General features: G+C 54.4%; 5 protein-coding genes across 11 annotated transcripts; all 5 read left to right on the top strand.

Annotated features, from left to right (window-relative positions):
• The first annotated feature begins 3,634 nt into the window (after positions 1-3,634).
• LOC132086932 (E3 ubiquitin-protein ligase TRIM7-like) lies at positions 3,635-8,367 on the top strand. Its single transcript, XM_059492942.1, has 7 exons — positions 3,635-4,042; positions 5,084-5,170; positions 5,480-5,710; positions 6,077-6,099; positions 6,386-6,495; positions 6,720-6,752; positions 7,763-8,367. The coding sequence occupies exons 1-7, from the start codon at positions 3,635-3,637 to the stop codon at positions 8,272-8,274; spliced, it is 1,404 nt and encodes a 467-aa protein (XP_059348925.1). The 3' UTR covers positions 8,275-8,367.
• A 4,686-nt stretch (positions 8,368-13,053) lies between these two features.
• LOC132087006 (E3 ubiquitin-protein ligase TRIM7-like) lies at positions 13,054-18,027 on the top strand. The gene is made up of 7 exons (XM_059493063.1): positions 13,054-13,461; positions 14,497-14,583; positions 14,893-15,123; positions 15,472-15,494; positions 15,772-15,881; positions 16,119-16,151; positions 17,162-18,027. Exons 1-7 carry the CDS (start codon positions 13,054-13,056, stop codon positions 17,671-17,673), a joined length of 1,404 nt encoding a protein of 467 aa, XP_059349046.1. The 3' UTR covers positions 17,674-18,027.
• Positions 18,028-21,731: 3,704 nt separating this feature from the next.
• Positions 21,732-38,779, top strand: LOC132079387 (uncharacterized). Its single transcript, XM_059481968.1, has 18 exons — positions 21,732-22,139; positions 23,178-23,264; positions 23,575-23,805; positions 24,185-24,207; positions 24,347-24,462; positions 24,700-24,735; positions 25,747-26,249; positions 28,243-28,622; positions 28,703-28,925; positions 30,259-30,272; positions 32,432-32,924; positions 33,974-34,060; positions 34,220-34,450; positions 34,984-35,171; positions 35,285-35,400; positions 35,638-35,670; positions 36,460-36,962; positions 38,642-38,779. The coding sequence occupies exons 1-18, from the start codon at positions 21,732-21,734 to the stop codon at positions 38,777-38,779; spliced, it is 3,810 nt and encodes a 1,269-aa protein (XP_059337951.1).
• A 53-nt stretch (positions 38,780-38,832) lies between these two features.
• On the top strand, positions 38,833-53,572 carry CDC25A (cell division cycle 25A). The gene is made up of 16 exons (XM_059492822.1): positions 38,833-39,050; positions 40,717-40,796; positions 43,278-43,332; positions 43,702-43,734; positions 43,866-43,902; positions 44,279-44,380; positions 45,103-45,201; positions 45,817-45,951; positions 46,630-46,704; positions 48,234-48,383; positions 48,645-48,737; positions 49,189-49,251; positions 49,361-49,459; positions 50,347-50,477; positions 50,774-50,885; positions 52,199-53,572. The coding sequence occupies exons 1-16, from the start codon at positions 38,899-38,901 to the stop codon at positions 52,337-52,339; spliced, it is 1,557 nt and encodes a 518-aa protein (XP_059348805.1). The 5' UTR covers positions 38,833-38,898; the 3' UTR covers positions 52,340-53,572.
• Positions 53,573-74,913: 21,341 nt separating this feature from the next.
• MAP4 (microtubule associated protein 4) lies at positions 74,914-227,624 on the top strand. 7 transcript variants are annotated; one of them, XM_059489470.1, is made up of 25 exons: positions 74,914-75,040; positions 105,476-105,527; positions 126,840-127,089; positions 135,891-135,956; positions 163,367-163,480; positions 168,681-168,791; positions 169,680-169,808; positions 170,463-170,537; positions 171,404-171,547; positions 173,322-174,185; positions 175,120-175,263; positions 175,916-176,062; positions 177,094-180,464; positions 180,537-181,653; positions 204,208-204,308; positions 205,157-205,369; positions 207,043-207,220; positions 210,622-210,681; positions 211,659-211,981; positions 213,699-213,821; positions 215,543-215,635; positions 219,933-220,014; positions 222,874-222,986; positions 225,552-225,726; positions 225,883-227,624. In XM_059489470.1, exons 3-25 carry the CDS (start codon positions 126,849-126,851, stop codon positions 225,888-225,890), a joined length of 7,992 nt encoding a protein of 2,663 aa, XP_059345453.1. In that variant the 5' UTR covers positions 74,914-75,040; positions 105,476-105,527; positions 126,840-126,848; the 3' UTR covers positions 225,891-227,624. The 7 variants fall into 7 exon arrangements, with proteins under 7 accessions (XP_059345453.1, XP_059345390.1, XP_059345328.1 ...); XM_059489407.1 differs by having other exon boundaries at positions 177,094-181,653; positions 225,985-227,624; XM_059489345.1 differs by having other exon boundaries at positions 177,094-181,653.
• Positions 227,625-230,420: the final 2,796 nt, after the last annotated feature.

Here is a 230,420-nt window from a genome sequence, read left to right as displayed (position 1 = left end):
TTTAAATCTACTGTTTGGTTTTTTTTTAATAAATGTGGAGGAACTTTTTATTTGATAAGCAACCTAAGGATGGGCAAGATTTTATTTTCGGGTTTGTTTTCTGTTTGTTTGGTTTGGTTTGTTTTTGTTTTTTTTTTTTTTTGTTAACTGCTCTGTAGGCTGATTCTGGCACAGTCACTTTTTGTCCAGGAGCTCTGTGGAGGCGCTGCTCCGGTCCGGACTGGATGCGACAGGAGGAGCTCCAGCCGGGGGGAGGTTAGTAATTAACAGATGCAGCTGATGAGGAAGTTCTGCGTGTGTGTAGATTGGAAGCGCTGATAGGTGCCTGCCCGGCTCGCGGGGCTGTGATGCACTCCTGAATTATACAATAGAATAAAATTCTAGTTGCAGTAAAAGACCCTTTTTCTGGTAGGACCCCTCCACAAGGCTCCCCCAAACACTCATTCCCGGCGCTCAATCCTCCGACCGGGGCTGGCCCTGCTGCCCCCGAGGGCATGGGGTGCTGTGAGTCTGGCCATTGCCTGCTGTGGGGCCAGCAGGGACTGAGAGCAAGGCCTTGTTGTGTTTAACTGCTCTGCTGTCCTTGAGCCGCTGCCGGGGGCATGGACCGTGCCCTCCTCAATGGCAGGAGCGGTGGGATTCCTGCCCGGGGGAGGAGCAGCTCCAGGCTGGCTCCAAGGAAAGACCTCCCTGCTCCTGGGCACCTGCTGCCGGGGTGGGTGGGACACGATCCACCCCCCTGCTGTTGGTCTGAGCTCCAGTTTGTACCAGCTCAGTTCCTGGGGATCCCAGCTCGTCCTGGCTGCAGCTCCTGAGCTCGGGCAGTGGCTGGGGAAGAGCCATCCGAAGGGCTGGGTCTGGGCTGGTGACACCAACTGAAGCTGGGCTAGTGACGCCAGCTGCCCGGAGCGCGCCGGGCTCCTTCCTGGTGCTGTCAGATCTCATGTGGGACAGTGGCATCAATAAACACAGAGATGATGGGAGAAGTTGTCAGGACCTGTTAATGCCTTTGCAGAACCAAAGTCCTCATCGAGGACCTGGTGTATGAACCCTCCTAAGTTGGGATTTACGACCTCTATGGTGCTAGAATGTGCCAGAGGGCAGCGCAGCCACATGGAGCTGCTGGGAGCCACCAGCTGCTCATTGCTGTGGGTGGCAGCATTTTGGGGCTGCCTGGGCAGGCTGCTGCCCGGGTTCCTGCATTCCCACTGCTGGGGTGGTGCTGCAGCTCCCTGGAAGAAGTTTGGGGTTTCAGGTCAGGGCGTGCTGTCTGACAGGAGCTGACACTTCCATCTCTGGAAGTTGGCCAGGCTGGATGAGGCTTTGAGCAGCCTGGGACAGTGGAAGGTGCTCCTGCCCTTGCAGGGAGGTGGAACAAGATGAGCTTGGAGGTTCCTTGACAGGCAAACCATTCTGGGATTCCATGAAAAGTGCTGTGCTGGGGCTGATGTCCTGGCAGGGAGGTGTGGGGGCAGGACAGGAGGGCCTGGCTGCAGCCCTGGGTCCCTCAGCAGCCTCCCTGCATCCCCCTCACCAGGACTGGATGCAAGTATGGGCAAGGAGGCAATGAAAAGCAGAACTGATTCTGGTTCTCTGTGGCTCGTGTCTGTCACTCTGGCAGTGACAGGGACCTGGCAGAATCCTTTTTTCTTCCTAAGGATGGATGAATTCAGCTTTTTATTGGCAATGAAGCAGCTGAGGTGCCTGTTGTAGCCTGGCCGTGCCCCGCTGTGGCAGGGCCTTGGTGTGGCCAGGCTGGCAGTGCCCGTGCCCTGCTCTGTGTCACTGGCCCCACACAGCAGCTCCTGCCCCTCGTGCTGCTCCTCGCTCGCCACACACGGCTCTAACAGCCTCGGCCACTGGACCCTGCTGGGATTGAGCAACATCCCGGTGACCTGAGCAGCCCAAATGTCACCAATGCCTCTGCAGAGACAGCTCCCGTGCCAGTGGGACAGCACGGCCAGCGTGGCCCTGAGCGCAGGTGGCAGTGACTCTGAAATCTGTCACGGTGGTGACAATTGACAGCGCTGTCCCCTGCTGGGACACGGACTGGACGGCTCCTGTCCCTGCAGCTTGGGCCATGGGTGACAGTCCCCCAGCCTTGCCTGGCCTGGGCTGCTGGCAGAACTGGACACAGATGCAGCCAGAAAGCAGCTCCGGGAACAGGGGACGAGCAGGAGCCACCGCTGTCCCCAGCTGGGGCTGAGATGGGCAGTGTAGGCCCGGGCAGCAGGCCAGGGGCTCCAGATGAGCGGGGACATCAGGCTGTCACCCCGGGCTGCTGCAGGGACGCTGGGCAGGGGCTGGCAGCGCCGCCATGGCCTGTCACAGCCGCTGGCCCAGGGCCTGGGAGCCACCGGGGCAGGGAAGCTGGCGGTGGGGTGGCAGGGACACTCAGCAGGGCACGGCCATGGCAGGGCAGTAAGCGCCTGCAGAGGGATTTGTTCCACTGCCTTATCGTGTCAGGGGCTGGATGGTGCCCCCCAAACTCTCCTTGGGCCCCGGCTGGCAGCACAGCAGAGTGCAGGAGGAGCAGAAGCGACGGCTGAATCCGGGGCCTTGGTTTTGGGCACCCAGCAGCCGCTGGCACTGAGCCCAGGGCAGCAGCACAGAAGGGCCAATGTGGGCCCAGCAGGCCGAGAAGCACCAGGCAGCTCGAGGGGCTCTGCTTCCCTCAGCGCTGCTGCTGCTGCTGCTGCTGTGCGGGTGCTTTGGAGCAGGCTGAGGGTGCTGGAGGCACCGGGAGAGGCGCCGGAGCCGAGCGCTGCGGGGATGGAGGCCGGAGCCCTCGTGGCAGCAGCAGCCGGGCCTTGGGGGCATTTCGGGCGAGCGGGCCGGGCCGGCAGCGCAGGGAGGCAGCGCAGGGTCAGCCTGGGCTCCCTCAGGGCGCAGCTGCCGCCCCGACACAATCCCTTCAGAGCGCCCTGAGGCAGCCCGGCTGGCCGGGAGCGGCTCCGCCCAGAGCCGGGCCTCGGAAGGATCGCGGGGCACGACCTGGGGAAGGGGCTCCGCTCCCAGCTCCGACCGCCATCGGGGCCGGGCCGGGGCAAAGCTCCCAGCCCCGTGACAGGTTATTACGATTCAACTGATTTAAGCATCCCCAGCATCCGCGGGTGCTGGCAGCATCGTGCCGGCTGCGCCCAGGGGGAAGGCCGGGATGAAGGCTCACACTCGCACACACACTTACCCTCAAACTAAACCTTGCACTGACACTCACACTCTCACTCATGCTCACACTCACGCACACCCCAGCCCTCCCTTTCCGCGGCCGCTGCTGCGGCCCCGCTCCCGTGGCCTGCAGACACGGGCACACGCAGCGCACACAGCGGCCCCGTGCTCGTGTTCCCCCGGGGTTTTCCTGCTCCTTCTTCCCCTGCTTGCACACACGCACATGGACATGGACACGCGTGTGAGTAATATCAGATGCAAGCACAGGAATCTGCCCAGGGAGAGAAGGGGACATTCCCAGGCACAGAGCCACAGACACACACACACACACACATTCATAAACACACACCCACATCCCATCGCCCCTTGCCGCCCTCCAGCCCAGCCCGTTCCCGTCGTGCCCAGGCCCGCCCCCGCCGCGGTCGCGGGTCCGGCCCCTTCTGTCCGTTTCCCGCCGTTTGCGGCCATGGCTGAGGAGGCGCTGGCTGTGCGCAAACGCTTCTTGTTCCAGGCCACCTGCCCGGTGTGCCTGGATGTGTTCGAGCAGCCCGTACTCACAGCGTGCGGGCACAGCTTCTGCGGGCAGTGCCTGGCGGCCGTGCTGGGGGACCCCCCGCGCCCCGCCGCCTGCCCTCAGTGCCGCGCCCCGCTGGAGCCGGGCTCGCAGCGCCCCAACCGCTCCCTGGGCGACCTGGCGGAGGTGGTCCGGTCCCTGGAGGAGGTGGCGGCGCGGCCGCGGTGCCCCCAGCACGGCGAGGCCCTGGCGCTGTTCTGCGATCCCTGCGCCGCCCTGCTCTGCGCGCCCTGCCGGGACGGGCCCGAGCACCGCGGGCACCGTGTCCGCCCCGCCGAAGAGGCCGCCCGGGAGCTGCAGGTACGGGGCGGCGCCGCGAGAGGGGCCGGGGGCTTGGGCAGGGGCTGGGGGCCTCGGCTGCCCGGGCTGGGGCGGCCGAGGGGCACAGCTCAGGCTCCCCTCCGGCCACAGGCGGGGATCCCCTGCAGCAGGGGCTGGGCTCCCTCGGGGACAGCCTGGGCTCCCCTGTGGGCACAGCTCCGTGTCCTGTCCGGGCACACGTCGGGGCTCCCTTCAGGGACAGCCTGGGCTCTGCTCTGGCCACGAGCTCCTCTGCCTGTGGCTCTGGGTGCCCTCCGTGCGCGGCTGGGGCTGCTCCGAGCAGGGTCTGGGCTTCCCTCAGGGCGCGGCGCTGCTTCCCCTCCACACACAGCTTCGGCCGTGTCCCCGGCCAGCCACGGAGCTGCGGCCTCAGCCGGCGGCTGCCCGGCCTCCGTGTCTGGCTGCCAGCTTGGGCTGCTGTAGCCACCCTGCTGGGGCTGCTGCTTCTGCCATGGCCTGGCCCCAGCCCACGCAGGAGCCCAGGTCCCTCTCCCTGCTCACCCCTCGGGCTCCCCACATGGTCCCTTGTGCCCCACATGTCCCCAGCCAGGCTTTCTCCCCACAGTGTGGGCTGGGGTCTGGGATCACAGCAACACAGGAGATGCCTCAGAGCAGGTGGAGTTAATACTCCAGCAAATTTATGGGGTGTGCCTGAGTCACTGCTATTGGCACTGCAAACCTCTTCCCAGAAATATCACTTTCAATGTCAAAAGTTGTTTTTTCGAATTAAGAAACAATTTAAACAAACAGAGACTAAAGTGTTTCTACATGAACTTATTCCAGAAATGTTTCTGGCCATAAGAGCTAGTGATTAGGATCTCCCCAGCCTAACTAAAGGGACTTTGGTGAGGTGATTTCTGCCTCTGAGCTTAAAATTCACTCACAGACCCACAAGGGTCACCCACAGTGACTCCCCAGATTGGGATGGTCCCCCCAGGGGTGGTATGGTGACATCATCTCCTTCCTGTGAATGCCACTCCAAAGTTAACAGAAATGCCATTTGTTTAATCCCTGCCCCAGGAGACACTCCAGAGAAACCTTCTTACTTTACAAGAACAGAAGGAAAACTTGAATCACAGAGGAGACCAGAAAAATAAAGACCTGCAGGTGTGTGTTCCTCTCCATGTCCCCCACTGCTCACCCATGTGGCTCCCCAGGAATGTCCCACCTTTCCCTCTCCCCATATATCCTTATCTCCTAATCCATGCCAGCGTTCTTTTCTCTGCCCATCTCATGTGGCCTCCTTGGGCCCATCAACATCCAGACTTGCCCCCCTGTCTCTGTTTGTCCTGCTGCTCCTGTTGCAAACCTCTGGTCCCGTTGTGTGTGATCCTTGTCCCCTCTCTGCAGCAGCCGTGTCCCTGCGGGGCAGCTGGAGCCTGGCTGGGCTCAGGGCCTCCGTGCGGTGCCTTGCAGGTGACAGCGAGGTCGGAGCTGCAGCGAGTGGCTGAGAGCTTTGAGGAGCTGCAGCGGTGCCTGGAGGAGCAGAAGGAGACCCTGCTGGCCCAGCACAACAAGATGTTGAAGGAGCTGGACAAAAAGAGCAAGAAATACACGCGCAGGGTTTTGGAGAGGCAGTCGCTGCTGGACACGGTGATTGCGCAGATCCAGGAGAAGGAGGAGCAGCCGGCGGTCGAGTTCCTCAAGGTGAGGCAGCATCAGCCCTTGGGCACTGAGAGCCCTGCTGGGGCTAGAGACACCCAGCTGGCACCCTCTGCATGCTGGTGCAGGCTGGGGCCATGGTGGGACACTGTGCTGTGACACTGCAGTGTGACACTGTGCTGTGACACCGTGCTGTGACACTGTGCTGTGACACTGTGCTGTGACACTGTGACACTGTGCTGTGACACCGTGCTGTGCCCGCTGTGGGTCAGGGCCCTGAGGGAAGGCAGGGTTGGGATGAGGGGTGGGCTCAGCCCCAGCCCCCTTAAGCTGCTTCACACAGCTGGGCAGCCACTGCAGCTGCCTGGCCCTCGGCAGTGCCACAGCTCTCCTGTGTTTTCTCTCTTGCAGAATGTTGGCACAATCCTGAGCAGGTATGAAACAGGCTCGCTGTCCCTCTCCTCCTGCTCAGCTCCTTTGGGCACAGCTTTAGCAGTGCTGCAGGAGCTTCCAAGGAGGTGGTTTGCCCTGCTGGGGATTTGGCATTCCATGGGATGTTACCCGGGACCAGAGGCCACTGCAGCCCTCCTAAAGATGGGGCTCCTGTGCTGATAGCAGGGACACAGCTGCCCTGGGCTCTGGGGCTGCAGGGATTTCCCTGTTTCCCTGCTGGCCCTGGCTGGTGGCTGGGCTCTGAGCTCCTCTCCCTGTTCCCCTCAGCTGTGAGGCAGCCATGGCCCCGATCCCAGTCTCCCCAGAGCTGCAGAAGAGCATTCAGAGCCTCACTGACGAGAGCCAGCAGGTCATGGCCATGGTGGATAAATTCAGAGGTAAAGCCCTGCTGGCTCTGTGCTGTGCTTCCCCTGGGCTTGGCTGGCAGTGGGAAATCCTCACTGCCTGGGGCTCAGGAGCAAAACGGCTGCTCCAGATGGGAACCCTGCCCAGGATGGGCTGTGCTGGAGCCTGGGGCTCCACACCTGGCTTGCTGCCCTGCTGGGGAGCAGGACAGGTGCCACAGGAGAGACACTCATGCATCTTCCTTTCCTTCTTCCAGTGAACATGTGTCACGAGATAGACTGGCAAAGGGGTAAGTTTGTGGAGCTGCTGAGCACAACTGAGGGGGAAAAGCTTTCCAGGATGAGTGTCCTCATGTCCTTGGGGCAGTGATAGGCTCACAGCACATGTAAACACAGCACCTATCTAGAGCTGAGTGCTGTTGTTTTGACTAGGATTGCTATAAATCTCCAGGTCTGTCCCTGTGCCAGGCAGCACCAGGGATGCTGTCCTGTGACACCAGGCCAGGGCCAGGACAGCAGGAGGCCGTGTCAGGCTGTGCCCAGTTAAGCAGAGGGGCTGTACATGATTTTAGCTGGCATTTAGGTGTGATCAGAAGCGCTTCTGCAGGTGCTCAGGGCCCCCGTGATGCAGCATTGCTGGGCTGAGCTGTGGCTGGCACCATTTGTGCTGAGGCCGCTCTCCACACTCTCCGTTGTTGGGATGATGCACTTGAGCACAGCAGAGTCGTGCCTCAGTTTCCCCCCTGCAGTCCCCGCAGGAGTGGGTTGGGCAGAGGGTCTGGGCTGGTGACACCGCACAGTGACAGCTGTGTGGCCTTGTGGCACGGCCACGGGATGGCAGCAGAACATCCCTGGTGGATGGGCAGCTGGGGCTCTGCAGCTTTGGGGCTGCCTGCTGGCTCGGCAGAGCAGGCTCCGAGCTGGGGGAGCCCTTGGCACAGGAGCAGGGACTGGCCTGGCCCCTCGTGCCTTGCAGCGCTGCCTGCTCACAGCCACGGCATGCCCTGCTCCCCACGGGCTGCACTCTCCAGCAGCTCTGGGAGCAGCTTGAGCAAAGCCCATCGTGTCTGTCCCCTGCCTGTGGGGACACTGCCTGCCTCAGTCCCGCCTCAGGGAGCATCTTTTCACCCTCGGGTGCCAGCGTGGGCACAGGGAGGCTCCCGTGTCCCATGCCAGCCGAGGGGGCTGCAGGAGTGCCCCTGGTGCTCCCAGGACAGGAGCCAGCCCCGTGGTGCAGGTGGAGGAGAGGTGCTGGTTCTGTTCTCAGCAGGCACAGACTGATGTTTCTGTCCCCCTTTAGAGCAGGTGACACTGGACCCAGACACGGCGCATCCTCACCTGCTGCTCTTGGACGACAACAAAGAGGTCTGGTTCAGAAATGAAGAACAAAACCTCCCTGACAACCCCGAGAGGTTCACAGGCAGCTACAGCGTCCTGGGCTCCCAGGGGTTCACATCTGGGAGGCATTACTGGGAGGTGGAGGTTGGAGAAGAGGGCAGCTGGGCCGTGGGGGTGGCCCTGGAGTCTGTGCCCAGGAAGGAGCCAATCTACCATGGCAGCTCTGAAAAGGCCTGGGTGCTGCGACTGGACTGTGGCCACTACGGGGCACAATCTGTGTCCTCTGAGTGTCTGGCACTCAAGGAAAAGCTCCGGAGAATCAGGGTCTGCCTGCACTATGAAATGGGCCTAGTGACCTTCTACAATGCAAGGGATATGACACAGATCATGCAGGTGGAGGCCAACTTCACCGAGAAAGTCTTCCAGTATTTTTCGGTCTCCTCAGAAGGAACCCACATCCGGGTGTGTCACTGACAGGGTGGGATGGCTGCTGGGCCCCTCTTGCATTGCCCTAAGCAGTTGATTGTTCTTTCACACTGGGTGACTGGAGATTTGCACTGAATAGTCTCTATATTGCACTAAATAGTTTATGTTATATCACATGGTTTGTTCTTCCCCTCTCATACCTCATGATTTCCTTCACCCACCCCTCTCCCCAGTACCCTCCCCTGGTCTCTGCCCTGGTTTACCCCTCCTCACTGGTGTCCCACGGGCTGTGCTCCTCGTCCTCTGCACCCCATTCCCCAGGTTAAAAGGCTCCCACCATGAGGCAACAGTCTCTTTCCCACCTTGGAAATAAATGTGCCACGTTGGTCTCTGCATGGAGAAGAGCGCTTCTGGTCTTTTGCTTTCCTCCGTGTGAGATTGAGTGGGCTGGGGTCCATGGCTCGCTGGAATGCACCCGAACAGCTCGTCCAGACACGGATTCTTCCAGGGCCTGCCCGTGCCCTTGTCTGGCTGAGCAGGGAGGAGCTGTGGCAATGACACGGCATCACTCTGCAGCCTCCCTGCAGCTCTGCCTGCCCTGGACCCTCTCTGCAATTTTCTGCATCTCCTCCTGCCCAGTCCTTTGGAGCATTCAAGAAGTGCTGTCCTGCCTGGGGCGTTCTGCGTGCTGCTGTCCTGCCTGGGGGCCATGGGGATGGTGTCCTGCCTCTCCCTGTGGGCACTGAGGCCGCAGAATAACTGGGAGGGAGGAGGGAAGAGGCTCTGCTTGTCCATGCCAGCCTTTGGCAGCACTGCAGGGCTGGGCTGGAGGATGCAGCCACCCCACAGTCAGGAAACCAGGCTGGAGCACCAAGCTGATAATAATGTCTTGAGTTTTATCTTTTATACTTTTTTGATTCTGTGCTGCTTTGTTGTGTAACTTTAAATTTCATGTTAAGTCTTAGCAGGTTCTCTTCTCAGAATAGGTGGACAAAACAATCTTTTTCTGACTTGAGACCAAGGATTCCATGTCCAGGCCCAAAAATTGTAAACAGTGAGATGAGGAGAGAAAAACAAGGAACATGCAACTTCATAACCTAAAGCTGTAATTTGACAAAAAACTGCAATATTCAAATGGAGCAGAACTTATAAAAGCATGAGACCACACTTGTAAAACTGTGAGTGCTCGTCCATTTTGTGACTACTTTGGGTCCCTCTTAGGTGTAGCCCTGGCCGGGCTCTTGTGCATCCCAAGGTGAATCCATGGAGGCCTTGTAATAAATCCCTGCTTTATTCTTTGGAAGGCACCAGCTGCTCATTGCTGTGGGTGGCAGCATTTTGGGGCTGCCTGGGCAGGCTCCTGTCCCCGTTGGTCAGGGATGACACAGACTCCAGGTCAGGAGGCTGAGAGGCCAAAAGCCCTGTGTTTATTAAACCCCATCTATTATAAACTGGTCTGCTACAGGTGGACCTGATTGCTCATTTAATCAACTCATTTTACATGACTGGCTAATTAAGAAGACGCCCTTCAGTAAATATCTTTATGAGAAAAACAACTAGTTAGAAACAGCACCTGCAGATAGTTTACCATTGGATTATCATTCTTTCTCTCTGCCTCCCTAATATTGCCAGACCAATTCATGGGAAAGCTTATCTAGCTTTCTCTCTGACCAGGCTGTCACATCCACTGGCTCCTGCCCGGGTTCCTGCCTTCCCACTGCTGGGGTGGTGCTGCAGCTCCCTGGAAGAAGTTTGGGGTTTCAGGTCAGGGCGTGCTGTCTGACAGGAGCTGACACTTCCATCTCTGGAAGTTGGCCAGGCTGGATGAGGCTTTGAGCAGCCTGGGACAGTGGAAGGTGCTCCTGCCCTTGCAGGGAGGTGGAACACGATGAGCTTGGAGGTTCCTTGCCAGGCAAACCATTCTGGGATTCCATGAAAAGTGCTGTGCTGGGGCTGATGTCCTGGCAGGGAGGTGTGGGGGCAGGACAGGAGGGCCTGGCTGCAGCCCTGGGTCCCTCAGCAGCCTCCCTGCATCCCCCTCACCAGGACTGGATGCAGGTATGGGCAAGGAGGCAATGAAAAGCAGAACTGATTCTGGTTCTCTGTGGCTCGTGTCTGTCACTCTGGCAGTGACAGGGACCTGGCAGAATCCTTTTTTCTTCCTAAGGATGGATGAATTCAGCTTTTTATTGGCAATGAAGCAGCTGAGGTGCCTGTTGTAGCCTGGCCGTGCCCCGCTGTGGCAGGGCCTTGGTGTGGCCAGGCTGGCAGTGCCCGTGCCCTGCTCTGTGTCACTGGCCCCACACAGCAGCTCCTGCCCCTCGTGCTGCTCCTCGCCCGCCACACACGGCTCTAACAGCCTCGGCCACTGGACCCTGCTGGGATTGAGCAACATCCCGGTGACCTGAGCAGCCCAAATGTCACCAATGCCTCTGCAGAGACAGCTCCCGTGCCAGTGGGACAGCACGGCCAGCGTGGCCCTGAGCGCAGGTGGCAGTGACTCTGAAATCTGTCACGGTGGTGACAATTGACAGCGCTGTCCCCTGCTGGGACACGGACTGGACGGCTCCTGTCCCTGCAGCTTGGGCCATGGGTGACAGTCCCCCAGCCTTGCCTGGCCTGGGCTGCTGGCAGAACTGGACACAGATGCAGCCAGAAAGCAGCTCCGGGAACAGGGGACGAGCAGGAGCCACCGCTGTCCCCAGCTGGGGCTGAGATGGGCAGTGTAGGCCCGGGCAGCAGCGCAGGGGCTCCAGATGAGTGGGGACATCAGGCTGTCACCCCGGGCTGCTGCAGGGACGCTGGGCAGGTGCTGGCAGCGCCGCCATGGCCTGTCACAGCCGCTGGCCCAGGGCCTGGGAGCCACCGGGGCAGGGAAGCTGGCGGTGGGGTGGCAGGGACACTCAGCAGGGCACGGCCATGGCAGGGCAGTAAGCGCCTGCAGAGGGATTTATTCCACTGCCTTATCGTGTCAGCACGTGCTGACATCGTGCCCCCCAAACTCTCCTTGGGCCCCGGCTGGCAGCACAGCAGGGTGCAGGAGGAGCAGAAGCGACGGCTGAATCCGGGGCCTTGGTTTTGGGCACCCAGCAGCCGCTGGCACTGAGCCCAGGGCAGCAGCACAGAAGGGCCAATGTGGGCCCAGCAGGCCGAGAAGCACCAGGCAGCTCGAGGGGCTCTGCTTCCCTCAGCGCTGCTGCTGCTGCTGCTGCTGTGCGGGTGCTTTGGAGCAGGCTGAGGGTGCTGGAGGCACCGGGAGAGGCGCCGGAGCCGAGCGCTGCGGGGATGGAGGCCGGACCCCTCGTGGCAGGAGCAGGCGGGCCTTGGGGACATTTCGGGCGAGCGGGCCGGGCCGGCAGCGCAGGGAGGCAGCGCAGGGTCAGCCTGGGCTCCCTCAGGGCGCAGCTGCCGCCCCGACACAATCCCTTCAGAGCGCCCTGAGGCAGCCCGGCTGGCCGGGAGCGGCTCCGCCCAGAGCCGGGCCTCGGGAAGGATCGCGGGGCACGACCTGGGGAAGGGGCTCCGCTCCTAGCTCCGACCGCCATCGGGGCCGGGCCGGAGCGAAGCTCCCAGCCCCGTGACAGGTTATTACGATTCAACTGATTTAAGCATCCCCAGCATCCGCGGGTGCTGGCAGCACCTTGCCGGCTGCGCCCCGGGGGAAGGCCGGGATGAAGGCTCACACTCGCACACACACTTACCCTCAAACTAAACCTTGCACTGACACTCACTGTTATGAACAAAAATTTGGTTAATATTTTTTTCTGTGAGAAAAAGTTACCCCTACTGCTGGGCTGCTGCCTTTGTTATTGTAATCATGGGTCGTTGTCGTTAATGGTTGTTTTTGTATTAGTAAAAGCCCTGGCTGGGGCGAGGTAATGGCCCTTCTCCTGGGTGGGGACCTTGCCCGAGGCTAAGTTTTACCTTTCTCAGAATAGTGAAGACACCTGAGAAGGTGGGGGGGGTTATGCAAAGTGACTCCAAGACCACAATGCAGCATGGTCCCCCACTGTACTGAGAAGACCCCAAAAAACAACGAGCCAAATGAGAGTTGAGAGACTGGAGTGATGTCTGAATGTGAGGAGCAGGGCGCTGGGCCTGCAGAGATGCGGGAAACCTTCGTCGTTCCTCACCCTGTCCTCGAGATCCCCCGGGCCAGGACTGGGGGGGTCTGGAGACCCGGACCAAGGCACCATGTGACGGGGACATCACGCCCTAAAGGCTCCCACGAGGCCCGAATACCCCTAGCTCTGCCCCTGGTGGACAGAGCTGTGCATATCCTTCTCCTCTGAGTCGCCCCGGGAGACGACGGGACGCTGCAGACCCGCCGAGCCGCCCAATCCTGAGCTGATCACTTTTAATAAAGGCATTAGAAAGGAGAAGAAGTCTCCTGGCACTTGTCTATTTCACTCACACTCTCACTCATGCTCACACTCACACACACCCCAGCCCTCCCTTTCCGCGGCCGCTGCTGCGGCCCCGCTCCCGTGGCCTGCAGACACGGGCACACGCAGCGCACACAGCGGCCCCGTGCCCGTGTCCCCCCGGGGTTTTCCTGCTCTTTCCTCCCCTGCTTGCACACACGCACATGGACACGGACACGCGTGTGAGTAATATCAGATGCAAGCACAGGAATCTGCCCAGGGAGAGAAGGGGACATTCCCAGGCACAGAGCCACAGACACACACACACACATTCATAAACACACACCCACATCCCATCGCCCCTTGCCGCCCTCCAGCCCAGCCCGTTCCCGTCGTGCCCAGGCCCGCCCCCGCCGCGGTCGGGGGTCCGGCCCCTTCTGTCCGTTTCCCGCCGTTTGCGGCCATGGCTGAGCCGGCGCGGGCTGCGAACGAGCGCCTCTTGTCCCGGACCACCTGCCCGGTGTGCCTGGATGTGTTCGAGCAGCCCGTGGTCACGACGTGCGGGCACAGCTTCTGCGGGCAGTGCCTGGCGGCCGTGCTGGGGGACCCCCCGCGCCCCGCCGCCTGCCCGCAGTGCCGCGCCCCGCTGGAGCCGGGCTCGCAGAACCCCAGCCGCACCCTGGGCGACCTGGCGGAGGATGCCCGGTCCCTGGAGGAGGTGGCGGCGCGGCCGCAGTGCCCACAGCACGGCGAGGCCCTGGCGCTGTTCTGCGATCCCTGCGCCGCCCTGCTCTGCGCGCCCTGCCGGGACGGGCCCGAGCACCGCGGGCACCGTGTCCGCCCCGCCGAAGAGGCCGCCCGGGAGCTGCAGGTACGGGGCGGCGCCGCGAGAGGGGCCGGGGGCTTGGGCAGGGGCTGGGGGCCTCGGCTGCCCGGGCTGGGGCGGCCGAGGGGCACAGCTCAGGCTCCCCTCCGGCCACAGGCGGGGATCCCCTGCAGCAGGGGCTGGGCTCCCTCGGGGACAGCCTGGGCTCCCCTGTGGGCACAGCTCCGTGTCCTGTCCGGGCACACGTCGGGGCTCCCTTCAGGGACAGCCTGGGCTCTGCTCTGGCCACGAGCTCCTCTGCCTGTGGCTCTGGGTGCCCTCCGTGCGCGGCTGGGGCTGCTCCGAGCAGGGTCTGGGCTTCCCTCAGGGCGCGGCGCTGCTTCCCCTCCACACACAGCTTCGGCCGTGTCCCCGGCCAGCCACGGAGCTGCGGCCTCAGCCGGCGGCTGCCCGGCCTCCGTGTCTGGCTGCCAGCTTGGGCTGCTGTAGCCACCGTGCTGGGGCTGCTGCTTCTGCCATGGCCTGGCCCCAGCCCACGCAGGAGCCCAGGTCCCTCTCCCTGCTCAACCCTCGGGGTCTCCACCTGGTCCCTTGTGCCCCACATGTCCCCAGCCAGGCTTTCTCCCCACAGTGTGGGCTGGGGTCTGGGCTCACAGCAACGCAGGAGATGCCTCAGAGCAGGAGGAGTTTGTTAATACTCCAGCAAATTTACGGGGTGTGCCTGAGTCCCTGCTACTGGCACGGCAAACCTCTTCTCGGAAATCACACTTCCAATGTTGGGAGTTGTTTTTTCCAATTAAAAGCCAATTAAAAATCACAAACTCCACGGTTTCCACATGATGGTATTCCAGAAATGTTTCTGGCCATAAGAGGTGTGGATGGGGATCTCCCCAGCCTGAGTTTGTAGAGTTGCGTGGTGTTTCTGAGCTTCAAAACTCACTCCCAGGCACTCAGGGGTTACCCGCAGTGGCTTCCCAGACTAGGATAGTCCCCATAGGTGTTGTTTGGCAACATCCTCTACCCTAATCTGAATGTCATTCCAAAATTATCAAAAATGCATTTTTTTAATCCCTGCCCCAGAAAACACTCAAGGACCATAAGCATAATCTAAAAAAGCAGAGGAACGAATTGAGACGCACAGGAGACCAGAAAATTGAAGACCTGCAGGTGTGTGTTCCTCTCCATGTCCCCCACTGCTCACCCATGTGGCTCCCCAGGAATGTCCCACCTTTCCCTCTCCCCATATATCCTTATCTCCTAATCCATGCCAACGTTCTTTTCTCTGCCCATCTCATGCGGCCTCCTTGGGCCCATCAACATCCAGACTTGCCCGCCTGTCTCCGTTCTTCCTGCTGTTCCTGTTGCAAACCTCTGGTCCCGTTGTGTGTGATCCTTGTCCCCTCTCTGCAGCAGCCGTGTCCCTGCGGGGCAGCCGGAGCCTGGCTGGGCTCAGGGCCTCCGTGCGGTGCCTTGCAGGTGACAGTGAGGTCGGAGCTGCAGCGAGTGGCTGAGAGCTTTGAGGAGCTGCGGCAGTGCCTGGAGGAGCAGAAGGAGACCCTGCTGGCCCAGCTGGAGCAGATGTCCCATGAGCTGGTCAGTAAGAGCGAGGAATACACGCACAGGGTTTTGGAGAGGCAGTCGCTGCTGGACACGGTGATTGCGCAGATCCAGGAGAAGGAGGAGCAGCCGGCGGTCGAGTTCCTCAAGGTGAGGCAGCATCAGCCCTTGGGCACTGTGAGCCCTGCTGGGGCTGGGGACACCCAGCTGGCACCCTCTGCATGCTGGTGCAGGCTGGGGCCATGGTGGGACAATGTGCTGTGACACGGTGACACTGTGCTGTGACACTGTGACACCATGCTGTGACACCGTGCTGTGACACTGTGCTGTGCCACCGCGCTGTGCCCGCTGTGGGTCAGGGCCCTGAGGGAAGGCAGGGTTGGGATGAGGGGTGGGCTCAGCCCCAGCCCCCTTAAGCTGCTTCACACAGCTGGGCAGCCACTGCAGCTGCCTGGCCCTCGGCAGTGCCACAGCTCTCCTGTGTTTTCTCTCTTGCAGGATGTTGGCACAATCCTGAGCAGGTATGAAACAGGCTCGCTGTCCCTCTCCTCCTGCTCAGCTCCTTTGGGCACAGCTTTGGCAGCGCTGCAGGAGCCGCCAAGGAGGTGGTTTGCCCGCTGGGGATTTGGCATTCCATGGGATGTTACCCGGGACCAGAGGCCACTGCAGCCCTCCTAAAGATGGGGTTCCTGTGCTGATAGCAGGGACACAGCTGCCCTGGGCTCTGGGGCTGCAGGGATTTCCCTGCTGGCCCTGGCTGGTGGCTGGGCTCTGAGCTCCTCTCCCTGTTCCCCTCAGCTGTGAGGCAGCCATGGCCCCGATCCCAGTCTCCCCAGAGCTGCAGAAGAGCATTCAGAGCCTCACTGACGAGAGCCAGCAGGTCATGGCCATGGTGGATAAATTCAGAGGTAAAGCCCAGCTGGCTCTGTGCTGTGCTTCCCCTGGGCTTGGCTGGCAGTGGGAAATCCTCACTGCCTGTTGCCTCTGCCTGGGGCTCAGGAGCAAAACAGCTGCTCCAGATGGGAACCCTGCCCAGGATGGGCTGTGCTGGAGCCTGGGGCTCCACACCTGGCTTGCTGCCCTGCTGGGGAGCAGGACAGGTGCCACAGGAGAGACACTCATGCATCTTCCTTTCTTTCTTCCAGTGAACATGTGTCACGAGATAGACTGGCAAAGGGGTAAGTTTGTGGAGCTGCTGAGCACAACTGAGTGGGAAAAGCTTTCCAGGATGAGTGTCCTCATGTCCTTGGGGCAGTGATAGGCTCACACCACATGTAAACACAGCACCTATCTAGAGCTGAGTGCTGTTGTTTTGACTAGGATTGCTATAAATCTCCAGGTCTGTCCCTGTGCCAGGCAGCACCAGGGATGCTGTCCTGTGACACCAGGCTAGGGCCAGGACAGCAGGAGGCCGTGTCAGGCTGTGCCCAGTTAAGCAGAGGGGCTGTACATGATTTTAGCTGGCATTTAGGTGTGATCACAAGTGCTTCTGCAGGTGCTCAGGGCCCCCGTGATGCAGCATTGCTGGGCTGAGGTGTGGCTGGCACCATTTGTGCTGAGGCCGCTCTCCACACTCTCCGTTGTTGGAATGATGCACTTGAGCACAGCAGAGTCGTGCCTCAGTTTCCCCCCTGCAGTCCCCGCAGGAGTGGGTTGGGCAGAGGGTCTGGGCTGGTGACACCACACAGTGACAGCTGTGTGGCCTTGTGGCACGGCCACGGGATGGCAGCAGAACATCCCTGGTGGATGGGCAGCTGGGGCTCTGCAGCTTTGGGGCTGCCTGCTGGCTCGGCAGAGCAGGCTCCGAGCTGGGGCAGCCCTTGGCACAGGAGCAGGGACTGGCCTGGCCCCTCGTGCCTTGCAGCGCTGCCTGCTCACAGCCACGGCATGCCCTGCTCCCCACGGGCTGCACTCTCCAGCAGCTCTGGGAGCAGCTTGAGCAAAGCCCATCGTGTCTGTCCCCTGCCTGTGGGGACACTGCCTGCCTCAGTCCCGCCTCAGGGAGCATCTTTTCACCCTCGGGTGCCAGCGTGGGCACAGGGAGGCTCCCGTGTCCCATGCCAGCCGAGGGGGCTGCAGGAGTGCCCCTGGTGCTCCCAGGACAGGAGCCAGCCCCGTGGTGCAGGTGGAGGAGAGGTGCTGGTTCTGTTCTCAGCAGGCACAGACTGATGTTTCTGTCCCCCTTTAGAGCAGGTGACACTGGACCCAGACACGGCGCATCCTCGCCTGCTGCTCTCGGACGACAACAAAGAGGTCTGGTTCAGAAATGAAGAACAAAACCTCCCTGACAACCCCGAGAGGTTCACAGGCAGCTACAGCGTCCTGGGCTCCCAGGGGTTCACATCTGGGAGGCATTACTGGGAGGTGGAGGTTGGAGAAGAGGGGAGCTGGGCCGTGGGGGTGGCCCTGGAGTCTGTGCCCAGGAAGGAGCCAATCTGCCATGGCAGCTCTGAAAAGGCCTGGGTGCTGCAACTGGACTGTGGCCACTACGGGGCACAATCTGTGTCCTCTGAGTGTCTGGCACTCAAGGAAAAGCTCCGGAGAATCAGGGTCTGCCTGCACTATGAAATGGGCCTAGTGACCTTCTACAATGCAAGGGATATGACACAGATCATGCAGGTGGAGGCCAACTTCACCGAGAAAGTCTTCCCATATTTTTCGGTCTCCTCTGAAGGAACCCACATCCGGGTGTGTCACTGACAGGGTGGGATGGCTGCTGGGCCCCTCTTGCATTGCCCTAAGCAGTTGATTGTTCTTTCACACTGGGTGACTGGAGATTTGCACTGAATAGTCTCTATATTGCACTAAATAGTTTATGTTATATCACATGGTTTGTTCTTCCCCTCTCATACCTCATGATTTCCTTCACCCACCCCTCTCCCCAGTACCCTCCCCTGGTCCCTGCCCTGGTTTACCCCTCCTCACTGGTGTCCCATGGGCTGTGCTCCTCATCCTCTGCCCCACATTCCCCGGGTTAAAAGTCTCCCACCATGAGGCAACAGTCTCTTTCCCACCTTGGAAATAAACGTGCCACGTTGGTCTCTGCATGGAGAAGAGCGCTTCTGGTCTCTTGTTTTCTTCCTTGTGACATCGAGTGGGCTGGGGTCCATGGCTCGCTGGAATGCACCCAAACAGCCCGTCCAGACACGGATTCTTCCAGGGCCTGCCCGTGCCCTTGGCTGGCTGAGCAGGGAGGAGCTGTGGCAATGACACGGCATCACTCTGCAGCCTCCCTGCAGCTCTGCCTGCCCTGGACCCTCTCTGCAATTTTCTGCATCTCCTCCTGCCCAGTCCTTTGGAGCATTCAAGAAGTGCTGTCCTGCCTGGGGCTGTCTGCGTGCTGCTGTCCTGCCTGGGGGCCATGGGGATGGTGTCCTGCCTCTCCCTGTGGGCACTGAGGCCGCAGAATAATCGGGAGGGAGGAGGGAAGAGGCTCTGATTGTCCATGCCAGCCTTTGGCAGCACTGCAGGGCTGGAGGATGCAGCCACCCTGCACTCTGAAAGCCAGGCTGGAGCCCCAAGCTGATAATGACTCTTTGATTTTTCGGTTCCACAATCTTTGTATTCTCTGCTGCTTTGGTGCATAGCTTTAAACTTCTTGTTAATTGTTAGCAAGTTCTCTTCACAGGGTAGGTAGACAAAACAATCCTTTTGTAGCTTCAGATCAAGGATATAAGGTCTAGGACAAAAAGGATAAATACTGGATTGAAGAGGGAAAAACAAGCAGCATACATAACAAGCAACTTCATAACCTGAACCTGTAATTGCTTCTTAATTAAAACCAATATTCAAAAGGAGCACTGTTATCATATTTCAAGAGTCCCATACCTTCTCAGGGTTTTCCTGAGGGCATCTCTTCACAGCACAGACTCCTTCTCCTGCACATTGTTCCATCTCCTTCCTCAGGGCTCCACCAAGGCTCTCCCTGACTGCCCAGCCCAGCCCCTTTTTATCCCAGTTATCTTCATTGGTCACAGCTGCAGCCCACTGAAGGACAGCACAGCTGCAGCCCATCAAGAACAATTTGGGGTGACCTGGGCAAGGCCACCCATACAATACATATATTTTACTGTGACTCAAGGGTCACCTATAGAGTACAACTTGTAAAGCATGAGACCACACTTATAAAAGTGTGAGCACTCGTCCATTTTGTGACTACTTTGGGTCCCTCTTAGGTGCAGCCCTGGCCGGGCTCTTGTGCATCCCTAGCTGAATCCATGGAGGCCTTGTAATAAATCCCTGCTTTATTCTTTGAGAGTCACCAGCTGCTCATTGCTGTGGGTGGCAGCATTTTGGGGCTGCCTGGGCAGGCTGCTGCCCGGGTTCCTGCATTCCCACTGCTGGGGTGGTGCTGCAGCTCCCTGGAAGAAGTTTGGGGTTTCAGGTCAGGGCGTGCTGTCTGACAGGAGCTGACACTTCCATCTCTGGAAATTGGCCAGGCTGGATGAGGCTTTGAGCAGCCTGGGACAGTGGAAGGTGCTCCTGCCCTTGCAGGGAGGTGGAACAAGATGAGCTTGGAGGTTCCTTGCCAGGCAAACCATTCTGGGATTCCATGAAAAGTGCTGTGCTGGGGCTGATGTCCTGGCAGGGAGGTGTGGGGGCAGGACAGGAGGGCCTGGCTGCAGCCCTGGGTCCCTCAGCAGCCTCCCTGCATCCCCCTCACCAGGACTGGATGCAGGTATGGGCAAGGAGGCAATGAAAAGCAGAACTGATTCTGGTTCTCTGTGGCTCGTGTCTGTCACTCTGGCAGTGACAGGGACCTGGCAGAATCCTTTTTTCTTCCTAAGGATGGATGAATTCAGCTTTTTATTGGCAATGAAGCAGCTGAGGTGCCTGTTGTAGCCTGGCCGTGCCCCGCTGTGGCAGGGCCTTGGTGTGGCCAGGCTGGCAGTGCCCGTGCCCTGCTCTGTGTCACTGGCCCCACACAGCAGCTCCTGCCCCTCGTGCTGCTCCTCGCCCGCCACACACGGCTCTAACAGCCTCGGCCACTGGACCCTGCTGGGATTGAGCAACATCCCGGTGACCTGAGCAGCCCAAATGTCACCAATGCCTCTGCAGAGACAGCTCCCGTGCCAGTGGGACAGCACGGCCAGCGTGGCCCTGAGCGCAGGTGGCAGTGACTCTGAAATCTGTCACGGTGGTGACAATTGACAGCGCTGTCCCCTGCTGGGACACGGACTGGACGGCTCCTGTCCCTGCAGCTTGGGCCATGGGTGACAGTCTCCCAGCCTTGCCTGGCCTGGGCTGCTGGCAGAACTGGACACAGATGCAGCCAGAAAGCAGCTCCGGGAACAGGGGACGAGCAGGAGCCACCGCTGTCCCCAGCTGGGGCTGAGATGGGCAGTGTAGGCCCGGGCAGCAGGCCAGGGGCTCCAGATGAGCGGGGACATCAGGCTGTCACCCCGGGCTGCTGCAGGGACGCTGGGCAGGGGCTGGCAGCGCCGCCATGGCCTGTCACAGCCGCTGGCCCAGGGCCTGGGAGCCACCGGGGCAGGGAAGCTGGCGGTGGGGTGGCAGGGACACTCAGCAGGGCACGGCCATGGCAGGGCAGTAAGCGCCTGCAGAGGGATTTGTTCCACTGCCTTATCGTGTCAGGGGCTGGATGGTGCCCCCCAAACTCTCCTTGGGCCCCGGCTGGCAGCACAGCAGAGTGCAGGAGGAGCAGAAGCGACGGCTGAATCCGGGGCCTTGGTTTTGGGCACCCAGCAGCCGCTGGCACTGAGCCCAGGGCAGCAGCACAGAAGGGCCAATGTGGGCCCAGCAGGCCGAGAAGCACCAGGCAGCTCGAGGGGCTCTGCTTCCCTCAGCGCTGCTGCTGCTGCTGCTGCTGTGCGGGTGCTTTGGAGCCGGGCTGAGAGTGCTGGAGGCCCCGGGTTTAGGACCATTTTGGGAGAAAAACCTTTCAAGGGTTTTCCTCTGGAATGCAAATTCAAGCAGCCCCTCCCTCAACTGGTTCAGAAAAACATTTCCCTGGAGAAAAGTTGAAAAAAAAGTTTTTTTGTGGGGCAAAGAATTCATCAGCAGGAAAATTAAGCCATATGTAACATAAAAACCTCGTGCTGCTCCAAAAGAGATGACAACTCAGGAATCCCCTTTGTGAGCTGTAGCTTGGCTCACTTAATCTCTTATCAGTCCCTCAGGCCCAGGCCTGGTCTGATGGGCCACAGGTGGGAGCTGCCGGTGCTCTTCTGGCTGTTCAGTGCAGAACAGGTTTAAACAGCTCCAATGAAAAGGAAAAGAAAACCCCACAGTCCAAAGATCTTCTCTGCCTCAGCTACTAAAAGTTACTAAGAGCAAAGGAGCGCTTTGTCCCACCGCCTGTCCCTGCTGCAGACAACGCCGAACCGCAGCAGGAACGTGGAGAAGGAGAGAATGCAGTTTTCTAAAAACAAACTCCATGCTTCTTCTTCTGACCCCCTCTTCCCTGTCAGAACCAATCCTAAAGCTGCAAAATTTATTTCTGAGCGACACAGATGACGAGGGATACGAGCATCATAAAGTCACCTCAGGACACTGTACAAGGCCTGGAGATGGGATTTCTGCAGGGCGGCTCCAAGCCGCCGCCACGGCTGAGCCAGGCTGGACGCGTTCCAGCATATTGATATTTATAGGAATTTAAACATTAATCCGGGCGCTGGCTGCGCTCCGCCCGGAGCAAGCCGCGCCTGCCGTACCGTGCGGACTGTGCCCCGGGGCAAGGCCATTCCCGGTCCTGCCCCGCCTCGGCACCTTTCCGTCTATTCCACTCCATCGCGGCCATGGCTGAGGAGGTTCTGGCTGTGCGAGAGAAGCTGTTGGCTGGGGTCACCTGCCCGGTGTGCCTGGATGTGTTCGAGCAGCCCGTGCTCACGGCGTGCGGGCACAGCTTCTGCGGGCAGTGCCTGGCGGCCGTGCTGGGGGACCCCCCGCGCCCCGCCGCCTGCCCGCAGTGCCGCGCCCCGCTGGAGCCGGGCTCGCAGCGCCCCAACCGCTCCCTGGGCGACCTGGCGGAGGTGGTCCGGTCCCTGGAGGAGGTGGCGGCGCGGCCGCAGTGCCCACAGCACGGCGAGGCCCTGGCGCTGTTCTGCGATCCCTGCGCCGCCCTGCTCTGCGCGCCCTGCCGGGACGGGCCCGAGCACCGCGGGCACCGTGTCCGCCCCGCCGAAGAGGCCGCCCGGGAGCTGCAGGTACGGGGCGGCGCCGCGAGAGGGGCCGGGGGCTTGGGCAGGGGCTGGGGGCCTCGGCTGCCCGGGCTGGGGCGGCCGAGGGGCACAGCTCAGGCTCCCCTCCGGCCACAGGCGGGGATCCCCTGCAGCAGGGGCTGGGCTCCCTCGGGGACAGCCTGGGCTCCCCTGTGGGCACAGCTCCGTGTCCTGTCCGGGCACACGTCGGGGCTCCCTTCAGGGACAGCCTGGGCTCTGCTCTGGCCACGAGCTCCTCTGCCTGTGGCTCTGGGTGCCCTCCGTGCGCGGCTGGGGCTGCTCCGAGCAGGGTCTGGGCTTCCCTCAGGGCGCGGCGCTGCTTCCCCTCCACACACAGCTTCGGCCGTGTCCCCGGCCAGCCACGGAGCTGCGGCCTCAGCCGGCGGCTGCCCGGCCTCCGTGTCTGGCTGCCAGCTTGGGCTGCTGTAGCCACCCTGCTGGGGCTGCTGCTTCTGCCATGGCCTGGCCCCAGCCCACGCAGGAGCCCAGGTCCCTCTCCCTGCTCACCCCTCGGGCTCCCCACATGGTCCCTTGTGCCCCACATGTCCCCAGCCAGGCTTTCTCCCCACAGTGTGGGCTGGGGTCTGGGCTCACAGCAACGCAGGAGATGCCTCAGAGCAGGAGGAGTTTGTTAATACTCCAGTAAATTTATGGGGCATGTCTGAGTCCCTGCTACTGGCACTGCAAACCTTTTCCCGGAAATCACACTTCCAATGTTGAGAGTTGGTCTTTTTTTAATTCAAAAACAATTTAAAACCCCACAAACTGCAGGGTTTCCCCATTAAATTATTCCGCAAATGTTTCTGTCCATAAGAGCTGTAGATGGGGATCTCCGCTGCCTGAGTTTGAAGAGTTGGGTGATGTCACTTATCTCAAAAACTCAATCCCAGATACTTAGGGTTTACCCCCAGTAATTGTCTGGATTGGGATTGTCCTCAGAGGCATTGTTTGGTGACATTATCTCCCTCCTGTGAATGCCACTCCAAAATTAACAGAAATGCCATTTTTTAATCCCTTCTCCAGAAGAAACTCCGGAGAAACCTGCTTTATTTACAAGAACAGAAGAAAAAATTGAATCACAGGGTAGACGAGAAAAGTGAAGACCTGCAGGTGTGTGTTCCTCTCCATGTCCCCCACTGCTCACCCATGTGGCTCCCCAGGAATGTCCCACCTTTCCCTCTCCCCATATATCCTTATCTCCTAATCCATGCCAACGTTCTTTTCTCTGCCCATCTCATGTGGCCTCCTTGGGCCCATCAACATCCAGACTTGCCCCCCTGTCTCTGTTTGTCCTGCTGCTCCTGTTGCAAACCTCTGGTCCCGTTGTGTGTGATCCTTGTCCCCTCTCTGCAGCAGCCGTGTCCCTGCGGGGGCAGCCGGAGCCTGGCTGGGCTCAGGGCCTCCGTGCGGTGCCTTGCAGGTGACAGTGAGTTCGGAGCTGCAGCGAGTGGCTGAGAGCTTTGAGGAGCTGCAGCAGTGCCTGGAGGAGCAGAAGGAGACCCTGCTGGCCCAGCTGGTGCAGATGTCCCATGAGCTGGTCAGTAAGAGCGAGGAATACACGCGCAGGGTTTTGGAGAGGCAGTCGCTGCTGGACACGGTGATTGCGCAGATCCAGGAGAAGCGGGAGCAGCCGGCGGTCGAGTTCCTCAAGGTGAGGCAGCATCAGCCCTTGGGCACTGTGAGCCCTGCTGGGGCTGGGGACACCCAGCTGGCAGCCTGTGCATGCTGGTGCAGGCTGGGGCCATGGTGGGACACTGTGCTGTGACACTGTGCTGTGACACTGTGCTGTGACACTGTGACACTGTGCTGTGACACTGTGCTGTGACACTGTGCTGTGACACCGTGCTGTGACACTGTGCTGTGACACCGTGCTGTGCCCGCTGTGGGTCAGGGCCCTGAGGGAAGGCAGGGTTGGGAGGAGGGGTGGGCTCAGCCCCAGCCCCCTTAAGCTGCTTCACACAGCTGGGCAGCCACTGCAGCTGCCTGGCCCTCGGCAGTGCCACAGCTCTCCTGTGTTTTCTCTCTTGCAGGATGTTGGCACAATCCTGAGCAGGTATGAAACAGGCTCCTAAAGATGGGGTTCCTGTGCTGATAGCAGGGACACAGCTGCCCTGGGCTCTGGGGCTGCAGGGATTTCCCTGCTGGCCCTGGCTGGTGGCTGGGCTCTGAGCTCCTCTCCCTGTTCCCCTCAGCTGTGAGGCAATCAAGGCCCCGATCCCAGAGCCAGTTTCCCCAGAGCTGCAGAAGAGCATTCAGAGACTCACTGACGAGAGCCAGCAGGTCATGGACATGGTGGATAAATTCAGAGGTAAAGCCCTGCTGGCTCTGTGCTGTGCTTCCCCTGGGCTTGGCTGGCAGTGGGAAATCCTCACTGCCTGCTGCCTCTGCCTGGGGCTCAGGAGCAAAACGGCTGCTCCAGACGGGAACCCTGCCCAGGATGGGCTTTGCTGGAGCCTGGGGCTCCACACCTGGCTTGCTGCCCTGCTGGAGAGGAGGACAGGTGCCACAGGACAGACACTCATGCATCTTCCTTTCCTTCTTCCAGTGAACCTGCGGAGTGAGATAGACTGGGGCAGAAGGGGTAAGTTTGTGGAGCTGCTGAGCACAACTGAGTGGGAAAAGCTTTCCAGGATGAGTGTCCTCATGTCCTTGGTGCAGAGATGGGCTCACAGCACATCTAAACCCAGCATCTGTCCAGAGCTGAGTCCCATTGTTTTGACTGGGCCTGCTGTACAAATCCAGGTCTGTCCCTGTGCCAGGCAGCACCAGGGATGCTGTCCTGTGACACCAGGCCAGGGCCAGGACAGCAGGAGGCCGTGTCAGGCTGTGCCCAGTTAAGCAGAGGGGCTGTACATGATTTTAGCTGGCATTTAGGTGTGATCAGAAGCGCTTCTGCAGGTGCTCAGGGCCCCCGTGATGCAGCATTGCTGGGCTGAGCTGTGGCTGGCACCATTTGTGCTGAGGCCGCTCTCCACACTCTCCGTTGTTGGGATGATGCACTTGAGCACAGCAGAGTCGTGCCTCAGTTTCCCCCCTGCAGTGCCCGCAGGAGTGGGTTGGGCAGAGGGTCTGGGCTGGTGACACCGCACAGTGACAGCTGTGTGGCCTTGTGGCACGGCCACGGGATGGCAGCAGAACATCCCTGGTGGATGGGCAGCTGGGGCTCTGCAGCTTTGGGGCTGCCTGCTGGCTCGGCAGAGCAGGCTCCGAGCTGGGGCAGCCCTTGGCACAGGAGCAGGGACTGGCCTGGCCCCTCGTGCCTTGCAGCGCTGCCTGCTCACAGCCACGGCATGCCCTGCTCCCCACGGGCTGCACTCTCCAGCAGCTCTGGGAGCAGCTTGAGCAAAGCCCATCGTGTCTGTCCCCTGCCTGTGGGGACACTGCCTGCCTCAGTCCTGCCTCAGGGAGCATCTTTTCACCCTCGGGTGCCAGCGTGGGCACAGGGAGGCTCCCGTGTCCCATGCCAGCCGAGGGGGCTGCAGGAGTGCCCCTGGTGCTCCCAGGACAGGAGCCAGCCCCGTGGTGCAGGCTGGAGGAGAGGTGCTGGTTCTGTTCTCAGCAGGCACAGACTGATGTTTCTGTCCCCCTTTAGAGCAGGTGACGCTGGACCCACAGACATCGAATCCTCACCTGATCCTCTCAAAGAACTGCAAAACCGTCAAGTTAGGAGCTGAAGAACAAAATGTCCCTGACACCCCCAAGAGATTCACGCAATGGTGCAGTGTCTTGGGCACCCAGGGGTTCACATCTGGGAGGCATTACTGGGACGTGGAGGTTGGAGAAGAGGGCTGGTGGGCCGTGGGGGTTGCCCTGGAGTCCGTGCCCAGGAAAGAGCTTCTCGCTCTGCACGGATCTGAGAAGGTCTGGGCCCTTCAGGAGGACTGGAGGGGCCAGTACAGTACAATCTCCAAGACTCCACACCCGCTGGCACTCAGGGAAAATCTCCAGAGAATCAGGGTCTGCCTCGACTATGAAATGGGCCGAGTGACCTTCTACAATGCAAAGGACCTGAGGCAGATCTTGCAGTTGGAGGCCACCTTCACTGAGAAAGTCTTTCCATATTTTTTGCTCTATTTAGAAGAAACCCAGATCCAGGTGTGTGACTGACAGGGTGGGATGGCTGTCGGGCCCCTGCCCCTGCCCTTGGCTGGCTGAGCAGGGAGGAGCTGTGGCAATGACACGGCATCACTCTGGATACAATCATACAAGGACCAGGCCCAAAAGTATAGACAACAGTGAATGGAAGAGAGAAAAACAAGGAGGATGGGACTTCATAACCTAAAGCTGTAATTGGTCAATTAACTCCAGTATTCAAATAGAGCAGAACTTATGAAAGCATGAGACCACACTTACAAAAGTGTGAGCGCTCGTCCATTTTGAGATCACTTTGGGTCCATCTTGGGTGTAGCCCTGGCCAGGCTCTTGTGCTGCCCAAGGTGAATCCATGGAGGCCTTGTAATAAATCCCTGCTTTATTCTTTGAGAGTCACCAGCTGCTCATTGCTGTGGGTGGGAGCATTCTGGGGCTACCTGCTGCTGCTGTGCGGGTGCTTTGGAGCAGGCTGAGGGTGCTGGAGGCACCGGGAGAGGCGCCGGAGCCGAGCGCTGCGGGGATGGAGGCCGGACCCCTCGTGGCAGGAGCAGGCGGGCCTTGGGGACATTTCGGGCGAGCGGGCCGGGCCGGCAGCGCAGGGAGGCAGCGCAGGGTCAGCCTGGGCTCCCTCAGGGCGCAGCTGCCGCCCCGACACAATCCCTTCAGAGCGCCCTGAGGCAGCCCGGCTGGCCGGGAGCGGCTCCGCCCAGAGCCGGGCCTCGGAAGGATCGCGGGGCACGACCTGGGGAAGGGGCTCCGCTCCCAGCTCCGACCGCCATCGGGGCCGGGCCGGGGCAAAGCTCCCAGCCCCGTGACAGGTTATTAAATGTTATAGATGGATAATGAGATGATTTGCCCTCGCAAGTAAAAGATAACTATTGTGTGAATATTAAGAAAAGCTTTAGTGATGTATAGTTATCTTATTGCAGTTTAGATGTCCCCTGTTCTCCCCATGGTTCCTTTCCCCCCCTGTATTGTTGCCATCAGACACCCGAGGCTGTCTAGGACAGGTACAAGGAAGGCTTGTGTTTGTCCCTTACCTGGGGCAGGTGGGAATGGAAAAGCTTGGTGCTTAGGGGGTGCGGCATGGCAACACCTGACCTCCAACCCAGTTACAAGAAAGTAATTTCCACCTATAAATGGCAAAGAAGATCTGGCTGACAGACTTTGGGAAGGGCCAGGGCTGGCTGATAAAACCCCAGGGGTATAAAACACTGAGCATCCATCTTGGAGAAGAACTGGCTCATGGTATGTACACGGGCAGTTTTCCGCTCTGCGAATTTTTCCTTAGGTAGTCCTTTGTTGTATTTTTGTTAAGGTTTAATAAATCTTTTTAAATTGTCAAAGTGAGCAGTTGTGTCTGACAATGGGGGCTTGTACAACCAGGATATAAAGCCTCTTCCCCTGTGGCCCAGGAGATTTCGGAGGAATGGTGCCGCTGCTGATTTTACCAGATCCAACGACTTCTCTTGGGACCATCGGTGATTGCAGGTAAACCTGGGACTACAAGGGACTATATAAAGAAAAGAAGAAGGATCTAGAGGATTGTGAGTATGTGTATGCCTGAACTGTGAGTGAAGTAGTTTTGGGAGTGTGCTTACAGTAAAAGATCCTCATAATTATTCTGGCCAGAATACGGTTCTGTAATCCCAGGATATGAACGTGAGCTTCACATTAGTTATACACAGATTACATTAATAATAGGATTCACATTAGTAATACACAGATCCGTCCTGGTCTGTTGAAGCTTCAGGATAGTGGATGGTTGGAAACAGGGCGGGAGGCGGGTGAGAAGAAGGGAGGAACTCTGGAACGGGCGGGACGCGTGTGCAAGAAGGGCTGAAATGCCGCGGGCGGGATGCGTGAAAGACAAAAGCAGGGGCCTCCGGCAGGCGGGACGCGTAACATTAAGGGAGTTTTTAAAAGCTCGAGAGCAGCTGGAATTGGCCAAGTAGAGATCCACGGTGTTAAAGTGATAGCGAAAATCACCACTCAGCAGAAAATGGCTCTCGTGGCGGCACGGGCAGTCGAAGCAGCTTTCCCGTGCCGCGGGCGGCTGGGGGCAGGAGGAAATCACCATTTAGCGGAAAATGACGCTCGGAGGCGGCGGGGGCCGTGGGTAGCGGAGGGGCGGCCAGCGGCGGCTTTCGCCGAATGCGCGGAGCTCCCGGCCGGGGACCGCGCGTACCGCACGGGCGGCAGCGAGCCGGGAGCCCCTGGCGCGGTGCCTGTCGGCAGCTCCGAGCCAACGGAGCGGGGCTGCGGCCCTCGGACGCACCGGAGCCCAGGGCTGCCGCTAGCAAAGGCTGCCCGCATGGACCAGGGCGCTTCGGAGGCGCGGGAGCACCGGCGCCGAGAGCCTTTGAGCTTTGGGCGGTGGAGCCCAGAGCCGCGGCTCTGTCAGGGCGGGCTGCCGGCCACGGGACAGCCGCTTTCGTAAACCGAGGCATTCGCAGGTGCGGAGCCGCCGGCGGAGCGGGCAGGCTCGGCTGTGCCGTCTTGCCAATGCCAGCGGTGCCCAGCCTGGCGGCGGTGCCGCGGGACGTGTCCAGCGCAGAGCCACAGCCCAGCACGGCGGGGCTGAGCAAAGGCGGGGCGGGAGCGGAGCGGGGCAAGGACCGGCGGCCAGCCCGGGCCGAGCGCGTCTGCCCCGCGGCCGTGCGCTGCGGCTGGCTCCAGGTCGGCTAAGAAACGAACACAAAACCAAAACCAAACCAAAACCCTCCGGCGGGCAGGTCCGGGGCCCGTGCGAGCGGCGGCAAGTGTTAGAGCCGCGGGCAGCCGGTCTGGCTGGATGGCGGAGCCGAGGGAGAGGCGGGACGTGCGCAACCCCCTCTGCCCAGCAGCGCTCCTGGCAGCCTCAGACCATCGGAATGGAGCCGCCACGGCCCGTGGAGACTCGGCACTGCCGGGGAGGGGCAGCTGTGCCCGGCAGGGCTGGCCGGGACACGGAGCTGCAGAACCCGCCGCGATAACATCGGCACGGAGCCGCGAAAACGCGAGAGCACCAGGGCAGCGGCTCAGCAGCTGCTTCCGCTGCTCTTCCGAGAATATGAGGTGCTTTCGCTTTCCAAGAAGAAGGCAAAGCTTCACTTTCTTTTTCTCCCTTTTCTTTCTTTCTTTCTCTCTCTTTTTAAGTAATCAAGGAGACAAGTTCTGTCGGGGAAACCAGCAGTCGTCTCAAAGCATCCCTTTTTTAGTTAAAAGATAAGAGGTATCCCTTCACAAAACACAACCGTGTAGGTCTGAAAGGGGTAGAGAACACCAAGATCCATTTATTTACTCTTTGAGCAGTGCATTTGTAGAGATTTCTTGTTCACTGTCACATATTTAGATGTTGTACATCGCTGGCCAGTTTTGTGTGCAGATCCAGTTGTGATGGATGTTGTGAGATGGGTTGGGAAGCATCTGCTGACATTGCACTTTCATTTGTGCGTTTGGGATCCCCTCATTTGCAAACTTGCAGGGCTTTCCAAGGAAAGCACTTTGCGAGTGCCTTGCAGAGACTTTGCACAGGGATGCTGATGGCAGCGGGACATCTCAGCAGTATCAGAGCCGAGCTGTTCTCCCTGTGTGGGGGGGTTGATGCACTGCCTGACTGTTCTGAATTGCTTGGGCAGTTCAAAGACTGGTTTGATGGGAATTTTTGTGTGCTGCCAAGGTGAGAGATGGGGGATGGCAGTCCAATGCAGTCTTTCTTTAACCTTTGCTTGGAAACAACACTGTCTGATCCCACCCCAAAGGCACGGAAGGTAAAATCCTCCTTCGAAGTGGCAGGGTGGTAACAAACAGTAGATATCCTAGTACTCTCTCCCCAAAAGAGCTCTGGGGAGTGCTTTACACGCATGTGCCAGTGTGTATCTGTGGCTACACGTGTACCAAGGTGTGTGAGTCTGCACAAGCAATACCTGTGTGTGCCTGTGTGCACAGCTCTGAGTGCACACACAGGTACCACGGTGTAGGTGCGTTGTGTGTGTTATTACGTGCGCGTGTGTTCAATTTTCCTCTCAAGTATGACTATGTTGGGTACAGCCCTGTGCTTGTGAGTGTGCACAGGCTCTGTAAGTGTGAGCACAGCCCTATGTAAGATATGTGTGTTGGTAACACAGCCCATATTAGCGTGCACACATTTATATGCTTGTGTTAGTGCACACAGCTCTCTGTCCAAGGAAATCTGGTGTGTGTGAGCACGTGTGCATGAGCAGAGACTGTACATCCATCAGTGAGTGTCTCCGTGGCACACGAGCGGCAGCGTGTGCGAGCAGAGCCTGCACAGCTCCGTGGCTGTGTGCAGGTGTGTGCTGCTGACAGGTACCTCTGCATGCCAAGGCTCCACACCAGTAAACAAATCCCTGTGTGTGTGCACCAGTCCTGCACACAGCCCTGCATGCGGGCACGGGCTGAGCACACCCAGAAACACGGCTCTGGATGCACAGCCCTGTGCCTCCGGCTGTGTGTGACCTGAGAAAACAGAGCTGTGTGTTTGTGTGTGTCGCTGTGTGTGTGTCACTACTGAGCTCTACTGACCAGAGGAGCCCCAGCTCCCTGTCCGCAATATGTACAGCTCAGCTTAGTTTGTAACAGAGATACAAACCAAGCCATTCCAACTGTTGTTATTTACATTCTCACCTTGTGCCTTAATTTTGCTGTAGACTTGGTAAAACCTATAAATGTGTACTGTACTTTGTGAAAGACAAGTGAAAGCTTCGCAACTATTCTAAGTGCTTTAAATAACTGTTTAAGTAATATTTTTGAACAAAAATTTAAATTTTAATTTAATATAATTGTGCTTTGAAAATTACAGGTATCTGTTAAGGGGAGGGACAATGAGAAACATTAAAGTGATTCACTTAAAACTGAAGTAGAGTGAGAACCAGAGGGCAAGACCAGGTTGGCTCCTGTACTCACCACGGAGAAGATCAGAGTAACCCTGCTTCAGGCAGCAACCCTGAGGGCACGGGAGGTGGGGGTAGAAGCCATACTGGACCTCTGTTCACAAACTCTACCAATCATTTCACTTAGAACCCTCTTCCACTGTCCTCGCTCACATCTGATACTATTCATCTCACAGCTGATACTATTAAAAATAAGTTAATTGCTTGAACCAAATAACTGATAAAATATAAAAGGGGAGATTGCTATTGTTGGATAATGAGATGATTTGCCCTGGCAAGTAAAAGATAACTATTGTGTGAATATTAAGAAAAGCTTTAGTGATGTACTTTTATGTTATTGTAGTTTAGATGTCCCCTGTTCTCCCCATGGTTCCCTTTCCCCCCCTGTATTGTTGCCATCAGACACCCGAGGCTGTCTAGGACAGGTACAAGGAAGGCTTGTGTTTGTCCCTTACCTGGGGCAGGTGGGAATGGAAAAGCTTGGTGCTTAGGGGGTGCGGCATGGCAACACCTGACCTCCAACCCAGTTACAAGAAAGTAATTTCCACCTATAAATGGCAAAGAAGATCTGGCTGACAGACTTTGGGAAGGGCCAGGGCTGGCTGATGAAACTCCAGGGGTATAAAAAGCTGAGCATCCATCTGGAACCGGCCCCGTGGTATGCACTGGGGCAGTTCCACGGGCTGCAACTTTTTCCTTATGTAGTCCTTTGTTTTAATTTTGGTAAGTTTAAACAAAGCTTTTTGAATTGTCAAAGTGAACAGTGGTTTCTCATACTAACAATTAAACTGATTTAAGCATCCCCAGCATCTACGGGTGCTGGCAGTACTGTGCTGGCTGCACCCTGGGGGAAGGCTGGGATGAAGGCTAACACTCACACTGACACGCTCACACTTACACTCACCCGACTCCCGTGGGCTGCAGACACGGGCACACGCAGCACACACAGCGGCCCCGTGCCCGTGTCCACACGGGGTTTTCCTGCTCCTTCCTCCCCTGCTTGCACACACGCACACGGACACGGACACGCGTGTGAGCAATGTCAGATCCAAGCACAGGAATCTGCCCAGGGAGAGACGGGGACACTCCCAGGCACAGAGCCACAGACACACACACACACACACACAAACACACACACACACACACACACACACTGTCACACTCATGCACAATCAGAGACACTCACAGTCACACTCTTGCACACACACACTGATACACACACTGATATACTTACACTCTCATACACACAATCTCATAGTTACACGCCCAAGGCCATTCCCGGTCCTGCAGCCCGGCCCTGCCTCGCCCCGGAGCGATCCCGACCGCGGGCCGCTTCCTCCCCGGCAGCTTCCGTCTATTGCGCCCCATGGCGTCCATGGCTGAGGAGCTGCTGGCTCTGCGAGAGAAGCTGTTGGCTGGGGTCACCTGCCCGGTGTGCCTGGATGTGTTCGAGCAGCCCGTGCTCACGGCGTGCGGGCACAGCTTCTGCGGGCAGTGCCTGGCGGCCGTGCTGGGGGACCCCCCGCGCCCCGCCGCCTGCCCGCAGTGCCGCGCCCCGCTGGAGCCGGGCTCGCAGCGCCCCAACCGCTCCCTGGGCAACGTGGCCGGGCTGGCCCGGTCCCTGGAGGAGGAGGCGGCGCGGCCGCGGTGCCCCCAGCACGGCAATGCCCTGGCGCTGTTCTGCGATCCCTGCGCCGCCCTGCTCTGCGCGCCCTGCCGGGACGGGCCCGAGCACCGCGGGCACCGTGTCCGCCCCGCCGAAGAGGCCGCCCGGGAGCTGCAGGTACGGGGCGGCGCCGCGAGAGGGGCCGGGGGCTTGGGCAGGGGCTGGGGGCCTCGGCTGCCCGGGCTGGGGCGGCCGAGGGGCACAGCTCAGGCTCCCCTCCGGCCACAGGCGGGGATCCCCTGCAGCAGGGGCTGGGCTCCCTCGGGGACAGCCTGGGCTCCCCTGTGGGCACAGCTCCGTGTCCTGTCCGGGCACACGTCGGGGCTCCCTTCAGGGACAGCCTGGGCTCTGCTCTGGCCACGAGCTCCTCTGCCTGTGGCTCTGGGTGCCCTCCGTGCGCGGCTGGGGCTGCTCCGAGCAGGGTCTGGGCTTCCCTCAGGGCGCGGCGCTGCTTCCCCTCCACACACAGCTTCGGCCGTGTCCCCGGCCAGCCACGGAGCTGCGGCCTCAGCCGGCGGCTGCCCGGCCTCCGTGTCTGGCTGCCAGCTTGGGCTGCTGTAGCCACCGTGCTGGGGCTGCTGCTTCTGCCATGGCCTGGCCCCAGCCCACGCAGGAGCCCAGGTCCCTCTCCCTGCTCACCCCTCGGGCTCCCCATATGGTCCCTTGTGCCCCACATGTCCCCAGCCAGGCTTTCTCCCCACAGTGTGGGCTGGGGTCTGGGATCACAGCAACGCAGGAGATGCCTCAGAGCAGAAGGAGTTTGTTGATACTCCAGCAAATTTATGGGGCATGTCTGAGTCCCTGCTACTGGCACTGCAAACCTCTTCCCAGAAGTCAGACTTCCAATGTTGAGTTGGTTTTTCTAATTAAAAAAAAACCAAAAAAAATAAAACCCCACAAACTGCAGAGTTTCCACATTAACTTATTCCAGAAATGTTTCTGGCCATAAGACCTGTGGATGGGGTCTCCCCAGCCTGACTAAAGTAACTGTGGAGAGGTGGGTGCTGCCTCTGAGCTGAAAACTCACTCCCAGACCCTCAGAGGTTACGCCCAGGGACTCCCCAGATTGGGATTGTCCCCACAGGTGTTGTTTGGTGACATCATCTCCCTCCTGTGAATGCCACTCCAAAATGAACACAAATGCCTTTTTTTAATCCCTGCCCCAGGAGACACTCCAGAAAAACCTGCTTTCTTTGCAAGAACAGAAGGAAAACTTGAATCACAGAGGAGACCAGAAAAGTAAAGACCTGCAGGTGTGTGACTTGCCCCCCTGTCTCCGTTCTTCCTGCTGCTCCTGTTGCAAACCTCTGGTCCCGTTGTGTGTGATCCTTGTCCCCTCTCTGCAGCAGCCGTGTCCCTGCGGGGCAGCCGGAGCCTGGCTGGGCTCAGGGCCTCCGTGCGGTGCCTTGCAGGTGACAGTGAGGTCGGAGCTGCAGCGAGTGGCTGAGAGCTTTGAGGAGCTGCGGCAGTGCCTGGAGGAGCAGAAGGAGACCCTGCTGGCCCAGCTGGAGCAGATGTCCCATGAGCTGGTCAGTAAGAGCGAGGAATACACGCACAGGGTTTTGGAGAGGCAGTCGCTGCTGGACACGGTGATTGCACAGATCCAGGAGAAGCGGGAGCAGCCGGCGGTCGAGTTCCTCAAGGTGAGGCAGCATCAGCCCCTGGGCACTGTGAGCCCTGCTGGGGCTGGGGACACCCAGCTGGCAGCCTGTGCATGCTGGTGCAGGCTGGAGCCATGGTGGGACACCGTGCTGTGACACTGTGCTGTGACACTGTGCTGTGACACGGTGACACTGTGCTGTGACACTGTGCTGTGACACCGTGCTGTGACACCGTGCTGTGACACTGTGGCGCTGTGCTGTGACACTGTGCTGTGACACTGTGACACCGTGCTGTGCTACCATGCTGTGACACCGTGCTGTGACACTGTGCTGTGACACTGTGCTGTGACACTGTGACACCGTGCTGTGACACTGTGCTGTGACACTGTGCTGTGACACTGTGCTGTGACACCGCGCTGTGCCCTCTGTGGGTCAGGGCCCTGAGGGAAGGCAGGGTTGGGATGAGGGGTGGGCTCAGCCCCAGCCCCCTTAAGCTGCTTCACACAGCTGGGCAGCCACTGCAGCTGCCTGGCCCTCGGCAGTGCCACAGCTCTCCTGTGTTTTCTCTCTTGCAGGATGTTGGCACAATCCTGAGCAGGTATGAAACAGGCTCGCTGTCCCTCTCCTCCTGCTCAGCTCCTTTGGGCACAGCTTTGGCAGCGCTGCAGGAGCCGCCAAGGAGGTGGTTTGCCCTGCTGGGGATTTGGCATTCCATGGGATGTTACCAGGGACCAGAGGCCACTGCAGCCCTCCTAAAGATGGGGTTCCTGTGCTGATAGCAGGGACACAGCTGCCCTGGGCTCTGGGGCTGCAGGGATTTCCCTGCTGGCCCTGGCTGGTGGCTGGGCTCTGAGCTCCTCTCCCTGTTCCCCTCAGCTGTGAGGCAGCCATGGCCCCGATCCCAGAGCCAGTTTCCCCAGAGCTGCAGAAGAGCATTCAGAGACTCACTGACGAGAGCCAGCAGGTCATGGACATGGTGGATAAATTCAGAGGTAAAGCCCTGCTGGCTCTGTGCTGTGCTTCCCCTGGGCTTGGCTGGCAGTGGGAAATCCTCACTGCCTGCTGCCTCTGCCTGGGGCTCAGGAGCAAAACGGCTGCTCCAGACGGGAACCCTGCCCAGGATGGGCTTTGCTGGAGCCTGGGGCTCCACACCTGGCTTGCTGCCCTGCTGGGGAGCAGGACAGGTGCCACAGGACAGACACTCATGCATCTTCCTTTCCTTCTTCCAGTGAACATGTGTCACAAGATAGACTGGCAAAGGGGTAAGTTTGTGGAGCTGCTGAGCACAACTGAGTGGGAAAAGCTTTTCAGGATGAGTGTCCTCATGTCCTTGGTGCAGAGATGGGCTCACAGCCCATCTAAACCCAGCATCTGTCTAGAGCTGAGTCCCATTGTTTTGACTGGGCCTGCTGTACAAATCCAGGTCTGTCCCTGTGCCAGGCAGCACCAGGGATGCTGTCCTGTGACACCAGGCCAGGGCCAGGACAGCAGGAGGCCGTGTCAGGCTGTGCCCAGTTAAGCAGAGGGGCTGTACATGATTTTAGCTGGCATTTAGGTGTGATCACAAGTGCTTCTGCAGGTGCTCAGGGCCCCCGTGATGCAGCATTGCTGGGCTGAGCTGTGGCTGGCACCATTTGTGCTGAGGCTGCTCTCCACACTCTCCGTTGTTGGGATGATGCACTTGAGCACAGCAGAGTCGTGCCTCAGTTCCCCCCCTGCAGTCCCTGCAGGAGTGGGTTGGGCAGAGGGTGTGGGCTGGTGACACCGCACAGTGACAGCTGTGTGGCCTTGTGGCACGGCCACGGGATGGCAGCAGAACATCCCTGGTGGATGGGCAGCTGGGGCTCTGCAGCTTTGGGGCTGCCTGCTGGCTCGGCAGAGCAGGCTCCGAGCTGGGGGAGCCCTTGGCACAGGAGCAGGGACTGGCCTGGCCCCTCGTGCCTTGCAGCGCTGCCTGCTCACAGCCACGGCATGCCCTGCTCCCCACGGGCTGCACTCTCCAGCAGCTCTGGGAGCAGCAGTCACAGACTGATGTTTCTGTCACCCTTTAGAGCAGGTGAGGCTGGACCCACAGACGGCGCATCCTTGCCTGATGCTCTTGGACAACAACAAATTGGTCCAGTTCAGCAGTCATGAACAAAGCCTCCCCAATACCCCCAAGAAGTTCACACGCACTCTCAGTGTCTTGGGCTCCCAGGGGTTCACATCTGGGAGGCATTACTGGGAGGTGGAGGTCGGGGAAAAGGGCAGCTGGGCTGTGGGGGTGGCCCTGGGGTCCGTGCTGCGGAAGGACCTAGTCAGTCTGCTCAGCTCTGAGAAGGTCTGGGCCCTACGACTGCACTGGGCTGGGGAGTACAGTACAATCTGCATAACCCCTGAGGTTCTGGCACTCAGGGAAAAACTCCAGAGAGTCAGGGTCTGCCTGGACTATGAAATGGGCCGAGTGAGCTTCTATAATGCAAAGGACATGAGCCTGATCCTGCAGTTGGAGGCCACCTTCACTGAGAAAGTCTTCCCGTATTTTTGGATCTGCTCAGAAGATACCCAGATCCGGGTGTGTGACTGACAGGCTGGGATGGCTGCCTGGCCCCTGCCCGTGCCCTTGTCTGGCTGAGCAGGGAGGAGCTGTGGCAATGACACGGCATCACTCTGCAGCCTCCCTGCAGCTCTGCCTGCCCTGGACCCTCTCTGCAATTTTCTGCATCTCCTCCTGCCCAGTCCTTTGGAGCATTCAAGAAGTGCTGTCCTGCCTGGAGCTGTCTGCGTGCTGCTGTCCTGCCTGGGGGCCATGGGGATGGTGTCCTGCCTCTCCCTGTGGGCACTGAGGCCACAGAATAATCGGGAGGGAGGAGGGAAGAGGCTCTGCTTGTCCATGCCAGCCTTTGGCAGCACTGCTGGGCTGGGCTGGGCGTGAGGATGCAGTCACCCTGCACTCAGAAGGCCAGGCTGGAGCCCCAAACTGGTAATGATGTCTTCAATTTTATGTTTCATAGTTTTTGGATTCTGTGCTGCTTTGGTGCAGCAAAGACCAAGGATACAAGGTCCCGGCGCAAAAAATAAAAACAACAGAGAATTGAAGAGAGAGAAAGAAGGAGGATGGTACTTCATAACCTAAAACTGTATTTGATAAATTAACTCCAATATTCGAATGAAGCAGAACCTATAAAAGCGTGAGACCACTTGCTTTGGGTCCATCTTGGATGTAGCCCCGGCCAGGCTACTGCCCAAAATAGCCATTGAGGCCTTTTACCAAATCCCAACCTAATTCTTTAACTCTATCTAGCCTGTGTTCTAGGTCAATCTGCATAAGGCCTCAGTTCTGGCACCCCAATGGGACAGAACCCACAGTCCCTGGCTCAGGAAGCCAATGCCTTATCCATTAGTGGTGGTAACTGCTCAAAAATTTGTAAAAAGGAAAATGTTCAGGGATCGATAGCAGGAGTTAGGGAAGAGCAGCAGGAATTGGGGTGTGATGGTGGTCTCTGAGATTTGGTATGCTTGGGCAAAGAGCAAGCACCCCACATATTTATCCAGGAACTGGCATTGTGTGCCTGGCAGGGCTCAGGCAGAGCAACACGGCTTGTGGGTCGTGTCCTGGAGATCTCCTGGATCCAAAGCGATTAGCTGGACACAGCAGGTTCTGGAATCACCAGAGAGACATGGCAGAGGATTTGCCAGGGGCTGGACAGCAAGATCTGCCAACCCTGTGCTGAGGAGAAGCTGCGTGTCCTAAAGAGTTTATGTGGAGTACAAGTGGGGGACTGTCAGTCTCTGCTCCTCTCTCCGGGAACCCCATCCTGGTGTCGCAGGCCAGTGCCCTGCCTTATTTCCCCAGCCGCTCACCAAACCCCCATAAAGTGGCTTTTCCAAAGTGGCTTTTGTTCTCATGGAGAGCTTATTTGAAGAGAAATTATATGGGAAGGGCCCTTTGAGGAGAAATGATATGAGAAGGGCTCTTTGTGTCGGCGAGGCGGTGTTATCTGCTGAATTTGTGCCTTTTTTCGTTCATGTTCCCCATTTTCCCCTCACGCCCAGGCTAAAGGGAGACGGCCGGAAACATGGCGGAAAATACGCGGCTCTGTGAGGCGGGAACTACATTCCCCAGCATGCAACGCAGAGAGCGATAACGCGGCGCGCCTGCTAGGGACACTGGGAAATGTAGTCCTCCCCCCGCACCGGCGCGCATTCCCCCCCTCACCCCCCCCCCGCTTCCTCTTGTCCCTATTGGTCCAGAGAGACGCCAAGCAACCGCCGTGGGCGGGGCCTGGCCGCGGCGCCGCCGTTCCTACTGGCCGGGGCGCGCGCGGTGGGAGGGGAGGTTTGAAAAAAAACAACCCGCCCCCCGCGGGGCTCCGCGCGCTGATTGGCTGAGCCGCGGTTTGGCGCCAGCTTCGGAGCGGGCGACGGGTACTGGTTGGGGTCAAAACGCTGCGGCGGCCGCGCTGTCGGCAGGGACGGGACGGCTGTGCTGGATTCCCGGTCCCCCTCCGATGGATCCCACCCCGAGCGCTTCCCACCGCCGCCGCCTCCTGCTTCTCTCGCCGGCGTCCCCCGCCTCGCCCGCCGTGGTCAAGGCGCTCTTTCAGGATGAGCTCTCGCCTGTCTCGGACCTCCGCCTCACCATGGAGCAGCTGGGGCGCGGGTGAGTCGGGGCCCGGGCATTCTCCTTTTTCTCGCCGCTGTCCTGATCCCCCCAAAAAGTGAGATTTGGAGGCTTTACCGCCCGCTTCTTCGTCCTGCGCCAAGAGAGCTTCTTTCTCCTTTCCGCCATCCCCCCGAGCCCTCCCGGGCACTTTGTCCCCTGTCCAGAGCGTTTTGTTCCCCCTCCCGGACCCGAAGCGAGGCCTAGGGAGGCTCCCCCATATGTGAAACCCCCCAGGGCCGCCTGGAGTCGTTTTCCTTCCGTCCCATCCACCCCCGTACTTCCCTCCCGCGCAGCGAAGCCTTTTGGAATTCCCGCCCGCCCCTCAAAAAAAAAAAAAAAAAAAAACCAACCCCAAACTCCCCTGGGATGTCTCCATGCCCCTGTGAAGCCCCAAAGCCCCAGTTTACCACCCCCTTCCCCAGGCCCTCCGGAATGTCTCTGCTCCCTCCTCGGCCCTGCCTGCCCTCAGGAGAGCTCTCATTTCCTCTCCTGTCCCCCCCATTCCCCAAGGAAGGCCTCGGGGTGCTCCTCTGCCCTCACCCCCCAAAAACCCCAGCGAGGCCTCGTGGGTCCCTCCTTCTCCTTTCCCCCAGCCCCCGGGGAGGCCTCGGGGCTCTCTCGGTGCCCTTCTCCCCCCGGCAGTGAGGCACTGGGGGCTCACGCTGCTGCTCTCCCTCCAGCCCAGGCCTGCAGCACCCCTTCTCCCAGCCCTTCCCCCAAAAACGGCGCCTCCCGGAGCTGTTTCTTCTCCCCACGGCCACCCACGAGGCCTCAGTTGTAGCCCTCCCTCCATGTGTCCCTTGGTGTCCCCCACCCGTTTGCCTTTGCTTCCCTCTGTCCTCTCCTCATGCCGCATGGATCCCCGCTCTGGGACACCTTTCCCCTGCCTCCTGAGCCCTTCCCTCTGTCCCCCGAACCCCTTTGTGTCCCCCCCGTGTCCCCCTGGCTGCCCTGTCCGTCCCAGCCCCGTCGCTGCTCTCTGCTCTGTGGCCCAGGTGCCGCAGCCTGTGCTGGCAGCTGCTCCCGTTCCCCAAACTGCAGCCACAGCTGCTCCATTTTGCTGCTCTCTGAACTCCTCTAATCCCATTATTCCCACAGCTCCTCCCTTGTGGGGCTCCTGTTTTGTCCTGGCCCACTCAGATCTCAATGACCCTCCTGGGTTTTATTTGTTGATTTTCTGTCATTCTCATTTCTGCCACCACCTGCTTTATGGTCCTTCCTTCCTTCAGATTCCTGGGATTCCTGCAGACCATGGGCAGTGCCCCCCTTGGAAGTTATTCAGCCCTTTGAATTTGGAGCCCTGGCTACTTTTTTTTTTCTTTTTTTTTTTTTTTTTTTTTTTTTTTAATTAACCACTTGCTGGAGCCTCACTCAAGTAGCTTTTCCCTTATATATGTGGGGCTCCATGTGATTTTCTTCTCTCTCAGCACTGAGGTTTAGCAGAAAAAACAAAATTTGGGAGGTAACTATCTAGCAAAATGGGTTTGAATTAGAAATTTGGCAATTTTCTCTTGAATTGAAGGGGTGGCTGCCAAAGAGGATTGCAGTTCCAGGAAGGATAACTGGGCTCTGGGAGGAGTCCAGGTGATGCCCACCTGTGCTGTACCTAGCTGCAGTGTTGTGTTTCTTGCTTTTAAAGCAAATCCCAAACTTTCCTTTCCAGGCAGCGTGAAAACCTGGACCAAGACATGGGAACCAAAAATGGATTGCACAGATCAGCCTCTTCAGAGTCCACAGACTCAGGTGGGGCTGCCTCAATTAACAGACATTGATTAGGAATTGGGAAGCAATGCACTTCTGTGTGGCACCTGGGGTTTGGAGAGAGAACTGGCCCTTGGAAGGAGGGAGGCAGGTGGAAAATCCCCAGGAAACCTCTGCAGCTCAGGGCTTGGGTTGTGGATATACATATATATAATTTATTTAAATTTTTTTTTTTTGCTATAATTGTCCTGGAGACTGCGAGCAGTAGGGAGGGAAAACAAGTCCTCCTTTTTTTTCTCTCTTGAAACCCAAACTGTGCCAGTGAGTGGCTCTGTGCTGTGTTCTCCTGTCACCCAGAGCTGGCTGATGATCTGAAACCCCTCAGTTCTGCTACTTCCTGGGAGGATTTCCTGTTTTTCACACGAGTTGTTCTATCTGTGAAAATGAAATAAGCTCTCACCCCATAACTTGTAGATTCCCTCTGGTGCTTCATTGCTGCAGCTGAGGGAAATCACTGTTTCCACCTGGATTTATGCCCCATTTTGAGGGCACTTTCAGCCTAAAAAAGAACTCAGTGAAGTGCTAAAGCACAAATACAGCTCACAGACCATGGAGCAGGACAGAGCAACCAGCCTTGCTAAATCCTCACTTTCTGTGGCTCCTCAGGAGTCCGTGCTGGAGTGACTCTGGATGTGTCTGAAATGCTCTGGGGCTGTAAAGCTGGGCTTGCTTTGTGCTTCTGAAGTGCTTCCTGTTAATCCCAGGACATTCACATCTTTTGACTTCTTATTTTTTGGGAATGAGCCCCAAATTTCTTTGCAGGTATAACTAAAAACATGGCTTAAAAAAAAAAACCTAAAGGACTGAATTGTTTATTAAGGTGTGTGTGAGAGAATAAACAGAGTGCTGAGTGCCAGCACTGTGTTCCATGTGACAGCCCAGGCAGGGCTTGGGGGCATTTTTAAATTCTCAAGCACTGGCACTTGATGATCCACGGCCAAACCCATGGTGAGGAGTGCCTGTAACTCTTTTTTTATTCTGCACTGAGGTCAGTGCAGGTGGGACTTTGCACATGAATTTCCTGGGTCTTTCTGTGGAAATGTGTAGCAGTGTGTGATAGTCCCTGGGTATGGATCAGTGGGAAATCTGTGATATCCCTGGCTATGGATCAGTGGGAAATCTGTGATATCACTGGGTATAAATCAGTGGGAAATGTGTGACATCCCTGGGTATGAATCAAGGGGAAATCTGTGCTATCCCTGGGTATAAATGAGTGGGAAATCTGTGATATCCCTGGCTATGGATTAGTGGGAAATCTGTGACATCCCTGGCTATAAATGAGTGAGAAATCTGTGATATCCCTGGGTATAAATGAGTGAGAAATCTGTGATATCCCTGGCTATAAATCAGTGGGAAATCTGTGATATCCCTGGGTATGGATCAGTGGGAAATGTGTGATATCCCTGGCTATAAATGAGTGGGAAATCTGTGACATCCCTGGCTATAAATGAGTGGGAAATCTGTGACATCCCTGGCTATAAATGAGTGGGAAATCTGTGATATCCCTGGCTATAAATGAGTGAGAAATCTGTGACATCCCTGGCTATAAATGAGTGAGAAATCTGTGACATCCCTGGCTATAAATCAGTGGGAAATCTGTGATATCCCTGGCTATAAATGAGTAGGAAATCTGTGACATCCCTGGGTCTGGATCAGTGGGAAATCTGTGATATCCCTGGGTATAAATGAGTGGGAAATCTGTGACATCCCTGGCTATAAATGAGTGGGAAATCTGTGATATCCCTGGCTATAAATGAGTGGGAAATCCCTGATATCCCTGGCTATAAATGAGTGGGAAATCTGTGACATCCCTGGCTATAAATGAGTGGGAAATCTGTGATATCCCTGGCTATAAATGAGTGGGAAATCTGTGACATCCCTGGCTATAAATGAGTGGGAAATCTGTGATATCCCTGGCTATAAATGAGTGGGAAATCCCTGATATCCCTGGCTATAAATGAGTGGGAAATCTGTGACATCCCTGGCTATAAATGAGTGGGAAATCTGTGATATCCCTGGCTATAAATGAGTGGGAAATCTGTGACATCCCTGGCTATAAATGAGTGGGAAATCTGTGATATCCCTGGCTATAAATGAGTGGGAAATCTGTGACATCCCTGGCTATAAATGAGTGGGAAATCTGTGACATCCCTGGCTATAAATGAGTGGGAAATCTGTGACATCCCTGGCTATAAATGAGTGGGAAATCTGTGACATCCCTGGCTATAAATGAGTGGGAAATCCCTGATATCCCTGGCTATAAATGAGTGGGAAATCTGTGATATCCCTGGGTATAAATGAGTGGGAAATCTGTGACATCCCTGGGTATAAATGAGTGGGAAATCTGTGACATCCCTGGCTATAAATCAGTGGGAAATCTGTGATATCCCTGGCTATGGATCAGTGGGAAATCTGTGATATCCCTGGCTATAAATGAGTGGGAAATGTGTGTCTCCTGTGCAGGTTTGGCTCTGGATTCTCCTGGCCCTGCGAGCTCCCACGATGCCATGGAGGACACGTGAGTGCCCCTGTGTGAAACCTGGTGTGGTTAACCCACCACCCTGGGCTGGTGAGGCCTGGGCAGGGCTTTCCTCTGCTGGCACAGCGCCCTGGGGCTCCCCTGCTGCCCCTCTCCCTGTGCTCCCGAGCTGGAATGCTGGGCTCGGCCCTGCCCCTGCCCAGGGCACTGCAGTGCTGCCTCTCAGCTGGCTGTTGTGCCAGCCACATGGCACTGGCACCCACCTGCAGCCTGGGGCTGCACCAAGGGCTGGCTGAATTGCACCTTTTAACATTTGGTTTAAGTCTGTGCCTTTAGAACCACAGCAACATTTAATTTGGGAAAGACCTCGAAGATCTTCAAGTCCAACCTGTGATATTTTGCTTTTAGGTTTGAGAAAGCGATCAAAGCCAGCAGGCTGAAGTAAGTATAATTCTATTTTAAATTCTTCCTCGGTGTCTCTTTTAGATTATGGAACTGGGGGGTGATTTCTATGCATGTCCCTGCCTTTTAAAGCAAAATGTTGAAATAACTTTGGTTCTTTTTTGTTGTAGCCTTCGAATACCTTTCAGAAGAATCCATTCCCTGCCAGTAAGTGAGAGTGGGATTGATGTTTTATACATGTTAAAGGCTTTAGCATGGTTTTGGTTGAATGCATTTAGTTGAATACTTGTTAATTTTCTGGCTTCAACACCAGCTGCTGGGGTGCTTAATGTCAGAACTGCAGTTTGTAAATTCCCATTTCCAATCTCACTTAATTTAGTGTGAAATTTCTGTGGTGTGGCTCCATCTCTGCTGCACTGAAGCATTTTGGTCCCTGTACCAAGATGTCAGCAGAGGATTCCTGCACAGGGTGGGCAAAATCTGTAGTCAGAGGCTTTCCAGCCTTTGTTAACCCCTTTAGTGCTTGAAATGTGCTTGTGCAAGGACTGCTGCACAGTCCTGAGCTGTCCCTTCTGTGTTGTAGCAAAGCCTGCTGGGCTCCAGCCCTGCTCTGAAGAGAAACCACTCTGACTCTCTGGACACTGATGCTTTCCAGCCTTTGGATCAGGATGAAAATAAGGAAAATGTGAGTGCTGTTTCCTGATGCCTGTGGGAGGGGAGGGACAGCTGGATTAGCACATCCCTGCCCAGGGAATGTGATGGGAGAGGATTCAGGTCCCTGCCAGGCTGTTCTTCAGGCACAGCCACCTTTAACTCGGCTTTTCTGAAGGGAACTTGCAGCTCTGATCAGAACTGTTGGCAGGTTAATGAAAATGGGGAGGGCTTTGCCCAGTTCTGCCTTGGTGCCGCTGACCCTGGCTCCTTTCTGGCTGTGGCAGAGGAAAATCTGTTCCCCTGCTTGCTCTGGGCAGGAGCTGCCTCCAGGAGGGGTTTGGGGAGGTCACCCCTGGCTGTCCCCACTGCTGCCATGGGGAGCCCCGGTTCCTCTGGGGTTCAGTGTCCTGGGCCTGCCCTGGCTGCTGGGAATCCTGTGGGCAGTGAGGTGTCAGTGCTTGGTGCCTCCAAGAATGATTTATTTATTCTGCAGAGAACTGGCTGACAGGAATAGAGAAGCCCTGAAGCCTGTAGGTGATGCCAAGAGCATAAACGCTGGATTGTGTTAGGTGAAGCACTGCTGTAACAACTTTAATTTGAAAACATTCACCTTCAGACTATTCTGTTGGCAGCAGGGAGCTTGAGTCCAAAATGTCAGGCAGTTTAACAAAATGGAAAAGATAAAAGGATCCAAGCAGCTGAACACAGTTTGTAATTTTGGTAAAATGATCATTTTGCTGTTTTTTATTTCAGGAATCATTTGAGTTCAAGAAGCCAACCAAACCAGCTTCTCGTGGCTTCCGTGATGGGAGGGGTGTTCCTGCAGCAAGGCAGAATTCATCTCCAGCCCAGGTACTTGGTTCTTCTCAACTAATTCTCACCTAATTCTCTGCCATCAAAATAACCAAATCACGGTTCTGAAGGGGTGATGTCAGATAAATAAGTTTTTTTGCCTGCCAGATAAGAGAATTCTTCTCACCTTTGGCTCATGAGAAATTTGAAACATTGTTCTGGGAAAGATGAGTCAGGACAGAGCTGGGGTTCTGCTCAGTAAGTGAAGGGAGCCTGGACATTGGTTTGGAATGAAATGATCAGTAAAGCTGATACTGAATGTTCAGGCAGATGCATTTGGAACAACAAACCAAACTCTGTAAATGCAGCTGGGTTTTGTGTCCAGATGTGACATCCAGGGAGAAAATTTACCTTATTCATACCCTGTTGTTTAAAAAAAGCAACTGAAAAACCACTGTACAGAGCCAGAGCTGGGGGGCCAAGCCTTGTCTCAGCTGCCTGGATCCAGCAGCCCTTCCAGAATCCTGCTGATCCCTGCCTGTGCTGCAGCTCAGGGCTGGGGATGATGACCACGGTGTTCCTGGAGTGCAGGGAGCCCTGGTGGCCCCTCCTTGGCTGCAGCATCCTGCAGGGAGCAGAGGGAATGCTGTTAAAACTCCTTCTGTCTCCCCTCAGCTGCCCGTGGGGGAAACAGCCTCTGGGGAACAGGAGAGCTCCAGGGCAGCCTTCCTGCAGCAGCATTCCCTGCCCTCCTCGGAGAGTGAGGATGATGATGGCTTCATGGAGCTGCTGGATGACCAGGACTTGAAGGTGTGTGCAGAGGGGATGGGGTGGAGATCCCCAAATCAGCTCTGCCTGATGTGTCTGGTGTGCTGTGGCTGCAGTCAGGGTGCCCAGACTGGGTTTTTGGCAATCACAGAGGCCCAGACTGCTCTGGGTTGGAAGGGACCTTAAAGCTTATCCAGCTCCAATCCCCTTCACACGGGCAGGGACGTGTCCCACAAGGAGATTAATTAGTTCTCATCATCTTTTCTAACTCACACTGGGGTGCCTTTATCTTATAACTGCTCTTTCCCAGTGCAGCCAGTGGGATTTGCTTGGGCTCTGAACAAGTGAATTATTTTTAGTTTGAGGACTGAGAGAATTATTTGAGCAGTTGGCATTTTTCTTTAGAAACTTGCTGAAAAAGTCAGAGGTGGTGATTGCTTTGAGCCACTTAGATACAAAACTGTAAACCCAAGGGACTTTGAAATGCTGAAAGCCCTGGAGGCTCATCTTTGTTAATCAGTCAGTGAATTGATAAACTCACCTTGTCCAACACGTTTCTGCCCAGTTCCATTATTTCCTGAAGAATTGCACTGGGGATGGAGTTAAATCCCTGCAGCTGCTCTGGAGCTGGCTCCAGCTGGGCTGTGCAGCTGGGGCAGGCAGGAGCTGTACCTGCAGTGTGTGTGTGGTGGGGATGAGCAGGATTTCCCTCTCTTGCAGAACGATGAGGAGATGCCCTCGGATGTGTCCAGCCTCTGGACGGCGCCGCTGGTCATGAGGAGAGCAGACAGCAGGGTGAGTGTGCCACAAGGGACAGGGACTGTCACCCCTGCACCCCTGAGAGCAGCCAGCAGGGTGAGTGTCCCACAGGGGACAGGGACTGTCACCCCTGCACCCCTGAGAGCAGACAGCAGGGTGAGTGTCCCACAGGGGACAGGGACTGTCACCCCTGCACCCCTGAGAGCAGACAGCAGGGTGAGTGTCCCACAAGGGACAGGGACTGTCACCCCCTGCATCCCTGAGAGCAGACAGCAGGGTGAGTGTCCCACAAGGGACAGGGACTGTCACCCCCTGCATCCCTGAGAGCAGACAGCAGGGTGAGTGTCCCACAGGGGACAGGGACTGTCACCCCTGCACCCCTGAGAGCAGACAGCAGGGTGAGTGTCCCACAAGGGACAGGGACTGTCACCCCCTGCATCCCTGAGAGCAGACAGCAGGGTGAGTGTCCCACAGGGGACAGGGACTGTCACCCCTGCACCCCTGAGAGCAGACAGCAGGGTGAGTGTCCCACAGGGGACAGGGACTGTCACCCCTGCACCCCTGAGAGCAGACAGCAGGGTGAGTGTCCCACAGGGGACAGGGACTGTCACCCCTGCACCCCTGAGAGCAGACAGCAGGGTGAGTCCCCACAAGGGACAGGGACTGTCACCCCTGCACCCCTGAGAGCAGACAGGGTGAGTGTCCCACAAGGGACAGGGACTGTCACCCCCTGTCCCCTGCACCCCTGAGAGCAGACAGCAGGGTGAGTGTCCCACAAGGGACAGGGACTGTCACCCCCTGTCCCCTGCATCCCTGAGAGCAGGGTGAGTCCCCACAAGGAACAGGGACTGTCACCCCCTGTCCCCTGCATCCCTGAGAGCAGGGTGAGTGTCCCACAAGGAACAGGGACTGTCACCCCCTGCACCCCTGAGAGCAGACAGCAGGGTGAGTGTCCCACAAGGAACAGGGACTGTCACCCCCTGTCCCCTGCATCCCTGAGAGCAGGGTGAGTGTGCCACAAGGGACAGGGACTGTCACCCCTGCATCCCTGAGAGCACAAGCCCTGGCATAACCCCCTGAACGATTCCCTTGGGGCTGTTCACCTGGCAGACTCTGGCAGTGTGGAACAATTGGTGTTTATAGGAATAGAATTTCTTCTTGCACTTCATAAATGTGAGAAGGTCTTGACTTCCCTTATCAGAATCTTGGCGTATGTGGAATTCACTCTGCAGGGACTCACCTGGAATGCTGTAACCTGATGCTTTGATAACAGACTGGGAAAGGAGCTCCAGCAGAAAGCTCTTTAATCTGCTGATAAATTGGCTGCTAATTGATGTAGAGCATTTTGCTGGCTCTTTATCTTGCTTATGCTGCCCCAAGCTCCCCCAGTAACAAGTGTTACTGGAAATGCAAAGCCTGGATAATTCAGATTAACAGCCCCCTGTTGCTCTGCAGTGGTGGTGCCTTAAATGAGGCCAAGATTGGAATAATCTGAAAGCCTGAGTTGTGTTTATTTTCTTTTATAAACCTTTGCTGGACAACTCAACTCCTCTCCTCCCTCGCAGGCCAAGCGGTGCCGGCTGTTTGGCTCTTCATCCATGTCAAGCATTGCAGGAAGAGCCACCCAGAAGAGGATGGAGAGGTCCCAGGAGGAGAATTCCCCAGGGAAAAGCAAGAAGAGGAAAAGCCTGCCAGGAACTTCTGAGGACTCCACGGTTGGTGGCTCAGCATCCAGTTTGTGACACAGAATTGAGGAGGGGACATGCAGAGCTGGGGTCTGGTTTGTGAAGGTTGGTGGGAGCTTTTCCAGGTGGATTTTGGGGCAGCAATTCCACAGTGCTGAGCCTGAGCTCTGCCCTGAGCAGGGAAGCTGAGGGGGCAGTTCAGGGCTTGGCAGTGCACTCCAAGCTGTCAGCTGTGGGAAGCAGGGAACGGGATGTGTGTGTCCTCAAGGATCTCTGACCTGTGTCCTGCAGAGCCTGAAGCTGGTGAGGACCCAGCCCTCCACAGCAGAGATTGAGAGCATTTTGGACAGTGACCAGAGGGACCTTATCGGGGACTTCTCCAAGGTAATTCCAGAGATTCCATGGCCAAGTGTTTGAATGGAGTGTTTTAAGGGCCTCTCTTGGTGGGGATGTCTCAAACCAGCCCAGAAAAACACTTCCCTTTAGAGAGGCTCTTCTGTTCCCTCATAAACCTGCCTTGCTTCTTTGGACTTGGTCTTGGAGGTATTTTCCAACCTTAACAATTCCTTGGTATTCAGACAGCCAGGAGAGGCTGCTGGTGAGAAAGGGGGTGGCCCAGGCTGGACACAAACTGATCCATTTGTGGTTAAAGCCCTATGAAATCCTAGTGTAGGAGCCAAAACCGAAATTCTGTGCCTGGTTTTAGCATTCTTAGGAGCTTTAACTCCTGCAGAGGCTCTGGCCAGCAGGGTGTCTGTCAGAGAGTGAACTGCTGGATGCTGTGCTGTCACCACATGACTCACAGCTGGAATTTTTTCAATCCTGTCTCTTCCAGAGTTATTTATTTGACACTGTCGATGGGAAACATCAAGATTTAAAATACATCGACTCCGAAATGGTGAGTGCTCCAAGGGAGCCAGAAAAATTCTTTAGTGGGGGCTGGGGAACAACACAAAAATGACTTGAAACAACTGAACTCTGTTTTTTTTTGTGCTCTTTTTTCTCAGATTGTGTCTGTGCTGACTGGGAAGTTTGAGAGCTTCATCAAGCAGTGTGTGATAATTGACTGTAGATACCCCTATGAGTATGAAGGGGGGCACATCAAGGTATGTTGGCCCCATAAGAGCAGGGCAGGTGAAGCTGCAGCCTGGGGTCCCTGGGATCCCCGTGGGGCTGATTTTTATCCAAGGCCCTGTGGAGATGTTATTCCTGAGGGGCCCTCTGGGATCCTGTCATGCTCCCCCACTGCCTGGGTTTGGACCCTGAGCCCACACGTGGGTCACAAAGGAGCTGTTCCCTCAGAAGAGGGGACATTCTGCTCTCTGTAAGCAGAGGAGCAGTGGCCCTCAGGGTGACAGAGGTTCCTGAGGAGGATGTGGCACTCAGTGTCCAGCATCCTCATATCTCAGGAGGCTAAAATTGGAGTGCTAAACTTAATTTCAGTGACAGACTCAAAGGAAAAATGGCTGTGTAAAACATAACCAGGAACAGGTCACCCAGACACCTTGTGGTGTTTGAGCTCCTCTCAGGGCCTGGAGGGGCTCCAGCAGAGCTGCAGAGGGACTGGGGACAAGGCATGGAGGGACAGGACACAGAGAATGGCTCCCACTGCCTAAGGGCAGGGATGGATGGGAGATTGGGAAGGAATTCCTGGCTGAGGAATCACACAGAGCCAGTTCCAGACTGTCCATGGTGTCCTGGTGGGGTTTGGAGCTGTGTTAGGGGAGCGCTCCGGACTGTCCATGGTGCCCTGGTGGGGTTTGGAGCTGTGCTGGGAGAAGGTTCCAGACTGTCCATGGTGCCCTGATGACGATTAGAGCTGTGTTGGGAGAGGGTTCCAGACTGTCCATGGTGCCCTGGTGGGGTTTGGAGCTGTGCTGGGAGAAGGTTGCAGAGCTCCTCCAGCAAGCCCCGATGAGGCATTGGTTCCCAAGGGAGTGGGGTGAGTTTGTGGCCGTTCCCCTGCACTCAGTGCTTGCACTGTGCCCTGCAGGGTGCCATAAACCTGCACATGGAGGAGGAGGTGCAGAATTTCCTGCTGAAGAAGCCCATCCAGCCGTCGGAGGACAAGCGCGTCATCGTGGTGTTCCACTGCGAGTTCTCCTCGGAGCGGGGCCCGCGCATGTGAGCTCCTCTCCCTGGGCAGGGCTCCCGCTGCACTGGGAGGGGCTGGGCTGGCTCCCCTTGCTGGGCACGGCGTGGTTGGCACCTCTGGCAGGGGCTGGCACAGCCTGGGGGGTGAGGAGCCGTGCTGGCTCTGGGCTGGAGCACTGCAGCGTTCAGAGGGGAAAGGAAAAGCTGCTGAGCTGTGGGGCTGCTCAGGCTCTCCCTGATGGGCAGCTCCTCCTGGAGGGTTTGGGGTGCAGCTTTGGGAGTTCCTGGGTCAATGTGGGATTTAACACGGGGTTTTCCCCCTGCAGGTGCCGGTTTGTGAGGGAGCAGGACAGGCTGAGCAATGAGTACCCCAACCTGCACTACCCAGAGCTCTATGTGCTCAAGGGGGGCTACAAGGATTTCTTCTCGAGGTGCCAGGTGGGTAACGTGGATTTCTCATCCCTGGCAGTGTCCAAGGCCAGGTGGGAAGGGGCTTGGAGCAGCCTGGGACAGTGGAAGGTGTCCCTGCCCATGGCACAGTGTGGAACAAAATCTTTTAAGTCCTCCAACCCAAGCCTTTCTATGGTCTCTATCACACACAGATAAATAATATTAATTTCTTCCTACTCAAACTTCTCCTTGGGGCAGAGTGGTTTGGCTGGGGGGCTTTTCCTCCTCTCTCTCTTTCATTGGGCTGGTCCCAGAGCAGCTCAGCCTGTTCCATGTCTTGGAGCTGTCTTCCTGCCATAGCTGAAGGGCTTTTCCACTTGTCTCAAGTAAAATAGAAGTGGTTTCTGCCCCTTTAGAACAAACTGTCACTCAGAGAAAGGATTTCAGCCTGCTCAGAGCAGGGGGGAAGACAAGGCTTGACAGTAATTGCTGGATAATAAATGGAAACCTGAGATCTTGTACAATCCTAAACCTGAACAACATTGAAAACCTGAGTTTGGAGTTTGCAGCTTCTAATTGAGACAAGGAAACTAAAACCCACCCCCCAGCTCTTCCCAGCACTTTGGGGCTGGCATTTCTCCCGTCCTTGGCTCCTGCAGCATTTCCGTGGTCCCAGCGCTCCTGGGCTCTGTCCTGGTGCTGTGACACAAACAGGCCTCAGCTCCTCATCCCTGAGAGGTGGGAGATGCTTGGCCTGTCCATGGGGCTGTCGGCTCCTTCCCTGAGGGATGCTGGCTCTCCCAGCCCTGCAGCTGATGGCAGCCAGTGCTGCCCGGGATTTGTCTCCCCCTGAGATCTGCTGGGCTGAGGGAGCCCCGGGGTTTGGGGTGTCCCCGTGGGCTTGGGGCTGTCCTGAGGAGAGGCACCGAGGCCTCAAGGTGGCAGCACGGGACAGCCAAGGGCAGCTCGGTGGGAGCCGGGAGCTGGCCCGAGGCACACGGATCGTGGGATGTTCAGGGCTAGAGGGGACCCGCAGTGATCATTGTTCCCTAAATGCACGACCTGACCTTGCCGTGATCAGCCACCCTGCTCTGACCATCTGAGCAGGAACATCCTCCCAGTCTGTGCCTTGCAAGGTGAACTGTCAACCAGCTCAGCCCGTGTGTTCTGTGCCAGGAAATTTGGGATGAGAGCCCTGTACACAAAGCCCTTGTTTTGGTGGCTGTAACCTGAATCTCCCTGGGCTCTGTGTGTCTGCCATGCAGCTCCTGCCTGGAAGGGGGGGTCTGTCCCTGTTTGCTCCTGGTGCTGGGATCAGCACCCTGGTGCCACTGAGGTGACCCCAGCTCCTGTTTCCCCAGAGCTTCTGCGAGCCCCAGAGCTACCGCCCGATGCACCACAAGGACTTCAAGGAGGACCTGAAGAGGTTCCGCACCAAGAGCCGGACCTGGGCCGGGGAGAAGAGCAAGAGGGAGATGTACAGTCGGCTCAAGAAGCTCTGAGGGCTGCAGGGACCTGCAAGGACTGCCCAGCCTGGGGGCTGCAGTGGGACAGCCACGTGTTCCCGTGCTCCCACCCCCTGGGCTGTCTCCTCCCTGGGATCACCTGGACCTCGGCCCCGCGAGCCGGATTCCGGCTGGGAGCTGCCTTGGGATTCTTTTGGTTACGTTGCTTGGTGAAAATGTTGTGGCTTCTTGTGTTGTGTGACACCCCCAGATCGCCCAGGAAGGGTGGGGACAGCCTCGTGGGGCTGGGCTCAGTGTCAGCACTGCCAGGGAATTGTAGTGCCTGTTAATTTTTTAAATGCTTAATTTTATTTAAATACAGTCAAATGAAGCCAATACCGCTGCGGTTGGATCATCTGGATTGTACTTAAACCTTGTTTCTGCTCCAGGGCGACCTGCTGGGGGGGAGTGGGGGGTTATTGTTTTTCTCAATGCAGTTTTGGTTCTGTGTAGCATTGTGGGAAGGAAAATGGGAAATATCCCACGATGGCTCAGGATTCCCACCTGGGCCAGCACTGCAGGAAGCCCTGGGAGCCCTTCTGAGGGAAACTGCTTATTGTTCATAAACATCACGTTCACCTCGTTCGCTCCAGGCTGTTTCATTTCATGGGCTGTCTGTGGTGCTTCTGGAGGAGTTGGTGTTTTGGTGGAGGGAGAGGTTTTGGGAGCTGAGGGGGTCCAGCAGTTGGGCGATCCCAGGATTCTCAGTGGTGTCGCTGCTGCCTCTGAGCCTGTGAGTTGTTGTTTTTATCCTGAAACGCTGCCAGAGCAGATCCTGGCTGTGAGGGGTCCCAGAAGCTGCTCTGACTCTGACACCTCTTCCGTGGGGGTGGCTGTGGGCACCTCTCCATCTGCCAGGAAAGGCAGGAGGTGGGATTTATCCATGGGGGAAGCAGAATTTCCTCAGCCGTGTTGGACCCCCCCAGCTGAGGAAGTTCTGCAGTCCCAAACTGCTTTGCTGCTGGTTTTGGGGTCACTTCAGCCCCAACTCCTAAATCCATCTTCCTCACACCAACTTCCAGGTGAAAACTGCTGTTCCTGGGAAGCTCCACATGCCTGGGAACTTCCTGGTTCACTCTGTTGTATCCATGTCAAAAAATACTGAAATGGGGGTGCCTTATGTGGAATTTTAACTTGCTATTTTTTGAAACCTATTTCTTAAAACCTGCTGTTAATCCTTTTGCTCCCAAGAGGATTAAACTTGGAATTCCTTCTTGTTTAAAAAAAAAATTGGAATTTGCTGTTTTCCCTCAGAGCTGACTCTCTTGAATGGGGAGATGATGAAATGTTAAATGAGAGGTGATGGTTACAATTTTCTCCCATTGCCTTGGGAAGGGCTGAACTCTGGGAAGGGGATGTGGGGTGCTGGAGAGTCAGGAAAGGTCTGAGTGCCCCAGACTGCCCTGTGGCCCAGCCCAGCGGTGAAGCCCCAGCTCAGCACCACAAGGGCTGGGCAGGATCTCTCAGTCCCACTCTGCCATCCAGCTGTTGCCCCATGGGAATGTTGAACTCCTCCTGGCCAGAAAGAGCAGATGGACACTGGCCTGGCTCATGCTGCTCCTTTCCAAGGTCACTCAGCTGCAGCACAACCATGGCAGCACTCCTGGTTCACAGCTGCACTTCCCTCGCTCTGCTCCCTTCCCACCCTCCTGGTGCTCAGGCTCTGGGGTGGGTGGCGTGGCTGAGTCCCAGCAGTGCAGGGACTGGGAATGGCTGAAACCCCAGAGGGGCGCAGGGGAGCCCCCCCTGTCCCTGCCCACCTTGTTCTGTGTGAGAGGGATCTAAACAGGATCCAAACTCAAAACTGTAGGCACAGGGAATGAAGTCCTAAACCCCCAAGTTACTGCCTGCACCTCTCCTTGCACAGGACAGGGATGAGCTGCTTGCCCGTGGTGGCAGAACCCCAGGCTGGTGCTGGGTGCTTTTTGTGTCTTTGCTTGTTGCTTCCAGGATCAACTCCCAGAGCAGCTGAGGCTGCCCCTGGATCCCTGGCAGTGCCCAAGGCCAGGTGGGAGCACCTGGGACAGTGGGAGGTGTCCCTGCCATGCAGGTGGGCACTGGGTGGGCTTTGAGGTGCCTTGAACCCAAACCATCTGGGGTTCCACCATCGGGGCTGCAGCCCCGAGTGCCAGAGCCGTGTGCTCCCCTCACTCCATCCCTGCTGGGGCAGTCACAGCTGAGCAGGAGGCCAACAATGGGGTCAGAGGGAAAAGCTTCCCTGGAAATCCAGCACGGTGCCTCCAAAGCCTCGGGAGGCTCGGGCAGAGAACGGGGTGGGCTTTCCTTCCCCCTTCCCTCCATCTGTCACCCTGAAAACTGAGGCTGAAAGCAGCTTAAACCTTCATCAGCCTCAGCCCCCAGCTCCTGAACACTGCAGAGCTCGGTGCTTCCTCCCATACCCCGTTACCTTTGTGGCCTAAAGGACTCTCATGCTCTGTCTTTGGGGCTAATAAAGGCCAGCTGTAAAGGGCCAGCAGCTCCTGGAGCCCCTGCATTCCCTTGGGAATTGGCAGTGGGTGTTGGACATCCCCCCAGTGCTGCCTCAGGGGCGTTCAGGCTCCCTTAAGAACAGCCAAAATGTGATTTTAGCCATAACCAGGCAATTTTCTGTTTTAAATCCTCGTGCATCTTCTCAAACAAACCTTCTGTCTTTGCCTTTTTGCCTCCTGTTTTCTTTGTGCAGCAGCTCTTCCCAGGCCTCTGGGAGCCTGTTCCCACATCCCTGCTCCTTTCCCACATCCCTATTCCTGCCCTGCACATGCCCAGCCCCTGTGAATCCCAAACTTGGAATTTTCTGCAGTTTTTTGTCCAGTGAAGCTGCCCCAGCTGAGGCTCTGCTGGGCCAGGAGGGATTGTCCCAGCTGGAGGCAGGAGCACGGGGTGAGACCCAGGAAAGGGCAAAGCAGGATCTCTGCAGGGCCTGAGGGCTGCTGCTTTGGGCTGAGGTTCCAATCAGGTAAAATTCACTAAAACTCCCCAGCAGGCCAAGCTCCTGCAGGTTTGCAAGTGGCACTGCCAGATGTGTCAGGCAGTGGCTGGGAGAGCCCCCTCTCCCCAGAGCTGAGGGGTTTGGCAATGAGAAGACACAGCAGGAATTGCCTGGGCTGAAATCTTGGCTGTACCTCGGTGAGTGGATTGTTTCCTGAGGGGGATTCACGTGGCTTTGCTGGGCAGAACCTGCTTTAAGAAAATCCTTGGCTTCTTGTCCTGGCAGTGGCCTTTAGTGCCAAGCTGGCACCTGCAGAGCTGCTGTGTGGGCAGCAGTGCCCCCAACTCCTGGAAATGTTGGTGCCAGGCTGGGGCTGGGCTGCCAGCTGGGTTTCTGTGGGACTGGGGCTGGGTGCTCCCACAGGGACATTCCCAGGCCCCATCACACCCCAGTGCCCACAGCCCCTCCTGCACGGGTGCTCCTGCTGTGCCACGGCCTGGTCCTCACCTGGGCTCCCTCTGGGCACAGCTGCACAGGGACAGGCCCGGGGGACAGTGCCAGCTCCCCACAGGGCCAGGGGACAGTGCCAGGGATCCTGGGCAGCAGCAAGGAGTGGGGTTTGCCAGGCAGGGTGCAATGTTCCTGTTGGAGGTCACCAATGTAGGCAGAGCTGAAGGGGAGCTGATCTCCTGCTGGCCAGCCAAGCTCCAGAGAGGTGCCAGCTCTGGGGCTGGCAGTGGCCCTGGGTGGCCCTGTGCCTGTGCCTGTCCCTGTGCTGGGCCCTGGCTCCTGCCATGCTCCCAGGGCAGCCTTGGGGGCTGCTCAAAGGCAGTGGCACAGGGGGATCTGGGGTGGCACAGAGCACGAAGCAATGACAGCTTCCCCCCAGTTCTCCTTCCTGAGGGGAGCAGGCTCTGCTGGATGCACTGGTACCATCAGATCTGTCACTGCCACCAACCCCAGGCAGCAGAGGCAGCGGGCAGGGGTGGCACTGACAGGGTTTTCTGACCCCAAATCCCTCCCCTGGAGGGGCAGAGTGCAGGTGGCAGTGGGGGCAGGCAGCCCTTCAGGTCCCCCTGTGTCCCATCCAGCCTCGTCCCCTCAGTGTCACCTCCGGCACACGGGGCCACTCTCTGGGGTGTCTGAAGGCCCTCGGGCACCTCTGGAGAAGGGATGGATGTCACTGAGATGGCACCAGAGGGGTCTGTCTGGGCTCTGGCTGCTCTGGGGGGCACAGCCCCGTCGGGAGCCCTGCCCAGGGCTGTGTGTGCTGCTCTTCCTCCCCGGCTGCTGCTGCTGGCTGAACTCCCCACGCTCCCCGGGGCTCGTGCAAGGAGCTGTAAAAAGGGACAACAACATCAAAAGCAGAAAGTGGAAGGAAGCCAAGAGGATCATGGCCAAGAGCCCTTTCCTTCCTTCTCTTTTGCTCTGTGAGGGAAATCCCCCAGCCTGTGGGACATCTCTGTGCCAGACATGGCCACAGCTGTGCCACCACAGAGACATGGCCACCACAGGGACATGGCCACCATGGGGACATCCGTGTGCCAGACATGGCCACCTCAGGGACATCCCTGTGCCAGACATGGCCATGGCTGTGCCACCACAGAGACATGGCCACCACAGGGACATGGCCACCACGGGGACATCCCTGTGCCAGACATGGCCACAGCTCTGCGCCACGGGGACATGGCCATGGTTGTGCCACCACAGGAATGACACTGACAGCAGCTCGGGGCCAGGGAGGGAAGGGAATTGGGGAGGGGGCCCCACAGCAGCTGGAGGCAGGGTGGAACTCTGCTGGAGCTCCCTCTCCACTCAGGACTGTCCCCTTGGGGTGGCTCCTGCCACCACCTTTGGTGGCACGGGAAGGTGGGACCCTGCTGGGGGCTCTGTGGCTGGGTCCTGGCAGTGTCCCCTGAAGGAATTGAGCAGGGTGGGGAAGGAGATTGGTGGCTGCTCTGTGTGGGGAGATCAGTGGGTGCAAACACCCCACGGGTAACCCCTGCCACCCCCTGCCAGGTGCCACGGGCAGGCACAACCCCAGCTCTGCGCTGCTGGTCTCTGTCACCTCCTCACTGGCATTCCTGCCCCAGGCTGCTCAGGAAACCCCACAAGGGAATCCCGAGCTGGCACCCAGGGTCACCTGGCAGCTGCCTCAGGGTGTGACCCGTGTGACATCAGGGCTCTGTGACACCCAGCACGGATCAGTGGGGGCTCCCCAAGGAGCTTTCTGGGCACAGGCTGCCCGTGCCAGGAGGTGGCTGTGCCCTGGGAGAGGGCACAGGAGGTGCCAGGCTTTGGGCTGTGCCCTGGGAGCAGCCACAGTCCTGCCTGTGGTGGCACTGCCAATGCCATAATTAGCAGGTGCCAGCGCTGATGGGGTTTGTCCCTGCTTCAGCCCTGCTTCCTCCTCCCACCATCCTCCTCCTCCCGGGGCTGGACGGTCCCAGAGGCACAGCTGGGCCCGGGCAGAGCCGTGCTTTGAGGGCAGAGCTGTGTTTTGGGGGGCTGAGCTGTGCTTTGTGGGGGCAGAGCCCTGCTTTGGGGGGCAGAGCTCTGTTTTGGGAAGCAGGTTCAGGATAAGAGCCCTGCTTTGGGAAGCAGCACGACAAAGGATCCAAACCCACTGAACCAGTTTGGCGAGTGCTGAGATCCATGGGGGAATGTTGTGCTGATGGGAACTCTGCCAGTATCACCAGGGTCCCAGGAAATGTGGGGTCTGCCCTGGCAGAGCGAGCACAAGGGAAATTGGGGCTGTGTTTGGGGCTCTCCCGTGTGCAGAGCTGGTGTTTTGTGCGTGGAGGGGATGAGTTTGGTCCCAGACGTTTTCCTGTTGCAGCAGGAGTGGTGCCACAACTCTGCACTGGTCACATCCCCAGCAGCCCCAGCAATCCTCTCCCCTCCATCCAGCTTGGCTGGAATTGGGTGAGAGTTCTGAGCATCCATCTCTTGGAGCCAGTCCAGATGGGGCCACCAAGGTGATCAGAGGGATGGAGCAGCTCTGCTGCAAGGAAAGAGAATTGGGATCGTTCAGCCTGGAAAAGAGAAGCTTTGGGGTGATTTCACTGAGGCCTTCCAGTGGCCTGAAGGAGCCACAAGAACGATGGGGAGGGACTCTGGGCAAGGCCCTGGAGTGACAGGGTAAGGGGGAACTGCCTTCTCTTCTCCAGGCCCGACAGCCTGGCCCTCCACAGGAGAGCTGCTCTCCCCTCATCTCATCTCATCTCCTCCAGCATGTCCCACTGGGGAGCAGTAGGACCTGCTCCTCCCTGGGCCTGGCAGCAGAGCCATCCCTCAGGGTCAGGGCACTGCCAGAGTGATCTGTGGGCAGCAGAGCCATCCCTCATGGCACTCCTGGCACTGTTCCTGGGCAGCAGGGCACCCCTCAGGGCAGAGCCATCCCTCAGGGCACTGCCAGAGTGATCCCTGGGCAGCAGAGCCATCCCTCAGGGCAGGGGCATCCCTCAGGGTCAGGGCACGGCCTGCACTGTCCCGGGCAGTAGAGCTCCCCTCAGGGCCGGGCCATCCCTCAGGGTCAGGGCATTGCCTGGCACTGTCCCGGGCAGCAGGGCTCACCCTCAGGGCAGGGGCATCCCTCAGGGTCAGGGCACGGCCTGCACTGTCCTGGGCAGTAGAGCTCCCCTCAGAGCAGGGGCATTCCTCAGGGCCGGGCCATCCCTCAGGGTCAGGGCATTGCCTGGCACTGTCCTGGGCAGCAGGGCTCACCCTCAGGGCAGAGCTCACCCTCAGGGTCAGGGCATTGCCTGGCACTGTCCCGGCCAGCAGGGCTCACCCTCAGGGCAGAGCTCACCCTCAGGGTCAGGGCATTGCCTGGCACTGTCCCGGGCAGCAGGGCTCACCCTCAGGGCAGGGCTCACTCTCAGGGCAGAGCTCACCCTCAGGGCCCTGCCTGGCACTGTCCCGGGCAGCAGGGCTCACTCTCAGGGCAGAGCTCACCCTCAGGGCCCTGCCTGGCACTGTCCCGGGCAGCAGGGCTCACCCTCAGGGCAGGGCTCACTCTCAGGGCAGAGCTCACCCTCAGGGCCCTGCCAGGCACTGTCCCGGGCAGCAGAGGAGCTCCCCGTGCCCCGGTACGTGCACACCCCAGCCCCACACTGCAGCTGTGCACAGAGGCCTTTGCATGCCCTGAGGGTGTTTGTTTGTTCCCGTTCCCAGCTGCTCCCAGCTGCCCGGGGCTGCCTGCGGTGCTGCTGGGACCATGGAGCTGCTCCCAGTGTGGATTTTGTCGGGAGCTGTGACCAGGAGCTCTCTGCAGCAGCGGCTTTGAGTGCCAGGGCTGCCTGTGTTCCCCGTGCCCAGCACAGCCCTCACTGTGTCCCGGGGCGTTTCACCCCAAATTCACCTCAGGCAGGATGGGAGCCACCATTCGTGTCCCCAGCGGGGCTGGGGCCGAGCAGGGCCCGCTCTGAGCTGCGGCAGCCGCTGGGCAGGAGAAGAAGCAAGGAGAGGGATATTCCCTGGAGCAGCAGCAGCTGCTGTCCGTGTGTCCGGGCCCGGGAGCCGTGTCCTGCCCGCAGAGCTGGCAGCGGCCATGGAGCCGCGGACAAAGGCGCCATTGTTGCTGCCGGGGCTCGGGAGGAGCGAGGCTGCCCCGGGGTCTCTGGGCGCTGCCAGGCAGCAGCTGGAGCTCCTGGAAAACAATTCCCCGATGCCCCTGAGGGCACTGGGAACCGCCCGGCAGCTGGGTACGGAGCAGCGGGCAGGCACCGGGACAGCAGCGCTGCAGCTCCGGGCTGGGCCGGGGACCAGGCGCTGTTTGGCTCGGGGGACTGGAGGGAGCGTCCAGCCCAGCAGCGCCTCCGGACAGGAGAGCTCCGGGAATGTCCGCCTGGCTTCTGCTGGATGCCGGCAGAGCCCCTGAGATGGGGAGCAGCCACCCTGGGAGCAGCCACATGTCACCGAGGGCTGTCCCCCTGTGCCCGTCCTATCTGTGCCAGCCGGGCCAGCCCAAAGCATCCCGTGCTCCCGGCATCCCGGGTGGGCGCTGCGGGATGCTCAGGGATCCTTTGTGTCACCCCTGCGGCCCTGGGAGGGGCTGAGGGACAGGGTGGGCATTCCCAGTCCCTTTCCCCGCAGAACTGCTCCGGTTCCGGCGGGCTGAGACCGCCTGAAGCTCCGGATCCCTCTGGGTCACAGGCGCCGGTTCCTCCGTGCGGCAGCGGGGGAGCACCGCGGGGTTCAGGTGAGCACGGAGCCGTGTCACCTGTCCTGAGTGTCGCCACCCCTGCACCCTCACACTCACCGCTCCTGCCCCCAGAGCATCTCCCGGCAGCGCTGCCCCCAGCCTGGCTGAGCACAGCAGGGAATTTGCGGCATCCTGGGCATTTCCTACCCATGGAACAGGAGCAGGAGCCGGGCGCTGTCCCAGGGCTGCTCCTCTGCACGGAGCGGGCGGGAAGCGCTGGCTGCTGCCCGCACTCACACCCTGCTGCTGCCACAGGAGAGCCCCAGGGAAACGCGGAGTGTTTTGTTCCCAGCCCTCGGAGCAGCTTCCTCTCTCAGCCCTCTTTTGGCTGGAAGCAAGGAGGAGCTTCCCTGCCTTGCTGAACGCTGATGGCCAAACTGGGGCTCGGATGCTTTATCTTCCTCCTGGAAGTGATGAGGAGCTCCCTGCCAGGCCCTTTCTCCTCCCTCACCACAGGACAGCCAGAAGAGTCTTTTCTTTCTGTGGGACGATGTTGCTATTGACAGAAGCATGTAGCCACCCACCCACTCATAAATAACTCGGTTATTGCCTAACAGAGCTGGCCTTTGCCATGGTCCCCGTGGATCTGTGCTGTGGTGAGCGCTGCTCCTCTCCCCAGCAGAGCAGCCCAGCCAGAGCTGCCTCTGCAGCTGATCCGGGGCAGCCTGGCTCTCCTGGGGCTGCCTTTCAGTGCAAGACATTTTAATCAGCCCAGGAGGAGAAGCTGTTCTAGCAGAAAAGAACAGAACAGTTCAGCACTTCATGGCCTGGCTGCATGTGCAGGGAGTTTCTGTCTGTAACACTTCAAGGAGCCCAGGAGACACGAAGGCTTCCCATCTTCTCCCCCCAGCATAATGAGTGCCCTGCTCCTTCCATGCTCCATCACACTTCCTGTGAGAAGAAATTCAATATTCAAATAGCAGCAGCCAAGATTTGTGCCAGTGGGATTATTTGAGTGCTGGAACGTGATCCTTTGTGGGGTTTGTATGTCAGCGTGGACAAACTGGGCAGAAGGTGCTTTTTGGCACCCCCTGAGTGTTTTTCCCACATGTAAATCATGGAACATCCTGAGTTGGAAGGGCCCACAAGGACCATGGAGCCCAGCTCCTGAATGAGGGGTGCTCGAGGTGGGGACAGGAGGTGCAGGGATGGAAGGCCTGGTCTTTTTAGAAGTGTGGGGTTTGGCAACATCCTGAATCCCTTCCCTTCACCCCCAGTGTCCCTCCAGCCCCACAGCTCCCATGGCACACAGCCAGGAGCAGGACCTGCCACAGCCACCCCCAGGTGACAGAGAGCAGCATCACACACTCATTTCCACACCCATGGCAGGAGATGAGTTTGGAGATCCCTTCCAAGCCACACCACTCTGGGATCCCGTGCTTCCATGACTCCCTGAAGAAACAATAGCAGCAATCCTTCCTGCACATGGTTCCAGAGATGTAGATGCCCAAAATGTCTATTTGACGCTGTCTCTTTGTTTGGCAGCTTTAACTGCTGCAGGATTAATGGCCTGGAAAGATTAGAACCAGACAGAGCTGCTGTGGGGCTCAGCTGAAGCTGCTCCCCCCGGGGCTGTGGTGAGGCTCTGCACAATATCACGGTGCCATCTCGGGGCTTGGGTTCCACTTCCTCTGCTGGCCTGGCAGAAAAGGAAATATTTTATTCTAATGAACATCAGTGCTCCAAAATATGCTGATTGTTTTCTGGTGCTGGTGCATTTCAGTGATAAATGAACAGCAGCAAACAGCCAAGCCCCCCGCCCATGCCTTTTTTGGGATTGAGCAGTCGGTTGTGGGTGCTCCAACCCTCCCTAAGAACAGCCTTGCTTTTCCTGAGCTGTTCCTGCAGTTTGGGCCTGGTTTTCTCTCTGAATAGAGCCTGTCTGCTGCAGAGGACAGATGATCTCCCCTCTCTCCATGCTGGAGTGTCCTGCCTGGGAAGCCCTGAGGGATTACCAGGGATAATTTGGTAATAAATAGCCATATTTGTAATATTTGGTTACAAATCACATCCTAATGCGCTTTAATAACGGGGCGTGTTTACCATGCAGACAAAAAATGTTCTCTTTCATCACAAACCCTCTAGGATTTCTTCTCTTTTAATGTAATCCTAGAGAAACCTTGCACACAATCCTTACTCCAAAGGTATTTCAGCACCCTGCCCAATTCTGTTGTTGGTTCTGTTCTCCCAGACCAAAGCCTGACTTGGTGGCAGCTCACGGAGAGTTTGGTGCAGGACCTTGTCAGCAGAACCATCAGCAAAGGAAGAAATGGTTTCTTTTGCCTGCAAAGCACCATCCCTGCAGTGAAAGAAGATTGGGAAGCTTCAGGGGCTCCTGTGGTCCCAGTTCCTGGGATTTCCCCAGCACCAGCCCTTCCTGTCACCTCTGGTGAGGACCAAGGAGGACCTGGGGGTGTTATGCTGGAATTTCAGTGTCTGAACAAGTAAGGAAAGTTTCTTTCAGTGTTTCTTGGTTTTATCAGTCTCCATTTCATGGTGAAGGTTTAAAGCTGGTGAGGAAGAGCAAGGCCTTGCTCCTCTGGCCCAGCCAGAATATTAAAAAGGAGTCACCTCTGCTAAAACACCTGAGTGCATTTGTGGAGGCAGCGAGTCTGGGCTGTAATTAACACAGGGCATAATTACACTCATGGCTTTGTGCAGTGAAGAGGGCAGTCAGGGGCACTGCTGCCCTTCTGTCACATTTCCCTTGAGCCCATGGCCTTGGTCACATCCCAGAGCTCCTGGAAGTGCCTGCCCAGCAGTTCTGCAGTCAGGCCCCTTTCCCCCTGCCTCTGTTCCTTTTTATTTCCTCTCCTGTCTCTGTGCAGCTCCTGGGGAGGAGTCAGGGCTGGGCTGTGGCTGCTGGAGCAGGGCAGGAGCCCGGGGTCACTGCAGGGATTGGCTGGGGGGACATGGGGACACAGGGACACAGAGAGGGACACAGAGAGGGACACAGAAAGGGAATGGCCACAGCTCTGCCCTGGGGGACACAGAGGGACACAGAGAGGGAATGGCCACAGCTCTGCCCTGGGGGACACAGAGAGGGAATGGCCACAGCTCTGCCCTGGGGGACACAGGGAGCAGCAGGGAGGGGATCCTGGTGCTCCTGGGTGATCCTGAGGGAGGGGATTCTGCCCCTCTGCCCCTCAGGTGAGACCCCACTGCAGAGCTGCCCCAGCCCTGATCCAACAGCACAGGGAGCTGGAGCTGCTGCAGGGCTGGAGCCAGGCTGGAGAGCTGGGAATGTTCATCTGGAGAGGAGAAGCTGCAGGGAGAGCTCAGAGCCCCTGGCAGGGCCTGAAGGGGCTCCAGGAGAGCTGGAGAGGGACTGGGGACAAGGAATGGAGGAACAGGACACAGGGAATGGCTTTAGCTGAAGGGGGATACATTTAGATTGTTTATTAAGAGGAAATTCCTTGCTGGGAGGGTGGGCAGGCCCTGGCAGAGGGTGCCCCTGGATCCCTGGCAGTGCCCAAGGCCAGGCTGGACAGGGCTTGGAGAACCCTGGGATCATGGAAGGTGTCCCTGCCATGGCAGGGGTGGCACTGGGTGATCCTTTAGGTCCCATCCAGCCCAGCCATTGTGGGGAGGGGAGGCTGGGAGCAGCAGTGCTGTGAGGCTGCAGAGCTCAGCTGCTGGAGCCCTGGTGGGACACAGCAAGGCTCATTGCAGCTGCTTTCCCATCCTGCTTTTGCCAGAGCCCCGTCCCCATGTGAGAACCCGAGCAGTTCCCCCATGGAACGAGCTCTGCTGCAAACCTGCACTCATTCATTAATGCTCAGGCTGCTCTCAGTCCATCCCCTCTTTAATGACTCCCTCTCACCAGTGCTTATTTGGGATGACTGTGGGAAGGTTTTGAAACTAGATACAGGCTTGGCAAAACACTCATTATGGCTCTGGCTCATCTTCTCAACCCAGAAATTGCATCTTCCCCCAGTGCCCCAAATCTGCTTCCATTTGCTGAAGCAGCAATTTGACGTTGAAGTCATTGGTTCTTTTCAGTGGTTTCACATTTGACTTCTCAGGTTTCCTGAGGAATTTTTGCAGACTTAATGTTTAATTGTGCTCTGGTAGGGTGACAGCTCAAGTTTAGCAAAAATCCTGCTAATGTTCAGATGTGGAATAATTTAATTCCCAAGCAGATGCTTTCCCAGAGGAATGGATTTATTTAGACACTAATTTTAGGGAAATGCTTGGGCTGGTTACAACCAGCACCACTCTGTCAGCATGTAAAGCTCTGTGCAGCGCGTTCCTGACACTTGTGACAAACTGATTATCCCTAATTCTCCCTTCCAAAGACTCCATGGCCAAGGAGAGGAGACAGCAGCCATGGGAGCCTGTTCTCAGAGGGAGGAGAATTAATTCAGTGCCTTTGAAAACTGCTCTGAGGCCAGCTCTGACAGAAGCCATCCATTAACGAGGAAAGGGAGCGATGTCCACATGGGACACGACTTCAAGCAGATTCCCTTTCCAAAACTGCCTCTGCAGTGAGAGATTAAAAGGCTCTCTGCTCCATGAAACCAAGCCCTGTGAAGGTTTCCAAGTGCTCTCCTAGCAGGATCTGGATGCTGTCCTGACCTCATCTGGGTTCAGATGGGGTTTATGGAAGCCACAAGCACAGCCTGCAGGGTTTTCAGCTGAAACTCTGTTTTCTGCAGGATTTTACTTAAAATCTTTTATCAGTGATTTAGTAGCAGGCCTGGAAAGTACTACACACAGCAAAGGCTGAACTCCAGCAGCTCTTCCATGGACTGTGGGTGCTCCTCTTGGAAGGAATGGCAGCCTGGAGGTCACCCTCAGGGACATGCTGGGACACCTTAAATGCCCTGTCCCATCTGTCTGGGCACTAAATGACCCCACAGCATTCCAAACTCCCTGTTGCCTCTACAGCTTCTCCTGTTAGCTCAGTTCAGGTACAGTCCACCCCATGTGGGAATGTTCCCCTGGAGAGGAGAAGCTCCAGGGAGAGCTCAGAGCCCCTCCAGGGCCTGAAGGGGCTCCAGGAGAGCTGGGGAGGAACTGGGGACAAGGATGGAGGGACAGGACACAGGGAATGGCTTTAAACTGAGGGAGGGTACATTTAGATTGATTATTAAGAGGAAATTCCTGGCTGGGAGGGGGCTGAGGCTCTCCCACGTGCCCTCAGTGAGTCTGTGGCTCACAGACAGGGCAAGCCCAGAGCCTGGGCCAGCTGAGCACCTGAGCATTTGCTCCTGAGCAGAGACTGCACTGGGTGCCTCATTACGATGTGTAATGACCTTTGGGGACTGGCTTTAATTAGGGAAAGGATCCTTGAGTCATTCAGGCTCCCCAGCCACCGTGTCCCCCTTTCCCGTGGCATCCTGATGTCCTGAGGGCTCCTTTGTCTGTCACCTTCATCTCTCCCTGACACGAGTTAATTACCACAGAGCTCTCTGATCTTCACGACTCTCCTGTCATCTTCCCCTTCCTTCTCCAGGAGCCTTTCCCAAGCTTGCTCTGCCTGTACCATGCCCTGTTCAATGCCTGATGCTGGCACTGAACACCTCTATTTATAGATGTCTTCAGCACTTATTTCTTTGTCACCTACTTGGTGTGGCATTTCATGCCCTTCACTTTCCCAGCTGCCACAAACCTTCTTCACATTGGAGAATTTGGGAGTAGCTTGGACAAGGGGGGCTTTGATTCCTTCAGAGTTTGTTTTCTTCCCCTTAAAAGCAGTTTTTAATGCAGACACCACTCCACAGCTGAGTGCTGCTATTAGGGATTCATTCAGTTTACCAAAAACTTGAAAATAGCTGAATTGGGCTGTTTGGTTGCCTGGATCCTTGGCTGGTGGATGCTTCCAATTATAATCAATTCACAGAGGTGGGGGCCTAAATTTTTCTTAATTCCTGCCTGTCTGCTGCCCTGCTGTTTTCTGTGATAAGTCCTCTTGGCTGCAAAAATTAAAATGCCAAGATAATACTTAAGATCAGTTGCCAAGAGCCTCCTTTGCTGGGCCCTCAGACCTGCCTGCTCTCCCCAAAGGCTGTTTTATCTCTCAAAACACTGGAAAGGGGCTGTCTCTCAGTCTTTTTGCTTCTGCCATTGCTCAGACTTTCTAGTTTTCTGCCTTTTTTGAATTTCATAGCCTGCCAAGATTTTTTTCCCCTTGGATTATCGTTATTTTCCATGCTTTGTATAACAAGTTGTATTCCTATTCCAAGCAAATGCAGCACATTCACCCCCTCCCCCTTAAAGTCGCTCATTTTTGGGAGATGAATAAGAATTTAAATGGGATTTCTCCCCCACAGTACTGAGAGCTGCTGTCATTTCCCCCAGCTCTCATGTCTTAAAAGCAAGAGCAGAAAGAGATGTAGAGAAATCATGGCAGTTTGTGGCCTTTGAGCACAAGCTTTGGATATTATTGGCCTTTTTTTCCTCCCTGCAATGATGGAATTTCACAATCAGGTCTCCAGGTCTGCTGTGGAGTCTCAAGGGAAGAAATCTCCTTCTAGAGCCTGTGTTTATGTTGTCTCTTCCAGAAAGCTGGGCTTTACCAGCGTGGTGATTAAATTAGATGACAGATTGAGTTTCATCCTTCGGCATTTCCAGGCAACTTTTAATTCCCCCGTCAGCCACCCTCTGGCTCAGCTGTAACTGGAGCAGCTCTGCTGCAGCCTGTGCTGCACTTCCACCGTGCTCCTTGGGACCCTTTCTGCAGTCACACCCTCACCCCAGCTGTCCCTCCCTTGTCCTCACCCCAGCTTTGGACTCCTCAGAGTTCTCCTCTCTGCCCCAGCCTCAGGGCTGAGCTGATTCACTCTGCTCTGCTCTGCTCTGCTCTGGCAGCAGGGGCAGGAAACTTTTCCGAGCCTGGAAAACTTTCCTGGTGAGGGGATTGGTGTGGAGGGTCCACGTTCCAGGGCTGTGGAGCTGTGTGGGATTCCTTACCTGGCACTGGAGCTGCCAGCCCAGCCCAGCACGAGCAGCTGGGCCCGAGGGGCTGCCAGGGACAGGAACCAGCTCTGGCTCCTGCAGGGGTCCAGAGGAGCTGCCCCGAGGGCTGGGCCCCCCTGCCCGTGGCAGGGCTGGACTGGGATCATCCTCAAGGTCCCTTCCCAGCCAAACCAGGAATTCTCCACTCAGGCAGAGCTCTGCCCTTGCTGCTGAGGTGACACTGCCTTTAATCCACACAGGCTTCTAGCCTGAAAAGGTGTTTTTCATGCAATTTCCCTGTGCAGCTCATATTTAAAGCTGCAGCATCTGCATGAAAGCCACACGCCCTTTATTTGCATGCCTGGAGTGCTGAGTGTGCAGGACAGGGCCAGCAGTGGCTGCACAGCTCAGAGGAGCATCACTCGTGTCCTTCCCATCACACACATCCTTCACAGGCTGCATGCAAATGGCCTGGCTGCCCAAACCGAAAATAAACAACAGAAAATGCCCTGGGAATTCTTCAGGCAGCCCAAGTGCCCCCAGCCATCCCCAAGGCCAGGGGAGCTCCATGGGGGTCAGGTTTCTGAAGGGGCATTTCCAAATTCAGGCCTGGGCACTACTGTACAGAGTGTCCTGACCTCTGCCAGGCTGGAGCAGGAGGAACACGGTGCCAGAGACTGAAGGGAAGGGAGATGAAGGGAGATGGAAATGTTGGAACACGGATGAGTGATGAGGAAATGCATGGAGACAGCCCAGCCTTTCCAAAGGCAATTCCCACAGCACACTGCAGGATTCAGCAGAGCTCACCAAGAGCAGGAGGGACACCTGTGGAACAGAGGAGAGCATGTGGTGACACACTGAGGGATCAGCCACCTCAGGAGAGGTGAGAAATTATGAGATGGAGCCAGAGCAAGTTCTGAATGGCCAAGGGAGGATGCAGCAGAAAGCCTCCATTGTTTTTTCTGTTGTGACATGGAAACAGAGGAACTGGAAGGCAGGACTCTGTAAGTTATAGCCATGAGGAGGTGCTGTCCTTGGGTTAGGAAGGTTCAGAAAGAAGTGGACTCCCAGCATTGCCCAGAGTCATCCTGAGGAGTGGTGTGAAAAGTGTGGGCTCTGAAAAGTCCTGTCCCAGAGCTCCCAGCAGCCCAGGAGGAGACTCAGCACGAGGAGCTCACTCCTGTTTGGCCTGGCCTTGCCTGTGCCTGGCACAGCACCCCTGGCACAGCACCCCTGGCACAGCTGTCCCCACACACAGCCCCACACCAGATGTGGCCTTTGGTTACCTTTCACAATTCCCTCTTTTTGTCCCTGCAGTGCCAGCAGGTCTCACAGCAGAGGCCTGGAAATCCCCTGGACACCTCACCTGATGTGAGCACCCTCAGGCCTCTCCTCCCAGCCTGCAGGTGAGTGGTCAGAAGTTTCCCCTCTGCTGCTCTCTGCACCTGATCTTGTACCTGCTCACCCAGGGAAGGAACAGTCAATAAAACCAGCCAGGCCCTGGTCTCTGACACCCTGTCCTTGTCAGTGGAGGGAATGACTTGCACAAAACTCCTTGCAGACCCTCAGGCCTGGTGGAGAGGGCTCTTTGCAGATGGCTTTCCCCCAGAACAGTCGTCTTCTGTCTCATCAGGCAGCTTTTGTCAGTCCTGGTTACATGCTCTGTCTAGTTTGGGCTGGGAGCTCCTCAGGGCCCAAAGACCTCTCACCCTCTCCTTCCCCCAAGTGTCCTGTGCACCAGAAGCAGGACAGAAATAGCAAACCCCCATCCAAGTGATCAGGAGTAATTTGGGAGCTGCATCTTCACACAGCAGGGAAGAAAACATCCATGGCTGCACCAGGGAGAGCTGCACCAAGTGGGGAATGTCACAATCCCCTCTGTCCCCCACCTGGGAGTTTGAGGAGAATAATTTGATTGAAAGGCAAATCCTTTAATCTGCAGATATAAATCAGCAGAGTGGCAGAATTGCTTAGGATGGAACATATCATATAGGGCATGTCCTGTATGTCTTTTCCCTTTAAACAACCACGGGCCCTCCAGCTGTTAACCTATTTATAAAAGGTAACTTAAGGCTACGCGCAAACTCCTGAGGACATTTCATTCTGTCATTACAGCACAGATTTTTCTGCCTCAGAATAACTGGGCTCGGTTTATGAAGGCCCAGGCTAGAGAAGAGATCAGCTCTGGTACTAACAGGCCTCTCCAGAGGAGCAGGATGAAGCCCTGCAGAAGGCCAGGCTGCCCTGTGCTCCCCAGGACTCTGCTTGGAGAAAGAACGATGCAAATATCAGCTCCTGCATCCTGACAGGCCTCTGCAGGCTCTGCTCTTCCCACATGTGAAATCCCAAGCTCCTGTGCCTGAGCTGTGGGTGGGAAGTGTCCCAGGTCACCCACATCAGGACCTGTGGTGCAGGACAGCAGCAGGAGCTGTGTTTTCTGGGACCACAGAGCTCTTGGCAGTGGAAGTCTCTGCCCCAGCCTCAGTGCAGCCCCCAGCCACCTTCCTCCTCCTCTTCCTCCTCCTCTGTGGCCCCACACCGGGTTACAGCTGACGGTGAGATCCCAGATCAGGAGATCACGGGGTGTGCCAGCTGCAAGGCAAATCCCATGACCAGTCAGAGAGCCTTGACAGGTCTCTGGGATGGCAGGGATCCCTGGCCAAAATTCCATGCCTTCCATTGAGCTGGAGTCAGCTTTGATGAGCAGAACAGCCCTGTCTGGCTGGCAAATGTTTGCCAGTGACCCACAATGCTTTTGTTGTCTCCAGAGCAGCGTCCTGCCTCCTTGAGTAGTTACCTTCTCCTTGCATCCCTGATCCACGATAGGGCAGTGATGAAACATTTGTTTTGTAAGAGTATTCAAATTCTCCAAGCTGCTTACAGACATTCAAAAGTGAATGAGATGAAATTTCCTGAAGAGGAGAGTCTGTGGGTGCTGCTCCAAGTGTGGTGGCAATTCCACTCAAACCCTTTCCAGATCTGATTCATGAGTTTTTCTCCTTGATAGAGTTCAGGTTCATTACTTACTGACTGCACTGCTGGGCACTCCTTTTTGGATGTGACCCCTGCACGGGCTCTGCTGCCTGTCCGGGATGAGTGAGGGATGTGAGGAGTGACAGCTCGGCCCTGGCAGCGCCGCTTCCCCAGAGCACGGATGGACACCAGGGCATGGACAGATCTTAGGACAGAGCCCAGACAGACCCTGGAGCTCAGACAGACCCCAGAGATCAGACAGAGCCCGGAGCTCGGGCAGACCCTGGAGCTCAGACAGACCCCAGAGATCAGACAGAGCCTGGAGCCTGGACAGATCCAAGAGCCTGGACAGACCCAAGAGCCTGGACAGACCCCAGAGACCGGACAGACCCCAGAGCTGGGACAGACCCCAGAGTGTGGACAGAGCCCAGAGCTCAGACAGACTCCAGAGCCTGGAGAGAGCCCAGAGCTGGGACAGACCCCAGAGCCTGGAGAGAGCCCAGAGCCTGGACAGACCCCAGAGCTGGGACAGACCCCAGAGCTCAGACAGACCCCAGAGCTCAGACAGACCCCGGAGCTCAGACAGACCCCAGAGACCAGACAGACCCCAGAGTGTGGACAGAGCCCAGAGCTCAGACAGAGCCCAGAGCCCGGGCAGATCCCAGAGCTCAGACAGACCCCAGAGCCTGGGCAGACCCCGGAGCCTGGGCAGATCCCGGAGCCTGGACAGACCCCAGAGCTTGGACAGACCCCAGAGCTCAGACAGACCCCAGAGCTCAGACAGACCCCAGAGCTCAGACAGAGCCCAGAGCCCGGGCAGATCCCAGAGCTTGGACAGACCCCAGAGCCCGGGCAGATCCCAGAACTCAGACAGACCCCAGAGCCTGGACAGACCCCAGAGCCTGGACAGACCCTGCAGCGCTGCCCCTGTAGGCACCCACATCCATGCTCTGATCAGGGAATGATGAACTCTTGCCACACAGGCAGGAAAGCTGCCCTGTTCATTATTGCTTGTCTCCAACACTTGTGCTGCAGTGCCCTGGGATCGCCTGTGTCACCCAGCGTCCTTCATTTGCACTGGCTCCCATCAAAGCAGTGACAAACGAGCATTCCCCAGACTGAGCTTTCCCTTTCCAGCTCTCCCAGTGCCCAAGGGGACTCACCCAGCACGGGCCAGGCCCATGCTGAGAGCAGCCCTGGTGCTGGCTGCCCTACCTGCCCTGCTGGGCTAATGGGGCTGGCCAGGAGTGACTCCTTAGGGAGATGAGCTGGGCCCTTTCCCTTTTCCACAGCCACTTTCCCTGTCTGGCCTGATGAAAGGGCAGAGCCATTGCCTAAACACCTTCTGTCCTGCCACCAACCCCACCAAACCAAATCCCCCCCTCTGCTGGGACAAGGACAGACACACCTGTGGCGTCTCAGATCTTGTCTGCCTTACAAGATCTGTCCTCCTGCTGAGGACATTGGCTCCTGCTGCCCTCCCTTCCAGGCCACATGGAGATGGGGAGGACTCGGAGTCTGGAAAAGCAAGTGGAAAGAAAACAGGTTATTTTCTTCAGAGGGACAAACAAAGATAAAGGAGATGCTTTGAATTTTTGCACAGGTGAAGTATGTGGGGAGGCAACAAACAGAGTGTGGCCTGAGGTTGCTCCCAGGAAGCAGAGAATAGACATCAGATTTTAAACTAAACCAAGGAAGTGTCATATGAAACAGTGCCCTGGGAAGCTGTGCTAGGAATCCTTCCCTTCCCTTCCCTTCCCTTCCCTTCCCTTCCCTTCCCTTCCCTTCCCTTCCCTTCCCTTCCCTTCCCTTCCCTTCCCTTCCCTTCCCTTCCCTTCCCTTCCCTTCCCTTCCCTCCCTCCCTGCCTCCCTCCCTCCTTTTCTATGATTTCCTGGGTTTCCTGGAAGGAAATCCCAAGGACCCAGGTCACACAGCCAGGTTTGGGGAGGTCAGAAGCCCCTGTGCAATTCCATAGGGATGCCTGGATTACAGTGGACAGTTGCCTGCTGCAATCTGTACTTCACAATGGACACACCTGCGGCTTTACAGGGCTCTACCTGCTCTGATTTCAGGTGTGCCTGGCAGGGATTTGGGTGAGGAGTCAGAGCTGTGGTGTGACAGGGAGAAGCCTGGGCACACTGTGTCCTTAATCCCCCAAAGGTTTGCTCCTGTGTGATCACTGTGCAGTGAAGGCCTGGCTTTGGGTTCTCAGGTTTTTCTTTTGGGGAATAAATTCCAGGCTCAGAATTTAGAAGGAATGACCCAGAAGCTCTTTTTGAAGCCCAAAGCAGTCAGCCCAGTGGTCGGACACGCACTGATGTAACTCAGTAATTTTTGTTGTATTATTGTGTTGTAACCCCTGCTTTTTGTTGTGTTACTGAGTCTGTTCCACAGACACAGGGAGCACTGTCCTGCTCTAGGGTGCACTCTGTCTCGGAGGCAGGCAGCAGGAAGGCTCCAGAGAGGAAGGGACATGGATTTCCCAAGGGGAGAGAGAGGGGGATCTTTAAGTGTCTGATGATCACGGTAGGCTGGGACAGCCCTGAAATTCAAACTGCTGCCCGACGCTCCCAAAGAGAGCCATCAGGATGCTATTTTATCTCGGAGCTTAAAAATAGCACATGGTACAAGCAGTTGTTCTGGATCTGCCTTTCATCAGGACACGGGATTTCCCCTTACCGGCTCCGGCCCTGGAAAGGTACCCAGGCTCGGGAGGGTGGGAGAGGGGTGGGCAGAGGCTGCAGCTGAACCCTGCCTGCATGGGGTGTGCCCCCTCCCACACCTCATGCCAAGGGTGTTTCCTCCCTCCAGTGACCAGACATGAGCCACACCTATTTTTGTTTTAATTTAGTCACCGTGCTTTGATTTGCTTATCTGGCAGGCCAGCGTGTCCCATATTTTCATGATTTAGTAGCTCTGCAGCTCCCTCTGGGCAGATGGGTGACACAGAGCCCTCGGGGACAAGCAGGAGCCTGGCTGTCAACAGGCAGGGGACAGTGTCCCTCCCTTCTCCCTGGGTTCACTCCCAAAGCACGCTGTAATGGTTTCTCCCTGAAGAGCGAGGCTGGATGTTCCTCCCACGTTCTTGCTGTCCCTGCACCAACCCAGTGTCACCTCACACTCGTCTCAGGGAGTTACAGCCAAATGGTTCCACTGAGGGCAAACAATGGAGCTGACAGTGGTGGTGGATGAGGGAACAGTGATGGATGAGTTTACTGTGATGGTGGGTGAGGGAACAGTGACCTGTGTCACCCACCTGGACTCGCACAAAGTGTTTGACTCTGTCCCACACCATGTCCTTGTCCCCAAACTGAGGGACAGGGATTGCCTGGATGGAGCACTCGGGGGATGAGGAAGGGGCTGGGTGGTCACACTCAGCTGTGGTCACTGGCTCGGTGTACGAGTGCAGAGCAGTGACAGGAGGGACACTCAGGAGTTGAGAGCTCCAGGGCCTGAAGTGGCTCCAGGAGAGCTGCAGAGGGACTGGGGGCAAGGCATGGAGGGACAGGACACAGGGAGTGCCTTTAAACTGAAGGAGGGTAGATGTGAGGGTGGGCAGGCCCTGGCACAGGTGCCCAGAGCAGCTGTGGCTGCCCCTGCATCCCTGGCAGTGTCCCAGGCCAGGCTGGACAGGGCTTGGAGCAGCCTGGGACAGTGGAAGTGTCCATGCCAGGGGTGGCACTGGATGATCCTTAAGGTCGGTTCCAACCCAAGCCAGTCTGTGATTCTGTGACTCTGCAGCTGTGCCTGCTGTAAAAACACATCCCTTCATCCCTCACTGTCCTGCTATCTACACTTTATCCTGTTTTCCTGCCCTCCTGCATGTGCAGCGGGCTGCCTTTCTGGGCCAGAAGGGCCACGGAGGATTAGGAGCAGCAGCACGAGTGGTCCCTGCTGTTCGGCCACCTGGAGGGGCGGCTGGGCGCTCCATCTGTCCCTGGGCCCGGCTGTGTCAGCAGCCTCTTTCAGCTCCCTCACGGCCACGCGTGCTGTGCCACACGGGCGTGCACACGCTCCCAGGGCTTCCTCTCCCGCTTTAAATATCGCCCTTTCCTGCCCACATCACCCTTCCCAAAGCTGGGATCTCCTTCATGTCCTCAGCCCCGCTCAGCTGTGTCCCCTCAGCCGTGTCCCCTTAGCTGCTGTCTCCCCTCACCCTCACTCAGCCATGCCCCCTCAGCTCCTGTCTCCCCTCAGCCCCATTCCCTCAGCTCCTCCGTCCCCTCAGTTCCTCTCTTCCCTCAGTTCCTCTCTTCCCTCAGCCCCGTCCCCTCAGCTCCCTTCTCCCCTCAGCTCCCTTGTCCCCTCAGCTCCTCTGTCCCCGTCCCGTCATCCCCGTCCTCCCGCGCCGCCCTTTGGCCCCACCCTCGCCCCGCCCCCCACCACTGGCCCCGCCCCCATCCCCGCCCCGCGCCGCACCCAACCGCTCTTGCCCGTTCACCGCAACGCCGCCTCCGCCCCGCGCGGCCGCGCGCCGCCCGCGCTGGCGCTGATTGGTCGGCGCCGGGCGCGGCGCGGCGCTGATTGGCCGGGCGGCGCGAGCCCCGCCCCCCCAGCCAGCAGGGTAGTGCGCTCGGCGCGCGGCCAGCGCGGCTCCGCTCCCCGCTCCTCCTCCCGCCGGGCCCGCAGGGGACAGCGACACTCGCCAGGCGCCTCCGTCCCGGCGCTGCCCCGCGCCCCCGCCGCTCGGTAAGGCCGCGGGGAGGGGGCTGCGGCCGGGGACGGGGAGCGGGGACACCACGCTGCGGGCGCGGCGCCCTCCGATGCGGCGGACGGGCGGCCCGGGCCGAGCGGGGGCTCCGGCCTCGCCGCTGTCCGGGGGGCCGGGGCCGAGCGGGCCGGGCCGGGCCGGGAGGCGGCCGGGGCTGCGGGGCTTGGGAGCCGCGCGGGGAGCGGCCGCAGCATCCCCGAGCATCTCCCGGGGGAGCCGGCGGAGGGAGCGGGCGCTGCCGGGGCGCGGCTTTGTTGCTCGGGGGCAGCGGGGCGCTGGCCGCGGGGGTCGGGGGGGCCCGGGCGTTGCCCGGCCTTGCTCCCGCAGGGTCCCTTCGGGCCCGGCTGCCCCGGGCGCACGGAGCCGCGCGTTTCGCTCAAGGGCGGCGCAGCGGTTCCGCACTTCTCCTCGGGACGGCTGGAAAGTTTCCGTGCCGCCTTCGCGCCCCGTGCCGCCCCGGCGGCCGCCGCGGGTCCCTCGGTGCCGGCTTTATAAGGAGGGCGGCGGGCTCGCAGCGGCCGCGGGCTGGGGACGGCGATGAGCATGGGCAGAGCGCGGCTCGGAGCGCTGGGTGTGGCGGCCGGGATGCGCCAGGCTCCAGCCAGGCCTCTGCTCAGTCATCGCCCCGCAGCCCGGCCGCGGAGCGAGCGGGGCCGCTTTCGGGATGAGCAAACTTCTCCTGCCGGGCTCGGCGAACGGGAATTGAACAAATGCTCGCCACGGCGCCATGCGGGGCTGCTGTTAATAAGTTTAAGCTCACGGCGGTGAAGTTTTGGGTTCTGCAGATGCTGTTCTGCTGCCAAAAGCTGCTTCTAAGTGGATCCTGGTAGTATGAGTGTTGTAGGCTCTGCCTCTCTTCGAGGGGTGTGTTAAAAGCCTGCTCTGTGAACATACCGAACCTGAATTTAGAGGTTTAGTTCTCTTTTCTTTAGGTGGTTCTTGATCTCTCCGTCTTGGTGGTTTCCTTGCTTATTTCCTTCCCCTGATTCCTGTATGGATTTAGCAGATTAACCCATTAATTTTAGAGCTTTTAAAAAAGTTTTTATTTATTTTTCAAGCTGGAATCATCTGTTGAGTGAACCGTGTTCTTCCCAGTTTATAATTCCAGCTGGAAGGCTTCTTGAATAATACAATAGGCACCCAAGTCCTGCTCAGAGTTTCAGTGTGGAGTAACAAGCCTTGCTGGGGCCTCCTCCTGCTCTGTGTGATGCTGCTGTGGCTTCATTTGTAAACTGCAGGAACAGGACTGCTCTGGAGTTTTACAACTCTGAGGCTTCTTCTTGCCAGGGCCTGATGTCCCATCTGGTGTGTTTTGCTGCTATTGTATCTATAAGGTGCTGTTGCAGCTTGATGAACTCCTGCTTTATTTGAGAAAGAGAGATTGTAACTCAGAATTATTCAGGTTGACAATACAGTTATGACAAAGGTGACATTGGCTGGGCAGACCTGTCTGTCAAATTCACTTTAGGGGCTTTTGTTTGTTTTTCTTTGTGAGAAGCAATGACATTTCTGATTATCCTTCCAGATGCATTTTGCAGGATTCATGGGCTCTTTTGAAGTTTTAAAATTTTTTATTCTTTTGTGCCTTCTTGCATCAGAAGAGATGGGCTTTTTCAGTTTGAAAAAGAGCTTAAGTTACTTGCTGTTGCAACAGCAGCAATATCCTGTGTCTTTTGTTTTGTTTGGTAATAATTACATGTTAGTGACAAATAATAAGCTTGAAGCAGAATAGCTGATCTGTTTGTGACTGTGATTGTTGACTGTGAAGCTGAAGGCCGTGGATATTATTAAATCTGTTTTTATGTGTCTCTGCAGAAATGACATCAGGGAAAGATCAGCTAATACAAAGAAGTGTCAGTGGTTTGAAGATGCCAGCCTGGGGAGTTCAGCTAGAGCCCAGTGTTGCCATGGGTACAGTTTGTGGGTCACCCCGGTTCCCCCAGCTGATATTAGGAGAGGATTATGTCACTCCTGCCCTTAAAGAACAAACGGGGTGAACAATCCCACCAGAGGCTCCCAGCCACTGCTGGAACCAGCCTGTGTGATGTGTTATTCTGGTGAGTGTCACTTAGAGGTGGCAGTACTAATTGTGGACTCTTTGGGTTCAGTGCACTCCTCTGTTCCCTCCCAGGGACACCAGGCAGTTGAAGGCAAGGTTTGAAGCAGCAGAGCATTGCCCAGCCTGCTCTGTGATGGTATCAGACACCCCCACGCCCCCAGCAGCCTGAGCAGCAGTGACAACAGAAGCAAATTGGGTTTTGGAGGGGCAGAAGGTGAGGCTGAGCGGAGGCTGGGGCAGGGCTGGATTTCCAGCCTTAAGCTCGTTATGTGCAGTCTGAGGAGTGCTCACTTGGACCAGATGAATTACGTATTCCTGCTGGTGAAAGGGCTGACACAGCTGCAATTTCAGCCAATGGAGCTGTAATTATATTTGAGGTTCCAGCCCTCGTAGTATTTCAGTGGTTGTCTGTTTTCCCTAGAAATAAATGAATCTGAGCCACTCAGCTCTGAGCTGTGGCAGAGTTCAGGTCTGGTTCACACCCATTGCAGGTTCTTGCCCTTGTGTTCCTCAGGCTTAAACTCTCCTGCTGTTTGCTGAGCCAGTGGTGTCTCCATTGCTCAGTTCTTGGGCTGCATTTGTCTCTCTGCACCGTGTCTTGATGTGCAAGCTTCCAAATTCTGACCTACACCAAAGTTATGACTCAGGGAAACCACTGGTCAGACAGGGTTCAGGTCTGTCAGGGTGAATTCAAGCTGCTTGCAATTCAAATGAAAGTGATGGTTACTTGAAAGCAAAATAATGTGTGACTATACCTCGGTTTGGTCCAGAAAAAACCCAAATAATTTATTTTGCTAGGCCAGACATAGATTGGAAGATAAAATTCCAGCCTCCTCCGCTGAGAATGAAGAGTTCAAGGCGTGTTACTCATCGTGTTGTTGCGAGTCAGATTGCAGACAACAAAATTATAATTTGTGTGGGTACCTGTGGAGTTTCAAAGGCAAATTGAAGAAGCTGATAGTGCTCTAAAAAGGCAGAGTTATTTCCTGGAACTCTTGAGTTTGTGCTTCCTGTCTCAAATGAAACAGATGAAACTCTTGCCTAGTCAAATGTCTGTGTCCACAGCTTCCTCGTGCTTTAGCAGCAAGTGAACTGATTATTTCTGTGCTTGCTTTCTTTCCTCCTTGAAGGCAAATGGAATTATAGGCAGCTGTAGGTGAGAGCAGCCAGGGGTCTGTGATTACAGCCCGTGGGAGGGGGCAGAGAGCTCCAGCCTTGAGCCGGGGCCACCAGAGCGGCATCATCCCCACAGGGTTCATCTGCAGGAGAAGGGTGCGTGTCCTCTGGAGCAGCTTCCTGGGAGATGCTGGAGAAGCTGGGCTAGCAGAGCAGGTAGGACCCCTGCCTCCCGTGGGCATTTGTCCTCCCACAGCTCAGAGAGCGATTCCATGGCTCAGTGTTGCGCACAGGGGGAAGGAATTCTCGTGGGAAGAAAAGGTCAGTGAAATCAGTTGCTGTAGATGTTATGCAGATTTTAACTTGGTAGTGAGAAGAATGAAATACTTGTGGCTCACGCTGGTGCCCTGTGTTGCTCTGGGTTCTTAATATTACGTTAGAAATTATTAAATACGAAATTTATTTTAAATTATTGGGAAATCTGAGCCTGAAGGATTATGAGCAGACATTGGTGTGATGCTCTAGCACTCTTAAAAGTGACATCGGGATAGTGCTGAGGATTTGCCCCAAACAAGATCAGCCTTGGACTCCTCTGAGTAAATTACTCATTTTTGTATGTTGCCATAAGAGCCTGTATTTTGGAATGCTGGAGAGTAAAACTTTTTGCAGTTGCTGCTGTAGAAAACCTGTGAGACACCGAGTTAATGGGAAGTGTAGGTTACTCCCAGGATAAAAATGGCTGTGCATGTAAATGATGGTGTATTCCACCTCCAGAATGCACATTGTTCCCTGGAACTGTCTGCTGGGTTATTTATTCTGTGCTCCCCTGGAGACAGGGAGGCAAGGGGCTGATTTCTTCCCTCTCTCTCAGAAAAGGCTGCTCCTTGCTGCCTTGTTTTATTTTACTCCCTGCCTCTTAGAACTTTCCTCGGGTCGAGTGGCAACTGCTGAATGGGTGGTTCCTCCGGGGAGTAGCGAGATAGCAGCGCTGAGATAAAGCTCACAGTGTCCCTGTGATTTGAACAAAACTGGCAGACAAAAACAAGAGTTGTAGTTGCGTTATCGAGGGAGGTTTGTGTAACACAACAGGCCCTGGATTAGCTTTCCTCCGCCAAGGTTGGATTTCCAGCCTCCTGGAGCTGGAGCTGCCCTGGTGAAGGGAGTTTACCACAGACAAGCACCGTGCTGGAGTCTGTCCCCTGCCCAGAAGGAGCACGTTGGCAGCTGGAATGGTGGCTGTGTGGGTGGGAGGAGAGGGTTCAGCCCCAGGTGTAGCTGAGCAGGTGACAGGTGACGTGCCAGCCCAGGTGTAGCTGTGGATTAAGGTGGGATGAGCAGCCCTGGCTGCGTGCTGGCTATCAGGCCACTCTGAGGAGCTTCTGGGGCAAGTATGCAGTTAATCACATCCATTAGCATGATTGAAATCCTGATTAGCCCGTGTCACTCACTCCCATTTTCCTCCTACATTTTGCCCCTTTTTATCTGGGGTGTTTGCAGCTGTGAGCAGCAGCAGGCTGGGAGGTGTGAAAGGATGCCAGGGTTCTGGGCTTGTGTTGGAACAAAGTTCCTCAGGAAGCTGCCCAGCTGCTGAAGAGAACATGTGAAAAATCAGCTCTTCCCAGCTGGAGGAGCCCCAGCAGGGCTGTGGGGAATGCAGCTGAGCATGGAGTAGGCTCCTTGTGCTCACATTCCATGTCTGGTGTGTCCTGACACTTGGATTTTGGCATCTCCATCCCTGTGTGCTGAGGAGCTGCTGGTGCTGGCTGGCACCTTGGGGCAGGGCTCCTCTGGAATGGGCTGGAGAGCAAGTCCAGGGATGGGATGATAGGGAAAAACAAGGCTGAAATTGAGGGTAGGGAAACTGCTCATCAGCCGGTTGGATTTTGACTAGAAGTGGAAAAAAAGACAAAAAAATGAGGTAATTGTGTGAATTCCTGTGTGCAAAATCTCTCTTTTTTAAAAACTTCACTGGTTGGGCAGATACTGTACATTCTCAAACTGGACCTTTTTGGAAAAGCCAACGTCTCTGAGCATTAGGTCATACACTTCCACCACATTCCCGCCTGGGAGTGAGTCATTGTCTTTTGTAAAATTGTATTGGAGCTACATCATCCCCAAAAGCTGTTTTTCAGCTGAATTTAGGGTGTTGACACTCGCTCTAAACAAAGTAAAGCTATGGGAGCATTTATCAGAGTAATTTCCAAGTGTGTTTACATCCTCTGGAGTTGTGACTCCCCAAGTGCAGGGCCTCAATTCATCCTTGGGAGTGGAAACCCTCAGCTCTCACTCTGAGGGCTGGGGCAAATATCTCCATGGAGCTTGAATGATGTTTGTGAAGTGCTTAAAATCCTCTGGACGGGGCAGAGAAACTTCCAGGTGCTTTTACCTGCTCTTACTTCTCCCTCCTCCCACGAGTTTCTTGCAGGGGCTGTGGTGTGTTGGCTCTTGGCTGGAGACACTCTGGCAGTTTGTCCTTCCAGGAGCTGATACTGAGGGTTTGTTTCCATATTATGACTTGGTTTTCTCTAACAGAGCTCGTCTGAGGTTCCAGCCCTCCTCCACTTCGTGCTTTCTGTCAGGTTGTTGTGGCAGAAGTTCAGTGCAGTGAAGTGGGGCAGTGAGAAGTGGGTCGGTGCTCAGGTGGGATTTCTGCGACTCATTTTAGAAGCTGCATCAATTCTGTTCAAGGGGAAGCAGAAACAGCTGCTTGGAGGAGGGGATGCCAAGCACTCAGCACTCTGGCTATGGTGGGGAGAGGCTGTCAGTGGGATGAGTAAGAGCTCGGGGTGAAGAATCCTTGGACAGGTTTCATTGGGAAGGCTGAGGCTGCCAGGCACACCTGGATGCCAGGATGGCTGGAGCTGGAAGGGGATCACCCAGGGCAGCCCCTGCCAGGGCAAGGTCCCTGGGCTGTGCCCAGGGGGGTTTGGGATGCTCCAGAGAGGAGACTCCAGCCCCCCGGGGCAGCTGTCCCAGGCTCTGCCCCTCCATGGACAGAGGCTGTTCCTGCTGCTGGGGTTTGGTTTGTGCCACTGCTCCTGGTGCTGTCACTGAGCAGGGCCTGGCACCATCCTCATCTCCAGGGAAAGGTGGGTGTCCTTGGTGGGAAAGCTGGGCTGAGCAGGGCAGGCAGGACCCCTGCAGCCTCTCCTCATCTGGGAAGGGATCCAGATCCCAAATTCAGCGTTGCTGTGTTTGCTGTTAACTCCATTCCAGCTCATCAGAAAGGGAGCTGAGTGCAGACCTCAGGGAGGCCAGGGCAGGAATGGAGCACTTGGGGCTGCTCTGAGCAGGATGCAAATGCAGCTCTGAAAGTTGTGCTTCACTGACACTTTGTGCAATCCCCTCTGGAAAGCACTGGGTGTTTTTAAGCACCTGGCTCTCGGGAGCCCAGATGTGCCTGGGTTCCAGGCTCGCTCAGAGCAGGAGGAGGGCTGTGGTGAGAGGAGCTCCCTGGCTCAGGCTGGGGTCCCTGGGAGGTGCCCCTGGCAGTGCCATCTGCTGATGGAGCGGCATCTGCTCGGCAGCTCACCTGCTCCCTTCCCTGTGGGCAAGCACAGCTTGGTGCACACTTAAAGGGAAAATCAGCAATGATGTGAAGGCAGCAACGATGTTGGTGTGAAATGCTGTTGGAAATACTGAGGAAAACCCAATTGTAAACAGCAGCTTAAAGAAAGTGTTTTTAAATGTCATTGTTGGTGCTGTTTATAGCAGTTCCAAGTGTTTAACTCCTGCCTGTACCCTCACTGCTCTCTGCTCCAGGTTCCCTTTGTGGTGCACTGAAATGCTGTTAACACCAAGCACTGCCCTGAATTTGGAATGTTAGTTTTCCCTATTATCCCAGAATGGTGTGGGTTGAAAGATCATGTCATTCTACCCCTGCCATGGGCAGGGCACCTTCACTATCCCAGGCTGCTCCAAGCCCTGTCCATCCTTGCCTTGGACACTTCCAGGGCTGGGGGTTTTGGTGGTGTTGCTGAGGTGTGTTCCTCTTTGTGGGTTTTTTCTGTTTAACCTCTCAGTTTCAGCCATTTCTCTGCTGCAGCTTTATTAAGTGCAGTGCCCTGTTCAAAATGCTCCTTTGCTTATCAGCTCTGGTTTTAAGGACTCTCAGAAGTTTTTCTGCTGCCCATGGATACTTCCACTGCTGGTAATTAGGGGAAACTTCCAAACTGGGAGAGCAAAGACAAAGAAACTCCCCAAGCAGCTCCAGCAGAGGCTCTGAATGAGGCTCTGCAGACAGGGGAGGCAGAGAATGAGACAAAGAACTGAGTCACCCTCTCTTCCTTCCTTTGGACTCTTGTGGTGGGAGGGAATCGTTTCTGTTTTAAGTCATAAATCTGAGCAATTAGCAGCAGGGTTCTGGATGTTAATGGGTGCATCATTCAAACTCCTTACTTAGCAGGAGCTGTGGGTTTAAGTGGCATAAATAAGCAGCAGGAAATGGAATAGAGTGTGTGATGGGCTGGTGCTGGATTCCCACTGGGCTGTTGTGGCTGCAGTGAGGATTTCATACTCTGGGTGCAGCCCCCAGCACAGGCAGGAGCTGAGGAGGAGGCACCAGGGGGACCCCAGGGATGGAGCAGCTCTGCTGGGAGAGCTGGGAATGTTCCCCTGGAGAGGAGAAGCTTTGGGGGGACCTCAGTGTGACCTTCCAGGGCCTGGAGGGGCTCCAGGAGAGCTGGAGAGGGACTGGGGACAAGGATGGAGGGACAGGACACAGGGAATGGCTCCCAGTGCCAGAGGGCAGGGATGGGTGGGAGATTGGGAATTGGCAATTCCTGGCTGGGATGGAATTCCCAGAGCAGCTGTGGCTGCCCCTGGATCCCTGGACAGGGCTTGGATCACCCTGGGACAGTGGAAGTGTCCCTGCCCATGGCAAGGGTGGCACTGGGTGGGCTCTGAGGTGTCCCTGCCATGGCAGGGGTGGCACTGGGTGGGCTCTGAGGTGTCCCTGCCATGGCAGGGGTGGCACTGGGTGGTCTTTGGGGTCCCTTCCAGCCCAATCCATCCCAGGGCTCTGATTCTGGGTGCTGTGAGTGTCTGCAGGATGTGACCCCAGAGCGGAGGGTGGTTCCAGGATGGTTCAGGATGATGGGCACACCCTCAGGGTGTCCCTGGGGCTGAGTCCTGCATTCAGTCCCTGTGGGGTGCCATGCTGTGTGGCTGGCACACAGTGCCCATCCATGCCAGGGGGTCTCTTTGGGGTGCCATGCTGTGGGGCTGGCACAGTGTCCATGTCAGGGGGTCCCTTTGCGATGCCATGCTGTGGGGTTGGCACACAGTGTCCATGTCAGAGGTCCCTTTGGGATGCCATGCTGTGGGGTTGGCACAGTGTCCATCCATGTCAGGGGGTCCCTGTGGGGTGCCATGCTGTGGGGTTGGCACACAGTGTCCATCCATGCCAGGGGTCCCTTTGGGGTGCCATGCTGTGGGGTTGGCACACAGTGTCCATGTCAGGGGTCCCTGTGGGATGCCATGCTGTGGGGTTGGCACACAGTGCCCATCCATGCCAGGGGGTCCCTTTGGGGTGCCATGCTGTGGGGCTGGCACAGTGTCCATGTCAGGGGTCCCTTTGGGATGCCGTGCTGTGGGGCTGGCACACAGTGCCCATCCATGTCAGGAGGTCCCTTTGGGATGCCATGCTGTGGGGCTGGCACACAGTGTCCATGTCAGGGGGTCCCTTTGGGGTGCCATGCTGTGGGGCTGGCACAGTGCCCATATCAGGGGGTCCCTGTGGGATGCCATGCTGTGGGGCTGGCACAGTGTCCATGCCAGGGGGTCCCTTTGGGGTGCCATGTTGTGGGGCTGGCACACAGTGCCCATCCATGCCAGGGGGTCCCTTTGGGGTGCCATGCTGTGGGGCTGGCACACAGTGCCCATCCATGTCAGGTGCCCCTGTGACACCACCCCAATGGGGACTGCAGGGTGCTCTGGGTGGCTGGAGCTGGATTGGATATCACAAATTTGCATTTATATGTGAAACTGCAGTGTCTGTAATCTGCAGGGTTAATTTTTCCAGGATATCTTCATGCTTAAAGCACACATATTAATTTTCCTTGGGCTGTATTTTAACCTATTTAAGCATTTACGACATGAGAATTAAAGGATATTTCCATCTCGTGTTCTGAGGGCTGGATTTTCTTTAACTGAGGGCTTTTTTTAGATAAAATGTATTTTTTTTTTTTGCATTGGGATTTGGACAGAGCATGTAGGGCAATAGGATCAAGTGTCACATTGGGATTACATATTTGTCCTGGAGTGACCCTCTTAGGAGCTTGCATGGGTGTAATTGGTGAATGACTGGATTTATAGGGATGTATATCTGCATTAGCCCTGGTTTGATGGGACTCGAGCTGATTTGCTTTTGCTCCAAACTATTTTCAGCTTGGGGAATTCACTTTTAAGGAGGGATGCTATAATTTGCCTGTATTTTCCCTTAAAAGCAGTGGTGGTTTTGCCAGGATTTAATAGCTCTAAATATGAATGTGGAGCAGTGTTGCACAGCATTGTCTTGTGGCTGAAACCTAAATTTATCCCAAAAGCTGCACATTTGAGACCTCTGGGTGTTAATGGTGTGGAAAAACCCTTTATGATTACCAACTTCCCAAGATTCTCTCATTGCACCAGGCACTGTCTTGCTCTTGCTCCCCAATCTCTCTCTCTTTTCCCTCCCCAATCTCTCTCTCTTTTCCCTCCCCAATCTCTCTCTCTTTTTCCCTCCCCATCTCTCTCTTTCTTTTCCCTCCCCAATCTCTCTCTTTCTTTTCCCTCCCCAATCTCTCTCTTTCTTTTCCCTCCCCAATCTCTCTCTTTCTTTTCCCTCCCCAATCTCTCTCTCTTTTCCCTCCCCAATCTCTCTCTCTTTTCCCTCCCCAGTGTCTCTCTCTTTTCCCTCCCCAGTGTCTCTCTTTCTTTTCCTCCCCATCTCTCTTTCTTTTCCTCCCCATCTCTCTTTCTTTTCCTCCCCATCTCTCTTTCTTTTCCTCCCCATCTCTCTCTCTTTTCCTCCCCATCTCTCTCTCTTTTCCTCCCCATCTCTCTCTCTTTTCCTCCCCATCTCTCTCTCTTTTCCTCCCCATCTCTCTCTCTTTTCCTCCCCATCTCTCTCTCTTTTCCCTCCCCATCATCTCTTTCTCTTTTCTCCCCAGATCCTGTTTTAGGCCATCTGAATGTATTCAGTGTAGGGTTGGTTTCTTTTTTTTTTTTTTTTTTTTTTTTTTTTTTTTTTTTTTTTTTTTTTTTTTTGCTACAAGGACCTTTTAAAAAGAAAAGGTGATTGGAGCACAGAGTTTAGCAAGTGCTCCCAGAGATCCTGACTCTGGCTGGCATCAGCTGATGGTGTCTTGTTTAAACATACCACAGACTCGATGTTTTTTCCCCTTGGGGTTTGACTTCCTGTGATAAAAGGAGATTCCCTTTTAAAGCAGAGCTCTGTGGTTATATAATGAGAGAAGGAAATACTCCAAAAGTGACACTGGGAGAATAGAAAAGTTATTTTGGTGGCTGACTGTTGGGCAGGGGAGTAGGAAATTTGCTCAGGAGGGCACGGGTAACTCGAGTGCTCTTGGGAAAGTGAGAGGAGCACATTTAAGGAATGAAATGAGGGAGTGACCAGGGCACAGCAGTGCAAGGAAGGTTGTGCTGAGGACAGAGCTGCTCAGTGCTCATCTAGGGTTCCTCTTGGAGGGTTTAACCCTTTCCAAACTGCTTTTCCTCTCCTCTGTAAACTGCTGCCAAGCAGAGGTCTCCAAGTGTGACCCTCCAAGAGCTGTGCTGCCTTTGGCTGGAGCCACGAGTAGAAGTTAATTTTGAATTTGTGCATGTGGCTTTGTCTCCAGGGAACTGACTAATTCCTCTGCTTGCCCCTCTGCTTCCCCGCCAGGAGTGCCAAGCCCTGCAGGAACCAGGATGAAAATTGCCTTTTTCTGCTGTTGCTGGGGTAAAAATGGGAGTTCCAGAGCAGTTTGCTGTCCCTCAGCAGGGTTTTTGGGATGGGGTAAAAATGGGAGTTTGCTGTTCCTCAGCAGGGTTTTTGGGGTAAAGATGGGAGCTTTCAGAGCAGTTTGCTGTCCCTCAGCAGGGTTTTTGGGATGGGGTAAAAATGGGAGTTTGCTGTTCCTCAGCAGGGTTTTTGGGGTAAAGATGGGTGTTCCCAGAGCAGGTTGGGGTCTCTCAGCAGGGTTTTTGGGATAAAAATGGGAATTCCCAGAGCAGTTTGCTGTCCCTCAGCAGAGTTTTTGGGATAGGGTAAAAGATGGCAGTTACCAGAGCAGGTTGTTGTCTCTCAGCAGGGTTTTTGGGATAAAAATGGGAATTCCCAGAGCAGTTTGCTGTCCCTCAGCAGGGTTTTTGGGATGGGGTAAAAATGGGAGTTTGCTGCCTCTCAGCAGGGTTTTTGGGGTAAATATGGGGGTTCTCAGAGCAGTTTGCTATCCTTCAGCAGGGTTTTTGGGATGGGGTAAAGATGGCAGTTCCCAGAGCAGTTCGCCATCCCTGAGCAGGGTTTTTGGGATGGGGTAAAGATAAGATGGCAGTTCCGAGAGCAGGCTGCTGTCCCTCAGCAGGGTTTTTGGGATGGGGTGAAGATGAGGGTTCCCAGAGCAGTTTGCTGTCCCTCAGCAGGGTTTTTGGGGTAAAGATGTCAGTTCCCAGAGCAGTTTGCTGTCCCTCAGCAGGGTTTTTGGGGTAGAAATGGGAGCTCTCAGAGCAGTCTACCATCCCTTAGCAGGGTTTTTGGGGTAAAGATGAGGGTTCCCAGAGCAGTTTACCATCCCTCAGCAGGGTTTTTGGGATGGGTAAAGATGGCAGTTCCCAGAGCAGTTTACCATCCCTGAGCAGGGTTTTTGGGAGGCAGGGGTACACCCTGGGGAAGCCAGCTGGGTTGTGGCAGGCGGTCCCTGAGCTCCCTGAGCTTTCCTTGCTCCTGCCCCAGGAGTTCAGACTCCCCCTGCCCACACTGCTCCTGCGGCTCTGAGCTCCCTGGGCATTTAAAATGGAATATTGGTTTCCCTGGGGTATGCCCATTGCCTGGGCTATGCCCACAGAAACATGGAAAATGCCCACCATTCATCAAAATTAAGCTGGTTTTCTTGCTAGTCTGGGGTATGTTTGTTTTTTCTAGTATGTAATTTATCTGTAGAATAATTTTTCAGCAGCCAGATATGCTGACTGTGCCTGTTAGGTTTCCCCAGTGAAATTCCCTGGCCAGCTTCACTTCTTCCAGGATCATTTGGAGGTGCTGATGTAATCAAACCCTCGAATTTGACCTCAACAAGAAATTATGTAGTGCAAAGTTTGCTCTTAAAATCCGTGTGGAATTGTTATTTTTGTGTCTTTTTCGTGTAGCTGTTTGTGCTATTTAGTAACTTTGCTTTTGCTCATTTTTTAATTAAGAGATGACAGTTTATGCCTGAGGAGGGGGGAAGCAGGTTACAGATCCTTAACACCTCATCAAAATTTCAGTGGGAGTTATTTTTTCAGCTCTATTTGAATAATTAAACATTGTGCTGAAGTAATTTTGCAAATGTGTGGGGGGGAGCACAAGGAGTAATGAAAATAGTTAATCTAAATGGAAATGCATCAGAGCATCCTGGTTGTACAAGTGTAACAACACCCTGCTTTATTCTAAATAGTTGTATGACTTAAAAGGAACTTCCCAACTTGTAAGCTGAGGTGTGCAGCATAAACAGAGGTTGGGAAATGATCCTCTGAAAGGCAGCAGTGAAGCAGGGGGGCTCTGCTGATGGAGATCTTGTTTAACACAGATCACCTTGAGCACTGTAATTTTCCATACTGAATTTTTAACCCTTGCTTCAAAGCAAGGTTTCCAAATTGCCTTGGGAGGACCTGCTTTTTGTCCTTAAATTAGTTTAGTTTTCAAATGATAGATTGCAGAATCTCATTATTTATCAAACAGAGGCTTTGGATTAAGCTCAGATGTTCCTTTATTTGAGAATTGCAGCTACAAAGGGAGGCTGGGTATCCACCAGCTGCACTCTCTGACTGATAACAGGCTTTTCAAAGTAGTTTTCTTTCAGCAATCCTGTTAATGCTTTAAATTCAAGCCTAAACTTTTTTTGTGGGATTAAGGGTAGGAAGAAAAAAAAGCTGGATCAGAGGAATAAATGCAAATAATTCAGCATGAAGAGCAGAGCAGGAGAGGAGGTGAGTCAATTACTGTGCTGTGTGTTTGTCAGTCAGCAGGACAGCACTGCACTCCCCACTTTATGGCATATTAAATCAGAGTGTAAAAACTGTGACAGCAGACCAGGGAAAAGGTGCCTGTGTGTGCAGAGCAGGTTTGGTGTCTGTTTTTCCTTTGTTCATCTCCTTGGCTCTCACTCTGGCTGCTGGGCACCGGGGCCTGTGTCCCCATGGCTTTGCGTGTGCTGCAGCCCCTGAGGGTCCTGGGGGCTCTGTGGGGTTCAGGTCACACAATCCAAACCCTGAGGATCATCCAGGTCCCCCCTGAGCTCTGCCTGGAGCTGCTCCTGTCCCGGGCAGCATTCCCAGCTCTCCAGCCTGGCTCCAGCTCCCTGTGCTGGGCTGGGGCAGCTCTGCTCTGGGCTCTCACCTGAGGGGCAGAGGGGCACAATCCCCATTTCCTGCAGCCCCGGCACAGGGGTCCCTGGCCAGGCAATGCTCAGCTGCTCATCCCTCCCTCAGTCCTTCTCTCTGTTCATTCCCAGCCTGGATTTGTGGGTTTGTGCTTGGGGTTGTCCCAGCCCAGGTGCAGGACCATGGCCTTGGCCTCGCTGAGCCTCCTGAGGTTGGCACAGCCCCACCTGTCCCCTCCCTGCAGCTGGGCCAGCAGCCAGAGCTCGGTGTCACCAGCACAGTGCCCAGAGTGCCCCAGCCCAGGTGTCTGATTTGGCTTTCTCAGGGTCTCTCCATCTTCTCTGCAGCAGAAAATGCCTCTCCCTCCTCCAAGCCAAGTGCACAGGTTGGCCCTGGTGGTGCCAAGGGAATAACCCAGCTCTAAAGTCTCAATCCTGGCAAATGAAAAATTATCTGTGGCTGCCACTGTCACCTTTGTCCTCTCAGCTCAGGGTTTCACACCTGCAGCTCGCACTGAGCCCTCCTCTCCCTGCTTATCTCCTGTGGGAGTTTTCTGGTAATCTCTCAGAGGACAGGAGCTGGGATTTCCAGATGGAATATTGTGCTTTTGTACTTTATATTGTACTTTTCAGAAGCATAATACCAAAAAAGGGGGTTGTGTACTGGGAGGAGAATTTTCAGCTGCTAAACAGGGATGTAGGCTGTGTTTTATGGAATTGACTGAAATCACAGGTTTTTAGTGTGGAAGTTGCATGTGGATTGTTCTCTCTCAGCAAGTTGTTGCTGAATTCTGTTATTCTACTGATTTATTTTTAAAAAAAGAAAAATGGACTGTTTTCAGATGCTCACTGGGCTGACCAGATTCAGGGCAGGCTTTTGCTCTCCGATGTCCTTTGTGTAAATTCTGGGTTAATTAAGTGACTCATTCATTGAGTCTGGCTGAGGCTGCACATGATGGGGTGAAGGAAAAAACAAACCCAGCACAGAGTGAAACTCTGAGGCATCTGAGCTTCCTTCTGGACAGTGAATGGGGAATAGGCAGCCCGTGCCTCAGTGCAGATCTCAGGGCATTTCACAGAACATTATCAGAGGTTCTCTGATTCCTGAACGCTGCAGGGCTTCTGGTTTGTGTCCTCCTCATTCCTGGCTGTTCATAGATGTCCCAGTGCTGTGATTTCAGTTCTGGGCTGATCAATCTGAATTCTGCAGCTGGCACAGGGCAGGGTTAGGTGGGAGATTGGGAATTGGGAATTCCTGGCTGGGATGGAATTCCCAGAGCAGCTGGGGCTGCCCTGGATCCCTGGCAGTGCCCAAGGCCAGGCTGGAGCACCCTGGGACAGTGGGAGATGTCCCTGCCCATGGAATGGGGTGGATTGGGATGATCCCTATGGTCCCTTCCAACCCAAAACAGTCTGGAATTATTTTTGGTTTATTCCAGAAAGTTTCTTTCATGAAACACAGAAGCAGTTGCTGAAACAGAAGTCAAAACTTGGAATGCCTGGTTAGGAAGGGGGTGGACAGACCTGAAAGTGTTTCTTCCTTCAAACACCAAAGAGAAAAAAACAACCCAAAAAGCTCCTCCAGAACTCATCCCCTCATGATTCTAACAATTTGGCTAAAAAATTGAAAAATGCCTTATAAATATTCTAAATCTAAAGAGGTAGAAGTGTAAGAGAAGGAGAAGGGGGGGAAAGTACTGAACATTTTCTGAATAATAAAGTGGATCTTTCTGTAAAACATCTTTACTAATTAATCCAAAACCCGAGCAAAACTGAAGGGCAGCAGCTTGTAACAAAAAGCTTTTTGATGGGGTTTGCTGCTGGGAATGAGCTCATCCCGGTGCCCAGCTGGGCACTGGGCAGGGCTGGGGAAGAAGAGTGAAGAAATGTGGGCCCAATCTTCACAGAGAAACATGAATTAGGTCTTGAGGTGGAGCCAGGCAAGATTGAAATTAAAAATTATCTATCAGTGGCTCTTGGCTTCATAATTTTAAGTGACTCCTTTTGAAACATAGTATGGTGATTCAGTGTGCCTTCCGTGCTTTCTACCTGCTTCTGTTTTTAAAATTACAAAATTGTTGCTTTGAAATGAGCAGTTGGTTGTTAAAACTACTTGTAGTAAGGGCAAACCCTGAATATTCAGCTTGTGCAATGCTTGTGGGGGCTGACACCGGGATCCTGCTGAGTGGGAATTGAGTGATGTGCCAGAAACACAGAGTTAGCTTCATTCTGAGTCTGCTTTAAACACCAGGAGTTGTATTATCCTTTGTTCTTTCAGTTTCTCACCCTGATAAGCTGCTCGCTGTCCTTGGGGGCGCTGGGAGCCCGGTGCCGGTTCCAGGTTCAATTGCAAATCTGTGTGTGGGGGAGGCCGGACGCTTCGGAGGCTGCTGCAGCTCCAGGACAAATGTTTTACTCCTGCCAACTAAAGAAATGCTGAGAGCAGTGAAAATAAGGGAATTGCATGTGAGACAATGTGCTAGACTTGTCTCCCTTGTCACTGGGATTCCTCTTTGAAGCAGTGGGAGAAGGAGTTGGAGCTGCAGCAGCTCCTGCCCGTGAGCACAGCAGGAACGGGGGATCCATTGGTGGGGCTGACTCAAATCCCAGCCCCTGCAGGAGCAGGGCTCTGGCACAGCTCTGCTCTGCTCAGCAGCTGCCAGATGTGGTGCACAGCCAGTGTCACTGCATTCCCAGCCCCTGGGTGTGTTCCTGGAGCCTGGCGTGCAGGGAAGGAGCTGTGCTGGATCCTGGGATCCCGGGCTGGTTTGGGCTGGAAGGGAGATTGGGGATCACCCAGTGCCATGGCAGGGACACCCCCACTGTCCCAGGGTGTCCCAATGTCCAGCCTGGCCTTGGGCACTGCCAGGGATGCAGGGGCAGCCACAGCTGCTCTGGGAATTCCATCCCAGCCAGGAATTCCCAATTCCCAATCTCCCACCCATCCCTGCCCTCTGGCACTGGGAGCCATTCCCTGTGTCCTGTCCCTCCATCCCTGTCCCCAGTCCCTCTCCAGCTCTCCTGGAGCCCCTCCAGGCCCTGCCAGGGGCTCTGAGCTCTCCCTGCAGCTTCTCCTCCCCAGATGAACATTCCCAGCTCTCCAGCCGGGCTCCAGCTCCCTGTGCTGCTGGCTCTGGAGCAGCTCTGCAGTGGGGTCTCACAGCCCTGCACACCCCATTTCCTCAGCACTCCTGTGCCTCTGGGTGAGTGACCAGCAGCAGGAATGGGTTTGTGTCCCAGCCAGGAACCAGTGAAAGTGTGGGTATGTGTGCCTATAAACAGCTGGGTTTTTCTTTTTTTTTTTTTTCTTTCTTTTTTTTTTTTCTTATTTTTTTGTGAATGAGTCTGAGCTGAACAGTTTTAAGTCCAGATTAAAAACTGCATGGTATAATTATTTTTTAATTGGTCTTTGCAGTAAGAACCTGTGCATAAAACCACAGAACTTTCTGAATTCCAGTTGCTGTGAGTAGTAGAAATGTGGTGGATTAAATATAGTGCTGGAAATTCATTTTACAGGTACCTCTGGAGCATTTTCATTCAGTCAAAATTCAGCATTTATTAATGCAGCTTTTGATTTCTGAAGGGGTTATTTGAGGATTTGGAGCAGTGAGTGCACTGATTTATTTGGTTGGGTGTGAAGTAACACACTTTGTACTGGTTCCAATCTTGATGAGGAAACTGCCGCTGGTCCTGCTGCATTTCCAGAGCAGGAGTTGCTTTCCTTGATAAGCCCAGAGCAGGGATCAGAGCAAACACTTGCAGCAGCTCCCTGGGCTCAGGCTGGCATTGCTCTGATAGCACAGCCAGGCTGGGAGCTGCTCCTCTGCTCTCCCAGGATGAGAGGGGCTGTGGGGATGGAGCTCTGAGGGTGCAGAATCTCTCCCTTGGTTTTATTTTCCCTGAAGTTCTTCCCCAGCTCGTTGTTTACTGTGACTGAACTCCAAAAATGCAGCGAAGTGAAAGTGCTCAGCTCTCAGGGGGGAACTTCTCTCTCTGCAGCTGCTCGGGAGGAGTTTGTGGTGAGCAGGGGACAGGAGGAGAGGGAATGGGCTCAGGGTGGGCACAGCAGGAATTCCCATATGGAAAGGATGCTCAGGGATTGGGAGGCTGTGGGTGCCCATCCCTGGAGGTGCCCCAGGGATTCCTGGATGTGGCACTCAGAGCTCTGGGCTGGGGACAGGGTGGGGATTGTCACAGGGCTCACTCAGTGACCTTGGAGCTCCTATTCAATCAATTCTGGGTGTTCCTGCCCTCCCCACCTCGGGCTGGCCCTGCTCAGGGTGGGCACAGCAGGAATTTCCCTATGGAAAAGATGCTCAGGGATTGGGAGGTTTGGAGTGCCCATCCCTGGTGGTGCCCCAGGGATTCCTGGATGTGGCACTCAGAGCTCTGGGCTGGGGACAGGGTGGGCATTGGGCACAGGGCTCACTCAGTGACATTGACCTTGGAGCTCCTTCCCAGTGGTAATTCTGGGGTGTTCCCGCCCTTTCCACCATGGGCTGGCCCTGCCCAGGGTGGGCACAGCAGGAATTTCCCTATGGAAAGGGTGCTCAGGGACTGGGAGGCTGTGGGTGCCCATCCCTGGTGGTGCCCCAGGGATTCCTGGATGTGGCACTCGGAGCTCTGGGCTGGGCACAGGGTGGGGATTGTCACAGGGCTCACTCAGTGACCTTGGAGCTCCTTCCCAGTGGTAATTCTGGGCTGTTCCTGCTCTTTCCACCATGGGCTGGCCCCACCATCACTGTAACCAGAGATCATTCACAAACCCATCACTGGGAGCTGTTGAGCAGCACCCTGCAGGTTCAGGGCAGGCTGCAGGGACAGAGGGTGGCAGTGCCAGCCCTGGAGCCCTCCAGGGAGTGTTTGGGGTCTGGGTGTGCCCAGCACCCCGTTCCCATTCCCCTGTCTCAGGTCCTGCAGCCATTTGCTCCTGGGATCTGGTTTCCCACAGCTGTCTGCACCTTGTTGGAACCTGTCAGCAGCTGCTGGTGGGTGCTCAGATCCAGCCCAGTTTTTCACGCTGAATTGAACAAATCTGTTTTTTCAGACAGTTGCATAACGGGAAGTGGCTGCTCATCTTCTGTTCCAGTTTTTTTTTTTTTTTGTTTTTTTTTTTTTTTTTTTTTTTTTGGCTTTAGAAACTTTTTTCTTTAGAAACCCTAATTACTCTACTACAGTTGTAAATAAACATCTGAAGGATTTATCAGGTAATTTCAGGGCCAGCCACTGTTGCCTTGAATTTACTAAGAGGTGCCACTGCTTAAAAATCCCTAAAATCCATAGCTTTGATGCAGAATAAATGATTGTGTTCCAGCTCAGTCCAAGAATTTATCCACAGGATGGCTTTGACTCTTATTCTGAGTGGTTGCTTTTCCAATGCACCTTTAACAAAGGGAAACTTACCCCTTATAAATGGCCTTTTTTTTTGCTGGTGGGTTTGTTTTTCAATCTGAGTCTGAAAAGCTTGGGTAAGGTGTCTTTGTGCCTTGGAAATGTGATCTGTGAGGTGAGAGGCAAAGAACTAAACGTTAATGCCCTTAACCCTATCTGGGTGCCCTGCCCTGACCTTTATCTCCCAGCTCCCCTTTCCCCAGGTACAGGTATCACTTTCTGCTTGCACCTCCCAGAACGAATCTGCTCTGATTTTAGCTGGAAATCTGAAATAACAGCAGAGTGTTGGTTTTCTCTGGTTCTCCTGTATTCTGATAGTGCCCAAATTCTTGTTTCTGGGGTGGAGAGATGTTGGTTGTTCTGGAGATCACTCAGGGCTGACCTAACAAAGCTCTGCCTAAGCTGAGGTGTAGGTTCTGTCAGGTGTTGGGCACTGTCCTCACTGATGTTTTGAGGCTTCTCCTGAATTTGCCAGGAGAATTTGGGATGTTCCATTAGTGGCTTCTGCCCAGCTGGATCCCAGTGGGGTCTTGACAAAGCCACTGTGTAATCAGGAATTCAATATTTTAGTAGCTTTGGTATCTCAGCACACAGATAGTGCTTAATTCTTGCTAATCTGGGCTTTTCCATGGAGAATTTTCAGGTAGCTGCAAACTTCTGGAATCTGGTCATATTGTGAGTGGGTTTGGTTTGAATTGATTCTGACACTTCATGCTGTCTCTGCAAAGATTTTGAGCGTCATTAAGTTCTGTAGCAGAGGATGCCCTCTAGTCTAGAAGCCAAAAAAACATGGATAGGGACTTCAGCTGAGATAGGACAAGGGGGAGTGGTTCAAACTGACAGAGAGTAGGTTTAGATGGGATATTGGAGAGGAATTCCTGGCTAGAGGGTGGGCAGGCCCTGGCACAGGTGCCCAGAGCAGCTGTGGCTGCCCCTGGATCCCTGGCAGTGCCCAAGGCCAGGCTGGACAGGGCTGGGAGCACCTGGGACAGGGGGAGGTGTCCCTGGAATTGTAATTCTGTGGCTTACCTTGAATTTGAATCTGTCCCTGCAATTCTGTGGTTTATGTGGAATCTGAATCTGTCCCTGCATTTCTGATCCTGTGGTTTACCTGGAATCTGAATCTGTCCCTGCAATTCTGTGGTGTACCTGGAATCTGAATCTGTCCCTGCAATTCTGATCCTGTGGTTTACCTGGAATCTGAATCTGTCCCTGCAATTCTGATCCTGTGATTTGCCTATGTTGACACTAGACAAAGTGCATCCTCTCTGTGCTGCTGAGCAGCCATACCTCCTGGAAAAGCTTTTTACCTGGAAGGAGAGGAAGGAAAGCCCAACCTGGCAGGACCCCGTGCCAGGGCTGCGTTGCAGTGCCCATTCCTTGCCCTGCAGTGCAGCCCAGCTTGTCCCCTGCTGCAGAGGCACAGCAAGGAGCTGTAGCTCTTAGGTGGGCAGCCCAGGCTCTGCAGTAGGCAGCTTTGGGATATTCAGGTGGGTCCCTGGAGCCCTGGGCAGTTTGTCTGTCCTGCCCTGGCCCCAGCACTCGCTGCTCCAGGGGCAGGAGCTCGGGGAGGTGCCTGTGTGTCAGGAAACAAGGGAGATTTGGTGCTTTGCTGTAATCAGAGCTGTGGTCACTGATGTTTCAGATGAGCAAGGAGCAGCTGGTTCAGTAGCAGGAGATGCCAGAAAATAAGCAGGGAACTCAGAGATTTCTAGCCCTGGAGCAGCAGCAGTCCTGTGTCTGCACAGGATGTAAATGCCTTTTTTACCTTCTCTTTCTGATCCACATTCATGGTTTTCTCTTGAGAATTCACAGAGAAATCAACTGATGATTGAGGCTTTGAACCTGCTTTATTGTGCAGTGTTGGGTTTTTAATGTATTCCTCCAACACTGCTTGTGTTGCTGTCTGGCATCATTTAAAAACGAAAAGTTGGAATCCTTTTGCCTAAAAAGAGTGATGAAGCATCTGCTGTATCATCATTGTCTCAAAATTGATATAATAGCAAAATCCTAGAATTTAGAATGACTTGTGTTGGAAAGGACCTTGTGTCTGATCCCATCCACCCCTGCCATGGCAGGGACACCTCCCAGGCTGCTCCCAGCCCTGCCCAGCCTGGCCTTGGGCACTGCCAGGGATGCAGGGGCAGCCACAGCTGCTCTGGGATGTGCCAGGGCCTGCCCACCCTCCCAGGCAGCAATTCCTTCCCAAGATCCCATCCAGTCCTGTTCTCTCAGCTCATAAAAAGCCATCAGCAATCAGAGGAGAGGCTCAGATTGCTGTGGGGAGGATTCATCTTACAGTGCCCATCGCCTTGGGTGGGACTGGTTGCTGGGGACATGAGGAATGCCTGGCTCAGTCCCTGTGTGTTCCTGCACATCTGAAATATTCCCCTCAAATACTCAGCTTATTCTTATTAAATCTGTCACATTGATCTGCTTATTAACCTGTCACACTGCTCTGCTGAGATGCTGCTCTTTATTTAGGACACATCTGGGCATGAGACTTGGATTTATAGGAATGTATATAGATGACCTTCCTGGAAATATTTATATATTTATTAACCAAATAATGTGGAGACTTGGGTTTACAGAGATGTATATAGATGACCTTCATGGAAATATTTATATATTTATTAACCAAATAATGTGGAGACTTGGGTTTACAGAGATGTATATAGATGACCTTCCTGGAAATATTTATATATTTATTAACCAAATAATGTGGAGACTTGGGTTTACAGAGATGTATATAGATGACCTTCCTGGAAATATTTATATATTTATTAACCAAATAATGTGGAGACTTGGGTTTACAGAGATGTATATAGATGACCTTCCTGGAAATATTTATATATTTATTAACCAAATAATGTGGAGACTTGGGTTTACAGAGATGTATATAGATGACCTTCCTGGAAATATTTATATATTTATTAACCAAATAATGTGGAGACTTGGATTTATAGAAATATATATAGATGACCTTCCTGGAAATATTTATGTATTTATTAACTAAGTAATGTGGAGACTTGGATTTATAGAAATATATATATAGATGACCTTCCTGGAAATATTTATATATTTATTAACCAAATAACTTGTATTTTCAGAGCTTTTATCCCAGTGTCCTGGTCATGCTGCCAGCCTGTATTCTGTTAAACTTTGAGTATTTTTCTCTTTTTTTTTTCCTCTGAAGCATCCATGCAAAAGCTATGGCCGTAATAAGTTTCCAACCTGACAAGTCAGGAGTTGAATAAATCCAAAATCCCTGTTGGACTCTCAGGGCAGGACTGGGGCAGTTGTGAAGCAGCACAGGTCAGTGGTTCCACCGTGCTGGAGTTCCTGTAAAATGCTCCGTTCACAAGCACCAAGCAAAGCTGAGCTCCAGGAGCACCCACTGGTCTCTGCATGGATCCTTTCCCATAAAATCCCATAAACCAGGTGGGTTTTGAGGTCTCACCGAGTTGCATCAGCTGAGCTGAGAGCTGCAGCTCCGTGCCACCCACACTCCCCATGGATAATCCCTCACGCCCAGGGCAGGGACACGGAGGAGGCTGTGACCTGCTGGAGGTGAGAGATATTAATGGGCAGCTGGGCACTGCAGTTATGAAACCTGGCAGGCATCAGCCTTGAAAGCATCAGGAGATCTCAGGCTCATGAATTTTCATGCTTTCTTACGCTGATAAGTGTCAGGGACAGTTGGGAATTCTCCAGGAGCTGTTTGGCTTTGAAGCTGTGGCTGTGGCAGGGCCCAGGGGGGTGGGAAATCCAACCTTGGCTCCTGTTTGCCCGCAGCAGGGCCTGAGCTGACACTGCAGACAGCATCCCTTCATCTGGTGCAGCTTGGGGAAATCATGGTTGGTGCCTGCAGTTTCCTTCTTGGTTTTCCTTTCCCAAAGCTGAGCAAAGCCAGTGTTTTGTAGTTCCACTGGGATTAGGGGGTTCTCCATTCTGAGGTGCATGGCTTTGATACAGAATCATGGAGTGGTTTGGGTTGGAAAGGAAGGGACCTGAAGGGTCATCCCATCCCACCTGTGCCATGGCAGGGGCACCTCCCACTGTCCCAGGCTGCTCCAAGCCTGGATTTGGGCACTGCCAGGGATCCAGGGGCTGCTCTGGGCACCTGTGCCAGGGCCTGCCCACCCTCCAGCCGGGAATTCCTTCCCAATATCTGATATCAATCTCCCCTCTCAGTTTAAACCCATCTCCCCTTGTTCTGTCACCGTTTTCTCTCTGTGCCTTTTGTCTAAGCCCGTTTAGGGGTGCAGGCAGGACACAGCTGTGTGTTCTGTTTTTTGGCTGTCCATAACACCATTCCACTGGCACTTGGGTCTGCACAGCAAGGGTTTGTCATGGGTGAGAGTGGAATAAACCTCAGGGGCTGTTGTGGAATCATCCCCAGCCTTGCCAGGAGGAGCAGCCCTGTCCTGCTGCCTCTGCTCTGGCTGTGGTGTGTGCAGTAACAGGGGATCCTTGTGCTGGACCTGCTGAACTGCCTCTTACACCTTGGCTGAGAGACTTTGTGAGAGACTCTGTAAAAACCAGTGAAAATGTTAATTTTTAAAGAGTCACTGAGAGGGAATCCCTTGTAAATGCCCTGTTTGTTGCAGGTGTGGGCTGGGGAGGCTTTTGTGCTGCTTTGCTCTTGTGTAGTGCCAGGTGAGCTGTGCTGCCGGAGCTCCCAGGAAGCTGGGGAGATGTGAGAATAAAAAAGGCTCAGTGAGAGCTGCTCACAGCCTGGTGTCTCTGGCTACCCTTGTGCTGCTGGGTTGTGGGATGTTTGGTGATTTCTGGCAGTGCTGGGGTGTTTTATTTCAATAGATTTGCCCTTGCAGCCTTTGTCCCTGGGCAGAAATCCTGTCCCACACGCTGCTGGGTGCTGTTCCAGAGCTGCCATGGACCAGGAGCATTCTCAGATCTGTTTGCATGTAGCAGCCCTGGTGTGGATGGAGAGCGGGATTTGATCTGTGAGGATGTTCCTGGTCACTCCAACTCAGCTGTGGCATTGAGGAGCTCCTTCCCATTCCTTCTGCTGTAGGAAGGCTTAGAGCCTCTCATTAGTGGGCAAATGACATTTGGATAATGGAAGCTGCTTCTTCTCCTTGTTGCCATCAAAGAGCTCATTAATGGTGCCCAGCCAGGGCAGGGTGGGCACTGGAGGAGCTCCAGCCTTGAAGGATGATTTCATAGTTCAGGAGTTGACTCTGTTCTTGCTGCTCCTTGTATAATGCATAATGTGTGTGCAGCTGAGTCTTTATGAATCTCAGATCACTAGAAATGCTGTTTCTGGCCTGGAGGATCCCAGAAGATGCAGGTTGGATATTGCTGGCAGAGGGTGGGAGTGGGGATGTGCTTTGACAAATAAAGCAGATGACAGGAGTCACAGTGGATCTGTATTGATCAGACACAACAGTAGGGAGAATTCCTGAATTGTTAAACCCTCTATTTTTAGATGTAGTCCGTCTGGGCTGAAGGCTTTCTGTTCCCTGAATTGTTCCAAAAATAAATATTTCAGAAGAGGATTAAACTTGAATGTGCGAGTCAGTGTTTTTTATGCATCAATGTTCATGGAAGGAGCTGGTCAGAAATCACTATTCTCCTTAAATTTGCATGCTCTCAATCCAAATTAAAGCTGCTTTCACCAAAACTACTCATCCACACGGGAGGCTGGAGGTGCTGGTGAGAATGCAACTGTGAGAGCTAATTTTAGCTAATTCAGTCCTGTGAGCAGCAGAGTCCTTCAGCTGTGAAAAGAGACACTTCGCTCTTGCTTAAATAAATCACTTTCTTTTTTTATTGAGCCTCTGCTGAGCACAGACAGGCCTTGCTGATTCTCACAAGGGCAATTTCTGCCTTGGCTTTTGGTGCTGGCTTTCTTTTTGGTGTGAATCTGGATGTTAAGGGGTTTTGTTTTGACACTTCAGAAAGATCTTTGAATCTTTCTGCGCATCGCTTGTGTCAGAGTCCTTCATCTCGGCCGTGTCTGGGTGTTTGCAGCCTCCTGTCACGCAGAGTTTATGTGTAACACAGTCTCTCCCACGTTCCTGTCTCAGGCACTCACACACCAGAGGGCTCTGGCTTCTGGAATGTTCTTTCCCAGGTGAGTGCAGCCCTTGGTGCCCTGCCCAGCCCTGCAGAGCCCTTTGGGAAGGTCCTTGGCTGGTCCTTGACACTGGCACTGTGGCAGCCCATGAGTCACTCCTCAGCTTCCCAGAGTCACTGCTCGTTGTTTCTTCTTTCCCAATTGCTCCTGACATCCCCAACTCCGCGGTGCTGTAAAAACAGCCCAGCTTGTGCAGCTGCTTATTTCCTGTCTGACTGCATGAGCCTCACTGGGCTCTAACTTTGTCAGCCCCAGTCGCTGCCCCAGACTCTCACTGGAAAGTCTGTCCCCTCTAATAAGGATGAAATGTGGATTTTGCCACAGAGTGTGTGCTTGCTTGGCAGGGGAAGGGTTCCATCCTGCCCTGGTGTACCTGGGACTGGGAGGATCATCCCTTTCTCCAGGCTGCAGGACTTGCGTGACTGCCGCGGAGCTCGGGCTTGCTGCTCATGAATATTTCCCTGGAAAATGCTCCACTCTTCAAGTGCACTGCAAATACATCCTGTGTTCCGAAGACTCTTTAAATTATTAGTCTAACTCGGCTTCTCTTGGGAGGAGCTCCACTCAAAAGCCTGCAGTTAAATGTAAAAGCAATTCTCTTTCAAATCTCTTTCAAATCCCAGAATCATTTGGGTTGGAAAAGATCTCCAAGGCCGTGGAGTCCAGGCTGTGCCCAATGCCCTCCTTGTCCCCAGCCCAGAGCACTGAGTGCCACATCCAGGGATGAGCACTCCAAACCTCCCTGGGCAGTCTCTCCCAATCCCTGACCCCCTTTCCATGGGGAAATTCCTGCTGTGCCCACCCTGAGCTGCCCTGGCCCAGCCTGAGGCCGTTCCCTCTGCTCCTGTCCCTGTTCCCTGGGATGAGATCCCAAATCCCCCCGGCTGTGCTCTCCTGGCAGGAGCTGTGCAGAGCCACAAGGGCCCCTGAGCCTCCTTTGCTCCAGGTTGAGCCCCTGCCCGGCTCCCTTATCCATTTCTCCTAGGATTTACTGTCACCTTTATGCAGATGTCTCATGCCATTGTGGGAACAGGAGTTTGATGCTGAACAAAAATTCGTTGAGCATCTGGAAGTGGTGCCCATGAAGGAAAAAAATCCATTGTATATTTGTGGATAAACTCTTGGTTTAGGATCTTGGTGAGTTCAGGAACAGGCAAGGAGACAGCATAGGGGGTTGTGGCCGTAAAGGCAATTTTCCTTCTCAGGGAAGGTGATCTTTAAGGAAGGTAATCTTAAATGAGGTCTTTAGGGTTCCTTCCACCCCAAACCATGCTGTGGTTCTGTGACTCCTTGTCAGGTTGTTGTGGTTATTGCTGGGAAGAGCCAGGGATGGAAATCTGAGCTGCCCAACCTGGATTTCATGGGCAGGGTGTATATATTTAGCTCGGGGCTCAGCAGCCTTTGCCTTTGGAGCCGGCACCCGACACCCTGGGACTGCTCTGCATGAGGAATGTTGGAGCTGGGATGGGCAGTGCCCCTCTTGGCCCCTCTGTGAGTGATCTCCGTGGGCTGTGTGTGTGCTGGAGACAGGAGCTATTTAAAGGGAGCTGTTTATCCAGAGCTTGGGGCAGCAGGCCTGAAGGGTGAGAGAACAGGAAGCTCCAAGGCTGAGGGGCTTTCTCCTGCAAGGCACAGCAACACTCCTGAGTTTGGGCTGGGAAAACACAAAGTGATTTAAGGGAGCTGTTAAGGGCTGCTGGGGTGGGGAATGGCACATTCTGTATTTGTTATATCCTCAGTGGCTCTGGAGTGCATTCCACCTGGCTGGGTCAGTGATGATCCAGAGCACTGCCCTGCTCCTGTCTGTGCCATCCTGAGCAGGGACAGGGACAGTCCTGGGCTCTGGAACTGGACCCTGTCCAGTGGTGATCCTGTTGGGAGCTGCTGCCCCTCATCCTTGTTGGGTGGCTGACCAGGATGGGCTCAGGGCTTTTCCCCAGGAGCAGCCAGAGCTGGGAGTTATCCTGCAAAGGGCTGGTAGACTGCTAGGGATGAGTAGGTGCTACTAAAAGCAGTAAGAACCATCAAAATCACAAAACCCTGAAGGGAATTGTTAATGTTTGCCCAGAAATGTGGATATGATTTTGGAACTCGCTGGAATAAGCAGTGTGTTAGGGATGGGGTGTGCTTGGTGAGCTCCTGGGTGGGAACCTGGGGTGCTCAGTGTGTTAATGGGGTGCAGGGGTGCAGTTTTTCTGGGAGGGGAATCTCTGAAGTTGGAATGCTCTGTACCAACAGGATGGGGAGCAGAGGAGCTGAGGAACAAGAACTACTGGTGCAGGATGTGGAACTGGATCTCGGAGGGAGCAGTCTGCAGGCCAGGCAGTGCCTGTTCCTGATAGCGCAGGCAGGCACTGGGCAGTGCCATTCCTGGGATCCCTGCTCTGCCTTGGGGCTGCTTTTCCATGGCAGCTCTGGGGAAACTGTGCTGGGAGGGAGGAAGGAAGTTGGGAGCTCGGGGTCACAATGCAGGGACAGCTGTCTGCTCCATAAAACAGTTCTCAGAGGTGTTTCTGCAAACTGCAGAACAGTCCTGTTAACCATGGCCACAGGAGCTGGGATGTGCTGGATATATGGGTTTTCTCCAAACTGCAGAACAGTCCTGTTAACCATGGCCACAGGAGCTGGGATGTGCTGGATATATGGGTTTTCTCCAAACTGCAGAGAGTCCTGGTTAGCCATGGCCACAGGAGCTGGGATTTGCTGGATATATGGGTTTTCTCCAAACTGGAGAGCAGTCCTGTTAACCATGGGCACAGGAACTGGGATTTGCTGGATATATGGGTTTTTCAAACAGGAGAGCAGTCCTGGTTAACCATGGCCACAGGAGCTGGGATGTGCTGGATATATGGGTTTTCTCCAAACTGGAGAGCAGTCCTGTCAACCATGGGCACAGGAGCTGGGATTTGCTGGATATATGGGTTTTCTCCAAACTGGAGAGCAGTCCTGTTAACCATGGCCACAGGAGCTGGGATTTGCTGGATATATGGGTTTTCTCCTGTTCAGCAAGGCTTCTGGAGCAGCCAGAGTCTTCCTCAGTTTATCATGTGAGGGGATGGGGTAGTCTCTCAGATTATTTTAAGACCAAAAACATAAGAAATCTTTGCAGCCACACCTTCAATTCCAGCAAATCTGTTGGGTTTTAGATATTTAACACTTCTGCTTGTCAGTGAGAGCACCCCCTAACTTAAGGAGCATCAATTTTACAATGGGAGCAGTTAAAACCCCCACAGTACAGGAATTCTGCCCTTCAGGGGTTATTTAGATAGCAGCCAGAAGTGCAGCTTTACCAAAGGAAAGGTTGGTTTGCCCAGCCAAGAAGCTGTGGTGGATTTTATCTCACAGTTCCAGGCTGACCCAGCACTGCCCCATCTGAACCAAAAAAGGAGCTCCTGCTTCTCATTTTCCTCAATTCTGCCTGAAAAGAGAGGTCTCTGGGTTGTTTTTCTTAACAAATAAGGTAAAGTTTTGGTGGTTTCAGCGCAAAGAGATTGGAATCTCGTGTGTGAGAGTGGAGCTCAGCTGTGGGCTGGAGGCCAGGGGAGCAGCCAGGGGGGCTCTGATGCCTTGGAGGGGCTGGGGGTGCTCTCCAGGGGAAGGAGCTGGACAGAAGGACGTCCTGATGTCCCAGTGTGTCACAGGGTGGCTCACCTGCCAGTGAGGATGTGGAGGAAGGAGTGTGGTGTGGTTTGTGTGTGTGAGCTGAGCACCTGGTGCAGCTCAATCCTGCATTAGGGACTTCTCCTTTCCTTAATTAATGTGGCAACTCCCATTCCCAGCCCTTCTGGAGGGAGCAGGACTCTCTGGAAGGCTTTTCTCACTCCTGAGTGCTTCACTGAAGCTAAAATGACACTTTTCACTGGGCTGTTTCCTCATTTAGCTAAAAGCTCTGGCATTTCACTTCCCTGGAGCACGAAATGCCCATCTGTGGGGAGAGGAACATGGGTTGGTGTTTCTGTCTGACTGCTGAAATGATATTTTCCTGGGAGATTGGCTTGATGACTTGCAGTGCTGGAGAACAAGTTGGACATTTATTTCTCCATGGGGATTGAAATGCTTGAACTCTGTGGCTCAGTTGATGTTCTCTTCTGCAAGGGGGCTAGAAGGAGTAATTACTGGGATAGAAAATTTTTTAACAGCTGTGTTTGCTTCACAATTAAGAAACATTATCAACAGAATGTAAAATATTGGGTAGAAAAATTTGGAAGAGGACAGGCAGGTGAGGAGATGGTTGCTGGTAAATCTGGTGGGATTTGCACTGGAATCACAGCAAAGGGAGGAAAGGAGCTGGAGCAGAGCAGGGCGGGCTCGTGGCTGGGCAGGTGTGCCAGGGACTGCCAGGGGCCCTGGGAGCTCTTAAGCCATTCACTGAGCACCTGAAATGCTGCTTAGGGCAGGGATGTCCTGATCAGCCTGCATTAATTCAGCTTTAATGCTGTGTTTGGAGAAACCTATTAAGGTGTGCAACGAGGGAAGAGCGGCTCACAGTTTTCATGGAATATCCTGAGCAGCTGAGCAGGTGTGGATGGGAAATGGCAATCACAGGGTGGTTGGAGTGTGGGGGCACCTCTGGATGTCACCCAGGGCAGGGTCAGGGAATTTGGGATGCTCCAGAGAGGAGACTCCAGCCCCCCTGGGCAGCTGTCCCAGGCTCTGCCCCTCCATGGACAGAGGCTGTTCCTGCTGCTGGGGTTTGGTTTGTGCCACTGCTCCTGGTGCTGTCACTGAGCAGGGTCTGGCACCTTCTCCTGGCACAGTTTGGGAGATTTGTGTGCATTGATGGGATCCCCTGTGAGTCTGCCCTTGTGCAGGCTGAGCAGGCCCAGCTCCTGCAGCCCGTGCTCATCAGAGATGCCCCAGAGCCCTGAACATCCCTGTGGCCCTGCTGGACCCTCTCCTGCAGCTCCTTGGGCTGAGGAGCCCAGAGCTGGACAGGACCCCCCAGCTGTGCCTCACCAGGCCTGAGAGGAGGGGCAGCATCCCCTCCCTCACTCCTGACCAGCAGCAGGAGATCTGACTCCTGCTGAGGAGGGAGCACCAGGAAAAGCTGCTGGATCACTGGAGGGGCTGCAGCAAATCCTCCCAGTTAATTCTGAGGGGCAGCACTCGTGTCCCAGCATCCCTGACTGACTCCTGCCGTGCCAGGGCTCTGTGCTCACACAGCTCCCTCTGCTTTGTCCTGCAGATCAGCAGCTCCTGAGGACTGAAGAACCTGCCCAGGGAACCCCTGCTCTGAGGTAGGAACTGAATTTCTGCTGTCCCAACAGAGATGTTTGATTCAGGATCAGGGTTTGGTGCAGCTGTGTGTGCACACAGAGCAGCTGTGCTGGAACTGCAGCCCCAGCCAGAGATGGGAGATGGGGGCTGGTGTGGAGCAGGCATGGCTGGAATGCACTCACCTTCCATTCTGTTCTGATAAACCTTTAATTACTGCTCCTTCTACATCCTGCCAGTTAAAACCCTGCCAGACAGAGTCAGAGAAAGGTTTGGGTTGGGTTAACCCCACTCAGTGCCACCCCTGCCATGGCAGGGACACCTCCCACTGTCCCAGGTGCTCCCAGTCCTGTCCAGCCTGGCCTGGGCACTGCCAGGGATCCAGGGGCAGCCACAGCTGCTCTGGGAATCCCATCCCAGCCAGGAATTCCCAATGCCCAATCTCCCATCCATCCCTGCCCTCTGGCACTGGGAGCCATTCCCTGTGTCCTGTCCCTCCATCCTTGTCCCCAGTCCCTCTCCAGCTCTCCTGGAGCCCCTCCAGGCCCTGCCAGGGGCTCTGAGCTCTCTCTGGAGCTTCTCCTGTCCAGGGGAACATTCCCAGCTCTCCCAGCCTGGCTCCAGCCCTGCAGGTATTTATTGAGGTATCAGACATTGCTGGTTTCTGTTTGGGATAACAGGGCTGCTGTGGAACTCCAGGCTTATCCTTTCTGGCCACTTTCTTTCCTTGCCTTTTGTGCTTCAGAGGGCTCACATCTTGTTTAACTTGGTCATTCAAATCTTCTTTTTATCAGAGTAAGAGGACTACAAAAGATTAAAATGGGTAAACTAGGCTAAGAAAAACAACAAGTCTGATTTGATTTGTTGGGAATTGGGAGCAGCAGATCATGCAGGTTTTTATCCTGGCTGTCCTTTGGGGGAGGCACAGCACAGCTCCAGCTCTGGAATCTGCCTTCAGCTCTGCACTGGGGATGTTTGAGGTGCAGGTGCTCACCTGATGTGCTCTGAGGGAGGAATTACAATTTATTCCTGATTTTTGTGTGGACTGAGAGACCCAGGTGTCTCCTGCAGAGCAGTTTGGGATTGTTCTCAAATGCTGGTTATGTCTTGAAGTCCTGAGAGGAATATCTGCTGTTTTCTTCCCTGTTTGAGCCATCCATCTGCCTTTTCCTGAGCTGTCAGTGGCACAGCTGGTTCCACCCAGTGACCCTTGGCTCTCAGCAGTGCAGAGGGGTCACACAGACAGAGCTTTAACACCCTGATTTACCATCACCAACTCTATCCACTGCAGGTCACAGGAGCCTCACGAGCCCCCTAAAACTCACTTATGGCATAAAATTATTTCTCAGGTGCCTTTTTTTTTTTTTTTCTGTGTCCTTAAATGTCAGATGCAGAGATAATGCCATAGGTGCAGAGTTTTTTATTTTCAGTGGGGCTGATGCTCCTGTCCATGGTGTGAAGAGGCTCTTGTGTCCCTGTTCCTGAGGGGGCTGGAGGGTGCTCCCAGTTAGTTCCTGAGGGGATGGAAGGGGCTCCCAGTTCCTGAGGGGGATGTAAGAGGCTCCCAGTTCCTGAGGGGACTGGAGGGTGCTCCCAGTTGGTTCCTGAGGGGCTGGAAGGTGCTCCCACTTAGTTCCTGAGGGGATGGAAGGTTGGAAGGGGCTCCCAGTTAGCTCCTGAGGGGATGGAAGGTTGGAAGGGGCTCCCAGTTAGCTCCTGAGGGGATGGAAGGTTGGAAGGGGCTCCCAGTTAGCTCCTGAGGGGATGGAAGGTTGGAAGGGGCTCCCAGTTAGCTCCTGAGGGGATGGAAGGTTGGAAGGGGCTCCCAGTTAGTTCCTGAGGGGATGGAAGGCTGGAAGGGGCTCCCAGTTAGCTCCTGAGGGGATGGAAGGTTGGAAGGGGCTCCCAGTTAGTTCCTGAGGGCATGGAAGGCTGGAAGGGGCTCCCAGTGCTGCAGGGGCTGTGCCCAGGCTCCCTGGGCATTCCTGCTGTCACTCCCAGGGCTGTGGCCACCAGCCAAAGCATCTTAAGCTGTTGTCTCAAAGCCACTTGAAGGGAAGCCAGGGAAGGTGGCTTATCTGCCCTGGGTGGGCAGGAGGGGGGCCATGCCCACAGCCTGTCCCCACGTGCTTGTCCCCGTGGCCTGGGTGGCCCTGCAGGGGTCACAGGGTGTCACCTGCTCCTCAGGAGGAGCCACACAGGGAAGGTGACAGAGCAATGGCAGAGCTTGGTGTTCTCCTCCTCCCTGCACCTGCCAGTCTTGAATGGGTTTTGTTTTTCCTCTTTTCTGCCTCTCTTGGCCAGGCCCAGTGTGGAGGGAAGGTCTGCCAGGCTGCTGGGATGTCTGGAATGGGTTTGAATTTCATGGAATATCTGCAGTGGGAAGGGACCCTTAGGGATCATCAATTCCAAGTGCCTGAAGCAATGAGAGTGCTCTGCAGGCAGCCCTGGAGCTCTGACAGGTCCTGTTGTGCCTCCCAGCTCGTCCAGGAGGTGACTTTGCCATCAGGATCCTCCTCCCTGCATTTCTCCATTTCTGGGGGAGCTGTGGTGCACCCCAGGCATCACTGGCCCCACTGCCCTTGTTCAGGGGTTCAGGACCTGCAGGTGTTTCCCCAGGCTGCACTGAGCAGCTCAGGGGCTTCCTGCAGTGATTTATGTGGAAATGTTTAACCCAGGCATTGGGTGTGAGGATGAGGAGCAGCAGCTTCCTCCCCCACATCCTGGGGCAGCTGGGGGAGCAGGCACGAGGGAGGAGCTGCCTGGATTCACCTGCCTGAGAATATCTTGGGTTCTTCACAAACCTTTATCTCAGACTGTCCCTCAGGAGTCCCCCAGTTCCTCCTGCTCACTGCACTGGGAGCTCTTCCAGCCAAGCCCAGGGGAATGTTTGGGGATGGTGGTGGTGGCACCAGGATCTTCACTTGGTTCTTGTGTTGGTTCCACGTGTACATATGGGGAGAAAACACTTCTGAAAATGTTACCTGCTGGATAAATTTGTATTTTGTTGTGTAATGGCTCTAACTGGGAAGAAGCCCCCACAAACCCCCATCCTTAGGGTCAGTGTTATGGGGTGTGAGCCCCTGGCACGGGTGCCCAGAGCAGCTGTGGCTGCCCCTGGATCCCTGGCAGTGTCCCAGGCCAGGCTGGACAGGGCTGGGAGCACCTGGGACAGTGGGAGGTGTCCCTGCCATGCCAGGGGTGGCACTGGGTGGGCTTTGAGGTCCCTTCCAGCCCAACACATTCAGGGATTTGAGGATTCTGAGTCACTTTACTACTTAAGGTTTTACTTTCCTAAAGTGATGTGGGAAGCACCCTGAACTAAAATCAAAATTTTTTCAGTTCTACACTGAATAGTTATTTATTTATTCCCCTCTTTTCCCTTTTTGAAGGGAGTTGCTGTGTCCAAGGGCACCTCAGTGTGGCACTGGACACTGCAGCCACACCTGGGATAAGAAAATGAATCATTCTCTAAGGAAACCACCACAGCATGCCTGATAAGCTGCAGGGACACCTGGAATGTCTTTATTGCTCTTTCTTTCATGAAATCTCAGCTTTTGTTTTCCAAGCAAAGCCTTGTTTTGCAGGCACCCTTGAATGTGTTTGTTATCGGGAGCACGGAAATGTAAATACAATGGTGCTTGGGCTGCAGCAGCTCCTCCCTTCCTCCCCCTGCCTTCCTGCATGCACTTGGGGAGGGGGGAGCTGTTCTTGTGCATTAATTCATTCAGAAAGGACTGTTCTTGCCCCTGCTGCCACCTCATCAGATTTCAGAGACAGACAATTCTCTCCTTGAGAGCAAGAACTCACACAAGGCCTCGTGCTGTGGCTGCTCTTGGCATTCCCCCAAGCTCCTGCCTACCAGCACATCCCATTTTTAACTAGATAAGCCACACAGGCACTGTTCTGCTTGAACTGAGACTGCATTCTTCTCCTTGCAACATTTGAGCTCATTTCCTAGAAGAAGAACTGAAAAAACTGGGGCCTTCACCAGCCTGAGTCTCAGGGCCTTAAGTTTGCAGCTGCTTTGGAGAGCTTTGCCCAAGTGAGGCTGTGCTGGATGTGCTTGGTCACTGGGAGCTAATGTTGGTTGATCTCTCAGTCAGCAGGAATTTTGTCATTAAAACCAGGCCAGGACAGCAGAAAGGCTCCAATGTAGAATTTGTTCTTTGCCCTCAGCCGGGAGGAATTGGGCTCAGCTGTTGGATGTGAGCAGCACTTGGCCTCACTCTGTGCCTGTCATCTGCTTTATTTACTGGCTCTGTCATGGACTTTGTGTGGCAGGAACAGCTTTCTGGGCACTCTTTCCCCTCAGTCACCAGGCCTTTCCTGCCCAAGGTGCCACAGTAAATTGTGCTGTGTCTGTGGCACCTGGGCTGGCCCTGCTCCCTGCCCAGGAGCTCAGGGCTGCTCCTCTGGCCCTGGGCCAGCTGTGGGGCTGAAGCAGCTCAAGAAAAATCCCCGGGATCCTCTCTAAGAATAAACATCACATGAGAGCAGGAGTGTCCCCCTGCCTGGGCAGAATTAAGTGTCCTGCTGGGAGGCAATAACAGCAGCAGCTTAAGGGCTGGGCTGGCATCCCCTTGTTATCATCTTATTACAGGGGTTCCATGCTGCTGTCTCCTTATCACAAAGGTTCCATACCTTCTTGGTGTTTCTGGTGGGCAGCTCTCAGAGCACTGACTTCCTTTTTCACAAAGCAGGCAACTGACTCCAGCTCCATTCTTAAGGCCACCCCACTCCTTTATAGCACTCATTTTTCTTGCTGCTTACAACTGTGGCCTGGTAAAGTCAGGCCTGTTCCTAATCTTTGATAATTGGCCCAGCTGCAGCTCTTTAGGGGTAAGATTACTTTCTACACTATCTTAATTTTCTTATATTCTATCCCCCTGCACCCCTGGGCTGCAGGGATGAGCTGCAGGGCCCCAGGCAGGAGAAGCTGCCCTGCACCTGCAACTCTCCTTGCTTCCAGAGCCTGCTGGGTCCATCAGTCAGCAACTTCTGGGTCCCTTTTGAGGGAGGTGGGGATGCACCTGCTGAGCTGTGGGCTAGCAGAGCTCCCTCTGGATGAAATGCTGCTGGATGTGCCACTGAGCACTTCCCTGGAGCTGTGGCTTTGGCCCTGCCCTGGGCAGCACAGGAGTTGCAGGAGTGTCCTGTCCCTGCTCTGGGCAGCACAGGAGCTGCAGGGCTGCTGGAGTGTAGGAGCATTGGGGATAGGAAAGTGGGGATGGACAGAGACGAGAGATCTCTGAAGCCAGGAGTGGAATTTGGGGTTTATTGCACAGGGCCTGGGTGCAGGGCCCTGCTGGGATTTGGGGTTTATTGCACAGGGCCTGGGTGCAGGGCCCTGCTGGGATTTGGGGTTTATTGCACAGGGCCTGGGTGCAGGGCCCTGCTGGGATTTGGGGTTTATTGCACAGGGCCTGGGTGCAGGGCCCTGCTGGGATTTGGGGTTTATTGCACAGGGCCTGGGTGCAGGGCCCTGCTGGGATGTGCAGCCACAGCTCAGAGCAGGCCCGAGAGAAGAGAGGGGGAGAGAGGATGAGAGCATAAAAGCATAAGAGAGTGAGGTTCCTGTTACAATACAATAAATCTTCTTCTGTGCTGAATATTCTAATTCTTACTAACCAATCTAGTCCAAGATACAAATCCTATAGCGTTTACATACAACCTATAAGAATCATTACATTGCCATACTGTGTTACATTTTAAACCTACAAACTCCTCTTTGGGCCCTTCTGCCAAGCTGCAGGGTCTGCTCTGCCCCTTGGGCCTGTCTGCAAGCAGAGGGTGTTGTTCCATCAAAAGGGGATTAAAAACTTGGTATCATCTGGACTGGATTTAGTGCTTAGGGAAACTACCACTAAAATGGTTGAGGAATGTACAGTCTTAAGGTTCTTTATAATCACTTTGTTAAATTAACTTTAGAAATGTGCTTTATTTTCATTTTTTTACCAATACTCATCCTCTGTTCATCTACATAACTAAAATTTGTGGTAAATCTCCTTTGATCACTTTGTACTACGACACTACAGAAAATAGAGTAGATGAAGAAGGAGAAACACCTCAGGCCACCACTTTGTCCTCCACCTTAACTCCATACTAAAATATACTAAAACACCCTAAAACCTAATTTTCTCACCTCAGTGATACACTACACTAATCTCTATTATCTGTCTTTCACTATTGTAATTTCTAGTTTATCTAGAAATCCTAGAAGCCTTCCCCACAAGTGAGAGTCAAAGGCAGTGTTTTTCTGGGGGTCAGGGTCCCCCAGAGCAATCAGAGGAATGAATATCCCCCTTACCCTAAGTTCCCACAGGCTCCTACCTTAGTTTAAAAGGATTTCAGTGTTTTGCCTTTCTCACCTGTGTGTGGGCACAAACATCCCTACTTAGGAGTAAGTCCTATTAATGTGGAATGTGGTTAATCCCCATTGCATCAGTTGTGGAGCTGCCCAGGATGAACACAATCCATGCATGGAATTGCCAAAGGTGGTGCAAAAAGCCCTTTCTGAGCATGTTCTAGTGGCACAGCAGTGTGTAAAGGCTGGCTGGGATATCCCAAACAGGATACCCTGTACACAGCAGGGTAAGAACAGGGATATCCCAGGGCTGGGCTGAACAGAGTCAGGAACAGGGATATCCCAGGGCTGGGCTGAACAGAGTCAGGAACAGGGATATCCCAAAGGTGTCCTTAACAGAGTCAGGAACAGGGATATCCCAGAGCTGGGCTGAACAGAGTCAGGAACTGGGATATCCCAGAGCTGGGCTGAACAGAGTCAGGAACTGGGATATCCCAGAGCTGGGCTGAACAGAGTCAGGAACAGGAATATCCCAAAGGTGTCCTTAACAGAGTCAGGAACAGGGATATCCCAGGGCTGGGCTGAACAGAGTCAGGAACTGGGATATCCCAGAGTGAGGAACAGGGATATCCCAAAGGTGTCCTTAACAGAGTCAGGAACAGGGATGTCCCAGAGCTGGGCTGAACAGAGTCAGGAACAGGGATATCCCAGAGCTGGGATATCCCAGAGTCAGGAACTGGGATATCCCAGAGTGAGGAACAGGGATATCCCAGAGCAGGCAGGAACAGGCTCCACAGCTTGGAGCCTTCCAGGTGTATTCTGCTCCCACCCAAAATGTGTTTAGGGATTTTAATTCTCCATGAATTTCTGAGCACCTGAGTGGCCTCCACAGAAAAGGAGGGAGTTTGGTTCCTGGCCTGAAAATCCCTATGGATGGAGTGGGCACATCCCCATGGAGCAGGAGCAGGTCCCCAGCGTGGTCACAGAGCCAGGCACTAACAGAGCATTTGCTTTGCCTGTCAGAGCCTCCCCACAGCTTTGTTGTGGTTCCCAAAGGGCAGCCCCTGCCCTCTGCAGCAGCCCAGTGTGTCCCTGTCCCGTTCCCAGTGTGTCTCTGTCCCATTTCCAGGTTCTCTTGGGCAGATTGTGTCTGTTTTCTGGGAGTTTGCAAAGCCACACTCCTCAGAGCCCCTGCAGTCCCTCACTTGCTGTAGCCAAAGACTTTCAGAATTTGCAGATAGCTAAAACTTATTCCTTGGTATAGAGATACTTAGGTTTATTCTTCCAAAGCTTTTTAACCTTCCACTAGTGTTTAAAGCTTTAAAATCTTGTTTTCTCCTGAGAAATCCCCTTGAAAAAGCATTGCTGGGTTTGCTGTTCCACTCCTCTGGAACACCGAGCTGGTGCTGAGTTGCCATGAATGAAAATAATTCCACAGTCAACTTTGTCATGTGGAAGCTTCCAGTCCTGTGTCCTGATGGGCAGGTTCTGGTGCTCTGTAATTAAACTGTCAGGAGAAGGGCTTATTTTAATTAAAGTGAAGCAGCTGCTCTGGTACAGTCACTGGCACAACTGGAGCTGTTCTGTGCAGGGAAAGGAGCTGAGCCTGTGAGGAGTGGCTGGAAGCAGAGGTGGTGTCCAGCCTGTGCCTGATCCCCAGAATTAATTCAGAATTTCTCCTCTCTGACCTTGCTTCCCCTCCTACACTCTCAGATATGTATATACACATATTTATATATTATTATATATACAGAAGGCAGAACTGGGAGTTGATGAAAGCACTGAGGGCCTGCACAGTGGTACTCAAACTGTAATTAGGTCAGTCTAAACCTCTGAATTTCTTTCTCACAGTGTGACTTGACCTCATTCTCATCTCTGGGTTTGTCCTTCCAGTGTTGGTGCTGTACAGTTTTCATCCCATCTTAGAAATGAACACCCAAATTCTCACGTGGGAACAAAATCAATTATTCCGGTAGAAATGTCTGTAAGACAAACGTGGAATTGGATGAATTCAGAGGGGCTGAGTGAAGTTTTGTGGTGGAACTTGTCCCGTTGGTGGTGCCCAGGCTGTGGCAGTGAGGTGGAGCTGCAGGACGGGGAAGGAGGCGAAGCTGGGAGCTGTGGGTGATGCCCTCTGTGCCAGGCTGGGATCTCTGTGGCACAGCCAGGCTGTCCCGGTGCCGTGGGTTTGCCCTGGGGGCGAGGTGGGATCCAGCTCCTCCGGGCCGGAGCTATTAAAGGAAAGCAGCTGACAGAGCAGCTGCTGGGGCTGGGCCCGGCCCAGCATCCTGCAGAGAAAGTGCTTTGCAAACAGCCCTTTCCTCCCCTGCCCCCACTGCTGCCCCGTGCCAGGAGAGCAGGAGCCTCTTCCCCCATGATTGATGAAACTCTCCTTTTTTGGTGCTGCCTCTCTGGGCAAGCAGCACAAGAAATCCCCTCTGCTGCGAGGCCCTGAGGCCTGCAGGGCTCTGGGGGCTGCATTTTACAGCTCCTCGCTTGGCAGCTAAAACTTCCAGGTCTGGGCTGAAGGTGGGCAGACTCTGGTTTTTTTTTCCTTAGATAAATATTTGATTTTTGGAGTCCTTTTTAGGGCTCTTGCTTCAGTGCTGCTAGGCCTGTGCAGAGATCCACGCTCGAAAGTCCCTCACAGTTATTATCTATGAACTCATCTTCCATGTGGCTTTTTTGAAGGCCAGCCAAGAGCATTAAGCCCCACCTTCTAGAGTCCCTAATCCCTGCTGGGGTTTAGAGGAAAGTTATTCTTGTCCTCCCAGTGAAGCTGCTCTGGCAGAGCACCTCTCTCTGTAACTTAAGGCAAGTTTATTAATGTGACTTTTTATCAGCTTGGAAGGGCGACAGCCCAGGATGGAGCAATCCAGCTTGGACACTCTTACCCCATCCTGCTGAGTGCTGGATGGCCCTGACATTGCCCAAAGGGAGGGAATTTCAGGAGGGTGCTGTGCTCTTGTCTCAGCCATAATTACCCATAGGAAAGGGCTCTTTGCAGGCACCAGTGCCACAGTTCTTTTGTGGGAATGGGTGCAGCTGGAGGGGACTCTGGGTGCTGGGGTGGTTCTTTGCAGTTGTATCTCTCTTCTCTGCTCAGCCTGACATTCCTAACGCCTCCCAGCTCTGCTTTTCATCCACTTGTGGCTGTGCTGGCCTCCAGCCCTCTCCTGTGTGAGCCTCCCCCTTCCACCATCCCTCCTTCTCCAGGGCTGCTCCATGAGGGATTCCTTCATGTTCTCCAGCCAGGGATTCAGACAGGAGGGCAGCTGGAGCAGTTTTACTTTCACTGTTGTCAGTGTGGTGGCTTTGGGCAGCCCTGGTGGTCAGTGTGGGGTCACTGGAGGGTTTGGGGGTGGCTCAGGGCCCTGTCTGGGGCTGAGGAGCTGAGCTGCCTCTCTGGTGCTGCCTTCCTTCCACAGGGAAGTTGCAAAACCCCCCTCAGGCTTTTGGGCAAGTGCAGAGCAATTGCAGGAATTGCAATTCCCAGGAATGTGGCAGGGCTGCTCTCCTGGGTGTCTGGAGTTCTCTGTCTGGGTTCTTGGGCAGAGTGTGGCTCCCCAGAGCCTGAGAGCAGCAGGAGTTGCTGTGGAGTGCCCTGATAACACAGCCAATCTCCTCACCTGGGCACAGGGGAGGCTGGAACAGGGCCAGGAGGGAACTGATGGAAATCCTGCAGGTGAGAGCCTGAAATGAGAGTTTGCAGAGCTCTCAGTGCAGCTGAACTGAGATCCAGCAGGGCATCTGTGCCATGGAAATGCTGAGCTCCAGAGGCCTGGATGGGAGGGTGGGCAGGCCCTGGCACAGGTGCCCAGAGCAGCTGTGGTGCCCCTGATCCCTGGCAGTGCCCAAGGCCAGGCTGGACAGGGCTGGGAGCACCTGGGACAGTGGGAGGTGTCCCTGCCATGCCAGGGGTGGCACTGGATGATCTCTAAGATCCCTCCAAGCCAAACCATCCTCTGACAGCATCCCATGACACAGGTACCTGCACACACCTCTGTGTGTGTGTGTGCATTCAGCCATGCTCAAACAGGAATTCTCCCCAGTTCTCTTGCATTTGGATATTCCTTCTGCCTTGATCTTTGGCAGAGATCTGACTCCAGCTAATTACTTCTATTTTGCATAAGTGCAGAATGTGGAGTTTATTTTTGAACTGCTTTTACTGGGTTGAAAATAATGTTAATCAGGGGCATGTAATATTCATGTTGCCCACCACTGGAATTCCTCGAAGTCCTGGTATTTGTTTCTCTGTTCCTTTCCTCTGCTGACACCAGCCCTGGCCACAGTGATCCCTTTGTGTGCAGACTGGAACCTTCCATCACACCTGGCAGTGATGGCATCAGTCCTGTCCAGGCAGCTGTGCTGTGAGAGAGGGAAACTGGTGTAGATGAAACAGAGACAATACCAAGCAGCACACTCCATTTCCACAAGGCTTCAAACCCTTTTTATTACAGCATGCATGCTTTTATACAGTCTTACAAAAGTTACAAAAGGGAGTTTACACTTCACTCATTGGTCAGGAGAGACAAAGTGCTCAGTGGAACAGGCAGCTGCAGGTTTCTCTTATTTATCCTTCTTTCCTTTCCTTCTTGGTTTCTATGTCAACCACCTTGGTAGGAAATTCTATCAGGGTTAAACAAGGATCTTCTCTGGGGTAAACAGTGATCCTCTTTGGGGTAAAAATGGATCCTTTTTGGGATAAACGTGGATCCTCTCTGGGGTAAATATGGATCCTTTTTGGGGTAAACATGGATCCTCTCTGGGGTAAATATGGATCCTTTTTGGGGTAAATGTGGATCCTCTCTGGGGTAAATATGGATCCTATCTGGGGTAAACAGGGATCCTCGCTGGCTCACAGAAATCCTGTAAAACCCCTTCCCCAGGAAATGTTCAGTGCAATGTGATGGGTGTGCAGGGACTCCTCTCTGGAATCCTGGCTCTGTGGGGCTGTGCTGAGCTCTTTGGAGGGAATTCTTTGTGGGATGCACTGGCAGCAGGATGGGAAGGGGCAGAGGCTCTGGCTGCTGGCAGGTTTTGGCCGTGCCAGGATCACCAGTGAGGTGTGGGGTGGAATCACAGCAAGGTCAAGGCTGGAGTGCCCCAGGTGCCTCAAGGAGCTCACTCTGTGAAATGCAGGACTTTGAGGAATTCCAGTAGTTGGTAACATGAATATTACATGTCCCTGATTAACATTATTTCCAAGTCAGTAAAAGCAGTTCTGGCTGGGGCACAGGCTGTGTTTGAGCAGTGCAGGGCCTGGAGCTCCTCTGAAGAGCTCACTGCAGAGCTGAGAGGCTCCTGGAGCATCCATTGGTCCATGGATGAGCCTGGGTTCCTTGGAAGCAGCCCTGTCACCCTGGGCTTGTTCCAGCTCTGAATGTGCATTGTCCTGTGGGGTTTGCTGGTGCCATGGTTCCTGCAGCACTCTTGCAGCTCCAGTGCAGTTTTTATGGGTGCTGGGAGCTTTTCCTTGCTGCAGTTCTGGAGTGTGTGATGTTCCTGGGATGCTCTCTGCAGTTTCACAGAATCCTTCACAGTCACAGACTCCCAACCTTTGACTGACACCCCCATATCCACCAAAGCACAGCTGAACTCAAGGAGCCTTGAGCCATCCTGGGTGCCCTTCTGGTCCTGCACTTTCCTTAAAGTCCCTGCACTCTAAAGAAAAAAAATCTTCCTTTTTTTTTGGTTGGATCAAATAGAGATAATTCCAGTATGAATGAATATCCACATTTAAAAAGAGCAGGTGGGAGCTGCTGTAGTAAATCTGGGAAATGCTGGTCTGGCAGCCTTCGGGCCACCCTCAGCAATGGCTTTGGAGCTGACAGTGAGCAGGAGCTCCACATGTAGAGAGAGGAGCTTGTTTTACAACTTGCCTCTGGCTGGAGTGGGATTTGTGCCTGCTTCTCCTTGGAGACTTCAGCACCCCATGAAATTGAAGCTCTCCAAGCCACGAGTGGCTGCGAGGCAGGGAGAAAATAGAAATTTCCTCAAATCTCCAGAAACTGAGAGAATCTTTTTAACATTGCCAACGAGGCAGGGATGCTGGAGTTGTCTGCTGCCAGGCTCTGCTAATTCATGTGGCATCTGAATAATTGATGGTGGGGAAGGCACAGCTCAGTGGCCTTATCAGTGCTTTCCTCAGGGAAATGGAGCTGATGAGAATGTTTCTGATCACGGAGCAGAAATCATCATTAAGGACTGGGATGCAGCAAATTGAGTTTATTTGCAGCACCAGTAACAGCAAAATCAATGCTTGAAACAGAGAAATGGCTCCAAATCCCTAAGGAATGACACCCTGCAGTTGATGGACACCTTGAGGAGCCTCAGATTTCCCTGTGGTGGGAGGCCCAGGTGGGAGAGGCTGTTCTGACCTGAGAGGTGGAAGGAGGAGATGCCAGACGTGCAGGGGGAAGTGGCTGGAGCAGACAGTGACAGGGGGAAGCAATCAGGGCTGGAGTTCTGCCTCGGCTTTGGGATCCTGCTGGGACTTCATTAAACCCATCTGAAGTGGGAACTGAAAACTTCCTGTTTATTGTCTGCTCTGTGGCCATCGAGGGGCTGTGGAAGTGCCTGAGATCTGTGTGAAGCCTTCAGAGCTGTTTCATGGTCACATCCTGGAGTCCCAGACTGGTTTGGGCTGGAAAGAACCTCAAAGCCCATCCAGTGCCACCCCTGCCATGGCAGGGACGCCTTCCATTGTCCCAGAGTGATCCAAGCCCTGTCCAGCCTGTGTTGTCCTTGTGTTCCCTTGTGGAGGCAATAGCAGGAACTCTTTTCCCTTTACTTGTGCATTTCTGGTTTTTCTATAGCAATCTGGAGGCTCTGGGGCTGACTGAATTTATTCTGAGAAATTAAAGTGAGCCAGAAGGCTCAGGGAGTTTGTGCTGAGAAGGGAAACAACCCTACAAGTGCTTTGTCTGTTTAAGGAGTTCAGGCTAAAAATCATCAAATGCCCCAAACCTGCTCCCTTTGTCCCCAAACCTGCTCCCTTTGTCCCCAAATCTGCTCTCTTTGTCCCCAAACCTGTCTCCTCTGCTCCTGCACTGTCTCTTGCCTCTCACACAGGAGGGCAGCAGTCATTTAAGCCTATAAATAATAGCTGGAACATCCCTTGCTGTATTTCTGGGTTGTCTGAAGGAGGAGGTGGCTCTGTGACTCTCCCTGAAATCCCCATTTGCTGGCAGTCCAAACGTGCACAGAAATCAGGAATATTTGATGTGCTGCCTCCCTGTGTGCCCTCCCAGGAGCTCTGGGGAAGCTGCCAGCTCACTCTGCTCTCAGCAGCACCTCCAAGCTGAAGTTTGGTTTGATTTTGCTGTGCAAATATCTGGAATCTCCTAATTAATCCTGCTTTGATGATGCCATCGGGTGCTTGGGCTGGTCCAGCAGGTCTGGAGATCCCAAAGAACTGGAGACCTTCCCTCTGCCAGGGGTGGTACCTGCACATCCTCCTTGGGGAATCATAATCATGCCTGAATACGGTTCTGGGATCCAGGTCACCCTTTCTGAGCTGGTTTTTCCAGCACTGGAGCTGAGTGTGATTTTAAGTGTTGGGAAGATTTCATTAAGGATCTCTCAGCCTCCATCTCTCTGCCTCTGAGAAGCTTCTGGTGATCTGAGGGATTTCCTGTGACTCCAGAAACAGCCACAAAGCAGAGCTCTTGCTGTGTTTCACTTTAAACCAATAAACAAGTGAATCCCATTGGTTTAGGCTGTGCCAAAATATCAGAAATGCCCAGATTGGGTCACAGAATTTTGTGCCCAGCCAGGGAATGTGAGGAACGTCGGCGGCCCAGGCGGTCGCTGTGTCCTCTCCCCTGGGAGATGGATGCAGAAATCTTTCCATGGATTCCGGGGCTCTGAAGGAGGATGACTCTGCAGATCTCTGCTCTCCTGTTTCCTCAGCAGCCACGGCTCAGTGCTCCCAACACTCACAGCTAAGAAAAGCAGCCTGACTTACCCAGGAGAAATGGGAATGATGAGCTGTCCCTGCTCCTCCCAGCCAGGCATCTCATTTGGGACGGAGTTTGGAGCTAATTTTACAGGAGCAAGAGGGTCTGATGGGATAATGGATGTGTGGACATCAGGGTCTCCTTTAAACCAGCAAAAGGGAGGAAGTGTTCCTTCCCTGCTCCTCCTGGATGGGAGCAGGTTTCTCTTCCCTCTCTGGCCAGGGGCTGGGTCCAGCCTGTTTGGAGCAGGATGGAGCCATGGAGGGACCTGGCAGGGCTCTGGGGCTGGAATGCTGTGTCACTGTCACTGCAGGGCTGTCTGTGAGGCCTCAGGTTCAGCTTTTATATTTTCAGATCCTGTGCTGCTTTAGTGTGTGGGTCTGAGCTCCACATCAGGGCATGGTGAGCTCTGTGCACAGAGCAGGGAGACAAAACAATTCCTGCTCCAGCTGGGCACCAAGGACAAATGAGCCAAATCTCAGCCCCAGAGCACAAACCCCGTGGGCTGGAGAGAGAAAAACAAGCAGGGTGGGACTGCCTGGGCTAAAGCTGCAATGGGACAATGAACTGCAAGGTGCAAATGGAGCAGAGCTGATCCCAGGGAGAGACCCCGGGAGCGCTCGTGCATTTTGGGGCCATTTTGGTTCATCTTGCGTTCATTTTGGGACCATTTTGGGTTCATTTTGGGACCATTTTGGTCCATCTTGGGTGCAGCCCTAGCTGGGCTCATGTGCTGCCCATGGTGGATCCATGGAGGCCTTTTAATAAATCCCTGCTTTATTCTTTAGCTCTGTCCAGCCTCTGCTCTAGGGCAGCCTCACAAGGCATCACCAGGTCCCTGGGTGAGCTCCTGTGGGAAAAGCAACCCCAGCATTGCCCGTGCCAGCAGTGCCAGGGAGGGCAGGCAGTGTCCCACACTGAGTGCCATTGTGTTGGGACACTTGACAGGCTGTCAGGTTTGGGTTTTGGGGCAGCATCCCCGTGCCAGCTCTCCTCTTTCTCTGTCTTCAGACAAGAACACAGAATCTGGGTCAGACTGATCATAACTTGAAATTCCAAGCCTGTGCGTGCCTGGAGGCAGGAACACAACAGAGCAGGCAGGGAAGCTGCAAAATGGAGGCACAAAGTTGAGGAAAGGAATTCTGCTCTTCCCTGGATGGGAAGCTCAGGCTGTGGCTCATGCAGGCTTTGGTTTTTTCACCCTTTTCCAGAGGGTGGTGAGTGGGGTGATGGCCCTGGGAAGGTGTTCCAGGGAGTCACTTGAAGTAGAACCTGGGTGAGGAAGTTGCTGAAGAGAAATTCTTGACAACCTGAGAAGTTGTTGATGCTCCTGATGCCTAAAAGTGTCAAAGGCCAGGCTGGACAGGGCTGGCAACACCCTGGGACAGTGGAAGGTGTCCCTGCCCATGGCAGATGTGGCACTGGATGGACTTTAATGTCCTTCCCAACCCAAACCAGTGTGGGACACTTCCAGGGATGGGGCAGCTGGGACTAAAATCCAGTGAAGGGTTGGAACTCTTTGGAACAAGGATGGAGGGTAAGGGGTTAAAATAACCCTGCTGAATGGTTCAGATCAGCTGAGGAGAGCTGGATTTTATTTACCCCAACAAGCAGGTTACTCACTGAGTAAGTACACAGAGATTCTGAGCTGGAGAAGAGCAGATGGAGCAAACCCTGAGTGTAACAGATCAGCTGTGCCTGGAACAGGAGAGATCTAAACAACCCTCCTGTGTAAAAATAATGTGTGAGCTCAGGGAACAGGGTGGATTTGCTTTGGGGTGCTTTGAAGGTTTCCTGGAATGTGTGGCTGCAGGAAACCCCTTCTCCTTGCCCTGTCACTGTGGCAGGGCTGTTCCTGCTCCTTCCACACCTTTCCCTGGAGCAAACTCCTCCCTTTGCTGTTGTCAGGGAGGGCTGGGCTGTCCTTGGAGGCTGTCGTGGTACAAACCTGCAGTCAGGTTGGTGTCACCCATGCTGATTTAACAGCCACGAGGACCTGGGCAGCTGAACCATGATTCAGAATCCCTGAGGCTGGAAAAGCCCTCCCAGCCCCCTGAGTCCCAGCTGTGCCCCATCCCCACCCTGTCCCCAGCCCAGAGCACTCAGTGCCACCTCCAGGTGTTCCTGGGACCCCTCAGGGATGGATGTCACAGACATCTTTTCATTAAACATATTTTCTTAGGATTTTTCCTCCTGAGAAGCTGTGAGGCCTCAGGAACAAAATGTAAACATTGATTATCTGCTGTGGAATGCAACAGGGGCATCTGGGATTGGCCCATCTTGGATGTTTATAATTAATGGCCAATCACAGCCCAGTTAGCTTGGACTTTTTGTCTGAGACACCAACTTTTATTATTCATTCTATTCTATTCCTAGCTTAGCTAGCCTTCTGAGATGAAACTTTTCTTTCTATTCTTTTCAGTATAGTTTTAATGTAATGTATATCATTAACAATAAATCAAGCCTCCTGAACATAGAGTCAACATTCTTGTCTCTTCCCTCACCTAAAAACCCCTGTGAACACAGTCACAGATGGGCACTCCAAACCTCCCTGGGCAGTTCAGTGCCTGACCCCCTTTCCATGAGGAAATTCAGTGCATTCTTAAACCTCTGCCTTCAGAAATCTCTGCCACTCCTCAGTTTTTCCCCTTCACCCCCAGGTTAATGCCAGAATTCCCCTTCCCTGTGCTCTGTTAGTGTGTGACTCCCAGAGCTGGGGAGGCAGGGGGTGAGGTGCAGGATCCTTTCGTGCTCCCCAGGCAGCTCTGATATGGATGGATGTGGGGTGGGAGCATCTGTCTCTCTGAGCTGCTCAACACATGGATGTGCTCCTTGGGCACAATCCCTGCAATATCCTCATTTCCCTCGTGCCTTAGACAGGGAATTGGGAATTTGGCTGTAAGAGCAGAGAGGGAAAAGGAGGAATTCCCAGGGTTGTGGCTGTCCTTGGAGCCCACCTGGGCTGAGGAGGGATCCCTGCAGTCTGTGCCAGTGTTCCTGCCTGTCTGGGACACCAGTGCTGTATTTGAAATGGTTTTTCTTAGGTACACTGGTTTATTTTTATGCATCCTTCCTGCACTCCCTGTTTAGCTAAATATGGCCAAGGAAATGCCCTGCTGATAAGGCTGTATATCCTCATTATTGTTCTTCCCCAGAAAGTAGATCACTCCAGTGTAGATCACACCTGAACTAGCAGCACAGTGCCACAAGCCCCACAAATCCCATTTATTTTATGGCACCTCTTCCATGGAGGGCAGCCACTCCACATCCAGGGAACAGGCACAGGACAGGGGGAAACAGCTTCCAGCTGGGCCAGGGGAGTTCAGGGTGGATATTGGGAAATTCCTTCCCCAGAAAGTCTGTCCAGGCCTGGCCCAGCTGCCCAGGGCAGTGCTGGAGTCCCCATTGGTGAAGGGATTTAAAATCCCTGTGGATGTGGCACCTGGGGACATGGTCAGGGGTGGCCTTGGCAGTGCTGGGGGATGGCTGGGCTGGATGGACTCAGGGGACTTTTCCATCCACTCTGTGCTCATGATGCAGCTTGCTGGGAAATGTAAATATTGTTTTAACTTCTGATGCTAAATGACATTTTCAGAAGATGATGATTAAATGTTCATCACTGCACATTGAGGCTCAGTGACCTAAAGCCATCAGTTCACTTGTGAGTTGAAAACAAAGGAGGATGTGCCTGAAAAATTGTCTCTGTCTGAGCCCCATTTGTTCCTTGGAGGCTGCTCAGTGCAGGGATGAAACTTCTGGAAGTGCCTTCCCTGGCTGGTGCTCCCTGCAGGTGATGCAGCCAGTTGTGTGCACATGATTTGTCTTAAAATAGCCAGAAACTCTGAAAGAAACCTTTTTATAAGCCTTTTTCATTTAAATATAAAATGTTGGTTTTTTTTTACTGACCATAATTCATTCAAGTGTGACCCTGCACGGGGGGTTAAGAGCTCCAAACTTTTCACCTCTGGATTTCCAAGCTGTGACTCAGGGCCTTTATCTAAGCCACCAAGAACTGCAGTTGCTCCTGAAGTGTGCTCTGCCTGCAAGCCTGACCTTTCATTGTTCAAAGAATGCAAAAGAAGAGCTTGCACTGAATTATTTTCCGTAATAGACTTGCCTGGAAGGACAGAAACACCACTGTCAGTGGGACCCTATTGTTCCCCAGGAATGTGAGGCTGGAGCCTGTAGGTATGTGCTGGCCCTGCAGTGCTGACACAGAATTTCCTGGAGTTCAAGGAGTAGGAGCCTTTGTGTTTTGGGAACAAGAGGAGCTGTGTTCTGCCACCCCATGGAGGGCAGCAGGCCTGGGCTGCTGCTCAGTGCCCACTGGGGTCATCCTCCTGACCCAGCTCAACAAGTGTCCCTTGTGTCCCTTGTGTCCCTGTGGCTGCAGCTCTGTGGCAGCAGCTCCTGGTGCTCCTAAGGAGAGGCTGGAGCTGGGCTGGGGGAGCTGGGAATGCTCACCTGGACAGGGGAGATCCAGGGGCAGGAATGCTCACCTGGGTAAGGGAGATCCAGGGGCAGGAATGCTCACCTGGACAGGGGAGATCCAGGGGCAGGAATGCTCACCTGGGCAGGGGAGATCCAGGGGCAGGAATGCTCACCTGGGTAAGGGAGATCCAGGGGCAGGAATGCTCACCTGGACAGGGGAGATCCAGGGGCAGGAATGCTCACCTGGGCAGGGGAGATCCAGGGGCAGGAATGCTCACCTGGACAGGGGAAATGCAGGGGCAGGAATGCTCACCTGGACAGGGGAGATCCAGGGGCAGGAATGCTCACCTGGACAGGGGAGATCCAGGGGCAGGAATGCTCACCTGGGCAGGGGAGATCCAGGGGCAGGAATGCTCACCTGGACAGGGGAGATCCAGGGGCAGGAATGCTCACCTGGGTAAGGGAGATCCAGGGGCAGGAATGCTCACCTGGACAGGGGAGATCCAGGGGCAGGAATGCTCACCTGGACAGGGGAGATCCAGGAGCAGGAATGCTCACCTGGACAGGGGAAATGCAGGGGCAGGAATGCTCACCTGGACAGGGGAAATGCAGGGGCAGGAATGCTCACCTGGACAGGGGAGATCCAGGAGCAGGAATGCTCACCTGGACAGGGGAGATCCAGGGACAGCTCAGAGCCCCTCCAGGATCTCCAGGAGAGCTGGAGAGGGACTGGGGACAAAGCCTGTCTGTGCATTGCAGCCTTTCTGTTCCAAGGATGGCCTCAAAAAGCTGCAAAGTGAAAAAGTGAAGAATTGGTGATGGGAGTGTGTTGTGCCAACCTGAAGGCTGCAGATGAGTCAGTTCAGGTGCATTTTTTCAGCTTGGTGCCAGGAATAAATTGAACACAGGGATGCAAATCAGAGAGGGATAACTGGTGATTATTTCCCCTCTGTTTCCAGCTCATAGCTGTGGATATAATGCCTACGTGTGCATTTTGCTGTATTTTTTTCATGTCAACATTATTAAAACGTCACTTTCCCTCCCAAATCCCAGGGCTGGAGGGGGTTTGCTGGGATTAGCAAGGTTTGCTGAGGACAGGGATGTGCTGCAGGACCCTCTGGGAGGGATCAGGAGCAGCACTGAAGTATATACATCAGAGATTATGTAAAATCCTAATCTCCATAGGGGAGCTGGGTGGAGTCAAACCCAGCACTAAATTCCCTTGCGTCATTTGTGCTGCTCAGGGGTGTCATTAACTCCAGATATGGGGTGACATTAACTCCAGAACTGGGGTGACATTAACTCCGGATGTGGGGTGACATTAACTCTGGATCTGGGTGACATTACCTCCAGAACTGGGGTGACATTAACTCTGGATCTGGGGTGACATTAACTCTGGATCTGGGGTGGCATTAACTCCAGAACTGGGGTGGCATTAGCTCCAGATCTGGGGTGACATTAACTCCAGATATGGGGTGGCATTAGCTCCATATCTGGGGTGGCATTAACTCCAGATCTGGGGCAGGCCAATGTCACACCCTGGCCACCCTGGCCAGGTGCTAGGTGGTGCTTTTTACCTTTTTATTCAAGGTTCTGATAAAAGACCCCATGAAATGTCACATCCACGAGCTAAACCTGCTTTATATGATCCCAGTTTATTTCTGATCCATTGCGGGGGGGTTTAGGAACATCTGGGAATTCCTGAGCACTGCACAAAGGTTTGGTCTGAAGGCACAGGGGACATGGGGGGTTTAGGAACATCTGGGAATTCCTGAGCACTGCACAAAGGTTTGGTCTGAAGGCACAGGGGACATGGGGGGTTTAGGAACATCTGGGGGTTACTGAGCACTGCACAAAGGTTTGGTCTGAAGGCACAGGGGACATGCAGTGGGCAGGGATGTCTGATGGAGCTCTCTCTGTCTCCCTGGCTGGGTTCCAGGGCAGTGTCACACCATGGCCACCCTGGCCAGGTGCTGGGCATTATTTTTTACCTTTTTTTATTCAAGGTTCTGATAAAACACCCCATAAATGTCACATCCATGAGCTAAACCTGCTTTAGATGATCCCAGTTTATTTCTGATCCTTTGGGGAGGTTTAGATACATCTGGGAGTTCCTGAGCACTGCACAAATGTTTGGTGCACAGGGGACATGGAGGGGTTTAGGAACATCTGGGGGTTACTGTGCACTGCACAAAGGGTTGGTGTAAAGGCACAGGGGACGTGGGGGGGTTTAGGAACATCTGAGAATTCCTGAGCACTGCACAAAGGTTTGGTGTAATGGCACAGGGGTCATAGGGAGTTTAGGAACATCTGGGGGTTACTGAGCACTGCACAAAGGTTTGGTGCACAGGCACAGGGGACATGGGGGGTTTAGGAACATCTGGGGGTTACTGAGCACTGCACAAAGGTTTGGTGTAATGGCACAGGGGTCATAGGGAGTTTAGGAACATCTGGGGGTTACTGAGCACTGCACAAAGGGTTGGTGTAAAGGCACAGGGGACATGGGGGGTTTAGGAACATCTGGGGGTTACTGAGCACTGCACAAAGGGTTGGTGCACAGGCACAGGGGGTGTGCAGTGCCCAGACATGTCTGATGGAGCTCTCTCTCTCTCTCTCTCTCTCCCTGGCTGTTGCAGTGCTCAGGCATGGCTGACCTGGACCACTCCCTGAGCCTGGCCGACGCTCTGACGGAGCCGCCCCCGGACGTGGAGGAGGAGGTGAAGAGAGATTTCATCGCCACGCTGGAGGCTGAGAAGTTTGATGACGTGGTGGGGGAGACTGTGGACAAGACAGACTACGTGCCCCTGCTGGATGATGAGGAGCAGGCCAGGCCTGGCTCCCAGGAGCCCAAAAGCAAAGGCCACGTGGACGGCATTGCCGTGGAACGTAAGTGCCCCAAGTGTCTCCAAAGCTGCCACTGCACAGCTGGGACATCTGTGACACTGCTGGGACAGGAGCTGCCCTGCTGCAGGCCTCAGTCTGACAGGCTTATGGCAAAAGGCAAGGCTGAGGTCAAGCCCTGTTTGCTGCTTTTTGCCTCTCCCTGCTCGCCACCCCATTGAGGGAGAGGCTCTGCTTTACACCCATGTTTGGGGTTGGTGCTTTTGGGGCTCTCAGAGGAAGCACTGACCAAATTCCACAAGCAGTGTCCCGAAACAGCAGAGCTGTGCAAGGTGCCCCCACTCTGGGGCATGGCAGAGCCAAGCAGGAAAGGTGGATGATGAACTGGAAGATGGGAATGTTCATCATCTCCCAAATGTTTGCCAGCTGAATCCCATGGTTCTGGCCCAAGGTTTATTTACTTGGATTTCTTTGGCTGTGCTGGTTGTGTGCATGGCACCAAAACATGCTGCTGCCTCTGCTGCTGCTGCTGCTGAGCACTTTCCAGCCCAGCTGGTATTTAGAGTCATGGAATCATTAAGGTTGGAAAAGATCTTGGAGATCATCAAACCCAGCACTGCCAAGGCCACCACTGACCATGTCCCCAAGTGCCACATCCACGGGGATTTCAATCCCTCCAGCAATGGGGCCTCCACCATGCCCTGGGCAGCTGGGCCAGGGCTGGACAGACTTTCCAGGAGGAATATTCCCAATATCCACCTGAACCTGCCCTTGAGGCCATTCCCTCTCCTCCTGTCCCTGTTCCCTGGGCACAGCCTGACCCTTCCCTGGCTGTGCCCTCCTGTCAGGAGCTGTGCAGAACCACAAGGGCCCCTGAGCCTCCTTTGCTCCAGGTGAGCCCCTGCCCAGCTCCTCAGGGATTCTGCAGCCCCTGCCCAGCTCCTCAGGGATTCTGCAGCCCCTGCCCAGCTCCTCAGGGATTCTGCAGCCCCTGCCCAGCTCCTCAGGGATTCTGCAGCCCCTTCCCAGCTCCTCAGGGATTCTGCAGCCCCTGACCAGCTCCTCAGGGATTCTGCAGCCCCTGCCCAGCTCCTCAGGGATTCTGCAGCCCCTTCCCAGCTCTGTTCCCTGCCCTGGTCACATTCCAGCCCCTCAGGGTCTGTCCTGGACCTGGGGACCCCAGAACTGCCCCAGGAGTTTGAGGTGGAACATCACCAATTCATTTGTGTTAAGAGCTTTATCAAAAACTCCGCAGGAAAAAGAGATTTTTAAACAGATGCTTCCCTGTGTGAAAGGGAAAAGAGTGAGATTTGGGATCATGCAATGGGTTTCTTTCCCAGTGAACAATTTAAATTATTGCTCCTTTGCTTGTGTGCTGTTCCCTCCCTGCCCAAGTGGGAATTGTCACTGACCAGCAGTGCCTTGATGATTTTATTTGTTTTGTGGCCTTGATCTGTGCTCAGGAAGAGGAAAACCTTTGGTAACTTGATGACTTCTTCAGAAGAAGTTTTCTTTTTTTGCTTTAATGCTGCTGCTCATCAGTGCTGAGGAAGGTGGGATGTGATTCCTCAGAATGAACAGAACCTCCAGGACCACAGCGTGGGGAGTTCTGCTCTGTTCAAGGCATTTATTTGCTTTGATTAGAAGTGCACTGGGTGCCTTGTAATACAGAAAATGTAACCTTGAATTTTCCATGCTGACACAGTTATTAAATGGCACCAAATGAGCAGGAGGGATGGGCAAAGGGATTATTATAAAACTTGGAATTTGGGCAGTTCCGATGTGTATTATTTATTTTATTTTTATTATAGCATTGCAGAAGCAGAGAAAAATGAAGATTTGTTAACACCTTGTATGTGATTTGAGAGTATTTTAAAGCAATCCTTTGTTGTAGAAGCTGCAGATCCTGAACCATCTCAGCACAGGATTTCTCAGTGCTAAAATCATTTCACAATATTGGTGTGAGATACAAGGCTCTTAAGTGTGTCCTGCCAGCTGTGGATCCCTGGACATTGCTATTGATACCTTGGGGTTTAACTTTCTAGTTTTTAGGGCATCACTGTCCCAACTCATTATTCCACATAACTCCAGGACCTTGGGCTGGGGGTAACGAGGCCTTTGGGCTTTGCTCAGTAATTAAAACTCTGTGAGAGCTCAGGCACAAATACTGGGGGGCAGAAGCAGAATTTCAGGAGGAATTCCTTCATGGAAAGGGTTATTCAATACTGGCAGGGGCTGCCCAGGGAGGTTGGCAGTGCCCATCCCTGGAGGTGTCCCAGGAACCCTGGAGGTGGCACTGGGTGCTCAGGGCTGGGACCAGGTGGGCACTGGGCACAGCTGGGACTCAGGGGGCTGGGAGGGCTTTGCCAGCCTCAGTAATTCAGGGATTCTGGGCTCTCCTGGCTTTTCCAGCCCCTCTCTCCCCTCTCTGCAGCCCATCCTGGGGCTGCTTGAGCAGAGCTCGTTTCCTCCTCCGTGGCAAGGGGGGATGCAGTTTCTTACCCTTGCTTTGGAGATTGGTTTTTCCCTTTTTTGGGAGAGCTGGAGAGCAGTCAGGAGCATGATCTAAACCTTTGGCAAGATGCAGACGAGACCCTGGTGAGGAGATGGAGGAGTTGTTGAGTGGAGCTGTTCAGCTTTCCCAGCCTGGACCAGCACGGGAGGACTGAAGCCTAAAGCAGGGTCAGTAACCACAGGCCAGGCTCAGGATTTGGTCCTGGAATGTCTTAATTTCTCTGATCTGTTTTTCCCTGAAGTGCTGAGGGTACCTGGTGCAGCCCTGGCTGCTGAGAATTTCAGATTTTCTGTGTTGAAAGGCACGGACCCTCAGGAGAAAACTGCATTGACCTGGGGCTGTGGAGAAGCTCCCAAAATGGAATTACAGAACTGGGATTGTGGGTGTGGAGTTTGGATAGAAGTGTGTGATATCCAGGGAAAAACAGATACCTGTTTCTTCCATGAAGTTTATTTAAGATTTGTAACAGTTTAAAAAGGCAGTAAAGCTGAATAAGTTTCATTTACTGAGGCTCCAGAATAAATAAATGAGCTCTGGGTGAGGTTTACAGGGCCCTGAGGGGGTGTTGGTGTCGCAGTTCCGTGTTTGAGTGTGACCCCAAGTTTTTGGGGCATAGCAGAGAGAGTTCCATGTCCCTGGCTCCAGACAGCCTGGCTTTCCTGAGGGAGAGGAGCAGCCTGCAGAGCTCAGGCTCTGCAGCCTCCCCTCGTTCATTTATTTATGTTAAAAGGCACAAATGTGTTCTGACATCACGGTCTGTGCTCCTCAGATTGTCTTTGCCCAGTCAGAAGAGGTTTAATCCTCCGTCCTGTCAGGCTTTAGCTGCTCCAGCTCTGCTCCAGGGTTTTCTTTCACTTTTTTCCCTAAACCCAGGAGCCAGATTGGGAGAGTTTAATGTTGAGCTGGGCCCCAGCCTGGGCTGGGTGAGTTCAGAGAGGGGAGAAGAGCAGGGACCTGTGATGAGCACTAAAAATCTGTCCTAGAACAAAGCTTTAATAATGTTAACTCCTAAAGTACCAGGGAGAAACGGGTCAGCTCTTCCTCACACCTGGCTGGACGTGGTAATTTGGGATAAAATTCTGGGATAATCCCTTTTGACCTTGTGGGCCTTACATAGCAGCAAGGGCAGTGTGCTGCCTGCTTTCCTTGGCAATTCCAAGGCTCTCAGGGTCCTCTGGAGCTCCCAGGAAATCCTGGAGGCTGCAGCAGCACTTTCATTCGGGTGCTGATGTGGTGGGATGATGGGATTTCAGATGGGAGCACATTCCAAGGAAGGGAAAACACTGGGGAGGGTTTAATGATTTGCAGCAGAGCTCCTGGGCAGTGTTTCAGCTGAGATGAGGAGCAGGATTGTCTGTGCAGTGATGGTTCCTGGTGAGGAATTGTGTTCCTGGTGTGGAATTGTGTTCCTGGTCAGGAATTGTGTTCCTGGTCAGGAATTGTGTTCCTGGTGTGGAATTGTGTCCCTGATGAGGAATTGTGTTCCTGGTCAGGAATTGTGTTCCTGGTGGGGAATTGTGTCCCTGGTCAGGAATTGTGTCCCTGATGAGGAATTGTGTCCCTGGTCAGGAATTGTGTCCCTGATGAGGAATTGTGTCCCTGGTCAGGAATTGTGTTCCTGGTCAGGAATTGTGTTCCTGGTCAGGAATTGTGTTCCTGATGAGGAATTGTGTCCCTGATGAGGAATTGTGTTCCTGATGAGGAATTGTGTCCCTGGTCAGGAATTGTGTTCCTGGTCAGGAATTGTGTCCCTGATGAGGAATTGTGTCCCTGATGAGGAATTGTGTTCCTGGTCAGGAATTGTGTTCCTGATGAGGAATTGTGTTCCTGGTGGGGAATTGTGTCCCTGATGAGGAATTGTGTCCCTGGTGGGGAACTGTGCCCATACCAAAGGGCAGCTCTGTGCTCTGTGCTGGGACGTGCCCTCCTGCTCAGTCCCTGTGTTCTGCCTCCTTGCACTGCTCACAGACCCCTTGGTGAGCTTTAACCTCGAGTACAGGATTTTTTGGAGGGGATTGTCCTGGTCTGGGCTGGGATGGGGTTGATTTTCTCCCTGGCTGGGGCAGTGCTGTGTTTGGAGGTGGCTGTGGGAGTGGTGCTGGTGACACCTGGGTGGTTTGGATGTTCCCGAGGAGTTTTTGCTTTGCCAGGCTCAGGCAGGGAGGTGCCAGGAGGGTGGGGGCATGGCCAGGGGAGCTGATCCCACCTGGCCACAGGGATGTCCCACAGCACTGGGATATCACATCCTGCCCAGTGGGAACTGGGAGAGGTGGCCAGGAGCTGCCAGGCACTGCTGGGACAGGCTGGGCATTGCTCAGGGCTGCTGGCCCAGGGCATTGGGCACCCCTGGTCCCTCTTGGCTTTTATCCTCAGAATCAGGAAAAGCCCTCAGAGACCACGGAGTCCAACCATGCCCAGCACTGCCAGGGCCACCCTGACCTGTCCCCAAGTGCCACATCCACTGGGATTTAAATCCCTGCAGGGATGGGGACTCCCCTCTGCCCTGGGCAGCTGTGCCACATCTGGGCAGCCCCTTCCAGGAAATAATTGTTCCCAATTTCCACCCTGAGCCTGAGGCCGTTCCCTCTGCTCCTGTCCCTGTTCCCTGGGATAAGATCCCAAATCCCCCTGGCTGTGCCCTCCTGTCAGGAGCTGTGCAGAGCCACAAGGTTTCCCCTGATCCCCCTTTTCTCCAGGCTGAGCAATCCCCCTCTCTCTTTTCACTATTATAACTCTATTATTTTATTCCATGTATTAACCTGTCCTTGAGCCCGGGGTTCATTGCCCTGCACTCCCCTCCCCAGGGGCTGGGGGGGCTCCCTGGGCCCCATTCCCGTGGGATTGAGCCCTGCAGGACCCAACCCTGCCTGCCAGGAGGGATGGGCTCGGTTTGAGCGCACCAGTCCCAGCGGTGGCTCTGGGACAGCGGTGTCACCACGAGGTGGCTCTGCTGGCCCTGCTGCCCTCTGTCCCGGCTGCAGAGCCCAAACCCGGGCACACCTCGGCTCCTCCGGCTGTTCCCTCCCTTCCCACACCAGGAATGGGTGCTTTCTTTGCAGCAGGATTTGCTGTAGCCAGAGGGGTTCAGGCACTTGGTCAGGTAGGAAAGGGGAGATGGAGAGTGTTCCCCACAGCCCAGAGTTCCACAGGGATCAAAGGGAGATCAGCACACGATGATATTTGCATTTTTGGCTCAGATGAGACGTTAAACCTTTTCCCTCTCACAGTCTGTCCAGCCCCATTCCTGCCCCACAGTTACATCAGAGAATCCCAGTTACATCACAAACCCAGACTGGTTTGGGCTGGAAAGGACCTGAAATCCCACCCAGTGCCACCCCTGCCATGGCAGGGACACCTGCCCCTGTCCCAGGGTGCTCCCAGCCCTGTCCAGCCTGGCCTGGGCACTGCCAGGGACCCAGGGGCAGCCACAGCTGCTCTGCTGTGCTGGGTTTACCTCACAAAAGTGATGCCCACCACATCTGGGCACATCTGTGCCAACCCCTCCCCACCCTCACAGGAGCAATTCCCAATTCCCAATCTCCCATCCATCCCTGCCCTCTGGCAGTGGGAGCCATTCCCTGTGTCCTGTCCCTCCATCCTTGTCCCCAGTCCCTCTCCAGCTCTCCTGGAGCCCCTCCAGGCCCTGCCAGGGGCTCTGAGCTCTCCCTGGAGCTTCTCCTCTCCAGATGAACATTGCCAGCTCTCCAGCCGGGCTCCAGCTCCCTGTGCTGCTGGATCAGGGCTGGGGCAGCTCTGCAGGTGATTTTGAGGCAGAACATTTAAAGGAATGGATGGAAGGAGATGACACTCCTTGTTCAGAGTCACCAGCTGGGTCACTCTCTGTCCCTCAGTGTTTCCACTCACATTTTCCTCTCAGTGTCAGCGTTTTACAGCTGTGATAAAACCTGCACAGGCACTCGAGCCCCCCAGAGCCCTCCAGAGCCCCCTGTGCCCTCAGGGGAGCCTGGGGCAGGCTGCAGGTGCTGCAGGGACGTGCTGGCCATGGTGCTGTCCCCTGGGATTAGGGGCTGCTGCTGGCACTGCCCATTTGCTCCAGATTATCTCTTTAGCCAGCGCTGCCTGAAATTTGTTTATATAAAAACAATCCTTTGATCCACGAGCCAGATGCAAATACTATCTTGTGATTCTGATGAGGATTAGGTAGTTACAACATCTTGACATGGTTTTGGGTTTATGCAATTTAGGATATGAGGGGAGGAGCCCTGGCCCTGGGCAGGTTGCTGGGTGCTTTCACACTGGGGCTTCAGCAAACCAAACTCAGATTGATTTCTCCAAAGGCACTGACCTTCAAAGACTGAAAAATAACAGCCACTCCTGCTGGCTGCATTGGTGGGATTTGACCTGGTTTTACTGGAAGCTTGTCTTCCCAAAAAGCTAAAACTGTACAGGGAACCATTTTAGCTGCTCTGTCTCCTTCCCAAGGAGAGCTGTGGCACTTCTGATCCTTCTGCTCCTCTGGGAGCCCACTTTGGAGGGGTTAATGCATTAATAATCGTGGTGGCATCAGAGTCACTGAGTCTGGAAAAGCCTCCCAGCCCATGGAGTGCCAGCTGTGCCCAGTGCCCACCTTGTCCCCAGCCCTGGGCACTCGGTGCCACCTCCAGGTGTTCCTGGGACACCCCCAGGGATGGGCACTCAAACCTGAGCACCCTTTCATGGGGAAATTCAATTCCTCCAGACTCTGGAGCATCCCATCAGCTCAGTTGCCTGTGCAGGGTGCAAGGGGCAGCTCTGAGGAAGGAAAGCAGGATGTGATCATGGAGGGAATTTGGGGCTGGACTGGGATGGTCCCTGGGGGTTCCTTCCCTCTCAGGAGTTTCCATGATTCTGCAGGGCTTATGAAATGTGTGGCTCCTGCAGGAATTCCATGGAATTCCTCAGGGATCCACTGCAGCATCCTCCCGTGCTTTGGGCAGCTGTGACTCTGTGTTTCAACCACACTGACCCTGATTTCAGGGCATCCAGGCACTGCCAGGACCTCCCCAGTTCCTGTTTCAGGCCCAGGGCACAGCAGCCCTTGCTCAGCTGGGCTGTGGAACTGATCAGGAGCAGCTCCAGGGATGGATCCCTGTGCTGTCCCCAGCCCCTCCAGGAGCATGGAGCTGTGTGGTTTGCTATGAACTGCCAAGGTCAGGGGGATTTTTGCAGAGCACCAGGATGAGCATGGATGGAGCTGGAAATGCTTTTCCTTTGCTTTGCTGAGGGCTGGATTCAGCCCTGCTGTGTCTGAGGGTATAAAACTGGGGCTCAGGAGGGGCCAGCAGCAGCTCCAGGTGACTGAGTGTGTGTCTCTTTATTATTTATACAGTGAGCATTTCCTCACTGTCAGCAGAGCTGAGGGCCCAGGGAGGAGCTGGTGCTGCTTGTTCTGCTTCCCTAAAACTGCTCAGGGTCATAAAGTCACAGAATCCTGTCTGGTTTGGGGTGGAGGGACCTTAAACCCATCCAGTGCCAGCCCTGCCATGGCAGGGACCTCTCCCACTGTCCCAGGGACCCCTCCCACTGTCCCAGGGTCACCTCTCCCTGTCCCAGGTGCTCCCAGCCCTGTCCAGCCTGGCCTTGGGCACTGCCAAGGATCCAGGGGCAGCCCCAGCTGCTCTGGGCACCCTGTGCCAGGGCCTGCCCACCCTCACTGTATAAAACTTCTTCTTTTATATAATCTAAATTCTGTATAATTATTCTTCTATATAATCTAAATCCTGCAGCTTCCAACTGCTCCCCTTGTCCACTGCTGCCAGGTTTCCCAAGTTCAGGCTGTAAATTTTGGTGCTGGTTCAAATTGTGGCCATCAGTCAGTGTCAGAACAAGGTGGATTCAGTCTCACAATGAGAGGATTTTCTGTGCTGGGTTTTGGAATTGGTGATCTTCCACCCTGACCTAAACCTCCCCTGATCCCTGCTTTAGCAGTATTTGGTGTTTCAGCAGGAATTTCCCCATGGAAAGGGGGCTCAGGCCTCCCTCCTTGCCCAGGGGGGTTTGCAGTGCCCATCCCTGGAGGTGTCCCAGGAATTCCTGGGGGTGGCACTCAGAGCTGGGGACAGGGAGGGGATCAGGCTGCATTTGGTGATCCCAGAGGGCTTTTCCAGCCTCAGGGATCCTGGGGCTCTGGGGGGTGCTCAGGGCTGGAATTGATAATTTCTTGTGTTGGTTTTGGGATCCCCACCAGGTGACAAGTGGGGATCCATCAAAGCTTGGACTCCATCTTGGAGCTCTTTTCCACCCTCAGTGATTCTGCAGTGTCTCAGAGCTGTTGTCAAGGTCTCACTGGGATGAATCCCTGCAGTTTAACCCCTGTGTTGATCCCTTGCAGATTCCTCAGCCTCGGGGCCCACGGTGGTGGAGAACGGCGACCACGGGCTGCAGGACCATCACACAGGTACCAACCCTCTGTCTGCACTCCTCTCTCCTCCCAGGGCTGGCCTTGCCTTCAGAGAGCTGCCAAGGAAGGGGCAGCCAAACAGAGCTTCAGTTTCTTTGGGGTTTAAGGGGTTTCCTGGGTAAAACCTGGATCTGGAGATGTTCTCCGTCCAGGGACAGTGCTGGGAGGGCAGCTGATAGAAATGGCTTTGGAGAGTCCATAACCCCACAGCTGACCTGTCCCCTGTCCTGTGACTTCCCTGTGACCCTCTGTGGTGTTTTCCCACATCCCCACCCTTTGGAGCAGTTTTTATTCCCTGCCCTGACCCAGCTGTGTCCTCCCCCCATGGCTGTGTCCCCACACCTGCTCCAGCAGTGGCACAGGTGACACTGAGCCTTTGGGACATTTTCCATGGCATCAGGGCAGTTCTGGCTGCCAGAAGCTTGTGATGCAACTGGATGAGTATTTCAGACTTGTGCAGAACCTGGAAAAGAATTTTTCAAAGCCTTTCCAGTCAGGCTGAGGTGCTGAGCTTGGTCCTGTTTCAGTCCCAGTCAGTTGTGGGCTCTGCTTCCCTTCCCCCTGAGCCTCTGTGCCTGGGAATTGGTGAATTAAAACACCTCTTTGCTATAATTCCCTTTAGGATTTTAGAGTTTGGTTCAGTGTGAGTGAGTTTCATGTCCTTAGTGAGGATGGGAATAAAAAAAATTGATCTTTGTGCTTCATTTGCCATTGGAAATCTGGTCAAAAGGAAGTTGTACATCTTCTGTAATTCAGTATAAACTGAAATTTAGAACACTTCTGAACCTTCCTAAGGATATTTCCTCCCTCTTCATTAATACTTCTAAGTAAAGGAGATAGAAATGCAATCAGATTTATGGTCTGAATAATTAAAGGCATCAGGATTTTTGTATTGAGCTTCTGGCTTGTGTTTAAGAAATCCTTTGTTATTTGCCTCACTCTTGCTTTGTGGAGGTTTAACTCTTCACACTAACTGTTAACAACTTTGATCAAAGATACTTTTATGTGTCTGGAGCTTTTTAATTTATTAATATGTTCCCTCTTTGTGGGGTAGAGTTGATTTTTTTCCTTCTCTTGTTCAAGTGTGTCTAAAAGTGACATCAAAGAGGCAGAGCAGGGTGTCAGGATGGGGAGCTGTGGCCATCAAGTTAATTAGGTTTGCCAGAGGAACAGGAGATGTGCATGACACAATTCCTTCATGGCCTCTTTCCCTGCCCCCTTCCCTGTGGAATGCTTTCCATGTTCTGGTTCTGCGTGGGAGAGAAGGGAGAAATGCTGAATTTCCACAGGGTGTGCAGGGTTCAGAGCTGCTGCTCTTGGCATGGCACACTGCAGAGGTGCTGCTGCCCCAGGCTGGATCCCTGGCTCTGAACCACTGGGTTTGTTCTCAGCAGGACCCACTCCCTGTGTCTGAAAGCTGAAATGATTCCTAGGGATGAGAGCAGAGAAATGGAGCAGCCAGGAGGGGACGGAGGCAGGTGATGCTCAGGCAAAGCAGCTGCTGCAAAAACCAGTGCTGAAAGCTGCAGGGTTAAAAACCAGTGTTCAATGCTACAGGTTCAAAACCAGTGTTCAATGCTACAGAGTTAAAAACCAGTGCTCAGAACTGCAGGGTTCAAAACCAGTGTTCAAAACTACAGGTTCAAAACCAGTGTTCAATGCTATAGGTTAAAAACCGGTGTTCAAAGCTACAGGGTTAAAAACCAGTGTTCAATGCTACAGGTTAAAAACCAGTGTTCAGTGCTACAGGGTTAAAACCCAGTGTTCAAAACTACAGGTTAAAAACCAGTGTTCAAAGCTACAAGGTTCAAAACCAGTGTTCAATGCTACAGGTTAAAAACCAGTGCTCAAAACTGCAGGGTTCAAAACCAGTGTTCAAAACTACAGGTTCAAAACCAGTGTTCAATGCTACAGGTTAAAAACCAGTGCTCAAAACTTCAGGGTTAAAACCCAGTGTTCAAAGCTACAGGGTTAAAAACCAGTGTTCAAAACTACAGGGTTAAAAAGCTACGGGTTAAAAACCAGTGTTCAAAACTACAGGGTTAAAAAACAGTGTTCAATGCTACAGGTTAAAAACCAGTGCTCAAAACTACAGGGTTAAAAAGCTATGGGTTAAAAACCAGTGCTCAAAGCTACAGGGTTCAAAACCAGTGTTCAAAGCTACAGGGTTAAAACCCAGTGTTCAAAGCTACAGGGTTAAAACCCAGTGCTCAAAACTACAGGTTCGAAACTAGTTTTCAAAACTACAGGTTAAAAACCAGTGTTCAAAACTACAGGTTAAAAACCAGTGTTAAAAGCTGCAGGGTTAAAAACCAGTGCTCACACTACAGGTTCAAAAGCTACAGGTTCCAAACCAGTGTTCAGAGCTCTGTTTTTGGGTTTAAGCTGGTGCTGGAACACTCAGAGGAGCAGGGTGGTGCAGCTGTTGGCACATCCCAACGTGGCTCTCTCTGGGCTGCAGCTCAGCAGGCACTGCTGGATGTCCCTTCACTCATCACATCAAACAAGGTGATGACTGACCTCGTGTTATTGCAGCAGCATCCCCTGCAGCCCTTGGGCTGTGTCTGCAGAGCTGGCATCAGCCAGGCTGAGCTGCTGGCACCCCTTGGCACTGCCACACACCCTCAGTGCAGCCCTGGCAGGGACCCAAACCCTGCAGCTCGGGGCCAGAGCCTCACTGAGGGTTGGATCCTTTTCTCCTGGCAGGGCAGAGCTCAGAGGCTGCTCAGGCTGTGCTTAGGCCAGGCTTTAGGCCAGGCTTTAGGCCAGGCTTTAGGCAGGGAGAGCCTGGCAGCTCTGCCCAGGGCTGGGCAGGGCTGAGCCTGACGTGGCCGTGGCTGCCTGGCCCTGGGGTTTGGGTTTGGGCTCTGCAGAGCTGCACTCTGGGCACATCCCCTGCAGCCCTGCTCTTCCTTAAAAGGAGAAATGGAGAGGCTGCAGCAGCACTGCCAGGGATGCAGGGCTGGGAGCAGGAGCTCAGTGGGGCTCTGGGGTCCTGCTGGGGGAGCAGCTCTCTGCCCACCCACCTCCACAGGACAGGGTCAGGGAGGGCTTAGCCAAACCAACAGCACGTTCAGAACCAAAAATTCGGGGGTAATTTGCAATTTGCAACTCTTGATTGCAGGATATTTGCCTAGAGTTCAAAGGAAAAATGCATTTAAAACTAAAACCCAACCAAATTTCTGGAAATAAATCCATCAGGGATGGTCAGGGATGGTTGATGTGGATGTGCCTCCTGCCCAAGATGCTGTCCATGCCCGTGCTGGCAGCTGAGAGGCTCCCTGGGGAAGTGTCCCTGCTGGATCTGGTGCTTCCCCTGGCTGGGCTGTGCCTCCAGCCAGCCTGATGGCACTTCTGTCCCCAGCAGTGTCACAGAAACACTGTGAGCAGTGCCAGGCTGCGCTCCTGGGCTGCTGCTGGCCTGGGCCTGGGTGGTGACAGGGAACAGCCCTGCAGGTGACAGGGTGACAGGTGACAGGTGACAGCCCTGCAGGTGACAGGTGACAGGGAACAGCCCTGCAGGTGACAGGGACTGCAGGTGACAGGTGACAGCCCCAGCCCCAGCCCCGTGGCAGAGCTGTGTGTCCCCTGGCAGGTGTCCTGCTGCCCTGTGAGGTGCTGGGTGTGGTGCAGAGCTGCTCCGTGCTGATGTTTACTAATCACTTGCGCTTTCTCGCCCCTTTCCCCATCCCCTTTCCCTCTCCTACTTCTTCTCCTCTCTTCTATTTTCTCCTCCTAGAAGCCTAGACTGTCTCCTAACACTGGGGCTGCCACTGACACGAGGCCAGTGTCTTTTTCTACCTGCCATTACACTCCTAAACTCTGCAGCATTTTACAGAGCTCTTGCTTTACCTCCTTGGACTTGGCTGTAGAAGAAGCAAAGGGTGGCTCCGTCCTGCTCCTCCTCCCTGTGCTCTGCAGTGCTTGTTGAAACCTTCCTCTGTCTGTGTAAGCACAAAGGTGCACCCTGCTTTGGAACTGCGCTGTGCCTCTGGTTTGAAATCACCACCACAGCTCCAGTTTTTGGTTTGATCACCTTTAAATTTAATTTCTCTCCGTTTTCATGGTGCTGGATAACAGAAGGTTTGAGATTTCCAGTTGTGCTTCCATAGTGGATGGGTCCACCATGACTGCAGCTCCCTTCCCTAGTCCCCACACTCCCCACAGCCTTTTAGAGTACCTGCCTTGCTCCTTCTGCTTTGGAACCCTCTCACACGAGGTTCTGGTCTCTAATAATGTTGTTTTCTTGGGGGGGTTCACATCATTTCAGCGCTTTGTAGAATTGAGAAGCAGATCAGGGAAAAGCAGGTGTCCTGAGGTGCAGGTGGATCATGAGGGGTGCATTTTGGGGTCCCAGCCCTTGCCATAGCTGGGAGTATGAAGGAAAGCAGCCAACCCCAAATTCCTGCCTCAGGGAGTGGCTTTGGTGTCACACTCCTTCCCAAAAACCCCAGAAATAAGGAAGGAAATTGCCTTTTTTAACTTCACACCCTTGGCTTGCTGTGGGCAATGAGTCCTTGGATGGAATTTACCTGCCATGAGAAATAATCTGTCCCTGCTAAACTCAGGGAAACAAAAGCACTGAGTTGTGATACTGTGCTGAAATAATCCTGACAATTTCCAGCAGCACCAGCAGGAACAGGCCTGGTTTAACCTAAGCCAGAGCTCCAGGAGCCTGTCCAGTGGCATTCCCACTGCCCCACAGAGCTGCAAAGCTTTCCAAAGACAAAGTGCTCATTTTTCCATCAGTAGATGAAACAAAGCATGAAAGGAGGAGACAATTAGAGAGGGAAATCAGAGTTTGACCTGAGGCAGGCCCAGCCTGGCTTGGGGAGGTGAGGGGCTGCTCTGGGTGAGGAGAATCCCGTGCTGTAGCTCAGGGTGCTTGGCCTGCCACACCTGATGGAAGGATTTAGCTGAACCCAAATGCAGCTGGGGCTGAACTGCCCAAAGCAAGAGCTGAGAGCTTCACTGGGCTAAAATGGCATTTCCCTGTTGTGAGGGGAGTGCCTGGCACCCCCTGGTACCCCCTGGTACCCCCATCCTGCTGCAGCAGGGTTTGGGTGCAATGGGCAGTGCCAGGGCAGTGCCAGGGCCGTGCCAGGGCCCGCAGAGCAGCTCTGGGCAGCTCCCCCAGGCCAGGCAGCCTTGCTGTGCTGTTTGTCCCCAGTGGGAGCTCACATGGCCCGGCTGGGTGGCAGTGCCAGCGCTGAGTCACAGCCTGGCCCTGCACTGAGGCAGGAGCTGGCATGTGCTGCCCACTCTGGTGCCAGGTCACCCCGTGTGCCCCCCGAGGAGCTGCCAGGTGCCAGTGACCCCGGGGTTTGGGCTCCTGGTGCTCATTGCTGTTCCTGGGGACACTCCAGGCCCTGGAGCCCCGCTCTGGGCTCTCCCTCCCACCCGTGGATTTCACAGCATCGTTCAGGCTGGGAATGACCTGAGATCAGCTCCAACCTGTGAGTCCCTCCTGGTGTGCTTTCCTTTTTCCTTTGGCTTTTTGGTGTCTGTGGCCATAAAAGGAGATTCTTGCCTTCTTGGCTTTCTTTTCAAAGACCTTTTCATAGCTTTTTTTTTTTTTTTTTTAATGTGATTTTGAAGCAAGGCAGCATCACTTTAACTTGGCTCCTCAATTGTTCTTTCTCACCTTTTGCCTTAAGTGGGCTTAACTCTTGTGCCCTAGAAATAGAGAATAAATAATATAAGACTGGTGTCTGAGGGGTGCATTTTGGGGTCCCAGCCCTGCCATAACTGGGAGTATGAAGGAAAGCAGCCAGCCCCAAATTCCTGCCTTAGGGAGTGGCTTTGGTGTCACACTCCTTCCCAAAAGCTGTAGAAGTAAGGAAGGAAATGTCAGATGGAAATATGAAATATGGAAGGTTTCAGGTACCTGAATATGACACTTTTCCCACTCCCACAGATGTTTTATTTTATTGAAAGGCAGCAATGCTTTAAAGCCTTGACTTGTAGCCAGGGTGAGATGGGCAGAGGAGTTTGGGAGCAGCTGCCCATCCTGGCACCCCCGTGGGTGGGATGGGGCTGGGCAGGGCAGGGGCAGCTCCTCCAGCCAGGGTTTGGCTGTGCCTGCTGCAAACATGGATCACCCATCCCATGCCACCCCATGTTTGTGCCCTGTTCGTTTGTAGTGCCACGGGGTCACTGGTGGGCAGGGGGGCTGCACAGGGGGGCTGTGCTGAGGGGCTGGGTGATGTTCCTGCAGCACTGCCCCCGAGCTCTGGGTGTGCTGGGGTGGGATCCCAGGGGATGTAGGGAATGGGGGCTCTGTGCAGTTTCTGTCCCTGCTGGAAACACCCCAGTGTCCCAGTGGGGGCTGCCTGGGGGTGTCCTGTGCAGCCCCAGGAGAGTTCTCTGCTCACAGCTGGGGCTGTGCTGTGCCCTAACCCCTGTGCTTGCTCACCCGTGTGTTGTCACTGCTGCTGAGTCGCTCGTTGCAATGCTCTGTATGATGTGAATCTGTAACTGCTGTGCAATAAATGTCCCTAATAAACATCTCTGACTAACCCCTCCCGAGTGGTTCTGTGCTGGGAGTGTCTGGGGTCCTGCTGCCAGCCCGGGAATGAGTCCTGCAGGGAATGTGCTGGGGCTGTGCTCTGGTGGCACTGCTGCAACGGGACATGGCTGCAGCTGGCAGGGCTTGGGAACCTGTCCCTCAAAGCCAGGCATGTTGTGCAGAGTGTCCCACACCACGTCCTTGTCCCCAGAGTGAGGGACAGGGATTTCCTGGGGGATGAGGAAGGGGCTGGGTGGTCACACTCAGCTGTGGTCACTGGCTCGGTGTCAGTGCAGAGCAGTGACAGGAGGGACACTCAGGGGTGGCACCAGCACTGTCCAACCTCCCTGGCACTGGGGCTGGGGCATCCTGGGCACTCTGCTGGTGACACTGAGCTCGGGGTGCTGGTGACAGCTCTGGGTGCTGGTGACACCGAGCTCTGGGTGCTGGTGACAGCTCTGGGTGATGGTGACACCGAGCTCTGGATGATGGTGACACTGAGCTCTGGGTGCTGGTGACCGCTCTGGGTGCTGGTGACACTGAGCTCTGGGTGATGGTGACACTGAGCTCTGGGTGCTGGTGACACCAAGCTCTTGATGGTGACACTGAGCTCTGGGTGATGGTGACACTGAGCTCTGGGTGCTGGTGACACCAAGCTCTTGATGGTGACACTGAGCTCTGGGTGATGGTGACACTGAGCTCTGGGTGCTGGTCACACCAAGCTCTTGATGATGGTGGCACTGAGCTCTGGGTGCTGGTGACACCAAGCTCTGGGTGCTGGTGACACCAAGCTCTTGATGATGGTGACACTGAGCTCTGGGTGATGGTGACACTGAGCTCTGGGTGATGGAGACAGCTCTGGGTGCTGGTGACACTGAGCTCTGGGTGATGGTGACACTGAGCTCTGGGTGCTGGTGACACCAAGCTCTTGATGATGGTGACACTGAGCTCTGGGTGCTGGTGACACTGAGCTCTGGGTGATGGAGACAGCTCTGGGTGCTGGTGACACCAAGCTCTTGATGATGGTGGCACTGAGCTCTGGGTGCTGGTGACAGCTCTGGGTGATGGTGGCACTGAGCTCTGGGTGCTGGTGACACTGAGCTCTGGGTGATGGTGACACCAAGCTCTTGATGATGGTGACACTGAGCTCTGGGTGCTGTCCCAGCTGCAGGGAGGGGATGGATGTGGCACCCACAGGGACCTGGCTGATGCCTCAGGAAGCTCCCTGGACAGTGCTCAAGGAATATAGCAGGGATTGATTAAAAGGCCTTCAAAGGATGCACCTTGGGCAGTACAAGAGCCTGCCTGAGCCTACACCCAAGATGGACTCCGAGTTGTTGTCATATTTTTATAAGTTTTGGTCCATTTACATATTGGGGTTAATTGTCCAATTCCAGCTCCAGGTTATGCAGCCCCATCCTCCCAGTTTGCTCTCCTCAATTCACTGTTGTTTGCACTTTTTGGGCCTGAAGCTGGAATGGTATCCTTGCTTCTGGGGCTGGAAAGGGATTGTTTTGTCCAATTAAACTGTGAGGAGAACTTACTAACACTTTATATGAAGTGCAGAGTATAATAATAATAACAATAACAATAATAATAATAATAATAATAATAATAATAATAATAATAATAATAATAATAATAATAATAATAATGCATATACTAATATAGACAGATAGAATCTGGAAAATATGGAAGCTGGAACTTAAGGCATGAAGAGATGGGGCTGTGCCAACCTCAGGCCAAGGGCAAAGTTCTGCACCTGGGCTGGGACAATCCCAAGCACAAATCCAGCCTGGGAATGAAGGGATGGAGAACACTGAGGACAGAGATTTGTGGGAGAAAAGCATTAAAACCCCCTCCCAGCCCAAACAACCCAACAAAAGCATCCCAAAACCTGTTTATTCTGTGTAGCATTTTGTGAATAGGACAGCTACTGGTGTGTTCTTCTAATCAGAACTGTTCTGCTGGCTTTCCTCCTTTACCTGCCTGTGCATTTCCCTCTTGGTGCAAGTTTTTGCTTACAGAGGCTTTTATCCTTCCTGGCTTCAGGCAGAGCTCTGCAGGCTCCTCACAGGGGGCTGCATCCCCGTGCTCACAGCTGGGGAGTTCACCTTTCCCTGGCTGCAGGCTAAAAACAGCAGCCAAGTGAATAATTGAGCAGCTTTGCTGAGTTCCTGTGGCTCAGAGCTCTGTGAGAGCCTCCCTGAGCTTTGGGGGCTTGTTCTGGGGGAAGGGGATGTGGCAGCTGGGGGCACAGAGCCCATCCCAGCCATGTGGAGCCTCCCCAGCTCTGCAGGGGCACTGGGGGATGAGGGTTTTTCCTGCAAGTCCTGCTGCTCTTTCAGATGAGGAATTTGTGGCTTCCTGCGGCTCAGGAGCTGAGCAGCTGCACAATCTCAGCTCCTGAGCTGCTGCTGAGGCTTTCAGAGAGCACAAAGACATTTCCCAGGTGCTGGAGTGCTGATAAACACTGGGAGTAACACACAGAGCAGCTGTGGCTGCCCCTGCATGCCTGGCAGTGCCCCAGGCCAGGCTGGACAGGACTTGGATCACCCTGGGACCATGGGAGGGCTCAGGATCCTTTCCAACCCAAACCATCCTGGAATTGTGGCACCTGTGGTGTCAGGATGTGGAGAAGCAGCTCTGGGATGAGGGTGCAGGAGCTGGGGTTTCTCAGGAAGCCAGCACTGCTGTCCCAGTGTCACTGTGTCCCCACAGGGCTGTGAGTGCTGGAGCTGCTGCAGCCTGGAATGCCCTGGGGGCTCCTCTGGAGGCTCCAAGGAAAAGCAGGGACCTTTTCTGCCTACAAAACGCTGATTTCATGCTGGCTCTCTCTCAGATGGTGCTTCCCCACCAATCTGCTGCTTGGATTTTCTTTTTTTTTGTTTCAGCCTTGGCTTCTGAGGTGGGATGTCCCTGGCTTGGCTCATTGAATGGGAAATTAAAAGGATTATAATGAAGTCATACATATGTCGAGAAGTCTATTAAAAGCTTAACAGGGAGGCTTAGAGAGGTTTAAAAACTGGGAATACAAACCCTTTCTGTTTTGCAGCGTGCTCAGGAGTTGTTCTAGCAAGGATCTGACAGCTGGGTGAATTAATGGGGTCCTCCAAGGCTTGAATTGCCTCAGCAAGTAGCTGGGAGTTAAAATATTCAAGCCATGAACTTTGGAGCTTGTAGCTTGGGTTTAATGTGCTGTTAGTGCACTAAAGCCCCTTGTCTGGGGAGGGGCTGCAGAGCTGGGCAGGCTGGCACCTCCTGGAAAATGTGAACCCTTTTCTCTGCCCAGCCTTTGAGCTCGTCAGCCTTCACTCTAAATTGACCTGTCATTTCTCTGAATGTGTTCCTGTGGAACTGGAATGTTTCTGGGCACATCGTGAGGCCGCTTTTTAAACTCTTGGTGTTTTCAGGAGGGTTTGAGGCAGGTAGGAGAGACAGATACGAGGAGGGCTGGCTGACCCTCACTGCTCCTCTTCCAGAGCCCTGCTCTTACCCTGCACTTACCCAATTTGCCTTTAATTTGTCTCTCTGGACTTCACTGCAGCTTAAAAGATGCTTTTTCCCCCCTCCTTCTTCAGTGCTTAAAACAATATCATGTTTATTCCCTTGCTTATTCCAGTAGCTCGTGGGGAGTCTTTGCATGGATCCTTCAGATTAAATAGGGAATTTCAATGAGGGGCTTGTCAAAGGAAAATAAACAGCAGCACTGTAAAAGGCACAGAAATTAAGCTTAGTCTAAACCCTTTATCATCACCTTTTTGCTAGGTGGGGTTTGTGGTTTGGCTTCACAATGGGAGTTAATCTCTGCCTTTGATCACTTGGGTAAATATTGAAATATTTGTCTTGGAGCTGTCAGGATGAGCCTGGATCAGCTCCTGGGCTGACAGCACAAAGAGCAGGGATGAGCTCTGCAGGGCTTCAGCCATCTCCATCCCATCTGCATCTGCAGGGCTTCAGCCATCTCCATCCCACCTCCATCTGCAGGGCTTCAGCCATTTCCATCCCCATCCCCATCTGCAGGGCTTCACCATCTCCACCTCCATCTGCAGGGCTTCAGCCATGTCCACCTGCAGGGCTTGAGCTACCTCCATCTGCATCTGCAGGGCTTCATCCGTCCCCATCCCCATGGCTTCATCCATCTCCATGGCTCCATCCATCCCCATGGCTTCGTCCATCCCCATCCCCATGGCTTCATCCATCCCTCCCAGCAGGGCTGGAGGGGGTCTGGGAGCTGCTGGCTCCCATTCCCAGCAGGAGCTCCATCAGAAGCTGTGCAGCAGCACCTGCAGCAAGGTGTGGCTGGGCCTGCAGTCTGCTCCCCTCCCTCCCAGCAGGCTCTCCCTTTCCAGCTTCTCTCCCCACCTTTCACTCCTGCTGCAGCGCTGGGGTTCTGCTGGTAAGAAGGGATTTGGTGGGGTTTATCCTGCTTACAAAACCCGGGGAGAGTCGTGTGCTGGGGTGGCTTTGCGAGGTCGTGTGACCCGGGCTAAATCCAACCTGGGATAGGAAACTTCCCTAATCCTGCCTCTGCTCGTGGCTCCCTCGCAGGCCTGAGCTCTTTAATCTTCTTCCACTTCAGTCCCATCACTGCAAATAGGGTAAGGCTGATTATATTGTGCATTTTATCTTTTCTAGCTGCACCCCAGCTGTTGTTATCGAGCGTTCTCGTTTCGGGGTGGGTTGGCACCGGGGTAATCTTGGATTAATGGGGCCTTTTTTTTTTTTGGAAAAAGGAAATTTTATAGTTAAGGAACGTGTTGGTTACTGTGAAGCTACTCAGGAGCTCTTTGGTGGTTGGCCTGAGAGCAGATCTACATCTTGGAGCATATCTACACCTTGGAGCAAGGGCAGCAAAGGGAAGCTCAGAAATGCTGAGCAAGGCTGTGGTGCCTCCTCATAAAACCCCACAGAGCTGCTCTCCCTGGAGAGAGCTTTGGACAACTTCAGCTCTCTCAGTCCTGCATGAGCAAGTCCCTGAAATATAAATTACATGGATCCTCAGCAGCAATCTCCCCTCTCTGCTGCTGTTTTGGTGCAATTTCTGCAGCTGGTTTCCAGCTCTGACCCATGAAATACTGAGCACACCTTGTGTGCACTTGGTGTGTCTGAAACACTCTGGCTTTTGGCAAGTGTGGCATAAAACCTTCCTGAATTCCTGCTGAGTGTCAGAGCAGGAAAGCTTTGCTGCTTTCTGGAGTTACAAAACTGAAATAATGTGTGAGAGATGCTCAGGATCCTCATCCTCTCCCAGCCCAGGGAGCTGTGCCTGCTCCTTTGGAACATTTTCCTCTCCTGTGGGATAAAGCTGCAAGGCAGGCTCAGTGTACCCTTGGGAATGGTGGCAGATGCTGGGTTGGATGCTTTTTCTAAGTGTGTGCTCCTGATTTTCCATTTGGGGGTAAAAGCTGAGCTCAGCAAGGCAGAGCTGCTCCCTCCTCACCTGCAGCTGCTGCTGCCCGAGGTGGGGTTGGCATTTCTGTGTGGTGGAGGATGAGGCTGTTCCCATAAAGCTGTCCCTTCCTTTGGCAGCAGGGAGGCAGGAGGAGCCCCTTCCTGGGGGTGCCCAGGCAGGGTCCCTGCTTCCCTTGGCATTAATCAGTGGCTGCTAAATAGTGCAGGGTTAACAGCTCCCCTGGGAACAGTCCTGCAGCTTCTGGCTGTGGCTGCTTCTGGGGACAATTGATGCTGGAGGCACCTCTGGAATTAGAAGTGACTTGGCAAGGCACAGAAGTGACAGGAGACTGCAGGACACGAGCAAAGCACAGTTCACCACCCCCAAAAAAATATCTGGGAGGGATGTTTGATTCTGTTCTGTCACATAACTTAGGATGCTGTTTAACCTTCTTTGCAGTGAGAGCACACTGCATCTGACTGAATCATGGAGTTGTTGAGGTTGGAAAAGAGCTCCAAGGTCATGGAGCCCCAGCTGTGCCCAAATTGTCCCCAGCCCAGAGCTCTGAGTGCCATGTACAGGTGGCACCTGCAGGGATGGGCACTCCAAACATCCCTGGGCAGCCCCTGCCAAGGCCTGAGCCCCCTTTCCATGGGGAAATTCCTGCTGTGCCCACCCTGAGCTGCCCTGAGCCCCTTTCCATGGGGAAATTCCTGCTGATGCCCACCCTGAGCCTGCCCTGAGCCCCCTTTCCATGGGGAAATTCCTGCTGTGTCCACCCTGAGCCCCCTTTCCATGGGGAAATTCCTGCTGTGCCCACCCTGAGCTGCCCTGAGCCCCCTTTCCATGGGGAAATTCCTGCTGTGCCCACCCTGAGCCTGCCCTGACCCCCTTTCCATGGGGAAATTCCTGCTGTGCCCACCCTGAGCCTGCCCTGAGCCCCCTTTCCATGGGGAAATTCCTGCTGTGCCCACCCTGAGCCCCCTTTCCATGGGGAAATTCCTGCTGTGCCCACCCTGAGCTGCCCTGGCCCAGCCTGGGGCCATTTCCCCTCGTCCTGTCCCTGTCCCCAGCCTGACCCCCCTGGCTGTCCCCTCCTGCACAGGTTTGATCTGTCCCTTCTCAAAGAGAATTTCCTGTGGCTCTCTGACAAACTCAGCCTATGCAGGGCCAGGATGAGCCTTGTGGGTCCCTTCCAGCTCAGGATATTCTGTAATTCTGTGAAGTTGGGTTTTCCATGCCCCCAGTTTGATCTGGCTTCCTGAAAACCCAGCCTGGCCAAAGTCAGTGTTTTTAAACTCCTGGGGATCAGCAGTGACTTGGGTTTCAGAGGGTTGGGAGTTCCCTCAGAGATGTCCGAAGGACTGGAAAACAATTCTGCATTTATTGGGGCCCAGCTTTTTGTGCTTCCAAGTGGAATCTGCCAAGAGAAATCATAAAATCAGAATATTCTGGACTGGGAGGGAGAACCAGGGATCATCCAACTGCAGGCAGGTTCTGGTCACTGGGCAGCAGTGTCTGATCTGATCTCCAGCACACACAGGTGACAGCAACTGGGCTGCTCAGCTGAGTCTGAGATGTGCAGGTTGGATATTTTATCTGAGAAAAGATACTTTTATCGTCATTTCATCAGAGGTTTTGGGTTTCTAGAATTAAAAATGAAAACATTAAGTAAGGGTTGTTTTGGATCCTCGATCCTCACACTCTAATAACTGGTTATGTTCCTCCAGGAAGAGAATTCCCCTTTTGACATTGCCTTGCCACTTGTCACTTAGCCAACTCTTTATTTACCTTTGTGTCATTTCCTTGTGTCTCCACTTTCCCTAACATTTCCCCTGGCTACAGATAAAAATACTTTTGCTTTCAGCTTTGTCAAGCCTTCCATGCTCTGCCTGGAAAAGCTGTGATGTTCCATCTCCTACATTAACACTCTCCTGCTTCCCAGTGATGCAAACAGCTCTTTCTAAATGTCACTCATGGGCAGTTTTGCAAGATTTTAGGGGCTCTGTGTCTCAATTTTACAACCAAAATTAATGATTTTGCTTTAAAAAAAAATCTGCAATTTCGTGTGCGTCACTGGAAGTTTCAGGTAGTTTTTGGCAGCTCTGAATTCTACCAAAGACAATCTCAGATTCAGTAGGAATGGGAATCTGATAATCATGGAGAGATCCAAATTAGAGTTGCCCCATTTTGTAGCTGAGAGTTGAGGAAGATGAGATTTACCTGGCTTGACTTTCGGTTAAAAATACATAAATATATGTATAAATGAGCTGATGAGAGGTTTCAGCTGGCAGTTGTATTTCCTCTGGTGATTTTGGAATTGCTGCTCACACAGGTCACATCAGATTTTTACATTCTGAATCTTGTTCTACTTTTCTGTATCAGGGGTGACTGCAGTCCTGCTAAAATCAGGTTTCAGCATTAAACCTCTGTGAATTGGAGACAACCAGAAGTTCAGCAGGGCCTGGAGGGGCTCCAGGAGAGCTGGAAGGGACTGGGGACCAGGGATGGAGGCACAGGACACAGGGAATGGCTCCCACTGCCAGGTGGGATATTGGGAAGGAATTCCTGGCTGGGAGGATGGTGAGGGGCTGGGATGGGATTCCCAGAGCAGCTGATTCCCAGGATCCCTGAAGTACCCAAGGCCAGGCTGGACAGGCTTGGGGCACCCTGGGACAGTGGAGGTGTCCCTGCCCAGGTGGCACAGGATGATCCTGAAGGTCCCTCCACACCCAAACCATTCAGGGGTTTGTTCTCATCTGTTTGATGCTGAATTCCAGTCTGAAGCCATACCCCCAGAGGGACCTGGAGGGCAGGAATTGAGGGCTTTGTCCCTTGTTGGTGTCTCTGGAGTCACCCCCAGCTGCCCTGTGCCAGCCCCGTCCTGCAGCCTGTCCCTGTGCCAGCGGTGTCGGTGGCACCGTCTCGTCCCCCCGGGCACGGGGCTGGCTTTGAAGGTGACACTGTGTGTGCTGTGCTGTGCTGTCCCCAAGCCCAGGGGACACGTCTGGGCTGGCTGGGCCCTGCAGGGTGAGCAGGGCTGGGAGCAGTTCCCAGAAGCCTGGAAATGTCCTCTGGTGTCAGCGTCAAACGCGGCGCCGCCCGCGCTGTCAGCTCCATCTAGGTGAGACAGTTCAGGCCCAGAGCACGGATCTGGGCAAGAATTCGCTTTGCTTTTCCTTCCCTCCCATGCCCGTGGTGGCCAGGTGGGAGATGCCATGGAACAGCCCTGCTCTGAGGTGAGCTGCTCCCTCACGTGCCAGGTTGAGTCTCTCAGGGCTCGTCCACAGGAATGAAAACATTTTATTTCCTAGGTTTTCAGAGGAAAATCAAATTGACAGGGTTTGTTTGAAAACATCAGAAACTCCTTAGTGAGGAATTAAAGAATTCCTAGAAAACTGGCTGCCTCTCTGCAGGGCTGTAAATTAGAATGATTTCAAAAGAGCACAGACAGCGTGTCATCTTCCTCATTCTCAAGCAGAAGCTGCCTGAATAAACAGTAATAGAATTGTAGATTCTTCTGGTATTATGTAAATGGCTTCATGCTTTGATGTCCCTCGTGTCATTAGTTTGACACTAGCTGGAATTAATGGCCATAAAACTCTATTACAAACGTGGCAGAGAGATTTCTCCTGACTGCCTGTGATTCCTCCTGTGAGCTCGCTGCCTGTGCCACGGGATTGGGGAAGCTGAAAGTAGGTCAGGGTGATGTGTGTGAGCAGGGATGCTGGAATCACAGCCACAAACAAACAGCACTCACTGCTGAAGGGAAATCTGCTATTTTAAGCCCTTATTTCCATTATCACCATCTCATTCTGCACAACAAGCATGTGGGGGGGGTGTTGGGGCCGTGCACCCACAGATGGGATCCAGGAAGGAGGAGAGAAAATACAAATGAGTGTATGGAGATATATGTGTGTGTGTATGTGTGTGTTTCAAGGGTGACAGTAAATACTGTCACTTCTGAATGGCTCCTCTCCATCTCGTGTGAGGCAGAGTGAAAGTGCCAAAATATGTAGGTCAAGAGAAATGAAGTATTTTGCATCCAAGCAGCAATCAAGGGCTGGAATTCCAGGCTGGATACACTGGTACCGTGTGGTGGAACGTGGGACAGGATTATGGGGATGATTTCCAGAGTTCCCACACTCCTTATAAATTTATAATTCATTCCTCATCCTCAGAGGGGCTCCCTCACTGACAGCTCTTGGGGACAAGTGTGGGCTCCCAGCCTGAGCTGAGGAGTTGGGATGTTCTGAGCCTGGAGAAGGGTTAATCATGGAGCTTCCCTTGGGACAGCTGCCTGAGGAAAGCTGGGAAACAAGGAATGTGATAGGATTGGCTGTTTTCAGAATGTGAGCAGGAGGGAGAAAAGGGCAATAAATTCAAACTCACCCTGGCAGTCAGGGATGGCAGGAGTTAAACCTGTTGGGAAGGTAAAGTGCTAAAAAACTAATGGAGGGAAGTGATTTGTATGGGGAGGAAAGGCACTCACAGACCATCTCCAAGGAGGCTGTGGCAAATGCTTTTAAGAGTCTGGAAAAAAAGGAGGAAATTAATAAAAATGGAAGAGAGGACTTAGAGCTGGGGAGATTTAAGGACTGCCCAGATTGTGGTGCACAGTGATTTACAAGCACTGAAGTGCACGAGTCAAAGGAAGAGGATTTCCAGTTTATTAGAGATAAGAGAAGGGTTGAAGAAAGCTGTTAAATGGAGATGGAGGGGAAAGTGATGCACAGGAGGCTGCAGGGTTCAGCCCTCAGCCTGCTTTAGTTCTGGTTGTTATCATTTGATAAGGATTAGAGCACAGGCTCCATCCAGGCCGGGGAGCAGCACCCAGGGCAGCTCAGGGGTGGGGATGGGTGTTCCAGCTGATGGACAGGGCAGGCACCACCCAGATGTGAAGGATTATTAATTGGTAACCTAGTTCATTAACAGATATCAGGACAAGTGCTGACACAGCCAGAAAGGGCCAGCTGGAGGGATGAAAGTGTGAGGGGGCAGCAGATGAGGTGTAGCTACAGCCTGGTGCAGTGAGGATGTTTTCTTCATGTGTTTTATCTGCTGTAAGTTTTGAGAAGAGTCAGAGTTTTGTGCCCTCCTCAGCCTGAGGAGCAGCTCCTGCAAAGTGCTGTTAGTGGGTCAAGTGAGTGCTGTGTGGACCTTGTTCTTCCTCGTGGTTTGTAAATATTGCCTCTCCAAGGAGCACACTTGGAGCTCGTGATCCCCAGCAGAGTCTGTAAGTGCTGCTTTTTCTGCTTTTTGTTTTCTTCCCTGGCTGCATTTAAAAGAGGAATGCAGGTCCTGGCTGGTGCCAGGGGAGGATCTGGGGTTTGCAGCAGCAGCACAGGGAGCAGGGGCCGTGCCCTGCTGGGTGATGGCTGTGGGAGTGGGCACTGCCCCAGCTGCTCCTGCCGGCTGTGCCAGGCAGGGCAATCGCTGTGGGACGTGGGGAACGTGTGCTGCCTGCTGAGCCCTGGGAGGGCAGCTCAGGTGCCCAGTTCCACTGGGAGAGCAGGGCTGGGCTGCTCTCAGTGCTGGGGCCCAGCAGCAGGAGAGGTCCTGGCCTGCCTCGGGATCAGGAGTGCTTTGTGCTCAGCTGAAGAGAAACCTGCAGCTCTGGTCTGTGGTAAATGTGCTTGGGTCTCACAAGGATAAAGCTTAGGGGAGGTTCAGGTACCAGATCATCATCAGTGGGAAGGAAGGGATATTTTCTTTTTGGAATTTTGCTGGCTATTTATTCCTCAAGTATTTTTTTTTAATTTCACTCTGTGGCTCTTGGGTTTCTTGGGAGCAGGAGACACTTTGCAAGTGCCAGTCCTGTGTGCAGACTGGCAGCAGATGGTGGTTTGGCTGCTCTTCTGTGTTTGTGGTGTCCTGAACCCTCTGCAGGTGTTGGCATCGGCCCAGGCTGCAGCTCAGGATTCCCTGAACTGGGTCTGGTCCCAGCCCAAAATCTCAGCTGGGCTGGAGGGTATCCCTGGGCCTCCTGTGAGCAAGAGCAGAGCCAGAGTCATGGGATGGTGTGGGAAGGGACCTCACAGGGTTCCATTCCTGCCATGGCAGGGACAGCTCCCACTGTCCCAGGCTGCTCCAAGCCCTTCCAGCCTGGCCTTGGGCAGTGCCAGGGCTTGGAATCCACAGCTGCTCTGGGCACCCTGGGCCTGTCCCCTGCTCCTGAGCCCCAGGGAGTCACCACACACCTGGGAGGGACCAGAGCACAGTGTCCAGCTCACAGCTGCCCCTGCTCACCCTCAAATCCTTGGGTTCCCTGGCTGGGCCTGCTGAGTCTCTGGTGATGTTTGCTCATCCCTCCCCCTTCTCCAGAGCCTCAGAGGAGATCTGTGTCCCTGTCCTAGAGGCTGCTTCAGTTTTCCTGGGGGAGAGGAACTTCAGACCTGCCTGCCTTGAAAGCCCTGCAGGGTGACAATCCCTGTGTCCTTGTGTGAAAGGTCTGAGCAATCCCAGCAGTGACCTTTGAGCAGGAATCCTTGTGCTGCTCCCTCTGTGCTGTGCCCTTGTGCAGGGCTGCTGCTCTCAGTCCTGCCCCTCTTCTGAGCCTGGCTTAGCCTGGAGCCTGGGCAGGCTCCTCAGGCTGAGATCTGCCCCACTGAGGAGTGAATCTGGAACTGGAGCCCAGGGAGGCTCAGGGAGCTCCTCAGGGCTGAGATCTGCCCCAGCTCTGCCCCAGTGAGGAGTGAGGCTGGAACTGGAGCCCAGGGAGGCTCAGGGAGCTCCTCAGGGCTGAGATCTGCCCCACCAAGGAGTGAATCTGGAACTGGAACCCAGGCAGGCTCCTCAGGCTGAGATCTGCCCCAGCTCTGCCCCAGTGAGGAGTGAATCTAGAACTGGAGCCCAGGCAGGCTCAGGGAGGCTCCTCAGGCTGAGATCTGCCCCCGCTCTGCCCCACCAAGGAGTGAATCTGGAACTGGAGCCCAGGCAGGCTCCTCAGGCTGAGATCTGCCCCAGCTCTGCCCCACCAAGGAGTGAGGCTGGAACTGGAGCCCAGGGAGGCTCAGGGAGGCTCCTCAGGCTGAGATCTGCCCCAGCTCTGCCCCACCAAGGAGTGAGGCTGGAACTGGAGCGTTCCCTGAGTCAGGCTGGAGCAGTGTAAATTTGGAAACAGCCCTTTCAGGGGAAATTGCCGTTCCCTGCTCAGAGGGAGGGCTGACAGCACTGCGGGTCACAGCTCTGCAGACTGCACTGTCACTGCTCCGTGGTGCCAGCACAGGGACACTGCCCTGCCTGGCTGGCACCAGGGAGGGGCTGCCGTCCCCCAAACCTCCCTGGGGCTCCTGCCAGGCTGCTCTGGGACCCAGGAGCTGCTGTAGGGCATGGAAGCAGCACAGCTCGGTGGGAGAGCTGATGGAAGCTCAGGTGACCCTTATTTTACACCAGGGTTTTGTCACATCACTCCCAGCCCTGAGTGCTCGTGGCTCTGGGATCTCCTGCTCAGGAGCTGTGGCCAGGCTGGCACAGGGAGGAAGAGGACACTCCAGCTGGTGCCACAGCTCAGCCTGGAGAAAAGGGGGCTCAGGGGGGACCTTGTGGTCCTCCAGAACTCCCTGACAGGAGGGGACAGCTGGGGGGGGTCGGGCTGTGCTCCAGGGCACAGGGACAGGAGCAGAGGGAACGGCCTCAGGCTGGGCCAGGGCAGGGTCTGGGTGGACAGCAGCAGGAATTTCCCCATGGAAAGGGGGCTCAGTGTGGGTACAACAGGAATTTCCCCATGGAAAGGGTGCTCAGGATTTGGCAGGAGCTGCCCAGGGATGTTTGCAGTGCCCATCCCTGCAGGTGTCACCTGGATGTGGCACTCAGAGCTCTGGGTGGCAAGGTGGGCATTGGGCACAGAGTGGACTGAATGATCGTGGAGAGCTTTTCCAGCCTGGATGATTGCAGGGTTCTGGGATCTCTGGGGCTCTCCCCGTGCCAGCACAGTGGGGTCTGGACAGGCCTCCTGTGCCCACTCCTCACTATGATCCCTTTGCCTCAGAATTGAGTTTATTTCAGCTTCACACGTTTCGGGCAGGGCAGCCTGGGCAGGGTGCCCCAGACCTTCCTCATCAGCTCTGGGGCAGGATGCAAGGCCAGGGAATGGGGCAGGGACTCAGCTGCCTCTGCCCTGGCACTGCTGCCCTGGCATTGCTGCCCTGGGCTTTCCACAGGAGATGAGATGGTCTCTGCACAATCTGCATCATCTGAGCCAGGCTCCTGGCTTTAGGAAGGAACCCCAAGTGAAACTGAAGTGTCTCAGTTGTGCCACTTGGCTGAGAAAAACCAAACAAAAAGTCCAAGCTGGGGCACTTGCACTGTCCCAGGTGCTCCAAGCCCCAATGTCCAACCTGGCCTGGGACACTTCAGGGACCCAGGGACAGCCACAGCTGCTCTGGGAATTTTGTGCCAGCCAGGAATTCCCAATTCCCAATCTCCCATCCAGCCCTGCCCTCTGGCACTGGGAGCCATTCCCTGTGTCCTGTCCCTCCATCCTTGTCCCCAGTCCCTCTCCAGCTCCCAACACCTGGAGTATTTCCAGTGTGGTGTAAATAAGTCTTTAGTGAGCCTTTTGTTTAAAAACAGAGCTTTGGGTGCCTTTGTTGTTACCAGATGAGTCTTTGTTATTAACAGAGGTTACTACCAGATGAATCTGTTATTAACAGAGGTTATTACCAGATGAATCTGTTATTAACAGTGTTATTACCAGGTGAGTCTGTGCAGGCTGGCTCCAGGGGAGGTGGGAGCTGGGCTGTCCCATGGTGCAGGGCACTGAGGAGTAAATGTGAGCAGTGCTGAGGATTCCCCACTCCCTGGTGTTCCCAGTGGGGAGCAGGAGCAGCAGGACAATCAGGCAGCAGTTAGAGCAGAGCTGGGAGCTCTCTGCACCTCTCTGCTTCCACCCCCCAGTCCATGACAAAGCAATTGCTGCCAAAATTCCCTCTGGGAAGGAGAAGTAAGGAAGGGAAAAAAGCTGGACAAGAAACTGTAGCAACTGCATTATTTTTCCTTGTAGATTTTTTTTTTTTACAAGGCAGAACATGAACCTTGTGTTGAACTTTCAAGTTACTGACTTTGCATCTCTGAAGTTTGGAGATAGTGGTTCTGACAGTTGTAGGCACGGGGCCCTTTTAGCATTCAGGGTTATGTAACCTCATGGAATTTCAGAGGGAAGGCAGCAAAACCCTTCTGGAACTGTCAGCACCCTCTGAAATGCCCTGCAGTTCCTTGAGGGCCTTGCATAGACTCCTGATCATCTTCTTCCCATCCAGCTCAGTGGTGGAATTTAATTTACTTCTCATTGCAGGGACTTGAGAGTGCCCGGGCAAGGGGGAGTGGGTTCCCAGTGCCAGAGGGCAGGGATGGGTGGGATACTGGGGAGGAATTCCTGCCTGAGAGGCTGGCATGGGATTCCAAGAGCAGCTGGGGCTGCCTCTGCATCCCTGGCAGTGTCCCAGGCCAGGCTGGACAGGGCTTGGAGCAGCCTGGGACAGTGGGAATGGAATGAGATGATCTTTAAGTCCCTTCCAGCCCAAACCATTCTGATATTCTATGAAATGATTTTGTGTGATCTCAGCCAGCACTAGCTCCTGGGAGTTAAACTTTCCTCTCCTGCAAGGACAGAAATGTGTTTTCCCCAAAAAGCTGGGTGTGAGGAGCCTGTGGGGGCTCAGCAGGCTGGAGGAAGCTCTGCCAAGCCCAGCAGCTTTGCCCAGAGCAGGGAAAGCAGACTGTGCCCTGTGCCCAGCTGGGCTGGAGCTGCCCAGGGCTGGACACTGCACAGCCTCTCTGGCCAACCTGCCCCGTGTCCAGTCCCCTCAGAATTCAGTTTTCAGTGGAATTGCTGCCCTTCACTTTGACAGGAGCAAAGGGAGGCGGTAACCAGCTCTGACAGCTCTGCTCTGGGTGAGCTGTGCTCCATCAGGGCTGCCAGCTCAGTGATTTAGACATTCATTAAATGCAAAAACTTCTTGGAATCTTGAGCTCTTATTCCCTTGGATAAAAATGCATGGCTCCCTTTGGGTGGCTGGGTGACATCTTTTCCCATGTAGCTCCTGTCTGTGCTTATCCCTTAGATTTGGGATTAGTGAAGCTTGTCTGCAACACTCACTCACGGGGATTTTCATACCCTTCACTCTGAACTGAGCTAGACAATATTTTATTTTACAAAATGATGAGACTGATCATAAAGCATTGAGGGGGTATTCCTGCAGGATACTCCATGTTAACTCTAAAGCCAGCAGGCACAAAGAGAGCCTGAGCTTCTTGGGGAGGTACCCTGTGACCTTTCAGGGGAAACTTTTGCCTCCTTTACCCTAAATGATGTCTGGAAATAATGTCGTGGGCAAGGGAAGGAGACCCTGGAATGTCTTGGCTGCCTGTTTGGGGTTTTACCTGATGTTCCAGGTGGATCCCATCATGTACAGCACCACTGGGCAGCAGATTGAAGGGGTGTGTGCCTGAAAATCAGACAAGATGTGCAGGCAAGGTTCTCATAAATCCCTCAGGTGGAAATCAGAAGCTGCTCCTGGTAATAAATGTCCTGAGCATGGACAGTTCCTGGCACCAAGTGCTCCCAAAACAGCCTAAATCCCGTGTGGAACCCCTACAGCATCCAGTGTGGGGAAGGAAAGGCTCCAGAGACACTTTGGACTCTAAAAGGGCTCCAGGAGAGCTGGAGAGGGACTGGGGACAAGGATGGAGGGACAGGACACAGGGAATGGCTCCCAGTGCCAGAGGGCAGGGATGGGTGGGAGATTGGGAATTGGGAATTCCTGGCTGGGATGGAATTCCCAGAGCAGCTGTGGCTGCCCCTGGATCCCTGGCAGTGCCCAAGGCCAGGCTGGACACTGGGGCTGGGCACACACTGGGGCAGTGGGAGGTGTCCCTGCCATGGCAGGGGTGGCACTGGAGGGGCTCTGAGGTCCCTTCCAGCCCAAACCATTCCATGACTGATTCTGAAGCTCCTTTTTGAGGCTGCAGATCCCACGCCCTGCAGAGGGGGATGTGAATTGATTGGCATGGCTGATAAAACTGCTGCTCTTTGGGGACTCTAGCAAGGCCAACTGTGCCTCCCCATGCCAGGGTGATCTGGGCAAATTCCCTTTGGGATCCTCTGCAGGAATGGAGCTCCCAGGCCTCCCTCTCCCTGTGTTCCCTGCTGGCTGCTGGCAGGGCCCTCTCCTGGCTGCTCACTCAGTAATTTTGAAGCTCCTTAACCCCGAGCTGGAGGTCTGGCCTGTGACCTGCCAAGATTAGCATCTCCTGCAGGGAAAAGGCTTTAGAGGGTAATCCTGTGCTCAGAGAGCCCTGGCTGGACATTCCCTGGGGTGTCCTGTGTGCCAGCAGCTCCAGGAGCGTGTCCTGCCCCAGCTCCCAGCTCCCAGCCTGGGCACAGGGGTGGGTGGCCACGGGGGCACTTCTGCCTGGATTAGCTGTGAATTGGGTGCTGTGACCGAGCTGACCTGTGCAGAGAGATGATCAAACAAACAATTCCACGCTGTCAGCAGCCCTGTTAAATGTTCCACCCTCATCCTGCCCTGGGAGCAGTGCACAGAAGGTGCTTCTTGCATGGGATCCTTGTTTTTCCTCTCAGAAGCAAGTTTGCTTTGTAAGTATGTTGTTAATGGTCTTTTTTCCTTTAAGCAAGACTTTGTAAGCTCTAATCCTACATTGGTTTATATTATCAGGGCTTGTAACCGGATTTTCAGCTATCAGCCAGCTTTAATACTTGCTAAAATTGCTTTACAGGTCTGTGGGATCTGTCAGATTTGCATTTTGTGTGGAGTGCATTATCTGCTGCCATGCACATCCACGGGCACTGGCAGCACTGGGCCTTGGAGGAGTTTGGCTTCTCCTTTGTGTTGTTTTGTGATGTTTGTTGGTAGGTCAGAGGCAGAAGGTGTGTTTGGGGAGCTTGGGTGTGGAACTGAAAAATCCTCTTTTCCCAGTCCTTGGGAAATCTGAGATGACATTTTGTGTTCCAGGTTTGATAAGGGGAAACTGAATATTGGGATGGGGATGACAGATAAGCTGGAAGTGTCCACTTTAAGGCACATAACTTGGGAAACATTGTGGGAATAGCAGAGGGGGTTTGCTGGTGGTGGCTGTGCTGCAGAAATCTTTGCTGTGCTGGCTCTGGCAGGGGCAGCTGGGTCCTGGCGGGCCCAGGGAAGGGGTGGCTGCTCCAGCCTTGTCCCTGTGGCTGCCCTGCTCTGCTCTCCCTGCCCCAGAGCTGCCTGCATCCCTCCTTGCACTGGCGTTCCTGCTGGGAAGCACTGCCTGGTTTGGGTTTTTCATTTGCATCTGTTGTGAAAATATTGTGTGAAGAATATTCCAGTCTTGGGTTTGGATTCGTAAGGATTTGGCAGAGGCAGCTCCCAACTGCTCCTGATGCAGCTTGCAGCCGGCTCTGGGGCTTTGCTGCAGCTCATGGCTTGCAAACACTGACGGAGTTTTCCTCAACTTGGTTCCATCTGATGGCAAATGGAAATATTTCCCTTCCCAATTCCTTTTGTCTCCTGCTGCTCCCTCCCTTCTCCAGCCCCAGGTGTGGTTCCCCTCTGTATTGAAAGGCATGAGCACAACCTGGCACTAAACCCCCCCAAAGTGGAAGGGTTTATTCAGGTTTACCTTTCTGACCCTAATTTTATGTTCTTCCCTGTGAAATCTTGCATCATGGCAATATGCCAATGTATTTTCAGTGCTAACAAATCGATTTGTTGCAAATATTCAGAGTTCAAGCAGTGGGTGCTCTCCATCAGCCTCAGTGTGGGTCCAACCCAGCACTCTGTTAATGTCATAATATCATCATATCATCTTTGAGGAAGTTTTGGAATGTTTTAACTGCTCCCAGGCTCTTCCTCACACTGTCAAGGACTTTTAGTGTCTTCTATTTTTTTTTTTTTTGCTTTAAATAGTTTTATAGACACACAAATGACAGGCTCCTGTCTAGAGGAATTTACAGTGGAATCTAATTAAATCCCTTGCTGCTCTGTACACCACAAATAATGGTAAATAATAATAATGTCTCTTGACACATTGCAGTGGCACTTTGTCTCCAAAGCACTTTGCAAAGCTAAATAAAATAATACCAAAATTACATTATATTATCAAATAAAATATTAATAAAATATTTTTCTCCTGAATAATCAGGCTTTTAGCTGCTGCAGGCTCGGACAGCGTTGCCCAGGCTGGGTTTGGTTTTCCATGGGACACACGGTGGGTTGTTGTCCCCCGTGTCCCCCTGTCCTTTGTCAGCGGAGGCAGAGGTGGTGTCACCCTGCCTGGGAGCTGCTGAGGGCCCTGCTGAGGTCAGCCATGGCAAATGGAGCCACTGAGCAGAATGAGAGCTCTGAGCTCTGGCAGCAAAGCAGCGTGCCCGTGCCAGGCCCTGCTGCTGGGGGCTGCACAGGGGGGCAGCAGCTCCAGAGATGCCCAGGGATGGATGGATCAGGGCGGGGCTGCAGGGATGGATGGGATGGATGAATCAGGGTTCTCCTGGAGACAAGAGGTGGGACTGTTGTGATCCCTGAAATTCCCCTTTCATTCCCAGTCTGGCTTTCTCAGCGTGTGTAAGTGTAAAAATCCATTTTATTTGTCTTTTCTTGGACCAGCATCTCTCTAGGATCTGTCCTGCCCCTGGCAGCTCCTGCTGGGGACACCCAGGTGGGAATGTTGGGACAGGGACAGGCAGAGCTCGTGTCCTCCTCCTGCCCAGGGTGGCACTGGGGACACGGTGCCAGCACCTTGGTGCCCTTCCCTCCATGTGACCCTCGGAGGGACCCAAACCCTGGGAAGCTCCTGCCTGGCCCGGGATCGGCTGGGAACGGGGACACACCGGGGATGTCACACACAGGGAGTGTCACACACAGTGTCACACACACAGTGAGTGTCACATGGCCCTGGCTCACAGGGCCACACCCTGGGGACACGGCAGCACTCAGAGCTCCAGAGCCTGACTGGAAGTAATATTTACATTAATTGTATTAGTTACACATATGCATTTATATTTTTATATATGTATATATATGTGTGTGTATGTATAAATAAAAATATGTATAGAATAATATACAATACATAATTTACATATATTTATAAAAATAGAAATATTATATAGTATACATTATATAAGATAATGTAATATATAATATAAACCACATGAAAAGATATGAACTATACATTATAAAATATATATTATAATATGTAGAATGATGTGCATGGAAACATATAAAATATATTACGAAGTACCTATAATGTATATATAATATATGATATATAAAATGTATATGCTATATATTTATATATTATATTTATTTATAACATATATAACATAAATTATCTAATAGATTATATTATTATAGAAATGTATTATAATTTTAATGATTGCTTGAATTATTATTAATTTATTATTTAAATAATTATTAACTATATATATTATTAATTTTATTATTAATTAGAAGTAATACTTAATATTTACCTCTAATCAGAGGTTTGGACATGTTTCAAACTCCAAGGAATCTCTTCCTGCTCTTCTAAACCCAGACTGTCTGAGCAAATTATTGAAGCCACCTGATGATTTGTACTGGTGACCTTTCCTTGTTTTGTGATGTAAAACAAACCCCAAGCCCCACAAAAGCCATTTTTCATCTTATTCTCTCTCAATAACATTATTATTATTGCTATCATCATCATAATAATCATCATCATCATCGTCATTATTAGAGCTGAGTGTCTGCCCACCTTGCTGTGAGCTCTCAGCCTGCCTGACCCCCTCAGGTTGTTGTTTTATAGACCAGGGTTGTGATTTTTAATGAATTCTTCCCTTCTGGTCCTTCTGTGCCTTAACATTAGGTTGTTTTTAGTAACTACAGTTTTACACTGAATTAAGGGTTATATCTAGGGATGTTTTGTGATGAATTTCATCTCCTGAGCTCCAGGCTTGCAGGTATTGTCAGCCTAAGTGAAGGTAAAAATATTAAAAGCATGAAGAGGTGTATTGGCAGAGAGCAGAGGATGTTGTATGGGGGATGAGAGAAGGAGTCCCTGTAAATATTTCTGTTTCTTTCCAGAAGAAACTGGAACGAGTTAAAAAACTCTAATGTTGTCCTCAGAAGAGTTGACAGATTCAGGCCTCCTTAAAACAGAAATATAGCTAAAAGTCATTAGTCTGGGTATTAATTTTGAACCTTTCCACTGAGTTTGTCCTGTTTAAAGCCTCAGGACTTATGGTTTTGTTCTTTTTGTACAACTCGGGGCTTTGGACTAGGACAGCACTTCCGTGTGAGTCTGTTCTTGATCTTACATGTGCCTCAGGACACAGAAATGCCCATTATTCTGGGTCTTGTATTTGAAGAGCTGGATCAAACCAGTCAAAAATAAATATTATGGGCTCTGGTGGGCTGCCAGTCCCTGTTACTTGGAGATGTCACACCCAAATGTCACATAGTGCAGTGATCCATTTTAAATATTTCAATGTTTGGCCTTTGACTGGGTCATTTTCTTCTCCCATGTCAGTATTCCCAGGAGAAATCATGGATGAGAAGATGTCCTACAAAGAGTTCCTGGATCGCAACAACACCTGGTCAGCAGAGGAGAGAGACCTGTGCTTCAAACCCATGGACATGGCTGGTAGGATGGCTCAGGAGCTGGAGCACCCTGATTTCAGCAGCTGGGGGACCTCATGGGCTGCAGGCTCCATCCCTGATGGGCTCCTGCTCCCCTCATGGCATCCCTGAGGGGCTGCTGTAGGGTCCCCTCATGGCCTGAGAGGGCTCCTGCTCCCCTCATGACATCCTTGAGGGGCTCCTGTTCCCCTCATGGGCTGCAGGCTCCATCTCTGAGGAGCTCCTGCTCCCCTCATGACATCCTTGAGGGGCTCCTGTTCCCCTCATGGGCTGCAGGCTCCATCTCTGAGGAGCTCCTGCTCCCCTCATGACATCCTTGAGGGGCTCCTGTTCCCCTCATGGGCTGCAGGCTCCATCTCTGAGGGGCTCCTGCTCCCCTCATGGCATCCCTGAGGGGCTGCTGTAGGGTCCCCTCATGGCCTGAGAGGGCTCCTGCTCCCCTCATGACATCCTTGAGGGGCTCCTGTTCCCCTCATGGGCTGCAGGCTCCATCTCTGAGGAGCTCCTGCTCCCCTCATGACATCCTTGAGGGGCTCCTGTTCCCCTCATGGGCTGCAGGCTCCATCTCTGAGGAGCTCCTGCTCTCCTCATGGCATCCCTGAGGGGCTGCTGTTCCCCTCATGGGCCAAGAGGGCTCCTGCTCCCCTCATGGACTGCAGGCCCCATCCCTGAGGGGCTCCTGCTCCCCTCATGACATCCTTGAGGGGCTCCTGTTCCCCTCATGGCCTGCAGGCTCCATCTCTGAGGGGCTCCTGCTCCCCTCATGGCATCCCTGAGGGGCTCCTGCTCCCCTCATGGGCCCAGAGGGCTCCTGCTCCCCTCATGGACTGCAGGCTCCATCCCTGAAGGGGCTCCTGTTCCCCTCATTGCATCCCTGAGGGTACTCCTGCTCCCCGCAATCATGGCCTGCAGGCTCCATCTCTGAGGGGCTCCTGCTCCCCTCAATCATGTACTGTACTCCTGCTCCCTCAGTCATGGCCCTCAGGCTCCATCCCTGAGGGGCTCCTGCTCCCCTCATTGTCTGCAGGCTCCATTCCTGAGAGGCTCCTGCTCCCCTCATGGCATCCCTGAGGGGCTCCTGCTCCCCTCATGGACTGCAGGCTCCATTCCTGGGGGGCTCCTGCTCCCCTCATGGCCTTTGGCAGCCCCTGGACTCCCTGTGAGTTGGTTTTTGGTTTTGGGCCCAGCCCTGCTCAGGGGATCTCTCCTGGGGATGGTGGTGAGGGCGTGGGGTGACCACTTCATGGTCACAACCAGCATGGTGGGTGGACGTGGCTGTGCTGCAGGGCAGGGAGTTTCCAGGGGGATCAGCACAGGCTGGATCTACAGGCCGAGGGCCAGGTCCTGCCCTCAGGGCACCGTCATCCCATGGAACGTCCAGGCTGGGCACAGGGGCTGGTGACAACAGCTGGACACGAGCCCAGGGCAGGGATTGTCCCCTGTGCTGGCCCTGCTGAGGAACCCCCTGGAATCCTGGGGGCAGCTCTGGGCCCCTCCAGCAGGAGAGCCGTGGAGGGGCTGGAGAGAGTCCAGGGAATGGAGCTGGGCAGGGGCTGCAGAATCCCTGAGGGAGCTGGGAAGGGAATGGAGAGTTCCTGAGGGAGCTGGGAGGGGGCTGGAGAATCCCTGAGGAGCTGGGCAGGGGCTGCAGAATCCCTGAGGAGCCGGGCAGGGGCTGCAGAATCCCTGAGGAGCCGGGCAGGGGCTGCAGAATCCCTGAGGGAGCTGGAAAGAGCTGCAGAATCCCTGAGGAGCTGGGAAGGGGCTGCAGAATCCCTGAGGGAGCTGGACAGGGGCTGCAGAATCCCTGAGGAGCCGGGCAGGGGCTGCAGAATCCCTGAGGAGCCGGGCAGGGGCTGCAGAATCCCTGAGGAGCTGGGCAGGGGCTGCAGAATCCCTGAGGAGCTGGGCAGGGCTGCAGAATCCCTGAGGAGCTGGAAGGGGCTGCAGAATCCCTGAGGAGCTGGAAGGGGCTGCAGAATCCCTGAGGAGCCGGGCAGGGGCTGCAGAATCCCTGAGGGAGCTGGGCAGGGGCTGCAGAATCCCTGAGGGAGCTGGGCAGGGGCTGGAGAATCCCTGAGGAGCCGGGCAGGGGCTGCAGAATCCCTGAGGAGCTGGGCAGGGGCTCAGCTTGGAGAAGAGGAGGCTCAGGGGGCCCTTGTGGCTCTGCACAGCTCCTGCCAGGAGGGCACAGCCGGGGGGATTTGGGATCTCATCCCAGGGAACAGGGACAGGAGCAGAGGGAACGGCCCCAGGCTGGGCCAGGGCAGGCTCAGTGTGGATATTGGGGAAATTCCTGCACTAAAGAGAGGTTCAGTGTTGGCAGGGGCTGCCCAGGGCAGTGCTGAGTCCCCATCCCTGGCAGTGTTCAAAGCCAAGCAGACACAGCATTTTGTGATGTATTTTGTGGGTATTTGGTCAAAAGTTGGAGTTGATTCTCTTGGAACTCTTTTCCAACCCTAATAATTCTGGGGTCCTATGCCCAGAGCAGGTTTTGGGGGACTCCCACAGCTGAGCTGCTGTGAGCACTGTGGGTTTCAGTGCAGATGTGTCCCTCTGAGCTGCAGTGTCCCCAGGCAGTGCCTGTCCCTGTGTCACACCCTGCCCTGCAGCTGTCCCACACCTCTGCAGCTGCTGACACTGCTGAACATGAGCTGCACCTAGCCCTGCACACTGATACACTTTCACCCAACAGCTCCCCCTCAGTATTCTCCTTTTTCCCCTCATTTTTTGAAATGAAATTGCTTGCTGGCTCCCGGAGCACATGAGAAGTGTGGGTCCTGCCCAGATTATCCCAGGCAATCAACCTGGGAAGATACAGGATGGAACTCCTTATTTTTAATATATTTTTGAGTACTGTAGCCCTGCTTAGGGCATGATTTTCTTACTGACTGTGAAGAACTGATGTATTTTTACAAGGATAAGAAATGATTAATGGAAGAACTGGAAGAGTCATAGGTTTCTTGGGTTTTCCCTCCTGTGTGGATGCAGGAATGGGACATTGGTGTTGTTCTGCTGAAGAGCCAAATGTTACATTTGTTAATTAGGAACAATTTACGTACCTGGCCTATCACCCAGTGTTCTTTTGGCCTGAATAATAGGAATATTTTTGTTTATTTGTTGCATGAAACCACATTTCTTAAGGTTTTATGTCCTTGGAGTGTCTTGCACACCTCTGCAGGGATCACATAAAGTTCAATATCAAAGTGTCCCCTGTGTTGCTCTTCCAATTGGATATAAATGAGATTCTGCTTAGAGCTCCCATAATGGAGCAGAGATCAGACTCAGAGAAATCATTTGATTTATTCAATATTGGTGTGCCCACTCTTTGGAAAATGGGAGGACAATTTCCCTCCCAAGGGGAGGATTCTCTGGCTGGTGGTGTAAAGGATCCCTTGACCAGTATCCCTGTAATTCCTTGTTCCTTGGGAAGAAAGAGGGGAAATTTCAGCTCTCCCACTCCTCCCCTTTTCCCTCTGGAGCAGAGGTGGGTTGGCCCAGAGATCTGAGCTGCCCATTTCTTCCACATCATTCAACTGCTGGGCAAAGAGGGAACATCAGCAGAATCTCCTTTAGTTTTAAATCGGTTTCAGTCATGCTCTTTTTTTCCCCTTGTTTTTTGGGGTTGGTTCTTTAAGTGGAAAGAAAGCTGTTGTTCAGACCTGGCAGTATTGTTGTAAACAGCTCAAAATCAAAATATTCTGCACGTTGCTCCGAGGCAAGATGTTGTCTTGACATCTCAAATAATTTGACAGGTTTATAAAGGAATTCACTCAGCTCACCTGATCTTGACATGCCAGCCCACTGTGAGCATGGGAACAGCTCAGGCTGGGCTCTCAGCCCTGCAGGGAGCACTTCTGGCATGAGAATGAGCCACAGCCCTGAACCAAATCCCCCTGAGCTGGCTTTAACTGGAGGAAATCCGAGTGTCTGGAAATAGGGTGCTCACCTGGAGAGGAGAAGCTCCAGGGAGAGCTCAGAGCCCCTAGCAGGGCCTGGAGGGGCTCCAGGAGAGCTGGAGAGGGACTGGGGACAGGGATGGAGGGACAGGACACAGGGAATGGCTCCCACTGCCAGAGGGCAGGGTGACAGGGACTTAAAGCCCATCCAGTGCCACCCCTGCCATGGCAGGGACACCTCCCACTGTCCCAGGCTGCTCCAAGCCCTGTCCAGCCTGGCCTGGGACACTGCCAGGGGTGGGACAGTCTGCCTGGGACACTGGGGGATGTTTCAGTTTCCCAGTGACTTGGTTAAAATACCATTCCATCACCCCAGTTCATGCTGGGGTGCAGCTCCTGGCTGGGAGAGCTCAGGGATCCCACACCTTTCCCTGCTCTGGGCTGAGCTGAGCCCTGGTCCCTGGCTCAGATTCATGGGCTGTGTCCATCAGGGCACATGGTTCCTCCTGCAGGGGAGGGCACACTTTCTCCAGGAGCAGTCATGATCCACTTGCCCCAAAAATCAACCTGAGCAAGTGGATGTTACTGTAGGGTGTAAGTTCTAATTGGGAAGGGGTTTGCTCCAAAAGCAGCCTTTCCTTGGAAGTGCAGCGCTGGGACCTGCTGCATCTCCATCCTCTTGTTCCAGTGGTGCTGCTGAGTGGTGTCCCTGTCACCCCTGAGTGGTGTCCCTGTCCCTGAGTGGTGTCCCTGTCACCCCTGAGTGGTGTCCCTGTCCCCTGAGTGGTGTCCCTGTCACCCTGAGGGTGTCCCTGTCACCCTGAGTGGTGTCCCTGTCACCCCTGAGTGGTGTCCCTGTCATCCTGAGTGGTGTCCCTGTCCCTGAGTGGTGTCCCTGTCACCCCTGAGTGGTGTCCCTGTCACCCTGAGGGTGTCCCTGTCACCCCTGAGTGGTGTCCCTGTCACCCCTGAGTGGTGTCCCTGTCCCCTGAGGGTGTCCCTGTCCCCTGAGTGGTGTCCCTGTCCCCTGAGTGGTGTCCCTGTCACCCCTGAGTGGTGTCCCTGTCACCCTGAGGGTGTCCCTGTCACCCTGAAGGTGTCCTTGTCCCCTGAGTGGTGTCCCTGTCACCCTGAGGGTGTCCCTGTCCCCTGAGTGGTGTCCCTGTCACCTGAGTGGTGTCCCTGTCACCCTGAAGGTGTCCCTGTCCCCTGAGTGGTGTCCCTGTCCCCTGAGTGGTGTCCCTGTCACCCTGAGGGTGTCCCTGTCACCCTGAGTGGTGACCCTGCCTGTTGTGTCTCTGCCAGACCCCTTCAGCATGCACAGAGGGGAGAACCTGCCCGAGCTGTCCTTCCCCACGGACATGAAGAGCGCGCCGCTGTTCCCGGGCCACGCCGACGCTGCCAGGGACATCCTCGGTGAGCTCCCCTGCACAGCCCTCCCCAGCTGCCAGCCGGGCACTTGGCTCTCCTGTCTTTCTTGGGCTGGAAATTCAGGTTGATGTTGGAACTCCACGGTGTTGGTTGAAGGTTCAACCTGAATTTTCACGTACTGAAAATTCAGGTTGATGTTGGAGCCCAGGGGTGTTGGTTGAAGGCTCATTTTCATGTACTGAAACTTCAGGTTGATGTTGGAACCCGTTTCTACCTTTCTTAGTAGGAAGGTAGAACTGAAATCCATTCTAAGAGTTAATTGGGCAAATTAGTTTTAAAAGGCCTTGAACCTGTGTGTCGTGTGACTTTTGGTGCCTTCTCTTTGTGCACTAAGTCTGAGATGTAGGCAGCATGCAGAGCTTTGGATAAGACAAAAATAAACAACAACCTGAAGACCAAAAATACCAAAATCCCACCCATCTCTCAATCCTGGCCCAGAACTTTTTATTGTTCTCCCCATCAGGGAATCCACGAGGGAGGTTTCCACAGCTGTAAATTCACAAGCCTTTTTTTTCCCCTGCTCTTGTTTTAATGGCTAAAACCCAGATACTCAGGAGCTGTTGCTGCAAAATGCTCTTCAGGATTTCAGCTCTTGGATTATTATATCAATATTGGATTATTAAGGGATTACCAGCTGGAATTCATGGGAGCAGTAGCAGAAAGCCAAAGGAAATAATTTGCCTGTGTTTACTCTCTTAAACCTTGCCAGAAGGTTCTGTTAAATACAGAATTTATGGTTTGTGATGCAGAACTAACATTTGATGCAGATTGATCTGAACTGCTGCTGAGCAGAACAGTCCAAGTGGTAGGACTTGAAATTTAGGAGAGGTGCCATTAAGGCTGGTGATTACAAAAGTCTTGTTATTTTCTTAGCTCCACATGGATCCATGATGGGACCTGAACAGCCTTTCCTGGGGTCCCTGTATTCCCCTGCAGAGGCTCTGGACCCGTCAGCCTTCATGGGCCTCGAGTCAGGCACAGAATTCCTGCCAGGAAAAGCAGGTGAGAAGCAAATGTTTCCTCTGACTGGCTGGGTTTGGAGGGGTTGCAGCTGGGAAATCCCACTTTACGAGTCCTGGAGAATCTTGGTGGGGGTTGACGCATAAAATGAGTCAAGATTGGAAAGTTTCCTCTTGGCATGGACAGCTGTTGGTTCAGGGGAGTGTTCTGGTGTGAGGCCCTGGCACAGCCAGAGCAGCTGTGGCTGCCCCTGGATCCCTGGCAGTGCCCAGGGCCAGGTTGGAGGAGGCTTGGAGCACCCTGGGATAGTGGAAGGTGTCCCTGCCCGTGAAATGAGCTTTAAGGTCCCTTCCAGCCCAAACCATGCTGGGATTCTACGTTAGGAGGTCACAGGATGGATGAGCTTGGAGCTTTTCCAAGCCCCCTGCTTAGGCAGGGCTACCCAGAGCCACTTGCCCAGGAGAAGTGAGGAAAGAAACTCCTCTTCTGGCTCCTGGGGTCAGTGCTGGGTGTCACTCTGTCTGATGGGAGCTCTCACTCCCAGTAATCCTGGGAGAACAGAGGTTCTGGTGCTCCTTATAGAGGGAATTGAAATTCCCTGGGGATGAGCCCCAAAGCCAGCAGAGTCAAACCTTCCCCTGGGAAATCAAAGTCCTGTGGGGTCAGGGCAGGACTCAGTGTGTTTGTTTCCCACAGCCCCTGAAGAATACTGGATGGGAGCTCAGCAGGACATGAAGGGACCAGATACCTCTTACTTTGTTGAGCCACCAGGTAAAAACCAGTTGTGAGCTGATCTGCAGGAGGTGTTGGCAGAGAGCTCCTGAGCAGCAGAACCAGCTCCTCTCCTTGTCTGCCTCCTCAAGGGACACCAGGCTGGGACAGAGCCACGTGGGGGCTGGCCAAGGACAGCACTGCTTCTGCTGCTCACATCAGTTTAGAATGGAAATGAGTCTTTGGGGAGTGGGAATGGCTTTAAACTGAAAGGGAGTGGGGTTAGATGGGATATTGGGAAGGAATTGTTCCTGTGAGGGTGGGCAGGCCCTGGCACAGGGTGCCCAGAGCAGCTGTGGCTGCCCCTGGATCCCTGGCAGTGCCCAAGGCCAGGCTGGGCAGGGCTTGGAGCACCTGGGACAGTGGGAGGTGTCCCTGCCATGGCAGGGGTGGCACTGGGTGATCTTTAAGGTCCCTTCCCACCCAAACCTTCCTGGGATTTTACAATTACCTTTAAATTCTGGTCACAGTTAAATCTTTGAAGCTCCACTGGAGCATTATCCCACTGGGATTTGTGTGCATTACAAAACTTGACCCATAACAGGATCTTTATTTCTGTGAAGAAGCTGAGAACAGTTTCTCCCTGGTGATGGGTAGGAAGTGTTTCTGGAGCTGGGGGTGGCACTGGGAGGGTTTGTAGCACAAGCCTCCCCAACTTTGCCACTTCTCCTGGGATTCAAGAGTTTTCCTGGGTGCTGCACCAATTATTTTCCTGAGGGTGGGCAATCAGAGCAGATTCTCTCTGAGCTGAGGGGGATTCCCTCCCCCTCAGGGGTGGCTGAGGCAGCACCTGGGGGTGCCCCCCATGCCAGCACTCCATGATCCAAGGCCTCTCCAGGAGCTGATCCCAGCCCTTGTGTTGGCAGTGCCCCCTGCAGCCGCAGAAGCCATAAGGACGAGCCTGCCCGAGAGCCCCACGGCAGCAGCAGCCCCGGGGAGCCTCCCTGCTGCAGCCCCAGCCCTGCCAGCAGAGGCTGCAGCCCCCGAGGGAGCCAAGGCTGCAGCTCCAGGTGAGCCTGGAGGGGGCAGAACATGGGATTGCCTCTCCTGGGGGAAACGCAGCGAGGTGGGAACGGATCTGTGTGCCTGCAGCTGAGGGAGGAGCAGCAAACCTGCTGCTCGTGTCCCAGTCCTGGAGCTGATTCCATGGCTCCTTGCTGTCCCCGCATTTGAGCTCCAGGAAAATCCTGAGGCTGTGGTTACAGCACAGAGGGAGGGAATGGTTCAGCAGGAAAAGCCCCTGAGGTCACTGGGTCCAACCCTTCCCCAGCACTGACCCACGGCCCCAACTGCCACGTCTATCCACAAGGACCTGGAACCTGTCCTTTTAAAAGATTCTCTTTAAAAAATAAACATTTTTAATGTATTTATACACAGACTCACAGTGCCAGTTGTTGTCCAGCTTCCTAATACTTCATCCCACTAATTTCCCTAATTCTCCAGAATCATCCATACTGCTTTTAATATCTATCTATTTACAGTCTTATTCACATGTTAAATCACAACCTTTATGTTTTCTTTGGAGAAGATCATGATATCACTTAAAAAACCCACAACAAAGTCAGACCCCAGTGAGGGCTGGTGCATGATGAATCCTCTTGTTTTGGTTCACTAAAATACTTGTTTTATCTAAATGGATCCTTTAGTACCATTTTACAAGGGGCTTTTTTGATTTTTCTATTTCTTTCTGACTTCAGTTTAAGTATCTAAATTAGATTTCATGCATTTTCCACTGGTTGGGGGGGATATTTTTAGATGTGACTCAAAAAATCAGTAGAAATGTTGTTTTTTGGTCGTCAGCAATAGATGGGGGATGTTCAGGGCACTGAGCTGCAGGACACAGAGGGTGGGCAGAGCTTGAAGCTGTTGAGATGAGGAGCTGCAGCACAGAGATCCACTGCTTCTGCCTCTGATCATTTGGAAAAGCTTGCCTCTGGAGAGCTGAAACATTAAACAAAAACTGACTGAAAAACCTCCTTCAGGGGGATTTTAGGCAAATAGGAGATGCAGAGCTTTGATTGTGCTGTGAAGTGACAAATGTTGGTTTGGAGCTACCAGCTCAGTGTTAGGAGATACTGTGTGAAAAATGAACGAGGCCAATTTGAGGGAATAGAGGGAATTTGGGATTCGTGGGAGGATTTTGTGTCAGGAGTGCCAGAGCTCCTGCTGGAGCACCAGCCCAACCCCACCAGCAGCACAAACCACGTTTACAATGAAGTGTGTGGCTTTGGAGGGTGACAGGACTTTTCCTGCTTTTGGAAAACCTGCTGGGCTCACACAGGTGATCCCACATTTTCTGTGTCCTGCAGCAGAGGGAAAACCAGCTTTCCTGGGGAAGCTGTGGCTGCTGGAAGTGTCCCAGGCCAGGATGGAGCAACCTGGCATGGTGGGAGGTGTCCCTGCCAGGAGAAGGGAGCGGGACTGGAACTGGGACATCTCGAAGGTGCCTTGCAGCTCCAGCCATGCTGGGCTCTGCTGGAATGTGCTCCTGGCAGAGCATCCAGCAGCCCTGGCCCCCTGCCAGCTGTTTGGCATCAGGCAGCTTTGGCACAGAGGCAGTCCCTGCTGCTGGAGCAGATGGGAGCCCCTCTGCAGCCAGGGGTGCACACAGGGCACGGGGGCTGCAGCAGGGGGTAAGGATGGAGCGCCTGGGTGAGCTGCTGGTGGTGCTGAAAGGCAGGAGGGGACACAGGGAGGGAGCCCTGGCTGTTCCCCAGGCACAAAGCAGCAGCTCAGGAGTTTCCATGGATTCTCCCTGACCTGTGGTTCCTGTGTCCCTGCCAGGTGCAGCCTCTGTTCCCACCACCGACGCCGTGTCCCATCCTGCAGAGAAAGCTGGGGCTGGGCCTGCTGGAGACGCCAAACCTCCCCAGAGTCCTGCAGCAGCAGCAGGCAGCCCTCTCCAGGCCACAGATGGGGGCTTTACTCCTGCACCTGAAGCCAGCCCTGCCAGAGGTGTCAATGACGTGTCCACCCCGGGGACAGAGCTCGGCTTCGCCCCGGCAGCTGGATCCCACCATGGGGTGGATTTGGGGTTTGCCCCAGCAGCAGGTGTGGAGTCCCACCAAGCCATGGATTTGGGATTTGCCCCAGCAGCAGGTATGGAGTCCCACCAGGCCATGGATTTTGGATTTGCCCCAGCAGCAGATGTGGAGTCCCATCAGAACATGGATTTGGGGTTTGCTCCAGCAGCAGGTGTGGAATCTCACCAGAACATGGATTTGGGATTTGCTCCAGCAGCAGGTGTGGAATCTCACCAGAACATGGAATTGGGATTTTCCCCAGAAGCAGGTGTGGAATCTCACCAGAAAATGGATTTGGGATTTGCTCCAGCAGCAGATGTGGAGTCCCACCAGACCATGGATTTGGGGTTTGCCCCGTCAGCAGACACAGAACCTCACCATACCTTGGATTTGGGATTTGCTGCAGCAGCAGATAACAAAGCTCAGCACGTTGTGGTCTCTGAGTTTGCCCCAGCAGCAGAAGTCAACCATCACCATGGCCTGGATTCTGGGTTTGCTCCTGCATCTCCAGCCAAGTCTGTCCCTGCTGTGGATGGTGGGAACGTGGCAGCTCAGCCCAGCATTGCTGTGTCTGGGGAGCTGCTGACATCTGAGGCTGCCCTTCAGCAGGACAAGGCTCCTGCAGGTGAGTGTGCCCAAACCCCAGAGTCACAGTCACAGACAGTTCAGGCTGGAACACACCTGAGGGCAGGGAGCCCAGCCTTGGTTGGCTTTGGGTGAAGCACCTTGAGGAGAGCTCAGCTCTGCTCTCAGCAGACACAGAAAATGCATCACGGTGATTCTTCACTTATGAAACATGAAACCAGAGGTTTTTAGTGATTTTTAAATTGTCATTGAGTTCTTAGCAGTGCTGAGTGGTCTGAGGACAGCCATGGAGAGGTGCTGGCTCATCCCTGCTGGTGCTTGCTGTGTGTCACCACTGCCCTCAGCTCTCCCTGGAATCTCCCAGGTCCTGTAGGACACAGAGCTGACAAACAGAGGTTCTTGAAAACAATTTCTGAAGAGCCTAAAAGGCTTTGTTGATAATTCTGGGACCTTTCCTTGGGATGACTGTAGGTGTTGAATGCTGGGAAGGGTGTGTTTGGTTCTCCATGTGCAGGTTTGCTGTGCTGTGTGGGTTTCTCCAGGGACACCATCCCTCTGGAGAGAAAACTGCTCTCCAAAATTGTACTTATTGAATATTTATATTACTAAAATGCAGCAAATAGTCCTGGGCAGAGGCAGCATATGTGGATTGGTTGTGGATGGAGTTGGAGTGAGATATTTTTTCTTACCTTCTAATACTCCTTAGTTTAATGATGAAGATAAATTTCAAGAGAGAAGTTTTAACAAAAACACCCACTGGGATGTAGAGACTGAGAGGCCCAGGTGGGAATGAAAGAGGAAATGCAAGACAATGCAGGAAGGTAGAAAGATCCTAAAAACCAGGTTTTGAAAGTGAGGAAACCCTTCAGTTCCTTACAGAGGATAAAAAATGAGGCAAGGGAGTGAATTTTATCTAATTTAATCTGATCTATATTTAAACCCAGGAATTTTTACTCTTCACATTCGATTTACAGAAGCAGCAGCAAAGGTGGAGGCGGAATGCAAAACCCCAGAAGTTTGTGTGGATCACTCAGAGGAGGTGAAGGACAGGAAACCTCCCCCGAGCCCCGGGGAGGAGGAGATTCCCGGCAAAAGCAAGCAGCCCCCGGAGGCAGCAGGTGGGAAATGCAGCAGCAGGGCACAGCTCCAGGGTGCAGCCCCAGCAGGTTTCAGTGCCTGCTGACACAGGGCTCAGTCACAGCACTTGTCCTTTCCTTCCCCTGCACGGCTCTTGTACCAGTGCCTGTCATCGTTTCCCTTTCTGGGCAAAATTTAAATAAAATTAATTACAGGGAGAACTGCTCTCCCTTGTAATTATGCCTTACAAATGAAAACTGGCTGTAATTATGCAGAGTGAGGAATGTTGTGGTGGCTGTGTGGATGTATTGGAAGGTATAGATGAATACAAGATGATCAGCATTAGCCAGGGACTCCAGGCTGATAATGGAGTTCATTCTGGATTTGAATTCCCAGTGGGGAGCTGTGATAGTCTGAATGGGCTGATTGCAAAGAGGAAAAAACCCAAACAAACCCTCACCCTGTGCTTAAAGCCCTGAAACAGCCCCTCCTTCTGTTCTCCCCCCACCTTGGCATATGCCAAATATAAAAGTGCTGCTGAAATGGGATTGTGAGGGGATGAACCAGCCATGTCTCATAAACCTCATTCCTGTAAAACACAAAATTAACCCCTTTGCAAGGGCTGGGGTGTAGCTGCAGGCTGCCTGTACTCCTGAGACCTGAAGCTTTCTGTTCCTGTCTTTGATGTTCCAGCTGAAGCAAAAGGAGCACCAGACAATAAAGACCTTCCAGAAAAATCTGCTCCTGCTGAGAATGGTGAGACACAGAAGGAGGAGGCTGAGCACAACCACGTCCAACACGCAGAACCTCAGGAAGGGAAAGCCCTGCAGGAGCCCACAGGTAGGACAGAAATGATAACATAGGAAATAATTCCATTTCCTCGTGGAAACCTCCTCTGGGAACTGTTCACTTCTGCTGCTGGCTGTGGGGCCACCTGGGCAGCAGGAATGTCTTTGTGTGGCTCTCAGGGCTCCTGGTGCTGGGCTCACCCTTCCCCTCGGATCCCTGCCCTCTCCAAGGCTCTTCCCCTCCCACTCAGACTAAAAGCCCAAATCCCTGTGCTCTGAGTGCTTTATCACTGGGACTGGCTCACAGCTGTGCTGGGGCAGGGCAGAGCTCCCATCTCTGCCATCAGCACTGGCTTTTATTTTGCTGTTGAAAAGGACTGGTAATTGTCACGAGGATATTCCAGGGAGGATCTCCTTCCCAAGTGAGCTGTGCAATTGCCAAAGGAAGATGTGATTTTCTCCTGCTCCACTGACCCAGCCTGCAGAGGGGCTGGTGCTGCTCACACCTTGTGTGGAGGAGGATTTGTGGGCCAGGGCTGAGTGACAAACAGCTGCTGCTCTCCTCACCCTGAGGGATCCCCAGGGACACAGAGGTGACCCTGGCACAGAGGCTCTGCCTCCCCCTGCTTCCTCCCTGGCTGCTGGGGAAACTTGGCTCTCTTGCCCCCATCTTCTCTTCCCATCTTCCCACTAAACTTCTGTTTTCCCACTCTGGAAAGATGCCAGCTAGAGATATAAAAAGGCTCTCTCTGATCTTGTCTTGCTGAGACAAAATGGATCCTTAATGCATTTTTAAAAAGCAATGGCATGTCCTTGCAAGAACTGGTACTTTTTGGTGGGGTAAGAGCCTGTGTCAGACTTGTGTTTAAATAGCACTGGTGGATGGATTTGGGGTAGATCACACAGGTGTTGGGGTAAATACCTACCCCAGCCCTCCTGAGGTGGCTCTGGTGTGGTTCCAGTGGGAAATCCTGCCTGTAGGGCCTGTCTGAGAGAGCTGCAGCCACACAGAGAATATATTTATTATTTCTTTTATCAAGCAAATAGTGGCCTTGATGTTTGAGCAGGCTTCCTGTATTCCAGGTCTTCCCACTGCACAAGTCAGGCAAGCTCCCAAATCCAGGGACCGTGGGTTTGGCAGAGCAAAACCTGCCCCAGTGCCTCTCACAGATGTGCCAGAGGAGCATCCTGTAGGTGTCCCACAGCAGAAGAGTCCTGAGCCCAGAGCAGACCCCTGTTCCACAGTGGAGCTTGGCTGTGGTGCTGGAGCATCCCCTCGCTCTAGGGCTCCTCACAAAAAGGCCACCAGTGTCCCCACGGAGCCTGTGGAGACCTGCAGAGATCCCCCCCAGGAAAACTGGGATTTGGAAGGTGCCATGGTGAAGAAAAAGAAAAAGAAACCAAAACAAAGGAGGAACCAGCTGCCAAGAGGGATGGAGTTCTGGGAAGAGAATGGAACCTGCAGAGGTGCCAGGAGTGCTCCCTGTGGGATGGAGTGGCAGAACCCAGCCGTGTGTCCTGGAACAGCCCCTGGAGGCAGAGCTCTGGATGTGCCGCAGGATGCTAAAACAACACCTGGGAGTCCTATCCTGGAGGAGAAACACAGCTCCCCTGTGCCAGCCCCAGGACAGCAGGGCCCCAAAGCCAGCGAGCTGGCCGGCAGCCCCAGGGAGGAGATGGAGCCACAGGGAGGCAGAGCTGCCAGCTGGGGGCTGGGATCCCAGGGACAGAACACAGGGATGGGTCACACTGAGCTGCAGGAATCTGCTGCAGCCAAGGGACCCAGCAAGGCCACAGAGAGAGACCTCCCCAGGAAAAATGAGAGGAGAGAGGACAAGGAGCCAAAAGGTGCTGAGCTGAAGGTCAATCTGAGCACAGCAGGGGCTCCCTTACTGACTGAACCTTTGGAACTGTCCCATAAAAACAAGGAGCCCAAATCCCCATCTCCAGGGCAGGAAGCACCCAGTGACTCTGTCCAGCCTTCCCTGGAAACAGCAGCCAAGAAAAAGTGGGAAAAAAGCAAAGGGCTTGAAAGGGATCCCCTCCAACAGCCTCACCTGGAGGCTGCAGCCCTGGACAAGCTCCCTGCAGACCCCAAGGCAGCTGCAGAAAAGGGAAGAGGGTCAGAGGGAGCGCTGAGGAGCCCCACAGACGCTCCTGGAGCTCCTGTTCCTGTTCCACCAGAACCTGGGGAAGTTCCAGCTGGGCAGGGCAGGGCCCAGGGTGTCCCCAAACCTCCCAGCCCTGGCGAGGCAGGGGGCAGGGGGGTGGCAGCAGATCCAAAGCAGGGCAAAGGGGTCCCTGGTTGTGAGCAGCAGGCTGGGACAGAGCCCAGCCTGGCACACAGCACAGACAGGCCAAAGAAAAAGCGCAGTGAGGGGAGAGGCAGAAGGATGAAAAGCTGCTCAGAGCAGGTGATGCTCTCAGAGGAAGGAGGCAAATCCACCGATGGAGCGAGGACAGATGAGGCTGGCAAGGAAACAGTTTATCCTGAGAATGGCCAGGCTGTTCCTGCCAGAGGACACCCCTCAGGCAGTGCTGCACAGGCCTGCCCTGCAGACAAGCCCAAAAAAAGAGGCAGCGACGGAAGGAGCAAAAAGGGGGAAAGGAGCTTTTCCCAGCAGCCTTTCCTTGAGAATAAGATGGACTCAGGGGGTTTTTCTGAGAGAGCTGATAAGGTGAAGGAGGGCAGTGATAAGGGCAGAGAGCAGGGCTGTGTCCCTGCTGGGGGCTTGCAGGAAAATGCTGCAGCTAAAATGCAAAGGCCGATTGAGCTGGGACTGGAGAAACCGAAAGAAAATGTTGGGCAAGGTGAAACAGCTGATTTGGGAGCTTTAGACCAAGCTTTGCTGCTGGAGAAGAGCAGAGAGGGAGCCAAAAACCCTGCTCTGGCTGCCACCAGCAGCCCCACAGAGCAGGTGGGCTGGGCTGGGAAAGGCAGAGAGGCCGGAGCTGCCGGGCTCAGCTCGGATGTGCCAGTGCTGGCAGAGAAAGCCAGGAAGAGGAGCAGTGATGGGAGAAGGAAACAGGCTGAGAAAAGCCCCTCGGGGCAGGCAGCTGCCCTGGGGGCTGGGGGGGAAGGCAGGCAGGAGCAGGTGGCTGCAGGCAGGAAGGAAATGAGCCTGGCTGAGGAGAAGGGGGCTGGTCTGCACAGAGAGAGGCTGGAGGAGGAGCTGGGGAAGCCCAGAATGCAGGGTGGCACTGGGAGCTTCTGTGAGCAGCCAAATCTTTCAAGCCATAAAACAGAGACTTCAGAGCCAGAAATAGGGAAAGGAAACTTGGAAACTAAGGGAACTTGGCCTGTGAATAAAGGGAAGGAAGCAGATAAATCCCCAGGGCACAAGGCAGGGATGCACAGTCCCACCAGGGAACTGGGCATGGACGAGCCCAAGGGTAAAAGCAGAGATGGGAAAGGCAAAAAGGCTGAGCACAGTCCTGAGCTGCAGCCAGGTGTCTTCCCTGCAGTGGGACATGTTCAACAAACTCAGTCTGAGGAGGCCAAAGAGAATTCCAGGAGTCCAGAGGTGCTGCTGGGTCACCTGCCTGACCGTGCCAAGGCACAAGCCCCTGCTTTGCCCCTGGAGCCAGGGAAGTCACACACAGGTGGGGAGGAGAAGCACAGAAAGGGGGAGCCTGACCCACAGCAGCCCCTTCTGCTGGAGCATAAAGCAGGAGCAGGGATGTTCCCTCCTGCTGGCCTGGAGATCAGGGACAAACCTGAGGCAGGAGGTGCCAGTCCTCGCAGCAGGAATAAAAATCCTATTCCAGAGCATCCAGCAGTGTCAGATCCCAGCCTGGCCCCAGTTGCTGAGAGATCTAAAAAGAGGGGCTATGATGGAAGCAGTAAAAAGGCTAAAAATGCCTCCAGGCAGCCTGTTCTTCTGGAGGCAGAACCAGACAGGAGTGAGGCACAGCCTGCAGTGGGAGCTGGGCTGGAGTGTGGGGTGGGGGAGACAGATCTTGTAGATGAAAACAGAAACATTAAAAACTTTCCCACTGGGCCTCAAAGAGTTGGGAATAATAAAGGAAGGGACTTCAAATCCGTGTCTCAGAGCCCAGCACGTGGCCCTGGGGATGGGGGCGATGCTCCCTGTGCCCTCCCAAAGCAGGGAGAGGGGGCTGCAGGGACTGGGGGCCTTCTTCCTCCTCCTCCTCCTCCTCTGGAAGCAGAGAAAAGCAGCAAAGAGCCTGGAGCTGGTGCTAAGAAGGAGATGCAGAGCCAGAGATCTCATGAGCAGCCCAAAGAACCTGGAAAAGAGATTTCCCAGAAAGGCGGGAAGAGCAGAGAGGCTGGGTCCCAGGGTGGCCAGCCCGAGGGCAAAAGTCACCTTTGTCCCTTGGCAAAGGTGGGTGACAAAGAAATAAAACCCACTGATACAAAGGTGGGTGATAAAGGAATAAAACCCACTGATAAAAAGGTGGGTGATAAAGAAATAAAACCCACTGACACAAAGGTGGGTGATAAAGAAATAAAACCCACTGATACCAAGGTGGGTGATAAAGAAATAAAACCCACTGACACAAAGGTGGATGACAAAGAAGTAAACCCCACTGACACAAAGCACAGCACTGCCAAGGCTCCCTCAGAGCTTCCTCATGGGGCAGCAGATCCAAAACACAGAGCAGCCTCTGGAGCTGCTGAGGGGACAGGAGGACCAGAGGCCGCCCTGTCCTGTGCAGAGAAGGGAGCAGGGATGTCCCCAGCCCCTGCAGGGACACCTGGCAGCTCAGGGATGTCCCCAGCCCCTGCAGGGACACCTGTGGGTGTGCCAGGAGCTGGCAAGGACAGGAAGGCCGGAGGGGCTGAGCAGGGCAGGGACAGGAGGAATGAGCACAGCTCACCCCAGCACCAGGGCACTGAGCCTGAGGCTGCTGGGCCAGCTGCCCAAACCACCCAAAACCAGCCCAAAGAGAACAAAAAAGGTCCCTGTCAGCCTGCAGAGGAGGGCCCTGCTCTCCTGAAGGATGCTCCTCATGCTGAGGAGGTTCTCCTGAAGGACGCTCCAGTGTCAAAGTCTGAGGGGGATAAACCTCAAGAGAAAACCCAGGAAAAGGATTCTCCAGCCAAAACCAAAGAAAAGGAGTCTCAGGACACAAATAAAGAAAGAGAAACTCAAGATACAACTAAGGAAAAGGAATCTCAGGACACAGCTAAACAAAAGGAATCTCAGGACAGAACTAAAGAAAAGGAATCTCAGGACACAACTGAAGTAAAAGAATCTCAAGAAGTAACTAAAGAGAAGGAATCTCAGGACACAACTAAAGAAAAGGAATCTCAAGAAGTAACTAAAGAAAAGGAATCTCCAGAAGTAAGTAAACAAAAGGAATCTCAGGACACAACTAAAGAAAAGGAATCTCAAGAAGTAACTAAAGAAAAAGAAACTCAAGACGCAGCCAAAGAAAAAGAATCTCAGGACACAACCCAAGAGAAGGAATCTCAAGAAGTAACTAAAGAGAAGGAATCTGGAGCCCCAGCTAAAGAGCCAGAAGAAGGAGGGCAGAAAGTGGTGAAAGAGGCAAAGAAGGAGAGAGTGAAGGCAGCAGAGCAGCTCAAGGGCTACATGAGACCCACGAAGGCGCGGGGGGTGCCAGCCCTGGTGCCAGCCCTGGCGGGCAGAGCCGTGCCCCGGCGCATGGACAGAGGTGTGTGTGTGCCCAGGGCTGCCTGCCTGCCCTGGCACGAGCCCCAGCGGGCATCCAGCGTGGCATGAGGGGTGCTGGCTGCTCTCAGGGTGCTGGGGCTGCTTGCCTGGCTCACAGTGCTCATGCCCACGGGCACAGCTGGCACACGCTGGGAGTGCCAGGCTCTGCCTTGGGGCAGCCGTGGGGCTGAGTTACAGCTGGTGTGTGTGCAGGGTTTGGTGTGGCAGTGTCCCTGACCTGCTCAGGGATGGAGGATGCCAGGGCAGGGAATGTTCTGCGTCCCTGCTGTTGGCAGGGTCTGGCTCTATCCCACCTCACACCAACTGCATCCCCTTCTCCTCCTGCAGTTGGTTTGGCTTGAGCCTCCTTGAGCCTCCTCATCCACAAAATGTGTTTCCTTCTAAGCCAAAATCGTTTCCAAAGCAGCTCTAACAAAACAATGGTGGGACTGATGTAAATTTTGGGACTTTTTCCCTCTTAGGAGACTTTGGATGGGCTGGTCAGCATCCAGGGCTGGGCACCCTGGCTGTTCTCCAGGGAACAAGCTCCCTGTGCTCATAGGAAATGAGCTGGAATTGATCCCACAGAACTGAATCCAGTTCTTAGAAATTTTGAAATACGGCTAGAGATGAGATTACCAATATTCTTGTACTTGTGCTCATTCTGAAGCTTCCTCAGAAGGAGTTGGCATCTCTGTGAACCCCACTCTGCTGATTCAGGCCAGGGAGTTTATCCCTGCCCTCAGGTGCTCTCCATTTGTGCCTTGTCATCAGGCATGGAAGTTTGCTGCTGTTCTGCAGAGTTCCTTGCTGCCAGTTTGCATGATGCAGCCACTAACTCACCAGACCCCGAGCTCCAGAGTGCCTTAACATGCTGCTCAGGTTTTTGAGAGGTTTTGTAATTTTAATGAGTGTTGCATAACCTGAAGTAGTTCTATTTTAGTGGAAGTGGTGTTCTCTGCATGAACTTGTGCCTGCAGAAGTGAGTGATGCTCTTTGGTGCATGATGCAACAAAACAAAGAGAAAGCTGAAGGCAGCACCTTTTACAAAACCAACATTTCTTCCAAGCCTTTCCATTGTCTGCCAGGAGTTTCTGAAGGAAAAGCTCCTCCTGAGTATCTTGCACAGGTAACAGTGGAGGAGTCCTGGCTCAGAGTAGCACTGCAGCCTGTGAGTAAGTTGGCACAAAGTTTGCACCTGGAATTTGTCCTGATGTCAGTTTACTCAGGGCTTTGATAACCTTGCATTGCTTTCCTCCTTTCAGCACTTTGTAGAGTCAGCACTTGGTTTGTTGGGGTTTTAGGAGGAGCTCAGAGTGCCCAGCACTGAATTCCCTCAGCCTCCCCAGGGCATGGGCACATTCCCAACCATGCCAGAGCTCCAGGAGTGTTTGTCCAGCACCCTCAGGGATGCTCAGGGTGGGATTTTGGGGTGTCTGTGCAGAGCAGGAGTTGGATCAGTGATCCCTGTGGGTCCCTCCCAGCTCAGGAGCTTCCATGGTTCCAGGCTGAGCTTGTTTGGGCGCTCCTGAGCTGTGTTCCCGCAGCAGCTGAGGGTGCTTTGCCATCCCAGAGCCCCAGGATCATTGAGGTTGGAGTGCTGTGCCCAATGGCAGCCCTGTCCCCAGCCCAGAGCACTGAGTGCCACCTCCAGGAGTTCAGAGATGGGCACTCCTGCCCGCAGATCGGATCCATGGCCGAGGCTTTTGTCTCCATTTCCATCCGTGCTGGCCCCCCCTGGAGCAGCTGTTCAGAGCTGCAAACACCCCAGGGCCTGGCTGGGTCCCTCAGCTGGCACGAGGGGTGTGGGGGTGCCTGCAGAGGGGATTCACACCCCAGAGGCACCGAGCTGAGCCCAGCACTCGGCGAGGGGAGGGCATCCCTGGCCAGTGCCTGTGCTTGTTCATGGCTCAGATCAGGGAATTGTTCAGGCTGGGGAAGCTCAGCCTTTAACCCCAGCGCTGCCAGGGCACCACTGACCCACATTCCCCTGTGCCACATCCACACCTTTGTAACCATTCCAGGGCTGCTGGTGGCAGCATCCCCTGGCAGGGCTGCAGGGACCCGGGAGAGCTCTGTGGCAGTCCAGGTGTCACAGGGGTTGTGTCCCCTCCATGGGCCTGTTTGTGCTCCTGTTCTGTAACAGTGGCATGCTCAGGGGGTTTGTGCCTTTAGCTGTGGCCACCATGGCCAGCTCCTCACCTGGGACTGCCAGGCAGGCCTGGGAGGCTCCTGCTGCACACCTGAGATCCCCACAGGATCCTGGAATGCTCTGGGTTGGGAGGGACCTTAAAGCTTCAGTGCCAGCCCTGCCATGGCAGGGACACCTCCCACTGTCCCAGGGTGCTCCAGCCTGGCCTTGGGCACTGCCAGGGATCCAGGGGCAGCCACAGCTGCTCTGGGAATTCCATCCCAGCCAGGAATTCCCAATCTCCCATCCATCCCTGCCCTCTGGCACTGGGAGCCATTCCCTGTGTCCTGTCCCTCCATCCTTGTCCCCAGTCCCTCTCCATCTTTGTTTCTTTCCCCTGGTGGGCAGGCAGTGATTTGCTCCCATTTTAAGGCATTTTGGAGGACCCCCTGCTGAAGTTCAGTGATGAAATCTCTTTAGCCAGGCTCCCATGTCCTACACTGTGTGTTCCAGGATAACAGGATGCTTCCCTGAAAACATCAGCTCCTGTCTGTGCTGCTAAAATCAGTGCCAGGGCTGTGGTGCAGCTCCCTCGGGAGTCATGGCAACTGTGATGCTGCAGATCCCTCTCTCTGATGGGAGTCGGATCCATCTCCTGTAAATTAGGCCTTGCACACTTGTGTAATTTTATTTTTTTTCTATTTTTGACTGTGCAGCTTAAGGAACATTGGCTATAAGGCTGATTGTGCAATTCTTAAATTTAATCCCTTATCCCTCTTTTGGGTTTATTTCAGCTTCTCATTGTTATTGTTGCCATTGGAAAAACTACCCCAGAGCCTCATGGAAAATTATTTTATATCAGGAGGCAGCTGATAACAGAAACACCACAGGCATTATCAGTCTTTACAATGTGACTGAACCTTTGTGGTGCCTCTTGTGTGAATTAAAACTCAAATTGGGAATTAGAGGTGACAGTCAGGATCCTAAATTCTGTATTTCCAAGGAGGTGCTGGGGAATGGTTAAGGGGGAATGATGGAAAGTTTTCACTGGGCCAGGGTTGGGCTGTTGGATTCTGATTCAGATTCTGATTCAGATTCTGATCTGCTGCTCACATCCCCCTTCCCTCTGCTCCTCAAGCTCTGTGTCAAAGGGAGAATTGCAGAAGATTTTTTTTTTCAATCTGTCCTTGAAGAATAGTCGATTTTAGAAAAAGAAATTAATTTGTTTCAGCGTTTGGGGGCTGTATCCTCTTATGGATTTTGATTTGCATAAGCTGTTCAGCCCAGGGCCAGCTCTGCAGCCGAGTGCTCGTTGCACAACCACCCTGTGGTGCTGACAGTCTGCTCCTGCATTCCTGCCCCAGTGGGGGCTGCTGGAGTGCTCATCTCATGCCTGGATCCCTCTTTCCCCCATCCATCCCCATCCCTGGGGCTGCCTCCTGTCCCCAGCCCGTGCCAGGCTGTCGTGTGCCCATTGCCACAGTCACCCTGTGGCATGCAGGGCACATTTCTCAACAGCTTGTGTGCAAATCAAATCCATTTAAAAGCAAGAAATGCCCATCCCTGTCTAATGACAGGATTTGCTTTGCTTTTGCAGCCACAGTGAAGCTCTTGCTGGAAGTATTTTCTTTCCCTGCCTGGTTTCCATTATTTTAAGTGGGCCTAGCGTTTGCACAGTAACCTTTCAGTAATGCCATGTTTGGAGTTCTCCTGTGGGACCCCAAAGTGTAATTGGGTTTGTCTGACAGGAATTCATCAGCTGATTAACACTGAGTTAATCAGGGCAGGGGCTGAGGATGTGCAAGTGCAGCCAGGCATCCTGAGATCATCAGCAGTTGTGTGCAGGTAATAACAGAGGTGCTCTGATAATGCTTTGGAAGTGCTCACAGTCACCATATTGCAGGCTGTGCATTAATTAAAGGCCAGTTAATTATCCCAGGGGGTGTGGGAGGGAGCTGAGCCCCACACGGTGTCACCAGGCAGGTCTGGCAGTGTCACAGAGCTTTGGGAGGGGACCTTGGCCCTGGGCTGCTCTCCTGCCCTGGCCCTGCTGGGAGTTTGCTTCAGCTTGAACAGAAGGCTTTGGGGAGGTGTTGCTTCTGTCCCTGGCTAAAAACTGAGCTGAGCTGAGCTGAGCTGAGCTGAGCTGAGCTTACAGGATGCTTTTCCAGAGGTGCAGCTCTGCAGTGCTGGGTGCTCAGGGGCCTCTGATCCCACAGGATCACAGAATCCCTGAATGGCTGGGTTGGAAGGAACCTCCGACCTCACCCAGTGCCACCCCTGCCATGGCAGGGACATGTCCCACTGTCCCAGGCTGCTCCAAGCTCCAATGTCCAGCCTGGCCTGGGCACTGCCAGGGATGCAGGGGCAGCCCCAGCTGCTCTGGGCACCCTCCCCACCTCCCAGGCAGAAATTCCTTCCCAGTATCCCACCTAAATCCCCCTCCCTGTGCTGCCCCAGCCCTCAGCTCTGTGTTCTGTCGAGGTTGCCCAGAGCAGCTGACCCCAGTGCAGATGCCCCTGGTTTTCCCCAGCTGCTTTGCCCCCTGCTGCCCCAGTTCTGGTTCCTCTCCAGCTGATGCAGCCGTGCCCAGCTCTGCCCTGGAGCTGGTCCTGGGCCAGCCTTCCTGAGGTTGATCTTCTTCCTTTATTTTATATTCCTGCTCATCCTTGACACTTGGATTTCCAAGAAAAGCTGGGAGTGAAACAAATCCACTTCTGGCTGCAGAGTCTGCCAGGCTGAGGCTGCTGACCACATTTCCTTATGGTGCTGTGTAACTTTCTGGGAAGTCTGAATTCCAAACCTCTTTCCCTGGCTGATGTTGCCAGTCTGTGGCTTGTGCATCATTTGGTGAACTTTGTGTTGCCTCTGCTCTATGAAATATCCCCACAATAAGCAAATATTGAGTTGGAAACACTCTGAGTGTGTTTGATTGCTGATTTTGGCTGATCTCTGGTTTTTGATGTAAATTCTAAAGCAGGATTTGATCTGTAAATGACCCATCCTATAAAACATGAGGCTGTGTTTAAGGTTTGTACAACTCCACACCTTTGCAATGTTAACCTTATAGTACAAGGTTCTGGTGGTCAGAATCCTAAATATTCCAGTTTTATCCTTCAGCCTGCTTCCTTGCAGCCTGTGGGAAGAAGTGAAGCATGAGTTGGGCAGGGCTGGTTCCACAGCCCGTGTGTGTGTCAGCACAGGGGGCAGGGTGTGTAAATCCCATGTTCCTGGGCACACAGAGCGTGTCCTCGTGGCTCTGCCTGCTCTGATTGCTGTTCTTGCTAATAACTCTTAATTAGAGACCACACCAACCGTGCTGGCACCGAGGAGCTCATCATCCTGGAAAGTGACGTTGCCTTAGAAACCAGCGCAAGAGGCTGCACAGAAACGATTGTGTTAGATTAAAGCAAAAAAAAAAACCCCAGAGCATTAGCAGGGATAAGTAATAGCTTCGGGAGTGAAGCAAAAATAGAAGCACTAGGCTGATTCATCTGCTGAGGCTGGGAGGCTGCAGATTGGGTACCAGGGCTGACGTGGGATGTAGTGATCTCCGCCTGCTCCGGGGACTGGCACAGCCCAGCTCCACCTGGAGCAGCCCAGCGAGGGCTCAGCATCCCTTGGGATGGCTGCCCTTGGCAAGGGATCACTGGAAGCATCCCAGGAGGTCTGAGTGCCTGCAGGGGTGGTTGGGGCTGGGGCTGGGACTGGGCTGGGCGTGCTCAGCATCCCGGGCTGATCCTGTCAGCTCTAGCAAGCAGGGACAGGGTTTAATGGGGCTAAAAGGATGTGAACTGGCAAAACAGAACCTTCCTCCTTGTGAACAGGCAAAATAGAGCCTTCCTCCTTGTGAGCAGGCAAACCAGAGCCTTCCTCCTTGTGAACAGGCAAACCAGAGCCTTCCTCCTTGTGAACAGGCAAAATAGAGCCTTCCTCCTTGTGAACAGGCAAAACAGAGCCTTCCTCCTTGTGAACAGGCAAACCAGACCCTTCTTCCTTGTGAGCAGGCAAACCAGAGCCTTCTTCCTCAAGAGCAGGCTCTCTCCCCTCTGGGAGGGACTGGGACCCTCAGGCAGTGGGGAAGCTCCACGTGCAGAGCTGGACCAAGGCCTGATTTGCAGGATCCTGTAATGGTGTCACTCCTCCTGCCTGGCATGAAGGGTGCTGGAGAGCCCAGAGGAGAGGGAAACCCCAGATTTGGTACTTGAAGAGCAGGAAATGTTCCTCCATGTTGAGCTGAGGGTAAAAGCAGTGGTGGAGCTCCTTTGAGGGTGTCTGATTCTCCTTTCCATCCCAGCTCTGCTCCAGTGAGACCCTCCCTTACGTCAGTCTTCTCTCTAAATCTGCCCAACATCCTTCCACCCTTTCTGGCTCATCTTCACTGACCACTTTGCCTTTTAATTCTTCAGAGAATTTAAGGTTTCTGGGAATCTAAAGGAACAAGAGGGAGCAAAGCTCTGCTGGGAGAGCTGCTGGACACAGCCAGTGGCCATTCCTGGCCTTGCACAACCATCATGGCACAGCTTCAGAGGCAGAATATTCATAAATAGAAATTAAAAGAAAGGGACTGGGTAGAAGATAAAGGCCACTGGAGCTGGGCAGGGCTCTGGGAGCAGCATGCCCTGGGCAGGAGGAGGCTGTTGGGAAGCTCTCAGTGTATGAACTCTGCATTACCTCCATTAATGTCCTGAGAGATTAAATACTGGCTGACTTTGGAGATTTTTCATAGCTAGGCATTCTCCTGCTTCTGAGCATCCCAGGTATTGACTGTGGTTCATTTCCTGCATTAGAAAATATTATTTAATAAGGCAGCAGCAGTGGAGGCTGTTAGTGGCTGTGCACTGACATGGAGTCAGGCTTTTCTTCCCTGTGATGCAAATCCCTCCCATGATCCCAGGTTCTGAAGTACCAGCCCCAAAATCAAAGGGGGTTTTCTCCTCTGTTAGAAAGGGTAGATATTTGCTTTAAAAAAAAAAAATCAAATAAAAAGCTCCTAGGTGGTTTCAGAGAGCTTTACAGGGCTGCCCTCACTCCTAGGGAAGTGCTTTAAGGGATCTCTGGTGGATTGCGATTTCCTGTTAAAAAAATATCTTGGTTTGGATTGAGTGAGCAATGAAGAAATAACAGTAATTACACGGGATTAGAGGAACTCAGGGCCTGCCAGATTGGGGAGCACAGTCAGTACTTTCAGAGTGAGCAAGTGCTTGCAAACATTAGTCCTACATCAGGGAGGAGGGAGAGCACGAGCCGTGAGCTGAGAGCCCGTTTCCCACAGCAAGACACCTCGGAATATTTTAAAGCAGAGAAAAATTGTTGAGGCTCTTTGAGAAGTGAAGGTTGTGGGTGGAACTATTCTGGTTAATTAGAGGCTGTCAGGAAAGATTCATATAACTTACAGTTCCTTAGTCATTGTTTTTAAATATAGCAGTGCCTTAAATCCCAGGCTTAAATACAAGCAGATAAATGTGTGGATTGTAGCATTTCTCACAGCAGGTTCAATTCAGGGGGCGTAGTGGAACTTGCAGGCTCTGGGTATAAAAATACATTTCTTTCAGTTCAATTCGAGCAGGGGAGGCCTTTTCCATGAGCTCTGAGGACATTTTCTCCAGAGTGGAGTGCGGTGACATCTGGGATGGTTCATGTGCTGTGACCCTGGCTCAGAGAGCAAAATCTGCCTCAGTCAAGGATTAAGCTGCACCAGACACTTAAGAATAAAAGCTGAATCTGCAGTTTGGTGCTAATGCAGCCTCTGCAGCCCGGTTTAACCAGGGCAGTGGTGTCCAAATCATGACTCCCAGCTGAAGGAGCCCTATGGGGGTGCTGGAACAGGGGTGCCTGAGGAGGGCACATCAGAGGTGTTGGGACTGGACTGGGATGGACCAACACAAAGTGTGCAGTGCTGGTGTGGGTGAAGGGTGACAGAAAAAATCCACCTGCAGCCCGGACAGCAAGCAATGAAGTTTGTATTTTTGTCAGCTGGGGCACATGTCTGGCTTGTCTGGCAAATTCTGTGCACCCAGAGAGGCTGTTTCAAAACACAGATATGTGGAATCTTTACGTCAGCTAAAAATATTGTAAGATATGTTCGTGTTCATAAAAATATGATGAAAATGAATCTTGCTGTATTTGAGACTCCAGGACCTTTCCAAACACATCCCATCACATCCTTTTCAGCTTTGTCCTCTTGCTTACGGGAGCGATCCGGTTTGTGAATTGTGAAATGCTCATTACAGCAGGACTTGTGATCACTGTTGACTCCAGAAGAATATATTAAAATTCACAGAAAACAAAGCCCTTGTGCTGAAAGGGCTCATTCTGCGCTGTGCTGCCGGGGCTGGGCTGGGGGGGCCGTGCCTTGGTTTGGTTTGGGGGGAATTGCTGACCTCGGGTCCTGCGTGTTCTTGGAATGGCTCATCAGCAGGAACTGATACCGATCAAAGCATCGATCGCAGCACAGCTTGGCAGAGCAAAGGGAGAGGCTGAAATCCCCCCAAACGTGTCGGGACCCCCCAAAGGCTGCTGACAGCAAAACCCTTCCCCTGAGCCGATAAACCCCCGGCAGCCTCAGCCCGGGGCCGGGCGCTCGCCTTCCCCAAGTGAATTCCGGAGGATTCTGCACAAAAGGATGCAACCTGCCGGTTTCTTTTGAACTAGTGGCTGCCTGCAGTAAGTGAAGGCGACGGCGCAGGGGGTGGGGAGGACGGGGTTTGTCACGAATACCGGGGGCACGCCGTGTCGTCACGGCAGCGAGCCCGGCGCGCCGAGCGCTGCAGCGGAGCCGCGGAGCCGCCGCGATGTCCCTCTCCAACCAGCAGCCCGAGTACAGCCCGCTGGGCAAGGGCAAGAGCCCCGAGAGCTTCCCGGCCGCCTTCCACCGCATGGAGTCCCCGAAAGACTTCGGCAAAACCGAATTCGAGTGGCAGAGGACGGAGGGGAAGCTTAACGAGATTGGCTTGAACGTGAACTCGGGGGGACCGATTAAGGACGGGCTCGTTAAGAACGCCGGTTTCACGGATGAGGACAAGCTCTGCTTCTTCGAGGGAAAGCTAGACAAAGAGCTAAAAATAGCTCAGAAAGACAAAAGAGAATTTGAGGTGCCCGGCAAGAAATACCAGGCGGCTGCAGGTCACCTTGAGAGCTGGTCCCTGATTTCGGAAACCTTTCCTTCTGCTGAAGGCAACTTCGGGAACCCTAAAGCCACCGATTTCCGCGTGGGACAGGCGGCAGCTGAAAAAGCCGCTCCCGGGCTGGGTAAAAATGAAGCCATCACCGACCAGGAGAAAGCCGTGGGTAAGGCTGGGATGGAGACCAAGTGCCAGCCGGAGCCGAAGCTGCCCCATCTCTCCGTGCCGGAGAGCGATGCCGGCAAATACATGAAGGAGCAGGAAATCAGCGTCTGGAACCCCAATTTCCAGCCCATCCTGCCGAACGACTCGGGCTCTAAAGAAGCGGCCGCGAAAAAAGATGGAGCCCCCGGCTATTGTGTCCTGGGGGTGCTTAACGAGAGCTCCGGGCAGAGCGGGCTCCGTTCCCCCGCTCCCGCGGCCAAAGCCGCCCCTCCGACCACCACCGTGGAGCTGGCCCAGGACGAGTCCAAAAGCAGCGACCTGAGCGAGAGCCCCGAGCTGGAGGAGGAGATGGAGGAGCAGCTGGGCTCTGAGGGCAGTTTGCTGGCCAGGGCTGCCCACCAGAGGAAGGCGATGAGGCGTGCGATGTCAGAGTGCTCTCACTTGTCGGTGCCCCTAACCCTTAACCTGGCCGATAAATACCCTGAGCCGGTGCTTAGAGAAGACGTCGCCACTGGGCTGCTCTCTCCTAACAGCAGCCTGACCCAGAGCCGCAGCCCCACGGCCGCCAAGCCGAGCTCCCCGATGAAGCGCTCGCTGACGGTGGCGGAGGAGCAGGCGGCGCTGGGCGGCCCCGCGGCCCCGCCGAGCCCCGGCCCCGGCGCGCAGCCCCCGGCCCCGGCGCGGGAGGAGCCGGCCGCCAAGAAGCGAGAGGAGTGGAACGGCAGCAACTCGCTCAAGAAAGAGCTGGGCAGCCCGAGCGCCTTCCACAGCAAGCTGGAGCAGATCCCCGAGCTCGGCGGCCAGGACAAAGAGCGGCAGGAGGCGGCGGCCAAGAGGGACAAGAGGGACGGCGGCGATGGAGCGCCGGGGCTCGATGCTCCCAAAGGCAAAGGCGCCGAGCCGGAGCCCGGCAAAGCGGCTCCTCTGGAGAGGAAAGAAATCGAGGTCAGCAATGTGCAGAGCTCTCCGTCTCCCAAGCAAGGAGATCTACCACGTGATGGTATGTCAGTAATTTTTACCTCTCCGGGCAGGGAGCGGACAGGAGCTGGGAGTGCTCAGTGACTTCAGAGCGCACCTGGGAGCCCGGCACCGCCGCGCTCGGCAGGCAGAACAAAGGATGGCTCTGTACGGATAGAAGCGGAGGGGAAAAGGGGAAAATTAATTGCCTGGCTGGCTGCTCAGCGTCTGGTGCAGCAGCAGCTGTTAATGGGTTGTCAGGATCCTAAATTTGAGCGATGGATTTTCAGATCCGTGGCATCCACAGGGGTCCCCGCCAGTGTCCCCCGGGTCCCCTCCTGCCACACCTCCCCCGAGCAGAGGTACCCCAGATCACGAGCTGCATTGTGAAAGCAGGGTGATAGCAAAGTTAAACCCTTTCAGCCCCTGCCAAAAAAATCTGCGGGTTGTGCTTTTCCCGTAAGCTTCTGGCACTCAGTTTGAGGGGAGCACAAGAGCGATGGGTGCGATGATTTATGGAGTTAAGCTCTTCCCGGTGCTGAAATTCAAAGTGGAATTTCCCTGTCACTTTCTGGAAGCTCTTTCCCAAACCCCCCGTTTGAATGGAGCCGTTCCCATTCCAAGGGTCAATAGCAGCTTGTTGTGTTCTATGGGGTTTGTTGTTTCAATGGTGCTGTGGTGTATGAGGTCACTCTTCCCGGATTTTAAATGTGTGAGAAGAGTAGTTAATCTTTGTTCTCCCGCCTGGAACAACATCTCTGTGTCCCCCCTGGCAGCCCCAGCCAGCAATAAACCTGCTTTTTTCCCAGATTTTGGATGCGACCGCGGTGTTTGTGCTTTGTCTGCCGCCCGCATTAACGAGAGGGGAGAAAATGTGTCAGGGGATAACGACAAAAGATTTGCAAGAGAATTTTTGCATCCTCTTGTAGCCAGCTGGGAGGGCTGATGTGAAATGGAAAGTGTCGCGTTGTCGAGGGAGGGGAGGGCACAGCTCAGGTGTGCAGGGAGTGAGCTCCTCAGGTGGAGCCCCAAAACTCTTGGGGTGAGGGAGGGGAAGGCACAGCTCAGGTGTGCGGGGATAGAGCTCCTCAGGTGGAGCCCCGAAACTCTTGGGGTGAGCTGAGCTCTCTGAGCGGGGCAGGGCAGCCCCGAGGGGCTGTGCTCTCACAGCCCTGGGTTTGTGGTGTGTGAGTGACACCCCATGGTCGCTCTGGCTGCTCTCACTGCTGGGCTCTGGCCGTGGCCCCCCAGCCATTGGTCACTCAGCACTGCTGGGCCTAATGGGAGTTCTGCTTTCTCCACTTATCTCCCTAGATGCTTCAGTTCCCAACCTCATGTTTGGGGAGCATTTGGGCAGTACAAACTCCCCTCTGTGGTCTTCCAGCATGTCTCACCTTTTCACTGAACCACAGGATCCCAGGATGGGCTGGGGCTGGGCTGGAGGGACCTCAGAGCCCATCCATGCCACCCCTGCCATGGGCAGGGACACCTTCCCCTCACCCAGGCTGCTCCAAGCCCTGTCCAGCCTGGCCTGGGACACTGCCAGGGATGGGGTGTTGAGGATGGGGAGATCCTTCCCTTTCCATCCTCTCAGTGTTCCCTGGTTCTTCACAGTTGGCTCCAGGGACAGATTTTAATGAGCTCGGGTGGCCCTGGCTCCTTGGAACCTGAGCAGAGCTGTCAGCTCCTGGCAGGCAGGTGGGAGCCCCTGGCTGCCCTGTGGTGATCCTGGCTTGAGCCAGGGTTGGACAGGACACCTGGGGAGGTTTCCTTGGACTCAGGTCAGACCCTCGTGTTCCGTGGTCACCTGGGCTTGATTTTGTACCCAAACGTGAGAGGGCCATCAGTTGTCTTGGGAACTGAAACGTGGCAGGAGTAAAGTGGTATTGACAGCAAATGTGGAGCAGAAAAAAACCTAAAAATGATTAATTTGTGCACACCTTTCATGTCAGAGTTCTTGGGGTGAAGGAGCTTGCCATCACCTTTCATGTCACAGATCTTTGGGAGTTTGCTGATATCTTTCACGTCCCAGGTTTTTTGGGGTTTGATGACAACATTCATGTCACAGTTTTAGGGGTTTGCTGACACTTTCCATGTCCCATTTTTTTGGGGGTCATGGTGTTTGCTGACACTTTCCACGTCCCTGTTTTTTGGGGGTGATGGTGTTTGCTGACACTTTCCATGTCCCACTTTTTTGGGGGTAATGGGATTTGCCAACACCTGCCCTGACACCAAGGTTTAGTTTACAAGACAAATCAGCAAGAAGGTTCATGTTTTGGGCAACTTGGACCCCCAGTTTGGTTTGGCTGGTGAATTCTGTCCAGCTCAAGGGACAGCTGTTTGAAAGCACAGCTCTGTGGGATTTTTAAATCAGACAAAACATTTAAAACCTCATCTGAAGTGGATTGACATGTTTTCCCCAGAGGGGCTGAGCATCAGTGATGGAAAGGTCACTGAGATGGGAGTGCTCCCAGTGTTCTGGCTGGGTTGTGCTTTGCAGATGGTTTATTCAGATTGCCAAGGGTTTTTTAGCATTTGGTTTAAAATTTTGCTCTTGCAATCTTTATTATGAAAGCTTGTTTGTTGTCCTCACAATCACAGGTCTGGGTGAGCTGATACAGAGATAACTGAGCTGGCAGAGCTCTCACGGGCATCAGTATCGTAGAATTTGAAAAGTTATTTTCTGCTCTTTGTAGTTTTTACTCTTTTAATCTCTGGGTTTTTCCTCTCCTGGGAGTAAACAAAGCAGTAAATGCAATGAAATGTTTTCTATATGTGCAGTTTAGAGGATTTTCAGAACCAGACAGAAGTTCCTCAGATGTTCCTGAAAAGCTTTCCAGCTTTCTGTACTGAGGATTTTTCCGTCTCCCCTGTTAATCAGCAGAGAGGTGGTTATAGTAAAAATAACTCCCCCAGCAGGCAGTGCAGGCTGGAAGGTGGAGCTGGTGCTAAATCCCTCCTGTGCCTTTCATTCAGGCTCGGTTCCTGTCCTGAGATCCTCATCAGCCTCATCCCAGCACTCCCCTTGCAGCTCTCGTCCACTCACCAGGCACAGTGCTCAGAGCCTCCATTTGATCTGACACAAAGGCTTTCTCCTGCTTTTTGTTAACCCCTCTCTTTGTCTGCCTGCTCTGTCTGTTCACCCTGACCTCAGTGCTCACGCCTGGGGTAACAAATTCTGTCACTTGCACCTTTTGTCAGCCTAAAAATACCTTAAGAATTGTGCAGTCTGATCCCAATCATTTGTATGGTATCTCCACTTACAGCAGACTTCCTTGGTTCTGCCCCTCCAGGGTTGTGGGACTTTTTGCTAAATATCTGCTCCTCTTGTGTTCTTTTAATAGAAAGAATTGGTAGAATTGTAATAAAACTTACTTTTCTTCCTTGCAGACAGGTGGGTGTTGGTGTGATCACAGAATCCCAGGATAGTTTGATTGGAAGGGACCTTAAAGCCCCTCTGGTGATGGCACATGTAGTTTAATTTTATTTTAATTTCATTTTAAAAGCTGCCCCAAAGATGCTCCCAGTCCAAGCCCTGGCGTGCCCAGGATGGGTATTTATTTTCAGCCAGGAGATCCTGGCTGCAGATTAGTCCTGCTCAGAGCTGAGCCCCAGCACCTGCCCAGCTCCCTCAGGAATCAAATCTCCCTGGCCAGGTTGTTCCCAGCCCTGGGGACAGGTGTGACACCTGAGTGTTGTGTGATTTATTGGCATTTATCTGTACCCTGTGTCACCTCCAGCAGGGATGTCCTTCAGCACTGCCCTCACTTCTGCCTTCTCTCACTGCCTTGGCCTCTCCCTGAAATGTTTCCTGCTCTGGAACACCAGGAATTGCAGGTTGGGTCTGTCCCACCCAACACCAGCTCATTTTGCATCAGGAAACCATCCTGGGTTCCAGCTCAGGTTTTTTGTACTCCATGAAGTCCAGCCTAACTCCCAGTCTCCTGAAGGATGTTTTTTCAGCAGAACACTGAGTTTTAGAGGAGTACAGAATCCAGGAGTCCCAGCATGAGGGTGTGAGAGCCCTGGCCTCAGGTTTGCACCGATTGAAGTGAGTGCTGGGATTGGGAATGTAAAAAAAAAACTGTAAAAAGCCAACACTGCATTGGTGGTGTGGGGGCACAGGAAATGTGTTTGTCATAGGAGAAAAAAGACATGAGTGACTGCAGCTGCTCTGGGCCTGGGTGGGACTGGGGGATACTGGGGAACCTCCCTGGAATTCATTGCATCATTAGTGACACCTTTGTGCTTGGCTGTTCCAAGGTAGGATTGTCTTTATTTCACATTTTGAACAGTGTGGGACAGTTTTATGCCTTCAGACACTGAAATGCTGAAGAGGGGCTTTGAGCAAAGGCCTGGAGGGACAGGACACAGGGAATGGCTCCCAGTGCCAGAGGGCAGGGATGGATGGGACATTGGGAATTGGGAATTCCTGGCTGGGATGGGATTCCCAGAGCAGCTGTGGCTGTCCCTGGATCCCTGTCAGTGCCCAAGGCCAGGTTGGACATTGGGGCTTGGAGCAGCCTGGGACAGTGGGAGGTGTCCCTGCCATGGCAGGGGTGGCACTGAAGCTTTAAGGTCCCTCCCAACCCAGACCAGTCTGGGAATCTCTGAATTCCCTGTAAATCCCCTTGTGCCCTGGCCCAAGCACTGCCCCAGCTCAGGTGGCACCTGGACATTCTCTGGGGTTTCACCAGCATTCAGAGCAGCTTTAGGGCCAGCCTGAAATGGAATTTGGGCTCTGTCTCGTGCCTGCTCCTCCCTGGGTGTCCTGCCCAAGGCAGCTGCAGGTCAGGGGGGTTTGCTGTCACTGTGGTGGGAGCTGTTACTCAGAGCAGCCTCACCATTCCAGTCATGCCCTGTTGGATAAAAGAGGGAGGCACTTCAGGTTGTTCTGATTTAGGATTTCTCTTGCTGGGGTACAAATAGAGTCTTAACAATCCTTAGGTTTACAAACGCAGGCAAAGAGGACATCTGATTTATTCTCAGTTCCTGATAACCAGGGAAAATGTACACATTGACTGAGTTGCATTTGTTGCCAAATGAAATGCTGAGCCCTCTGCATTTGGGTCAAGCAGGAGATGTTGATTCTGCCTTTTCTGGGGAGGAGGAAGCAGCTCAGGGTTGTATTTCTGTTCAAACCAAGATCTGTTGTACTTGTAGATACTTTTCTGTAAGAGCCTTAGACAAAAAAGCTTTATTTGAGGGTGGGTTTTGGGATGCAGCTGCTCCTTTGGGGTGCTGAGGGATGAGGAGGGAACTGAGGGATGAGGAAGGAACTGAGGGATGAGGAAGGAGCTGAGGGATGAGGAAGGAGATGAGGGATGAGGAAGGAGCAGAGGGATGAGGAAGGAGCTGAGGGATGAGGAAGGAGCTGAGGGGTGAGGAAGGAGATGAGGGATGAGGAAGGAGCAGAGGGATGAGGAAGGAGCTGAGGGATGAGGAAGGAGCTGAGGGGTGAGGAAGGAGCTGAGGGGTGAGGAAGGAACTGAGGGGTGAGGAAGGAGCTGAGGGATGAGGAAGGAGATGAGGATGAGGAAGGAGCTGAGGGGTGAGGAAGGAGATGAGGGATGAGGAAGGAGATGAGGGATGAGGGAAGGAGCTGAGGATGAGGAAGGAGCTGAGGGGTGAGGAAGGAGCTGAGGATGAGGAAGGAGCTGAGGATGAGGAAGGAGCTGAGGGATGAGGAAGGAGATGAGGAAGGAACTGAGGGATGAGGAAGGAGCTGAGGATGAGGAAGGAGCTGAGGGATGAGGAAGGAGCTGAGGATGAGGAAGGAGATGAGGAAGGAACTGAGGGATGAGGAAGGAGCTGAGGATGAGGAAGGAGCTGGCCCCTCTCTGTGGTTCCCCATGAGCAGGTTTTGTTCAGGGCTTGTTTACGTTCAAGAGGGAGAGTAAAGACAAGGATGGTCATTGCCTTATTGCTTAATCTATTTCTCTTAATGGATTTTCAGCTGATGACTGTAATCCCGATGAGAATTATGGAGCTGTTTCATTGAATGATGTTTTAGTTGAGCTTAGCCTGCTAAATATCCCTGGCTGGGGATCTGGGGATGATGCCTGGCCTGGTTCACGTTGGGCTGCAGCTGCAGGCAGGGCAGGTGACACAGGGACTGCCACACAGAGCCACAGGGACAGCTGGGAGGGACAGCATCTGGGGATGCAGCCTCAAACACCCATGGAAATCTCCTTTATTAGAGGGAGGAAGGAATCATAGAGAAATGGGGAGTGTCCTGAGGCAGGAGGGACCCACAGGCATCATTGATCCAACACCTGGCCCTGCCCAGACACCCCAAAATCCCACCCTGGGCGTCCCTGGGAGTGCTGCCCAAACTCTCCTGGGGCTCTGGCAGGGCTGGGAATGCTCCCATGCCCTGGGGAGCCTGGGCAGGGCCAGCAGCCTCTGGATGGGACACGAGGAGCAGCAAAGCCCAAAAAGCAGGATGGGGTTCCACATCCAGCCTTTGCCAGGAACACCTCTGGCCTGGTGAGAGGAGCCCAAGACAGCTCCTACCAGGGCCTGCCTTTTGGCATGAGGATGGATTTTTGGGAGTTCTTGCTCTTTCCTAAACTGCTGGTTGGTGTTGAGCTGCCCACAGGCGTTGCTCCTGAGCTCTGTGATTTATAAATCAGTGCAGTAACACAGTTTAACTTCAAAAAGATCCTCCTGGGTGCATTTCTGTAAGTGCTGTTGCCTCATTTTACTTCTTCAGGAAATACAAACAGCAGAGCTTTTCAGGCTTTGTGCCTGTTTGGGTTTTTCACACGGAGTTGCAGCTTTTGTGAGAGCTGTTACGCCAAGCTGAAGGTTTGTGTTTGCTCCCTCCTGGCTCAGCTCAGCATCACCTCACACCAGCTGGGACTCCACACTGGATTTGTAGGATGGAGGTGCCATAAGGATAATTCTGCGTGGCTTTCCTCCAGCACAGGGACTTGGAGGAATCCAGAAAGAGAAAACAAAAGAAAAAAACTCTGTTAATTCATAAATCCTAGTGTTTGAAAGAGGGAAAGGTCAGGCGAAGATAAATGGAAAAAAATCCTGGTTGTGAGGGTGGAGAGGTGCCCAGAGCAGCTGTGGCTGCCCCTGGATCCCTGGCAGTGCCCCAGACCAGGCTGGAGCTTGGAGCAGCCTGGGACAGTGGGAGGTGTCCCTGCCATGGCAGGGGGTTGATGATCTTTAGGGTCTCTCCATCCCAAACCATCCTGGGATTCCATAATTCCATGTGCTTCCCTTTGAGTCCAACGTCTCAGTGCACACCTGGTCCTCCAGGGGCTCTCTGGAATGAGAGCTGTGATAAATAAATAAACAAATAAATAAACAAATAAATAAATAATCCTGGGGGAGCTGGCCCAGGCAGTGGCCAAATGAGACTCCTGAGCCTGGAACAGGGAATGTGGGGAGGCAGGGAGGAGGTTGTGGTTGTGTCTGCAAAGTCATCAGTGGCAGGGGAGTTGTGAACAAGAGGAGACAGTTCTGCTTTTCCAGGATAGGAATGTGGGTCAGCAAACGAAAATAACAGCAGCAGCTGAAAGCAAACCGTGCTGGGTGACTGCTGAGAGATTTCAGCAAAGCTGTAAAACAGCTCCTGCCAGCAATTTGGGAACTGTGAGATTTTAGCTTTCTATTTTTTTTACCAGGAGGGTGATCAGACAGAGGAGCAGCAGCTCCCAGCTGTGGAATCTCCATTGCTGGAGATGCTCAGAGGAAGATTGAACACCCTGAGCATCAGGAGGAGCTGGGCTGGGGGATTGGGGTAAAGGACCTTAAAGCTCATCCAGTGCCACCCCTGCCATGGCAGGGACACCTGGCCCTGGCACTGCCAGGGATCCAGGGGCAGCCACAGCTGCTCTGGGCACCCTGTGCAAGAGCTTCATCATGATAGGAATGATTTATTGATAGGAATCGTGATGGGAGAAATTATAGGAATGATTTATTGATAGGAATCGTGATAGGAGAAATGATAGGAATCATTTATTGATAGGAATCGTGATAGGAGAAATGATAGGAATGATTTATTGATAGGAATCGTGATAGGAAAAATGATAGGAATAATTTATTGATAGGAATCGTAATAGGAAAAATGCTAGGAATGGTTTATTGATAGGAATCGTGATAGGAGAAATAATAGGAATGATTTATTGATAGGAATAATGATATGCAAATGATAGGAATGATTTATTGTTAGGAATCATGATAGGAAAAATTACAGGAATGATTTCTTGATAGGAATCATGATAGGAAAAATGCTAGGAATCATTTCTTGATAGGAATAATGATAGGAGAAATGCTAGGAATCATTTTTTGATAGGAATAATGATAGGAGAAATGATAGGAATAATTTCTTGATAGGAATCGTGATAGGAGAAATGATAGGAATGATTTATTGATAGGAATCGTGATAGGAAAAATGCTAGGAATGATTTATTGTTAGGAATCATGATAGGAAAAATTACAGGAATGATTTATTGTTAGGAATCGTGATAGGAAAAATGACAGGAATGATTTCTTGATAGGAATCATGATAGGAGAAATGCTAGGAATCATTTCTTGATAGGAATAATGATAGGAGAAATGATAGGAATGATTTCTTGATAGGAATCGTGATAGGAGAAATGATAGGAATGATTTCATGCTAGGAATAATGACAGGAATGATTTATTGATAGGAATAATGACAGGAAAAATGCTAGGAATCATTTCTTGATAGGAATCATGATAGGAATCATTTATTGATAGGAATCATGACAGAAAAAAATGCTAGGAGTAATTTATTGTTAGGAATCATGATAGGAAAAGTGATAGGAATCATTTATTGCAGTGTTGCTCTAGGAACCTGTTGGGACATGCCAAGAATTGTGATTTTCCCCATCAGGAGCAGCAGTGGTGAGGACAGGGCCGGGGATGGAGGCGCTGGCAGCACAGTGCCAGCAGTGTGGGGAGGAGCTGCTGCTGTCTGTGCCTGGAGGGATCCATGGGGTGGCAGATGGGAATGTCCTTCCCTGGCTCCTTGGAGCCCCTGGCCCTGCGAGCGCTGCCCTGGTGCTGCTGACTCAGCTCAGGGCACGGCAGCTCCAACCAAATGCCTTTCAAACACCTTCCAGGCCTTCTCCTCTGCCTGGGGAGCGGGCAAACTGAAAAGTCTCCCAAATAATTCTTGCAGCGTAATGAACAAATTTGATTAAGGTTTGGCAGCTTTGCCTAATATTCCCTGTAGGAACTAGGAAATGGTGCCAGTTCTCTGCTCTGAGAACAGCCTCGTAATTAAACCATGAATGAGAGAAATGTCCTGATGAGCACAGGACAAATGAATATTAAACCCCAAAGCTCTCCTTCTGTAATCCCTGGGGGATGGGGCAGGGTTGTGTGTCCTGGGATGTCAGAGTCTCAGAGAGATGGAGCCTGAGCTGTGGCCCCTCAAGTAGAGAAGGTCTCTACCCAATTCCCCTGAATAATAATAATAATAATAATAATAATAATAATAATAATAATAATAATGATGATGATGATGATGATGATGATGATGATGATGAATGGTTTAGGTTGGAGGGACCTCAAAGCCCACCCAGTGCCACCCCTGCCGTGGCAGGGACACCTCCCACTGTCCCAGGCTGCTCCAGCCTGGCCTTGGACACTTCAGGGATGCAGGGGCAGCCACAGCTGCTCTGGGAATTCTATGCTAGGGCCTGCTCACCCTCCCAGGGAGCAATTCCTTCCCAATATCCCATTTGACCTTATCCTGTGGCAGTGGGAACCCATTCCCTGTGTCCTGTGCTGGTTTTTATTCACCTTCTATTAAGCAACATGAAATAACATGAAATTCATGCTGTCACTGGTTCAGAAATGTGGGAGCTGCTGGAGTTCAGATCCTGACCCTCTGGGTGTTGCAGGATTTGAGGAGCACTCCCTGATGCTGGGAATTCTTGTCATGGGTGCTGCAACCCCTCATCAGGCAGAGGTTTAGTGTTGGTGCTGAATTAGCTGAAATAATTAATGACAGCAGCTTTTACCACTGGAAGTCACCTTGATGTGGGGGATATTTGAGACTGGTAGGACTCCAAACGAAGCAGTTCTGGGAGCAGAGAGAAGGGAATGGGCAGGAGTTGTGTTTCAGGAGAGGGAACTGCTGACAACTGCTGCTGCTGGCATTGCTGTGCATGGACCTGACAGGTGAAACCAGGAGAGAAAGGATTATTGAAATGCAGGGGAGGAATCAGAGAGCAGCCAATACAGATCAGCTGCAATAAAAACAGGTTTTCCAGGTGAACAGACACAATTCCCAAGGATTTTGCATTAAAGCAGGTGTTCAGCCTCTACATTTTGCTGATTTTCCTTCACAACCCTCTTATGTGCCCAGGATGCTCACCCCAGTGCTGCAAAACTGGAAGGCCAGATGGGCAGGAAGGGGTTAAACCAATTCAGGGGGAAAAAAGGCTTATCCTGAGCTTACCCTGAAGTCAGAACACAAAAACAGCAACCCATACTCTGGTGGGAGGGAGGCACGGGGTGATTTTATTTTCCTGCCTTGTACCAGGACTGAGGCATCCTCTGAGATGCTCCTGTCAAGTCTGACAGGCAGGAGAGCAGGGAACAGAAACTGCAATTTCCAAAAGATGTGGAGAACAGGCTGTTTACTGCTGGAATCCTTAGCCTGGCCTTGTCACAATCTGTTCAGGGTTATAAAAAGCAGCGTCCAACACGGATAAGGCTGGATTTGAATCCCCAGATGACAGGGGAGATGCTGCAGGAATTCATGCTGGGCTCCTGGCACAGGATCCTGGCAGGATCCAGCCCAGGGCAGGGTGCTTGTGCAGCTGCGCCCTGGGGAAGGAGGGCTTGGAAGGGATTTGTAGGGAAGCTGCTGCTTGCTGCTGTGGGATTTCAGGGATTTGGGGAGAAAACGTGGGGAAACTGCTCCTCAGGGAAGGATTTGTTGGGTTGGAGGGCAGTGCTGGGGCTGGTTTGGGTTCTGGCTTTGTAGAGGACACAAGGAGGGGGTGCTGCTCTCCTGCCCCTCAGGGAACAGCCTGGTGTGTTCCCTGTCCCCAGGCAGTGTGACAATGGCCAAAAGGAACAATGACAGGGAAACTGGTACTCCTTGGAATTGGCTGTGAGCTCTGTGCTGTAACACAGCTCCAGTGAGGGGTCAGTGTCTGCCAGAATGGGATCTCCATGGTCCTGCTCTTGTGGGAATCCTGGAGTGGTTTGGATGGAAAGAGACATTGAGGACCATCCCATCCCATCCCATCCCATCCCATCCCATCCCATCCCATCCCATCCCATCCCACCCCTGCCATGGCAGGGACACTCCCACTGTCCCAGGCTGCTCCCAGCCCTGTCCAGCCTGGCCTTGGGCACTGCCAGGGATCCAGGGGCACCCACAGCTGCTCTGGGCACGTCACAGGGAAGAATTTCCTCTTAATAAACAATCTAAATGTACCTTCCTTCAGCTAAAGCCATTCCCTGTGTCCTGTCCCTCCATGCCTTGTCCCCAGTCCCTCTCCAGCTCTCCTGGAGCCCCTCCAGGCCCTGCCAGGGGCTCTGAGCTCTCCCTGGAGCTTCTCCTCTCCAGATGAACATTCCCAGCTCTCCCAGCCTGGCTCCAGCCCTGCAGCAGCTCCGGGGCCTCTCTGGATCTGTCCAGCAGCTCCAGCTCCTTGTGCTGTTGGGTCTGGGGCTGGCACCTGTGATCTGTGTGACCTTTCCTGGTGCTCCCTTTGGCTGCTCCCTGAGGGCTCCAGGTGTGAATGTAGGCAGAGGAAAGGTGGAGCAGGAACAGCTGTAACAATGGGGATAGCTGGGAACAGAGCCCCACTCCAGGATAAGTGTAAAATCTGGACTTTACCATGTTCCAACAATTTCTTGTAACAACTTAAAGATGAGAAGATTTGCTATTTAAAGTAAACCACAGGTTTCCTTCATCTGCTGGCTGGCTTTTCCCACTGGGATCATGTGAGAAATTGGAATCTAACAGCACCTGGATGAACCTGTCCTTTTACAGGGAAAATCTTTCTTCCTGCAGGTATTCTGGGGTTCAGGAAATTTTCCACTAACACCAACCTGTGCTGTGTCAGTTCTGTCTCCTGCTGCTGCTGTGTTGAATAACAGCAAACTAAAAAACATATCTTAAAAAAAAAAAAAAAAAGCTTAAACTCACAGATGTGCCTTCCTTCCCCCAGGCAAGGCAGAGGAGCCCCAAGCAGCCGAGGCCGTGAGCGGGAACGACATCTCAGCTCCTCCCAACAAGGAGCTGCCCCCCAGCCCTGAGAAGAAGACCAAGGTAGGAGCTGTTCCCTGTTCCCATCTCTGCTCCCAGGGCTTTCATTTCCCAGCTTTTCTGCTTCCTCAGCTGTGCCAGCCACACTTCTGTTTTCTGAGCTGCCCCTGCAGCAAACCCGTCCAGTTCGGAGCTGCCCGTGGCAAACTCTGATCAGAGTGTGCAAACTCCATTTCAGTGAATTCCTGCCTGCTGCAGTGACTGTAGCAGTAGTAAACACGGAGTAAACGTGTAGTAACCCCTGTGCTCAGCCATACTCTGTCAGTTGTTCCCAGCCCATTTCAGAGCCCTGCTCAGCCCCTCTGGCTTTGGAGCTGTGCTCAGGAGCTCCCAGCACACAGCAAGGTCCCCCCCAGTGTCCCCAGCAGGGCTGGGGGGCAGGGGCTCTCTCCCCTGGAGGCCCTGCCCGTGTGACCACGGCAGCTGATCCCAGGGGATTTGGAGCTGCAGTCCCTGCGTGCCCATAATTGGAAAGCCAGAGCCTGTGGATTGCACGTAGCCCTGGATGCCAGGAGCACCCAATTACTAATCCAGCTTTACCAGCCATTCCTTCTGTTGCTTTCCATGCTGCTGAAATAAATCTGTTGGTTTGGAATTGAATGGCAGAACGCCTCCAGCTCCAGAGGCTGCTGCATTTTGGTCTTTGTTGCACTCAGAAAACAGATTATTATTATTATTATTATTATTATTATTATTATTATTATTATTATTATTATTATTATTATTATTATTTTCCTTTAAAATATCACTTTTCTGTTGTTGCAGCTCAGTGTTTTGGTTTACAATGCGCTATTTTTTGTTGTATTTCTTTGGTTTTATCCTGGATTTTGCTTTTTGGCCCAACCCTAAAGCCTGCTGCATCCTCCTCCTCTGCCAAGGCGGCGGCAGCCAAGGCCAAGCCCCCGGGCAGCACCAGCCCCAAGCGGCCCAGCTCGGCCACCCCGGGCACAAACAAAAAGCCCACGAGCCCGAGTGCAGCTCCTGCTCCAGGCAGCACCTCCAAACGCCCCGGCACCAGCAGCACCCGTCCCTCCACCCTCACTCCAAAAGAGACTAAACCAAAGGTAAGAACTGCCTGCCTCTGGGAGCACCAGCCAGCCCTCAGCCACGGGGCAGGGCAGAATTGCTGGGCTAGGTGACATCAGGAGGGGCACTCAGTGTCCCTGGCACTGAACTGTGTCACCACAGAGGAGAATTAAACCTGAGTGTAGTGCTGAGATTGTCCTGACGAGCTGCCATGAGTCAGGGATCCCAGGCTGGGTTGGGTTGGGAGGGACCTTAAAGCCCATCCTATATCCCATCCTATCCCATCCCATCCCACCCCATCCCATCCCATCCCATCCCATCCCATCCCATTATCCCATCCCCAATCCCATCCCATCCCCATTCCCATCTCATCTCATCCCATCCCCATTCCCATCCCATCCCCATTCCCATCCCATCTCATCCCGTCCACAGACCCATCCACAGACCCATCCACAGACCCATCCCATCCCATCCCATCCCATCCCATCCCATCCCATCCCATTATCCCATCCCATTATCCCATCCCATTATCCCATCCCATCCCTGCCATGGCAGGGACACCTCCCACTGTCCCAGAGTGACCCAAGCCCTGTCCAACCTGACCTTGGACATTCCAGGGATCCAGGGAACACCCACAGCTGCTCTGGGAATTCCATCCCAGTTCCTCCCCACCCTCCCAGCCAGGAATTCCTTCTGTGTACAACTCCTAAATCCAGACAAGAACATGGGAAGCCTGACTAGGGACATATGATATGAATATTGAAGAAAAACAAAGCCATGTGAATACTCCTTATTTCCCACCAGTAGTCATGTTATGATGTGTGGTCACTGCAGAACTGCACAGAGAGGATTGATAACACTTAGAAAACTCTGGAGATCTGTAAATCCCCAAAAGAGAGGATTCATGGACAATGTTGCATCTTCCAGATAAGCAGGGAATCCCTGTGTGTCAGAAGTGGGAGGTGTCCCTTGAATGATCCCTATGTTAACTTGTGATCTGAGAGAGCAGGGGAACTCAGGTTTAAAAGGGAACATCAAATCCATTTCAGAAGCTTTCGTTGATGGCTGAACACCACCACACACTGCATTTGAGTGTTTTTTAGAACTAAGTAAAAATAACAGAAGGCAAATGAAAGCCCAGGTGTGAAACTGTACTTTTCTCTGAGCTGGTGACTTTGATTTGGTTCAAGTTTTTGTATCTTTTTGATAAAATAATAATAATTCAATATTTTCATACCTCAGAGATCAGGCAGTTGACAAACAAGTGCCTGACCAGGGACAGCAGGAAAGAGTTTTCCCAGTGAGGGATGAGCTGTGGACGCCTGATTCTCATGTCCCCACTGTTAAAACAAATTCCAGCTTAGGGGGCATTGGTGCTCCTGGAGGATGGGAATCTCTCCCAGGAGCATTGCTGGTGTTCTGCTGGTTCCATTTGATCCAGAAATCAGAACCTGCTCCCCAGCAGGAGAGGCCCCCACACACCAGAGCTGACCAGCCCCGGGTGGGAGCTGCTCCTCCGCAGCGTCCGTGCTCCGTGTCCTGCCCTCCACACCACCGCTCGCTTCTGCACGTCTCAATTAAAATATTTTAATTGCATTATAACCTTTCAGCAGTGCCAGGCTTCATTAAGTGCTGGGGCATTTCAGGGATTCCTGTTCCTTCCAGCCCTCCTGGCTCGGGCTCCGCTCTGACGCCGCTCGCTCCCTTGCAGGTCGCGGATGCGAAGCCCGCGGAGAAGAAAACCTCCCTCTCCAAGCCTCCCTCCTCCACCACCCCCAAAACTCCTTCCAGGAGCTCCTCTGCTGTTCCCCGGACCACGGCGCCGTCCCCGGTGACGGCAGCGGCCGCTGCCAAAACCACGGCGCCCACTCCTCCCAAGAGGCCGACGTGTGAGTGCTGCCCCTTCCCTTGGAAACCCATCCTGCAGCACCTGCAGCCTCCTGCCTGGGCACACCAGGGGCTCTGCGCAGCTCCTGGCACAGGGCACAGCTGGGGGACAGGGACAGGAGCAGAGGGAGCAGCCTCAGGCTGGGCAGGGCAGGCTCGGGTGGATACTGGGAATGTTCCTCCTGGAAAAGGCTCTGCAGCCCTGGCACAGCTGTGGAGGCCCAGGTGGATACTGGGAGTGTTCCTCCTGGAAAAGGCTCTGCAGCCCTGGCACAGCTGTGGAGTCCCCATCTCTGGAAGTGTTCAGAAGCCACTCCATCATTGCCTGGATTCTGACAGTGGCTCAAGTGTTCTTCTCTCCAGGGCTTCCTCTTCCAAATTGCCTTCAGGGCCAGCCTCCATCAGCTGTGTTTAATCCAGGGTTAATGCAATTACTGGACACACTCGATTTAAGAGTGGGCATTCCATTCCTTCTATATTTTGCCATAGGAACAGAATAAACACTAAATAAAAGTTCAAAAAAGCAAATCTTCAGAAGAGGACTTGAAACACCTGAACTGGTGTGGGAAATCCAAAAGGGTTGAGCAGAAGTGGAAGATTTTTAGTAGAGCAGGAGGAATTTGGAGCTGAAATCACATCAGCTTCATCCAAAAACTGTGTCCCACTCGTGCTGCTGCTAAAGAGGGAACTTTGCATGAGTTCCACAGGAAACCTGAGCAGTGTTTTAGCTAAGCTAACACTGTTCTCACTCCTCTTGATGGAACTTGAGAGATTTAACATTAGATAAGATTATAGTCCAAGTCTTCTCAAGTCTTTTCAAATGACTGGCCTCAGTGGCAAAATTTGTCAATAAAAGTGTAAAATGACACAGTTTGGTTTGAATCCCAAAGCATGGGTTCCTATCCCAGCTTTCCCAAAAAAATTGACATGTTTTAGCTGTGCTGGGATGGATTTGGCCTGATGGACATCCCAGACTTATGTTCTGGGGGAAAATCTAATTAATCAAGTGTAGAGAAGGTGTTGCACGTTCCAAGAGCCACATATCCTGTCTGATAAACTCATTTTGTGAGTAAAACTCATTTTGTGTGGTCTTGGAGGCAAATGGGAGCCTGGGAATGCAGGATCTGTTCTAATGAGTTGGGCTCATTCCTGCTGCCCCACAAACAAAGCAGTGTTTGCTGCTGAAAGGAGATGGAGGCAGCGATGCAGAGCTGCAGGGAGCTGTTCCAAGAGGCAGGAGGTGCAGGGCAAGGGGCTGTGGCACCAGGAACGTGGTGGGACCCTGCCAGGCCACAGGCAGGGCCCTGGGGTGAGGGAGGCTGAGGTCAGCTGGAGGGACTCCATGGGGAGGCTGAGAAATCTGGATCTGGAAATGCACAGGGACGGCAGGAATGGGAAAAGCAGGGGTCCTGTGCTGGGTGAGGTGGAAGCAGGGGTGGGGCAGAGGGTGGAAGGTGACCTAGACCCTCAAGGCAACCACGAGCCCAATGCTGAGAGTTGAGTTTGGTTTGGTGTAGTTCGGTTGGGTTTGGTTTGGTGTAGTTGGGTTGGGTTGAGTTGGGTTTGGTTGGGTTGGGTTGATTTGGTTGAGTTTGGTTTAATTGGGTTTGGTTCAGTTGGATTTGGTTTCATTGGGTTTGGTTTAGTTTGTTTTTATTTGATTGGTTGTTGGTTGGTTGGTTGGTTGGTTGGTTGGTTGGTTGGGTTGGGTTTTGGTTGCTTGGGTTGGGTTTGGTGTGGTTTGGTTGGGTTGGGTTTGGTTTGGTTTGAGTGAGATGTGGGTGGGAACACCTGGAGCTCTTGGGCTCACAGCTCTGGGGTCACAGCTGCCATCAATTTCAGTCATTGTCTCACAAAATCTGTGTGTAAAGGCCAGGTTTGGCATTACATAGTTCCACTTTTTCAGGTATTTTCAGGTCAGTCGTTTTCTCTGCTAAAGGAGAGCCAAGGGTTATGTGGGGCTTGATGTTTTGATTTTTAATTTTATTTCTTCATTAGTTTTTGCCCCCTCCCTGTGGAAATGACTTTAATGTTTGTACAAGACCACGCTCAGCCCTTCAGATCAGGCACAGATCAAAGTCTGTCACACAGACCCTTGTCCCAGGGGCTCTCTCTGGGTTTTCAGCACCTCGTTCACACAGATAGAAGTGTTCAGCATTGGCTCCCCACCGACACCAGCAGACAGAACATCTCTGTATATTAATGTAACATAATATTCCTCTGCCTTTTACACAAACCTAAGGCTGTTCTGTCTGTGCAGTTTCCCCAATTAAAGTTGTGGTCTCAAGGAATGAAATTAGGTTGGTTTGCCAGCCCCTTGTTTGAAGTGTTTGCTATTAATTATGTATCCATCCTTTAGGCCTTATTAAATTATCCAAATTATCACCTCATTAGCTGGAATCTTATCTGGGGTGTTTAATTGAATGCTTTTAGCAAAGTCAGGGTGGAATGATCCAGACTAACTTGGCCTGTAGTTATCTGCCTCTTCCCCTTGGTCTTTTTGGTATTGATATTCCATAAAGGACCCTGACAGCTGCTGGAGTGTATCTAAAAAATCTGAGACTTAATGGAAATTAGATATTAAAAAATGAGGGTTTTCCTAATTTCTAACTTGGGTCTTTTCCATTTATTATTTCTTTTCAATGTTGCCTTCCTTTGGCTGTTTAAATGAAGCAGAATTTACCCAAACATGCTCATCACTGATAGTAAAACCCCTCCAATTTCATTATCAAAGACTTCCTTAAAATAAAGTCCCATTTCTATTGTTCAGTCCATAGTTTTTGCCTTGATTAATTTGGTGTTTGGCTTTCTCCTGCTTGGGGAAGTGTGGCTGCATCCCTGGTTTAGAGTGTCCTCTGTGCAGTGTAATCAGGTCATGATCGTTGGGCTTTGCCCAAAGGCAGCTCAGTTTGGGGATTGATTTTTGGGTTTATACAATTAAAATAGCAGCCAAAATATGTGCAATAACTCCTGTGCAAGAAAATTGGCACGGGGTAGGACTGGTCTGACAATGAGAGCAAGGTTGGGCAAGGACAAATGTGGGGCTGCTTTTGTTCCTTTTTAAAGAAAGGAAATGTTTTGGGGTAGGGTTTTTTGCTTGGTTGTTTTTTTTGTTTAAGAAATGAAGATGGGGCAGGATTAAAATGCTCCCAGTGAGTGCTGTCAGATTCAGGAAGGTAATGTGAGGAGAAAGAAAATGCAGCCCATCCCCAGGTGTGTGGTGTGACCGAGTGAGGATCCTTTGACAAGGATTGGTGCTCTGGCTGCCAAACACGAGGGTTTCTGGTGGCAGCAGGAGCTGCCCAGGCTGCAGGTGCTCTCATCCACAGAACAGTGAATCCTGGGCTGGTTCCAGGCTGGAATGTGCTGGGGTCTCCCCTGACTGCTATGTTTGTGTTGGCAGCCATCAAGACGGACGCGAAGCCGGCAGATGCCAAGAAACCTCCTGCCAAGTCTCCCTCAGGTAACCTCACCTCCCTCCTCACCTGGGCTCTGGGAAATGCAGCTGGGAAAACTCTGCAAGGCCATGGAGCCCCTCTCCCCAGCACTGACCATGTCCCCAGTGCCACATCCACGTGGGTGCCACATCCCTCCAGCGATGGGGAACCACTGGTGCCCTGGGCAGCTGTGCCAGGGCTGAAGAGCCCTTTCCAGGAAGGAATATTCCCAATATCCACCTGAACCTCCCCTGGCACAGCCTGAGGCTGTTTCCTCAGTCTGAATCTAATCCCCTTTGTCTGGGGCTGGGGTCATTATGGGGTCCCTGTACATCTCTGGGAATGGGGGTGTCCCAGACTGGGCTGGATGGGACATGGAGCACCTGGGACAGTGAAGGTGTCCCTGCCACGGCAGGGCTGGGGTGACCTGATCTTTGGGTCCCAGCCCATACTGGGCTATGTGACTGAGGCCGTTCTGTGTGACTGAGGCAGTTCTGTGTGTCTGAGGCAGTTCTGTGTGACTGAGGCAGTTCTGAGGCAGTTCTGACTGAGGCAGTTCTGACTGAGGCAGTTCTGTGTGACTGAGGCAGTTCTGACTGAGGCAGTTCTGTGTGACTGAGGCAGTTCTGACTGAGGCAGTTCTGACTGAGGCAGTTCTGAGGCAGTTCTGACTGAGGCAGTTCTGACTGAGGCAGTTCTGTGTGACTGAGGCAGTTCTGACTGAGGCAGTTCTGTGTGACTGAGGCAGTTCTGACTGAGGCAGTTCTGACTGAGGCAGTTCTGTGTGACTGAGGCAGTTCTGTGTGACTGAGGCAGTTCTGACTGAGGCAGTTCTGTGTGTCTCAAGCAGTTCTGACTGAGGCAGTTCTGTGTGTCTCAGGCAGTTCTGTGTGACTGAGGCAGTTCTGACTGAGGCAGTTCTGTATGTCTCAGGCAGTTCTGTGTGTCCAATGCAGTTCTGTACCTGACCCTGCTCTCCCCTTCCCTCCCCGCGATCCCACAGGCGATTCCAGCCGCCCCAAGAGTGCCCCGGGCAGCACCACCAAGAGCAGCGCCACCACTCCTTCCACCGCGGCCTCCAGCGTGGCCGGCACGGCCCCCAGCCGGCCCAAGCCCAAAGCCGCCGCCCCCAAAGCCGCCACGGCCTCCACGGTGTCCGCGGACGCCAAGAGAGCCGCGGGCAAGGCCGCAGCGGGCAGCAAAGGCAGCGCCGGGCCCGCGGCCCGAGCCCCGCGCCCCGCCAGCGCCGCCGGGCCCGACCTGCGCCACGTCCGCTCCAAGGTGGGCTCCACCGACAACATCAAACACCAGCCCGGCGGGGGAAAGGTGAGCCCTGCCCTCCCTGCCCGCCCTGCCTGCTCCGGGCTCTGTGCCGGCTCTGCGGGATGGTGGCTGTGTCCTCACTGCTCTCTCGGCTCCTCGCTGGGTCCTGCTTGGGCAGAGCGCGGGAGCCACCCCAGAGCCAGCCCTGCTCCACAGCAGAACCCAGAGCTCCACTGCTGCTGCTCTCCTGCCCCGAGCCTGGCACAGAAACACCCTCAGTCCTGTCCATAGTCCTGCCCTTTGCCCTTTGGTGGAGGAACTGCCTGCTGAATGGTACGGAAGGTGGAGTAGTGCACTAGGATGAGGGAAACCTGGATTGCACAGCACCTTTCCCATGCCCAGCTCCTCAGGCCCAAAGCTGACATGGAATGAGTCTTTTGGGACCCCCCCCATGGTGGGCATGAGGAGAGGGCAGTGCTGGAAAACCATGACCAGAGAAAAAACTTGGGGCTCTCACTGCCTCCTAAAGCCCTTAGGGGGCACTTCCACTATCAGCATGTCCCATGGAAAGGACAAAGGTGGGATCCACCTGCTGAACAAATGGCCATGCAGAACCACAGAGCCCTGCTTAGCTGTTGTGTAAGGCCAGCCTTGGCCTGGCCACGTGTGTCAGCAGCAGCCAGAGGGCTCTGCCTCCCCCCCAGTGGGACACAGATCTTTCCATTCTCTTTGCTGCAGCTCTGTGGTGCTGAATAACCCGGCCCAGAACTTTAATCTGCTGCCAAGGGAGCACGTTCCATGCTGGGAGAGCTTTAATCTGCTCTCAGGCACATTAAAGTCAAGGGCACTCCTGGCTGGGTGCTGTGTGTCCCAGACAGCATCAATGCAGCATGGATTTATCCTCAGAGGCAGCAGCTCCTGGCTGGGCAGTAGCACAGCACAGCCCTCGTTCTGTCAGCTCAGGGGACTTGCATTTGCATTTAATTGCACTGCCCTTCATTTTCTAAATATTTTCATAGAGTTATTAAATCCTAACAATTGCCTTGTTAAGCAAATTGTCCTTTTTGTAGTCCTGTCCACACTGAGCTGTTTTTAAGAATTATTGTAGTGTTGGGGTTTTTTTGTTCACTGGTCTGTAGGTTAGTGAAATACAAGATTTATGCTGAGCATCCCCCAAAAAATGCAGGTCCTGCTGCACTTCCCTGCATCTAAACTAGCAAAAACAATAGATATCCTCAGGTAGATGCTGAGTTTTTATGAAACCTGTAAATTTTCCTTTGATTTTCTGCTCAGCTGGACTCACAGGCAGGGTGCACCTGCCTTTTGGTAGATAAAAACTAAAGGAGCTGCTGAGCTCCAAGGCTGAGTGCAGTGAGGCTGGGTGGGAATCTGAGCTGGGAGCTCAGGGTGTGTGTCCAGCAGAGCCCCAGACCAGCCCTGGGTGTCCTCACCTCCACACCTGCACCACGTCCTCCACAAGAAGGAGCTGCTCCTGCTCTGCTCTGGGGCTCCCCAGGGATTTGGTTGGATTTTTTTTGGCAGGATCATTGTCCTGGGGTTGCCTGGATCCTGAGGAAGGGCACCAGGAGCTTTTTGAGAAGGGAATCCTTGCTCTGTGCCCTGGGCTGGGCACTGCTGTGCCCTTGGGATGATCCTTGGCCTGGCAGTCGGAGCAGGCAGGGAGTGCTCCTGGGTCTCTGTGCAGCAGGTCTCTCGTGTTCCCGTGCTCCTGCCCGAGTTGTGCCTTTGCTGGTGAAATCATCCCTTTGTCTCCATCCAGGGGAAGGTAGAGAAAAGGCCAGAGTCAGCCGGCGCCGCGCCCAGCTCTGAGCCCAGCGCGGGCTCTAAGGTGGCTCCTAAAGTGGCAGCAAAAGAGGGGGTCCCCAAACAGCCCAATGGGAAAGTGAGTTGCTTTCACACTTTTCTCTGGGGGAGATGAAGGAAAACGTTTCCATTTTGAGTGACTGTCCCTCCTCTCCAGCTGTCCTGCTCTCTCCTGTCAGTGGCACTGTCCTTGCACAGACACCTCCCCTTCTCTCCCCTGCACCCTGAGATGTTCCCAGGGAAGCTCCCCCAGGAAGGGACCCTCTACACTGCTGCTGGAGAGGTTTGCAGAGCAGAGTCCTCCTGTTTCACTGCCAGGTTAATACAGGCTTAACTTGGAGTCAGAGGGCTTCCCTTAAACCAGTTCTCCACACACAGAACCAATTTGTAACGAGGCAGAGGGGTTGAGTTCACAGCTGCTCCTTTTAGGAGTGCACAATATGTAGGAATTCACGTCTTCCCTGCAATATTCCTAGCCCAGTTGTACCAAAACTCTGTAACTCCAAGCCTTAGCCATCACCACTGGATGGGTTACTCCAAAGTCCAGGTGGATGGCATGAGGTGGGAGTGCCACAGATTAATTCCAGTATTACCAGGCAGGAATGGTCAGGAATGAGCAGGGTTTGTACCTGTAGGGAGTCAGTGAAGCCGCCCACACTCCATGGCACAGGTATGTTCCCAGAGCTGCTGTTCCTGTTCCCAGCCTTTGAGGCCTGGCTGAGGAGCTCTGGGAGCCTGCCCAGCTGAGAGTGTTGGGTGATCCCTGCTGTGCTCCAAGCTTGTCACCTTGTGGGAGCCAGGATCCAGCTGGGCCTGCTTGTGCTGTGGTGAATAACTCAGCTCCAGACTAAACCTGTGTTGTAACTAACCTCTGTAAACACTGGTGTCTAACCCAGCTACTGCTGTGAGCAGAGCTCACCCAAACCTCTCCTCTTGCCTTAAAAATCACACACTCGCTGAGGCTGGAGAAGCCCTGTGAGATCATGGAGTCCAGCCATGCCCAGCACTGCCAAACCACCTCCAACCACGTTCTCACACCTTCATCTGAGTCACTGTGAAGGAGAAGCAATTTCATTAACCTGAGACTCATCTGAGGCCATTCAGCTGAAGGTGTGACCACCTTCAGTAGCAGAATGCTCCTCAGAGCCAGCTGTACTGCCCAGGGCTGTGGAGGGACATTGTCCAGGGCTGGAGCCAGCCCAGCTGTGGGCATGGAGCAGCTCACAGCGTGCTGGGAGTGCTGGCTCCCCGGGCTGCCTCTCCCTGCTCTGGCCAGATGTCCCTGGAAACCTCCCAGGAGCCTCCTGGGCCATGGACAGTCCCATCCCACCCCTCTGGGCTGGCTGGACCTGCTCCAGGGGGTTTTCCATACCTTGGGCAGTTCCATCCTGTCCCTCTGGGCTGGCTCTCCCTGCCCCAGGGGGGTTTCCATGCCTTGGGCAGTCCCTTCCCACCCCTCTGGGCTGGCTCTCCCTGCCCCAGGGGGGTTTCCATGCCTTGGGCAGTCCCTTCCCACCCCTCTGGGCTGTCTCCCTGCTCCAGGGGGTTTCCAGGCCCTGGGGAGCCCCAGCCCACCCCACCCCAGGGCTCTGCAGGGTCCCTGGGCACTCCCAGCCTGGCACTAACACTGTCTGTGCAGCCTCCTGTCCTTCACTGTCTCTCACTCTCTCCTTGGTGCCTTCCCCAGCTCTGGGCCCAGCTCCTCAGGGTCCCTGGTGCCCAGGAGCCCGGGTGCCCTGCAGAGTGCCATCTCTAACCAGTCCTCTTCCCTTGTGTTGTCTCCGTTCTGTGACGTTCCAGGTCCAGATAGTCTCCAAAAAAGCGAACTACAGCCATGTTCAGTCCAAGTGTGGTTCCAAGGACAATATTAAGCATGTCCCTGGAGGTGGGAATGTAAGTATGGGTCTGGGCAAGCTGTGTGTCTGCTAACTGCTTCTCTGTGCTGTGCTGGGGGTGCCAGCCCCAGGAGTGCTGTGCTGCAGGCAGGAGCCGTGGCAGAGCTCCTGGGCACAGCCTGGAGGATTCCTGCCCTGCTCTGGGGCTGCCAGGGTGAGCTGTGGGGTTTGTTCCAGTGTTCAGCTGCACCTGGGCTGGTCCTGCTCTGTGGAATGGTCCTGCTCCCTGGGCTGGTCCTGTACCCTGGGCTGGTCCTGCTCCCTGGGCTGGTCCTGCTCCCTGGGCTGGTCCTGCTCTGTGGAATGGTCCTGTACCCTGGGCTGGTCCTGCTCTGTGGAATGGTCCTGTACCCTGGGCTGGTCCTGTACCCTGGGCTGGTCCTGCTCTGTGGAATGGTCCTGTTCCCTGGGCTGGTCCTGTACCCTGGGCTGGTCCTGCTCTATGGGCTGGTCCTGCTCCCTGGGCTGGTCCTGCTCCCTGGGCTGGTCCTGCTCTGTGGAATGGTCCTGTACCCTGGGCTGGTCCTGCTCCCGGGGCTGGCTGTGACCCACACAGGGGTGGGGATGTGCCTGAGCCTGGGTCTGAGCTCACCCCTGACCTGCCTGGAGCCTCCATCCCCAGAGCAGATCCATCATGGCCTGGCAGTGCCTGTAACTCTCCCCTGGCTCCCAGGGCCAGCTGGAGCCACACTCATTCACTCCTTGTTTCATAAAAGGTTCTTTGGAGCAGGCAAAGACTCTGGGACTTAACCTTTGAGCTGAGATTAATTTCTAAATTTAAAGGCTGCCGGTATCTCTGGCAGCAGGGCTGAGCTTATTAAAATAGAAAGTTAATCTGGTGGTGTCTGCAGCTTGGTTTGGGGTGTGGGGTGCTCCAGGTGTCTGCCAGGTAAGCCAGGTTCTCTGTCCAGCCCCTGGCAGGCTGGGCGAGCACGAGCAGGGGGCTCAGTCCCTGGGGTGGATCTGTGCTGCTCTGACAAACCTGGGCTGCTTTGGCACAGGGCTGGTTCAGCAATGCAAACTTTGGATGGTTTCAAAGGCACTGAAGGACCTGAGCCTAACAAAGTTTGTTCTGAGATGTTTAAATATCCTGGGTTCCCAAGCAGGGATGTCCATCTACCACATCTGCTGACGTGCCCAGTGACACAAACCCTGCTCAGGACCTGCCTGTGGAGCCAGCTGGGGCCACTCCTCCTGGGAAACCCATGTCCAGCTGCCTGAACCTCTCCATGACTGATTTTTCCACAGATCTTTGCAAGTGGCAGCCAAATGTGGGTTCCTGACACCTGCTTCCCTCCAGGCTGGCTGCCAGGGTGGCCAGAGATGCTGAAGTCACACCTGTGCCACTGAACCCAGGCTGCCTTCCCACATCCCTGCTCTGGGGATTTGGGATTTGTGGCTCTCTGCTGTTTCCATGATTTACACTGTGTTTCTGGGAGTGTTTCCCATGGAAATGGTCCCACAGGATGCCTGGGAATGCTGGCCTGGAGCCCTGGTGTCCATGGGGAGCCCTCAGGGCTTTGGGGCCCTGATTCTGTTCCTGCTGCCTGTTCCCCTGGTGCTGTCCCCAGCCTGTCCCAGAAGGGCCTTTGGCCCCCCTGTGCCAGCTCTGGAGCAGCTGCTGGCATTTCCCTGGCCGTGCTCTCCAAGGAGCTGTATTTCATAAACCACCTCAGTGCTGCTACTTCAGCTTTTGCTGAGCCTTTCAGGAGCCTCACAGGTGCCTTCCCTGCTCTTCCAGGCTGCAGAAATGGGGCTGGCATGTGGGGATCCTGCCTTGCCTGGTGAACTGTGTCACTGAAGTGTCCTTCTGCTCATGAGTCACCATCCTGTCCTTCCCTCTGCACTGCCAGCCATCCCCAGCCCTAGGCACAGCTCTGTCCCTGCTTTCCTCTCCTCTCCTCCTCTCCCACACCCTCCTTTCACCACTGCACTTTTGCTCCTTGCTCAGCTCCCCAAGCAGCTCTTTATTCTGCATTTTCTGAACCAAAAGCTCATTCCCAGGCTCCAAATGCTCCCAGAGCAGCTCCAGGAGAGCATTCCCAGCCCTCCAGCACAGGTGGTGTGGATGTTTTTATTTTTATTTATTCATTTTTGTATCTTCCCCCTCCCTTTGGAGCACTGTGATGTTAGTGACCTCTTCCAAGATGCTTCCTTGCTCAGGTAGTTGTGGTGATCACTTGTGATAGAATTCCCAGTGTTGGATTCCCAGCTGGGTCTGTCTGGAAGGTCTGTTCTGGTCTGGGCCTTCAGTCAGAGCTTTCAGGATCCTGTGGACAAGTGCTGTGGTTTAGAAACAATTCCTGGTGGAGCTTTAGGAGGTGATGGCCAGGGCTGGTTTGTGTTGGGAAGGACTCACAGATGATTGAGTGCCACCCCTGCCATGGCAGGGGCACCTTCCCTGTCCCAGGGTGCTGCCAGCCCTGTCCAGCCTGGCAGGGACACTCCAGGGGTGGACACTGCTGTCCCACCCCACCCCAGTGGCCCCAGGCTGCCCACCCTGCCCTCTGCCCATGGAGATCATTCCTGTCCATGCCCACATTCCCCAGGAGCTGTGCCCAAGAGCAGCAGCTGCAGTTGCTGCTCACCAGAAACACAAACACAGTTCAGTTCCTGGGGAAAACATTGGATTTTTTTTTTTTTTTTTAGTATTTCCCTCTCTCAGAACCACTGAGGTTGGAAAAGATCCCCAACACCATGGAGTCCAACCTCTGAGCAAGTTTTCTGTTCCAAGACAGCAGAACAGAGTGGATTTCACAAAGTGCAGGCAGTGCCTGTGGGTGAAGGAGGTTTGGGAAGGGAGTTTGGAGTGTCCCTGTGCTCCCCTGGCCTTTGGCTTGTCCTGCTTGGCTGCTCTGGGATGTGGTCAGGGACACAAAATCAGACAAGAGCTGGGGCTCACTCCCCACCTGAGCCAAACCCCCAAAGTTTATTTCTGGCACCAGAGTCTGTGCTTGGCTCTCTGAGTGCAATCCCAGCTCCTGCTGAAGTGCTACCAACAGACCCTTCCCTGAGGGTGGGACAGTTTGTGTCTCAGGTCAGGAACACAGCTGGTAACAAACAGCAGATTTCCAGGGGCATTCTGTGAAATGAATTTCAGCTCAGCTCAGTTCTGAGCAAGCAAGGACTGATGATTAAAGCTGTAGTAGCTTTACTCCTGAGAAAAGCAAATCAGGGTGTGTGAGTGACCTTTGGAGGGTGTCCCTGAGCTGGGGATGTGGGACCTGGCAGGAGCTGGGCTGGGCTGTCCTGCTCCCCCTGCAGCATCCTGGGGCTCCTCCCTGGGCACAGAGCAGCAGGATCCCTGATTCCCTTGGAGGAGTTCTGGCAGACCCTCCTGAGAGCTCCAGTAAACTCCCAGAGCAGCTGGTGGTCAGGGAATTCTACTCATATTGGAAAGGAAATCCTTGGCTTTGCTCTGTGACCTGACCTGGAGCAGGAGTTCTGAGCCTGCAGCTCCCAGCTGGTGGCTGCTCTCAGCCCTGGCCTTGTCCTGGAGAGGGGTGGATTGCTGGAGCAGGGCATTCCAGCAGGGCACCAGATCCCTCTGAGAATCCCAGGCTGCTTGGAGTGGAGGGACCTAAATCCCACCCAGTGCCACCCCTGCCATGGCAGGGACACCTGCCCCTGTCCCAGGGTGCTCCAAGCCCTGTCCAGCCTGGCCTGGGCACTGCCAGGGATCCAGGGGCAGCCACAGCTGCTCTGGGAATTCCATCCCAGCCAGGAATTCCCAATTCCCAATCTCCCATCCATCCCTGCCCTCTGGCACTGGGAGCCATTCCCTGTGTCCTGTCCCTCCATCCTTGTCCCCAGTCCCTCTCCAGCTCTCCTGGAGCCCCTCAGGCCCTGCCAGGGGCTCTGAGCCCTCCCTGCAGCTTCTCCCCAGGCTGTGTGTGGTGGTGCAGAACAGAGCAGAGCTGGTGGCACAGCCCTGGCCTGCAGCAGGGCTCCCTGAGGTGGCCCCAGGCCATGGCTGTGTCCCAGGCTGGGCAGGAGCCCTGTGGGGACCCTGGCAGCAGATTTAGCTTTTATTGTCCTGTCCCAGGGCTGCTGTGTCCCATGGCCGTGCCCGAGCCCAGCCCTGGGATGGTTCTGTCCCTCTGTCCTGCTGTCTGTCCCAGCTCTGTCTCACTTTGGCTCTGGGTGACCCCAGGGCTGCAGTGGCACAGGAATTGCAGGCGGGATTCTGGCAATCTGCAGGAGGAGGGGTGAGAGCAGGGACACAGGCTCACAGAGCACAGCCTCTGGCCTGCAGGGCTTTCTCTGTGCTCAGCTGCTGCTTTTTGTCTCCCCAGGTGCAGATCCAGAACAAGAAAGTCGACCTCTCCAAAGTGTCCTCCAAGTGTGGATCTAAAGCAAATATCAAGCATAAGCCAGGTAGGAATTTTGCCATTTCCTCATTTGCCTGTAAGTTTTGTCCCTTAAACACAGCCCTGGATTGGGACTGCAATAGTTTTAGGGGCTTGTTGCTTTCAGGGCGTGTCCCCAGTGCTTGTGGAAATTTCTAGAAATGCTTCTTCCACAGTTCCTGGTGGCTTGATGAGCAGAGAGGGGGATTAGGAGATGTGGGATGTCCTCTTGCCTGTGAAGATAATGTACAGCTTTGGCTCATTTCTGCCTTTCCTGCTCATTTGAGAAGGAACACAGGGATGCTTCCACAGCCATTCCAGGAAGCTCCATCCATGCTCACAGAGGCTTTGGGGCACTCAGAACATCCCAGGATGGTCATGGGACATGGCAGGATAAAGGAAATTCCCTGCAGTCCTTCAGAGCACATAGCAGGCTCCTTTTAGCCTTGAGCCCACAGCAGCTCCTGCCTCACATGGAACCCTTCTGGGCCCTGGGTGGATTTTCTAGGATGGGTGTGGGAATTACCTGCTCCCTGCTGAGAACACAGCCTGAATTCCTGGGAGTCTCAATTGTGTCCCCAGGCTGGGCACAGCCCAAGGTGCTGGGGCTGGAGGCCCCTGGCTTGGCCTGAGGGATGGTCAGCTCAGTGTCCTTGGGCTGATGGTCAGCTCAGTGTCCTTGGGCTGATGGTCAGTTCAGTGTCCTTGGGCTGATGGTCAGTTGTGTCCTTGGGCTGATGGTCAGTTGTGTCCTTGGGCTGATGGTCAGTTCAGTGTCCTGGAGCTGATGGTCAGTTGCATCCTGGAGCTGATGGTCAGCTCAGTGCCCTTGGTTGCCCCTGGTCCCTGGGCACATTCTCCAGCCGGGAGCGCTGCTGCTGGCACGAGGGCCAGGGTTCAGTGCCCAGGCAGGGAAGGAGCCCCTCAGGCTGGGAAGGAGCCCCTCAGGAGGGAAGGAGCCCCTCAGGTTGGGAAGGAGCCCCTCAGGCTGGGTGGGGGCCCCTCAGGCTGGGTGGGAGCCCCTCAGGCTGGGAAGGAGACCCTCAGGATGGGAAGGAGCCCCTCAGGCTGGGAAGGAGCCCCTCAGGCTGGGAAGGAGACCCTCAGGCTGGGAAGGAGACCCTCAGGATGGGAAGGAGCCCCTCAGGAGGGAAGGAGCCCCTCAGGCTGGGAAGGAGACCCTCAGGATGGGAAGGAGCCCCTCAGGCTGGGTGGGGGCCCCTCAGGAGGGAAGGAGCCCCTCAGGCTGGGAAGGAGCCCCTCAGGCTGGGAAGGAGACCCTCAGGATGGGAAGGAGCCCCTCAGGCTGCTCTTTGTCCCCCTGGGAGTGCCCTGCAGGCTGCCCAGGCTGCCAGGTCAGAGCAGGGCACTCCCTGGCAGGAGCCCTGGCTCCAGGGGCTCCCGGCCCTGGGAACGTGGTGCCACGGGCACGACCTCTGCCAGCTCAGTGCTGGGCAGTGACAATCCAGTAACGAGCTGAGGGTGACAATCAGTGCCTTGTCCAGGCCTGATGGGAGCACTGCCACCCTGCCAGGGCTTCAGCTGTGGCACCAAAGCCCTTGCTTTGCACCATGGTTGGCCGTGCCAGGCTTCCAGGGCAGAGCTGAGGCTTTAATGATGTCGCTGGGAGGCAGAGCTGTGCTCAGCAAGACTTGAGCTGGGCTTTGGAGAAGCTGCTGGATGGGCACTGCAGCCAGGGAAAGGTGGCCCTGTCCTTGCAGGAGGGGTGGAATCATCCTCAGGATCCAGGATTCCAATCTGTGGGATTGTGCACTGATTTGTCAGTAAAGGAGGCAGCACTGTGGTCAGAGGGATGGAGCATTCCCCTGGGAGGAAAGGCTGAGAGAGCTGGGAGTGCTCAGCCTGAGAAGGGAAGGTTTTGGGGTGACCTCACCGTGGCCTTCCAGGACCTGAAGGGAGCCAAGAAAGATGGGGAGAGATGACTTCCAAAGGCCTGGAGTGCCAGGACAAGGGGAATGGCTCCCACTGCCAGAGGGCAGGGCTGGATGGGATACTGGGAATTAGGAATTGTTCCCTGGCAGGGTGGGCAGGCCCTGGCACAGGTGCCCAGAGCAGCTGGGGCTGCCCCTGGATCCCTGGCAGTGCCCAGGGCCAGGCTGGACACTGGGGCTGGGAGCAGCCTGGGACAGTGGGAGGTGTCCCTGCCATGGCAGGGGTGGCACTGGAGGATCCTTAAGGTCCCTTCCAACCCAGCCCATTCTGGATTCTGTGGTTAATGGGAATCTATCTAATTTATCTATTCTATCTTAATCTGTCTGTATCTATATCTATATCTATATATATCTATCTATAGGAGTCTATCTATATCTAATTCTGCAATCTATTCCATTCTGGAAAAACCTTGCTAAATTCTCAGCTCTGTTTGTGACCTCCACATTCCCTGCAGTGTTCCTGCAGATGGGGTGTGCCAGGGGAGCTGCCCAGGCAGGCAGGGCTGCCCAGGGATGCCAGGGCTGGAGCAGCAGGGGAGGAGGGCAGGGACACAGAGGAGCAGGAGGTGCCCTGGCACTGCTGAGAGCACAGGTGGCTGAGCTGGAGGGGCCTGGGCAGGGACAGGGATGGGACACAGCCTTGGAATGGCAGCAGTGAGGGACGGTGGGGGTGACATTTCACACCTCTGCTGGAGGAGGCAGCCTCAGGAGCAGATCAGAGAGTTCTCTCTATCCTGTCTGTCTGGATGTGCAGCATTCCCCAGGGCCCTGTTTGCTGGCACGGCTGGAAATCACCAGCTTTGGTCTTGCAGAAGTTTTCCTGAGGCAGGGACTGTGGAACTTGTCCTGTCCCTCCTCCGAGGGGTCCCCAGGGGCTCCTGGGTGGGACTGGGTGGGACCTTCCCCAAACTCAGCCCTGCTCCCTGTCCCTGCAGGCGGAGGAGACGTCAAAATCGAGAACCAGAAGCTGAACTTCAAGGAGAAGGCCCAGGCCAAGGTGGGATCTCTGGACAACGTGGGACACTCACCGGCCGGAGGGGCCGTCAAGGTGAGGGCAGGGACCTGGCACAGCCAGGGAATGGCTCTGAGCCAGTTCTTGTCCTTCTGCTGCTGCTGTGCAGCTCCTCCTCCACAGCCTGGTACAGCCTCCTCGCTCCTGGGGCCTGTGCTGTGCACCCCTGGGTGAGGATGGAGCCCAGGACAAGGATGGCTGGAAAGGAGAGAGCTGGACCCAGCTCGGGGTGCCTGACCCTGCTGGGCATTCCCAAGGGCTGGCACTGCCCATCTCCATCCTTCCTCTTGGAACCTGAGAGCAGGGATCTCTGCTGGCTGGGGGCCCAGCAGAGGGGCTGGCAGGGCCATGCCCAGCAGAGGGGCAGCCAGGGGCCGTGCCCAGCAGAGGGGCTGGCAGGGCCATGCCCAGCAGAGGGGCAGCCAGGAGCCGTGCCCAGCAGAGGGGCTGGCAGGGCCACGCCCAGCAGAGGGGCAGCCAGGGGCCGTGCCCAGCAGAGGGGCTGGCAGGGCCACGCCCAGCAGAGGGGCAGCCAGGGGCCGTGCCCAGCAGAGGGGCTGGCAGGGGCCATGCCCAGCAGAGGGGCAGCCAGGGGCCGTGCCCAGCAGAGGGGCTGGCAGGGCCATGCCCAGCAGAGGGGCAGCCAGGGGCCGTGCCCAGCAGAGGGGCTGGCAGGGCCATGCCCAGCAGAGGGGCTGGCAGTTTCATCCCCAGTGAAAGCACCTGAGATCCACATGCTCTGTGCTGGAGAGAGCACCTGGCAGTCTTGGGAGCATTTACAGAGCCATGGAATGCCCTGAGCTGGAAGGGATCTGTCCAGCCCATCCTTCAGCCCTGTTTTGTTTGTGTGGGGATGAGAACAGAGCACAGCTCTTGGGCTGATTCATCCCTTCTCCCACAGGAGCACAAACTGTCCCCAGCCTCGGCTCTGCATGTTCCAGGTCTGGCTGCAGCAATGGGACATCTGTGCCCAGGGAGGGGACATTCCCTCCCCGAGGGATGTGTGGGCCTGGCACAACCCCAGGGAGCAGGAATTGTGCTCAGGGAGTCACTGGAAGGGACTTGTGACACTCCTGCCATGGGAGGGTCACCTCCCACTGCCCCAGGCTGCTGCAAACCCCAGTGTCAGCCTGGCCTTGGGCACTGCCAGGGATCCAGCTGGACCTGGGCACCTGTGCCAGGGCCTGCCCACCCTGCCAGGGAACAATTCCTGCCCAATACCCCATCCATCCCTGCTGTCCTTCAGCCTAAGGCCATCCCCCGTGTCCTGTCACCCCAGGCCCTCGGGAAAAGTCCCTCTCCAAACAGGTCTGAGAGGATGCCGTTTTGCTGTTTCTAAATAAGTTCTGGAAGCAGAGAAAACCCCTCGGGGGTAGCCTCAGAGTGCCAGCAGGGCAGGCAGACCCAGGACAAACCCCTCCAGGCACTGGCATCCCCTGGGTGCCCCAGCCCTGGCTTGTGTGAGGCTCTGTGTGTGCAGGAAGGGCTCAGAGCTGGGCTGAGCTGCTCTGTTGAATTCTGGGGGCACTGAAAGCAGCAGTGCCAGTGCTGGGGCAGCAGGATTCCCCGGGGGATGGAGCTCAGGCATTCCTGGCAAAGCAAGGGCAGAGGGCATGGCCACTGCTCAGGTTCTCCCGGCTCCAGCCCTGTCTGGAAACTCCATCCTGGCAAATCGTGGCTCAGGGAAGGCTGGAAGGAGCTGGAGAAGCCTTGGCAGGGATCTGGAACTTTCTGTAACAGAATTCCAGTGAATTGGAGCTCCTGGTGTGTGCACCGGTGTGTGCTGGGGAGTTGAGTGGTGCTTCCACCCAAGTTCCAGATTCTCACCTGCTCAGATTCAGTCTGACTGTGACTGTGGGCTGTTTCCCCTCCCTGGGTGTCGGTGCTGGCAGTGCTGGCAGTGCTGCTGCTGTCCCAAGGCCTTGCCAAGGGTTTCTGTCACCCCTGGGATGCCCAGGGCAGCAGAGTCCCCTCCAAGGGCAGGAGGGCTCAGCTCTGCTCCAGGTCCAGGGACAGCTGCTGAGCCCAGTGGGATGAGCAGCTCTGCTGTGGGACCAGAGCAGGAGGGGATTCTGGATTCTCCCTGAGCTCTCAGTCCTGGCCCATGGCTCAGCATGGAGGGGAAAGGGGCTCCTTGTGTGAGCCTGGCCCTGCTGGTTTGGGACCCACCAGGAGCTGGGAACACAGAATGCTGGAGTGGTTTGGGCTGGAAGGGACCCTGAGGATCATCCAGGGACACCTGCCACTGTCCCAGGGTGCCCCAAGCCCTGTCCAGCCTGGCCTGGGCACTGCCAGGGATCCAGGGGCAGCCACAGCTGCTGTGGGTGTCCCCAGCTCATGATCCAGTGTCACAGCAGTGGCCCCACAGCCAGCCCTCGGCCCCAGAACACGGGGGTTTGTCCCTGGCATTCCCTGTGCCAGCTGTGAGTGTGGCAGCTCAGCTCCGTGACCCGAGGAGCTCCAGGGCCCGGGGTCCGTCAGACCCCGCAGGGCCGGGCAGGATTTGCTTTCCCAGGAGCCGAGATTGCCGCTGCCATCCCCTCCCGTCCCCGCACCCTTCCCTCGCCGTGGTGCTGACCCGTGGCCGCGCTGTCATTGCAGGAGGGCGGCGCGGAGCCGGCGCAGCTCCCGGCGACCAACGGAACGGGGCCGGAGCCGGGCGCGCTGCCCGCGGCCCCCGCGCTGCGGGAGAACGGCGTGGGGCCGGCCCTGGCCGCCCTCGGCACCGCCGAACAAAGGGAAATGCAGAGCCTCGACACTCACATCCAAGAAACAAGTAAGTGCCGGGGCCCCGCCCGGGGCCGGGGGAGGGAGCCCGGCAGCCCCGGGCGCGGCGGCGTCGCTGCCACCGCAGCCCCCGACCGCTGCCAGCGACGTCTGCGGGGTTGTCGTGCCTTGCTTTTAATTCAGAAAATTGCCTTTTATCTTCCAGGCATCTAATGATGACATTATGGTATCGTCTTCCATTCCCCTCCTGTCCCTTGTCTCCTCCTCTCCCCGTGTCCCCTTGTCCCCTGCCCTTGTGTCGCTGCAGATTGAGTCTCACAAGCTGACGTTCCGTGCGAAGGCCAAGGCTCGAACAGACCACGGAGCGGAAATCGTCGTCTCCAAACCCCCCACCCTTTCCAGCAGCACCTGCCCCCGGCGTAGCACCTCCGCCAGCGACAGCCTGGGCTCCGTCGCCTCCCGTCACCGCCGCCGGCCGCGCCCTCCCAGCAAGGCTTGTGACCCCCCGCGCCCCGGGGACCCCAGCTTGGCCCTCTTAACCCGGCTCTGCCTTTGGGTGGGAAGGGGCCGATGCTCCTCGGGCCCGCCCGGGCTGGGGTCCCTCGGCGGCCGGGCAGGGCTCCCCTCCCTCCTTCTCTCCCTGTCCTGCCCTCCCGCCGGCCCGGGACTCCCGGGGGTTGCTGCGCCTCGGGGCGGCCCGAGCTGCTCCGGCCGTGCCAGGGCAGGGCAGAGCCGAGCCCTGGCTTCGGGGCCAGGCCGAGTTAACAGGGATAAGCTGTGATCTTTCTTTCTGTCTCTTTTTTTAACCCCTTCCCTCCTCGCCGCTTCAGTTTCTGCCGCCTGTGGGATGCTGATAAATCCCCTCCACACTCGTTAGGCTGTTTTAACTGTTGACTTGAACCTTTTATTCTTTGTGACGAAGTGTTGATGATTTATCGTGTTCGAACCCGTGCTAAGTTTCCTTTTCTCTTTCCTTCTTTTCCGACCCGTAGGAGAGTAGGGACATTTAACCGCTGCTGCCGTGCTGGCTTCTTACTGACATATCCAGCCGTTGTAACTTCTTTGTTGTTGTTTGGGGTTTTTTCTTTTTAATATTTTAAAACGATGGAGCGAGTTCATGGGATTAAGCCATGTCCGGAAAGAAAGGCACAGGAATGTGTAAAGGGCGAACTTGCTGTGAGAGCTCAGGTGGAGCCTGTGTTGACCTCGAGATGTGTAATTGATGCTCGAGATGTGTTAATTGAGGCTCGCGAGCCCTCCGCGGGTGCCTTCTGCCGAGGTGGTTTATGGTTTATTTATTAGCGGCACGGCCGAGCCCTGGGATGGGTCCCGTTGTCCCGGGCCGAGGCCGGAGGGAGCAGGAGGCGGCCGTGGCGGGGCGGGAGGGCGCGGGCCGGGGTTGCGAGGCTGCAGCAGGTCAGGTCCGTGGGGGTGTGGGCAGCGCGGGGTGTGCGGTTTTGGGGTGGTGGAGGGGGACCCGAGCGAGCCGGGATGAGCAGGGAGCTCATCCCGGGGGCAGCAGGGCAGGGTCGGTGCCAGGCAGGTGCAGCTCTGACTAGGAAGGAGATCTAACCACTCTTGGAGCTCCTCGTTTCAAATGACACTAAAGAAACGAAATGTAAATAAATTAAAACAAAAGAAAAGTGTTCTTGGGTGGTCAAACTAATTTAAAGAAACGAAAAAAAAAAAGGCAAGCAGAATAACAAAACACTGGGATCAAAGAGAACTGAACCAGGTGTGTGCTAAGGGGGGCTGCTCCAGGAGGGGACAGAGGGAAGCCTGCAGCTTCTCGTGCTTGTGGGAGTATTTCTTTGGGAAGCCAACAACGACACGATAACCCGGAATCTGTATTTACACACAAAGATTCTTATTGCACTTGTATTTTTTATATTAAAGTTTGCATGGTTTCTAATAAAATGGCATTAAAATGTACTAGTTTGCATCAAAGTCGTCTGGTAGTTTCATAAGTGCTTTTTCATCTGAATACAAATTTAAACGATGCAGATTTGCACCTGAAAGGGGCGGTTATATATACCCAGAGACCTCCCAGTGCTTCCCTTCGTCTTCCTCCTCCTTCTCCTCCTCCTTTTCCTCCTCCTCCTCCTCCCCACCTCCCCACTCCCCTCCGCATCCCTGTGACCCCAGCGGGGCAGGCGGCCGCGCCGTCGCTCCGTGCCCTCCCTGTGTGTCCCCGTGTCCCCGGCGTTCCCGGAGGAGGAGCTGGAGCCGGCCCCGCTCCCCGGAGCCCTGCTCGATCCCCGTGTGCCGGTATATATCACTGCCCTCCCGTGACGCTTCCTTCTTTCTTTACTGCTAAATTCTACACACCAGCTTCAGCTTGGCAGCCTTGCCTTTGCTTTGGTCGATTTTTTTTTTCCAACACTTGAATTGAGGGAGAATTAGGAGAGGAGAGGAGCAGGGTGAGCCCCTCGGCAGGACGGTGAGCCTGGAGCCTCTGTTCCCAGCCTGTGACCAGCCGGGGTGGCCTCGGCAGGGCTGGAGCCGAGCTCCAGGCTCACCGGCCGGGAGGGGCGCTGGGAGCAGCGTTTGTGAGCTGGCGGCAGCCGGAGATGTGCGGGGCAACCAAAGAGGAGGTGCAGGCTGAGATGTCTTGTTCCTCTTGCTGCTCTTCCTGGGGCACCCCAGGGATGGTGGCCTGGGATGCCCCGGGATGAGATTCCCTGGGATGCCCCAGGATGACATTCCCGGGGTCCCTCAGGATGGTATTCCCAGGGTGCCCAGGTGAGGCCCCGGGCAAAGGGAAGCAGCCGGTCCCGGTTCGGGGACTGCAGGAGGAAAGCAAGTGGCAACATTGCACTTTATCTTCTGAGATTGCAAAAAGCAAACAGCCCTGCCCCGCTGCAGAGGGACAGTGAGTCACCTCCCTGCACTGCTTTTCTCCGATTCCCGATGATTCCCCGAGCGCCGGGCGGCCCTGGCCGGGCGCGGTGGCTGCGTGCGGTGCCCAGGCTGTCCCTGCCCAAACCCCGGCCCAGCTCACCCCCGGCCCGTGCTTCTGTGCCACTTCTCTAACACTTGTTGTGCCTGTGTTTAGCTGATGAACTAAATCCAGATACACTAGTTTGCCGTGGTGTTTCTAGGACAGCTTCAGTTTTAATACGGATTTCTTTTTTAACTTTGAGGAAGCGGCTGTACATATTGCTAGGCTGGGAAGGAGCCGTGTGTGGTGGGAATGACTTTAGTTTCCTGTCTGGAGAGGTGGGATGAGCTGGGTAGTGCTGAGACCTTAACGCTGCTGGGGAAGGGGCTGCGGGCGCCGGTGGCTCCATCGAGGGCTGCAGGCAGCGAATCCGGGGGGAAACAGGAGCTGAGCTCTGAATGAGATGCAAGTTGAATGTACACGTTCCTGTCCCGAGCTGGCGCCGGGGGTCCTGCCTTTGGCCGCACTGGGGGCACTGTGGGCTGGGCAGGGGCTGAGCGGGGCCAGGTTGGTGGCTGGCTCCGGGCAGGATGCTCGGCAAAGGCCTTTGCAGAGCTCAGGGCGAGGAGCGGCGCTCTGGAGGGGCTGAGCTGCCGCAGGGCTGGGGGAAGCGGCGGGGCCGGGTGCGAGCTCCACCCCGGCGGGGCCGCGCTTCCTCCGGGCGGCCGGAGCCTTCCCCGGCCGGCAGCAGCCGGAGCCCGACGCCTCTCGGCATATCAGTGGCATCCACAGTTCTTTGGGCTTTTTGTACTGTTAAACAGCAACATTCGAGTAACCGAGTTGGTGGGCTCGAGGCCGCGGCCGCCCCAGCGTGGCTCCCGCTCGGCTCCCGGCCGCAAACTGAATGTAGTTTTCTACGCTGCCCCTCGCGCTGTCCCCGCGTAGTGTGGTGTGTGAGAGGGGCCCCGGGCCTCACGTGTTCGTGTCTAGGCAGAATTCCTACTTTTCTTGGAGCTTGGTGTCGGTGGCGTCCTTGGGGTGACGGGGCCTCCCCTGAGGGCAGGGCCGAGTCCCCGCGGAGCCGAGGCCTCGCTGAGGCCGAGCGGCCGCGCTGGGGCTCAGCAGCCTCGAAGCTTGGAGAAATGTCCCCGAGGCCGAGCGGCCTCCAGGCCGAGGGGAAATGTCCCTCAAGGCTGAGTCGCCTCCAGGCTGAGGGGAAATATCCCCCAAGGCCGAGTGACCTCCAGGCTGAGGGGAAATATCCCCCAAGGGGCTGAGCGGCCTCCAGGCTGAGGGGTAATGTCCCCAAGGCCTCGTGGCCCGCGGAGCCGGCGGGTGGGGCAGAGGAGGCTCCGGGCGGCAGCAGCAGCAGCAGCAGCATGGAAAGGGCTCTGAGGGGCTCCGGCTCTCCCTCCTCCCTCCCCGCCTGAGCCCCAGCCTGGCAGCGCTCACCTTCCGCCCTCCTCGCACGGGTCCCGCCGGCCGAGATCACACACGAGGCCGCAGCGCCCCTCGCCGTCCCCGCCCGGCCGCCCGCAGCCCCCGCTCTCCCTCACGCAGAGCACCAAGGAGCGAGCGCAGTGACCGCGGGCTGGGGCGTGCGGCCGGGCACGAGGGCTCGGGGCAGCGCCCCGGAGGGCGATCCCGGCCCTCGGCTCCCTCGGGAAGCCACTCAACCTCTCTGCCTCAGTTTCCCCATCTGCAAAGGTGGGGGGGATTCAATTTTACCTCACCGGGCTGTTGTGAGGCGCGAGCAGCGCGTGACGTGTTCTCTAAATGTGACGTGTTATTATTATTTTGTGTCATAGGATTATTGGATTATTCTGCAGGGCGTGCCCGAGGAGGGGGGACTCCGCGGTCCC

Source organism: Ammospiza nelsoni, chromosome 1 (genome assembly GCF_027579445.1).
Source record: "Ammospiza nelsoni isolate bAmmNel1 chromosome 1, bAmmNel1.pri, whole genome shotgun sequence".
NCBI lineage: Eukaryota > Metazoa > Chordata > Aves > Passeriformes > Passerellidae > Ammospiza > Ammospiza nelsoni.
This window is presented reverse-complemented; position numbering and strand designations above follow the sequence as displayed.

Bases quoted from the DNA above. Each gene is read 5' to 3' on its own strand.
- LOC132087006 (XM_059493063.1), top strand. From the start codon at position 13,054: ATGGCTGAGCCGGCGCGGGCTGCGAACGAGCGCCTCTTGTCCCGGACC. The intron at 15,124-15,471 runs GTGAGGCAGCAT...TCTCTCTTGCAG, and splicing joins CGGCGGTCGAGTTCCTCAAG to GATGTTGGCACAATCCTGAG. The intron at 15,882-16,118 runs GTAAAGCCCAGC...TCTTTCTTCCAG, and splicing joins CATGGTGGATAAATTCAGAG to TGAACATGTGTCACGAGATA.
- MAP4 (XM_059489345.1), top strand. From the start codon at position 126,849: ATGGCTGACCTGGACCACTCCCTGAGCCTGGCCGACGCTCTGACGGAG. The intron at 204,309-205,156 runs GTAGGAGCTGTT...CCAACCCTAAAG, and splicing joins GCCCTGAGAAGAAGACCAAG to CCTGCTGCATCCTCCTCCTC. The intron at 211,982-213,698 runs GTGAGCCCTGCC...GTCTCCATCCAG, and splicing joins ACCAGCCCGGCGGGGGAAAG to GGGAAGGTAGAGAAAAGGCC.
- LOC132079387 (XM_059481968.1), top strand. From the start codon at position 21,732: ATGGCTGAGGAGGTTCTGGCTGTGCGAGAGAAGCTGTTGGCTGGGGTC. The intron at 23,806-24,184 runs GTGAGGCAGCAT...TCTCTCTTGCAG, and splicing joins CGGCGGTCGAGTTCCTCAAG to GATGTTGGCACAATCCTGAG. The intron at 35,172-35,284 runs GTTCCTGTGCTG...TGTTCCCCTCAG, and splicing joins GCAGCCCTCCTAAAGATGGG to CTGTGAGGCAGCCATGGCCC.
- CDC25A (XM_059492822.1), top strand. From the start codon at position 38,899: ATGGATCCCACCCCGAGCGCTTCCCACCGCCGCCGCCTCCTGCTTCTC. The intron at 48,738-49,188 runs GTAATTCCAGAG...TGTCTCTTCCAG, and splicing joins TTATCGGGGACTTCTCCAAG to AGTTATTTATTTGACACTGT. The intron at 50,886-52,198 runs GTGGGTAACGTG...CTGTTTCCCCAG, and splicing joins ATTTCTTCTCGAGGTGCCAG to AGCTTCTGCGAGCCCCAGAG.
- LOC132086932 (XM_059492942.1), top strand. From the start codon at position 3,635: ATGGCTGAGGAGGCGCTGGCTGTGCGCAAACGCTTCTTGTTCCAGGCC. The intron at 6,100-6,385 runs GTATGAAACAGG...TGTTCCCCTCAG, and splicing joins GTTGGCACAATCCTGAGCAG to CTGTGAGGCAGCCATGGCCC. The intron at 6,753-7,762 runs GTAAGTTTGTGG...GTCCCCCTTTAG, and splicing joins CGAGATAGACTGGCAAAGGG to AGCAGGTGACACTGGACCCA.